At 52.4% G+C, this 243,615-nt stretch overlaps 11 protein-coding genes, 1 long non-coding RNA gene, 4 other non-coding genes and 1 pseudogene across 20 annotated transcripts; 4 read left to right on the top strand and 13 right to left on the bottom strand.

Annotated features, from left to right (window-relative positions):
• Positions 1-9,774: 9,774 nt before the first annotated feature.
• Positions 9,775-22,966, bottom strand: SYT3 (synaptotagmin 3). Its single transcript, XM_032612728.1, has 9 exons — positions 22,816-22,966; positions 18,947-19,472; positions 16,319-16,706; positions 15,571-15,789; positions 13,033-13,153; positions 12,600-12,771; positions 12,356-12,488; positions 10,431-10,499; positions 9,775-10,263 (listed from the first exon to the last, which is right to left on the bottom strand). Exons 1-8 carry the CDS (start codon positions 22,964-22,966, stop codon positions 10,434-10,436), a joined length of 1,776 nt encoding a protein of 591 aa, XP_032468619.1. The 3' UTR covers positions 9,775-10,263; positions 10,431-10,433.
• On the top strand, positions 19,407-41,932 carry C19H19orf81 (chromosome 19 C19orf81 homolog). Its single transcript, XM_032612952.1, has 5 exons — positions 19,407-19,493; positions 38,669-38,741; positions 38,845-38,965; positions 40,155-40,294; positions 41,164-41,932. The coding sequence occupies exons 1-5, from the start codon at positions 19,427-19,429 to the stop codon at positions 41,357-41,359; spliced, it is 597 nt and encodes a 198-aa protein (XP_032468843.1). The 5' UTR covers positions 19,407-19,426; the 3' UTR covers positions 41,360-41,932.
• Positions 41,933-43,868: 1,936 nt separating this feature from the next.
• SHANK1 (SH3 and multiple ankyrin repeat domains 1) lies at positions 43,869-87,290 on the bottom strand. Of its 3 annotated transcripts, XM_032612624.1 has the most exons (23): positions 86,862-87,290; positions 86,455-86,658; positions 85,894-85,965; positions 84,455-84,563; positions 84,208-84,359; positions 82,354-82,521; positions 81,785-81,901; positions 76,758-76,835; positions 76,449-76,515; positions 75,866-76,196; positions 74,792-74,985; positions 70,914-71,027; positions 70,660-70,735; positions 62,594-62,676; positions 62,259-62,383; positions 61,541-61,676; positions 61,177-61,257; positions 60,609-60,632; positions 60,336-60,404; positions 59,767-59,885; positions 51,557-51,653; positions 46,788-49,881; positions 43,869-44,809 (listed from the first exon to the last, which is right to left on the bottom strand). In XM_032612624.1, the coding sequence occupies exons 1-23, from the start codon at positions 87,117-87,119 to the stop codon at positions 44,092-44,094; spliced, it is 6,486 nt and encodes a 2,161-aa protein (XP_032468515.1). In that variant the 5' UTR covers positions 87,120-87,290; the 3' UTR covers positions 43,869-44,091. The 3 variants fall into 3 exon arrangements, with proteins under 3 accessions (XP_032468515.1, XP_032468516.1, XP_032468517.1); XM_032612625.1 differs by lacking the exon at positions 60,609-60,632; XM_032612626.1 differs by lacking the exons at positions 84,208-84,359; positions 86,455-86,658; positions 86,862-87,290 and having other exon boundaries at positions 85,894-85,957.
• A 6,441-nt stretch (positions 87,291-93,731) lies between these two features.
• On the top strand, positions 93,732-96,038 carry CLEC11A (C-type lectin domain containing 11A). Its single transcript, XM_032612880.1, has 4 exons — positions 93,732-94,092; positions 94,347-94,536; positions 94,855-95,046; positions 95,428-96,038. Exons 1-4 carry the CDS (start codon positions 93,946-93,948, stop codon positions 95,871-95,873), a joined length of 975 nt encoding a protein of 324 aa, XP_032468771.1. The 5' UTR covers positions 93,732-93,945; the 3' UTR covers positions 95,874-96,038.
• Positions 96,039-117,650: 21,612 nt separating this feature from the next.
• On the top strand, positions 117,651-118,591 carry GPR32 (G protein-coupled receptor 32). Its single transcript, XM_032613385.1, is given in 4 exon segments — positions 117,651-118,018; positions 118,020-118,153; positions 118,156-118,544; positions 118,547-118,591. Coding segments are annotated over 4 exon segments (936 nt in total).
• Positions 118,592-131,209: 12,618 nt separating this feature from the next.
• On the bottom strand, positions 131,210-137,299 carry LOC116743891. The gene is made up of 3 exons (XR_004346906.1): positions 137,263-137,299; positions 132,064-132,162; positions 131,210-131,576 (listed from the first exon to the last, which is right to left on the bottom strand). It is a non-coding gene; the product is annotated as an uncharacterized LOC116743891 (long non-coding RNA).
• Positions 137,300-137,518: 219 nt separating this feature from the next.
• On the top strand, positions 137,519-143,852 carry ACP4 (acid phosphatase 4). The gene is made up of 11 exons (XM_032612873.1): positions 137,519-137,620; positions 137,693-137,797; positions 137,871-137,957; positions 139,107-139,253; positions 139,558-139,656; positions 139,850-139,945; positions 140,650-140,782; positions 140,863-140,945; positions 141,374-141,498; positions 141,734-141,912; positions 141,992-143,852. Exons 1-11 carry the CDS (start codon positions 137,519-137,521, stop codon positions 142,105-142,107), a joined length of 1,272 nt encoding a protein of 423 aa, XP_032468764.1. The 3' UTR covers positions 142,108-143,852.
• Positions 143,853-144,039: 187 nt separating this feature from the next.
• LOC116743825 lies at positions 144,040-150,166 on the bottom strand (annotated as a pseudogene).
• Positions 145,374-145,464, bottom strand: LOC116744837. The gene has a single exon (XR_004347167.1). It is a non-coding gene; the product is annotated as a small nucleolar RNA SNORD88 (small nucleolar RNA).
• On the bottom strand, positions 145,857-145,945 carry LOC116744839. The gene has a single exon (XR_004347169.1). It is a non-coding gene; the product is annotated as a small nucleolar RNA SNORD88 (small nucleolar RNA).
• On the bottom strand, positions 146,846-146,941 carry LOC116744838. Its single transcript, XR_004347168.1, has one exon. It is a non-coding gene; the product is annotated as a small nucleolar RNA SNORD88 (small nucleolar RNA).
• LOC116744836 lies at positions 148,299-148,391 on the bottom strand. The gene has a single exon (XR_004347166.1). It is a non-coding gene; the product is annotated as a small nucleolar RNA SNORD88 (small nucleolar RNA).
• A 16,241-nt stretch (positions 150,167-166,407) lies between the features above and the next one.
• On the bottom strand, positions 166,408-171,032 carry LOC116743839 (kallikrein-1-like). 2 transcript variants are annotated; one of them, XM_032612897.1, is made up of 5 exons: positions 170,949-171,032; positions 169,021-169,180; positions 167,462-167,748; positions 167,179-167,315; positions 166,408-166,611 (listed from the first exon to the last, which is right to left on the bottom strand). In XM_032612897.1, the coding sequence occupies exons 1-5, from the start codon at positions 170,992-170,994 to the stop codon at positions 166,456-166,458; spliced, it is 786 nt and encodes a 261-aa protein (XP_032468788.1). In that variant the 5' UTR covers positions 170,995-171,032; the 3' UTR covers positions 166,408-166,455. The 2 variants fall into 2 exon arrangements, with proteins under 2 accessions (XP_032468788.1, XP_032468789.1); XM_032612898.1 differs by having other exon boundaries at positions 166,512-166,867; positions 170,949-171,024.
• Positions 171,033-183,433: 12,401 nt separating this feature from the next.
• On the bottom strand, positions 183,434-186,967 carry KLK4 (kallikrein related peptidase 4). The gene is made up of 6 exons (XM_032613368.1): positions 186,855-186,967; positions 185,624-185,702; positions 185,341-185,489; positions 184,677-184,924; positions 184,453-184,589; positions 183,434-183,842 (listed from the first exon to the last, which is right to left on the bottom strand). Exons 1-6 carry the CDS (start codon positions 186,965-186,967, stop codon positions 183,690-183,692), a joined length of 879 nt encoding a protein of 292 aa, XP_032469259.1. The 3' UTR covers positions 183,434-183,689.
• Positions 186,968-211,877: 24,910 nt separating this feature from the next.
• Positions 211,878-219,142, bottom strand: KLK5 (kallikrein related peptidase 5). The gene is given in 8 exon segments (XM_032613367.1): positions 211,878-212,434; positions 215,542-215,680; positions 215,768-215,839; positions 215,842-215,923; positions 215,926-216,022; positions 216,564-216,828; positions 218,667-218,711; positions 219,013-219,142. Coding segments are annotated over 8 exon segments (1,089 nt in total). The 3' UTR covers positions 211,878-212,175.
• A 5,323-nt stretch (positions 219,143-224,465) lies between these two features.
• Positions 224,466-230,444, bottom strand: LOC116743850 (kallikrein-6-like). Of its 2 annotated transcripts, XM_032612918.1 has the most exons (5): positions 230,405-230,444; positions 229,769-229,928; positions 226,675-226,922; positions 225,453-225,589; positions 224,466-224,656 (listed from the first exon to the last, which is right to left on the bottom strand). In XM_032612918.1, exons 1-5 carry the CDS (start codon positions 230,442-230,444, stop codon positions 224,498-224,500), a joined length of 744 nt encoding a protein of 247 aa, XP_032468809.1. In that variant the 3' UTR covers positions 224,466-224,497. The 2 variants fall into 2 exon arrangements, with proteins under 2 accessions (XP_032468809.1, XP_032468810.1); XM_032612919.1 differs by lacking the exon at positions 229,769-229,928 and having other exon boundaries at positions 230,405-230,443.
• Positions 230,445-238,016: 7,572 nt separating this feature from the next.
• On the bottom strand, positions 238,017-241,519 carry LOC116744066 (kallikrein-7-like). The gene is made up of 5 exons (XM_032613366.1): positions 241,447-241,519; positions 240,821-240,977; positions 240,360-240,601; positions 240,064-240,200; positions 238,017-238,172 (listed from the first exon to the last, which is right to left on the bottom strand). Exons 1-5 carry the CDS (start codon positions 241,517-241,519, stop codon positions 238,017-238,019), a joined length of 765 nt encoding a protein of 254 aa, XP_032469257.1.
• Between the last annotated feature and the right edge of the window lie 2,096 nt (positions 241,520-243,615).

Here is a 243,615-nt window from a genome sequence, read left to right as displayed (position 1 = left end):
ATTTCTTCTCATGTCACTTTGGGCAGGTTATAGTTTTCTAGGGATTTGTCCATTTCATCTATATTTTCAAATGTATCAGTATAAAGTTGTTTTAATATCTGATTTTTTTTTTTTTTTTTTGGCCTAGCGACCCAACTTGCAGAATCTTAATTCCCTGACCAGGGATTGAACCCGGGCCCCTTGCAGCAGAAGCGTGGAGTCCTAACCACTGGACCACCGGGGAATTCCCCGATCTCGTTCTTGAGATTTATTTTTCACTGAGTACAAAATTGGCGGTTATTTTCTACCAGCACATTGATCTCATTCTGCCTTCCATTGTTATTGTTGAGAAGTCAGTTGTTATCTAACTATTGATCTTTTGAAGGACATCTGTTTTCTCTAGCTGCTACTGAGATCTCTTTGCCTTTTGGTATTCTTCAAATATACAATAAGGTTTCTAGGTGTGGATTTCTTTATATTTATCTTGCTTGCGATTCATTGGGCTTCTTGAATCTCTGGGTTACAGTCTCTCGTTTTTAATTTTGGAAAGCTTGAAAAATCTACCATTATTTCTCTAAATATTCCTTTTACCACATTCTTATTCTCCTCTCTTTTGGGGACTCAGACTAAATACAGATAAGACCCTCTCACCCTATTCCCCATGTCTCTCGACTTCTTTTGTATGTTTTCTACCCTGTCTCTTCAAGGTTCATTGTGAATGATTTCTTTGACTTATGTTCCAATTCACTATTTCTCTATTCAACTGTCGATTTTAATTTTAAATCTGTTCCCTTAGTTTGAAGTTTCTACTAGTTTTGTTATTTTTAAAACATCTAGATAAAGTTTAGGGTTTCTTGGTTCATGAAGAAAATGGCAATCTTGTATTTTATCTAAACAAGGCATATTGTTTTTATGTTTGTCTGATAATTCCAATATCACAAGTATTTTGATGGGTCCGTTTCTAGTGTCTCTTATTTCTGCTGGTTCTTTCTCCTGGCACTTCGTCCACTTGGTTATATCTGACTGTGTGCTACTTCCTTTCCTTGAAAATATGTTTACAGGAATGATTTGGGCCTTTAATGAAGGTTCTTTTCACCGGAGAAAACTTTTTGTGTGTGCTATTGTCAAGAACCTAGAAACACTGCCAGTCTGAAATCAAACTAAATTCGCAACCTGAGACCTTTTGAACCATCCAGGTAATGGACTGCAAATTCACCACCGAGGGTCCATGTACTTCCAGCTTCCTTTACCCTGAAGGTATAGCCATTGCTTTCCCAGTTTCATGTGGATTCCCTACCTTGGGTGGGACCTGAGCTTTTTTATTCCCTTCATCTAAGTAAAAGTTCACATTCCCTCAGGGCAGAAGTACTCTGATTATTTCCCTGAGTTCTTGATTTCTCTTCAGTTATGACCTGATGAATCTTGTGAGACCTACAATGCTTTTAAGACTTAAAAAATTCTTTTTTCCTTCCAGCAATTTTAATGTTCCAGTGGGAGGATTGATCTGAATAACCTAGCCTGCTATTATTAACAACTTCAATTACGCTGCCCTCTTAGCTTTGCTTAATTTTTCTTCTTAGTACTTAACACTACTTGACGTTATGTATGTATTTGCCCACCGACTGCGCTGAAATCTCTATGGGTGCATGTCCTTCGTTTTGTCCACTGCTGTTTCCTCAGCACCCAGAATAGTGTCTGGTACATAGTGAGTACTCAATATTTGTTGAATGAATGAAAAAAAGCGATTTTGCAACCTCTTTTGTGCTGTGGCTAAAGTGGGCCAAAGCAAGATGACTGGGGGATTTAGAAACACGGTCACAGATCTAGAATGTGTGTGGAGACCTTTCAAAACACAATCCCAAATCAAGGGCACAACTTACCGAAGTGGCATAAAGAAGTAAGATTGAGCTTCCCTGGTTTGCAGGACTTCCCAGGATCAGGTATTAGCCTGGGTAGTGGGTCTCAGTTGGTATCCATGGGTGGGTCTGTCCCTTTTACTCTCTTGGGAACTTTGTTCACTTCCCCACCCATCTTTGTTTCGTCTGTCAACCTTACCTTTCACCGAGCCTCAGGTGACTCTGACCCTCTCATTTCTTTTCTTTGCTCGTCTTGCTGTTCATCTCTATGACTTGGTCTCTGTCTTTGCATCCCTATCTTTTTTTGTTGTGCCTTGGTCATGTTCTCCTTCTGTCTCTATCCTCCTCTGTAAGATACAATTTCAACATTTCTGACTGCCCGCAACCCTGCTCCCTGGCTTTATCTCCAGGATGTCTGCCAAGCCAACCTCTATGTTGGTCATCAATCTCTCTATCTCTGCCCCACTCCCCTTTCTGTTCTCTATGCCTGTTATGTTTCTACAATCTGTCTTTATCATCTTCATCACTCCCTTCTGTCACCATCCTCTCTGCCTCGACTTCTTCACTTGTCACTGTGTCATTGAATGTGCTCTGTTACTCCACTCCGGTGCTGTCACCACTTTGCTCTCTACTCTGAGTCTGTGCATTCTGTTTCCGTTCCCTCTCAATCTGTCTGTGTCTGGGTCTCCGTCCCACTCTGAATCCTCCATCTGGGTCCCCCACTCTGCTTCTGTGTCCTCTGTTCCTCTATTTCTGTCGTCCCCTCTCTGCCTTTGACCCTCCTATAGCTCTGTCTCTGCCCCCTCTACTTCTGTTCCATCTCTCTCTCTGCCACTTTCCCCTTTCCCACATTCTCTGACCCTTCTGTAGATTGGCCCACTCCTTATCTAATATATATTGTTTTCTCTAACGTTGTTACCTTCCTTTATCTCTGCTGCCTCTGCCTGAAGTTGTTCTTTGTCCCTGTCCTTCTTGCCTTCAACTCTGACACCTTTCCCTCTATTTTTGTCACTTTCCCGCACATTATTTCCATCTCTTATCTCTGTCTTCTCTCTCTTTCTCTGTCACTGTCCTCGATATCTTTTTTTTTTTTTTTTGCGGTACGTGGGCCTCTCACTGTTGTGACCTCTCCCGTTGCAGAGCACAGGCTCAGCGGCCATGGCTCACGGGCCCAGCCGCTCCGCGGCATGTGGGATCTTCCCGGACCGGGGCACGAACCCGTGTCCCCTGCATCGGCAGGCGGACTCGCAACCACTGCGCCACCAGGGAAGCCCTGTCCTCTATATCTTGATCGCCTCTGAGTCTGTCTTCTCTCTCTTTGTGATCGTCACCTTCTCTATATCTGCCACTGCCCCATTTATCTCTTTCCCCTTTTTTCACTGTCCCTTTGGTCTCTGTCCCTTCTGTCACCGTCCTCTTCCTCCCCATGACTCTGTTCTCTCTGTCTGTATTACGGTCCCCTTGGTCTCTCTCCCTTCTTTCTTAGACCCCTTGGTTTCTGTCCAGGACTCTTGGGGTCTTAGTGTCTCAGTCCCCTCAGTCTCTGTTGACCTCTTCTCCGTGTCCATCACTTCTGCAACTTTCACCTCACCCGACTCACTCTCTGCTCTCTCTCTGCTACTCCTCCTTTGCCTCCGATGATCCCCTTCCTCATGGCCGATCCCACTTCTCTCTCTCTGTCCCTGTCCTCACTCCCCTCACCTCGGTCCCCCATGTCTTCAGGCCGTCTGTGACCATGGACTTACTTCCGTCCCCTCCATCTCTACAACAACCGCCCGCTATCGTTCCCAATCACCGTCACTCTCTCTCTCTCTCTCGCCTCTGGGCCCTTCCCCTTGTCGCGTCATTTATCTTCCTCTGTCGCTTCCCGCTTCTCCATCACTGCGATTTTCTATCGTGTCTGAATCGTGTTCTGTTCCTGTAGGTGTGCATATGGGGGGAGGTCTCTGTCCCTTTGGAGTTCTTTCTTCTAGTCAGTCTCTGGCATCTCTGGGGCTCTGTCCCTCAACAAGATTTTATGGGTCCACACCCTCTCTCAGGCCTTTTCTGGGACCAAGGGGGCCCCCCTCGGTCCATCTGTCAGTCAGTCAGCCTAGCCGTCCGCCTTGTGCCTCTCGCCTCACACCTCGCCTCATGCCCTTTCCCGCCTTTTATTGCTCCCTTACGCTTAAAAAAAAAAAATAAAAAGGAAAAAGAAACACGAGCGCATGCGCACCAACCGCTGTACTGGAGAAAGTGTGCGCGACACGCCAGCGGGCTCGCAGGAGCTCACACGAACTCGCCTTCGAGCTCACGCTCTCCAGGCACCGGCTCCGCAACTAGTGACGTCACAGAGGCTTTGCCCCGCCTTATTGGCTGCCTTCAACTAGCAGGCGCTTGCTGGAGTAAGTGGCCAAGAGTTGCCGAGCGCCAGATGGCGCTCAAGCGTTTGAGCTTAGGGACTCTGCAAACTGTTTAGAGACTCGTGTTGTCATGGCAACTCTGCTCTGTCTAATTGGATACCTGCGCTATTTGGTTGGATCGCTAATCTGATTGGGTGTCTTGAGTTAATTCCTGTATCTGATTGGATGCCAGGGACTCTTGATCTTTCCTTCCTCTCAGCATTTCTCTCTTCTGGTAGGGTTTCTGGACATGGAAAGTGACTTGAGTTGCCAGGGAGCGTGAGGGGTGTTGCACCGGGCACTGGAACTTGGCCAAAGTCAGCTGACCAGATTGGCTGTCTCTCAGATACAGCCTCCCTTTTCCCCGCCAGAGGGCGCCACGGTGCGCTGAGCCCTTGGAAGCCTTGGTGACTGGTGACGTCACTGGCGAGCCACTCTTGATTGGCTACATCTTTTCTGCCCTAGCCGTCATAAGAGAGGTCTAGAGGACGCAGGAAGAAAGAAACTGTGTGCCCAGGAATAAGGAGTGATCTTGGTCTCAAATACTTCAATATGCAAAGGGCATTCGCCTTTATTATCTTTTCCAATCTCCATAATCATCCCCAGACGTGCATACTATCGTTAGAGTGGACACCTACTGCAACTATGGACCCATATAACGGACACCTGTGGTTTTTGCCTGATGGGCATGTTATCGTTTAAAAAGAAATTAATAGGCTTTTTTTTTTTTTTTCTCTTTGCGGTACGAGGGTCTCTCAGTGTTGTGGTCTCTCCCGTTGCGCAGCACAGGCTCTGGACGCACAGGCCCAGCCGCTCCACGACATGTGGGATCTTTCCGAACCGAGGCACGAACCCGTGTCTCCTGCATCAGCAGGTGGACTCTCAACCACTGCGCCACCAGAGAAGCCTTTAATAAGCTTTTAAAAAAAGCAGTTTTAGGTTTACAGAAAAGAATTGAGCGAAAAGTACAGAAAGTTCCCGTATACCCTAAGGGGAACACCGTACCCTAATTCTCTGCACCCTAATATGCCCTCTCCTAATTCCCTTTATTATTAACATCCTGCGTTAGTGTGGTACATTTGTTACAATTGTAGGAAAACACTGTATGATTCCAATTACGTGCGGTACCTAGAATGGCGGTTGCCAGGGGCTGAGGTGGGGGGGGGTGAGGAGTTGTTTACTGAGAATAAAGTTTCCGTTTTTTTCAAGATGAAGAGTTCTGGATATTGGTTGCACAACAATGTGAATGTACTTAACACTAAGGCTCTGAACCTTCAAAAGGGTTAAGATAGTAAATTTTATGCTATGTGTGTTTTTTTTTTTTTTTTTTGGCTGTGTTGGGTCTTCGTTGCTGCACACAGGCTTCCTCTAGTTCCTTCGAGCGGGGGCTGCTCTTTGTTCCGGGGTGCAGGCTTCTCACTGTGGTGGCTTCTCTTGTTGCGGAGCACGGGCTCTAGGCCCGCAGGCTTCAGTAGTTATGGCTCGGGGGCTCAGCAGTTGTGGCTCACGGGCTCTAGAGCGCAGGCTCAATAGTTGTGGCGCATGGGCTTAGTTGCTCCGCGGCATGTGGGATCTTCCCGGACCAGGGCTCGAACCCATGTCCCCTGCATTGGCAGGCGGATTCTTCGCCACTGTGCCACCAGGGAAGCCCCTGTTATGTGTATTTTGCCATAATTTAAAACAATGCACCGATTTTAAGTGTACTCTTCTATGAGTTTTGACAAGTATATACAGTGTATGGCCACCTCCACAATCAAGATATAGAACAGTTCCATCATTCCAAAAGGTTCCTCCTTACCTGTATATAATCAATCCCCCATCCCCACTGCTTGGCTCCAGGCAACCCTAATCTGACTTCTGTCCTTAGAGATCAGTATTCCCTTCTTACAATTTCATAGACATGGAATCATACAGCTTGTACTCTTTTCTGTCTGGCTTCTTTCACAAGACACGCTGTTTCTGATGTCACACATATCAGTCGGTAGTTCTTTTGACTGCTGACTAGTATTCCATTCTATGGACATACAATTTGTTTACCCATTCCTGGTGATGAAAATTTCCATCGTTTCCAGTTTTCCACATTGGGGTTATTGTGAATAAGGTGGCTGTGAATATTTGTGTGGACATATGCTTTTACTTCTCATGGGTAAATATTACTTCGGAGTGGGATTGCTGAGTCCCATGTTTAACTTTATGAAAAACCGATAAACTGTTTTCCGAGGCGATTGCAAGAGGTTTAAGAGATATGTCATTGTCCTAACTCCCCAGAACCTGCAAACGGGATCGTATTTGGAAAAGGGCTCTTTGCAGATGTAATTGAGTTAAGGGTTTCCAGATGAGATCATCCTGGACTCAGAGTGTTCCCTAAATCCAACGACAGGTATCTTTATAAGAGAAAGGCAGAAAAACAAACCCCCCCCACGAACCCCATGTAGGGTTGATTGTAACCAACTTATGCCTATTCAAAGCAAATTATTTAAAATTTAAAAAAATTTTTAAAAAATTGTCCCGCTTACACGTCCTTACCCAGAAACATCTTTCTCTTTTCTGGAATAGCTGATACTTATATTTTAGGTCAGTCAATATTAAAGTGATTATGAAGATTCCTAATGCACAAATATATTCTAATAATATGTAATAATTACTGGTAGTTATAGTCACCATTATCCATATCATTAGCTAACATTTGAGTCAGTTACTATATACCAAATACCACGCTAAGTGTCTCACGTGTATTATTTCACTTAATCTTCACAGCATTCTTGTGAAGTAGGCATTATCATTTCTCTACCCTACAGTTAAAGAACTTGAGGCACAGAGAGGTTATATACTTTGGCCAAAGTCACAGAGCTAATACATGGGGAGGAGAATTTGAGCCTAAGCTCTAATTCAGAGCTCACTTGTAGGGACTTCCCTGGCGGTCCAGTGGTTAGAACTCCACGTTTCCACTGCAGGGGGCACAGGTGCGATCCCTGGTGGGAGAACTAAGATCCTGCAAGCCGCGTGGTGTGGCCAGAAAAAACAAAACACAAAAACGACAACAAAGCTCACTTGTGTACCGGATCAACTTGCTGAATGTAGTGGCATCATCAAAGTTGGCAAAAAGAATAAACGAGCAGCATGCCCAATAGAGTATGACATTAATTTAGAGGGTAAGTTTGGCATGATAGACTGTCTTCCTGAGGGTATTTTCAAGATATTTATTAGGTTAAAATCAACTTGCAATCCTTGTGGATGCTAATAGGCTGCCTTGTTTGCCTTTAAGCTGAACTTGACAAGTCGTATTGTACCTTTCTAACCTCGACATTTATTAGAGTTTTGAAAAGTGCTCATTCCTCAAGAAAAGAGAGTACCTGTACTCTTAGAGTGCAAAAAAAAAAAAAAAAAAAAAATCGAAAAAAAAGAATCAGCGTTCTATGTGCTTTTAAATAGAGGGAAAGGGAGAGGGAGATTCGAGATGCAGAGGTACAGGGAACAAGGCGGTGTGAAGACAGAAGCAGAGATTGCAGCGATGCATCTACCAGCCAAGGAGCGCCAAGGATTTCAGGTAGCTACCAGGAGCTAGGTGAGAGGCATGGTACGAATTCTCTCCTAGAGCCTCAGCAGGAACCAACCCTGTTGACACCTTGACTTCAGACTTCTGGTCTCTAGAACTATTAGGGAATACATTCCTGCTGTTCTCAGCCAGCCACTTTGTGGTAATTTGTTATGGCAGCCCTAGCAAATGAATACAGCGGCTGTACTATTTTTTCATGGTAGAAGTTTTTGAAATGCTGTATATGGTCAAGTGGGTGTGAATTCATGTCAACTAGTCATGTAGTGGACATTCACTACTTTGAAGGACGGTCCCCTGACTACTGCCATGTGCTTTTTTAAAAATTATTTATTCATTTATTTGGCTGCGTTGGGTCTTAGTTGCGGCATGAGGGATCTTTCACTGTGGTGTGCCGGCTCTTCACTGCGGCGTGCGGGCCTCTCTGTAGTTGTGGCGCGCGGGCTCCAGCGTGTGTGAGCTCAGTAGTTGTGGCATGCACTGCCATGTGATTTTGTTGGGACTGTCAATCAGGGAACCCCACCTCCATGTTCTCTACTAACAAACTGTTATGACTTCAGGAGATGAATTCACAGCTAGGGAAGAAGGGATGAGCTCCTGACAGGGTCTGAGACGAGCTAGGTGAGATGGGCAGTGGAGGAAGAATCAGCCATGGCAGGGGCAAGGCTCAAGAGCAAGCTTGCCAACTGGACACGTGCTTAGCTTGAGGTGATGGTCCAAGGCCTGAGCAGGACCAATCAGAATCCTTTTCCTGAATGATATGGAAGCAGGGAGAGAAAGAGAAAGAGAGAGAGAGAGAGAGAGAGAGAGAGAGAGAGAGAGAGACTATCCTAATTTTGTTTCCAATTTTTTGCAGCCGCAGCAGGTCCTGTTAATTTCCTACCCAACAATCATTCCCCTTTCTGTGCTTCCTTGCTGGCAAGGGCCACATCCCACGATATAGACTAGAAATGACAGATGCTCACTTTCCAGATTGCTTTGCAACCCAGGCTGGCCACAGAACCCACTCTGGCAAATGAGAAGGAGAACTCTTCCGGGGAGAAAAAAAAGCAAACACATAAGGGGAGGCCCCTGTCCACATTTTCTGCTTTAGATGTCACCGTCTGAGAACACAACATGTGGTACCGTTGCAGACAGTTTGTACCCATGAGGGGAAAGCAAAACAATTCTCACAGACGCCAACCCAGTGCCTGACACTGAGCAGCTGAACTAACCCTGGGACTTTGTATCTTTAAAACGTTTGTTAGATGAACAAAAGAAATCTCTACCATTTCAGCTCTCTCTGTTTTCTGCAGCTGAAGGCATGATGGCAGACGCAGCTTTATAAGCCGCAGTTCCAAGTGGCCATTTATTACCACCACAAAGACCTGCCTGAGAATGAAGTCAATAAAGGACAAAGCAGAATCACTCGAACACCTGGATCCAACCATGCCTGAAGTCCTTCTGTGCGCTCAGACTTCCCCGGATGTCTTTCCATGCTGCTTGTGGCTTACAGTAGTGTGGGTTGCCTTTTAAAATATTAATTAATTATTAATTTTTGGCTGCATTGGGTCTTCGTTGCTGTGCGTGGGCTTTCTCTAGCTGCGGCAAGTGGGGGCTACTCTCTGTTGCGGTGTGCGGGCTTCTCATTGCAGTGGCTTCTCCTGTTGCAGAGCACAGGCTCTAGGCGCGCGGGCTCAGTAGTTGTGGCTCACCGGCTTAGCTGCTGTGCAGCATGTGGGATCTTCCCGGATCAGAGCTCTAACCCGCGTCCCCTGCGTTGGCAGGTGGATTCTTAACCACTGCGCCACCAGAGAAGCCCCTGGGTTGCATTTTGTGTCCTATAATCACAGTGGTCCTGGCCAATGTGAAATTTAGAAAGGCTCAGATAAATCAATTAAGTTGCCAAAGGTCACCCAGGCAGTGAATGAAACATTTGTCTGAATGCAGAGCCAGGAGGTTCCAACCCAGCTTCCCAGTCCCAGAAAGGACAGGAGCCCTAGATAGAGTGAGACCCACGGTATGTGTTTATTCTGGCATTGATAGCAGCAGCAGTGGGGGCATTGGCCAGACGGGGGATGTGGTGAACAGAAAGGTTAGACACAGCTGTGTGTGTGTCTAGGGGAACACGAAGGATTGGTCTGTTGACATTCACGGTGAGAACAAGGGTTAGGACGCCAAGTCTTGTACAAACAGCAAAGAGACACAGAGACAGACAGAGGTTTGGGGAGGGGGAGGGGTCCCCCAGACATGCACGGCCCCTCGCCTGGATGGGGAGCCCCGGGGAAGGGAGGACAGACACAGTGGAGACTGGATGCCCCCTACCCTGAAACAGGGAGCTGGGCCCGCCTGCCTTCCATCCCCACGCCTCCAGGGGTAGAAGGATGGGCAGGCCCAGCACTGCCCCGCACCACGTGGCTCGGACGTTATGGCTTCGAGGAGGTGAATTCACAGTCCGGGCAGGAAGGGATGGGGTCCTGAGGGGGCCTGGTCCGATCCTGAGCTTAGGCCAGACCTGCAGGAATGGGCAGGGAGGAAATATCAGTGATGGCAGAGAGCAGTAGGCCCATGACCTGCTGTAGTTCCGTCACCACCCCGGGGACCCAGGAATCCCGGTCCTATGTCTCTGCATCCTCAGACCCAGGAGTCCAGCCCCTCCCACCCCCGGTCTGGGCTCCTTACCCCTCACTCTGAGTTCTCTTTCTCTGACAGTCCTTTGCTGTCTTTTGTGAAGCTGGTCAAAGTCTTTTCCTGAAAGGGGAAATCCAGAAGGCTCAGGAGTAAGGGACAGAGACAAAACAGTTGCTAATAATCAATCTAACTAGATATCAAACCTGTTTTCTTTTTTTTTTTTTTTGGTTGTGACTTGCGGCTTGTGGGATCTTACTTCCCCAACCATGGATTGAACCCTCGCCCTCGGTAGTGAAAGCGCAAGTCCTAACCGCTGGACTGCCAGGGAATTCCCTGTTTTCATCACTTACAGATCTCTTTTTTGCCTGGCTCTGAAGTGATGGGACAAGTGGTACAACAGTCCCATTCTACAGATGCAGAAACTGAGACACAAAGAAGCAGTCAGTGGAAATGTGAGGAGAGATGAGGATACTGGGGTGATGGAGAAGACCCTGCAGGGCCTCTGAGGAGCTGAGACCCAGTCCTGGGGGTGCCGTGGAGCCATGGGAGGGCTAAGCAGAGAAGGGGCAGGGTCAGCTCTGGGAGTAGAAAGATGCTCTGGGGCATCAGCCAGTGTTCTACTGGCTGAAAGTCAAGGTCAGGGCCAGACTCTGCTGGGGTTCAGCTCCTCTCTGCTTCCAGAGAAGTTTGTGAATAAATGAGTGAGTGAATTAGAAGAGTGAGTGATGGAAGGATGGAGAAGCTGCCATCTGTTTATCCAAGTACAATCACAGTCTTTTCAAAACTCACATCTGAGTTCTGTGCTCAGCCCTTTAAGTCTCCCCGCACACCCAACCAGGAAAAAAGTCCAAAGCAGGGCCAGACTAGTCAATTCCAAGTGACGAACTGACTCCTAGAGTAAAATTTAAGCTGCATCCAAACTCAGCAATCAAGATAAATGCTATTAAAAAAAAAAAAAAAAAGATAAATGCTATTGTAATGCAATTAAAAAAAAATCAAAATGAATGCAAAAAAAATCCATGATGAGCAAAATACAAATTTTAAATAAAAGCCAGTCCTGTGCCATTTTAAATAAATTTAAATGAAACTTGTTTTATTTAAAATTAAAATGTATTTAAATTGTAAATAAGGGCCAGTTCCTGACCAAGTAATGACCTTAAATTTTTAATTTAAAAATTGTCAGGCTGGTTCTTGCGTGACCCACAAGGCCTCTTGGGATCTGCTCGTACCCCTTCTTTGTCTGCTCCAGGCTCACCGCTGACATCAGCCTCCTCGATGATTCCAAGGAACAGGAACGGGCAGCCTTGCCCTCTCCCTACAATCTTCTTCACCTGAGCCCATTCCTTTTCAACCTCCAGGCCTCTGCTCAAATGTCACCTCCTCCAAGAAGCCCTCCATGACCCCCTAATCTAAAGGGCATCCTCCATCCCCCATCCAGATTCCCTCTACCTCCCAGATTCCAAAACGTTTTGGACCACAACTGACAGGGAGAAAAATAAATTAACGCTATGATCCTCGGTTTGCTGCCCTGTGAAAATGTCTGTTCTGTTCTATTTCAACTTTATTTTCTTATTCATTTCAATTTTCACAGCCTGCTTTAAATAACAAATAAAGAAAACCCCGCTCTATTTTATCACCTAGTGTTTTCCTTTTGTTTGGGACTTAGCACCATGGGTAATAATAATAATAGTAGCTGACTATTTACTGAGCCCTTACTAAGAGGCAGACACTTAGTCCTGCATTAACTCACTGAATCTTCACATCTATCCTAACAATAGGTGTTATTAACGGTCCCATTTCCCAACAGAGGAAATTGAGACACAGAGAGTTCAAGTAACTTGCTCTAAATCACACAGCTAGAGATGGTAGAGCGGGGGTTCGAACCTACGCTGACTCCACAGCCCACAGAAACGTGACGCGTTGCGTGAGTGAAGGGGCAAACGCGGTGGGAGGGACGTCGGGTGGCGCCCACGCACCTCCACCAGCTGGTGCCAGTGCTCCACGGGCTTGCGCGGGTTGGCCAGCATCTCGGCCCAGTGCTCGCGGCCGTGGGGGTCGGCGGCGTCGGGACCCACGCGGCACACGCCGATCACCTCGTTGTGTCCGATGCTGGGGGTCAGGGGTGGGGGGTCGGTGAGCACCTGAGAGGGAGGGAGGCAGGCCCGGCCACGCCCCCGGCCCCGCCCCCCGCCCTCCCCCCCCCCCCCCCCGCGCCCTCACCAATCATAGTCCACCACCGCGATGCTAAGCCCCACGTTCTCCACGCTCTCGGGGGCCACGTCGAAGACCAGCGCCTCGTTGTACGTGGGGTTCAGCGTGTTCTTCTTGATCGAGGTTTTCCGCTTCTTCAAACGCCGCCCCTCGCTGATCAGAGAGGCCTTCACGTAGGGGTCTGGGGGCGGTTGTAGAGAGCACTGAACCTCGACTTCCTCAGACCCGACTGTGGACCCCAGACCCCTCTTCTCCCAGACCCAAGGTTCTGGATCCGCAGCCTTTTTCCTCCCAGCCCTTCCTCCCTCAGACCCAGGGGCCCAGGCCCCCAGCCCCTCCTCCTTCAGACCCAGGATCCAGACCCCCCAGCCCTTCCCCCCTCAGACCCAGGAGTCCCAGCCCCTCCCCCACCTTCAGATGCCAGCGCCTTCCCGGAACCCACCTGAGAAGCCGGTGAGGTCCATTGCTTTGAGGTTAGAGGCTTTGATGATTGTCACGGTGAGGCGCCCGGCGGTGGGGAGGTAGCAGAGTGAGAAATTGAGCTCCCCAAGATCTGCCTTTTCCTGCAGTTGGGGAAAGAGGGTCAGCGATGCCTTGCCTCAGCCTCCCACTGTCTCTCCCTGACTTTCTCTCCCATCCCCAGACTCCAGCTGTCCTCTCACGTCTCCAGGGCTCAGGTTTCTGATCCACTTAACAATCTGACTTCGGGCCAAACCTGGTAACTCCTCGGCCACAGCTGCCTGCCACCGTCAAATCCTATTTGTTCTGCAGGGAAGACTGGAAGAGGCATGGGTGGGGAGAGAGAGCGGGAGAGAGCAGGAGAGGGACAGAAAGAGGGAGAGAGAGAGAGAAGAACACGGTGAGAAATAGACTGAGACAGAGACGCAAACTCTGAGAGATACAGTCAGAAAGACAGACCCACAGAGTTCTAAAGTCAGAAAGACCCAGAGGAGAGAGGGGTGGTAGAGACCCAGACAGGGGAGCACAGAGGGGGTGGGTAGGAGGAAGAGGGGCATAGACTCAGAGGGAGCACCGAGGCCTGGGAGGCGACAGAGTCCCCAAGGGGCAGGACTAGAGATCCAGAGACGGGGACAGAGACTTGGTGGGGGGTATGGAGACCCAGAGAGAGTGACAGAGACCCAGAATGAGAGGGGAGGGGAAAAGACCCAGAGAGAGAGAGAGAAACAGAGGCAGAGACCTACATTGAGAAAGTGACAGAGATCCAGAGAGAGTGGGGCAGAGAAAAGACACAGAAAGGTCAGTCTTAAGGCAGGAGACAGCCAAGAACCAGACAGAGGTTACAAGGAAGGCAGACCCTTCGCTGTGACACACACAGATGGACCTGGAACAGTGGCCAGAGCTAGGGGACCTATGACCTGCCTGTCCCATCCTTCAGCCTCATCTCGGCCCCTCACCTCCCAACCACACTGTTAGGAGCCCAGGTCCCTAGACTCCCCACTCAGTCTCCTGAGGCTTTGCCCAGGCTGTTCCCTTGGCTTAAATACCCTTCCTCCCCATCTCCTCTCAGCCAACAAGCCTCGGCTTAGCTGTCACCTCTTCCCACAAGCTCCCAGATTCCCTGCAGCCCTGAGCAGATGCTCCCACTGTGTCCCCGTAATGCTGGCTCCCTGACAGCAAACTGTGTGACAACTTAGACCCACAGCTCCCGAGGTCTTGATCCTGAAAAAAACAGTTGTTGAAGGAATGCATGAATAAATGAAAGAATGAGCGATACCTGGAGCTATCAGGAGGCGGAGGGAAAAGGAGAGGTGACAAAAGGAGACAAAGATGGATGCAGGAGAGTGCCTTCGGGTGGGGCTGCCTCAGGGAATGACAGGGAGCGGGGCTAGGTGGGTCCTGGGGATCAGGACCCTACAACTAGGTACGTGGCTCTCACAGGCTGGGCTTGGGGGACTGAGCAAGCAGGCTCTGGAGAGTCCAGCGAAGGGTACTTTAGGAAGAGCCATGGGCACCTGGTTCAACCGTGTCATTGTACATATGGGGAAACTGAGGCTCAGAGAAGGGAAGGACCTTGAGTAGGGCCATCAGGTGGGCAAAACCAGCCCTCTCGTGATATGAGGACAGGGCTCACCCAGCCCTGACACACACAGCTACCCCAGATTGGCAGAGAGCTGGAATGTTGGGAAAACCACAGATTGGAACTGAGAGGGCTGAGGAGTTGGGAGGGTGTGAAGTTTGGGGCGTGGAAGGGGTCAGGACACCCAACGAAAATCTAGGGGCTGGGTCTGGGGAAGGATTGGATATACAGGAGAATGAGGTGGTAAGAAATGAGGAAGGGGCCCATGGGGGGTGTTGGGGGAATTGGGGAGATGTCAGGATACTGGGGATCCCAGTATGTCCGAGGCTTGGGGCATCAGGCTATCAGGATTCTAGCGGAGACCATGAAGAGACAGAGGATTAGATTATATTCGAGAATCTGAAAGTCAGGGGTTTGAAACAAAATGTTCAGAGTTCAGAGGGGTTGGGGGAGTTCAGGAAGTCTGGGAATTGGAAAATTGGGAGGTTGTGAGGGGAAGGAAGTTGGGAAAACAAAAGCCAAGAACTTTGGGCTTGGGAAGTTGGAGGGTCAGGAATCTAGGGCCAGCGGGCAGAAGTCAGGGGGTCATGGCATGGAAGTTTGACAAAGCTGGCCGGTGGGTATATGGGCGTCTATTATAGTTTTCTCAATGGTTACCATCAGATGTCAACGGGGTGGGGGGGGGGTGAGGTGCTGGTGTCAGAAGTTGGGAAACCTGGGGCCCAGTTATGATATTAATAGTTGACAAAGTGCGGATGGGGAATGGGGGTCCATTATATCGGTCTCTATTCTTGCTTGTACGTTTGCAATATCTTACAACAAAATAAAGCTAAACAGAAAACTCCAGGATCAAGGAGTTACAAGGTTATGAAGTGGGGGGCAAGGAGACGGCAAACTGAGGGGTCCCAAGTCCCCGGGATGGGGGATGCAGCAGCCACTGACCGAGCCGCCCTCCACGACGTCCCTCCACAGCGGGCGGCCAGGGGGCCGCTCAGCCAGCTCGAGGAGGTTGTCCAGAACCACCTGGCCGATGAGGTCGTGCCGGGAGAAGCGGTCAAAGTCATAGACGCTGAAGTGCAGTTTGCGCTGGGCCAGCTCAGCCAGGGGCACGGAGAACTGAAATGTCTCATTGAACACGGGGTTCAGGGTCTTCCTGTGTACCTAGAGGGGGTGGGCGACGAAGGGAGACAGACACTATGCCCACCAGCCCCTCCTGCCCGGGACCCAGATGTCTGGACCCCTACCCCCTCCTTCCTCAGACCCAGGAATCTGGAACCCCAGCCCCTCCCCCCTCAGACCCAGGATCCAGGCCCCCAGCCCCTCCTCCCTCAGACCCAGGAGTCCAGGCCCCCGGCCCCTCCTCCCTCAGACCCAGGGGTCCAGGCCCCCAGCCCCTCCTCCCTGGGACCCGGATGTCCAGCCCCCAACCCCTCCTCCCTCAAACCCAGAGTCCAGGCCCCCAGCCCCTTCTCCCTCAGACCCAGGAGTCCCCGCCCCTAATCCCTCTTCCCTCAGACCCAGGGGTCCCCGCCCCCAACCCCTCCTCCCTCAAACCCAGAGTCCAGGCCCCCAGCCTCTCCTCCCTCAGACCCAGGAGTCCCCGCCCCTAATCCCTCCTCCCTCAGACCCAGAGTCCAGGCCCCCAGCCCCTCCTCCCTGGGACCCGGATGTCCAGCCCACCACTCCGGACCTTGGTCTGAAACTTTTTCTTGCGGTCAGGCAGCAGGTAGATCTTGACGTAGGGGTCTGAGAAGCCATTGGAGTCCTTGGCCGGGAGGTCCAAGGCCTGCAGGATACGCACCACCAGCTGGTCGGAGCCGTAGAGGTACCTCAGGGCGAAGCTGATGCGGCCGCAGGGCGCCCCCGCGCCGGCCTCTCCGGAACCTGGGGCCCCGCCGCCCCGCCGGCCGCCGGGTCCAGTGCCCTGGTACAACTCCGGCTTGATCTGTCCGATGAGCTTGGCTTTTTCCTCACCGCCTGGTAAGGGTAAGGGTAGGGCGGGCGGCCGCTCCTCACTGCCCGCATCCGGCTGGGAGCTCAGGGTCTGTTGGGTGAGGGGCCGCGGCAGGGCCGGGTACCTGCGGGGTGGGGAAGACAAGGTGGAGTCAGTGGCTCCGATCTTTGCTGCATCTGAAGACCTGGGAGGCTCCTCCCTGCCTCTTCCCCAAACCCCATTGCCAGGCGTCCACAGATCCCCACCTTTGCCCACTGTGACCTTGAGTGAGGCACTTGAATTCTCTGAGCCACGGTTTCCCCATCTGTGTGAGGAGGGTGACCTATCCCCTTTTCTAAGCTAGCTCCACCCCAGACCTGGGCTTGCACCAGCCTCTAGAAGCCTCCTTCTGACCTCAGGGGGTGACCCAGAATAGCTTCTCTATGGACCCCTGGGGCCTCACACAGCCCAGACCCCCTGGTTCTGCACCTGCCCTTCTCCAAGTCTCCCTAACCCGTCCTAAGTCCCAGGCTCCTGCTCTCCCACCTGACCATCGCTCCCCCTTTCTTTCTGTCTCAACTTCCTTTTCTGGCTGTCTGTGTTTGTAGAACACCCTGGAAGCCCAAAGCTCTATCCTTAACCATCTTTGCCATCTTCTCCCCATCTCACTCACACGCTTTCCCTGGATAAGCTCAGCTGTGACCCAGGTTTCCACGGCCATCAGCAGCCTGATGTCTGCTAAATCTGTCTTCTGAGCTCCAGCCTGGTTCAGCCCACAGCCTCAGCTGCCCATCAGACACCACATACCCCTCGTGTTCCCTGCTGGGCTCAGTGCCTCCTCCCAAGCCCACTTGCTCTCCCCCTTCCCCAGAATCCACCTAGATTTGCAGGTCAGACAGCTGAGGCCATCGTCATCTCCTCTCTCCCCTGCAATCCTTTCCCTCCCATCTCCTGAATTTCCCCATCCCTGTGGTCCCTGCTCGTCCATCCTCTCCCACATGGACCATCACACCCGGGCCCCTAGTGATGGACAGTCATGACTGGACATGGTAGCCCCAGATGCGCTGAGAGGCAGGCATGAGGCTGGGGGAAGTGGGAGGGCACCAAGCCGTGGAAAGGGATGCCGGGTGAGATGCCTTCAGCTACTGAAGGGCCATTCCCTGCTCCCAGAGTGACTTTGAGGAGGTCATTAACACCCTCTGGGCCTCAGTTTCTTCATCTGTATAATGGGGGAAGGAGGAACTCAGACTGGTGTATCCATCAACCTCTGGAAGGCCTCCCCAGAGACCTCAAACTATATCTTCCATGAGCCCTTGGCCAGCCCACTGGACAGGAACCACCTATGAACCTCTGGAGCCCAAGACAATCCTTCCCCGAGGTAGTTTTCCCCGGATGCTCCCCCGGGCCCCTCCCATTCAACAAGACCCAGATAAACTCAGGGTCTCCCTCAAACCCACTGCTCTTCCTAGATCCTCTGACGGCCCCACCATTCATCCAATCAACCACCAGGCCAGACCCCTGGGTGCTGTCCTTACCTCCTCCCACCCACTTCTACCCACAGCTGTCAGCCCCCCAGTTCCATCCCTGACTCTCGGCGCCCTGACTCTCTCTACCTCATCTCCTCCTCCACCATCCCCAGTTCAGCCTTGTCGTCTCCTGCCTGGACTCTTGGTATCCAATCTGTCTCTCGAGTCTGTCCCCTATGTGGCCCCAGAGAGGTCTTTCTACCCAGAGCTGACCTCCTCTGCTCACAGCCCTTTGTGGCTCCCCAGTGCCCTAGGACAAGGTCCCACCCTCTCAGTCCAGCATTCAAGACCCTGTGTGATCTGGTCCTGCCCACGTCCCCTAGGCTGCTTTACTGCAGCCCTGGCCTGGCTGGATAGGGACAGCTGACTTGGGGACCCACTTCCCCTGGATTGTGAGTGACGTGAGGGTAGGGTGTGTCTGCCGTGCTCGCCTCTATTCTTTTCCAACACCCAGCTCAGCTCTAGCTCATATTAGGTGCTCAGTGTACATGTACGGAATGATGAACAATGGATGGATGAACTGCAGGTCCCACCACCAGTCCAGGCTTAGGGAGAAAGAGATGAATTGCTCTGTGCCTCAGGGACTCAGGGGTCTAACCTCCATTCTCTTCCACCTTCCTGATCCCAGAGTCCTGTCCTCGGCCTCCTCCTTCCTCTGGATCCAAGAACCTAGACCTCTAGCCCCCTCCTCCCTCCAACTCAGGAGTCTGGATCCCTAGCCTCCTCTTTGCCCAGGATTCAGGAATCCACACCCCAAGCTCCCTCCTTCCCCAGGACTCATGAGAGCCATAGATGGGAAAGAGACACATAAGAAGAACAGAAGTTCAGAGTGGACCCCCAGCCCAGTAGCCTGTCTCACCTGGTGGTGGGTGCTAGGCTTGTGACCTGCTGATGCGACTGGGCACTGGGCAGGCCCCCACCACTGGGGGGAAGCAGGAGAAGCCCAGAGCCTGCGCCGCCCTCAGAGGGCAGCTCAGGAGATGTCTGGCTTGGTTTGACCCCAGCGGCTACTACAGCAGCTGCAGCCTCTGGATACGAGTCCATGTCCAAGTAGGAGGGCTCTGGGGGGTCTGACCCCCCTAGGCTGCCCGGCTCCAGCAGCTCAGCGAAGGGCGGATGGTGGGCAGTGTGGGCATGGTGGTGTGGGCCCCCCAGCAGGGGATGGCCACCCAGGCCAGCCCCTAGGTGGTGCCCACCGCCGCCTACCAGGCCTGCCAGCCCGACCCCAGGGCCTAGGTCTTTGCGCAGGGGGCCACCGCCCACTGCTGAGCCTCCCTTGTCCCTCCAGGGCACCCAGCACAGCTTCCAGGACACGAAGAGGGAGACACCCAGAAGGACAATGCCACAGAACGTCACGATGACCGACAGCAGGCTCACGGAGATGTCTGGAGAGAGTGAGGACAAAGGTCAGGGGTCAGGGCGGGGTCAGAGTTTATCCTCCCATTGCTGTCCCCAAGAGCTAACCTTTAGTATTTGCCACACACCGTCCTAAGCACTCTACATATAATACTTAGTATAAACTCCACGACTACTGAAGGTCGGTGTTTCTATCTAACCATTTTTAAGATGAGGAACCCGAGAGGTTGAGTGACTTGTGTAAGGCTGCACAGGTAGTCAATGACAGATCTGGGATTTGAGCCGGCAGTCTGTCTTCGGATTTTAATCTTTTTATCCTCTTGATTGCTAGCCCACAGTGACTCTCTGTAAGGGAATACACCATCCGAGGCAGGACGAAGGTTCCCTAAAATGCTAAGAGTTGATCAAGGAGAAAGGAGACTGCGTGGCACAGTTAGGCAGGTCAGGGTTCAAATCCCAGCTTGCTGTGTGGCTTTGGGAACATATCTTAACCTCTCTGAGCCTGACAGTCCCCATCTGACAAATGGGAAAAATCAGTTCTGCCTCTCATAGTGCTTTTAAGGAATGCAGGGAGTAAATGGTGTGCGGAGCAAGCTGGGGGAGATAATGGCAAACATTTCGTGAGAGGTTACTGTGTTCCGGACACATAAGTGCTTTATACGCATTCGCTTCCTTATGCCTGACAGGCACGCTAGGAGGTTGGCAACATTGTTATGCCCGTTGTTATTTTCCACAAAAGGAAACTGAGGCCAAGAGACACGAAGTTACCAAAGACACAGAGTCCTAGAGCTGGAGCAGGGGAGTCAGGATTCGAGTCTGGGCGCCTGGCTTTACCGTCTTCACCATTATGCTACCACACCTCAATATTTCCCAATAAGTGGTAGTTCGAACATGAATTTTTGTTAGAATAATAAATCTTATTGCTGCTGCCACGTGTATCCAACATCACCGCCACTGCAGCTAACACATTCTGAATGCCTCCTATGTGCTGATATGCCTTTCAGAGAAACCCAAGGACAGCCCAGATCTTGAACTGAAGGTTTCGGGTTCACTTAGTAATTGGTACCAGGAGTGGGGTTTTTCAAGGAAATGTGAATTTATTTGGGGTTGACTTCCGGGTCTCAGTGAGGTGGAACACAGGGGAAATTCCTGCTCTGTACAGACCATGGATTATGGGGGGCAGGGGGAGTAGCAGGTAACTAAACCATTGGCAACAAGCTCAGCTGGGTGGAAGGGCTGTGTCACTTCAGGGAGCTCTTGGTGGCAAGGGGGATGCCCTCTAGTCCTGAGTTGCCCAGGGAATCTAAGTCAGTGGCCCATGGTGTTAATTCTCAGGATACTATGTAACCTAAGGATGACTGATCCTAGTTTACAAATAAGGAGACGAGTGTCTGAGAGAGAGGATGTGACCCTGCAGGCCCACACGGTGGGCAGTGGCAGAACTCTGAGTTTCCCACCCCACCTCCAATCCCTTAGGGTGCGTTCTGGGGGCCTGTTAGAAACCGGAGCGAGGACTTTCTGGCCTCCTGAACATGGAAAGAATTGAGGAAAGGGGGCCGTTTTGGAAGAGAATGGGGAGAAGAATTGAACAGATGCTTTCCCCCACTGTCAGCCTGGCCCAGACCCTCTCCAAGTCAAAACATCAATCCTCCAAACTCTGGCAGACTTCTCATTCCTGTCTGCCTGCACTGGGGAGCCATTTGGGTTGTGCAAGGCAGTGTAGTGCAGTAAAATACTAACCTTTTTGCCCAAAGAAACATTTGGCCCTGGATCAGCTCCTGGGGTGAACCTCTAAGCCCTTGGAATGTCCTGCCCGAGTGTTTTTATTTACCTGAGAAACTTGGGCCACATCAGATAGTCTGTGTAACAATGTGATTGATGCTGGGGTCTTTGGGCCAAGTGTTATGAGCTTGACCCTTGGAGGGGCTAAGACCAAGTTCAGCCACATGGACAGTCAGCCATGTCTGCATGACAGAGCCCCAGTAAAAACCCTGGACACAGAGGCTCTGGCGAGCTTCCCGAGCGGGCCCTACCCTGTGCATGTTGTCACACATTGTTGCTGGGAGAGTTAAGGGCTGTCTGCGTGACTCCATCAGGACAGGACAACTGGAGGCTCATGCCTGGTCTCTCCTGCACCTTACCTTATGCCTCTTCTCCCTTTGCTGAGTTTAATCTCCATCCTTTTGCTGTCATGAAATGTAGCCATGCGTATAACAGCTTTTCTGAGTTTTGTGAGTCCTAGAAATCATTGAACCTGAGGGTGGTCTTGGGATTCCCCCCATGACTCACAATTGCAGTAGTGTACCAGACTTCCTGGGGTCAAAATCTGGCTCTCCTGCATACAGGCTATGAGATTCTGAGCGAGCTGCTTCAGGTCTCTGGGCCTCGTTCCTCGTCACTGTCCCATAGACATCCTGCACTCGAGATGCTGAGCCCCGCCCTGGCACTCAGCAAGTGTGACTGTCATTGTAACCTCCCACCTCCTGCTTCCTGAAGGTTCTTCATCTGGATGAGGGCAATCACGATACTCCCTAGCTCTCAGAACCCTGCTGATTCCTAGCTGGGTTACCTGGAGCCCATCACTCCACCTTCTGAACCTCAGTTTCCCCCATTGAAAATAGGGATTATAACTATATTTAGTATTTCGTAATAACCTATAATGGGAAAGAATCTGAAAAAGAATATATATGAATCACTTTGCTGAATGACTGTAAACCAACTATACTTCAATTAAAAAATAAAATTAAAAAAAAAGAGAAAATAGGGATTATATGTACCACAAAGGGTAGTGGATCTTGTATACTGTCTGGTACACAGTTGGTGCTCAGTAAGTATATTCCATTCAACATATATTGAATGACCACTGTGCGCCCAGCTTGTTCTTAGCACTTCACATGTGTTATATCATTTGAGTCTCTCAGATGCCCCATGAAGTAGTCACTTTTATGATCCCCATTTTCCAGATGAGGAAATCGAGGCACAGAAGAAGCCATTCATTTCGTAAGTGGGGGAGGTGGGATTTGAACCCAGACAAGTCAGACAGACTGACTTAAGAGCCTGAGCTTCTAAGCACTATGTGAAATGCACAAAGATACCTGAAGGGGATGTGTGGCAGCAGTGGAGTGGTGGTGAGGGAGGGTGGACAGGAGGCCCACAGGGCAAAATCCAAAAGGTCACAGGTCACACGGACCACAGAGCTCCCTATTCTTAGATCAGGGGTTTGAGGGACCAGCAACAGGCAGGATGGAGGCAAGACTATAAGAGGGACCGGCCCCATAAGGAACAGGAAGCTGAGCAGGGCTGTTCTGAATCTCTAAAACTCCTGGCTATAGTGGAAGCAGGGGGCTGGCCAAGACGGCTGGGGATGCTGACCTGCATCGGGGCCCCGGGGATAGCCTCTGATTCGCAGGTCGTTGAACTCTTGGCACCTGTCACTGGTGTCGGCATCTCGGACCCGCGCACAGAGGTCCGAGACCAGGATGAGTGCCCGACGGCAGAGGTCATCCTCGTAGTCTCCTGACATGGTGGCCAGCGGGTCCTGTTCTTGGGAGGGGCTGGGCAAGAGTGCAGATAGGGAATGGAATGGGGGAGAGGGGTGGATAAAGGGCGGAAAGAGACAGAAAAAGGATAGGCAAGGGGACAGCGATTGGGAGTGGATGGACAAGGGGATGGAGATTAGGGGAGGACTGGACAAGGGAAAAGAAATTAGGGGCAAATGGACAAGGAGGAAGAGACTGGGAAGGCCAGCCAAGGGGCAGAGATTAAGGATGCATAAATAAAGGGGTGGACAGACAAGGAGACAAAGATTAGGGTTGCACAGATGCAGGGACAGAATTTCGGGAGGGAGAGACAACGGAACAACCATTTCTCATTCGTGCATTCAACAAATATTCACTGAGCACCAACTACGTGAGAGGCACTGTGCCAGCTGCTGCAGATCCAGCAGGGAACAAACCCCACGCGGTCTCCAGCTTCTTGGTGTCACAATGCAATGAGGGGAGACAAAGAGTAAACACATCAACAAACACACATAAACAAACACGCACACAGAAACATATACCCCTCAGACTGTGAGAAGTGCTCTAAAAGAAATAGTTGGAGGATGTGTCACAAGGGGACCTGGAGGTGGGCAGTCAGGGGAGCTCTCTGAAATCTGAAGGATGAGATGGAGCCAGCCATGGGCAGCGGGCAGTGGGGCTGGAGTGAGGAAAGGCATTCAAAGCAGCAGGAATAGCGTGAGCAATGGCCCAGGGTGGGACAGGGCTTGGTAGATCCAGGGAACAGGAAGGTGTAGACAGGGAGAGAGCGGGAGAGAGAGAGGTGGATGGGGGTAGAAAGATAAGAGATGATTATGTGTGGTGCTGGCTGGGGAGGGATGGAGATGAAAAATGCAGAGATAAGGGCCAAGTTGAGAGAGGGAGAGTTAAGGGGAGGGGAGACAGAGATAATGGGAAGGGCAAACTGGGGCCCAGAAGAGAGGGACAGATGAACAGACAGACGGAAAGTTAAGGATCGAGACGCGGGATGGACAAACCATAAAGAATAAGCTGGTGTGTGATTCATGGGAGTGTGAGAGATGGGTGGACGTAGGGGCAGTGATAAGCGCCAGGAAGGAGCATGGACAGAAATATCTTTGAGAGACAAACAATGGACAAGAGGATGGATGGGGTGCAGAAATAAAGGACAGAAACATAACGGCCAGAGATCACAGATGGACACAAGGATACAGAGGAGGACTGGGCAGACAGACATGGGTGCAGAAGGAAGGTTCGATTGGTGGGGGGGGCGCATAAAAGAGAGAGGACCAGGAGAAATAGGTGGCTGTGGGGAGAAGGGGAATTAGCGACACATGGTTTGCAACTAGACATCAGAGATGGACTGGAAGGAGGGTGCTGGAGAAATTAGGGACAGACAGATCAGGGCTCACAGATGGACAGGTGTCGTGGGGTGCTGCAGAAGGCCAGGACTCCGAGACAGGCATATCAGACTCACCTGCGCTTATCCCTGCCGTGTCCTGGATGGCAGCCGAGGCGGCGGCTGGCGGTAGCCCATGGGGGTTGTAGGGTGGACACGGGTCTGCGGGCCTGTCCCTACGAGCCAGATGGTGGGAGGGCGTGCTGGATCTGGGGGTCGTGGCCGTGAGAAAAAGCTCAGTCCGAGCCGCACATCTTGTCCTACTCGGGCCAGCTGCTCGACCCCAGGCGACCCCCGAGAAGTCCAGCCACCCCTTCCCACCTCCGGGTCCCCAGCTCCGGGGGGGCGGGGGCGGCTTAAAGACTACAATTCCCGGCAGGCCTTGCGCTCGCGTTGCTGCGGCTTCATAGACCAGGCTCTGCAGGGACTGATGGGAATTGAAGTCCCTAATACCTCTCCCGGCTGCGGAGATGGGAATTTTTTTGGAGGTGGAGGGGGTTAAGAGATGCCGGGGTCCCAAGGCGCTGCAGGGGAGAGGAATAATGTCTGGGACCTCGAGAAGCCGCGGAGTCCTAAGTCCTTAGGGACCATGGAGTGGGTAAACCATCCCCACGCTCGGGGGATCGGTGGGCGAGGTTGGGGTACACCCAGGTGTTTCGGGACCCCCCCTTCCAGGGCCACGTGCCCCTCCCCCGGGGCGACCAGCAAATGCTGCAGCACTCCCACTCCCGGGCGGGAGATCCGCTCACCTCTGCTCCTACCCCCGCCCCCACGCGCTGTGGCCGCCCCCCGGGATGGGTCTGGGGCGGGGGCTGTGGCAGGGGGAGGGGAGGAGCAGACTCACCCGGAGCTGCTGCCGCCGCCGCCGCCGCCGCCGCCGCCGCCGCAGCCCCGCGCGCCGGCCGAGGTGCCAGCTCGGCTCCTCCCCCCCGCCCCTGTCGCAGGTCCGCGGCTCCTCCCCCTGCACCCCCTCCTTCCCCTCGGAACCTGCGGCTTCAAAGCCCAAATAGCGCGGCCGCAGCGAGGAAGAAGGGAGATTTCTCGAGACCGAGGCGTCTGAGACGCAGCGTACTTCCACAGACGAGGATGCAGAGATCTGAGATCATGACCCTCTGCTCCCCCAGGATCCAGGGGTCCTGGACCTCACCCCCTTCTCTCTCAGAGAAGTCAAGGACCCCAGTCATCTCTTCCCCCAGGACCCAGGGTACTGAGCTTCCAACTCCCTCCATTCTCAGATCCAGGAATCCACCCCTTCTGTTCCCTTCTCCCTTGGGGACCCAGGAGTCCCAACTCCCCAGCCCCCTTCTCCGCAGGACCCAGGACTTCCAGTCCTCCCAGCCGAGGAACTCTGAGGGATGGTGGTGGGCGGGGGAGGCAGAGCCTCAGAATCAGTGGTCCTGAGTCTCAGCCCGAAGTGGAGGTAGAAGCAAGGACCTGGATTTCAGTCCTTCCTGGGCCGGCTCCTGAGTAGATTCTCAGATACTTGCTGAGCATCTACTGAGCGCCAGGCACTGCTTTTGTGACCTTGCACTCTTTGCTTTGAGTTCGTTTCCTCATCAACAAAATATAGACAATAAACCGGTTTCCTAAGGGACCCAGAGGTTTGAAAAAACAGTCAATATAGAGGGAGAGCATTGACACCAAGTAGGTGCTTAATGAATACTTTTTAAAAACAGCAAGTATACCTTTACCGGTATAGTAATAGCCGTGAATGACAATTGTCACTGTGATCTGGGCACTGGGCTAAGTGCTTTGAAAGCATTCTCTGAGTTGATCTTCACTTTGGCCCTCTGAGATGGGGGGAATTATGTTATTCCCATTTCACAGAAGAGACAACTGAGGCCCACAGAGGTTAAATCCCTTGAAGAGGATCCAGAGCTACCTGGTTTCAGTGGCAGCCCGTAGGGGTGACTTGGAGCCCCCTCACCACCCCCAGTCTTCCTCAGTGCTGCCCCCTGCCTCCTAGTGACACCCATATAAATCTCTAAGTAAAAAATAGCTGCTTCTTCTGCAAACACTTTAAGAGGAGTCCCCTAGGCCCCCCACCTTTAATTAGATAATCCGCCCAACTGCTGCCTATGTATACACGTTGCAGTCACCATCATACTTTTGAATGCCCCAGAAATGCCTCCAGGTTCACTCTGAATCCTATCCTCAGTGCTTCTTGTATTCTCCCGGATGGACCTACATTTGCACCCAGGGAAGCTTGCATGGGGGTGGTGGTGCACCCACAGATATGTGCACACAGGTGCAGGCACCCCAAATACCACTCTCACAGCCAGACCTCCGCCCAGGGTCCACAGGCAGCTGTGTTCCACAGGGAGAGACACACAGAAGGAGTATGCAGCAATGCATACTGTCAGAGATGTGCACACAGATGGGCTTGCCAGACTCCCATGACATGTTCCCAAAGAGGCACTTGGGTATCAAGGAATAGCTGTAGTGCATTGGTTGTGTGTGTGACTTTGAAAGTGGGGTACCTGAGTTCAAATCCCAGCTCTTTCATCAGTTGTGGCCTTGGGTGAATAACTTACATGCTTGGTGCCTCAGTTTCCCCATCTGTAAATGAGGGTAATCTTTTTTTTTCTAATTTCTTTTTATTGGGAGGGTAATCTTTTTTTGAAACCCACCTCATTAAGTTATTTTGAGGATTGAATTAAATTCACCAGAGGTGCTTAGAGAAAATGGTTAATGTTTACTGTTGTCATAATTAGTAATTACATGCATTTGCTCATGGACTCCTTCACTGCATTTTACAGGTGAGGAAATTGAGGCTCAGAGAGGGGAAGTTCCCTGCCCAAGGTCACACAGCAGGGAGGTGTCAGAGTTGAGATTCAAAGCCATGTGGTCTGACTCTAGACTCCTTGCGTTCAGCCACTACGTTGTTTGCATATAGGAAGTTTGAGGACCTTGCCTGTCATCACCACCAGGGGTGTAGAAGAGCCCAGAGCACTGCACAGGGAACCAGGAGACAGAGACATTCGTTCAATTCAATCCACGCACCCAATTTGATAGATACTTACTGAGCAGCTACTGACTGCCAGGCACTGTTCTAGGCACCAAGGATTTGGCTGGGAACAAAGCAGACAAAAATCCCAGCCTTGGGAGGACTCACGGTCTAGTGGTGGAGACGGGTGATCATTAAATAACTCCATATGGGTATCAATGTTAGGAAGGAAAGTCCAGGGTGCTGTGTGTGTGGGAAGGAGGTCAATGCAAGGCTTCTCTGAGCAAGTGACATTTGAGTTGGCATAAGCCAGGTGAAGATGGGGGAGGGGAGAGGACTGCTCCAGGGAGAGGGAACAGTCCACGCAAAGCCTGGGGTAGGAGCGAGTTTGGCACATGGAGGAGGACTGATGAACACATAAGCTCCATGGGGGTAGCACTTTTTTGTGTGTGTGTGTGTGCGGTACGCGGGCCTCTCACCGTCGTGGCCTCTCCCGCTGCGGAGCACAGGCTCCGGACGCGCAGGCTCAGCGGCCATGGCTCACGGGCCCAGCCGCTCCGCGGCATGTGGGATCCTCGCGGACCGGGGCACGAACCCGTGTCCGCTGCATCGGCAGGCGGGCTCTCAACCACTGCGCCACCAGGGAAGCCCCTGGGGGTAGTACTTTTGTTTACAGCTGTGTCCCCGCTGCCTGACATGGTGCCTGGCACACAGTAGGCACTCAATAAGTATTGGTTGGTTGAATGAATGAACAAGTGGATGGATAAATAGAGAAGTGTATGTATGTGTGTATGAGTTGGATGGGTGGATGGGTGGATGAGCGGATCGTTGGATGCATGGATGCATGCATCCATGCAGGAGTGAACAGATGAGTTTGCAAAGTCCCTACAGATTCACACACAAATGTGCCTGCAAACAAACGCAGACACACACCCAGAGACATGCACATTGTGTGTAAACACAGATTCGCCTCTTCTCCTGGTGCTCCCCTCGGAGAACAAACACCAAGAACAGAGGTGGACCAAGCTGGCCATGGCCCGTGTGGTTGGGGATGCAGGGAGGCAAACCCTCTAACCTGAGCTACAAGCAGCCCCCCCCTGCCCCCCCACTGCAGCGCTGACATAATTTCTGGAATAGAAGGAAAATGCTGATTCAGGGATTTGTGTCCCGGGCTGCATGCCAGGCCAGGGGGTGGGACAGGGATGACCCAAGAGAGTTGGGGTGAGTGGCAGAGGGAGGCAGGTGGGGCTAAGGCAGAAAGACCGGGAAGGAGGTAGAGAGATAGAGAGAAACAGAGAGATGGCAAAATAAAGTGATGGACACAGAGAGAGACACACACACACACAGACAGAGACAGAGATAGAGACATGCAGAAAGGTATAGAGACATAGAGAATGAGAGACAAAGAAAGTCAGAGGCACGTGATATAGAAATTCAAATTCAGACACACAGAGAGATGAGGAAGGGTTCCAGAGACAGGTAGAGAGAGGGAGAAAAATAATGGAGACACAGAGAGATGGGAACTTAAAGGACCAAGACACCAGAGGGAAAAAGAGAGAGACACGCATACACACACACACATACACACACACAGATGCAGAGAGAGAGAGAGGGAGAGACAAAGACACCCAAAGAAGGAAGAAGAGAGAGGTCCAGAAGAGGCAGCTAAAGCTGGTCACAGAGATAAAGAACTCTGGAAAGGGAGCAAACTTCAACTGAGTGCCTCCTGTGTGCCTGGCTCACATGCGGGGGCTTTGCTGTATCTTGCTTTATTTAAGCACCATTAGCCCTTCAAGGCAGCATTATTGGTAAGAGATGAGAAAACCAAGGCTCAGAGAGGGAAAGACATTTGCCCAAGTTTGCACAGCCCGGCCATGGCGTTTGATGCTAGCCTGTTTGACTCCAGAGTCCATAGTCTCTTCATCCTATGTTACCTCATGCAGACCAAGAGACACAGGGCAGTGGGCTTAGGGGGTACTGAGTGTGAGTCACAGTGATAGAGGGAAATCGTCACTTGTTTATTCATTCAACATACATGTTCCACACTTTCCTGATGCTGGAGAGCCAGAGATGAGTCAGGGGCCCTTGGTCTGGAGTGGGAGGCAGACACAGACCCGAATTCCTGAGCAAGACAGGCAGAGTGCACAGTGTTCAGAGGTCTGAAAAAAAAAAAAAGAGCAGATAAAGAACGTGCAGAGGATGGAGACAGAAAACACAAAACTGGTAGGAGGAGGAGTCAGAGAAGGCTTCCTGGAGGAGGGGGCACTTGTGCTTCTTATGAAAGGATGAGGGCGTTTGGGCACCAGGAAAAGGGCAGAAGGCAGCATGTGGAGAGTGGAGACAGGAGTGAGGGGTGGGAGGGATTAATTAAATAAAGTAATTAATAAAAGGTGACTGAAGAACGTTTGAAGGTATGAGGTGAGAGAGGAAGCTGGGACCAGATTATGCAGTTCGGAGCCATGGGAGGGCTGAGAGCAGGGGAGGGGCAGGGTCATCTCCAAGTGCAGAAAGACCCCTCTGAAACCTTGTGGGAGGGGAATGAGGGGGGAGAGACTGGAGGATGTGAGGGCAAGAAGGAGTCTGGGGCGAGGGTCCAGGAAGGAGAAGACCTTGAAACCTGAGTGGGTGTCGGGCTGTGGGAATGGCAGAAGGGGTAGAGTTTGAAGACTGATGGGCTATAGGGGCTAGGTGTGCCTGTGGTCATGAGGATGAAAGATGTCTCCTGTCCTATGGGGATGGACTTGGCAACTGGAAGTGAAGGACAGCTTGATGGGAGAGAAAAAGACATAAGGATATGCCAACAAGGGAGTCAGGGCCACAGAGGAACTGGGTCTGGAAATTAGTCCATTTAAGTCTGGACTGTTGCAATTGCCGATGACAGAAACGCAAATAACCTGAGCATAAGAGGGAATTAACTGGGTGGATGAGGGCTTGAGGGACAGCTAGATCTAGGTGTCCTCAATCATCTCCAGGAATCTGTCTGCATCTTTGGTTTCTGCTTTCCTCGTGTTGTCCTTGCGTTCAGGCAGGCTCTCTCCCCGTGTGGCGATGTGATGGTCCCCAGCAGCTCCAACCTAGGCTGCGACCGGCCTGGCAACCTCACTGGAAAAAGAAAGATCCTCTTTGGTAACAGGTCCGGCAAAAGTGCAAGGGTTGAATCTGTATCCTACGTTGATTTTTAAGCTCATCCCTGAACAAATGACTCAGAAAAATCTAGGTGCTACTGTGTAACAAGCGGGGAATCAATGTTTATCAAGCAGGAATAATTGACAGTTAAGGCAGAGACCAGATGAATTCGAGAGAAGACTAGAGATACAGGTAACAGAGACAGACTGGGAAGATAGACAAAGTAACTGAAAAAGTCTGCGCTCCTCTCCCGTGGTTCCTGCTGAGAGCTCTGCAGACACAAAGAAGGGATGCCCAGTGGGCACCTCTGTGGCTAAACTCCTTCACTCCTGCCCTTGGGGTCAGGAGCCCCCAGCCCCTCCCCCATCCACTGGAGGTACCATGGCAACCAGGCCCCCTGCTCACCTTTCCCTCCCCCATATAGAACCCAGTTTCTGTTTGAATCTCACCTGTACCTAACCAGTTCCTGTGTGAAACACGGATGAGTGGAGGGCAAGTGGGAACAGAAAAGGGATGACAGAGGGAGGGAAGCCAAGGAGCCCAGCAGAGGCAGCCATGAGAGAAGAGAGATGGGGAGAGAGGTAGGGAGACAGAGATTGGGTGATAGGGTTAGAGAGAGGCAGAAAACTATGAAGAGAGAGAGGGACGGGGGGCTGGGGAGATGTTGGGGAAACTGATGGAGGAGACTGGGGAGATGGAACAAGGGAAGGGGAGAGATGTGGGGAGAAAGAGGACAGAGAAATCAAGGGAAAGAGTGGAGGAGAGATGGGGAGAGAGGGAGGGAGGGAGTGGGGCAGAGAGAGGGGTGGGGGAAATAACTCGAGGAGACTGGGAGACATGGAGGAGGAGGCAGGAAAGTGGGAAAGAAATAATTGGGGCACACAGGGACTCCCAGAGGTTAAGGGAAACTGGATTTCCATGTGGTCTCAGCCTTCCATATTTTTTTTCCCCGGGGCTTCAAAGACAAGAAGGAGGAAGCAGCAGCGGGGAGAAGGAGCTGGGGTGGGTGACCTGGTCATAGCTCTTCTTCCCATCCTCCTGAGACAACCCCTACCCACCTTCTCAGGATGCAACACGAGGTGGAGCCCCTCTGCTCCTCCACCATGGGCAACCCCAGCATGCACAGGGAGGCAGGTACTGAATCGTGTCTGCTTGTGTGTTTGTATCCAAGTGTGGGGTTGGGCGGGTGGGGTCCTTCCAATGAGCACTGTGTCACAGCCCTGGCTTTCAGTGTGACCTTAAGTGAGTCACTAGCCTTCCATAGAAAGAGCTACCCCAAATTCTTACGTCTACCAGATTCCTGAGCAGTACCCTTTAGACCTCAAACTACATTTCCCATGAGGCCTTTCAATTCCCTGACCAATGTTCTGGACCCAGAACTACATTTCCCATGAACCTCCGGGGCCGTAACAACTCTTCTGAGGCCATTATCCCCCATAGACTCCCTGCCCCGGTCCCTCACACTCTCGTTGTCTCCCACACTGACCTCAGCGTCGTCTCCCAAAGCCACTCCTCCTCCCTGCTTCCCATGTTTGAATGGTGCTACTGCCAACCCAGTCTAGACGCCAGGCATTGTTCCCCCACTCGCATTACCTCCACAGCCATCAGTCCCAGCCCCATCTTCCTGCTTACTCTCTCTGCCCTGTCCCTACTTCCCTTTTCCCACAGCCCCAGCTCAAGTCTTGTCCTCTCCCATTGGACCCTTTGTCCACGTAACTCCCTGGTCTCCAGTTTCTCCCCTCCAGCCCATCCCCCACATAGCGCCAGAGGAGCCTTTCTGACACCCGGCACTAACCCCGTCTCTCCCTTGCTCACAGCTCTCCCACGTTGTCCATCACTCCCAGGATAGAGTCTTAGCCCCTAAAGCTTTTGTTTGAGGCCCTGTGTGGCCTGACGCTAGCTGACAGGCTCATCTTCCAGGGTTCCCTACTTCCACTCTACTTTAGCACAGCTCATTCATTCATTCACTCACTCGACACTTCTCAAGTAATATCTTGGTGAGGATTCATTTGGCTAGCAGGGGATAGAAAATTGGACTTAATGCACTATAAAAATAGGAAAGTCATTGTCTCACTCAAAGAGAAGCCCAGAGGTGGATCAGGGTTTGTGTTTGGTTGGGTCAGCAGCTCAGTGAATGTCACCGAGAAGCCAGTTTCTATGTCCCTGCTTTTTGGTCTGGGATGTATCCCCTTTGCACACCAGCTTGCATACCTCATGGTTACAAAATGGCTGCCACAGTTTCAGGCATCACTTCCAGAGGTCTTCACTTTAAGAACCCCAGATAACCTCTCCTCACATCTCATTGGCCAGCACTAAGTCATCCACTCACTCTTGTCTCAATCCCTGGCAAAAGGAACGAGATTATCATGATTATTTTAGTCAGTGGGGCTACACATCAGGTGGGAGAAACTTTTTAAAAAAACCTATACCTAATCCTACTTCAGGTCCCAATTAACCAGAATCTCTAGTTCTGGGGGACCTAGCAACTATAGTTTTGTTTTGTTTTTTAATTAATTAATTTATTTTTACATCTTTGTTGGAGTATAATTGCTTTACCATGGTGTGTTAGTTTCTGCTTTATAACAAAGTGAATCAGTTATACATATACATATGCTCCCATATCTCTTGCGTCTCCCTCCCTCCCACCCTCCCTATCCCACCCCTCCAGGCGGTCACAAAGCACTGAGCTGATCTCCCTGTGCTATGCGGCTGCTTCCCACTAGCTATCTACCTTACGTTTGGTAGTGTATATATGTCCATGCCTCTCTCTCGCTTTGTCACAGCTTATCCTTCCCGCTCCCCATATCCTCAAGTCCATTCTCTAGTAGGTGTGTGTCTTTTTTCCTGTCTTACCCCTAGGTTCTTCATGACATTCTTTTTCTTAAATTCCATATATATGTGTTAGCATACGGTATTTGTCTTTCTCTTTCTGACTTACTTCACTCTGTATGACAGACTCTAGGTCTATCCACCTCATTACAAATAGCTCAATTTCGTTTCTTTTTATGGCTGAGTAATATTCCATTGTATATATGTGCCACACCTTCTTTATCCATTCATCCGATGATGGACACCCAGGTTGTTTCCATCTCCTGGCTATTGTAAATAGAGCTGCAATGAACATCTTGGTACATGACTCTTTTCGAATTATGGTTTTCTCAGGGTATACGCCCAGTAGTGGGATTGCTGGGTCGTATAGTAGTTCTCTCTGTAGTTTTTTAAGGAACCTCCATACTGTTCTCCACAGTGGCTGTATCAATTCACATTCCCACCAGCAGTGCAGGAGTGTTCCCTTTTCTCCACACCCTCTCCAGCATTTATTGTTTCTAGATTTTTTGATGATGGCCATTCTGACTGGTGTGAGATGATATCTCATTGTAGTTTTGATTTGCATTTCTCTAATGATTAATGATGTTGAGCATTCTTTCATGTGTTTGTTGGCAATCTGTATATCTTCTTTGGAGAAATGTCTGTTTAGGTCTTCTGCCCATTTTTGGATTGGGTTGTTTATTTTTTTGTTATTGAGCTGCATGAGCTGCTTATAAATTTTGGAGATTAATCCTTTGTCAGCAACTATAGTTTTTGAATGCTTGCCAGGTAATTACGATGAGCAGTAAGGGTCAGAAGACATTGCTTTGCACTGGATGGGATATCCCTGAGGATACTGGGGCTTGGTGAGCCTCACCTGGTTGCATGGGTGGGGAATGAACACTCCTCAAATGGAGGAAGAAGGTTGGGAATGGCTGAGGGGATCTCCTTTCTAGGTGTCGGCTATAAGCACCTCTTCTGTGCCAGGTGCTAGGCTAGGCATAGCGAATGCTCTAGTGGCAAAACAGACAGTTTCTCTGTCCTCAGGTCTCTTTTAGTGTCTTTGAAGACCTCTTTCATTTGGAGACGCCCCACCCCACATCATCTCTAACCTAGACGGAGGCACCCATCTGATAAGTATACTTTATGTATAGCTCCAGAAAAGATGAGTGAAATTGAGTTGACCAGTTGGCTCGTTTTGCAGATCGATATTTGTTCATTTCAGTTTTTGCTGTTTTCTTTGTGGTGTTTTGGAACCAATAACATTTTTAGCTTGTCAGGTTGCAAACTTTGGCTTAGGCCATTAGAAAGCCTGTGGGTCCCAAGTGTTTTGCCTATAGTAATGAATGAAATGACCCAGCTGGTTCTCATGCAAGGAGGACAGACATGAAACACACTATCTCACAAATAATTAATAACCTACAATTGCAATAAGCACTCCTTAGCCTTGGACCTGAAGAGAATTCTGGGAATATTCTCTTTTGCTTAAAGACCTTAGCACCCACCCCCCGCCCCCACCCCGTGGTCCCTCTGCATAAAACATCTCCTTCTCTGCCATTTCTTTATTTAGCAAACTCCTCCTTTATCCCTTAAGTCTTTTTTTTTCACTATTTTTAAAAATAGATCTTTATTGGAGTATAATTGCTTCACAGTACTGTGTTAGTTTCTGTTATACATCAAAGTGGATCAGCCATATGCGTACATATGTCCCCATATCCCCGCCCTCTTGAGCCTCCCTCCCATCCTCCCTATCCCACTCCTATCCCTTAAGTCTTGCTGTAGACATCACCTCCTCTAAGGAGCCTTCCCTGATTGCCCCCAGACTGGGCTTCCTCTCCACCTCGTGACACGTCCATTGTAGCAAGTATTGCCCTTTACAGTGAACACTTCCCCCACCAGACTGGAAGCTCTTGGAGGGCAGGCTGGGGTCTCATTAATCTCTTGGTCTGCAGCATTCTCCAAGGCACATAGGAGGCCTTGGAGATGCCTGTTGAAGTTTGAAAGTGTCGTGTTTCCTCAATTATTCAATAAGTATTTATTTTTAAATTTATACCTTTATTAAGTTACACATATACATTGAAACAAATATATTAAAATCATGGTTGTAATTTAGAAATCTTTATTTCTAATGCCACATTTCATGAGAAACAGTTTTATTTACATTTTAAACATACGCCTTTGATGCTGCTAGAGTCAGTTTTTTTAGTCATTTCACACACATTTCCAGGGCATATAATTTTATTTCTGTTACTTGTGATAGACATTTAAAAGATTTTTTCTATTATGGAAAATTTCAAACATACACAAAAATAGAGACAATGTACATTTTGCTAATCTTGTTTCATCTAAGCAACCCACACATACACACTTTCTGGGGGGACATTCTATAGGACAAATTTGTTTTAAAGAAAATCCCAGACATAATTCCTTTTCACCCATAAATACTTAAGCATGTGTTTCTAACTGCTAAGGATTTTTAGAAAACAGACCGACCATGCCATTAATTCCACCTAACAAATTCACAATTTTTCTTGAATGTCATCTCATACCTAGTGCATATTTAAATTTCCCTAATTATTTAAAAATTTGATTTTTCACAGTTGGTTTGTTTTAATTAAGACCCAGAGTTGACATATTGCATTTGATGGTTATATTCCTTCAGTCTTTATTCAATAAATACTTACAGCTAGGTGCCTGGCGCTTTGCTAGATGCCAGTCAAGAGCGAAAGACAAGTCCCCGACCTCATGTTGCTCACATTATAATTAGAGACTCATAGAAGTAAATGTAAAATTGCAACTGTGATGAGAGCAAATACATGGTGTCATGAGTTCGTGACAGGAACTGTTGACACACTTTGGGAGACTTGATGAGCTGAGTGAGGGGGAAGAGAGTTCCACGCGGAGTCACAGCATGTGTCAAGGTCCTGTGTCAGGAGGGAGCATGGAGAGTTCAAGTCACAGAAGGGTGATGTTTCTGGAATGCAGCAAGTGAGGAGGACGGTAGTGTCTGATCAGGCTTGAGACATCAGCAGGGTCTGGTCATGTGTGATCTTGGTCTTAATTTATCCCAATGACAATGAGAAGTCCTGGGAGGGTTTTGAGGAAATGGAGATGGCTATGTGGTCAGATCTACATTTCAAAATGCTTCTGATGGGGTGAATGAAGAGGGAGAGAGATATATATATTGAGAAGTTAGGAAGCTGTTGTCTAGACAATAGTGGGGCGAGAAGCAGCAGACTGGGGGATTGAGAACACAGATTCTGGATCCAGTGCCTAGATTTTTATCCTGATTCTATCACTTGGCCTGTGTGACCTTGGGCAAGTCACTTAAGTTCTCTGTGCTTCCGTTTCATCATTTGTTAAACTACACTTACTCAGAAGGCTGTTTTGAAGATTCAGTGGAAAAAAACTTTAAAACGTGCTTGGCTTTTTAAAGGGGGCTGTAAACACGTAGTTATTGTTAAGTGGACAGATTTGAGAAGGAGATTACTATGTTGGAGGGATGAAAGGGAGGCCAGTATGGCTGGAGAAAAATGATCAGAGAGGTTATCAGAGTGACCACATGCAGGGCAGGTGCTTCTCAAAGGGGATCTTGCTAAAATGCAGACTCTCACCCAATAGGTCTGGGGTGGACCCTGAAATGCTCCCCAGACCACACATTGAGGAATGAGTCCCCATCACAGGGAGGACTTTATCCTGAAGGCAAGAGGAAGCCTCCGGTGGTTTTGAAGCCTCTGGTGGTGCTGAGACGAAAAGATCACCCTAGGTGCCCTGCCAAGACAGATGGGAGGTGGAAGAACAGGGACCAGAGAGGGGGGCTTACTGTGGTACAAGCTGAGCTGTGTTGATGTGCTGAAGCCAAAGACCGCTATAGGAGCATAGCTGGGACACAGCCCTGTGCTGGAGACAGCCTGTCCCAGCTCACAAGAGCCGAGTGGTGAATTTTGCAAGCTGGTTGTGAAAACCATGGGTAGCATAAAATTGGTCAGGGTGAGAGTACTGAGACCATGAAAACAGGCAGATGCTGAGAGAGAAAGAGAGAGAGAGAGAGAGAGAGAGAGAGAGAGAGAGAGAGAGAGGACATTTACCAGTGCGCCACTGAGTTTACTGAATGAGGGAGACAGTAACACATCAATGTCTGAGTAAGAGGTTTTTAGAGACCTGGGCTGAGTTAGGTGCCTTGGGGAGGAACCTGGAAAGCAGGCTTTGCTCTGGATCACATGCTGGCAGGAAGCAGAGGCAAGTCCATGACACGAGAGCCATCAGAATGGCACTAACACTGGTTGGGAAAAAAGCAGCCTCAGCTCTGAGCCAAGAGGGGGATATTTGGTCCGTTTCGTGGTTTGGGCAGCGTCGACGTTGTGCTGTGTTGAGACATGACTCCAGAGGGGTCTTATTTTTATCTTGGTCCATCATGGTCACAGAGTGACCTTGGCTGCTCTTGGAATTCTGTGAAATTCCTTATGTCCAAAGGGAGGTCACCAGGGTCTCTCTGGGAGTGCCAGGCCAGCTCCTGGCTGTCAGGGGTTGCTTATTGCTTTTTTCAGCTGCTGTAACAAAGAGACCCTCAAACTCAATGGCGTTAAGAAAACAGTTGGTTTCTCTCTCGTTTAAGAGGAGGAAGGTGGTCTGGATGGGTGGGATGTCTCAGCCCCATGAGAATACAGGGACCCATGGTGCTCCATCATCTCTAGCAAGAACAAAGCTGGCTTATTGCTACATCCATATTCCAGTCCAAGGGAAGGGGCACTGAGTGTAAGCCAAGAAAATTTCTCTTAAGCAAATGATTCCAAAGTTGCACCCCTCACTTCTGCTAACAGTGTTGGCGAGAACTTGGTCATGTGGCCACACCTAGCTGCAAGGGAGGCTGGGAACTGTTGTTTCCAGCTGGATAAAGCTCTAGGATTGTAGAGGAAGGGGAAATGGATTATGTGGGACAACTAGCAGTTGACCATAGAAGAGACCAATTCGTTGATGGAGGGGTTGTGTAGAAGAGCCCATATTTGAAAGCTGTTATGAATCAAGTTCCAATCAAGAGGCCAGTTCTGAGAGTGTTGGAAAAACCATAAACTAGATTCAAATGCTGCTGCAGTGAAGAAGCTAGGCTGGGCTGATTGGAAATAGGAAGCAAAAAGGAGCACGTCCCTTCCTTTTCCTCCTGGCTTGCAGTCTCCCACTAGCACCCCCTTTACGCAGAGCCTAACAGGACCCCAACTGTCCGAGTTGAAATGGGGTTGGTAGAGTCCCAGCCCTGGGGTATCGGACAGCTGGGTGGTGTAGGTTGGAGTTTGGGGCTGAGAGACAATAGCTTAGCAACTGGCATAAGAGCTATCCTGGGGGTGGCACGGACAGTCATTTGGTGATGCTATCTAAGTGGAATGATGTGCGAGGAGTGCTCAAGGCAGCTGATACTGGGTTTTCCATCCGCAGGAGCACTTCTTGTGGACCTAGAGACCCTAGAGGAGACGCAGGCTCGGAGCCTGGGCAGACCTGTCAAATCCTCGTGAGTGGTCCCTGGCCCCATGATTTCTGATCTCAGATCCTCTGAGTGCGGTGGCTTGGACCCCTAACTTTGGGAGGTCCCTGTCCACTGGCTGTCTTCCCAGGAAGCAGTATCTACGCCAGGTCATTGCAGAATACGAGGCGCTGGACCGAGAGCTCCCATGCATCCGCAAGTTCCCCATGCCACCTGCTGCCCAGCCCCTCTGTCTGTGCGTGGAGACCTCAGTGAGTGTCCCCCCCACCCCCATGATCCCAGGTCCCTGGTGGCATGGTGGGAAGGACACAAGCTCAGAAGTGAGGTGGACAGGGGTTGAATCCAGGCTCTGCAGCTTATCAGCTGTGGGCTTGGCACCAGGATAGGTGGCTGAAAATTGATTGTGAGTTTGTCAAAGGGTTCGTCATCAAATTTATCACTGCTGATCCCAGAGGGGAGACCGAGAGGCAGAGAGAGAGGATACTGAGGACAGAGGGAGTCCTGCTAATCCACCTATTATGAAATTCTGTAAAAATTTACAGATATCGCAAAAATTCGTTTCAAAAAGCCCGTTGTTTGACAGATTCAGTGACATGGTTATTCAGTGTATGAATCCTTTGGGCATTCCTGCCTCAGAGGAGGTATCTATTAAGGTCTCGCCCATTTGAGAATTAAACAAGGCTTGCCAGGCAAAAGCCTCGGAAGTGTTCCCTCAGCTCATCTGTGTGACTCGACCTCAACACAGGGATCGCTGTTCTTGTTTATGGGACCAATCCCCACACTATTGCTCCGCTTCTTTGTGTTTCTGGACACACACACACACACACACACACACACACACACACACACACCCAACATACACATCCAAGGCTTGCCTTCCTGGAGATGACCAATTTCATGATTTCACTGTGGTTTCTCAGCAATTTTATATGTCATGACATATGGTATCGCCTTCGACACGGTAATCTCAGACTGAAGACGTGGTTAATAATCAATATATGTTTCTGAATGCAAAATAGATTGACAAGATGTCAAATCCTCCTACGATCCTTAGTTTTTGAGAACTGGATAGTTCTTAAAATGCTAATATGACTAAAAAAGGAAAAATTTACGGCTTAGATCCTTGCGGAAATCTTCAAGGGCTGCCCAAATCTCGCCATCCAACGCAGGTTGCTGGAAAAGTTTTCAGTAGATTGGCAAAGTTGGCCAAATTGGTGAATCATTCGGTCAACTGTTCGTTGACTTTTGGCAAATCGGTTTGGTGAGAACTGGTTTTTTTTTGGAGAATGACCTTGAATGGCAGTAGATGCCTTTCTACCTGAAAGATTCCTATCCTCCCCGCTCTGGCAGGTTCGGCAGGTGGGGTCTCGGGTGGGGACTTCTGCACCCGGACTGAACTCCGAGTGTCACTGACCGAGGTTCTCTCTCCGACATCCCCAGCCCGAAGAGGACCTTACCCACCTGGAGGTGCTGGAGGCGCTGGAGGCCGAGTTACCCGGGGCCATGGAGAGCGGGCGTGTGAGGAGCATCCGCTTTGAGAACGTGAACGTCATCTGTGGGACTGCTGGGCGCCGGGACCGGTGAGTCCTTGGCGGGGGCAGGGCCTGGAGCGACCGAGAGGGGCAGGACCGCAACTGGCAGGACCGCGGTGAACGCGATGGGGGAGCCGGGAGGGGAGTGAAGGCGGTGAGAGGTGGGGCGGGGCGGGGCAGAGGCTTTGAGTGGCCGGGAGCTAATAGGAGATGTGGGCCAACAGTAAGCTCCGTGAGGGGCGGGGCGGGGCGGAGAAGTGAGGGCAGTGAGGGAGCGGGGCCAGGAGCGCCCGGAGAATGGCGTGGTTGGTATAAGGATCCAGACCCCGCTGAGAGTGAGAGCCGAGAAGGGGCTAAGGCGAGAGTGGGCGCAGTGAAGGGGCAGGGGCAGGTGAGATCGGAAAAGAAGGTGGGATTTGGAGTAAGGAACCGGACTTTCAGTGACCCAGGTGGTGACGGGGATGCGCAAGACCGAGGTGTGTGGTCGGAGCATGGGAAACAGCTCTGAGTGGGAGCGTAGCCGGGACTGAGCACTTTGCAGGCACGGGGCCAGAGTGATCGGTGGGCCTGGAGGTCTAGTTGGGCGCGGGGCCGGGCCTGAAAGCCACACTGAAGGGGCGGGACCTGGAGTTGCTGGATGAGGATAGGGCCCTGGAGCGGCGGTTTAAAAAGATGGAGCCTCGACAGAGCCAGGCTGAGAGAGAAGACGGGACCTAGACTGACCCAGGTGAGGGTAGAAGTACAGATTGACCTCGGCGAGAGTGCAGGGTTGGAGAGTTTAGGGATGTAGTGACGGGTTGAGGGACTGGAGTTGGTAAACGAACAGGGACCAGGCAGGGACTCTGGGACAATCAAAGCCAGCGATTCCCCTTCCGTCTCCGCCCCGCCCCTCTCCTCTTGGCCTTGCCCCCTTGCAGGTGGCTCATCACGGTCACGGACTTCCGGACTCGCTCGCGCCTACTGCGCTCGGGGCTCCGCCTCCGCGGGCTCCAGCACCTTCTCGTGCGCAACGACGAACTGCTGCTGGGCGATTACCGCCTGCACCTGCGCCGCTCCCTGGTCCGACGGCGCATGCTCGAGGCTCTGGGGGCGGAGCCGACCGAGGAAGTCTGACGTTTTGGGGGCGGGCCCCGGCTGCGCCTGCGCACCGCCCAGCGGGCTCGGGCGACCCACCCGGAATCCCGAAGGAAAGGGGCGTTGCCTTCCCAGGAAGGAGGCGGGGTCGGCTCGAGGGGGTGGATACTGTGAGTTTAATTATAAAGAATGACCTGGTACAAAAGCCATTTCTCTCTGCAAAATCTTGGTGGGGAGTCAGGGGGTGGGAGGTGATGGGGGGTAGGGACGAACCCCCACGATATAATCCCGCCTCCCAAATCTTCCTCCAGTGCCTGGAAATGGACGCCTGGGTCCCAATCCCTTGAGGGATGAACTCTGAGGCCCGAGAGAGGGAAGACCCGGGCGCCGGGGCTTTGAACGCGTGCGATCCTTGTCCCAGCGAGAACCAGACGTCCGCATCCGCCCCCCTCCTCTTCCTCCTCCCACCCCCCTTGGAAGACAATTCTCGGGCTTTTATTTCAGGTTTTTTTCTGGATTTTTTTGTGTGTGTTCTAGGTTTTTTTTTTTTTTTGTATTTTCCTTTGTTATCGTTCCTCTTTTTGCTTTGTCTCTTCGCCCCGCGCTGGCCCCCATCCAGTCCCTTCCCCCTCCCCACCCCAACCTCCCCTCCCCCCTCCCCACCCCCCCATACCCTCCCCAACCCCGCGGCACCCATCTAGAATGAACAAGCCCTTGATAGACGGGCGCCGCGCAGGCCCCCTGCGGACGGGGGGCATCCTGCGGACAAGGGGGAGGGGGCGGGTAGGGGCCCAGCGCGACCTCCGCTCCCTTCCTCGCCACCCCTCCCCCCTCCCACGACCCTCCCACAAGGTTCCCCGCAGATCCCTGACGTGGTGAGGGGAGAGGGCTGCAAGCACTCTCCCCCCATGGACGGAGCGCCCCCGCCTCGGGGGTAGAGGGCAGCAGAGGGAAAATGGAATTGGGGGAAGGAGGGGGAGCTCTCTTCTTTGGCAGCTGAACATGGCGGGGGGGGACCTGAGGGCGATGCCCTCCCCCCTTTGCCCACAGTAGGGGAGGAGGTGTTCCAGGAGAAGGGGTGGCTTAAAATTCCCAAGCCCCAGGAATAGAGGGAGGGGGAGGCGTGCAGGAAGGAACAGCCATGCTGGAGGGAGGAGTTTCTTGAAGAGACAGGAAGGTTAGGAGATGAGGGAGCGATGTCTTCGGGCAAAATGGATGGACCGGAAGGCTGGGGAGAGTGAGAGGAGGGGAGGTGAGAGGGCCAAGCCCGGGGAAGGGAGAGGAGGAAGTATGGAAGCAAAGTGGGCAAGAAGTGAGTGTGCGTAGGGTCTTCTCTTGCCAGAAGGAGAAATAGAGTGTAAAGAGCTAAGAGAATAGGCAGAGTGTGAACGACCGGAAGAGCTGGTCTTTCGGGACCAAAAAAAAAAAAAAATGCCAGGAAAAGAAACAATACAGCCGAAGAGCGCGTGTGCAATGAGATGAGTGTGCAAAAAGAAAGAGGTAGTAGAGTTCCCCAGGGGAGATGGAAAAAGTCACCCAGGAGCTGACATGAACAAGTAGAAGTTCAAGAATGAGTGTGCAAGCAGGGCCACAGAAGGCGAGAACATTGTTCAAGGAAGAGAAGAAAGCTTCAAGGGAGCAGTGGAAGTACTGGGGAGGATGCGTGCGCGAGAGCGAGCATGCCAGAAGGTTCACCCAAGCGTTGACGATGGAGACGGACAAGGATTTGGGAAAGAAAGGTGCAAGGGAGTCGGGAGCCTGGCAAAGCGGGGAGGCTTGAGCACTTGCGAGAGATTCGGTTCCTGGGAGGCACGGGTGCAAGCAACAGTGGGAGGGGGGAGGGGCGTCAGTGTCCCTGTGAGGGAGGGGTGAGTAGAGTGAGAGTGCGGGGGTGCAAGAATAAGAGGGGAAAGTGCCACAAGAGAATGGAGGTGAGAGTGTCGGGAGAGGCGCACAGTCTGTGAGAAGGTGAGGGGAAGGGTGTCCCAAGTGTGTCTGCAGCAAGGGCCCAGAGATTTTTCGGGAGTGAGGGGTGGAAGGGAGGGCGCCCCGGAGGAAGCGTGTGCAAACAAGAGTGAGAGACCAGGGGGTGTGGAGCGTGGGGAAAGAGACGCACGGTGTGCCAGGGAAACTGAGCGTGAGCTGGAGAGCGGACGGGGCCTCGCAAGCTGGAAGCGAAGGCGCAGTGTGCGAGACAGTGAGAGGGCAAAGTTGTGCAAAATTGTAGCCCAGGGAGGGGAGAGAGGTGAGCAGGCGTGCAAAGGAGCGTGCAAGAGGCTGGGGGGCTGCTGTGTGTGCTGGGGAGAGGGGAGGGTGGGGAGAGCCGAGGGGCCTGGAGAGGGGGGAAGGGTTGTTAGAGGGTGGCAGGTGGTGGAATCTGAGGGCATCGCCTTCCCCTGCGGCCTGGGGGACGACCCCCATCCGGTCAGGCTCGGGGCTGACCCTCTATGGCTCTGTCTGTCCCCTCCTCCCGAGAATCGACCCTTCCCTCCTTCTTCATCCCCCTCTGTGATTTCTTCCTCCCCCCCCACCCAACTCCACTCCCCGCTTCACACATACACACACAGTCTTGTGTCAGCTGCCCCCTCCTGTGAGGTGCCCATGTCTGGCCAGATCAGGTCACCAGGTGACCTCCAGCCTTGGGAGACGAGTCAGGGTGCAGTTTTAGCAGAGTCCCTGGCCCGGGGAGAGAATGAAGGTCAGGGTTCAGAGGTCAAGAGGCCAGCAGGCTCAAGGGTTCCGTGGACGGGCTGGTCCGTCCGGGCCAGGCATCACCTCTCCAGGAAAAATTTGAGAGCCCGGTCGATGTTCATGCGGTGGCCCACCCTGGTCACCCCCAGATCGACGTAGTCCTCCTTGGTCAAGGCGGGCAGGTGGGAGCCATCGATCTCGTGGTCCAGGAATCGGGCTCGGTGCTCAGCCAAGCCCAGCCACTCAAGCCAATCAGCCACGTCGAACTTGGTCCAGAACCCCAGAGGTTTAGCGCTGAAGGGCTTGTCCGGGGGCAGGGAGAGCAGGCGGGTCGGTGAGAGGGAGCGCGAGGCCCCTGACAAGGCCCCACCGAGACCCCCGGACATCCCGGGGTGCGGTGGCACAAAGACAGGGGCGAAGGGGTCAGCCGAGCCTCCTGCCCCTCCGGTGGGGGAGCCGCGGATGTCAAAGAGGCCCGGGTAGAGCGGTCCAGCAGGCAGGATGGGTAGGGAGGAGGGCCGGGGCGCGGGGCTGACCTTGTGCTCCGAGGCGGGCAGCAGGGACGGGCTCGGGGCCCGGCGGAGCAAAGGTGGCCGCATCTCGAACTCCACGCCCTGGAGGTGGCGGGCGGGCGTGGAGGAGGAGGTGGCTGACGGCGAGGTGGCCCCCGGGGCCGCAGCGGCCGAAGCGGAGCCCCCGCCTCCTGTGGGGAGGGGCGGCAGAGGCGCTTTGGACCAGTTCTGAAACAGGCTGCTGACAGGTTTGGAGAGAAGCGAGGGCTGGGCGTCTTCCGAGAGTCTGGAATGTGACAACGGGGCAGGGGTGGAGGAGAAGGGTTGCGGGGGGGCGGGGGGGGGGGGCAAAGGCGGGTGAGAAAGAGGAAGAGGTCAAGATACAGGGAGAGGAAGAGAGACATGGGGCAGGGGTAGAGAGTTGGAGGAGAGAGAAGGGGAGAGATCGAAGGGTCAAGCGAGGGGGTAAGATGGATGTCAGGACAGAAAATGAAGGGAGAGAGAAATGAGAGGACAGGGAGAGGGTGACAGTCAAGAGAGATGAAAGAAAAAGAGACATTAAGTGATAATAATAATAATCACCACCACTTACTGATGCTCACGTGTGCCAGGCATTGTTCTAAGTGCTTTTACATATCGCCATCTTAATGGAATCCCCGTGACAGCCCTGATGCAGGTTACTGTTATTATCAGCAGCACAGAGAGGTTAAGTAACTTGCCTAAGGACACACAGCCAGGAAGTGGCAGAGCCCGGTTATAGGGCACCAAAGTCTGAGCTCTTAACCACTACCCTATACTGCCTTTCCGGGTATGGCCAGTCACAGCAGAGCGGAAGACAGGGAGACAGTGAGAGAGGAACAAAAAGATGAGCATTCAAGGGAGAGAGATGGAAGGGGACGGGGGACAGAGAGAGAGAGAGAGAGAGAGAGAGAGAGAGAGGTGAGGAGAGGGAGATGAAAGAGAGAAGAAACAAGGGGAGGAAAAGGTTCCCCTCATCCCTTTAGCTCCCTCCAGAACAGTCCCTGCCTCAGGGCCTTTGAACAGTTCCCTCTGCCTAGTTCTCTCTTCCCCCAGGGAGCCAAACGATTTGCCTCCTTCCCTCCTCCAGTCTCTGCTCAGCTCGCCCGTTATTTGAGAGACTTTCTCTAACCATCGCGTTACTACATTTCTTTCCCCTAGGACGATGACAATGATTTTGTTTATTGCCCGGCCCCCGCCTCTGCCTCATTACGCTGTGGGGTCTATGAGGGAAATGCTTTGCTTGTTTCGTCCATTGTGGGGTCCCTCTCACCCTGAAGGGCACCCGGTACAGAACAGATGGCAAATCAATGATTGGTGGATCTGTTAACTAAATTAAGCGTCCTTTCCTCTCCCCAGAGGACTTAAGAATCATCAGTGAGATGCCTTAAGATCTCAAAGAGCTCAAAAACCACCTCAGAATATCACCATGTGGACATCAAACCCTCGAGGAGAATTAGGGTGAGCTCTGCAGAACAAGAGGATTAAAAAAAACCCTCTCCCCACTCGCTCTGTGTGTCTGAATCAGGAACGTGACTCTATGCTTTCCCTAAGATTAGAAGGTCTTGAATGGGCTTGAACTCTGTGGCCGTTCCAACTCGCTAGCTGCTTTAGAAAACTTCTGCGTCTTCCTGGACTTCTCCATCTATACTTGCTGGGCTTTTGTAAGCAACCCCTCCCCTCCCCCATCTCATGGTACAACAATGCCCTCAAAAACCCTTTTAGAAAGGTTCTATGCTGTCCCTCGTCTACAGAGAGGTGGATTCCTTTGCCTAAGATCACCCAGTTAGAAAGTGCGGGGCTGCAACCAGGATCCAAAACAGCCTGGCTCCAGAACCACACTTGTAACCACGGACCGTGCCCCAAAGCATCTTGTCTTGACAAACTCGGGGCTCAAGGGACCTGAAGATTTCAGGGATTGTCAGAACTGACAACCCACCAAGGAAACAGACATGGAGCAAGTTGTGCTCCAATCTCCTCCTTTGTTGATCACTCTTTTTGTTCATCACGGAATGTGGGTTGTCATGGTGACGGGAGGAGACCACAGAAGCTACTGAGATAAAGGGAAATTTAAAGTGGCTGGGAAAGCATGCTTCTTTGAGGGCAAACTTCTCCAAGCCAGCCCGGCTTCTGTTTTCTTTCTACCACCTGGGACCCTAAAGGGACAAAGCTATGTGGAAGACGGTCTCTGCTACCCACAGCCAGCCCCTCTGGCCTCCACTGCCAACCTCCAGCCCCCGGCTCACCTCTGCCGCTGCAGGGAGGAAGTCCTCTCTGGGACGTAGCTGGCTCCCCCGTGGTGGCCGTCCCCGCTTCCCCCGCCGCCTCCCCGGGCCCAGGGCAGAGCGCCACCAGCTGCCGAGGAGCCCCCAAACTGCTGAAGCTTGGAGCTGAGTTCACTGATGATGCTGGCTTTTACTGTGGCCAAGGCTGAGGCCTGAGGCTGGGCTAAGGGCCCAGGCAGGGGGGGTGGTGGTGGACCCGGGCCCTCTTCCCAGGGCAGCAGCTTCCGAGGCAGGGAGGAGGCGGATGGCAAGGGCACCGGTGGGCCTTCTGGCTCTACAGCCCCTGGACCGCCGGCCACACCTGCCGTTGAAGGTCCTGAGCAACCACTCAGGGCCAGCAGCCCATCGGTTCCAGCCCCCGTCACCGAGACGGTGGGGCTGGTGGGAGTGACAGGGTCTCGGAGTCCCCCACCGGGGCCAGGCCGCAGGCCTCCGCTGGCCCCAAGCGCCCGGCCCCGGAGCTTAGAGGGAGTCATGAGCTGCGGCGGGTATGGTGGGCCAGGAGGACCGCTGCCCCCGAAGGCCTGGCCGTCCAGGTAGGCCACATACGTGTCCAGAAGCTCCGGCCCACTGGCCACACTGGCCACCCCGCCGCCAGCCCCGCCTTCGGCAGACAGGCTGCTCAGCGTGGACGCGCTGCTGATGGTCTCCAGCGGGTGGTCACTGCTGCTCCGACTGTCCACCTCCTCGATACCGGAATCTGTGCCAGCTGGAGGGTCTGGGCCAGGCTGTGGGGCAGGCGGAGGCGGGGCGGCTGGGGCTGCTGGGCCCGGCGGAGGCGCGTCCCCAGCAGCTGCGGGGCCCGCCTGGGTCAGCGTGGCCACCTCGCTGTCATAGGAAGTCAGGCTGGATGCGGTGGAGTCCAGCGTGGGAGGGGCGGCGGCCACGGCAGGGGGCGGCGCAGGGGGCGCTGGGCTGGCCGCGGTGGGTGGGTCCGGCAGCGGGTGGGGCGGCCCCGGCGTGAGGGGCGACTCGGGCTTCTCAAAGCTGTTGGAGAACTCCAGGGGCGGGGGCAGCGGTTCCACAAAGAGAAATTCGCCGTCTTCCACGTCCACCGAGGGGGCGGGGGGCGGCAGGACCAGCAGGGGGAGCCCGTTCTCGTCACTGCCCCGCGGGGAGGTCGGCGAGGGGGGCACGGACCGGCGAGGGCTGGGCGGCGGGATCCCCGGCCCGTCCTCCGAGGGGGGCACCCTGCCCCCCGCCCCACCGGCCCGGGGCTGGCAGTTCTCGAGGAACCGCACGTGGAGGGGCAGCCGCTCGGGCTCCTCCGGGGCTGCGGACCTCCAGGCTTTGCTCACCCCGGGGTGCGGGGCCGGGGGCTCGGACCCCAGCTGCAGCAGGAGGGGCCCGACCCCGGGGGCGGTGGGCGGCAGGCGGTGCAGCAGGGAGCGTCGGGCAGCTGGCGGGCTGGCCGGAAGGGACTTCTCCTGGCTGCCCAGCCCGGCCCGGTAGCCCAGCTCCCGGCGCGCCGGGTCCGGCGGGGGGGCTCCCCAGAGGCGCAGCACCGGCTCGTGGTGGGCGTGGGGCGAGTGGTGGTGCGGCGTGGGCGGCGGAGCCTCGTAGCGGGGCGACGGGGGCCTCGGAGGGGGCTGGGGGGCCCCACCGCCCTCCGCGGACTCCTTCAGCGCCCGCTCTCGGGCGGCCAGGGCCAGCCCGAGCGGGGAGGCTGGGTCTAGGGCCTTGCCGGTCAGCGGGTGGACCAGGGGGCGCGGCGGCAGGAAGCTGGTGAAGGCGCTGCTGCCTCCGCTGCTCCCATAGGCTCGGCTGCCGGCTCCGTAGCCCCCGTAGCCGCCGCCGCTCCCGGCGCCTGCGGACTCCAGCCGGAGGTAGGGCTCGGCCGAAAACATGCCTTCGTCGATGGATTTGGAGTGGCGCAGCCGGGGGCCCGGGGGCGCCCCCGGGCCCAGCGAGCTCTCGCCGCCGTCCTCGTCCCCCGTGTCGGTGGAGAGGAAGAGCGTAGACCGCCGGCGGGCTTCGTTCTGCCAGCCCCCTTCTCTCCGAGCCGCCCCTACCAGGGCCGCTCCGAACTGGCTGGTGAAATCGAGGGTGGCCGGGCCGCTGGGCGAGGCGGGGGCGGGCACGGGCGAGGGGGGCGGCGGCACTGGCGACATGGCCGGGGCGGGGCTCGGCGCGGAGGAGCCGCCGCCGCCGCCCCCTCCGCCGCCGCCCGCGGTCTCGGGCTGGGTCGGGGGCTCCGCCTCGGTGCTGCTGCCCTGGCTGCTGCGGCCGCTGCTACTGGTGGATGGAGCCTTGATGATGATGGTGGGGATGGGGATGGAGTTCTTTTCCGACGGGGCGGCCGCGGCCGGCGGCGGCTGCGGGGACGCCGGAGACGTGGGCGAGGGCGTGGGCGGGAGGCCGCCGCCCTTCTGGGGCTCGCCTTCGACTTTGGTCTGCTTGACGAGCGGGCCCTTGCGCCCGCGGCCCGAACGGGCCGGCACGTACATGGCCGCGCTGGCCGCCCGGGGAGGCAGCTGGAAGTAGCGCAGGGCCGGGGCCTGGGAGGAACCGCTACCCCCGCCCCCGCTGCCGTGGTGCGACGGGGACAGGGCCCCCGGGGTCGCGCTGGGCCCGCCGCCCCGCCAGCCTCGCAGGCTGGGCTGGGGCCCGAGAGCCAGTCGCGGTGGGGGGTCATCGGGGGAGCCGCCTGTCTCCATCTCCGGGGGATGCGGCGGGTGGGCGTGGTGGTGGTGTGGCTGGGGGAGCGGAGCGTGCGGCTGGTGTGGGGGTGGCGGGTGGTGCGCAGGGGGGAGGGCCCCGCCGTGGTACAAGCTCTTCTCACGGCTCCCTACACGGCTGTCAGGAGGGCAGGGCCCATCGAAGGACGACGGTGACGAGGCGGGGTGGGGGACACCTGAGCCGGGGTTGAAGGGCACTCCCCGGGGAGAGGGAGTGAGGCGGCCGGAGGAAGAGGGGGCTGGAGGTGTGCTGTAGGGAGGCTCTGGTGGGGACGTGGTGGGCGGCGGCGGGATGTCCTCCGAACCAGGCACAGACAGGCTGCGGCTGAACTTCATGGCTGGGGGTGCTAGGTAGGGTCTCTCATCTTCTGCAGCCCCTGGGAAGACACGGAGGATCCAGAAGCAGGGTGGGGATGGGAAGGGGTGGCCTCTCTGTTCCCCTGTCCCACAGAACTTCAATATTACAATGATAATAATAATGACACCCAGTAGATGTTAAGAAGAACATGGGTTGGTCTAGAGCTTACCCAGATGTGATAAATCCAAATCCGTTCGATACAGTAATACAGGTTGTGCACTGCACAACAGCAAACGGCAGAGGGAGCAAGAGAGGTGTGGTGTGTGCGGCGGGGCGGGGGGGGGGGGGGGCGGTGCGGGCGGAATTCAGCTTAACTTCCTTCCAGGGCCAGGAGGGGGCGCCTTTTCTAATTCGCCCAAAGGCAAGGTATTTGCCGGCGGTCGCTTGGGATGAGCAAAAATGGCTTGAGCCAGGAAGAGATACCGTGTTTCTGGGCATACTTACAGATTTCTTTTCATGTACATGCAGAAGAGAAATGTAATTAGCACATCAAATCTGTGATTTCACAGATAGCAGTGCTTAGGATGAGGCTAATATTTAAAAGAGGGAGCCCATTCATAGGTAAGCAATGTCAGGCAGATGTACAGGTAACTGATACTAGGCAAATGACACACACTGGTGGACTGTGGACACTGAAGCTGGGGGAAAGCTAGATCCAAACAGCAAAACAACTCGGAGGGAACTGGAGGAGTGGAATCTTTTGCCTCCTTATCAACGGCCAGGGCTCAGTCCTTGATTCCCTTTTCCCCTCTGACTACTCGCTCTCCGTTGACCATCTCAACCAGTGTCATGGCTTCGTTCACTGCTTCCCTGCTGAAGACTCCCATGCTTGTCTCGGACCCAATCCTTGTCCCTGAGCTCCGGGCTTCTATATCCAAATGCTGCATCCACTTGGATGTCTCACTGGCATCTCAAACTAAGCAGGCCCCAAACTGAGCTCCCGATCTCCTCCCCACGATCTTCCCAAGCTGCTCTCTTAGCAAATGGCAGCTTGTTCCTACCTACCTCAGGACCTTTGCACTGGCTGTTCCTGCTGTGTGGAATGCCTTACTTCCAGATAGTCCCATGGCTCCCCACTTCATCTCCAAGTTTCAGCTCAAACCTGCCCCCCAGCACTCCTGACATCTCGACTCATTCCACCTTTTTTCTATTTTTTTCCATAGCACTTAACACAGCTAACATACTATATCATTTTCTTATTTCTTATCCTTATAAGCTGTTGTCTGTCTTCCCCAGCTAGAAGGTAAGCTCCATGGGGGCAGGACCCTTTAGTGTTTTGTTCCCCGACAAATCCCCAGCAGTTTAGCCTGGCATATGTGCTCAATAAACATTTGTAGAATGAATGAATGAATGGAGTCTGGCATAAGAGAGAATGAACCAGGTTCTGTGGTGGTTTCGACTTAACTGCATCCAGGCAGGGGCAATGATGTCCCCATTTTCTAGATGCAGAGCCCTAGGCCCAGAGAAGTGAAGCTGCCTGCCCTGGGTCACACAGCCAGGATGGACAAGAGCCAGGATTCAAACCCAGGTTTGCCCAGCAACAAAGCCTGAGCTCTTCGCCCAACTTGATGGTCACATATGGAAGGAGAAAAGAACATTCCCAGGCTCCCTTGTTTTCCCCGTAAACTGTCACCCCTCCCAGCCTCCCCTTTCCCCACTGGCATCCCTTACACCCACCCTTGCAGGTGACATACCAATAGACTTTTGCCGGAGCATAAGCCCAGGTCCTGGAGGCAGGTAGGAAGGACGTTCATAACTTGGCTGGGAGCGGTGGTGGGGATCAAAGCTCGACTTTGGGTTGGCAGTCAGAGGAGGAGAGAGAAAAGAGAGCAGAGAAAAATCAATCAGGGCATGAAAACCCATGGATTCCCCACACAGCCATCCTCCATTCCTTCCCCAGCCTCTGCAGGAAGGGAGAGGGGTGTGAAGGAGATGGAAGGGAATTCTGGGGTAGGGAAAGGTTTCTGAGTCCTGACAGCAGCAGCGGGGAGAAAGAGAGGGGGAAAACGTCAGATTATCAACTGAGCCTGTCTGCTCTGCTTCCCAAGCCGATCATTAATCTGGGCACTTTTCTCCACCCCTGCTGTCACTGCCCAGGTCCAAGTTACCACCACTCCCTGCCTAGATGATGGCAGTAGCCTTTTCCTTGTCTCCTGGCTGCCCCCCTTGTCCTGCCACCCATTCCTGGTCTGCTTTCCACGCAAGAGTCAGAGGGATCTTTCTAAAAGAAATTCTGATCATGTTATTGCCCTGCTTAAAATCCTACAGTAGCATCTCACATCAGTTAGGAAGTGATCCAAGTGCCCAAGTCTGGTCTTCAAAGCCCCTGTGGTAGACACTGCCTGTGCCCACCCAGATCTCCTCAGCCAGGATGCTGTGCCCATCCCCAGCCACTGTGTCACCTGCCTGCAACACTTGGCTGCCCCTTGCTCTGAAGAATCATTCCCCCTCCAAAGGAGTTGACGTGCCCAAGCTGTTACATGCCCCCACTTCTGGGAGCAGCCTGCAGCCAACTGACAGGAAGGTCTAAGGAGGGATTATCTCCATCCTGCAATTCACACTCCCGAGCTCCCCAAGGGACCAGGCTGAAGGCAAACTCCAGTGGGGACCAGGGTTGCTGACTTTCTCTGCAGCCCATCCTGTCTCTCCCATGCCCTTACAGGTTCCCCCTTAGGAAATCGTTGTCTCAGGCATCCTTATCTCAGGCTCTGATTTTAGATTAAGAATCACGGTGATTTAAGACACCGTGTATATAGCCCTTGCCTGTATCTCCCACTCTGGTCCCACCACGCCCACCTTTTCTTGCTCCTGCAGTGCCGCAAGGTTCATCCCTGCTTTAGGACACTTACAAGTCCTGGATCTTCTCTCTGCAATGGTTTCCTCCCAATCATCACCGATTCCTTTCCATCTTTATGTCCTCTGCTCAAATATCCCTCCCAGTCACTGCCTACTGCATTTCCCTGTCCTGTTTTTTTCATGACGCTTCTCTCACTTCTTGCTTACTGTCTGTTTGTCTTCCTGGCGAGAACGTCAGCTCCCTGAAGACACCAGACATTATCCTAGGCACCATGGGTACAGGGTCAAGGGCCCACGATACTTTTAGGGGAAATGTTTTAATTTCTTTTCAAATAGGAGGGAAAAATAATTATAATTCAGCCTGGATAATATTCAGCTTTGCATCAACACAGTCATAAAATTTTGACCTTTAACTTTTTTTTTTTAGGAAGGAGGGGCACAAACGCCCACAGAAGTCATAATGCAACCTTCCTGAGGGCAGTGATTTTTATCAGTCTGGTTCACTGCTAGGTCCCCAGTCCCCAGACAGGCCTGATGTTCTGTAAGCTTGTGTCAAATGAACAAGCCAATGTCAGGCACTCTCGGGCCCTGACTCCCCTGCTTCTGCCAGGTGGCCCCATGTGTCTTCCTTCTCCGTTTTTGAGACCACAAGTTCATAGAAAGGAAGGCCTCTTTGGATGGGGTCCCCACTTTTGGGGTGTGACCCTAACTGCCCTCACCTCCCCACCACGCCCCCTCCTGTCCTCCTGCTCTAACCACTCCCAGTTCTCTGAATTCCCTGTGCTGTTTCTCAGCTCAGAGCCTCAGCATCCGCTGTTCCCTCTGCCTGGAAAATCCCTTCCCCACTCTCTGCCAAGCGAAAACTGCTTGTCATCCTGGCCCCCACCCTGGCCTGGCCACCCCCTTCCTCTAGCCCTGCATTTCCCAATCCAGTGGCCACTAGCCATTCAGATGTACATTTCAATTAATTTGAATAAATTTAAATAAACTGAAGTTGAAAACTCCCTTCCTCCATTACACTGGCCACATTTCAAGTGTTCAATTGTCACTCATGGCTGGTGGCCGCCATACTGGACGGTGCAGATGGAGAACATCTCCATCCTCACAGAGAGCTCTAGTGGACAGTGATGCTCTAGACCTTCATAGAATGCACCTGTGCTACCCCTCTCACTGCCCTCACCTCGGACTGGGACTATTTCTGTGTTTGCATCATTCCTTCCTTCCTTCCTTCCACAGATATTTATGGAGCACCTGATTCATGCCAGGGGCTGTTCTAGATGCCACAGATGCAGCCGTAAACAGAACAGACAAAAGTCCCTGCCCACGGGAAGGGCAGGCAGACCATCAACAAAATAGATTCGTAAAATACAACGTGGGTCAGATGGAGGTAAGTGACAGAAGAAAGGGAGACTATAATTTAAAATCAGGCAGTCAAGACCACCCCGCTGAGAGGGTACAACCTGAGCAAACTCCTGAAGGAAGCAGCCAGGGATGTATCCAGGGGAAGAGTATTGCAGGCAGAAGGAGCAGCAAGTGCAAAGGTCCTGAGGTGGGAGTGAGCCTGCTGTGTTCAAGGAATAGTTAGGAAGCCAGTGTGTCTGGAGTGGGTGAGCCAAGGGCTGAGGGGTGGGAGATGACATCAGACAGCAGGGTGACACTGGGTGGGATCTGGTAGTTTCAGATGTCTCCTCCCTGGAAAGCCTTCCTTCTATTCCTCTGCATCATAATTTCCTCCACCTATCCTAGGTTAGAGTTATTATAATTATTTGCTTACTTGTTTATTGTCTGTCTCCCTGGGCATGTAGCCTACCCAATACCCATTCTACTCTTCTTCTTTGGTAAGAAAACCCCAATCTTATTTGGCACCTATTGAGAGACTACATTTCCCAGCCTCCCTTGTGGCTAGGTGTGGTCATAGGACTAAAGCCGGCCCAGATGCATAAGTAGAAGTGTTGTGTTTTACTTCTGGGAAGTCTCATCAGAGGTAACCCAAGAAGCAACAATGTGCCCTCCTTTGCACTTCTGCCTTTTCACTCTTCCTTGTTCCTGCTACCTGGAATGCTGGTGCAATAGTTGGAGCTCCAGCAGCCTCTTGGACTATGAGGTGACTTTGTGGCTAGGGTGAGAAGAATTCTAGGTCTTCAAGACCATGGAGGCTGCCACACCTGCCTCAGACTCCCTACTCCAGACTTGTTCAAGACGACAGAGATATAAGCATTTGTTTGTTCAAGCCACTGTTATCTGGGGGTTTCTCTTATATACAGCAGAACCCAATTCCGCAAAATACTCCCACTCCCCCGCCAGTGTCAATTCTCTAAGGGAGGTAACTTTGTTTGGCTGGTTCCCTCCTATACTCCCAGGGCCGAGCAGCAGGTCCAGCACATAGTAGTTGCTCAATAAATATTTGTAGAATGAAGGACACCTTGACAAAATGGGGGGAGCACCCTGATGACGTAACCCTAGTTCTGTTCCTTTGAGAGAGTGATGGGGAAGGATCACAGTGACAGGGGAAGGGTCAGAGTGATGGGGAGGGGACAGAATAACGGGGGAAGGGTTAGAGTGATAGAGGAAGGGTTCCCCTAGCAGGAGAGGGTCCAGACTCAAGGGAGAGGCGTCATATTGGCACACTGGCAGAAGACCTTCTAAGTGGAAAAGAGGGATCAAATAATGGGTTAGCTTGGCACAAGAGGGATCATAGTGGCAGAGGAGATGTCTGACTGACAGAGGAGCCATAATGGTGTCTGAGGAGGCTAGGAGTGACTGCCTGAGGGGTGGACGGACTCAAGGTGAGACAGGCTGACCTCCCTCAACAAACGGGGAGCGGTCTCTCCCGCGCAGAGGGGGCAGCCAATCAGAGTCTGCCAGGTGCGTGTGACGTCACCGACTGCCGGGCAGACTCCTCCCCAGCGAGTTGACCAGAGGTCCCGCCCTCTTCCTGTGCCACCTCGTGGGTCGCTGTGGGTCTGGTGCCTCCATGGCAGAGTGTGCCCTGGTGCTGTGTACAGGCTAGAGGCTGAAGATGGGCTGGGAAATTCGCGTTAGGGAGCCAGCCCCTGAAAGGGGTGAGGGGGAAGAGATCGGAGGGGGAGACACATGGAGAGACAGAGCAAGACAAAGACAGAGGTGGGGAGACAGAGGCAGAGATGGGGCTCCAGAGGTGTAGGGGAGAGACAGGAGGGGACATGAGACAGCCATGGGGAGAAAGAGGGACCCAGCAAGGCAGGGAGAAAAAGGCAGTCCTGAGAGATTCTGCCATGGAGAGGGCCAGAGCTACCCTAGCAGGGAAAGAGACATGTCCCGGGAGGGGAAGAGGGAGGCAGAGGATGCAACCAAGATGATATGGTAAAAATAACCACAGGGAGAAACTGAGTCCAGAGAATGGCTGAAACCAGAGCCCAGACCAACCAGACCAAGATGTGGGAGGTGGGGATCAGGGGACCGCCCCCCCCTCCAGGGCGGTCAGTCACCAGGTAACAGACAGTAGCCAAGAAAAGCAAAGCCACGCAGAGGGGAGGACAGACAGGTGAACTGCAGAGCCCTAAGAGGAGACAGAGCCCAAGAGGGGCCTTGACCTACAGCGGATCTGCCTGGGGTCTGCACCCTCACTGTTGGTGCAGTGGGTCCTCCCAACCCCCCTTAGGTTTTACGCAGAGGTGTGTTTTTCAGGGAGGGTTGAAATCTCTCCATCCTTAAGTTTTTAAACAGTGGCATCTTGCACAATCTTTTGCCCTGTCCACTGTGGTGCAGGTCCGTTAAAAGGAGGCTGGGGGGCCACACTGGGCTTCCACACTGCCCGCTTGCCCCCCTGGTTTAGGTGCAGCGGAGTCCAAGTGGGAGAGTGAAGAGGCGAGAGAAGCCGAAACAGATGGGAGATGGAGACCCAGATGAGAAGAAGACCACCCACTGAGAGAGGCACGGAGATGCAGGAAGGTCACAGAGGGGTCCCTGTGTTGACTCAGGGGTTGAGAGAGATCAGGGTGGCTGGTGGGAGGTGAGGGCAGAGATGGGGGCAGAGAGAGCCCTCAACATGAGAGGGAGGGCTTGGGGGAGGCCCAGGGACAGACCCCAGGAGGGACAAGAAAACGGGAGATGACCACTGGCCTCCAGGATCCAGAGGAAAGGGAGGCCCCATGAAGACCTCAGGTGTTTCGTTTCTAGGAGATGGGGGCAGGCTGGCAGCTGGTTATACTATTGGCCAGTGTCTGGGCCCACCTGGGGGTGTCTTTGGAGCCAGGATCTTGTCTGTCCTGTAATGGAGGTTCATGCAGGGAGGGGCTGGCACCCTGGCAGCCTGGCACTTGGTGGGTACTCCATGCATTTGCCGAATAAATGAAAACAGGACTGGCCTTAATCTGTTACTAGAGACTCCGTACCGAGCCTGGAATGTTGTTGTGGGGTCTCTGGGGCGCATGCGGGGGTCACAGTGGGGTCTCCAGTTTGTTATTTTATGGCATGGGGAGGCTCACCATTCCTTGAGAGCCTCTGTGCTAGAAGCTGATCTCATTCAGTCCTCCTAAGAACCAGCAAGATTGGCTTTACCCCTATGTTACAGAACAGGAAACTGAGGCACAGGAAAATTAAAAGCGTGGGCCGAGCGACATAGTAAGTTAGAGGCGGTCAGGCTTTGGAGGCAGGTTTGCCTAGCTCTACTGCCCATGTACTTTTTTTTTTTGGGACAGGACTTTATATATATATATATATATATATATCGGAGTATAGTTGATTTACAATGTTGCGTTAGTTTAAGGTGTACAGCAAAGTGATTCAGTTATTCAGTTTTTCTGGTTCTTTTATATCACAGGTCATTACAAGGTATTGAATATAGTTCCCTGTGCTATACAGTAGGTCCTTGTTGTTTATCTATTTTATATACAGTAGTGTGTACCTGTTAATCCCAAACTCCTAATTTATCCCTCCCCCTTACCTATGGACTTTTAATCCTTACACCGACCCTGGGGGGAGGTGGGCACGGAAGATGACCCTAATAGGCCCAGAGATTTCAAATTCCTCGCAAAGCCAAGGATGGGTGTGAAGTGATGGCTCCTGCATGCAGGGCCCTCTGCCGAGCCCTGAGAAGTGGCCAAGCACCCTCTGCCTCTAAATCTGGGAGAAATTCTAGGAGTCTCGATACAAAATTTGCCACCTGCATTTCTGGCTCTTGTAAAAGTACTAGGGGGCTTCCCTGGTGGCGCAGTGGTTAAGAATCCGCCTGCCAGTGCAGGGGACGCGGGTTCGAGCCCTGGTCCGAGAAGATCCCACATGCCGCGGAGCAACTAAGCCCGTGCACCACGACTACTGAGCCTGCGCTCTAGAGCCCTCGAGCCACAACTACTGAGCCCACGTGCCACAACTACTGAAGCCCGCGTGTCTAGAGCCCATGCTCAGCAACAAGAGAAGCCACCGCAACGAGAAGCCCGCGCACCGCAACGAAGAGTAGCCCCCGCTCGACGGAACCAAAGAAAGCCTGCGTGCAGCAACAAAGACCCAACGCAGCCAATAAATAAATAAATAAATAAATAAATAAAAATTAAAAAAAAGTACTAGGCCTTCTAGAATAGGTGGCTGAGCCCTTAAGAGGGCTCTGGATAGATTTCAGGGGGGCCCTGCACGCTTACTTGGATGGGGAGAAAAACCCTACATCTTTATTTTCATTATTCTCCAACTAAAACACAACATTTTCTCAATTAAGGATGTGGGCAACAGCCCACGTCAGTCTAAGCAAAACCTGTGACTGTGTCCCCGACAGAAACCACAGGTATTTCTGTGTCCCTCGTTGCAGAGGCTGCAGATCTCTCTAAAGAGTGTTTGTGCTTCTTAGGACTTCGAAATTAGAGTAGTCAACATCCAGCACCAGACCCTTCTGGCTACCACGGTGAAGAAGAGGCACCGACATTACTATATCGCAAATTTTGCTTTCAAAAAATATTTTGATAACTGTATTTCGGCGTAACTGGCTTCTTCTGTTATCTTATGTATTTTTTTAAAATTTTATTTTTGGTTCAAGGGACTTGTAAGCTAACTTCATCCACTCACGAGAGCTGAACTCTGGGCTCGGGCTTGCATGGCGCTCGTGAGGCTACACCCTTTCACTGTCACTCCCCGTGGTTATGTACTGTTCTTGACCCTTACGAATTATGTTTTATTTTATGCATTTATAAGCATTATTATGAGGACTATGCCAGCCTGCCAAAGGGGTCCATGGTCCCGCAAAAGTCAAAGCACCCAGTTTTAGAGTCAGTGGTCCCTTGGTCACCAGTGGTGGGTGTGGCCTGTAAAAAGAGGGAGTCAGAGGGTGGGGTCAGAGGGCAGGGCCTGGGCAGAGAAGAAGGAAGTGCTGAGACAGAGGTAGGGCCCCGTGTGGCCTCTGGAGGGGGGAGGGGGGAAAGCACTGGCAGTGCTGGTGGGGGATGTGTCCCCATGAAGGGGCCCAGTCCAGTGAGGAGCGCAGCCAGGAAGGGACCAGCAGGTCCCCACCCGAAGAGCCAGGGCCGTGGCTGGATCACGGATCCAGCTGCCTGACTGCCTGGGGTTGAAATCCCGGCTCCCTCTCTGAGCCTCAGTTTCCCTTCTGTATCACAACCGAGTGTACCTCCCAGGACGATTCCAAGGAATGAATGAGATAAGCCACGTAAAATCGTAGTGTCAGAAATGTGATCAACACCCACTATAGGTTAGCAGGCAGAGCTTAGACAGAGATGATAATTAATATTTTAATAACTACCACTTGTTGAGCACCTATTATTATGTGCTGTGCCTGGGCCAGGGAGCGCCATCCATGACACCGTTTTACCTTCCCTGAGACCCCTGAGGTGGGATGGAGATGAACAGAAAGAGCTGGGCAAGAGAGGATGGAGAGTGGAGGGAGGTGAGAGAGATGGGATCTGGGGGGACAACAAGGAGGAAGAGGATGGGTCGAGAGGAAAGGGGACGCCCAGAGTGGGGAGAAAGGAGGGAACCCCAGGAAGCGCGGTGCCCCGTAGGACGGGCATTTAACACGGGGGAGTCAGGAAGGATTTGCAAGGAGACAGGTAAAGGCTTCAAGTTGCCCTGTGCATCCCTCAAGCTTCCTTCCCCCCAAGGGCCCAGTTTCCCAGACCAGGCTGCCTACCTCAGTGGCAAAGAAGCCTTTGGGTCGGTGTTTGCCCAGGGACGCGAGGCCACCAGGCCCAGGACTCTCACTTGCACTGATGGTCTGCTGAGCTGCCGCCAAAATTTCATCCAGTTTGTCTAGGGGGAGGGGGAAGAGGGGCGGAGAGCCAGAGAAAAGAAGCTTGCTTTGGCCTGGCGCAGAGACAGAGCTGCCGGGAGCCCATTCAGTGTCTCGTGTGAACCAGAAAAGGGCACCCTTGTCTCCCTCCCGGTGGCCCGACGGCCCTGCTTGGAGACACAGTCTCCAGCCCGGCAGGCAGGACCCAGCGATGGGAAGGGGTGAGGGCGGTGAGTAGGACAGCCATCGTGAGAGGGAGGGTGGAAGGGAGGCAGAAGGTAGTGCGGAGAGGCTCAAAACAGGGGTGGGAACTCAGACTCATGATGGCTGGGGCCAAGTCGAGGCGTGAAGGTGATCAGTGCGGGGGTGGCTGAAGGGGGCGCGGGCCTGGAGAGGGATGGAGCGGATGCGGCACCCCAGGCGGTGTGGGGTCGGGGCCCTGGGCAGCCCAGGGAGCAGGGCCATCTTACTGAGAGCCATCTGATACACGGTCCGCTTTTTCTCCATGCTGGGCACCGGCGCAGCTTGCTGCTCGTACTCTGTGGGCAAAGGATGCGGATGAAGCCCAGGGGCGCCCCCGGAGGGCGGGGCGGAGCGGGCTCGGCCAGCGGGCGTGGCCAGCGGGCGTGGCCAGCAGGCGTGCGCAAGCGCGAGTGGGGCAGTGAGGGGCCGGGATGGGGGAGGGGCGAGTCCGCCGGCGGGATAGGGTCGGGGGCCCTCCCGCCAGTCCTGTGCCCACTCACCACTCTTCTTCTTCCAGGGCGAGACTAGCCCGGGGGAGAGGCAGTAGAGGAGCGAAGAGTTAGGACTTCAGGGGAGGCGAGGGGCCCCCTTTCTGGAACGCCCGCCTCCCTCAGGGCCCTGGGGTGAGGGCGGTCAGCTAGCTGCCTGATCCGCCCCCCGCAGGGGAAACAGCCCCGCCTGGAGGAGGGAGGGGCTCGCCTTCCTTTCTGTTAGTGGGAGTGAGGGGAGCTGGTGGAGGGAGAGATGGAGAATGGCTGCGGGGTTCAGGTGGAACAGAGCGAGAGGGGCTAGAAAGGAAACAGGGACCCGCAGAGAGGAACGTACGGACGCAGAGAGAGACCCCGACACAGAAACAGATGTAAGAGGACGAAGGACAGTCGGCTTTCAGACGCCCTTTCCCAGCGACGCACACGCAGGCCAGAGAGAGTCTGACCCATGGACGGGGGGACAGGACCAGGACGAGGACCCCTGGTCACTAACAACACTAACAAACTCAAGGGACGGTCCAGCCTCCCTCTGCCCCCTTCCGTCCGCAGCACCTGGGCCCCAGCAGCCCCGCAAGCTCACCCATCTCCTCCAGCTCTGAGGTCATAGACTTGGAACGCAGGGAGATGGTTGGAGGCGGGAGCCGCTTAGCCTGCGGCGGTGCTGGAAAAAACGAGCGGGGTCAGGCATCAGTACCCTGGAAGGAAAGCCCGTGACCTTCCCCCCACCCCCCACCCCGTTCACCACCGCGGCGCTCCCAGAGCTCGGAGAAGAGATGCCGTCCCCATCGGCATGTTGAGCCCTCACTCGGTTCCTCTCCAGAGGGTCCTGAACCAGCAGCCCTGGGGGAGGGTGGGGACCATTGGGCCATTAGGGCTCCCTGAGGATTGTAGTCTAGTAGCAGTGGGGGACCCGGGCCTGGCCACACAAGTGGGGGGAGAAGCACCTTTCTTATGAACAGCCTCATCCATGTCCGGGTGCCGGGTGACCATCACCACCTTGACCATCAGCGTGTTACCCCCTTGGCGGATCATGTTCACCACCTGTCGGTGGCCGACCTTCACCACGTTCTGCCCGTTCACCTATGGCACAGACACCCCCAGAGCACAGCCAATGGGTGAGGGGAGGGATGCTTTCCACTTCAGGGTCCCCATCGAAGTGGCCTCCTCCTGCCTTGCCCTGTATGTGGCACTGCCGGTCACCCTTCTCTCCCCTTGACCCTCCTCTACCTTGCAAGCCCCCAACACTCTGTTCCTGTAACTCTCCTGGCCTCAGGGTTGGGGAAGGGGCTGGGCCCACCCTATTTGCCTCTCTCTCCCTCCTTGCCCTCCAGCATTGTGTGTGTGTGTGTGTCTGTGTGCAAGCGCGTGCCCTGGGGGGGGGCGGGGAACAGCTCTGTCATCTGAGATACTTCAGAAAGGCTTTCAGATGGAGTCCCTGAAGAAGCAGAGGCTGGCTGCGGGGGGGGGGGGGGGGGGGGGACGGGGTTTGGGAAGCTTTGGTGCCAAAGGAGAATCTGGATTTGGGCAGCCGCATCCTGGCACACATCACGAGGGGTCTGAGGATCTGTTGCCAGGGGCCCAGAGGAGAGCGCGGTGTCTGTGGAAGGCGGGCCAGGGGTAGGGTCTTTGGAGAGGCCTTTGGGCTTGGGGGCCGGGACTCACCTCAATGAGGAAGTCTCCCATTCGCAGTCCCGCTCGCCACGCCACGCCGCCCTCGTCCACCGACTCCAGATACTGCAGCGCCGGGAAGGCCGGGGTGGGGGTGAACTCCTCGATGGGGGTCTGCGCTGCAGATGGGGAGGAGCCGGCGGGGTCGGAGGGGAGGGGGTGGAGAGGCCGAGCAGGGGATGGGGCTCAGACCCAAGTCACGGAGGCCTCACCGTAGCTGTGGGACCAGCACCCTGGGGTGGGGTGGTGGGCAGGCTGGGGTCCCTTTCCTTGTCTTCCCCCCCGGGTCAGAGAGCCCTTCCCCCGTCCCCTCCCCGGCCGCCACTCACCCTTGGCCCCCCGGAGCACGAACCCAAACCCCTCACTGTCCTTCTTCTGCAGCAGAACTGTCTTCTCCTTGATGATGTAATCACTGGCGGGGAGGGTGGGGGAGGGGCAGGGGTGGGGCGGGTGGAAAAGGGATCATGAGACCCAGAGCCCGTGCCCCACCAGCCACCTGGTGACCTGAGCCCAAGCTCCAGAACCAGTCATCCCCGCTCCGAGGAGCTTCCTCACCCACTCCACGTGTGTATGCTCGCAGCAGCCCTGACAAGCCTCCCCCTCAGAGCCCAGAGCGCTCGCTCTCCCACTCAGTCTTTCCTCATTCATCCATCGGTGCATCCATCCACCCATCCATTCAGCAAAGCACAGTGTGAGGAATGGGGAGCTAAACTGCCGGATGAACGGGCAGCCTGGCTGGAGTCCCTGCTGTCCACTTTCTGTCTGTGACCTTGAGCCCACGCCTTTAACCTCTGGGGCCTCAGTTTCCTCATCTATAATGCGGGGCAATAACAGGCTTCACCTGATGGGGTCGCTGTGGAAGTTCCCTATATATAGTATACGTAGTATTCGGCACAGGGCTGGGTACCGTAGCACATGCGCAATAGAATTCATTCGCTGTCTTCGGTCAAGCCTCTTGGTCTAGAGGACACGTGTACTTGGATAATACCTCTCCCAGCTCCTTGACCATATATATGCTGCAGTAACAACTCCCCAGGTCCCCACACCTATTGTAACATCGCTGATTCAGCATTGTCCAATATGGTGCCCACTAGCTGCCTGTGTCTATTTATATGCAAATTAATTAAAAATTAAATCGAAGAATCCAGTTCCTCAGTCTCACTAGCCACGTTTCCAAGTGCCCGGCAGCCACATGTGGCTAGTGGCTACCACGCTGGACAGCACAGATACAGAACATCTCCATCGCCGCAGAAAATTCTAGCGGACAGCGCTGACATCTATTTCCCGGTATATCTCAAATGTACCTCTTTCATGCAGTCGGTAGATTCTAGCAAAATGTAAACTGCGTGTGAATATGTGGATGGTCCCCAGGAAGGCCACCAAAGCCCACCAGCACATTTAGGCAAGGCTCACACACCCAGCAAAGTTCAGTTAAATTCAAACCTATTCCGTGTATCTCAACAGCCGCCCGGGGCTCACTCAGATAACAGCCCCAAACCCTAGACGTCACCACCGCGTACATCAGGATTACACATCCATTCCATTCCAGGCACCCCAGTATACAGCAGGAATACCCAGACGCCCTGGCTCCAGGCGCCTCAGAATACCCACAATCACCCCCACCCCAGAGCCACTGGAACACGTACCTCGCTGCATCTTGCAGTCAGGTCAGAAACCTGGCCCAGCACACACACAGACCCCCTCATCGTACCCCAGTAATATCCACGGGCCCTAACACACTCCAATAACAGCCAAGCACGCTCCCTGCGCACTCCAATTACCTACCCCCAGAGATCTGGCAAAACAGCCCTCCACGAATACTCCAGTGTATTTCAGTAACACCCCGACACATCCCAGTATGCTCCAATAATAACTCCCCTTCACTTTGATCTCGGTGTATTCCCATAACACGCCCCCTGAACATAAACCAGCACACGCCAATAAAACTTAAGGTGCTCCTACTGTATTTCGGTGCCACCCTCCCTCCACACACACAAGCACGCCGGATACTCCCACGACCCCCCATGACATCCACCGTCAAATCCATACGTCGGTACCGTAGGGACGGTGTTCTGCACATCCCTGCTCCCACCCTCCTTATTATAACCTGGTGGGTCCAACAGCAGGCGTGCACATGTAGACACAGCCCACAACTGCCCTTGCTCAAGGTTCACGATGGTCCAGTAAACGCGTCTATGCCATACCCGCTATGTCTTTCTGACCTTATATTCAACACAGGGACCGGCCACCTTTGTAGCTGGGTAGAGGGGATGTTGGAGGAGAAGGAGGGAAGGGGTTGAAAGGGACGGGGGAGGGGAGGGGAGGAAAGAGGCAAAGAAGCCCCCAAGAGCGAGTGGATAGGGCTGACAGGAATTGGTTGAGAAGTCAGAGCTACCTACTCCTGACCATGAACTCTGTGGCATCCTTGTCCCCACCTCGGTGCCCACGGCGTAACCTGACATGCTCCTTTGAGCCCTCATATCCTTGCTACCCCCATAGCCCTTCCAGATCTCCAGGGCCCCCCCAGTGGCCAGTAATGCTCTTCAGATCCCCTTTAGTCCTCATTTACAGCAGTTTCACTCGCCTTCATGCATGCCACAAACCCGTGCTTTTCCCCCAATTTTTCCCTGCCCCTGGAATCTCTCACCCACACATTCTCCTCACACTTCATACACAAGCCTTCCCCAAACATCTCATCCCCCGATACAATTCAACAAAACTCCCATATCCTTTAGATGCCAAGAAGAAGCACTTGCTATGTGCGAGGCAGTATTTGAAACCCCTCATGGGTAAATGACTTAATTGTCTCCCACAGTCAGCCTCTAGGTAGCTGTGTGTACCATTTCCACTTTACAAGTGAGGAAACGGAAGCACAGAAAGGTTAAGCAACTTGCCTGAGCTCACACAGCGAACAAAAGTCTTCAACAATTCCCCAGAAAATACCTGGGTCACTCAGTAGTAATACGCTCCACTCCACTGCACCCAAATACCCCAGCACAAAGACATCTGTCCCAAATTCACCATGCACGTGCCCCTCCAGTGCCTGAAATTTATCCCAGGCTATGCCAGTAACACAACAAGGAGTAACATCTATTGAACCACTGCTGAATGCCAGATGGCGTTCCAAGCACTTTACATTTATTTATTCACTCAGTCCTTACAACACCCCTGGGAGGGGTTGACTGTTATCATTCGCGTTTTATAGATGAGGAAACTGAGGCACTGAGAAATAACTTGCTCAAGTTCACACCGCCAGAAAAATGTCAAAGCCAAGATTTTAATTCCCCACAGGCAACCGATATACCCCGATAATATCCAAACACCCCCTGACCATCGAAGCACCCCCTCTGTCCCTCCCTCTCAAGTCTCCCCATCCTGGGCATATGCCTCTCTCCTTCCCACGAATTTCTCACACAAACCCCAGCTCTGTGTGGTGTCTCTCTCATCCACCACATTCTTCTTGGGCTGCCTAATGGCCCTCTTGTCCTCACAGCTTCGTGCAACTCTGTACTCCTTCTCCCCCACTCCTGTGTATGCCCCCACCTCGCTCTGCACCCCGACCCCCCCTCCTCCAAATCAGCTGAAAGCTCCACAGGACCCTAACCCACCCCCCATCAGCCCTCACTTCCGCAAGCCCTCATCGCACCCCACGGGGCCCTCCCTCCACCTCCCATATTGCCCTCACACACCCCACATCCTCTTTCCCAAAGTGTCTTCCATTGATTTCTGTGACCTCCTGGGCCAGGCCACCTCCTCTCAGGCCACCTCTCCCCCTCCTTTGCCCTCCTCCCTCCCACATCCTCTCGAGCCTCTGTGCAGAACCTCCACTGTGTCCCCTACAGCATCCTAGGTTTCCTCCATACTCCCCAGTCCCCCCCCTTCCATTCTCATCCGTGGAAGCCTCCTCCTACTTTTACATCCTCAATTCACTTCATCACACACCCTTCCTTCCGCCTCCTTTTACTTGCAGCTGCATTTCATTTACATTCCCTGCATCCTCTGTCTGTGCTCTCCCTAAACTGCCTAAATCCCCACCCCCAAATTCTCTTCACATTTCCTGCATTGCCTCCTTACCCCATTTCTCCGCACACTCTACACCCGCTCTATGCTCTGGTGTTCCCCATTTCCCCCCACTTCAGTGTCCCCCCGCCGCCGTTCCATTCTCATCCTGTCACCCTCCTACCCAGACCCTCTAACCCCACCCCTGCCCTAGTGTTCGCTACCCACGCAGCACCCCATTCATGCTCTGCACTGCTGACTACCTGCCCTGCAGGAGCGCGCACAATGCTCTCCCCCAAGCCATCCCTCGGCGACCCTGAGCGGCCTCTGGAGCTCAGCGGCCAGCTCTTGTTCACCAGATCCCACACACAGAGACTGCAGCAGCATCGACTCCCTCCACCCCCACCCTGAAGGTCCCTCTCACACACCCAGCATCCCACAGCCCAGAGCCTGCTGCTGTACATAGCGCCCCCCTCTGGTACTCAGCCCCTCCCCGCGTACCCATCTCCACCGGCCTCTCCAGGGCCTGCACACAGGCCCCCACGAGGGGAAGCCAGCCCCCTCCCATGCTGAGAAGCGGCACACACAGGCAGATGCAGCTCCCGGTGCAGAAGCTCAGCCGTGTCTCAGCACACGTGCCCCACACAGGCATAGACCCTCAGGGGGCAGGGAGAGGGGCGCATGGGGATGGAGACACACGGAGTCACTGGTGAAGGGGGGGAGCTGTCGGGGAGAGGACAGGCCTGGCAAAGGAGGGTGGGTGTTGGGAAACATAGCCGCAGTCCCTGGGACAGACCCCCCCCCCCAAACACAAACACACACGAGTCCCTAGACAGCCTCGCTATCGCTCCAAGTCACACACAGTGACAGACGCCGTCAAACAGGGACACCCAGATAGACACAGTTGGGGGGTGGGCTGGGAGCCCACCATCTCTCCATCCCTCTCTCTCTCTCTCACATACACACACACACACACACACACACACACACGGCTGCAGGCAGGCACACACGCACGCACACCAACACAGCCACAGGGACACACGCACAGTCTCACAGTGACACGCAGCGGAAAAAGAGGAGGGGAGGGGAGGGGAGGCCGGGGGCGGGATGCGTGTGTGATGGGGGGGGGAATGACTGTGAATGGGAGAGAGGGGTATGAATGGGGGGACTTGCCAACTCCTTGAAGGGGTGTGGGGATACAGGAATCAGAGAAACGCGGGCCTGGGGTGTAGGTGCCTGAGCGGAGGGCTCCAGAATGGGGGCGCTAAGGGTGGCAGAAAGGACAAATGGGGCCCGAAACCCGGAGTGGAGTCCGTTTGGAGGGCCTCCCTTGGAGGGAGGTCTTGGAGGAAGAGCTGAAGGGGGCCTGGAAGGGCCTGCGAGGGGCTTGGAGAGTGTGTGTGTGTGTGTGTGTGTGTGTGTGTGTGTGTGTGTGTGTTGCGGGGTGCTCGGGGAGAGAGGCCCAGGGAGGGGGATGAGAAAAAGAAGGGTAGAGACAAGGGGGCCGGAAAGGCTTTAGTGCTGAGAGAAGGTTAGAGGAGAAGGGCGGAGGGGGCGGCTTAGGGGCGGGGGAGGAGTCCCAGGGATGGGGGATTAGCGGCTGGGGGAGGGTCGTCACAGCGGGCTGGGGCCTCCTGGTCGGGCCGCGGAGAAAAGGGGCGGCGCGCTCCGTTACCTGTAGATATACCAGACGCTGCGCCGCCGGGGCCCCAGGGCCGGCCAGCTGGAGGAGAGCGCGGGGGGCGGCTGCGGCAGGGAGCCCCCACCGGGGCGGCCCCCGAGACCCCCGGCGCCGCCGCCCGCAGACAAAGCCATCGCCGCCGCGGCCCCGGCCCCGGGCCCGGTCCCGGTGCCGGCCGCCCCCGCCGCCGCCGCCGCCGCCGCGTCCCCGTCCCCGCTCGGCCGAACCCCCGTGTCCGGGCCCCCAGGCCCCGCCTCATGCTGACCCGCGCCGAGAGGGGGGAGGGGGAGGGGGCGCGCACCCTCCCGCGGGAGGGAGGGCAGGGCCGGGGGCTCACATGCCGGGGGGCGCGGGGGCGCGGGGCGCGGGGTCGGGCCGCGGCGGGAGCGAGAGGACCGCGGACGGCGCCGGCTTCAGCACCGCGGACAGCTCCGGAGGCGGGCGGCGGGCGCGAGGCTTAACCCCTTGCCGTCCTGCGCCGGGCGGTGGAGGGGGCCGGGCAGGGGGGAGGGGAACGTGGGGGCCCCCTTGGCGGGAGAAGGGGGAGGGGCGAGGCGCGGGGGGGAGGAGAAGGGGGAGGCACTTCCGGTCTGGCCCTCCCCCTTAACCCTCCCCCCTCCAGAGCCCTCCCGCGCAGGTGCAGAGCGAGGGAGAGGGGGGAGAGGGACGCACAACATCACACAAGATGCCTCGCAACCGCGTGCAGGGACGCGCGGACCAAGCCCCACTTCCCAAGCAGGGACAACACGGTGAGGGAGACTCCAGGAGGGGACACACAGCCCCCCACCGCAGACAGACACACAGTGCACCCCAACACAGTCTGGAAGGGCCGGAAAGGGAAGGCCAGGACGTTCAGACTGGGCGCCAGAGCAGTGAGAGACACCCCTCCCCCCAAAGAAGTCCAGGCGGAGGGACATCCACAGTCCACGGCTCACACGAGAGCCGCAGACCCCCAGGGAGAGGAGAGAGGGTAGCACAGGCTAGGAGGACTGTACAGCTCCAGCTGGGACGCGGGGTCACAACACAGGCCAGGGCACCCCAGACAGGGGGGCGGAGAGCAGGGGGGGAGGCAGGAGAAGGAGAAGCTCCGACACGCCGCAAACACAGCAGCACAAGCCAGCGAGCACAAGGAGTGGAGGAGAGGGAAGAAAATGCACTTGACGAGACAGAGCTAGAGAGAGGAGAAGGAAGTAGCTGAGGGCACGAGGGACCACCCCCATCCAGCTGTAGAGCAAGCGACCCCCAAACCGAAGCCAAGAGGAGACCCAGAGAGACACTGACAGAGACAAGAAGCAGAGGCTGATGGGAGACTCCGGGTGGGGTGGGGACCTCGATACTCACCCAGTGCCCAGAGCCGGAGACGTGCCAGGCGAACACGCACAATGGTCAAGCGCCTCGGACACTTGGGGCGCAGGGTGGGACCCCAGTCCCGCCCTCTCTTCTCATATTGTCATTTCTCCCTCCCCCGCAACATCCATCCCCACTGGCCAGAACACAGACACATAGGTTTGGACACATTTAATGGAAGGATGCTATGAACAAGGAGACCCTTCCCTGGATTAGGGGGAGCGGTGGGGGAGGGGAGGATTCATCTTTCAGATGCCCAGTTACGACCATCCCTCCCCCACAGCCTTGCCCTTCTGGAAGCTCGAGCCCTGGAGTCCTCCCCTCTTCTGCCCTCCCCTCCCCCAACACCCCAGGTCCTGAATTCCAGATCAGACAGGTGCAAATACATGCACACGACTTTATCTGTTAATGGGCACACAGTGACATGCATGAAGAGGGACAGGCATGTGCAGAGAGCCACCTGTCCACATGCGGTAAGCAGGACATCGCTGGAAACGCTGGCCCTCATTCTCAGACACACAGATTCAGGGAGATGTGCAGAGCCAGCGGCACGATTAGCCACAGTCGTGCCCCCATAAATGACAGCCACAAACGCGCCCATCTACACAGAGCAGGACAGACCCTCTCGCCGTCACGGGCATATGTGCAAGGCTAGACATCTAGGGGCCTCCAGCCACACATGCACACAGACACGTGTCATGCACACCTACAGAGACACACGGGCAAGAACACACTTGGGGAATCCGTACAAGGATGCTCGTCTGTGTAAGACGTTCACTCACGGGGAAACTTCAGCTCTGGTGGCGCACACACACATCCATACAACCCCCAGGCACCCCTTCCTTCCCATTCCTAACCCCATCCCCTCCCTTCCCCTCCCCTCTCACCTCCCTGGGCCAATCCCATCCATCAAGCTTCAGAAGCAAGTCAGCCAGCAGCCAGGGAGGGGAAAGGTGTCAGTGTGCCTTCTCCCCGCCCCCACGCCGCCTGGCCCAGCTCTGCCCGCCCCCCTCCCTACGCCAGCACAGGACGCATACACTTCTGCTGCAGAGACGTGGCACATGAAGGAGACCAGAGCCTCCAGCCAGCCACACACATGAGCTCCCTAGCCCCCCAGGCATCCCCACCTTGCCCCGATCCATTTCATTGGTCTCTGGCTACACCAGAGCTGGGCAGTCTCGGTGGCTGCCAAGGACGGTTTGGGATTGGGCTATGTAGTCTGAAGCTAAGTCTGCCTTCCCCCACCCCTGGATCGAACTTTAGAGGGAACAGATGAGAAAGGGGGCTTAGAGGCGGTGGAACTATTTAAAGGGTGGAGTGTAAGGGAGTTGGGGTTGGGGGGGTGCCCGAGGGTGTAAGGACATTTACCTTGGGGCATCAAAGCTGTCGTAGGAGCCCACGGTATAATGCCGGAATAGTCTCTTTGCCTTGTCACTTCGGCTTTCTGCAGGGGGACAAAGGATGACCTTGGACCTTCACTCTGGAAACCATGGGCCCACCTCCTGGGGTCCTGGCCCAAGCCTTCCCATCTACCTCCCAGCACCCCACCCCCATCAGGAGGGGGAAGGGAAGGGACATGAGAACCTAGAGTAAATCGGGGACAATTGGGGGTTCCTCGTTACCTTGCTTTGCCTCCTGGGAGCGGTTGGCCACCTCTTCCAGGCAGTCAGAGGGGAACCAGCCGATGCGACCTTTGACCTGGCCTTCCCAGAAGCCTCCTTCCCCGATGCTAAGCACTAGATGGGGAGCAGGGACATAGAAACATTTCTCATTTCTGTGCTGCCCACACCCCCACCCGCTCCCAACACTTGATGCACAGCCTTTCCCGAACTCTCAGGACCTAGCACAGAACCTGGCCCAAGGGCATCCTTAATAAATGTCCAAGGAAGGGGCAAGGGGGAAGGGGGAGATACAAATCATGTCGCTTCTGCATACTAGCTTCCTGGACCCAGTGGGGACATCAAAATGGCACTGGGGAAAAGGGCTGTGTCCCATGACGTGATCCTTGGAGGTTAGGGACACGCCCACAACTGGTTCTCATCTCCCCTGGTGACCAGTCACAACTCAGTCATTCCAAAATTTCCCTAAACCCTCCTCGGCTCCTAGGTCAAGTTCTACACCCCCATCACTGCCCCTGCCGCCTCCTGCAGTCTCCTTGCCACTTAATCTTTTGTCATCTGTTCCCAGACCCTTCTTTCCATCTCTCTTTGCTTCCCCTGGCTCTAGAAGGGACAGTAGAATCACCTCTTTCCTTCTCTCCACCGCTCGTTACTGGAGGCCACTTCCTGCCACCCTCACCCCTTAACCATCAAGCACACATTGACCGACAGCAAAGATGGGCAGCAGGGGCAAGCTAATGTTTATCCAGCTCTCACTCGGGGCCAGGACCCTAAGTGTGGGGGGGAACACTTTCATTCACCCCATTTTACTGGTGGAGAAACTGAGGCTCAGAGAGCTGAGGTCAGCTGCTCAAGGTTCTGCAGCTTGCAGTCGACAGAGCCTGGATTTGAACACGGCGCTGTTTCCAGAGCAGATATTTTTAGTCATTCATGTTTTGCTACCTCTCTGTTCCAGCACTTTGCTGCTGCTGTTTCTATGATGATGAGGGCGACAGTAACAAGCCCAAAGTCATCCATCTCTCCAGCATCTTTCACAGCTCTGTTCCCACTCGGCCCTTCACATCCTTTGCTCACTTCATCCTTACACCTACCTGGTAGGTAACAACTGATTTCCCATTTCAAAGATGAACTTGAAGCTAGAGCAGAACAATCTCTTGCCCAGGGATGGCTCAAGCCACGCTAGGATTGGGGTTGGGGCCATCTGACGCTTTTCCCTGCACAAAACACCTCCTCTGAGAGGGTCTGGGGAAACCAAATGGAGGAGATGCTCAAGGTCATGGAAGAGACCAGGAGATGTGTGTCAAGGTGTCTGGGTTCTTGGCTAGCTCTGCCACGTCTGGCTGGGTGGTCTTGGAATCAATCATTTGTTCACTGAACAAATACGTATTTAGTTAGTGCCAGTCAGCTAGGAACTGGGTGGGGCTGTTGGACACACTAAATGTGGTTCCTGCCCTCACGGAGCTTCCAGACTGGCAGTCATTAGAGGTATAACTCTCCAAGTGACCCCATGATTGGAAATTGAGGTCAACGCTTGAGGGGCAAAGGAAAGGGTATTTGGAGAAAGGCCAGATGGGAGTATATAAATCCGACGGCAAAGGGGGACCACGAAGGTGTCTCAGAGGATGTGACATATAGGCTGAGACCTGAAGGATGCTAGGAGTGGAGAAGGCAATGAGAGGAAGGAAAGGTTTTCCAGGCAGAAGTAACAGCATGTGCAAAGGGTTCGTTGTGGAAGAGGACTTGGGGGACTTCCCTGGTGGCGCAGTGGTTGAGAGTCCGCCTGCCAATGCAGAGGACACGGTTTCGAGCCCTGGTCCGGGAAGGTCCCACATGCCTCGGAGCAGCTAAGCCCGTGAGCCACAACTACTGAGCCTGCACGCCACAACTACTGAAGCCCGCGCACCTAGAGCTCGTGCTCCGCAACAAGAGAGGCCACCGCAGTGAGAAGCCCGCGCACCTCAGCGAAGAGTGTCCCCCGCTCGCTGCAACTAGAGAAAGCCTGTGTGCAGCAACAAAGACCCAACACAGCCAAAAATAAATAATAAATAAAATAAATAAACTGAAAAAAAAAAAAAAAAAGGACTTGGGGCATCTGAGGAATGGAGAGGAGGATGTGGTCCCTGGAACCCTGTGGGTGAAAGAAAGAGTAGGAAGACGTGAGGTTGGTGGGCGGGCAGAGGAGGGGTTCGCAGGCCAGGCTAAGGCGCTAGGCTTTGGTCCTGAGAGCAGAGGGAAGCTGCTACCTCGTCGGGCTGCGGCAAAGCTCCGTGACGTTGTGACGTTGTGGATGTGGCGGTGCTTTGAGGCAATTAAGCATCTTTTGATGAATGGAAAGGATATGAAAACAGGGAAGTGCACAGAATTGCTGGGCTTGACATTCAGAAAGACACATGGAAGATACAGCCCATGGCCCTCTGCCTGTGCGAAGGTCCCTCACACTTGGTCTCAGCTTCCCTTTCTTCTCTTGCATCCTTCAAAGCACAGACCTGACCCCACCCCCAGACCCACCCCCACGCACACAAACACACACCCATACACTCGCTCCCCAGGCTCGGTGCCTCCAGAGGCACTGCCCCTGCCCCCCCACAGTCAATCGGGCATTTGGTCGTTCATCCATTCATCCCTTCACTCAGCAGGTGTGCACTGAGGCTTCCTGTGTGCTGGGACACTAAACTGGGCCCTGGTGACCCAGCCCCTGGTGACATGTGACCTTATCTTCAGGAACTCAGGCGATAGGGAGACAGACTACAAAAGAGATGCAATTACACAACCTGCCTGATCCCTGCATATGCTTCAAGGCCCGCTTAAACTCTTGTCTCCTTTGGGAGGACACCCCCCTCCCCCAGCTTCCTCAGTGCCCAGGGTCTCTCTCTTCTAAGTGCCCGTAGTGGGGGTCGCTTATGGTAATGACAGCTGGCGCTCATTACGTGAGAATCATTGTTCTAAGGGCTTTACAAGAACTGACTCTAATCCTCCCACTGTACAGACAAGGAAACTGAGGCCCAGAGAAGTCACTCACCTGAGGTCGCCCCGCTAAGAAGTGGTGGAGCTGGGATTTGAACCCGATCAGCCTGGCTCTCAACCACTACGCTACTTGTCTCCTCTGCAAGCCTAGAATCGGGCAAAGAATTGCTTCCCCATCTCGAACTACTTCCCCATTAACTACTGCAGGGCACTTCCTGTCTCCAAAGCACCATTCTGTCCAAGAACATGCGTCCACGGCCCTGCGAGGGGTGAAGTCTGCACTTGGGGGATACTGGCATGGTTTTACAGATGAAGACAGGAAAACCGAAGAGAGGCAAACCCCCATGACAGCAGCCTCTATTTAGGGAGCCCTCAGCATGGACCGGGCTTCGCACACTGGCCGTCTCATCAGAGCACGGGGAGGTAGGCACCACCCCGTGTCTCAGGTGAGAACTCCTGGCAGAGACAGGAGGTAGAGTCAAGGCGGCGTGGCCTCACTCTCCAAACACGATAGCGGGAAAGACCCTGGGCTCAGCTTGGGGACCTCAGGCAAATCATTTCACCCATGCGAGGCTCTGCTCCTTCAACTGTACGATGGGCTCCTGACAGCTGCCTGGAAGGGCGATCGTGAGCGAGATGGGACCTCGCAGGGGAAGCGCTCCGGCCGTGCCCGCCGGTGTCAGCTTCCCACAAATGCTCATGGCCCCTCTCTTGCCTGGACACCACCTCCTGATGGCCTCATCCCAGCTACGCTCTATGCTCCTCCGAGGCGGAAGGGGCATCTAGGTGTCTCTGAGGTCTCCGGTGTTCACTGGACATTCTAGGTGCTGGAGACCTGTTTGTCAGTGACCATTCCTGAAGGCTTAGTTCGCCTGCCTGCCCCGTGTCCACAGCCCCGCCAGGCGCTGCCCCTTTACCTTTGATCTTCTCGCCCTTGCTTAGGGAGATCTCCCCCTCGGCTTGGGCCTGGTAGGACTTCACAGCCATGAAGGAACGTCCGGGGACCGCTGAGTAGAGCTTCCGGCGTCTCCCGCGGCTGCCCAGGGAGCCCCCGGGGCCCCCGGAGCCCCCGGTGCCCCCAGCTGGCCCTTCCCGGGGTGTCCCGCTGGAGCTGCAGACACAGAGGGTGTGAGAGGCAGGGGAGAGTAGAGGGAGGGGGCACCTCTGGGAGAACAGGGGTCCTTGGGTCGGGGGCAGATGGAGCATCAGAGCGGGAGGGGGTCTGAGTGCCTCTTCCAGCTCTGGCATCCCCAGGGAAAGAGGGCACCTGGGGGATCCAGCCTGGCTCCAGCCCTCCTTCCTGCCTTCTGGCTTCCGGCTCTGTCCCCCGCCACGGTCCTGCATGCCCTGCCTGATGCAGCTTCCTGAAGCTGAGCTCTGACTGTGTCATCCCTGGCTCACGAGCCTTCAGCGACTCCCGGCTTCCTCCTGGGTTGAGTCCAACTCCTCTGCCTGCCATCCCTGACCCACCATGATCTCCCTCCCGCCCACGTCCTCAGGACAGGCTGGCCAGCCACAGCACCCCCTTCCCGTCCTCCTCTAGCCAGCCTGGCCTCTTTACCCCAGGATGCCCCCTGCCCACCCTCCCCACCTCTGGTCTCATCTCCAAGCTTGGAAACCCCTCCCTGACCCCCTCGCCCACCCCCTCTCTGTTTGGCTTCCTCTCACCTTGCCCCGTCTTTCTGTCTGTCCAACATGTCTTTTGGGCACCTCCCGCCCAGGCCCATGGAGCAGGTGCTCAGCTAAACGCTGGTGCGCTTGGACTTGGGTGCAAGACTGTGGCTCACGGTGCCCTCACTGCCTCAAGGGTTAGGAGAGGGGTCTGGTAGTCTGGGGCTGGGACCAGTGAGGTGGGTGGATGGGGGACCAGCCATGTGTGGGACAGGAGGGAGGCAGCTGGGATGGCCCGGGGTGGGGTGCGGAGCTGTGGCTCTGACGAGGGTATCTGGCTGGGATGGGGTCTGTGGGAGCAGGGCTGAGCCCTCCCCTACCTGGGCCGTCCACGGGGCTGCCTCTTGGCCTCCTCGGGGTGCCTCCCTCGGGATGGTGAGCGGGCCCGGGCGCCCCGGGGGCTGCTGGCACTTCGGAGGGTCCCACTGCTGAGCTTGGTGCTGGGGGCCGAGGGCTGCGGCTGGCCCTGAGGCCCTGAGGTAGGGCCGGGGGCCCCGGCGGACGAGGTCCCCGGGGCGGCGAACACCATCCAGTCAGGCAGGGCCATGCTGGTATCGCTGTTGGCCCGCAGCAGCGCGGGGGGCACCGTCAGCCCCACGCCGGGGGGTCCCCGTCGCCGGGCTGCGTACTTGGGGGACTCCTGGAAGGGCACTGAGGGGGCATGGCGGCAGGAGGGCAGAGGGAGGCAGAGGCAGGTGGGGAGGGCATACGGGCGAGAGACGGTGGGGGGGAAGCGTGAAGGGAGAAAGACAGAGATAAGAAAGAGTGGGGTGCCTGGAACCCCACCCCTGCCGCTGCTCAGGTGTATTTGATCCCATCCTGGCCCCCACATCAGGTTCGCTGACTCCCCAATCCCACCACGCACCCCCCCAGGCCTACAGCTTCTCCCCTTAGCTCACTCACCCACGTCCTGTTCTCGATGGTTTCGGATCAGCTCCCCAAGTTCAAAATTCCCAGCAATCACTGCCACCTGGCGGGAGCGGGTACAGGGAGCCCAGGGAGGAGAGAGAAAGAGACAGAGAGAGACAGAGGAAACAGGAAACACTGTGAGGTCTGTGGCCAGCTGTCCCCCCAAACCTTCACCCCAGTAACTTCGTCCTTCCTCCTCTCGCAGACCAAGTGCCTCCCTCCCAGCACCCCAAAGTCTCCCACCTTCCTTACCCCCTCTGTGTTCTTCATGCCCCCTCCCAACCAGCCCCGACAGCCCCAGACCTGGAAGGGGGTCTGGCCGCTGTTATTCTTCACATCCTTGTCAGCTCCTCGGTAGAGGAGTATCCTAGCACACGTCTCCTGATGGTCAGTGGCACAGGGTGAAAGGGAAAAAAAAACACAACACACCGTTAAGGTCACCATGAGTGGACACAGACACTGTGCTGAGAACTTCCAGAACCATCTGATGGAAACCCGTCCCGCCCCGGGCAGCGGCCACTTGCCCTTTAAATGTGGCCGGTCCAAACTGAGAGGTGCCGGGCATACGAAATACACACCGGACTTCAAGGACTTGGCATGAAGAACGTCATTTAAACATCTCTAATATGTTTTTTCCATTTTTAAAAAAGTCCTTATTGAATTTGTTACAATATTGCTTCTGTTTTATGTTTTGGTTCCTTGGTCACAAGGCGTGTGGGATCTTAGCTCCCAGACCAGGGATCGAACCCGCACCCCCTGCATTGGAAGGTGAAGTCTCAACCACTGGACCGCCAGGGAAGTCCCTCTAAAAATTTTTATGCTGATTACACACTGAAAGGATAATAGTTTGGATACACTGGGTTAAATAAAACAGGCTGCTAAAATTAATGTCACCTGTTTGTTTTTTCCTTTTTTTAAAAGTGGCTCCTGAGACGTTTAAAATTACGCGTGGGACTCAGGTTATAGCCTATCGGACAGCGCTAACCTAAACCAGGGGTTTTCTTTATTATTATTATTTTATTGAAGTATAGTTGATTTACTATGTTGTGTTAATTACTGCTGTACAGAAAAGTGATTCAGTTCAGTTACACACACACACACACACACATATCCTTTTTTTAAAATTATTCTTTTCCATTATAGTTTATCACAGGAGATTGACTATAGTTCTCTGTGCTATACAGTAAGACCTTGTCGTGTATCCCTTTTATATATAGCAGTTTGCATCTGCTAACCCCAACCTCCCAATCGGGGGTTTTCATCTTCAGTGGTATTTAGGGCCCAGACAAGTCTTTGTAGTGGGGGTGGTGGTGGTGTGTGTCATCCTGCGCGTTGTAGGGCTTTGAGCAGCATCCCTGGGCTCTACCACTAGATGCCAGGAGCACTCCCCTCCCCAGTCGTGACAACCAAGGATGTCTGCAGACATTGCCAAACGTCCCCTGGGAGGCAGAAGCACCCAGTTTGAGAGCCACCAATTCAAACCTCTTGGAGGGCTTACTATGTTGCATGTCTGGTGCTCGGCACTTTCGAGGAGGTAGCCGCCGAAGGGCCCAACGATTCCAAGAGATGGAAATTACTGTCCCCATTTTACAGATGAGGAAACTAAGGCTTCAAAAGGAGCTCGAGGTCATGTGGCTGGTGACGATCAGCACTCGGATTTGAACCCAGCTTTTTCTGACTCCCGAGCCTTTGCTCTAATCACACACTCTGCTAGACGCAGGAGGAAGGGGGCAGTGGGGCCAGGGTCGGGCAGCGGGGGAAGGGATGTGAATCACAACATGTCACTCTCTCTCACGCTTTGGGTCAGACACAATGTCTTTGCCCTGGCCTAGGAGGCCCCTGCTGATCTGCCGGCCCTGCCCCTCTACCCCCCCCCCCAGCCTCACCAACTTCATCTTCTACCACTTTTCCCTGCTCCCCATGCTCCAGCCACACTGGCCTCCTTCCTCTGACAAGCACGCTTCTGCCCCAGGGCATTTGCACCGGCTGCTTCCTCTGCTTGGAATTCTCGGCCCCTCGATCTCTGTACAGCTCGCTTTCTCACTTTCCCACTTGATTCATGTTTTTGCTCAGATGCCACTTCTTCAGAAAAGGTCCCTCTGACTATCCTGTTGAAAATAACCCCTTGTCCGGTTCCCGGCTTTATTTTAATTTACATGAGACCTGCTATGTGCCGGGCAATCTTCTAAGCCAGAATTAACTCATCTTCCTCACAACACTGCCTCCCTGAAATTATATTTCTATTTCATTTGTCTCTAGCATCTCTCCTCCACTACAACGTCCGTTTCAGAGAGGCATGGTTTTGCCCGTGGCACCCACCACCTGGCATAGTGCTTGGCCCGTAAGAGCTGTTCGATAAACACTTGCTGGATGAGGGGACGTCCTCTCCCTTCATCTTGGCCTGGCCAAACGCAACCTGGCCCCCAGCTCAGCTCCACTCCAGATCCCCAAGATGCTAATTTAACCAGAATTCACAAAACACCTGCTTGGTCTCACCCTCTTCACGTGACAAACCCATCAAGGATGCTCCTACAGGACAGGCTCAGAGAGGGCAAATCCATGGCCAAGGTCACACAGCCAGTCAGTGGGGCAGCTAGGACTCAAACCAAGCCTTCTAACCTTAGTGCTCATCTATCTCCTGTGAAAGCACAACTCCGACTGCCCGAGTCCGGTGGCCCTCCGATGGGACAGCAAGGTTAGCCTGGTTCGTTTTCTGGATGTGTTTGTGAGTGTGAGTGTGTGTGTCCATGTGTGCACACGCTGTCTCCCCAGCTGGACTGTAAATTAGTGCCATGTGTGTTTCTGCATATCTGCCAGCCCCCACTGCCACCTTGCCTAGCACGGGCCCAGAGCATCTCTTTCAGCTTAACCAGCAGTTCACTACACTCCTAGAGAACCTCACATTTACTGGTGCGCTAGCACTCATCTCACTGTATTGCAACTATTTGTTTACACATCTGCCTCTTCACCAGACTGCGAACTCCCCCCACCCTCCTGAGGACAGGCGCCGTGCGGTGTCTGATGCACCTCACAAGCGGGCACACAGTAGGCGCTCAAGAAATGTGCACGGAAAGGATGAGGATGGAGGATGTGACGTCGAGTCACTCAAAATTCAGTTCGTAAAAGTCATTCGTTCACTCGTGGAGTCGTTCAATCTATCTCGAAGCAAATACCTGCTGAATGTTCTGAGTTGGGTGCTGTGCGTGGTCTTGGGGGAAATCAAGGCATCTGATCCACCATTCATTCAATCATTCGTTCACTCACTCATTCATTCAACAAAGAGACATCTAAGCCTACTCTACGCTGGGGCCTTGGGACAGAGCGATTCATCAGACTTAGGCCCTACCCCCTGAGGAGCTCACAGCCTGGATACGGGCCTGATCTTCACCACCAGAGGCTAGACGGGCATGCCAGGAGGCCAGAGGGGCAGAGAGTGAGGAAATCTTTCAGACCCAGCTCTGGGCCTTGGGAAGCTTAAAGTCTGGGAGGGAAGACAAGGGGAGAGAAAGTCGGAAAAGAACTTGCGTTTGTCAAGCATCTATTTGCTAAGCACCAGGCCGAGAGCAAGCAAAACATTCACACCCTTGACCCTTTGCAAGGTAGGTATTACTGACCCATTTCACAGATGACAAAGGAGAAGCACAGGGCGGGGAAACGGCTGGCTCATCCGACCCACTTAGAGTAACTGTTCCCTCTGGATAACGACATACATGCTACGTTTCCCCTATTCCGATTACTGGTATGGTTTCTGTCTCCTGACCTGATCCTCACTGATAACGGCAATGATAATGATAATAATAATTATTATTTTTATAGCTGCCTTCTAGGGGTGAGCACTTAATACACATGACCTTTCGTCCCCTTCAATCAGCTGACGTTATTCCCATTTCCGAGAGCGCGACGGAACCTCAGAGAGGGGACGACGGGACTTGTTTGGGGCATCCTGGCCTGCGCACAGGCTACTGAGTCAGAGAATCCGGACACGAGGCCCGTGTCAGGGAGTAGGAGAGACAGATGCACTGGCGGGGGGTGGGGGCGGGGAAGTGACGGCAATCTGACAAACTCTGAGTTCTCCCTCTGCGGGCGCAGGCTGCTTGCTGCCACAAGCCAGCGCGTGGCTACCTGCCACGTCCTGGCACTGCAAGTTCTGACGAGCCAGAAGGGACTGGGGCTGTTCTGGAAGACTTCCTGGAGGAGGGGGAAGAGGCTGATGGATCAGCCACAGCATGCCAGGCCCTGGCCTCCGAAGTCCTTGCAGCAACCGTCTAAGGGCAGGGAGCCTTGGGAAGCAGGTGGGGAGACTGAGACACCGGAGGGGAGGCTGACCTGCCCAGGATCGCCTGGTGCACAGGTGGCAAAGTGACCGGGGTCAGCAGGCTAAGAGCCTCGGCTCTTGCCAACCCAACTGGCCACTACATCACAGCTGGAGTGGGTACGCGAGACCCCCCCACCCCCCGCCAGTTCTTTACTGTTCACCTCCACTCACAACTCCTGAACTGCGGACTGTCCACCCAGCCCTGAATTGCTACAACTTGCGACACACTCTTGTCCCCTTCGGGGGTTGTGGTTTGGCCTTTCCCCTGTCCCCTGCAGTGGGTGATGCTCCCCTGGCAGCTGGAGACCCATTAGAAATAGGACCCTCAGGGATTAACATATACACGCTACTATATGTAAAACAGGTCATCGACAAGGACCTACGGTACGGTACAGGAGCTCTACTCGATATTCTGTAATAACCTATATGGGAGAAGAACTTGAAAAAGAAGGGATGCATGTCTACGGATAACTGAATCACTTTGCTGTACACCTGAAACTAACACAACATTGAATGTCTGCTCTACTCCGATATAAAATAGAAATGAAAAATTAAAGCAATAGGACCCTTGGAGTTTCTTGCATTTCCAGGAGCAATCCCGACTCTCTCCCCTGTTTTTCTGGCACAGGCTACGCCCTCTGCCTGGAACACCCTTTCTGCCCTCTTCTACTTGGCCAACTCATCATCTTAGCACTGATGGCACGTCCTCCAGAGAGCCACCTTCACCCCAGCCCCAAGGCCAAGCCCAGCTGTGGGCTCCCACAGGGACCTGGATTCCCGGTGACCGCCCTCTGAACACTCGGGATCATAACGGCAGGGTGTGTCCCTTGATGGAGGGGCTGCCTGTCTTAATCACTACTGTGTCCTCGGCACCCAGGTCTGAGCCTGACACAGGGAAGGTGTTCAGGAAATATCTGCTGAATTAATGAATGAAATAGTGAAAGAACGGAGGGCACAGGGAGGCTGGGAGGCTGGAGTCGGGAGGAGGGCCCGGGGCGGGCGCTGCAGGGCAGACCTTATTGTAGAGGGCGCAGATGTGCAGGGCCGTGTTCCCCGAGGCGTTCTGGGCTCCAGGCTCAGCCCCATAGAAGAGCAGGTGTTCCAGGTGCTGAGAATGGCCCCTCTGGCAGGCCTGGAGAGGATTGGGAGTGGAGGAGGCTGGAACAGACCCACCTGGCCATGGCATCTGCCTGTCTCCTTCACCTCGAGGTCAGGAAGCTGTACATCCACCTCCCCTTCTCCTTTCAACCCCCATTCCTGCTTAGGAACTCACGCCGCCAGCTTTGCAAGTCCTTCCAAGGCCCAGGGCTCTGGGCTGGTTGCTCGGGAGGGTCGAGAGGCCATCCCCACTCATCTCAGGGGTCGAGGTTTCCAGGTCCCACGCCATCCCCTTTAGGGTCCCGGTGTTGACGCCCTCATCTTTTCCTCTTTGGGGACCATGCTACTCCCACCCCTCCCCTCTGTGAGGACCCCAGCATCTGGGGCCCTAGCTCCTTGGACCGGGGTCCCTGATCCCTGGGCCCCCTCAGGGTCCAGCAAACCACCCATGCAGCCCCCAGCCCCTCCTGGCCGAGTCAGGAGCACCTGGTGGATCTCCTGCCAGCCGTTCTCATCAGCTATGCCCAGCTGGGCCCTGTTGTACAGGAGTAGCTCACAGCAGCGGGGGTCGCCCCCCACCATAGCCGTATGGAACAGAGGAGTCAGCCCCCGGCGGTCCTTGTAGTTGGGGGAACCCCCAAGATCCAGGAGCGCCTAGGAAGGGAAAAAAGAAGACAGTCAGACACGTACTGGCTCACGCAGAAGGGCCAGTGGGGAGGGGGGTCCTGGGTAACCCACACTGGCCAGTACCAGAGCTGGCTGTGGCGTGATGCCCTTGAGAGACCTTGATGCTGGCCCTTCCCCTCTCAGAGCCTCTCGTCCCTGTGAACTATGAAGGGATTGGGAAGATGCCTCCAGAGGACCCTCCCACTCTGAAATCCTGCCCAAACTTCCCCCACGGGCGACGACGTTCGGTGAGCCACTGAAGGAGCCTAATGCCTCAGTGCCCACCTACTCAATAGGCTGGTTTGGGGGACAAACGAGAGAACGGAGTCTGAGTGCAGAATGGCCCCTGGCTGGGTGGGAGGTGTTCTTAGGACCGGGATCCTGAGGACGAGGCACAGAAGGAAGTCTGGGAGGGGGCAAGCTTGGGTTAAAGCCACTTGGGCCAGCCTCGCAGGGGCTGGGGGCTCGGGGGCAGGGAGCGGGCCCACTCAAGTAACAGCTCTGGGCCTGGAAGGCCGGCAGCATCGAGCACGTTAGGAAAGCCCTGTGTGAGGAGAGTCTGCGGTGGCACTGTCCAACAGAACATTCGCAACGTTTGTGGTGACGGCAACAGTCTACAACCGCACGATCCAATATGGCAGCCGCGTGTGGGCTACTGAGTGCTTGCATGTGGTTAGTAAGCCTGAGAAACGCAAGTTTTAATTTTAGTGCATTTGAGTCCATTGACATCTCCACAGCCCCATGTGGTTGGTGGCCGCTGGACTGGACAGAGCAGGCCTGGCGGGTAGGGGTGGGGTGCGGGCAGGTGCGGGGTCTGGGGGAGGGGTGTACATAAAGACGGTCTGTCGATTCCAGGGCTGTAAGGCAGACCTCTGTGGCTGGTGTTTAGGGATCTTCAAGAAAGGGGTGGAGAAAGCAGAAGAGGCTCCGTTAAGCTGGAGCATCTATGAATCCTGGTGTTTATCGAGAGCTCTGGGGGCGGTCTAGCCTGACCTGTGCGTGAAGAGGGATCAAGTGCCCTTGGGTGGGGGGAAAAGAAGCCCGTTTTAAAATTAGACCGGGCGAGCTGACTCCGTGTATGTATTTTGAGGGTCTACGAGGTTCGTCAATTTGGGAAGGCACATTCGAGATGCTGCACTGGAGGAGGGGGCTGTGAGAGAAGGGGGTGTGTTTGGGGGGTGAGCTGCTAGGTTGGGAAGGGTAGATGGAGAGGCTGAAGGCCAGTGTCTGGAGGAGACAGATGAAGGGGCTGTGTCTGCAGGGTGTGTATGGAGGAGGGTCTGTATCTGGGGGCACAGCAGGGAGCTCACTCTGCATTTTAAAGGCCACCAGGAGAGTCTACAGGTCAGGGAGACAGAGGTAGGTGTTGGTGTAGAGCTGGGTCAGAGGGAATGGAGAAGTTCTGGGTGTCAGGAAATTAACAAGATCTACCTGCGTGTAGGGCAAGGGTCCATGTGACCATCAACTACAGCTGATCGTGAGCCCTGAGCTGGGGCGGGTGGGCGCTCCTGGAGGTCCCAGGAGGGCATCAGATTCAGTTAGAGGAGTAGCAATGGAGGAGAGGTGGAGGAAGGGTCTGGGTCAGTTGGCCCAATGCAGTCTGGGCGAGAAACATGGTAATTTGGGGGTGCCTCTGAGCTCTGGGGAGGGTCCCGGGAGGATCTGGCACCTCACCGTGAGAGCGAGGCAGTGACGGGCACACGCGGCCTTGTGTAGCGCTGTCATGCCATCCCGGGCCCGGAAGTCGATGTGGGCCCCGCCCAGGCACAGGGTTCGAATCACCTCTACAGAGCCTTCTGTCTGGGCAGCCAGCGTCAGGGGGGTCTCTGGTGGGGGCGGACGGGAAAGGCCGGTCACATGCAACCCCTAGGCCTTGTTCTTAACTCTCCAGCCCTCCCAAAGTGCCCGGCCCCCACCCTACCTCCTGAATCCGAGTCATGATAATTGGGGTCCAGCCCCTTGTCCAGCAGCCGTGCCACCTTATCGGATGTCCCGAGCTGTACGTACTCCAGGAACTTCTTCAACCCCGTCTGAGGCATAGACAAGAGAAGACAGGCCGGTCAGGAAGGAAGGGAGCAAAGCTGGGTTCTGGAGCAGTGCTGTCCAGTGGAAATACACAGGAAGCCACACATGTCATTGAAAAGTCCCTAGTAGTCGCCATTTTTTTTTTTTTTTAAAAGGAAGGGGAACTTTCAATTACATTCAAATTCACTTTAACAATTACATTCAAATTCACTTTAATGACCTATCTCTCTCTCTCTTTTTTTTTTTTTTTTTTTTGCGGTATGTGGGCCTCTCACCGCTGGAGCCTCTCCCGCTGTGGAGCACAGGCTCCAGACGCACAGGCCCAGCGGCCATGGCCCATGCGCGGAGCCGCTCCGCGGCATGTGGGATCCTCCCGGACCGGGGCACGAACCCGTGTCCCCTGCATCGGCAGGCGGACTCTCAACCACTGCGCCACCAGGGAAGCCCCTGACCTATCTCTTTTTAATCTACTATATCTACAATATTACCGTGTCAACAGGTAATCCACATGAAATTTATTAATGAGATATTTTACTTTTGGGAGTACTGAGTCTTCCAAATCCAGTGTGTATTTCACACTCACAGCAAGGCTCAGTTCAGACCTGCCACACTGCAGGTACCCAGGGGGCCGTATGTGTCTGGAAGCACCTGCAGTGGATGGTACAGGTCTGGACGGATGGAATATTCTGGGGAGGACAGAGACAAATGCATGGTGGAGTGGGGATGGGGATGAGAAGATGCCTGGGAGCTTTCTTCCCAAGTGTCAAGGATCCTTCACTTCACTTCTGACCAAAGCAGCCCCCTGGCTTCTTCCCAGCTTTGGGGGGACCAGAGGAGACGCAGGGGACATATAGTCTGAGGACTGGAGGGCAAGGAAGCAGGAGGATAAACGTGGATGGGGAGGAAAGCATCCTTGGATCTGGTAGAGATTTAGGCTCTGGGATTGTGGGAACTGCAGGGTGTCTATGAAACAGTCCCTAGGCAGAGGGATGCTAGATGTCAGAGTCACAGGCCAAGGAAGCGGGGCCCTGAGTGGATACAGGGGACCTAGGAGATGAGAGGGGAGAATCCAAAGATGAGGAAGGTGGGACCGAGGTGGAAATGGTGTGAGCCTGAGCAGACGCACAAGGAGGAAAGAGAGGAGATAAAAAAGGCTATGGTAGGGTTAGCAGGGGCACTTGGGGTTGTCCCAAATGTGACACAGCATCCCAAGTTAAGTGGGGGACCCTGGCAGAGGCAGAGAAGGCTTGGAGGGCTGTTGGGAAGAGATAGGAGAGAAAATGGTTGGGCAGGGAGCTCCAGGTGGGAGGGCAAGTGTCAGCAGGGTTCTCTCACCTTCGTGTGCAACTTGGCCAGCTGCTTCTCATCCAGGTTGGTCTGTTTGTAAACTCGGGTCTTGTATCGGAACTGAGGCCAGGGGTGGGGTAAAGGGAGAGACAGAGACTCAAAATCAGGGGTCTGGACCCCCTTCTGAGCCAGGAGTCAACTCTGGGTCAGGGTGGAAACAGCCCCAGAGCCTTGGCTGGGTGGGCAGAGCGGTGCTAGGCCACTAGGGGCATGTGGACTGCAACCCCTAGGGAGTCTGGACCCCATGGGGAAGGTTCTAGAATACCTACTGTAATTGGGCATCCTTTCCCACTTTGATTGATAACGGGAAGCTTGGGGCTGGAAAATGACTTGCCCAAGGTCACTCCACCGGTCAGAGGCAGAAGGCACGGTAATTTGAACTCAGGCCTCTCTGGCTCTGATTCTTAGGTGCCCCCCGAATCCAGAAGAGCCCACTGGGTTTTCCCTTGCCAAGGTCTTGGCTGGGAGAAAAAACGGGGAGGGGGCAGATGTGTCTCAGGACGTGTCTTCTGTCATCTGTGAAGGGGCCAGGAAGGCTGTGGGCCTCACCTCCAGGTAGGGCACCCCCTTCTCAAAGGACTGGGGGTACTCCCGCAGCAGCCGTTCCTCCTCCAGGAAGTTGGCATCGCGGCCCGACGTGGCCGGCTGGAACAGGCCATAGTTGAGGACATCCTGCAGGCTCTCGCTCAGGGCACAGAGCACCTGCTGCTTGGCCGTCCAGATGGTGGCATCTGGGTTGAAGCGCAGGCATTTCTGGTGGGGGAGGCAACAGGAAGGGGCCTGAGGTGGTGTGGGAAGGGGCTGTGGGTGATTCCAGGGACAGAGTGGGTGTTGGGGGCAATACGTGGGGGTCTGGAAATTGGGGGCCACGTGTAAGGACACCCAGCGCCAGAGGCCTCCCCGTGCAGGCTCGGGTCCCCCTCCCGCCCCACCCCTCCTCCGGCCAGCGGGCTCACTGTCTGGTGCAGGTCAGGGATGCCAATCCTAAAGACCATCATGCTGAAGTGGGCGTCGTCTGGGACAGACATGGAGCGGCCCTGGAGGCCTCGAACCGAGGCCAGGCTACCAGGTCCCCCGCTGCCCCGGCCCCGGGTCCCCCGGGGGCCTCTCCCGGGCCCGTCTGGGGAGCTGTCGGACTCTGAGCCCCCCTCGGGACACTCGCTGGCACTGTGGCGTTCCTCGTCCTCGCTTGACGCGGGGCTGTGGGTCATCATGGGGCCACGGGGCGACGGGGGACGGCAGCATCACAGGCGGCTGCAGGGGGCCAAGGGCGGCTGTCAGACTAGGAACCCAGACCCCCTGGAGGCCACAGGCGCACTCAGTGGACAAATGGTCAAGGGCAGCCGCCCCACCCTGCCCGAGGGAGGCAGGAAGGAGGCTGGACACACCCCCCAGACACTCCTACAGCTTCCAAGCTCTAGCTCTAGCTCTCTCTCTCTCTCTCTCCCCCGCCCCCCCTCTCTGTCTCTCTCTCTCGCTCTCTCTCTCTCGCTCTCTCTCTCTCTCTCTCGCTCTCTCACTCTCTCACACACACACACACACACACCAACCCTGCCATGCTTCCTGCACGTCTCCTTCCCTGCCCTTGGCCTTGCTCGCAGCCCCCCGCCCCTCCTGCGCCCCACTTTGCCGCTGACCCAGCGTGGTGGTGTCCCAGAAACCGCAGAATCACCGCGGGAGCTACTGGCCCACTTTGCCAGGCCACGGATAAGGCAGCTAAAATTAGCTGAGGACAGACAGGTGGGCGACCCACCGGCATCCTGCCCTCCTGGCCCCAGCCAGGGCCCTCACCTGAGATCCTCCCATCTTCCTCCTGGATAACTGGGGTGAGGCTGAGATGTAGTAATGGGGAGAGGATAACTGGGGTGAGGCTGAGATGTAGTAAGGGGGAGAGGATAACTGGGGTGAGGCTGAGATGTAGTAAGGGGGAGAGGATAACTGGGGTGAGGCTGAGATGTAGTAAGGGGGAGAGGGAGGTGCCTTGAGCCTAGGGTGGAGCTGGTGACTTCGCTGAAGTGTGGTTGACAATGTGTGCAGAGGGCTGCTGGGGAACCATCCCAGGGGGCAGGGGCACTGAGATGGGGGTGCCACGGGGCAGAGTACCGTGCAAGGGGTGTGCCGAGGGGACCACAAGAAGTTGCCTGTGCAAGTTTCTGGGGGCATCTTGAGAGGGTGTGGGGGTGGGGGTTGGGGAGGCTGGCCCTGGGAGGGCTGTCCAGGTGACAGCCACCCTGTCGGTGCACGGTGGCTGCAGATGACCTGTGAGTGTGTTTGAGGCCTGGCGCTGCTGGGTGGGTGGACCGGCATTGCCTGGTACTACTGGTGGCCCCACTCTGAGGGAGACTGGGGGGCTGGGAGGGAGGCTAAGAAGGGGGGTGAGGCTCTGGGGGACTGGGGTGAGAGATCCTCTCCAGATCCCCACTATTCTTTGCCCCTGAGGGAGTCTTATAAGGGTGAGTCCCAGATGGGGTCCTTTTCTCTCATTTTCTCCACCCGCCCCCCCACCCTAGCACCGGAAACCAGAATGTCTGGTCTTGTCCCTCCCCCCCCCACACCAGGCCCGGCTCCTGCACGTTGCCATGGAGACGGGAAGCAGTGGTGGGTACTGCTGACTTTGGGGGAGTGGGGATGGGCTGGGGGGTTGGGGGAGGGAAGACAAAATGTGTGGCGGGGAGGAGAGTTCCAAGAGCTGTGGGCGAGCTAGCATCTAACCGTGGGCAGGCCAACCCCTCCCCCAAGGGTGGCCACGGCTTCGAAGCCCCCTCCCCCTCTAGGTACCCCGCAGAGCTGCCCCTGCTTTACGCTTGCGGAAACCCCGGCCTCCTCCTACCCTTCCACTCCACATCCCACCTCCGGACCTGGGGCTGGCAGCCACTCCCCCTCCGCTGACCCTGGCTGACCCTCAGCCTCAACCGGGCACTAATGGGGTGGCCAGTGGCCTGAAAGCAAAACTAGCCGGGTCCCCCCGCGCGTGCGGCGGCCCCCGACTCCCCGGCCCCTCCCCCTCAGGCCCAGAGGGAGGGAGCGGGCACACTCCGCCGGGGCGGCATGAATCAAACGCTCCGCGGCTAAGAATAGCTGGCACGCAGCTGGTACTGAGACGGGGCTGAGGAATCGGCGGGGGGGGGGGGGGCGGAGAAGGAGAGGGGGGTGCCCTGGGAGGCGACGGGGGGACGGGGGGCGGCTGGCTTGGCCGAGAGCCGGCCCGGGAGAATGAATGGAGGCGGAGAGAGGCGGGGAGAGGCGGGGAGAAGGAGCCGGGGCTGGGGCGGGCCGAGAAGCTGGTGGGGGAGAGCCCCGGTCCGGGGCGAGGGGGCGGGGGCACCCGGGAGCGGGACTCGGGGGCAGGAGCCGAGGGGGCGCGCCGGCCGGTGGAGAAGGAAGAGGGGACAGGGTGGGATGGGGGGGAGCTTGTGAAGGGGTGGGAGGGGACTGGAGGAGTCTGGAAGGCGAAGCAAGAGCTACAGGGGGTCGCAGGGGGCGGAGGAGGCCAAGGCCCAGAGCTCCGCCGGCGGAGACGGGCCCCGGGATGACCCGGGGAAGGGGCCTCGAGGGGTGGGGCCGCAGGAGCGGTCGAGGGGCCGAGGTGGGCCGGGATGGGCGAGGTGGGGGAGTGGCCGGGCAGGGCCAAGAGGCGGGTACAGCGACCGAGCCCTTGGCCCAGGAGCGCGGGGAGGCGGGTTCGGGCAGGGGGCTCCGCCGGCGGCGGATGGGGGCTGCATCCTCCCACCAAGTCTGCGATCTGGGACGGGGCACGGGGGACCGGGGCGTAACCTAATTTGACGTCGCCCGGGGCCACGCTCCCCTCCTCACCCACCGCACACCCGGGCCGGGAGCCCGGCGCTCAGCCAAGGACGTCCGGGGCGCCCCCGCCCCCTCCCGCGGCCCCGGGCCCGCCGTTCCCCCAGACCCCCGGTTTTCGGCCCCCTTACCTGCCTGGCGGGGCTGCTGAGTCCCGGTCGGCGGCGCCCGCGGCCCCTCCCCCCTCCCCCCACCCCCCACCCCCCCGGAGACTGGGGACCCTCAGGCCATGCCCCACCGCCCCGGAGGGCGAGCGGGCCCGGGGAGGCGGCGGGCGGGGGCCGGGGGGGCGGGCGGGGGTCCGAGGACCTCACCCCCCCCGCGGGCCGGGCCTGGCCATCCGCAGAGCGCCCCCCCTTCCGCCGCGGCCGCCGCGCCCCTCTTAGCTAGCCCGCCCCCGGCTCGGTCCGGCCGGCTCCGGGCGCCGCGTCTCCGCCTGCTCTTCCTCCTCCTCTTCCTCCGGCCGCCGCCGCCGCCGCCGCCGCCGCCGCCAGCTCCGCGCCTCCTCTGCCTCGCTTCTCGCTCTCTCGCTCTCGCTGTCTCTCCCTCACCCTGTCTCTCCCTCTCTCCCTCCCTCTCTCCCTCCTTCCCCTCCCTCCGCCCTCTCCCCTCCCTCCGGGAGCCGGCGGAGGAGACATCGCCCCTCCCCGCGCCCCCAAACCTCGCCCATCCCCCCGCCACCGCCGGCTCCGCCCCCTCCCCCACCGCTCCTCTCAGCCGCCTGGATCCCCGAACCCTGACTCCACCCCTGCTTGCCCCTGTACCCCGACGATGGGGACCCGCCCCCCAAGGGTACCTCTCCTCGCACCCCCAGGACCGCCCCTTCCCAGATCGCCCCCACCACCTCTACACACAGTAGGGTGCAATTATATATTTGATGCTAGACTCTACCCCGCCCAAATTGGATGGTGAGAGCTACAGATTCCTGTCATATCCCCCCAAACACACACACACACACACACACACACACACACACTCACACACACACACACCTTCCTCCGAGGCACAGGTGCAGAGAGTCACTAGCTGGCCCTGCCCCTGCAGATATCTCCACACGTACATTCTCTCCAGGGCATGCAGGGCTCTGAGTGTACATTACCATGAACACACCCAGCTACATCATGTACATATCACACCCGAGTGCCGGAGCATGCACACGGCAGCGCACACGCATCTACCCACCCCCCACACGCGGGCACGCAGCCGGCTGTGCTCGCTCAGAACTCCAGCTCACACGGAACCCTGAAACACACACAGAAATGGAGGGAGATGTGTGCCTGCATCTCCATCATACTCACCCACCTGGCCCTCCGTCACGCAGGTGTGCACACGCCAATGTAGAGGCACGACCCTGCGCCTTCGCTCCCCTCCGTGAGGATTATTGCTGACATTTCCTGAACACTCCCTGTGCGCCAGGCTCTGTTCTGGATTTACTCTTCAGCTTCTCACACCAGTCCTCTGGGCTGCAGACTTGTGCCATCCCCATTTACCAGAGGGGGAAACCAAGGCCCAGAGAGGTTAAGTAACTTGCCCAAGGTCACCCAGTCAGAAAGAGGTGGTGGATCAGAGACAGGTAGCCTGACTCAGAGTCTTCAGACTGCTGTGGTCCAGTACTGGGCACTCCATAGCTGCCTGTCCTTCTTCCTCACACGGATACCCCCAGCCATCTCAGCAGCTCAGCTCCTTGGTGCATGGGATACACCCGCAGAGATGGGGCAGATCCCGTAGGGCAGCGGTGAGAGCACCGCCGCAGCCCGGGCTCCTACCCTTCTCCCAGCTCCAACAGGACCACCAGCCAGAGTACAGGCACCTGCAGAGGGCAGTTCTAAGCAGCCTGTGGGTGCACCTCCAGCTGCAGGCTCGCGGGTACCACAGTATGAGCTGGAGCAGGTGCTGGCCCAGCCCCAGGAGGCCCGGTTCCAGACGCACATCCACCGGCCCAGGTGGTGAGCAGCTGAGCCTGGGGAGAGAACAGCTGCCCGTGTTGGCACCACCTGTGAGAGGGGCTGTGTACCCTTCCACGGCCTACAAGACCTTTCCGGCCTGTGTATTCTCTCTCAATGAGGGGTCCCCAGGCCCTTCATGGGTGCCTGAGACAGGCTCAAGCTCTGAGGTGGTGGGCAGCCTGCCCAAGGTCACACTGCCCTCTGCTTTCTCGGAAAATGGAAGGCTGGATGCGTTGATTTCCAAGGCCCCTCCTAGGGCTCCCGGCAGCTGAGGGCAGATGCCCTGCTTTTGCTTAGAGCCAGAAGCTTTGGCTAGCTGCCGCCACGCTGGTCACCTCCAGCAGGCTGAGCCGGCCCCTCTCCGAGCCTCGGTTTTCTCCCTTGAAGAGTGGGCCCTGCGATCCTGGCCCGTGAGCTCCATGTTCTCTTGCACAACCAGCCGGGCTACATGACGCACGGGCCTGGCATAGAGTGGGCATGGCCTGCCCTCCTGCTTCCCTTGCCTCTGCAGCCTCTCTTCCACTGCCTTCCCCACCTCTACCCTGGCTGCCACCCCTACCCCCAGTGCCACGGGGAACTCGAGTTGCCACCTAAACACAACCATCCAGTGTTCAGTCTTCTGGCTGAGCTGTTACCCCGCAGGAAAGACTACTTCCTTCCTCTCTCAAATGATTGAGTACCTACTACGTGCGGAGTTGGCCCTTTTCTACCTCTGGGGATACAGCAATGAACACAGACGCCTGCCTTCACTGGCGGGAGACAGACACTGAACAAGTAAACAAACAAACAAGGCAATGCCAGTCTTGATTCAACCAAAAAGATAAAATGAGGTGTTGGAATAAACTAACTTGGGGAAGGCCTCTCTGAGCTGAGACCTCAATGATGAGAAGGAGCTGGGGGAAGAGTCTTCTAGAAGGAGGAAAAGGCTAGCGCAAAAGCTCTGAAGTGGGAAGGAGCTTACCGTTCAGGAAGTAGCGAAGAGGCCAGTGTGGCTGGAGCTTGTGGAGGGTGGGGGCGGGATGGGGGGAGTTAGGATGCGAGGGGAGTGGGGGTGATGAGCTTGCGGAGGTGCAAAGGACCCATCCTTCCCAGCCCCCACTGCTGGGCAGGCCAGGCCTGTGCAGAGGACAGGGCTTGGCTTCCCTCCCACATATGATGGGAAGCTGGGGGGAGCAGGGGAGTGGGGAGTGATGTGATCTGATTTATGGTGGTTTGGAAGCATTGCTCTGGCTGTGGCAAGCTGTGTGGATTGGAGGGGCTTGGGAGGAAGGAGGGGGAGAGGCAGGAAGAGGCGACTGCAGTGGTCCAGGCGGGAGATGAGGTACCTTGCTGAATGCTCAGAGCTCTCTGTGCACCCAGCGGGCATCTGTCTACTCCACCTCCCGGAAAAAGCTTTCCTGACCCCACCCACCCAGCCCCTCCCCTCCCCTCTGCCCCAGCCCGTCACCCTGTGGGTCTGTCTGCTGGGCTGTGAACAGCTGGAATCCCCAGCGTCGCCCCACCCAGGACCCGGCCTGCAGGAGGTTTCCAGGAAAGCAAGGCAGATGGATCCAAAAGCCCCACCTTCTAGGGCTGCACACACAGCCACACGTGTGCGCTTCGCATGTGTCCCCACAGACAGGCACAGACACTCATTTGCATCTGGGGCAAGGGCTTGGAGGGCAGGGTGGGAGATCTGGGGACAGGAGGGGGTCTAGAGCTTACGAATGGTGGGAAAGCCTCCTCCCACAGGGTGTGTGGGCCACGGTGGCCACAGGGTAATAACAACCTTAGAAGACCTTGAGGTCTCCCCTGTCCTGAGCGCTGGTCAGGGGGAAGAGAGGGGAGCAGGGCCCAGCCCCGACAACTCCCTGAGGTGGTTCCTGGGCAGAGGCTCTGCCCCAGGATCCCTTGGGGAGCCGGCTCCATCCTCTTCCTGACCTTCTGGAACTTTGGCTGTGGCAGAAGGAAAGAGCAGGACGGGACGGAAGCAAGCTCTGGAAAGTGGGAAGAGGAGGGTGTGTGCGGAGACCCAAGGCAGGCGGGATCCAAGCTTTGGAACGTTGGAGGTTTCCGGCCACAGAGGCAGGGCCTCGGGGGAGCCAGGAGAGGCGGGGAGAGACACACACAGAGGAGCGGAGACCAACGGACCACGGACGAGACAGGAGTTGGGAGTTGGGAGGAGAGGGACCAGAGAGAAGCTGGGAGAGGCACGGACCAGGGGGCTGGTGATCTGCACACACTCCAGTCCCCAGAAACATCCCTCTCCTCAGAGACATCCTTCTGCAGCCTTTGGTGCTCCGAGCCCAGCCTGATGCAGGCAGCCTGGCTCCTCGGGGCTCTGGTGGTACCCCAGCTCCTGGGCTTCAGTCATGGAGTTTGGGGAGCCCAGAGGGAGCGGGAGGGGGGATGCGCTAGCCCCCAGGAGGAGGAGCGGGAGAGGGAGGCCCTGATGCAGAAGGTGAGTTAGGGGAGTGCTGGGACTCTAGTGGGGGGACCCGGCTGTGTGACTGTGGGCTTGGGAGGGGCGTATTTGAGGGTCAGGGAAATGGGCGACGGGAGGGATGGGTTAGGCTCAGAGGATGAGGGTGACGGGTTCAGAGTAGGGGCTCGGGGCAGAGAGCCAGCTTACAGCTGGAAAGGGGTGGCTGGAGTGTCTGGGGGGGTCAGAATGCAGCTGCCAGGCTGGCCCTGACCATCCCTCCCCTGCCTCAGCATTTACAGGAAGCCCTGGGACTGCTTGCTAGGAGGGGGGACGAAAATCCTGAGGGAAACCCTGGAGGCAAAGGGGCCTGGGCGACTGAGAAGGACGGTCAGGGGGAGGAAGGCGAGGAGGAACCAACCACAACTCCCTACTTCAGCCCCAGCCCCTCTCCCACCTCGGAAGACACCTTCACTTATATCCGTGAGTAATCATTAGCTCCGCCCTGCCCCCAGGCCTCCGTGGTCATTTTCACAAAAACGAACCGTCCTATCACTGCCCCGGGGTCTTTCAGTTGCCCACTGCCCAGCTCGGAGCCCCTATACCCCCAGGAGCTCCAGATCCCTGGCCTTGCCTCCCAAGAGCCCGGAGCCACCGGCCCCTACCTCCCAGGAGTCCTGAGTACCCCACCCCCACCCCAACTCCGCCCCAGAAGCCCTAGGTCCCGGTCCCTCCAGGTCCTCTGGTCCCCTGGCTCCGCCCCCAGGGTCACGGTCCAGCGTGCGCCCTGTCCATACGCAGTGGGTCGCCTGGCCGGCCTGGACGCAGGCCTGCACCAGGTGCACGTCCGTCTGCACGCGTTGGACACCCGCGTGGCCGAGCTGAGCCGGGGGCTGCGGCAGCTGCGGGAGGTGGCGGGTGACACCCGCGACGCCTTGCAAGCCCTGAAGGAGGCGCAGAGCCGCTCCGAACGCGAGCATGGCCGCTTAGAGGGTGAGTCGCACCGTGCGGGGCGGGGAAAGAGGGACGATCCGGGTCAGATGGGGAACTGGTGGCAAAAGGGGGTCGGAAAAGTCTGAGGAGACGTGAGGACCCTGGGTGTCAGGGGCGAGGGTGTTCTTGCAGATTTGGGGTGTGTTGGCTGATGGGGAGGGTGAATGCGGGGAGCAGACGGGCTCGTGGGGTGGAACGCTCCCCACAGAGCTGTTGAGCCGAAACTACTCTGGCCGCACCACGCCCCCTACAGTCCCGCCCCAACAGTCTGGCCCCGCCCCTGGCGGCCGTGACGCCATCTCCCAGCCCCTGGCGGTTCTGAGCCCGCCTCCGCTCCGCCCTTGAGACACTAATCCCACCTCCGCTCCGCCCCGCCCGCAGGCTGCCTGAAGGGGGTGCGCCTTGGCCACAAGTGCTTCCTGCTCTCGCGCGACTTCGAAGCTCAGGCAGCGGCGCAGGCGCGGTGCGTGGCGCGGGGCGGAAGCCTGGCGCAGCCGGCGGATCGTCAGCAGATGGAAGTGCTCACTCGCCATCTGCGCACGGCGCTTGCCCCCTACAACTGGCCCGTGTGGCTGGGTGTGCACGACCGGCGCGCCGAGGGCCTCTACCTCTTCGAGAACGGCCAGCGCGTGTCCTTCTTCGCCTGGCACCGCGCCCCCAGCCCCGAGCCCGGCGCCCGGCCCAGCGCCGCGCCGCACCCGCTCAGCCCCAACCAGCCTAACGGCGGCGCGCTCGAGAACTGCGTGGCGCAGGCCTCGGACGACGGCTCCTGGTGGGACCACGACTGCGAGCGGCGCCTCTACTATGTTTGCGAGTTCCCCTTTTAAGCGGGCCCGGCCCCCCGCTTCTCCACTCCATCCCACCATCCGCCCTTTGTGGCGATCCCTGGGGGGCTCCTGCGGGGCCGGGAGCCCTTCCTTGCCTGTCTTTCCTGGAAGCGGTGGGCACCAGGCTAGGTCCGGCGCCAATAAAGCCTTGTGGAATCTGACTTGAGCAGGCAGTGGAGGCACTTTTGGCCTTTATCTCTCTGCGGGGCACGGCAGGAAGGGCAAGGTCCCATCCCCCTTTTACAGGTATTGTTTGAGCCCCAGATCAGAGTGATGGACAACACGTACATATGTACACACGGTCATCCGCTACTGCACACTCATGTTTGGACTACACGAGTGCACACGCTGCTAACGCCTCCACCCCCATCGTGCCCCACTCAAGGCCTTTGGGACCCAGGGCCTGTCAGTCATTGTCCCAGGCCTTGGCCTTGGTCCTGATCAAAGAGATCTGGGAGGCACAAAGGAGCTAAAGGCTCTGACAAGTCCTGCAGGAAAGACCCCCATTTAATTTTTTTTAGTGTGTCTCAAACTTGTTTCACCAGATGGTACCATCATGTCATGTAAAGTCATGACATTATGGTCATGACTACTCCCTTCCCCTTCTCCCAACTCCAGAGCATGTGTTTAGACACAAACATGAGGACCTACCTAGCCTGGACGCTTAGGCTCCCTCCCAATTGATCCATCCTCCACTCCCTGCCTGTGAGGCCATGAGCCAGTCCCTCCCTCCCTCTGAGGCTCAGTTTCCTCTTCTGAACATGGGCACATTATCCCTACCTTGTATGGCTCTTGGGATGTTCACATGAGCCCAGGAAAGTGAGCATTTGGGAAATGGTGGAGCATAAGCCACACACTACATTTTCTTCCTCACCATTAATCCCCTGGGGCAGTGAGGACACCCAGACCCATCTTGGGCTCAGCGCTGTGGACAGCACTCTTTGGAGGAAGAGCTCTTTTGGAAACACCGAGTGTCTCCCCACATACTGGCATCAGGGTCGGGACCCTGATATCCTCACAGAGCCCAGGAATCGGAGTGTGACCCTGTCTGTCCTTACATCTCTGTCCCTTCCCCTTCATCAGCCATGGCACCACCCACCTAAAGTGTCACCATTGGATCTTCCAGTGGGAGGAATGAGCCACTCTGTCATCTCCAGAAGGGGGGAGCACAAGCCACCCACTCCCTTTAGGAGTCATTTCTCAGCCCCACAGGCCCCATAGGAGGTACAGAAGAAGGGGGGTGGCCTCTGGTCAGGAAGGCTTCGATCAGGGGACTGAAGACTTTGCTCAAAATTCATCCCCCCTCTAAGCTTGTTTCCAGGGTTGCAGTGGGGCAGCAGGATGTCTTACAGAAAATCAAAGGGCAGATGTCTGCTATTGCTTGGGAGAGGTCCACCCTCACAGACCTGAAATTCTGGGAAGTCAGTGGTTGGGGGCAGTTCAATGGTTACCTGCCTAGATTCTGGAGCCAGATGGCCCAGGTTCTAATCCTACCTCAGCCACTTAACCTGTGCAACTTGAGGGAGACATAACTTTGCTGTTCCTCAGTGTCCCCATCTGTATAATGGGGGTGATAACATCTGCCTCCTAGAATAGTGCCAGACACAGAGGGGCCTTTGTAACATCAGCTCTGATCCTTACTCGGCTATTTTAACCTCACCTTCACCTCTGCTTGCTCTCTCCAGACACTGTCTTTGCATATGCAGAAGTCCAAGAATTGGCTAATGTGTCACCCTGAACAACCTGCCTACCCCCTAGCTCCCACAGCAGGGTTAGGTGCTGCCTTTGGTGCTCCAGAACCCCTGACTCCTCTCATGACCTAGCTAACCCTGATCAGTCAGACTGGGCACCCTTGTGGGGCAGGGCTGGGTATGACCAGCTCTGCGTCCCCAGCATCCCTGGCATGTGGGAGTTCTTTGAATGAAGGAAGATGCCTGTGTGGGGCCATGTTGGGAACCCTGAGATGAACTGGATTTCTAACTGCTTCTCTTCCTCCCTGGCGTCCCCCAGGCCTCAGTCGGGTGACTCACCTGGGCTCCCATTGGGTGGGGGGCTTTCCTCATCAAGCCTTCCATCACTCTAGGTGCCACTGTTTGGTCAGTATCTGTCATACTAGCTCAGGGAAAAAGAGTTGTGGGCACAGAGATGTCCGGGGTGGGGAGTAGAGGGCATTTGCAAGGAGTGTTAACGCATCAGATCAGCTCGCCTGTACGCTGCTTTCTGGGCTGATTCCGGTCTGCATATGGGAACCCTGCTGCCTTCTCCAAGAAGCCCTCCCAGGCCTCTCGAGGGCGTTTGCCAATGCCACCTCTTTTGGCTCTCTGTGGAGCATCTGCCGTTTGAGAGCTCCGAGCCGCGGACCGGAGAAGGCCTCGGCAGTTGGTCGGGTTCGGTGAGTTAAGGGATCCCAGGGAAGTGATGGAGGAAGGGCGCAAAGCCTGAAATGACCCAGCGGGAAGATAAAGAACCAGGGCTCCACCGGCCTGCCAGGACTACGAATCCCAGGAGGCTGAGCGGCAGGCCCTCCACCTCCTGCCCAGAACAACATTTCCCAGCAGTCATCGTGGGCTTCATGCAGATCCTCTCTCAAGCCCCGCCCCCTACTCCACTTGAGGATCGCCCACATTTCCCTGCAAGTTGGAGGACCACACCCAGTCTCCAATCAGAGCTCAGACCGCGGCTCCCCACCCGCCAGGTCTCACCCCGAGGTACTTTGGGAAATGTAGTCCGGTCCCGAGTCAACGGAGAGAAAACATGAATTGGCGGAGTCTAACATTCCATTAGGCTTAGAGTGTAATGGGTGCTCAGATCTTACTACGAGAGTGTTTCAAGATATGGGTGAATTTCCACGGGTGTATCATAACCATTTTTTAAAAAGTGAAATCATAGAAAATATCAGAATGAAGAGAAAGTGGAAAGAAATAGTTCTCATAATTTGAGTTCTTGAGTATGTACTGAATTACAATATAAAACACAACATAAAAATTCTTCCTTTGGGGGATTCCCTGGTGGCGCAGTGGTTAAGAGTCCGCCTGCCAACTCAGGGGACACAGGTTTGAGCCCTGGTCCAGGAAGATCCCACATGCCGCAGACAATTAAGCCCGTGTGCCACAACTACTGAGCCTGCGCTCTAGAGCCCACAAGCCACAACTACTGAAGCCCGCACGCCAGGACGCCTGTGCGCCTAGAGCCCGTGCTCTGCAGCAAAAGAAGCCATTGCAATGAGAAGCCCATGCACGGCAACGAAGAGCAAACCCCGCTCGCCGCAACTAGAGAAAGCCTGCGTGCAGCAACAAAGACCCAACGCAGCCAAAAATAAAATAAATAAATTACTTTAAAAAAATTCTTCCTTGGCCTGCAAAAGATTTGCTAAAAACTAGTCCAAACCAATTCAGCCCCTTTTAAAAGAACCAAAACTTTTTATTTGGAAATAATTTCAAACTTACAAATAACTTGCACAAATAAAAATGATATTTTGTATATGCCCTTTACCCAGATTTATTGTTAACAGTTCACCCCATTGCTTTAGCTTTATCATCCTCAATCTATTGTCAACCTGAAAAAATAGAGTAGCAAGTTATTTTACCAGCAAAGTGAGTTTATTCAGGAATAGCAGAAGAATTACAGTTTGAGCAGAGAAAGCTGTGGTGAACCACAGGCAAGTCCGAAGAGGTGGACAGCAGGTCAGCTTTTATTAGGTTTCAGGAGGAAATTGGGGAGGGTTGTTTTGAATAAAAGTTTATTGGAGAAGAACAAGACTTTGAGGTTGTGGTGGTTTCTTTCTTTTCTTTTCCTGGCTCTGCCACAGGGCATGTGGGATCTTGGTCCCCCAGCCAGGATCGAACCCACGCCCCCTGCATTGAAAGCACAGAGTCTTAACCACTGGACTGCCAGGGAAGTCCCCGTGGTGGTTTCTTGTTGACTGCAAGCAGTGGTTAGTGGTTCTTGCTGGGGCAAGGAGGAATCCTCCCTTTTCTTAAAACCAGGAGGTGAAATTCCCATGTGAAAAAATGTACTCTCCTGTCCCAGAAGGAAAAAAGTAACATTCTTATCATCATGCATAAGAAGTTGAGACCAAGAGAATTTTGTACAAAGAATTCTATATGAGCAGACCTTGTTAAAATAATTTTTATCTCCCTTCTTCCTTCTGGTTATGCAGGCTGCAGTGTGTGGTATTTGCATGAGAGCTCTCTCTTCTGGGCTTTCTGAATTCAATCTAAATGAAGTTTTCCTCTATTTTCACTCTATCTATCTATCTACCCATTCAACCATCCATCCATCCACTCATCACCCACCACTCCATCCTAACCCAATCACCAGGGACAAACCAAAGTCAGGTTTATTGACTCACTGCAATGAAAGAGACCATGTCCCCAAAAAGGAGCTGGATCGAGCTATAGAATTTGGGGGAGGAGAGGAATTTGAATGAAATTTAAGTGAAGCTGTGTTTTAATAGCTTGAGAGCAAAGAAGGGATTTGTATAAATGAGTCAACATCAGGTCTGGACTGCAAAGTGGTCTCAGGGTCCTGTTTCCTTGGAAACTACAAAGTTAAGACAAATGTGGCATGTTGTGTCTAGAAACTATCTAAAGCTCTGTATCAGGGCTGGAAATGGAGGCTTCTTGTCTGTGTCAAAGTGACTTACATCTTACAGGCAAGAGTAGGAAGTTTATTATATTTATTTATTTTTTTGCCGCGTGGCACTGGCTTGCAGGATCTTAGTTCCCCGACCAGGGATTGAACCCAGGCCACGGCAGTGAAAGCGCCAAGTCCTAACCACTGGACCGCCTGGGAATTCCCTGTTGAATTCTTATGGATATAATTTCAAATAACAAAGTTTCCAAAAGCCCATGATTTTTGACAACTAAGCTTCTCAGTGAGTAAAATAGCCCTAGTCACCCATAAAGGGAGTTATTTTTTTTTTTTTTTTTTTTTTTTTTTGGGGTACGCGGGCCTCTCACTGTTGTGGCCTCTCCCGTTGCGGAGCAACAGGCTCCGGACGCGCAGGCTCAGTGGCCATGGCTCACGGGCCCAGCCGCTCCGCGGCATGTGGGATCCTCCCACACCAGGGCACGAACCCGTGTCCCCTGCATCGGCAGGCGGACTCTCAACCACTGCGCCACCAGGGAAGCCCAAAGGGAGTTATTAGAACACTACAGCTGCAGCATATCCCCGGGGCCGGGGTGGGGGTGGAGATGTTTCCTGTTAACTTTATGGCTGGCTTTATCTGTGTCCATAGATGGATGGTGGGGCAGAGTTTTAATTCCAGCTGGTTTTCATTTCTCAATATACATATATTTTCTAAAGCATGTAAGGGTTAGTTACACACATCATGGCCCTTTACCTTGAAATACTTCAGCGTGTATTTCTTAAGAATAGAGATGTTCTCTTACCTAACCACCTGTAATCAATCTCAGTAAATATAACATTTACATAATACTTGTAATCAAATTACCATTTGATTTCATCAATATATTAAAAATATGATATTTGATGAGGTTATACCAGATGTGTAAGGTTGTTTAGCGTTAGAAAAATCTATTAATTAATTAATTCACCACTTTGACAGATTCATGGACAGGTGACAATCTTCATAGATGGAGGAAAAAGCATTTGATAAAAACTTTATTCAACAGATATATTTTTCTGCAATGGGTTAAGCATCTAACTCAAACAGTGGGAAAATTAGCAATAAAGCAAAACCACAGAAACAAATGCAAAAGAAATGATTTTAAAGATATGGGCAGAAATCAATGAAATGAATGGGGGAAGAAAAGAAGATTAACAAAACCAAAAACTAGTTTAATTTTTGAAAAAGTTACTAAGATAAACTGACTTTTAGCAAAATCAAATAGGAAAAGAAGAGATTGACTGCAGATAAAATACAAACTGTAAAAGAGTAAATAATATTGACCGAGGCAGAGATATAAAAAAGAACAAAATCGTGATTATGAGTAACAATGGGCTAACATTTAAAATCTAGATGAAACGGTTAAATTACTAGAAAAATATAAAATGCTAAAAATTACACAAAAATAGAGAACTTGAGTAAACCAATAATTACTGAAGTATGTGAAGTTATACTCAAATAGAAAAAGAAAGGTGTAAAGGCTAAAAGGGAATAGAGAAAGCTGTCATTATTTGAACATGATATAATTATATACCCAGTAAAACCAGTGGAATGAACAAACTATGAGAACAAATAATAAGAACTATCACAAGGTCCCCAGTTACGAGATTAATCTACAAAAATCAATTCCTTTGCTTTTCACCGACAATAAACAAACATACAGTGTAATTAAAGATACTATTCACCATCCCAACAAAATCTAGAAACCATCTAAGAACAGGCAAATAAGAAAACATAAGATTCTGTGGCAAAAACTTAAAATCTAATAAACGACCCCAAAATGAACTGAGTGAAAGCAAAGACATGCTACACTTTTGGTTGGGGTGAGTATATATTATACTGATGTCAATGCCTCACAAATAATTTATAGATTTAATACAATTGCAAACAAATTTCTACTTGGATTATTTAAACAGCTTTATTGAGATTCACATCCCATACAACTCACACAATTTAAGTGTACAATTCAATGGTTCTTAGTATATTGAGATGTGTACAACCATCACCACAGTGAATTGGATTTTCACCATCTCAATCCCTATACCATTCAGCAGTCACCTCCCTGTCTCCCCATCCGCTCCCAGACCTAAGAAACCACTAATCTATTTCCTACCTCTATAGATTTGCCTATTATGGACATTTCCATTTATATGAAAGGAATCGTATAAATATGTGGTCTTTTGTGACTGGCTTCTTTCACTTAGCATGTTTGCAAGATTTACCCAGGTTGTGGTATGTAAGGTACCTCATTCCTCTTCATGATGAATAACATTTGATTGTATGGACATAGCACATGTTGTTTATCCATTCATCATTTGATGGACATTTGGGTTGCTTCCCACTTCGGGCTATTACGAATAATACTGCTATGAACAGGTCTACAAGTTTTTCTGTGACCATTTGTATTCATGTCTCTTGGATCTATACCTAGGAGGGGAATTGCTGAATCACAAGGTCCCTCTATGTTGAACTGTCTGAGGAACCGTCAAACTGTTTTCCAAAGCGGTTGCACCAGTTTACATTCCCACCAGCAGTGTATGAGTGTTTCAGTGTCCCCATAACCTTGCCAGCACTTGTTACTGTTTGACCTTTTCTTCTAGCCATCCTAATGGTACGGTTTCCCCATTGCAGTTTTTTTATTTTTTTATTTTTTTTTTACCCATTGCAGTTTTGATTTGTATTTGTCTGATGACTAACGATGGTAATATTTTCGTGTACTTTTGGCCATGTTTTGTACTTTTGGGAAATGTCTATTCAGATCATTTGCCATATTAAAAAAAATTGGGCTATTATGGATAAACAACAAGGTCCTACTGTATAGCACAAGGAACTATATCTAATCTCCTGGGATAAACCATAATGGAAAATAAAGCATGGACTTATATATACTACCAAATGTAAAAATAGATAGCGAGTGGGAAGCAGCCGCATAGCACAGGGAGATCAGCTCGGTGCTTTGTGACCACCTAGAGGGGTGGGATAAGGAGGGTGGGAGGGAGATGCAAGAGGGAGGAGATATGGGGATATATGTATATGTATAGCTGATTCACTTTGTTATAAAGCAGAAATGAATATACCATTGTAAAGCAATTATACTCCAATAAAGATGTTAAAAAAAAGAATGTATATATGTGTATAATGGAGTCACTTTGCTGTACAGCAGAAATTAGCACAACATTATAAATCAACTATACTTCAATAAAATTTTTTTAAAAAAATTAGGCTAGGGACTTCCCTGGTGGTCCAGTAGGTAAGACTTCGCACTCCCAGTGTGGAGGGCCCAGGTTTGATCCCTGGTCAAGGAACTAGATCCCACATGCAGGCTGCAACTACTGCAACTAAGAGTCCACATGCTGTAACTAAGACCCGGTGCGGCCAAAACTAAATACATAAATAAATCTTTAAAATAAATTGGACTATTTGTCTATTTTTTTAACATCTTTATTGGAGTATAATTGCTTTACAATGGTATATTAATTTCTGCTTTATAACAAAGTGGATCAGCTATACATACACATATATCCCCATATCTCCTCCCTCTTGCGTTTTCTTCCTCTATTTGTTATTGAGTTGTAAGAATTCTTTATGTATTCTTCTTTTTTTTTTTTTTAGTTCTTGCTTTGGGGTTTACCATATACATTTTAATCGATCAGAATCAGGGTCAGATTTATACTAGCTTAATTTCAGTGAGACAAAAATTGTTATTCCTATATAGCTCTATTCCCTTTTTTCTCTTTCTGTGGAATTATTTTTATACATATTAATGTTACAAACCCAACTATACATTGTTATAATTAATATTTTACCATCTGTAGTCATTTCCTTAGCCCAATATAGCTTTCCTCCCACTTACCTCCTTTGGTTGTTATAGGCAAATATATTACATTTCTATATGTTATAGGCCCAACAATATTTTATATGCATATTATTTTATACAATTGTTTTTAAGTCAGTTGAGAGAATACAGGAGAAAAAACTATGCATTTATACTATCTTTATAATTACATAATTGCCTTTACTAGTTTTTTCTTGTGGATTCACATTACCACCTGGAATCACTTTGCTTTCAGCCTGAAGAACTTCCTTTAATATTTCTTATAATGCTGGTTTACTAGCAAGAAATTCTCTCAGTTTTATCTGGGAATGTCTTTATTTTGCCTTCACTTTTTTTTTTTTTTTTTCCGGTACGCGGGCCTCTCACTGCTGTGGCCTCTCCCGTTGCGGAGCACAGGCTCCAGACGCGCAGGCTCAGCGGCCATGGCTCACGGGCCCAGCCGCTCCGCGGCATGTGGGATCCTCCCGGACCGGGGCACGAACCCGTGTCCCCTACATCGGCAGGCGGACTCTCAACAACTGCGCCACCAGGGAAGCCCTTGCCTTCACTTTTGAAAGATAGCTTTGCTGGGTATAGGATTCCTGGTTGATAGTTTTATTCTTTGAGCACTTTGAATATGTGTAAAGTCATTTTTCTCTTTCTGCTTTTAAGATTTTCTCCTTTTCTTTGAGTTTCAGCATTTTTACTAGTATGTATCTGACTGTGGGTCTCTTTACATTGATCCTATTTGAGTTCACTGAGTCTGCTAGATGTGTAGGTTGGTGTAATAAATTTGGGAGGTTTTCAGCCATTACTTTTTCGAAAAACATTTTTCTGTTCCTTTCTGTCTCTTCTCCTCTGGTATTCCCATTATGCTTATGTTGGCCCATGTGATGGTGTCAATAAGAGCAACAGTTGTTACACCATCTGCTAGAGACCTTCAATATTTGGGTCCAATATTTAAAAACATAGAATGGTTAGGAGAAAAGAATTGCCTCTTCATCATGTCAATCCTTTCAGCTTTCTTGGATTCTAAAATACTTAAAGTATAAAAAGGGTGCAAGGGATTTTGGGGGCGATGGAACCATTCTGTGTCTTGGTTGGGGTGGTGGTTACACAATGTATGCATTTGTGAAAACCCTAGAACTGCATCTAAAAGTGTGGATTGTACTGAATGCAAACAATGCCTTCATTTTAAAAATACTTAAAGTAGATTTTTTTTTCCTTTTTGTCTCGTATGAAAGATACAGATTTGACAACCTTAAATTTAAAACCTCTGTGTATAAAAAACTCACACTAAAATTAAAAGAGAAGAAATAGACTTGAAAAAAATTGTACCTTATGTGACAGAAATAATGTTAATAATCTCATCATATAAAGTGACAGAAGAGGGAACACAACAGTTGGATTCCTGAAGGCAAGTGGGCAAAACACATGAAAAGACAGTTCCCCAAACAGGGACTTTAGTGAGTAACCAACCATTTCAAGAAGATAGCGCATCACACAAGAAATCAAAAAATTCCAGTAAGTCAATAACCAGGAGAAATGTTTAAACTAGAAGACCCAGAGGTGGTGGGTGAGGCCTGCCCTGTTGTACATCCTCACATCCTTCTGGGAAAAAAAAAAAGCCAAGATCTTTTCTTCTTTGGGGGTCACTTCTGGGAATCCAAAGAAATAATCCTAAACATGGAAAAAAGATTTATCCCCAAAGATGTTATTTGCAGCACTATTTATAACAGCAAAACACGTGGTGGGAAAAAAATGTTGGTTCAGGAATTCCCTGGCTGCCCAGTGGTTAGGACTCCGTGCTTTCACTGCTGAGGGCCTGGGTTCGCCCCCTGGTCGGGGAACTAAGATCCTATAAGCCCTGCAGCACGGCCAAGGAAAACAAAAACAAAAACAAAGAACACACGGTGGTGGTCGTGGTGTCAGGGTGGGGATGGGGAGAATAACTTAAATTTGCGCTGAGATGGAATTGGGTGAGAATGTCACAATCACTGCATGGGATACTATGATTTTTAAAAGGTTGAGGAATCTACAGCAGCGGGAGAAATACTTGCTTCTAGAAATCAGTTATGCAAAACAAAGCCACCTACTTGAATATATTATTTAGGATTTCACCGTTACAAGAAGCAGTCCCCAAATTCAGACAGCGAGTAGCCTGGTGAGAACAATTATCATCTTACCAGCTGCCCGCGGTGTTGGTGTTCTCTTTGGAAAAAGGCACTGGCTTTGATAAAGGAGAGCGTCAAAAAGGTATATCGCGTTTGATCTATTCTAAGAATCACACTGTCTCACATCTTGATCCGTCTGAAACAGGGAGGCATCTTCCAATGACTGGCACTGCTTGATAGCTTCTGGCAAGGCACGGACTCCTGCAGAAGGAGTGTCTGAAGCCTAGAAGAAAATCCTGCAGGGCACTCTGAGCCCCTGGGAACCAACTGGGTGTGCATGGGGTGGGGGGATCAGTGGTGAATAAGTCACGCTTGGAAATGCCCTGGAAATAGAAATCAGTAGCGGGCCACTGTGTGTAATTGCAAAGCTGCCTCAAGAACCCAGTAGCAGTGGCTTTTAGTTTTCGCCGGTCACCTTTAAAGAAACACTGCCTCACCAAATCTAGACCGGGGTTGAGGTTGGCAAACCGTGGCCCACAGCCTGTTTTTGTACAGCTCATGTGCTAAGCATGGTTTTTACATTTTCATATGATCGCACAAAATCAAAGGAATAATGTTCATGACACGTGAAAATCATATGAAACTGAAAATTCAGTGTCCACTAATAAAGTTTTACTGGCACACAGCCGCGCCCAGCCATTCACCTGTTATCTGTGGAAATGCTTCCCACAATGCAGGGTTGAGTACTTTTGACAAAATTCAAGTGGCCCACAAAGCCAAAAATATTTACTTTCTGCCACTTTACAGGAAAAAATTTGCCCACCACTGATCTAGGTGGCACAGAGGATGGTGTTTTATTTTTTTTTTTTTGCGGTACGCGGGCCTCTCACTGTTGTGGCCTCTCCAGTTGCGGAGCACAGGCTCCGAACGCGCAGGCTCAGCAGCCATAGGCTCACGGGCCCAGCCGCTCCGCGGCATGTGGGATCTTCCTGGACCGGGGCACGAACCCGTGTCCCCTGCATCGGCAGGCGGACTCTCAACCACTGTGCCACCAGGGAAGCCTGGATGGTGTTTTGTGTAATATATGGACATTAATGATTCTGAGTGATCCAGAAGAGTTGAGTCCTCTCAAAAAATGTCATAATATCTAGGAGACAATTGGAAATGTGAACACTGACAACTTATTTTGTATGTGTTAAGGAGTTATTCTTATTTTTTAGGTGTGACAATGTTATTATACATTTTTAAAGGAGCTCTTTTTTGAGAGACATAAGTTGAAATTTTTGCAATAAAATGATGTATCTGGAATTTGCTTCCAAATAATCTGGTTTAAGGAGAATGGACAGGGATGCAGATGGAACAAATGGCTGAGGTTGAGTGACGGGTACATGCGAGGGTCATTACACTATTTCGACAACTTTTATATGTGTCTGAAACTTTTTAAACAACAAAAAGCACTCAATCAGGAAGAAATTTTACAAACACATTTCTCTTACATTTTCCTTTACATGCACGAACAAAATTCATCTAGAAGAGATCTTTCAACAAATATAAAGTAACATTCCAGCACTTCCCTTGTGGTGCAGTGGTTAAGAATCCGCCTGCCAACTCAGGGAACAGAGGGTGGATCCCTGGTCTGGGAAGATCCCACATGCTGCAGTGCAACTAAGCCCGTGCACCACAACTACTGAGCCTGTGCTCTACAGCCCATGAGCCACAACTACTGAGCCTGTGCGCCACAACTACTGAAGCTCGGGCACCTAGAGCCCATGTTCCACAACAAAAAGAAGCCACCCCAGTGAGAAACCTGTGCACCGCAATGAAGAGTAGCCCCCGCTTGCGTGCAGCAACAAAGACCCAATGCAGCCAAAATAAATAAATAAATAGAATAAAAATAAAATAAAATAAAGTAATATTCTGAATGGTAAGAAGCATTGTGTTTGTATTTTGTAGGCTGAGTCTTTTCTTTCTTTGGGGCGCCTATAAACATGGTATGTCTTAGAGTCTGTGAAATGCAGTAGGTGAAACATTCTGCAGAATAAACACTCATGTTAATCATGACAGCTGACAAGTTTTGAGCACCTACTGTGTGCCAGACACTGTTCTAGCACTTTGCATGTATTAATTAATTTCATTGTCATGACAGCCCTGGGAAGCACAGAGAGAGGGGAGAGGGGACACAGGACTGAGGGCTCTGCCTGGCAGAAGTGAGTGACAGGCTGATTAGGAGTCATATGTGCACCTCCCACAAACTGTCTTTGCAATTCCTCAGGTCCTCCATGACATGTGTCTGTTGTGACCACAAGTCCAAGGGCACCAGCATCATCTTTGGGGAAAGAAAGATGTTAAATATTGAGCTTGGATATTCAGAGCTGAATTCAGAGCTTAGTCTGTTTGGTCTGCTATAACACAATACCATGGACTGGGGGCTTATAAACAATAGAAATTTATTTTTCACAATTCCTGAGTCTGGGGAGTCTAAGATCAAGGAGCCGGCAGATTCAGTGTCTGGTGAGAACCTCCTCTTGGTTCATGGACTGCCATCTTCTCCCTGTGTCCTCACATGGTGAAAGGGCCCAGGGGGCTCTCTGGATTCTCTATTATAATGGCACTAATCCCATTCATGAGGGTGCCATCTTCATGACCTTCTCACTTCCTAATACTATCATACTGGAGGTTAGGATTTCAACATAAGACTTTTTGGGGGACACAAACATTCAGCCCATTGAAAGCCCCAAACTGAAAACAACTCAAACATCCACTAACAGGAGAATGGGTAACTATACTGTGGTATGTCCATACAGTGAAGTACTACTCAGAATTGAAAAATAAAGCACCTCCTGATACACACAACATGGATGAATCTCAAAAACATTGTACTGAGTTATTGTACTGAGTGAAAGAAACCAGCCATAAAGATATAAGCATTGAGAGGGCAGACAGCAGAAGCAAGAACAACAATCCTGCAGCCTGTGGAACAAAACCACATTCACAGAAATATAGACAAGATGAAAAGGAAGAGGGCTTTGTACCAGATGAAGGAACAAGATAAAACCCCAGAAAAACAACTAAATGAAGTGGAGATAGGCAATCTTCCAGAAAAAGAATTCAGAATAATGATAGTAAAGATGATCCAGGACCTTGGAAAAAGAATGGAGGCAAAGATCGAGAAGATGCAAGAAATGTTTAACAAAGACCTAGAAGAATTAAAGAACAAACAGAGATGAACAATATAATAACTGAAATGAAAAATACACTAGAAGGAATCAATAGCAGAATAACTGAGGCAGAAGAACAGATAAGTGACCCGGAAGACAGAATGGTGGAATTCACTTCTGTGGAACAGAATAAAGAAAAAAGAATGAAAAGAAATGAAGACAAAAAAAAAAAAAGAAATGAAGACAGCCTAAGAGACCTCTGGGACAACATTAAACGCAACAACATTCGCATTATAGGGGTCCCAGAAGGAGAAGAGAGAGAGAAAGGACCAGAGAAAATATTTGAAGAGATTATAGCTGAAAACTTCCCTAACATGGGAAAGGAAATAGCCACCCAAGTCCAGGAAGCACAGCGAGTCCCATACAGGATAAACCCAAGGAGAAACACGCCGAGACACATAGTAATCAAACTGGCAAAAATTAAAGACAAAGAAAAATTATTGAAAGCAGCAAGGGAAAAATGACAAATAACATACAAGGGAACTCCCATAAGGTTAACAGCTGATTTCTCAGCAGAAACTCTACGAGCCAGAAGGGAGTGGCATGATATACTTAAAGTGATGAAAGGGAAGAACCTACAACCAAGATTACTCTACCCGGCAAGGATCTCATTCGGATTCGATGGAGAAATCAAAAGCTTTACAGACAAGCAAATGCTAAGAGAATTCAGCACCACCAAACCAGCTCTACAACAAATGCTAAAGGAACTTCTTTAAGTGGGAAACACAAGAGAAGAAAAGGACCTACAAAAACAAACCCAAAACAATTAAGAAAATGGTCATAGGAACATACATATCGATGATATGGATTAAACGTGAATGGATTAAATGCTCCAACCAAAAGACACATGCTTGCTGAATGGATACAAAAACAAGACCCATCTATATGCTGTCTACAAGAGACCCACTTCAGACCTAGGGACACATACAGACTGAAAGTGAGGGGTTGGAAAAAGATATTCCATGCAAATGGAAATCAAAAGAAAGCTGGAGTAGCAATACTCATATCAGATAAAATAGACTTTAAAATAAAGAATGTTACAAGAGACAAGGAAGGACACTACGTAATGATCAAGGAATCAATCCAAGAAGAAGATATAACAATTATAAATATATATGCACCCAACATAGGAGCACCTCAATACATAAGGCAACTGCTAACAGCTCTAAAAGAGGAAATGGACAGTAACACAATAATAGTGGGGGACTTTAACACCTCACTTACACCAACGGACGGATCATTCCAAAATGAAAATAAATAAGGAAACAGAAGCTTTAAATGACACAACAGACCAGATAGATTTAACTAATATTTATAGGACATTCCATCCAAAACCAGCATGTTACACTTTCTTCTCAAGTGCGCACGGAACATTCTCCAGGATAGATCACATCTTGGGTCACAAATCAAGCCTCAGTAAATTTAAATCATATCAAGCATCTTTTCTGACCATAACACTATGAGATTAGAAATGAATTACAGGGGAAAAAACACAAACACATGGAGGCTAAACAATATGTTACTAAATAACCAAGAGATCACCGAAGAAATCAAAAAATACCTGGAGACAAATGATAATGAAAACACGACAATCCAAAACCTATGGGATGCAGCAAAAGCAGTTCTAAGAGGGAAGTTTATAGCTATACAAGCCTACCTCAAGAAACAAGAAAAATCTCAAATACACAATCTAACCTTACACCTAAAGGAACTAGAGAAAGAAGAACAAACAAAACCCAAAGTTAGCAGAAGGAAAGAAACCATAAAGATCAGAGCAGAAATAAATGAAATAGAAACAAAGAAAGCAATAGAAAAGATCAATAAAACTAAAGATATAAGCATTGCCAGATAAAATACAAGATGTCCAGCTAAATTCGAATTTCAAATAAACAACATTTTTTAAGCATAAGTATGTCCCATGAAATCTTTTTTTTAAAAAAATATTTATTTATTTGGCTGCGCCAGGTCTTAGTTGCAGCATAAGGGATCTAGATCCCTGACCAGGGATTGAACCCGGGCCCCCTGCATTGGGAGCACGGAGCCTTAACCACTGGACCACCAGGGAAGTCCCCCATGAAATCGTTAAATAATTTATTTTTGTTTACCTGAAATTCAAATGTAACTAGACATCCTGTATTTTCATTTGCTAAATCTAGAAACCCTAAAAGGAGTACATATTGTCTGATTTCATTTACATGAAACCTAGAAAAAGGGAAACTAATCTATGATATCAGAAAACAGATTAGTGGCCACTTGGGGCCAGAGGGAACTTTGGGGAATAAAATTGCTCTGGACCTTAATTATAGTGCTGGTACATGGATGTATACATTTGGAAGAAACCAAATGGATGTATGCTGAGAACGGGAAATTTTATTATATGTAAATTTATCCTCAACGCAATTGATTTTTTAGACTATTGGACCTTCCCAAAGCTGGCTTCTTGACTTCTGCGTAGATGAAAACATCTCATGCTTCGTATTCTATTTGCTGGGAATCCCTTTCATATATTTCTTTCCCATATTGGTGTTTTGAGCCTTATAGGTCTGCTGTTTTCTCTTACTTTCAAATGAGGCGATTTTGGTGCTTGGTGGAGGAAATTTCAGCTGTCCCAAACTGCTGGTAAAAGAAATCTCAGCAAGGTAAGAAGGAGAAAAAGCTCTGTCATCTCTGACAGCGATAGAAAAGTGGGTATGATCACCAGGGCCTTTGCCGATGCCATTTCCACTCTCTGGAACATTGCTCCCTCCCTCTTTGCCTATTGAAAACACCTGTCAGACTTCAGATCTCATCCTGAGTGTCACTTCCTCAGCAAACCTCCAGCCATGACACCATTTCCTTTGTTGCAATACTCAGCAAGTGTTTCTTCAGAACACTTAGCCCCATTTGTAAATAAACACATTTGTTGTCACTGTATTTGTTTTATGTCTGTGTCTCTCAGTACTCAGTGTTTCCTGGAGGCAGGGACCGAGTTTATGTGTGTTTACCCTGTTCTCCCCAACATGCAGCCCAGTGTCTGGCACACAGCAGGTGTTTGACACATAGTCAGTGAAGGTTGAACCAAAGAGGCTGTTTCCCATGTGTATCAGTCAGCCATTGCCGCCAAACAAACCACCCCAAAACTTAGAGGCGTAAAACAACAACCATTTCTTCTCTCATGATTCTATGGGCAGTTCTGAAGGTTGGGCTGGGCTTTGCTACAATCCCTACTGACCCTGGGCATCTGGGGAACTACTCACACCTTAGAGCTTGGGATTCTATGGACCACCAACCCCACACACATGCATTGGGAGAATTAGTGGCGAGGACACATATTTTTTTTTTTGTTGAGGACACATATTTTTTATGTTGGCTTATAAAAAGGAAAAACCTTACATCCACCATCAGATCCTAAGAAAAGGACAGTTGGAGCTCCCTAACGTAGGGAGGAGTAGGCTGAGTTCTCTTCCTGAGGTGGGGCAGGGGGCTGGGATACTAGAAAGGACAGATGAGGGGAATTGGAAAAGTACAGCAAAATGATATCTCTGGAGCCCCTCTCTTCCTTAGCCGCCCCCCCAAGCTCCCAGCCCCCAGGGTCTATCAGAACTCACATCTAATAACCCTTCATGGACTCTGATATTGATCTCTGGGGCCACCACGGCTCTTGCTCAAGACTCCTTCCTGGACCTTATCTGCTCCAAACTCACTGGCCATATTCTGGCCATATGCCCCCTGACTCTAACATGGGCTCAAGGCTGGTGACTTCCCAGGACAGACAGAGGAGACAGACAGAGCTCTCTCAGCCTGACCTCTGCCCTCGAACACAGCAAACAGTGACACGGGACTGGGATTTGGAGGGAAAGGCCTCAGGGAGCTCAGAGGATGGGGGTTTGAGGGCAAGGACAGTTGACATGCGGCAGGGGTATATGAAGAGGAGGAGGTGGCAAAAGAGGTCAAGGTTCTGGAACACTTCCTCCGGGTGAAGAACTTTCTCATGTCTGCGCCACCAAGGAAGAGATAGTTGACTGTTTTCATCACTGCTGCACCCCCAGTGCTTAGAGTGTGTGACATACACTATGGGCTCAACGCATATTAGCCAATCATTTGTCAATTATTTATTGAGTGCTTGCTATGTGCTAGGGGCTTGTGAATGGTTTACCTCTATGGAGCTCAGAGTCTAGTGGAGGAGACAGATGAGAATCAGATAATCCAACAGACTCGGGTCTAATTGCTACTGAGCGCTATCTCTTAATAGATGAGAAGCTTCTGCAAGAGAGTCTGCTTCAGTCAAGCTGGTCAGGGGAGGCTTTGGGGGAGGGAGGGAAATTTTTGCTGAGAGCTAAAGAGAGAGTAAACTTTTAAAAAGTAGAGGGAAAGGAAGGATGTTCCAGACAGAAGGAAGAGTCTGTACAAAGGCTCAGAGGTGGAAGGGAACATGGTGAGTTTCAGTAAGGGAAACAAGAGCAGGGAAGCTGCAATGTAGTGAGTGAGAGAGAATTCTGGAGGGGTTGGCAGGGGCCCCACCATGCATGCCTCAGAAGCTGTGTCAAAGACATTGGTCTTTATCCCAAGAGCGATGAGGACCCGCAACAGTTTTTCAGTTGGACTTTTGAAGGATCATTCTGGCTTCAGTGTGACAAATGTCTTGTGGGAGTGAAAGTATAGGAGCAGGAAGATGAGTAGTAGGTGGGAGATGCTGGGCGCTTGGACGGAGGGGCTGGGGAGACAGGAAGGAGTGCACAAACACAAGAGGCTTTTTGGAGGCAAAATCAACTAGGCTTTGTGATTAATTGGAGGTGGGGGAAGAGAGAGAGGTGTTCAAGGATTCTATACCCCTATCTCAGGTGAGCAAACTGAGGCTCAGAGAAGGAAATTTCTTTGCCCAAGATCACACAGCCAGCATCTCAACTAGAATTTCAACCTATGACTGTCCCATGTCTAAGCTCACATGCTTTCTCCAACACTAGATGTCTCTTCTCTCTCTACACTAACCCTTGGTGCTCACACTCAGACTCAAGGCTGTAAATAACATTTAAATTCTAATGATGCCCACATGTCTCTAGCTGGAAAATCTCTCCAGTAATCTCACTGCCAATATCTAACTGCCTATTTAGATGTCTAACGGCAAACTCAAACTCAACGTGTCCAACACTCAACTCCTGGTCTTACCCCAAACCTGTCCTCCCCACCACTGTCTTCCCCATCAGTTGATGGAGCTCCAACTTCCAGCTGTTCAACCATCTGTGGTCACCCCTTACTCTGCTATTCCTCTCACTCTTCACATCCAGCCCGTTAGCAAATCTGGTCAGCTCTGCCTTCAAGATGCATCCAGGATCTGTTTCTTACTACCTCCTCTGATATCTATTACCATGATCCCAGTCACCATCATTGTTCACCTGGATTTTTGCAGAAGCCTCCTCAACTGGCCTCCTGCTTCCATCCCAGCCCCCTTCAGCCTAGTTTCAACCCAGAAGCTGCTGTGATTGTTAAAATCTAAGTGAGAACCTGTCCCTCCTCTTGTCAAGTGTCTCTTGTGGCTCTTACTTCATTCAGAGTAAAATCTGGGGGAGTCCTCACTGTGGCCCACAAGACGCTGCATGAACGGACCCCACCCCCTGTCTCATCTCACCTCCAACCCCTCTCCCCATTGCTCACTGACCTTCTCACTGTTCCTTGGACATAGTAGGCATGGGCCTACCTTAGGGTCTTTGCACAGCTATTACTGCTATCTGCAATACTCTTCCTCCAGATATTCATATGGCTTTCTCCCTCACCTCCTTCAAATCTTTGCTCAAATGTCACAGCATTGTTCTTCTGCATGTAATGTGTCATATTTCTCTGGCTGCTTTCAAGGTTGTCTGTTTTTGGATTTCAACAGTTTGATTATGGTGTGCCTAGGAGTGATTTTCTTTTATTTATTTTGCTTGGAGTTTATTGAAATTCTTGGATCTGTAAGTTAATGTCTTTCAGCAAATTTAGTAAATTGTCAGCCATCATTTCTGCAAATATGTTTCTGTCCCATTCTCTTTTGTTCTCCTTCTGAAACTCCACTTATTTGTAGGGCAGACTGACCGATATTGTTTTACAGGTGTCTGAGGTTCTATTTACTTTTCTTTAATATTTTTTCTCTCTATTCTTCAGGTTGGATAATTTCTATCAATCTATCTTCTAGTTCACTGATGCCATTTCCAATTTTTTTTCTTTTTTTGGCCACACCAGGTGGCATGCTGGATCTTAGTTCCCAGACCAGGATTGAACCCCTTGCATTGAGAGCACAGAGTCTTAACCACTGGACCACCAGGCAAGTCCTGTCATTTCCAATCTTTTGTGAAGTCCAGCCAGTAAAATTTTCATTTCAATTGTTATAGTTTTCAGCTCTAGAACTTCCATTTGACTCTTTTTTCCCCAGTTTCTCTTTCCTACTGTTTCCCCAACTGGTTATTAATTATGCATATCTTTTCCTTTAAGTCTTTGAATATTTGTATTAGGTGCTTTAATGTCTTTGCATATTGCAATATCCATGTTATCTCAGATTTGTTTTCTTTCTTTCCTTCTTTTTCTTTCTTTTCTTTCTTTCTTTCTTCCTCCCTCCCTCCCTCCTTCCCTCCCTCCCTTCCTTCCTTCCTTCCTTCCTTCCTTTCTTTTTTGCCATGCTGCATGGCTTGTGGGATCTCAGTTCCCTGACCAGAGATTGAACCCAGGCTACGGCAGTGAAAGCCTGGAGCTCTAACCACTAGGCCACCAAGGAACTCTGTCAGATTTGTTTTCTATTGACCCCTTTCTTTGTTGAATATGGCTCGTGCTTTCCTGTTACTTCACACGTGTAGTGGTTTTTAATATTTATTTATTTGGCTGCTTTGGGTCTTCATTGTGGCTTCTCTCTAGTTGTGGTGCACAGGCTCCAGAGTACGTGGGCTCAGTAGTTGCAGGACGCAGGCTTAGTTGTCCTGCAGGATGTGTGATCTTAGTTCCCCGACCAGGGATCGAATCTGCATCCCCTGCATTGGAAGGTGGATTTTTAACCACTGGACCACCAGGTGGTCCCTGTAGTGGTGTTTAATTGGATACTGGCATTATGCATGATATATCGTAGAGACTTTGCATTGTGTTTTGTTCCTCTGAAGAGTGATTCTTGTCCCAGCAGGCAATTAAGTTGGCTGGACTCAAACTCCAAACTCTAATCTCTGTGGTGGGCAACAGCTGAAATCTTTGCTTAGTTCTTTCAAATTCCAGCTGTTGCTTTTTCACCAGGCATCCTGGGATCTCCCCTGAATATAAATAATTTAGTCAGTCAAGGATTTGGACAGATTTCATATGCAGATTTTGGAGCCCCTTCCCTGGGGGGCTCCCTTCCTTCCACAATTCCCTCCCTTCTCAGTATTTTTCTGGCTGATGTGCCAGCTCATAACTCTCTCCTCTCACACCTGAAGCCAATGAGGATGCAGCAATTGCAAAATGCTCACACCCAAAAGATGCAAACTCACAACTGTGACCTCATGCAGTTACCCTATCAAGGGTAGACTCTCCTCCAGTTTATGCTTGATTTTGATCACTCTCCAATGTCTTCAAACAGTGGATTGATTTTTAAAGTTTCATATAGATTTTATAATTTTTTAATCTGCCAGACTGTCTCACAAAGCTACTCTGACATAATCAAAAGTCAAAGGTCACTCTTTTTTATTTTGTATTACTTTTCTCCCACAGCACTTGTAATCTTCTAAAGTTGTACATCATGGATTTATTTATTATATGCATGGTGTTTCCCATATGACATCCCCCATTAGGGTGTAAGTCCCATGAGGGCCTGTTTTGTTACATGACTCAGTTCCAGTACCTAGAGCAGTATCAGAGTGACATAACAAGCATTCAATAAAAGTATATTGAATGGAAAAATGAATGAAGGGGTCTCAGAGGGGGCCATGGGCTCTGAATATCAGTGAAAGGTAACTTGTAGCTCTGATATGTGGTCCTTCCTCTTCTAGAAAGATGAATTCTACCTCTGCTCCCAAATGCCATCCTCAGGAGATGGAGTGCCTCCACCAGCTGACCACAGTTATCATGTCTGTGTCCTTTGTGGTTGGTGTAGTGGCGAATGGGCTGGCTCTCTGGATGACTGTTCTCCGAATGCCGCGAACTTTTACTACCATCTGGTTCTTCAACCTGGCCCTTGCTGACTTCACTGTCTTACTGTCCCTGCTTATCACCATATAGAGTGTAGCAATTGGCCAGTGGCTCCTCAACGATGTGGCCTGCAAGCTTTACATGGTCTTCTTGGCCCTCAGCTTCTTTACCAGCATCTGTCTCTTGGTCCTCATCTCTCTGGACCGTTGCATCTCTTTCCGCTACCCCGTCTGGTCCTGAAACCACTGCACTGTGCGGCAAGCAAGCTGGCTGGCTGACTGCTGTCACTTGCTCTCCATACTTGATTTTCCAGACCGCTGAAGAACAGAAAGGATGTGTCTACTGCTGCTTCAATATTGACATAGAGAATAAGGGGAAGGAGAATCCAGCTCCCAGGATAGGAAGTGAGTGGTTTTGAAGAGAAAAATGACTGTGACCCTCATTCACTTCCTGCTGGGTTTCTTGGTGCCCTTGGTGATCATCAGTACCTGTGCCCACCTCATCTGCACCAAGCTCCAGCAGGAGGGCTGGGTCCATGCCAGCCAGCCAAAGAAGTTGCTGTTGGTGTTGGTGAGCGTCTTTTTCATTTCCTGGTTCCTGTTTAACATGGAGCTCTTGGTCCAATTGTAGCAACCGCAAAACGAACCTGACCCTAAGCTGCTGCTCATCCTCTGGGCTACCTTCTCCCTGGGCTGTTTCAACAACTGCCTCAACCCTTTCCTCTTCATTGGCAGAGATTGCCAAGAAAAGTTTTTCCAGTCTTTGCCTTTTGCCTTGGCCAGAGCATTTGGTGAGGAGGGGCTTTTCAGTCAGGCTGTCCCCAAGGTGAAGCCCCCAGGGTATGATGGAAACCTTCATGTACAAGCTGGAAATCCTCCTGCTTAGTTTGCAGCCCCTTCCCTAGGCTGACTTCCAAGACTCTGTCAAATCCTGCCTCTTTTTTCAGGAAGTCTTCCCGGCAATCCCTTATCTAAATCTTTTCATTATAAACGTCTAGTTTTCCCCCAGTATCCATCTTATCCTTCCTTTATAGTAAGACTCCTACTTGTTTTAAACTATTTACGTGGTTAGCCAAGGAAAAAAGACTACATTTCCCAGTGTCTCTTGCAACTAGATATGGCCATGTGACTACTTTCTGGCCAGTAGTATGTGAGTGAAAGTAATCAGTGTAATTTCCTTGAAGTGCCCTTAATGGAAGATGCCTGCTCTCCATTCCTTCATTTCCCCCTTTCCATTGTCTAGAATGCAGATGTATCAGTTAGCTTTGCAGTGTAACAAACGTCTCCAAACTTAGAGGCTTAAAATAATAACCTTTTATGATTTCTTTGGGTCATCAACTTGGGCTGGGCTCAGCTGAGCAGTTTTCTGTTTTGGCTGGGCTTCCTCAGGCATTTGTGGTCAGTTATGGGTCAGCTAAGTGACTCTGTTTCTGGGAGGGGTTGTTGACCTCAGCTAGGTTGTTGACCTCAGCTAACCTTCAGCTAGGGTGATGGGATTGATCAAGCCATGTAGTTTTCGTCGTCCTGCAGGCTGACTGGGGCTTTTTCACATGGTGGCTGGGGAGGGTTCCAAGAGCAGCAGGGGAAGCATAAGACCTACACTTGACACTTTGCACAACGTGACTATTTTCAAGGGGTGGGGAAATAGATTCCACCTCTCAAAGGGAAAATCCGCAAAGTGACATTGCAAAGGAGCATAGATACAGGAAAGTGTGCAGAACTGGGGCCATTTTTGCAACCTGCCACAGCATTTGTGGTGGTGAACTATGTGGAAAGTGACTGTGTCCCCATACTAGGACTGGAATACTTACATCCACGCTGTGAAGAGAGAGATTTCAATTTCTAGCTCATTGAAGCAACTGTTATTTTTTTGTGTCTCTGTTATGGCAGCTGAATTAATACCTTAACTATTATGCTGCCAACCTCCGGAACTTGTGTGAGCAACATAATAAATATCCTTATTGTTGAAGCCATTTGGAGTCAGGTTTTCTGTTACTTGAAATCAACAGCAGCCCTACTGATACATATAATAAATACTCCTTTCTGGGAACAGAAATCCTGGTGGTCCTTGGTCACAGTGGAACATTCCCTTGGTTCTGGGTAGAGGCAAACATTTGTTTCATCCTAATCAAAAGCTATCATCCAACTTGTACATAATCAGAAGAAGGCGCTCTGGTCCTACTCTGATTAGCCCTGAGGACTTCCCACCTGGAGCCTCAGTTCTCTCGACTCTGTAAAATAAGACCAAATGCCTTCATCTTTCATGGATAAGGAGAGGACAAAATGATACAATGACTGAGTATCAGGAAGGATAGAAGCATCTTAAAAAATAAGTTAGGAAATTAGTTTATCAAAAAATAAAACTTTAAGATAATGTGGGCACAGAGTAAAAAAGAAAATGATTCTCCCCTTCCTTCCAGCTCCTCCGTTCCAACTTCTTTTCACTAGAGACTGTTGTCAATTTCTTGTGTGTCCTTCCAGATATCCTAGGTATGCATGCATAAGCATTTTCAAACAGAACATGTGTATACATTATCTAACATTGTGTGTGTGCGAGTGTTTTATTAAAATTATGTCTTGGAGATGGTTGCATATAAATACATGAGGTATGACATTATTTTTCAGTGCTGGTGGTCAAGTGTTTCCTGGTCTCGATGTACTGTACCCAAAGTTATTTCATCAACCCTCTACTGATGAGCATTTAGATTTCTTTGAATATGCTTCAGTGCTATTTTTGAAACTTAAAGTTATCCCATATAACCCACATTTTGAACAATACAAAAACAGAAGTGGAGGAATTGATTTATCATGAAGCGAATATCCATGCAAGTTTGCAGGTCATGGAATAGAGCACTGTCAGCCACCCCAGCACTCCTCTCCCTCCCCCTCCCAATGACTCCTCCATCTCCTTCAGAGATAACCTCTATCCTAACTTTTCTTGTAAATCTCTCTTTTTTTGCCTTGCCTTGCCTTTTTCCTCTAAAATTTTGCATTGGAAACATATCAAACCTACAGTTACCAGAATAATAAAATACACCTTTCAACAAAATTTATCAAATGTTAATATTTGCCCATTCCCATATATTTTCTCTCTCTCTCTCTCTCTCTTTTTCTCTACTTATCTGTGTATCTCTCTCTTTTTCTGTTTAAATATACACCTATCTATCTATCTATTCTCTCCATACACAAACATACATACCATGGTACATCCACCATGATGAACAGACCCATAGCGAGATGTGAGTTCTGGGAGGCTGAAGGAAGGAGCCCTCAGCACAGTCGCTGTCCCTTGATGGACCCAGTGGTCAGAAGCACCTCTAGAAATTTTTGAACCTTTTGAAAATAGGTGCAGACCTCATGCTACTTCATCTGTAAATTCTTTAATCTGTGTCTCCTGAGAACAAGGCCATTTCTGTGCCACAACCATAATATCATTACCACCCTCAAGAACTTCAACATTGATATTATCTAATAAACAATCCAAATTCAAAATTTCCTAGTTGTCCCAATAATGAACTTTATAGCATTAAAAAAAATCAGAGTCCTGCAATGATATTCTCCCCACTTTCCAAGAATAGACTATGGGTCAGAAACACAGTACAGGTTGATTGCCAAAAGCAGAAATAATACAGGCCACATTCAAAATTAGAAATTAATAACAAAGAATAACCCCAGACACTCAGATTGCTTTGCACATTTCAAAACACTCTCTAAGTAACTCTTGGGTTAAATGGAAGAATAAAACTGGAGTGCCATTCATTTAGAAATGAGCACACTACACAACAAAACTTGTGAGTTGGGGCCAAAGCTATACTCTGAGGAAGAGCTGTAGCTTCAGATGCTAATTCGGAAAAATGCTCACATGAAAGGAGATGAGCAAAACAATTCAAGAGGCTAGAAAAAGAACAATAAAGTTAGTGCACTAAAATTTGAAAGAAAGCATGGATAGATTTTTTTTAAAGGAAAGTACTTTTACTTTTTTAAAATTTATTTATTTTTGGCTGCATTGGGTGTTCGTTGCTGCACACAGATTTTCTTTAGCTGCGGTGAGCGGGAGGTACTCTTTGCCTTGCAATGCACGGGCTTCTCATGCAATGGCTTCTCTTGTTGTGGAGCACAGGCTCTAGGCACGTGGGCTTCCATAGTTGTGGCATGCAGGCTCAGTAGTTGTGGCGCACAGGCTTAGTTACTCCACGGCATGTGGGATCTTCCCGGACCAGGGATCGAACCCCCATCCCCTGCATTGGCAGGCAGATTCTAAACCACTGCACCACCAGGGAAGTCCTCATGGACAGATTTTAATGAGGAAATTAACAAAAAAGAAAAAAGTGGATAGTATAAAGAAGCTGTTCTTCTGTCTCTCCAACAATAGTAACCTTTTACATTTGTACCTGTGTACTTTGGTGAACTCTCCAAGAAGGCAGAATGGCATGACAGCTGCTGATAGCTAGGTGACACCTGTCAAGTTGCTTTCACTCTCTATGCCTCAGTTTCCACCTAAGTGAAATGAGATATAACAGCACCTCCCTCAAAGAGTCACTGGGATGATTACGTGTATTGATGTGGATAAAGCGTTTAGTTCGTACCTGGCACCTCGGAGGTGTGACGTATTTGCTATTATCAGTCTTGTCATCTGTTAGAATAGATCTTTCCTCGGGGACTGGCAGGGTCAGAGGGCGTGTTAGATGTTGCTAGACTCCTCCACAGGGAGCTCCGAAAGGCGGTTTCCCAGAGCTTCGCCAACGCAACGCAACCGCGATGTCAGACTCTTTGATCTCTGCCTTCTCAGAGGTGAATAGTGGGATCCCGGTGAGGTTTTTAATTTGCATTGATTTTCTAATGAATTTGGTTAAGCAGTCTTTCAAGGAGACTCTGTGGTTTTCACAGCCGCTTCAGGATTCTCCTGGGGAGATCGTAGTCTTTGGGGAGAGCCTCGCATGGTTGGTGAGGGGGGTTTTGAGACCCAGAGAGACAGCAGTCTCTCCGCTTGGCCCAGCGCGGGAATCAGCATTTCCTTGATCAGCCTCTGTGAAGGGGGTGGGGGGGGAGGTGGACGATGCCCTAAACCTCGGATTCTTACTCTACCAACTAGGGACTGAAAATCCTTCTCTAATATGACTTCTATGAGAATCTAAGAAGGCGATTCACCCCTTCATTCATCCCATAAGGACAGCTCACAAGTATTGATCGTGTCCTGGCCACCAGGTCCTGTCCAGAGCTTTATAAACGTGTGAACTCCACATCTCGACCCTATGAGGGCGGTAGTACGATTATGCCCACTGATGAGGAAACTTGAAGCTCAGAGAGGTAAAGTCACTTACCGAAGGTCACACAGCGAGTGAGTGGTAGTCAAGACTTGAGCGGTCTGACTGCACTAATCCATCCAATTACGTTTATTGAGTGCCTGTCAGGTGAAGGGCGTGGTTCTAGTCACTAAAGATAAAAGGTGAAGGAGACAAAGACCCCCACCTTGGAGGCACAGATATTCCTTGGGCGGGGCCGACATTCGAGAGGACGGGGCCAACATTACGGGGGGAGGGGCTGACGTTCTCTAGCCTTCAGGGTCCACAGCCTCCACCTCCACGTCGTACTCTGTTCCTACATAGTACTGACCGAGCATATAGTAGGGATTCAAGCGTTCCTGACAAAAACACAGCCTCCGCCCTCATGCAGCTCACAGCCTAGGAAAGACAGTCCTGAACGGTAGGACCCTACAGAAAGGTATTTACCTCCCAGGCAGGAGGGAGGCAATTACGCGCTCTTAATCACTACCTCTGTTTGTCTCAGCAAGGAGAGAGGAAAGGCGGTGCCCCGAACCTGGCCTGGTTTGAGATGCTCCCAGCCGCGGGAGACAGACAGACTGTCATCAAATGTCGGAAAATAGCTGTCATGAGACGCCTCACCCCCTGACACCTGAAACCCTCCCCCTGCGACTGCAAAGTCATAGGTTCTACTCCTGTTGACTGAGCACACGCACGCTTTCAAATTCTCACGCAGCCTTACTGGGGTAGAGACTGACTTACCCGGAGTCCCAGCCGGGGTCAAGGTGTCAGGATCCGGATTCAAACTCAGCACCTTGGATGTCACGGTGAGCTGTGCTTGGATCTCCCGCTCCCCATCCTTGTTTGTGTGGAATAAAATGAAGGGAAGGCAACGTGACAGCCTTACACCCTTGTCTGTGTCATTGTTTCTGGGTCCTCCCTGCCTGGGACATGGACTGTAATAAATGATGTGCTGCTCTACACCCCTCAGACTCACGCTGACCAAGACCTGGGTTTCTAGAGTGTTAAATGATTCACTCGAAAGTGGGGACCCCCCACCACGTGCCTCCCCTGTGGTGGGTGATGCTGGGGACCCTGGAGGAGTAAGACCAGAACCCTGATCTCAAAGACGCTGCAGACTGGTGGCAGAGACGGACACAGACAGTGAGAACCAAGGTGGTCATGGCTGTGACAGAGCAGGTACCAGGTGTGTGGCACCCAGAGCTTTAGGGTGAAGCCGTGGGAGGTGAAATAGAGGGCTCTGATGGGTGACAGTGGAACGCCAGGCTGAGGGGCTGGGTCTTTGTCTGGGGGCACTGGGGAGCCATGGGAGGTGTGTGAGCAGGGGAGGGATAGGGTTAACCCTGGGTGTAGAAAGAATCCTCTGGGGCCCCCCTGGGTGTGGACAGAGACCAGAAGAAGGCTGGGAGTGGGGAGGGGTCCAGGGAAAGAGGAGGAGGCCTGAGTAGGGACCAGGCAGTGGGTATGGAGAAGAGAGAGTGGGACAGACAGGGCTGGAGGGAGTGAAGGGAGGGAGAGGCTGGTAGTGGGCTCTAATGTGGGATCCCCTGCTACTCCTTCCGCCTCCCAGTCGTGGGTACTTTGAAGCCCACAGGAGCCACAAGATAAAGCTTGGCAGAGCAGAACTCTCGCATCCCCTCTTTCCCCACAGTCAGCCCCATCCCTCCCACCACAGCCTGACCCCTCCCTCCATGCCTCTCCTTTGGCCATTCTGGGTCCAGATGCTCCTCTCTCTGAGGCCTGTCCCCAACTTCCTACAGCCTCTTACTGAGGGGGCAAACTCAGCAATTGGGTGCCTGGCCCTCAGAGAGCCTCCAAATGGCTGGTCTATAAAATGGGTGTATTACTTTCCTATGGTTGGTGTAACAAATTCCCACAAACTTAGTGGCTTCAAACAACACACATCTATCTCATGATTCTGGAGGTCAGAGGTCCTAGATGGGTGTCACCAGGCTCTAGAGGAGAATCCTTTTCCTTTCCTTTCCCAGCTCCTAGAGGCTGTCCCCGCTTCACTGCTCATGGCTTTTGCCTCCATCTTCAAATCCCAAAGGTAGCATCTTCATATATGTATTTATTATTATGTTCTGGCCATGCCACGTGGCTTGCGGGATCTTAATTCCCTGACCAGAGATTGAACCCGGGCCATGGCAGTGAAAGCAAGGAGTCCTAACCACTGGACTGCCAGGGAATTGCCCTGCAGGTAGCATCTTCAAATCTCTTTCTGCCTCACTTTTCCACATATCAGGATCCCTATATTGTGACTATATTGGGCCCACCTGGATAATCCAGGCTCCTCTCCCTATTTGAGAGTCATCTGACTAGAAGCCTTAACTCCATCTGAGACCTTCATTCCCCTTTGCCATGTAAGGTAACATACCCACGGGTTCCGGAATGAGGACGTGGACATCTTTGGGGCCATCCATCTGCCTACCACAGTGAGCATGGGGTTCCCTACTCACATTTATTCAACATTTATTGAGCACCTACTATGTGCCAGGCACTGTCTTAGGATGAAAATCTCTACTCTCATGGAATTCCTTTGTTACAGCATTGGGGTGGGGTGCGGGGAGGGGTGCAGACAGACAATTAAACAATTACAATTTTAAAAATCAATGCATGACCATCGGTGCTATGGAGAGGAAAGCAGGAGGATTAAGGGGAGAGGGAGTGTTGAGGGGTTTAGACACTTGAAAGAGGCAACCGTTAGCAGAGACCTGAGTGATGTGAGGAAGAGGTGTGGGGGAGGGCGCTCCAGGCAGGGGGCACAGCGGGTGCAAAGGCCTAGAGGTGGGAGGAAAGGGGGGGGGAGGGTGATGGGGAGCCCTTGGGAGGATCCAACGTGGCAGGCTGTGATGTGCTCATCATTCACTACCCAATTTGTCCATGGACCCTTGTTCTCCGGCTGAGAAAACCGGAGCTCAGAGATGAGGGATCTGGTCATACGAGGAGGTGGGTTGTCTTTGGACTCCTGGTATAGTGCTCACTCAGTCTGCTCTAGGTCCTGAAGCTCCAGCCATGTCTTTTCTGGAGGACCACCCTGAGGTTTTGCATGTCTTCCTCATCATTGGGTTTTAGCCTCTTCTTCCTCCTGATCTGTCACCAGACCATGAGCTGTGCATGCAAATATGTCCTGAGGTCTCATGTGACCTGGTCCTGAGCTGCGAGATGTTGGGGACACAGATGTGAATCAGCCCTCCAGGGGCTCCCAGGCTGGTATAGGAGATAAATAGGGCACAGACAGTTCCAGTTTGGAGGGATTAAGGGGATCCAAGGGAGGAAGAGGGACTGTAGAAGGACTAGGCCTGGAAAAGTCAGGGAGGGCTTCCTGGAGGAGGGGACATTTGCATTGGGAATTAATGTATGAGTAAAGTTTGCCAGGTAAAGATGGGAATACATTCATTCATTCACTCATTCATTTTACAAACGTGTCCTGAGGCATTGTGTGGGTTGGTTGTTCAAGGATGATCCGTGCATTTATTCATTCAATATGTCTTTGTTGGGACTTCCTTGGCAGTCCAGTGGTTAAGATTTCACCTTCCAATGCAGGGGGTGCAGGTTCAATCCCTGGTCGGGGAGCTAAGATCCCACATGCCTCAGGGCCCAAAAACCAAAACATAAAACAGAAGCGATATTGTAACAAATTCAATAAAAATGGTCCACATCAAAAAAAAATTTTTGTTTAGGCAAAATAATACAATGGTTAAGACTTCAGATCCTGGAGTCGGTCAACCTGGATTCTTTTCTGAGATGTTTCATTTACTGAATGGCTCACTTATTTAAGTTTGCCTCAGCTTTCCCCCTTGATAAAATGAGGACAGCAATAGTATCGCCCTCACAGGGTTCTTGGAAGAATAAATTAAAATGATGCCTGTGAAGGTCATAGCACGTTGCCCCGTACATAGTTGACATTTCATTCCTGCCCTTGGCTTAGCAGGAACCTCTCAGAGACCCTCCATGCAATGAAGGTGATACCTGATTTAGTCTGGTGGGGTGTGTCGTAGTCAGAGAAGGGTTTCTGGGGAGGGTGGCACTCAGTCGGGTTCTGAAGCTTGAGTAGGAGTTTGTTGGTTGGAACAGTAGGGTCAAGTCCAGAATGAGGAAATGGCAAGGACAAAGGCTGGGTGTGTGCATGTGTGCATGAAACCATGTGGCTTGTTCTAGGAACTCCAGAGCAGAAGGAAGGGAAGTGGTGAGCTAGGCAACTGGTGATGTGGGTGGAGCCCCAAAAGCTAGGGCTGCAAATGCCAGGCTGAGGAGCTCAGACCTCATCCTGGGGGCAATGGGAAGACAGCGCCCAAGCAAACAAGCTGATCCTTCGGTTCACAGATGGGGAAACTGAGGCCCATGCTCAGACCCTGTGTGGTGGTCCCTCCGATTTCCAGCTCTCTGATTTCTATCCACTTGTGAGCCTCCCCATCCTGGGTCCTCCAGGGGAGACCAGGCCTCCAGCTCCTGCTCAGACACCCTGGAAGACGCCTGCCTCCCACCTGCTGGTGGGCTCAGGATAACGAGGAAACAGAGTGGGGAAACTGAGGCCCGCAAACAGATCAGGACCCCTGAGTTAACATCCTGGCATCTGAGGTCACAGATACAGGTGCAAATCCAGGCTTGGTCTCTCTTTTGTCTGCTTTGATTTTGAGGAAGTGAATCTCCTCCTCCGAGCCTCAGTTTCCCCATCTGAAAAGTGGAGCTGTTAAGAGTAGCCACCTCGGGACTTCCCTGGCGGTCCAGTGGTTAAGACTCCACGCTCCCAATGCAGGGGGCATGGGTTCGATCCCTGGTCAGGGAACTAAGATCCTGCATGCCCCGCAGCACAGCCAAAAATAAAAAATAATAATAAAAATAAAAAAAAATGAGTAGTCACTTCGTGGGGCTTGGCACAGCCAGGATCCTGCAGTCCTTGAAAGATACGGGCTTCCTGAGAGGCTGGAGAATACCAGGGGTGAAGTGCACAAGGCTGGAGCAAGCCTCTAGTTCTGGGAGTGGTTTGATGTGATGATGCATTAAGGACAGGAAAAGGGGTGCAGAGGAGGGTGGGTCAGACCACCCAGGGTCTCCACCCTAGGCTGAGGCGCGGGGACTTTGGCCAGGGGTACTGGGGAGCCATGGGAGGCCTGTGAGCAGGGGAGGGGTAGGTCTGCTCTGTACTGGATGGGATAACTGGAGGCAGGGAGGGCTGGGAGGGAGGCTAGGCTGAGAGTCCAGCCAGGTGAGGTGAAGGCCTGCACGGGGCCAGGGCGACGGGGACGGGGCAGAGAGGATCAGAGTGAGACTGTGAGAGGTGAGGGGAAGCAAGGGAGAGAGGACAGCGCCCCAGTTCTGGGTGGACGGGGTGGGGGCCGTCCCTGAGATGGAGGACATGGGGAAGTTGGTGGGGGGCGGGGTGTGGGACTTGCTAACGTGGAGGCCTGTGGGTCCCAACAGCATCATCCAGCCCTTGGAGGACCCTCTGGAGACTTGGCAGCCGTCACCCGCTGGGGCCCTGTGCCCACCGGGGACGACCCTCTTCCTCCTCTACTCCCTGGCCGCCCTCATCTCCTACCTCCTGGTGATCCAAGGGGCAGGGCCCCTCCTGCCTCCCCCTTTGTCCGCAGACTGGTTTGGCCACCACGCCATGGCTGATGCCGCCTTCACTGTTCTCCTGCCCCTGCCCCTCACCTGGATGCTCCCCGGCTGGCCCCTGGGTGGCATCTTCTACCACCTGGACCCCGGCCTCGTCTTCCTGGCATTCTACGCCAGGGGCAGCCTGCTGGCCCGTGCGGCCACCGACTGCTACACCTCTGCGCTCCAGCCCACCTGGGCACAGAACCATCGCACAGCCTGGAGGGCAGTTTTCTGGGCCGGGGGTTTTGGGCTCCTTCTTCTGGTCCTGGGCACATCAGCCCTGTGAACCCTGAGGGGCCAGGTGAACCGGGCCGACGCTTTTTACAAGACGCCTGCCGGGGAGCCTGCCCAGCCATCTTCATCCTCCAGCCCTGCACTGAGTCAGCGGGCGTTCAGCTTTGGGGTGCCACTGGCGGTGCTGAGTGCCTTTCACAGCTTCCTGAAGGCCAGGCTGCAGCTGGCGAGGCTCACAGGGAGGCCCCGGCTGTTAGGGGTGCCATAGCCACGGGGGCCATGCTGTTTCTCTGCTGGTTTCCCTTCCCCCTGCTGCTTCTGTTGATGCTGGTGGGGATGTGAGAGGACCAGGCCTTCAGGCAGCACCTGTGCTGGGCGGGCCCTCTGGTGCCGCCAAGTGGGGTAGTCTAAGGGGGAGACGGGTGGGGTCTGGCACTGGGGAGGGAGGCCCAGGTGTCCTGCGGCGACCGGGAGGGAAATTCCTGGGGGAGCGCTGGGAACATTTAGGGGGAGTGTAGAGGGGGGTCTCCCACCTTATCAAACTCCAGAAAATGTGAGATGCTGAGAGAGACTGAAATTTAGAGAGGGGGACAGGGACCCGGGGTGGGGGGCAGGGCCCCAGAGAATGGGGAACAAAGATGCAAAGAGAAAGCAGGCCAAGTGAAGGAAGAGATGCAGAGAGGGAGAAATGGGCACCGACGCAGACGTAACAGCATCACATAGACGTGGTGGCAGACGGAGGCCGAGGCAGGGAAGGGACGCAAGAGACAGGTCAGGCTGCCGGGAGGGACCAAGTGGGAGACAAGACAGGAAAAGATACGGAGACAAAGACCCAGGAGGAGATGGAAAGGAACTAGACTCTGACTGAAGGAGAGGAGAATGAGTGGGGAGAGAGACAGATGGACAGGGAGAGACAGACAGACATACAGACAGACATGGGCCTGGATCTAAAGACACGATTATAGACATGGGCTAGGAATTTGCATCCAACCACCCTGGTTATGCCAGGACTTAGCAATACAATATCTGGGCTATGGGGCTTTCGGAGCTAAAACTGGGAAAGTCTCATGCTCGCCGGGATGCCGTGGTCCCTGCAGGTGGAACCGAGTAACACAGGACAGTACTTGGCCACCGGATGTTCTGGGTCTCCAGGACACTAGCTATCATCCGTCTTCTCTTGCTGCCTTTTGAAATACGCACGCGCCTCCTAACCATGCCCTCGCCCCTGGGAAAGGATGTTGTCGGTCACCTTTGGTTTTCAAACTCCCAAATGTTTCCAAACTAAAGGTTAATTTTTGCTCCAAGGGGGAAATTTTTTCCAAGGGGGAGAATCTATCTCTTCCGTCTTTGGAAAATGCATTATAGTAGATGCCTCTTGACCCTGTCTGCACATCAGGATCTCCGGAGGAGCTTTCAAACTCCAAGTCAATGCCCAGGGCCCATCCCCAGGTGTTGTGGTTTAAGTGGTCTAGGGTAGAGCTGGGCTCTGGGAGTTTCCAAAGCTTGCCAGGAAGTCCCACGGGCAGCGGGCTGAGCCCCATCCATCTCCAAGTGCCTGTGGCTGTGCAAATGCAACCTTGGTAGCTCCCAGGGGGTTGAGAAACCCAGCACTCAATGGCTGAAAACCCTGGAGGTGCGAGTGGGGAGGAGGGATGCAAAGATCGATTTCTTTGTCAATATTTGTTTGTTTTCCAAACGTTGATAGCCAAGACCCAAGCTGGGGGTCCAGCAGAAGTCACATTTATTCTGTGCACCCCGTGCCTCAGACTCCCAGTCACAGCCAAGAAGGGTGGGGAGGAAGTGGGGGGGACGCGAAGAGAGGCAGGGAGGCTGACTCTGATTGGGAGAGGTTTTTAGGAAGCCTTCCAGGTGGAGCTGACACACAATAGGGGAGGGGAAGGGCACTCCGGGCAGGGAGTACAGCATGTGCAAAGACCCTGGGGTGCGGCTTTTTTTTCTTTAAGCCATCTGTGAGTTATATACATTAAGATATACTACAGAGGGCGCGTAAGAGGTGGGTGCGATTTAAAAAAAGAAAAAGACGGGAGGGCGTCAGGTCAAACACAGCTTCCGGGACTTCTCTGGTGGCACGGTTGTTAAGAATCCGCCTGCCAGTGCAGGGGACATGGGTTCGAGCCCTGGTCCGGGAAGATCCCACATGCTGCGGAGCAACTAAGCCTGTGTGCCACAACTACTGAGCCTGCACTCTAGAGCCCGGGAGCCACAACTACTGAGCCCGCGTGCCACAACTACTGAAGCCCGCGCACCTAGAGCCCGTGTTCTGCAACAAGAGAAGCCACCGCAGTGAGAAGCCCGTGCACCACAATGAAGAGGAACCCCCCGCTTCCAGCAACTAGAGAAAGCCCACAGCCCACGTGCAGCAAAGAAGACACATCGCAGCCAAAAACAAACCCCAAAACACAGCTTCCTATGCCAGGCTGAGGGGCTGGGACTCTTGTCCCAGGGGTGCCGGGAGCCATGGGAAGGATAGGTCACCTCTGCTTGTAGAATGACCCCTGTGAAGACTGAAGGAGAGAGATAGGGGGCGCGGCTATGGTCCAGGGAGAGAGGAAGGCCCCTGGGAGAGGGGACGAAGCCTCAAGGACCGCTTACCCGGCTCAGGTCTCAGAATTCTTCTTTTGCGGAAATCGACTTCCCTGCTAGAGCTGGGCCGAACCACTTCTGGCTGGGAACATAGTACAACACCGCCCCTGTGTGGTTATTGTTAGCATTGTAACCAAGGTCTCCTATAAGTAAGACTGTCTTCTAAATCAGGACGCTTAGAAGAGTTAAAGAGGACACTATTACAAATTAAAATTATAGTGAAACTATGAATTCGTTTCTAATTGGAATTTTCTAGACCTTTCCCAGGAAACCCAGGATGTTCAGTCACCCTACTCAGAAGTTGCCTTTTTAGATCTTGAGGTGAAATGAAATTGTTTGTCTGATGAGAAAAATGGATGAAACTTGACCAAAGGCTGGGGTGTCACCCATGGCATTCTACCTACTGGGGATGGAGACAGGGAGTGGGAAGGAGGCGGTTAGTGAGGGAGCTGGTAACTGACTGTATATCTGGAGGTCTGGACACTTTTATAAGTAAGGGGCATTTACAGTAGGTATTGAAGGCTGAATAGGAGTTTGCTAAGAAAAGAGAAAGATGTGTTGATACAATATAGCAATGAAGACATCACTACAGACCCTTTGCAACTTGCAAATTCCATTCGCATCTTTGATCTCAGGCTGTCCTTGCCACGGCCTTCTGGGGCCCACTGGTCCAAGATTTTCATCTTTGTCTGACTGGGAAGAAAACCAAGACTCAGAGACAAGGAATAAATCTGAAGTACACAGCAGTTTGTGTTGGTACCAGGTGGTGAGTCATCCCTGCTTCTCCTATCTGTGTTTTTGCACTCAAAGTTGGAATGTCCTTCCCCCTCTCTAAACGCTCCTGACAGACTACTCCCCCTTCAAAACACAGCTCAGTCTCTGGGCACCTAGCCTCAAACCTGACAGTCTATCCCCCTAGTCTCCACCTTCCCCAGACCCAGGAGTGCGGGCCTCCTCTCTCTGACCCAGAAGGCTGGCCCTCAGACAGAGTTGGCCCAAGGCTGTGTGCCTGCCGGGGTGGTGGGATAGAGCAGGGTGTGCTGATTCAGTCACATTTATTTGGTCTCAGAGGCCAAAGTCACGGTCAGGGCAGAGGCAGGGCTCTTGGATTAGGGGTCCTGTGTCTTCTCATTGCTGAGCCTAAGAGAGGAAAAGAGACAGAGAGATACACGGAAACGTGGGACAGAAAGAGAGGCCCGAGATCTAGCCTGCTACCCCCGCCCTCTTCCCACTCACCTTGTTGAAGAAGTAGATGGAGGTGAGGATGGTGAATACGGCTATGGCCAGGGTCACATTCTGGGTGCAGGGGTCAGAGGTCAGGACCCATCCCTTCCCTTCCCTCTCCCCACCCCTACCCCGGGCCTCCCTCCCCCTGCCAGACCCCTCCTCACTTCCTGAAAATTCATGGCCAGAGGTCTCAGCCGCAGGGTTGCTTGGCCTCTCTCTCCCTTTCCTGGGCCTGTGAGCCAGAGAGGGAAGATGGGCCAGCAGATCCTGACAGAGGGTCGTCTGGGAGACCAGAATGGTGGCCATGGTGACAAGAGAAGGGCATTCTGGGTAAGGGGACCTTGTGGCAGAGGCTTGGGGGAGAGGGGCATTTGGGTACAGAATGTCACATGGAGTATGTGAACTTGGAATGGGGACATTTGAGATGGGAGAGTCCAGACCTGCAACCCTGGAGGGTGCTGGGGAGCCGTGAGAGGGCCGCGAGCAGGGGTGGGATGGGGTGAGCTCTGGGTGCCAGAAGTATCTTGGAGAAAAAAAAAGAAAAATGAAAACAGAAAAAAATGAAAAAAAAAAAAAAAAAAAAAGAAGTATCTTGGAACAGGAAGAGACTGGAAGCCAGAGAGCAGATGAGGTGGCCCAGGCAAAATTTCCTCCAATGGTATCTGTCAGTTGCAAGATTTAGAGACACAGCAGGGGGAGGACCGAGCCTTCCAGAGCCCGGTCACCAGTTTGGGGGCGGAAGCAGCAGTTATAATGGTAGAACTCGTGGCAGAGGCAGCAGCTTTCCCATCTCTGGGCCACGGGGACAGTGATGTGCCCGGGACTCCCGTGGCCCTCTGGCGGTCCTTGGCTTTTACTCCGCCAGCCCTCCTGAGAGTTTGTAGACCTAAATCTCTTTGGGTCCATCACGCCTTTAGAACTAACTTTGGGGTCACCAGAAACACAGAGGACAGAGGAAACCAGTGCAGTCAGCCCTCATTATCTGCGATTCCATCTCTGCCCAGAGTGGCTACAAGTTTGAGTCTGACGACACGCACAATCCTTTGTTGATCAAGGTGACAATTCTCTGCTCTCTTGTTTCAGCTCAAACAGAGAGCTGCCCGGAGGCCGGAGACAGGAGGGGGCAGTGCTGGGGAGGAGCTCATGCTCTGGGGCCAGAGGGATAGGTTTGGATCCCAGCTCTGGCACCTGTGAGTGGGGTGGCCTGAGGCAAATTTTCTAGTTTGTAAAAAACAAAAAGAAAAAAAAAAAAAAGGATCTACCAGGATGAGTAGTTTTTTGGATTTAAGATTATAATCTACGTGACACACACACACATTTTCCCTAGAAGCAATGATTCAGTATTTGCTAATCCCGCGTTCCCAGTGACTTTATGCAACATAAATGCTGGAAATGACATGAATCAGCCGTGAAATGATACCTGAGTGCACCAGCCAGAAAACTCCAGAAGGCAAGACACTGAACAGGGCAACTGGCATGGTCTGTCCAACAAGTCCGTGTCCCCCAAAAAACCAAGGCAAATGGACTTGCTCTATTTAAACAAATCCATAAGAGACATAAGACCAGATTCGATGGGTGATCCTGAACTGGATTCTGGTTTAGATAACTCAGCTGTAAAGGATATTGGGGGAGATATTGGGGACCTCTGAAAGGAGAGTGGGTATTAGATGAAAGTGTTATTGACATGGAAAGGAGGAGATTGTTCCAAAGTTGCATGTGCGATATGATCTCATTTTGGTAAAAAGTACATATATTTTTTAAATGTGGGGATTTCCCTGGCGGTCCAGCGGTTAAGACTCTGCGCTTCCACTGCAGGGTGCACGGGTTCGATCCCTCGTTGAGGAACTAAGATCCCAGGTGCCACGTGGTGCGGCAGGAAAAAAAAAAATAACGTGTGTGTCGAAAAATCTGGAAGGATGTGCTGTCTCAGCGTTGCAGCAGAAAGCGGCAGGCGCAGCTCAAAAAGGTTTACTTGGAGGGAGTTTAATGCAGGGCCCATGTTCAGAGTTGGCAGGACAGCGCAGCACTGGGCTTAGGAAACTTGGGGAGCTGCTGCCACCCAGTTGGGTCTGAATTGAGTCCCACCAAAGATCAAGTCCTCACCCCCGGTACCTGTGAATGTGACTTCATTTGGAAATAGGGTCTTTGCAGATGTAAATCAAGTTAAGATCAGGTCATAACTGGTGTCCTTATAAGAAGAGGAGAGACCCAGAGACAGACACACACAAAGGCCACTTGATGAGGGTCTGGAGTGATGCTTCTATAAGCCAAGGATTGTCAGCAACACTGGAAGCTGGGGAGAGGCAGGGAGCAGATCCTTCTTCACAGCTCTCAGAAGGGACCGACCCTGCTGAAACCTTGATTTCGGACTTCTGGCCTCCAGAACTGGGAGACAATAAATTTCCGACGTCTAAACCAGCCAATTTGTGGCTGTTTGTTACAGCAGCTCTAGCAAACCAATACACACCGCTAGGCATCAAGGGGTGAGATCCATGTCATCAGAACCTCAAGGGACAGGGGGTTCCCCGAAGGAAGCTATACTGCAGCCAGTACCTCTCATCCTAGGAGTTCCTGCTCCCCTCCCTGGCTGACCCCAACGGGGATCCAGAGGGCACGGGGGCCAGGATGGAGATGAAGACAGAGGCTTCCTCAAGGGCACAGAGCTGGACAGAGAATGGAGTGGGCCACCCCCGTATTTACGTGTGTGGCGGGCTGAGTAATAGACCCAAACTGGCCACACCCCAACCCCCAAAACCTGTGAGTATTTCTCTCACCTGGCTTAAGGGACTTTGCAGAGGTGATTACATTAAGGATCTTGAGACGGGACTTGTCTTAGTCTGTTTGAGCTACTATAATAGAATACCATAGATGGGGTGGCTTATAAATAACACAACTATATTTCTCACAGCTCTGGAGGCTGGAAGTCCAAGATCAAGGTGCTGGCAGATTTGGTGTCTGGTAAGAGCCTGCTTTCTTGTTCATAGATGGCCAATTACTCGATGTGTCCTCATGTGGTGGAAGAGACCAGGGAGCTCTCTGGGGTCTCTTTTAAAAGGGCACTAATCCCATTCACGACGGCTCCACCCTCATGACCTAATCACCCCAAAGGCCCCACCTCCTCATACCGTCACCTTGGAGGTTCGGGTTAAAACATGAATTTCGGGGGGGGGGGGACTCAGGAAGTGGGCTGACAAGACATCTTTATTTAAAGTACATTACCATGGGGACTTCCTTGGCAGTCCAGTGGTTAAGACTCTATGCTTCTAATGCAAGGGGTGTGGGTTTGATCCCTGGTCAGGGAACTAAGATCCCACGTGCCACGCAGCCAAAAATAAAATAAAATAAAGAACATTGCCATGGAGCCAGCCTCCAGCATAGCCCCCAGTGAGTCCCACCTCCTGGAGTTCATATCCCATGTAGTCTCCTCCCTCATGGAATAGGGTCAACCTGTGTAAATAGTGGAATATGGTGGAAATGGCAGAGGGTGACTTCTGAGGCTGGGCTATAAAAGACATTGCTATGCCTTGGGTTAGTCACTCTGGGGGAAGCTGGTGGCCATGCTGTGAAGATGCTCAAGCAGCCCTATGGGAGGCCCGTGTGGTGAGGGGGCTGAGGCCTCCTGCCAACAGCCACATCAGTAAGCTTGGAAGTGGCTCTTCCAGTGCCAGTCGAGTTTTCACGTGACTTCAGCCCTGGTGGATATTTGACTACAATCTCATGAGAGACCCTGAGCCAGAATCACCCAGCTAAGCCACTCCCAAATTCCTGGCCCACAAAAGCTGTGAGAGATAATAAATGGCTACTGTCCTAACCCATTAAGTTTTTTTTTTTTTTTTTTTTGCCGTACGCGGGACTCTCACTGTTGTGGCCTCTCCCATTGCGGCGCACAGGCTCCAGACGTGCAGGCTCAGCGGCCATGGCCCACACGCCCAGCTGCTCCGTGGCATGTGGGATCTTCCCAGACCGGGACATGAACCCGTGTCCCCTGCATCGGCAGGCGGACTCTCAACCACTGCGCCACCAGGGAAGCCCCCATTAAGTTTTAGGGTGATTTGTTACGCAGCAGTACATAACCAACACTGTTTAGTACTTACCCTGAGAAATGCTGTTCTAAGTGCTGAATATATTTGAACTCATTAATCCTGAAAGCAACTCTCCAAGGAACAGACTATGCTTGTCCCCATTATATGAATGAGGAAACAGAGAGATGCAGTAACTTGCCCAAAGTCACACAGCTTATATATGGCAAAGCTGGGGTTTGAACCCAGCCTGTCCAAACTCCAGGGTGTGGGTGTTCAACCTCTGGGCCATGCTGGCTTTGGCCAGCTGTGGGTGGCACTGGAAGAAGTCACCAAGAAGTCCAAGAGAGCCTCAAAGAGCCCCAACATTTAAGGGGTGAGAAAAAGAACAGACGTGGCTGGTGGAGTGGGGAAGGAGGGGAGGGCAGAGTCTAGAATGTGGGGCGGGGCGGGGTTCTCCCTCCATCTATGCCCACTTTAAGGGCTCCTAGGTTCAAATCCCAACTTTGCCACTTACTAGCTGTGTTCCCTCAGGCAGATTACTTACCCTTGCTGTGCCTCGGTTTCCCCGTCTGCACCATGGAGATGGTGATAATCAGATCAACACTTCCTGGGGTTGTGGTGAAGATTAAATGGGTCAGTCCACGGTGAATCCAAGGCTGACAAAGGCCCTGGGGGATCGGGCTCTGCGGGGAGGCGTGCGGGGACCTGCTCTTCGGTGGGGCGTTGCTGAGGCGGGGGTAATGAGCAGGTGGGGCTGCGGCACAGACAGTGGGCTGAGCTCAGCGTCTGGCTGTGTGGAAATGGCCGGGCCAGGGTTTCGGGGCCACCCTGCTGGACGTCTCCTGCTGCTGCTGCCGCTACCCCAGGCCCTGACAGAGGGACCCCTGGTCTTTGTGGCTGTGGTGAGGTGCCCCACCCCCGCTGCCCGGCCCTTCATGTCCCCCAGGGCAGCCCTGACCTGGTCCCCTCCCCAGGTGTTCCGCCATGGCGACCGGGCCCCGCTGGCCTCCTATCCCACTGACCCACACAAGGAGGCTGTATCTACCCTGTGGCCACGTGGCCTGGGCCAGCTGACCAGGGTGAGAAGCTGGGGATGGGAGCAAGGGGTGGGGCAGTGTGGAGAGGGGTCTGCTGAGCCTGCTCTGTCCCCAGGAAGGGGTCTGCCAGCAGCTGGAGCTGGGCCGCTTCCTGAGGAGTCGCTACGAGGATTTTCTGAGCCCTGAGTACCGGCGGGAGGAGGTACTGCCTTACTGACCTCCATCTTACCTCCTGACCTTCCACCTCTGATTTCCACTGACTCTAGTGTTCCCCTTGGCCTCCACCTCTGGCCTTTGACCCCCATCAACCTGACCTGCACCTTATGTCTGATCTCTGACCCCTGAACCATTGACTAAACCACGTTGACCTCTGACTCTGTCTCAACCTGAGTCACATCTTGACCTCTGGCCTCCATCATCTCTGACTTTATTTTCTGTCCTCCACCTCTGTGTTCTGACTCCCCCTGACTCCAACCAGACCCTCTGACTCCGAAACTTGATTGATTCTGTCTTTGACCCTCATTGATTCTACTTGCCCTTCTGACTCCAAACTTTGACCTCTACCCTTCCTCAAACCTGACTTTCCTATACCTTCCTCTGTCTCCTGACAGATCCCCAGTTAGGATCATTCCTCCTGACCCCTGACCTCTGATCCCTGATTCACATGTACTGAACTCTGACCCCATGACCTCCAATCTGCCCTCCTCATCTTGACTTCTAACTTCCAGCCTCCAGAGATTCTTATATTCCTTTACTTTTTAAAAATCTATTTATTTAATTTATTTACTTTTGGCTATGTTGGGTCTTTGTTGCTGCGCGCGGGCTTTCTCTAGTTGCGGCGAGCACGGGCTTCTCACTGCGGTGGCTTCTCTTGTTGTGGAGCACGGGCTCTAGGCGCGGACTTCAGTAGTTGTGGCTCGTAGGCTCAGTAGTTGTGGCTCGTAGGCTCAGTAGTTGTGGCGCACGGGGCTAGTCGCTCTGCAGCATGTGGGATCTTCCCGGACCAGGGCTTGAACCCGTGTCCCCTGCATCGGCAGGCGGATTCTTAACCACTGCGCCACCAGGGAAGCCCCTGATATTCCTTTCTGACTTTCATTGACTCAAATGACCCCCTTAATCCTCAATGTCCACCCAACTCCTGACCCCCAACCCAACTGCTCCTGACATTGACCTCTGACCCTTGATCCCAGCTTCCAAAATTGAAGGCCAGCCCCTGAACCCGCCCTGAGTTTTGACCCCCAACACCTGAACTTCGACTCTGAACTTAATCTGAAGCTTTTGGTTTGCTGCTATAGCTGACCTCTGACCCTTACCGTGGTACCATGGCCTGGCCTCTCCCCACCGCACCCAGGTGTACATTCTCAGCACAGACTTTGACCGGACCCTGGAGAGCGCTCAGGCCAACCTAGCGGGGCTTTTCCCTGAGGCCGCCCCAGGGCGCTCCGAGGCCACCTGGAGGCCGATCCCGGTGCACACGGTGCCCGTCACTGAGGACAAGGTCAGGGGGCTGGACAGGGCCTGGAGGTGGGAGGGATGGAGGGAGACAGGGACCCCAGAGATGGAGAGGGCCAGCGGCTGAGAGAGGAGGCTCGGGGCCTGGATGGGTGGTTCCCGGGAGCCAGAACACCCAGACCTTCCCTGGGGCTGAGCTGTCCTGATGGGGTGAGCCGCCTACCCGACACTGTGCAGCCGGATCTGGGAGAGACGCTGGACCGGAGACAGGGCCCCACAGCCCGACTCCCCCCGCCTGCAGTCGGGCCCCAGTCACGCTGCTGTCCCCGCTGAGCCTCCGTTTTCTCCAGCTGCTGAGGTTCCCTACACGAAGCTGTCCTCGATACCAGGAGCTGCTGAGGGAGGCCACGGAGGCCGCCGAGTACCAGACGGCCCTAGAGGGTTGGACGGTGAGCAGGGCCTGTGTGGTGGGACAGGATGGGGCGGGGCCGGCGGGGCGGGGCGGGGCGGGGCTGGCGGGATAGGGCGGGACCTGCGGTGCAGGGCGGGGCCAGTGGAGCGGGGCGGGGCCGGCAGGACCTCGTGGGACCCGCCGGGCTCGGAGGTCTGTCAGGCTCACCCAGCCCAGTCCGGTGCATCCAGAACTTCTTGACTCACCTGGAGAACTTCACGGGGCTGTCGCTGGTCGGGGAGCCGCTCCGCAGGGCGTGGAAAGTTCTGGACACTCTTATTTGCCAGGTGGGTCCCTGCCTCACCCACCCAGCCAAGTCGTTTATGGCGCCTGGGTTCAAATCCCAGCTTTGCCGCTCACTACCTGTGTTCCCTCAGGCAAGTCACTTAACCTTTAGTGCCTCAGTTTCCCCATCTACACAATGGGGATGGCGACACACGTATCAACACCCCCTGGGTTGCTGTTTAGATCAAAACGGGTTAATTCACGTGATGCCTTAGAACAGCGCCTGGCACACAGTGAGGCCTTTCAATCTGTGTGCTTGCAACTCCAATCCCCCAGTTCCATAAGCGGAAAAGCGCCGGTAACTACGGCTTCGGCGGCAGGAGCTGACCCGAAGCTGCATGACGCTGGTAGTCTTTTCTTACCCCACTTTACGGGAATGTATGTCTAAGGGGGCTGCCCCAGACCCCACTAGATGTGTTATGAGGTATAAGGTATCCTCACCACTGTACCTTTCTAAAATTCCAAACGTCTGATTCTAGAACAGCTCTGGACCCAAGGATTTTGGATAAGGCCATCTGGAATGATGGTCATTCCTATGCTTAATTAATAATCGCTATCACCCACCCCGTAACTTCCTGACCAGACCTAGCCCATGAGGGTCGGGAGAGAGGACTGCAGCTGATGGGGGCAACACAGGAGGGCCTAAGGGGGGCATGAAGAGCTCAGGACGTTGCGGTCACTTTGTCCCCTCCCTCTCTCTCCCCAGCAAGCCCACGGTCTCCCCCTCCCATCCTGGGCCTCCCCGGATGTCCTGCAGACACTAGCTCAGATCTCGGCTTTGGATATTGGGGCACACGCGGGCCCACCCGGGGCAGCAGAGAAGGCCCAGATGTCTGGGGGTGAGGTGTGGAGATGGGAGGCTGGGAGGCTGAGGCGCCTTCCTCTGGGAAGTTCTTTGCACTCTGTCTCGTCCTGTCAGGAATCCTGCTGGATGCCATCCTTGCCAATTTCTCTCGGGTGCAGCACTTGGGGCTGCCCCTCAAGATGGTTATGTATTCGGCTGTGAGTCTCTGGGAAGGGAGGCAGTGCCACGTGGGCACAGGGATGGGGGCGCAATTTGGGTGTGAAAGGACTGGTGGTTCCAATGGAACTTCAGCCTGATGCCTTGAGTAACTCAGATCTCCAAACCATATTCTTGGACCATATCACTAGAGGCATAGAATCTGCAAGGAAGGAGGTGATGGTGTTATGGGAAAGAATTCAGTTTTTCTTCAAGGACTGGCTTTTTAACTGAGCTGTCACATTTCGTGTCTATTTAACCAATCTTTATTACGTGACCACCTGTAACTGGTGGGGCTGCCTCCAGGGTGAGCAGGTTCGGGGGGACTGGTTCTAAGGGGTCTGAGGGACATTGGGAGGCAGCTGGATGCACAAGCTCAGGAGAGGAGACATCTGGAGGAGCCCTGAGTCAGCCCTGGATCCGCCTGCAGCACAACAGCGCCCGCCTGGCTCTCCAGGCGGCCCTGGGTCTCTATGATGGGCACACACCGCCTTATGCCGCCTGCCTCGGCTTTGAGTTCCGGAGGCGCCTTGGGGACCCGGATGACGACGCAGGGTGAGGAGGGGGTGGTACCCGGGAATGGGCAGGACCAGAACTCTCAAGAGGAGTGATGCGGTGCCAGGTAGAGGGCATGGCCCAGGCACAGGCTCCGAGGGGAATTTACTGGGGACGGCATCGGGAAGGAGTCAGGAGCCCAGTTCTCCACCCAGCTGCTCTCCTCCAGATTTCAGGTCAGCAGTAGGGAAGGCAAGGAGGGGCCTGGGTACCACCACCTCCTCTCTCCCTCCAGGAATGTCACCATCTCCCTCTTCTACCGCAACGACTCTGCTGGCTTACCCTTGACCCTCGGCCTCCCCGGGTGCCCGGCGGCCTGCCCCTTAGGCTGCTTCCGCCAGCTGACTGCCCCCGCCCGGCCTCCGGCTCACTGGGTCCCCTGCCATGGCTTCTACGAGCCCACCACCCCCACAGGTGACGGCCCTCGGTGGTGGGGTGGGAGGGGGGCGGCTCAGGTCTGGAGACTCACCCCCCCGCCACGTTCTCCCCGCAGCCACCGTGGTGCCTCTGCTGGCTGGTGCTGTGGCTGTGCTGGCAGCCCTCAGCATGGGGCTGGGCCTGCTGGCCTGCAGAGCCGGCTGCCTGCGGGACCGGAGGTGCCCCGTGTGAGCCATGGAACCGGCACCGTTTCCCCCGCAGCTGACCCCGGATCCCAACACAGCAGCTCACCCGCTGCTCTGGCTTCCGTGACTTACTGTGCGCGCCGGGGTTCACAGGGAGAGCTCCCAGGCCAAGTCACAAGCTGTCCTATGTATGTGTGGGCTTAAGCGTGCATGTGTGTGAACGCACGTGCGCAGGTCTGTGTACACGTGCACATACGTGTGGCTGTCTATTCATGCATATGCTCCCGCACGGATCTGTGTATACACATATTCGACGTACACGCACATGCTTACGTGCTCCTTTGCACGTGGGTGATACGTGCACCAGCGTTTATGTGCGGGTTTCTATACACGCCTGGGAACACGTGGTGTACGTGCGGGAACCTCTATTTGTAGGTGCAGCACACATGATGTGTGCGAGCCTGCAGGGTGACCTCCTCCCCACCACGGGTCATGCACTGTCGGGGTCCAGCTCACTCGGTCTGGCTTTGGTGCCCGCCTGGTAGTGGGAGAGCTAAGGTCAGGGTTCAGAGCCTAGCTGCACAGCCAGCCTGCTGGGGCCAACCTGGAGGTTGACTCTGGGCTAAGCATCTCTGCACCACCATCTCCTCTAGCACACACGACTCCTCCATCAGGTTAACTAGCCTCCGGGGAGCCAGTAGAGGGAGGGGGCGCTAGCATCCCCTCTGGGCTACCTAACATAGCATTTGCTATAATTACAATTTGGAGGGGGTGGGATCCCAGGATCCCACCCAAGTACTGTCCAGTATGGTTGCCACTGGCTGCCACGTGGCTGTTTGAATTCGCATTGTGTAAGTAAGTAAAACGTGAAATTCAGGTCCCAGTCCTACTAGCCAGTTCCAGCACTCATTAGCCACACATGCCCTAACGGGTGGCGCAGACAGGGAGCTTCCACGGGACAGCCCTGAACGTAAGGAAAGGTAACGCTACCACACAGCAGCTTCACGTGGTGCTGGTCACAGACCAGGCCGTCCCAGGCCTGTACTTGCGCTGCTGCATTCAGCCCTGCAACCCAGGAGGCGGCTCTGCCCTCTCCACACGCCAGGCAGCAGTCTGGGGCACCAATGATCCCGTCTGCATAATCAGGCAAACGTGTCAACACCCCACTAGGCTGTCGGTGGGCAGCCTGGTGTGCAGTGGGTGCTCTGTAACCGCCACTGGGTGCCTGTCAGATGGGGGAGGCTTGGAGGATCGGAGGTGGGGCTGGGCAGCCAGACGCGAGAACCACCCCCAGCTGCCAGAACACCGTGGGCATGGGAGGGAAAGGGCAGGGGTCAGCAGCCCCATCCTCACACGTGTGGACAAGCCCGGCACCACCTGCCCTGGGCCCCAAGGGAGCCTCTTGTCATGAGCAAGCGGCCTACCACTGCCCCTGCTGGTACTGGGCTGTCACAGGGCCTCAGGGAAGGCCTAGGAATGCCCTCCGCACTTCACTTCTTGGTCCTGCCTGGGGGGCGGGGCTGGAATTGCAGTGGTGCGGCCTCTTGCCTCCAGACGCACGTTAGACCCAAAGGAAGCTCCAGCCGCCCCCGCAGCTGTGAGCCTAGACCCCTCCTCAGCAGACTGCTGGGAGGGTGGCGGGGCCTCGCTAGGGCTGCCATGCAACTCCCTCCACCCTCACCCGGGGAGGGTTCTGGCTCCAGCTCCACGCCTGGACCCAGTCAGACGCCGCAGCTCACACGCAGTGACGTGCAGGCTACTTAACGGGTGCCTGGTACCGCCTGCCAGGTGTCCATCCTCACAGCTGGGATTCTTGGGCCCAGCATCCCTCGCCCAAAGGTACCAGCCACACACACAGCTACAGAAACTGGAAGGGACTGGCCGCCCCCTTCGCAGGCAAGCAAAGCGCAAAATCCAAGTTTAAAAGAGAAAGGCATTGCAAAAAAAAACTTAACAGAAAAACCTTGGCAAAAGGGGAAACGAGCAACCATAAAACCCAAGTGCTATATGAAGTTAACAGGTAAAAATACTGCATTAAAAAAAGGCTCAAGAGAAAGGGTACAAGCTTCAAGGTGCTTTCATGGCGTGGGCTGCGGGGTCTCCCGCTTGGCCTGTAGTGCTTCAGAAGCCCATGTGACACAGCGGCGGGGGCCCACCCACCACGCCCATCAGGCCAAAGTGTAACAGACTGAAACGTAACACACTGTCTGGCATCCAGCAACAGCAGCTATCAGCCAGCTGCCTGTTCTCCACCAGCTCTGGCTGGTGACACCCACGGGGTGGGCTGGGGGCAAGGACACCCCTCTTTGGGGCTCCTTGAACACCGGCTGGAGCCGACCAAGGCTTTGCGTCTCCCCTACGATGTCCTGCTCCTTGCCTCCTTGCCCCGGGAGGCCTAGTTAGTCGTGGCTCCGCCCCACAGGCTTGGTCGGAGTACGGCGGGCACGGGGGCTGCTCCTCTCCCGGCCCAAACGCATCGCGGGTGTGGCTGCGCCTGGCCTCTTGGATGTACAGCTCCAGGAGGATCTTGGCGGGCTGCCTGTCCACCCGCTCCTTGGGCATGCCGTGGCTCAGCAGCCAGCCCATGAGGTCCTTGCGCGTTGGGTTGGGCCCCAGCATGAGCCTGGCGCAGCCCGGCTGGCTCTGGTGCCAGAGCAGGCCCACGTGTCGGCGACGGTCTGGATCACCATCACCGCCTCCAGCACCGTCACGCCCTTGACCAGCAGGCCGACCAGCGAGAGCAGCAGCTCGGAGGCGCCGCTGCAGGCCCTGCGTGAAGGGCACGTCCTCAGGCACCAGACGCTCGGGCTCGGGGAGCGGCGGCGGCGGCTCGCGGCAGATCCAGTCGAGCATGCCCAGCTCTCGCACCAGCTGGATGCCCTCCTCCATGGTGGTCCAGGGTCGGAAGGGCAGCTCGGTGCCCTCCAAGTGCAGGAAGGACTCCCAGCGCTGGTGCCAGCAGCCTTTTGCCGTCACCCCGCAGGGCCTTGCAGCGGTAGTTGAAGACGGGCATCGCCGGTCAGGTCGCCCAGCATCACCAACTCCCTGGAGGCCAGGGCCAGGGCCAGGCCGCCCTGGTCATACACCCGCAGGATCCAGGTGATCATGAGCTCGTTGGGGTTCTGCCGGAAGCGCCGGGCGATGGCCAGGAGCCCGGTGTACGTGTAGCAGCGGTCGCCCTGCCCCGCCATGGCCACGGACCGAGAAGAGCCGGAAGGCTGGAGGGGCACGGCCACGGGAGCTGCGGGAAGGGCACGGAGGAGCATTGGGTGGGGAAATAGTCACAAGCCCCTAGCCTCTCCCCACAGTGGGGAGCCCCTCAGACCCCCAGGTGTCAAGGTCCTGGGGGGGCACTGTGTCCTCACGGGAGATCAGAGCCCAGTGCTGGACATCATGGGGGCCCCAAGCGTGGCCCCTTCAGGAGCCCTCCCTCATACTGGATGTCTCCCCGCAAACCCCACCCCAAGCCGCTCCTGTACCAAGTTCCCCTTACACCACCCACTGCGCTCCCATCACGGGGTTACTGTGAAGATTCAATGAATTTAGTGCTTAGGACTGCCTGGCTTAGAGTTAAGTGTTCAGCCTTTGCCTGGACATATACCATTACCATAATCTCTCCACTCTGTAACTGCAAATTTAATAGAATTATGGTATTAATAAGAACTTGTTCTCACCGAGACGCCTGGTGGAACTGCTGGCCTCCTGGAGGAACTGCCTGCAGACAGGGAGGGGGGAAGAGCAGGCTGGTGGGGTGCAGGGCAACCACGATCCCCATCCATCTGTCCCCAGAGCCAGGGACCCTTCCCACCCCCGGGGGTCAAAGGTCCCGGGGGAGCACCGTGTCGTCACAGAGCAGAGCCCTGTGCTGGACATCACAGGGGTCACAAGCACAGCCCCTTCAGGCACCAACTGAGCACATCTCACTGCAAACCATGCCCCTTCCACCGCAGGTTGGCCTGTTTCTCATCCCCGCCCCTCCCGCATCCACCTCCTCTAACACGCCCCACCCCCATCTCTGCAGCGGATGCCACAGAACTCAGGGCAGCACTCGGGGGGCGGGGGCGCAAGGCTGGCGCTCAGTGATCCCGGTGATCCCCAGCAGTACCAGCTGAGGCATCTCTACAAGCCCAGGAGGGGCTGGGCCCTTGCTGGGGCGGGGTGGGGGGGGGTGCCCACAGCACACACACCAGGGAACCTACCCCTCAGCCCGATCCGCGCAGACAAATCACGCCCTAAGGTCAAAAGTGGCAGAACCGGGGATCAAAACCAACCTCGCTAGTCCTGTATCAACTATAGGGAAGAAGGGGGGGGTACAGAGAAAGCCCCCATCACCCTGTTGCACCTGAACATGGATGGAGGCTGCAGAAATAAGCCCCCTCCCCACCACAAGGAGACGAGTGTGGGCAAACCACCACCTCTATGTGCCTCCATCTCACCTGTGAAATACGGACAAAACCGCACCGATTTCAAATAATGGGGTTATTGCGACGATTAAGTGAATCTAGTGCTCAGGAATGCGGCCTGGCTCAGACCAAGTACTCAGCACCTGTCCTTATTATGTTACTATTGCCATACTCCATAAATTGCATTAACAATACATTTATAATATAACAAGTTTAATATGATTATTACAGCATTAATAGTAAGGGAGTCTCTTCTGTTCTTACCGAGGGCTGCTCAACTCCTGCGGGAACCACCTGCAGACAGGAAGGGATGGGGGGATGGAGAGGTTATAGGTAGGGTGCAGGGCAACCATGGCCCCCATCCGTCCCTCCCCAGAGACGGGACCCCCCCACTCAGACCCCCGGGTGTCAAAGGTCCCGGGGGGCACTGTGTCCTCAACAGAGATCAGAGCCCAGTGCTGGACATCATGGGGGTCCCAGTGTCCTCAAACCCCACACCCCAACTCCGCTGCCCCCGGACTGGGCAATGCAGAGTAGAACATTTCCACCTTGCCAGTTCTGCTGGCCAGCAGTGCCTCAGACATCGACAGATGTTACACATCCCTTAGGGCTTCCCTGTCCTGCTGTCAGTGCTCCCTCTTCTCACCCCCCTCACGTATCGCTGCCCAAGTGACACTCTCTACTCCACATTATCCCAGAAATTCCCTCTCAGCCCACAGCAAACCTTCAGAGCTCTGCAGAGGACACCTCAGATGAAGAGAACAGCCCCCCAGAAAGATGCTCAGATGGTCTGCATTCTGAGCTAACCCTTCACAGGACGCAGCTCCACGCCCCCTAAGGTACCTGTTGGCGAGAACCTAAACCTCTAAGAACCCCACAGGCTACACTTTCAGTTCTCCACATTATGTATGTAGAAAGTTATCTAAATACAGGTGAAGACATACCTGTATCGGTATCAAGTCATGCTTATTAATGGGAATATAGATTTAGGCCCAGACCTCACTGAACAGAGAAAAAAACCCTCCTAGAGCTGGGAACACTTGTTTCTTTTTGGGTAACACACATACCCATGCCCACTTGATGATTTACTTAGCTCTTTGAAACATCTGTGAAACATTCTCCAATGTGAAACATTTATGAAACATTCTCCAGATATACCATGTTCTCTGACAAGTATTGTATAAACTGAGGGTAACCTTAACAGCTCTAGCAGTTTACATATACATGATGCATGGGAAGCTGCCTAACCGTTGCTGGAAGGTACACTGTGTTTAGTCTACAAACCACCCCCACCGCCCTGCAGTGAGTGATAATGCTTCCAGCCCTTCTGTTTCTTTTCTTCTGCCGAGTTTGAAAATCAGATTTCTGACTAGTCCTCTTCCCTGAAACCCCAAAACATACACTGGGCCCTCCATATCCGCGGGGCCCTGGAACCACTCCCCCACGGACACCAAAAAGTGACTAAATATTTTCCTCTTCTACAGCCCATATATTCTGTCATATTCAACCCTTACCTTTGATGCGTTGTGCCCACTCTACAGACACAGAAACTGAGGCTCAGGAGACCAATCACTTGACTAACATCCCTGAGCCCAAGAACAGAGCTGGGATTTGCATGATTGCTGGCATATAAAATTAGGTCCCAGAGATATCTGATGTGAAGTCACTCCAAGTGAGGGTGAGATATTTTAGACCTGGGTGGGTCAGGGACTGGGAGCAAGGGTTCTTACCAAGGCGGGTGGGCCCTCAGCTTGAAGACACACCTGTAACACAGGAAGGATCTGGTGAGGGTAGGGGAAGAAACAGCCTGGGGGTCCAAAGAACATCAAAACCAGGGCCCCTCAGACCCCCAGGTGTCAAAGGTCCTGGGGGGCACACTGTGTCCTCAGGGGTGATCGGAGCCCAGTGCTAGACATCATGGGAGCTCCAGTCCCTCTGCAACCAGGTCCCAAGGCCACTCACCTTCAGGGACAGAGGCCAAGCAAGCTAACAGTGCTTAGAGACTGGAAAACACAAAATGCATCGGACGTACAAATACCCACAGCCTTCCAGGCCTGTGGTGACACCAAAATGCCCTCACCTCCCCAGTGTCACTCCCCAGTCCCCACAAGGGACTGTCCTCAAACCCATTACATGGAGAGAACCTGCTAACCTCCTTGCCTAGTTTTGCAGATTTCCAGCATTGGCTATACCTGCTACTGACCCTAAACAATTAAAGCTAAGATGCAAATCCCTTGAAAGAAACTGTTGGGGTAAATGAAGAGGAAAAGAGAAACCTAAAATACAAGCAGCGTAAGCAATGACCAGAGACCCTTAAACACAACCATTTTTGAACAAATCAACCGTGGAAGACATTTTGGAGATGACTTGGGAACTATGGACACAGAGCAGATAGGAGATGGCCTCATTAAGGAATTATCTCACTGAGGACGACAACAGCAGTGTCATTAAGTAGAAAAATGTTACTTTAGAGACACCGTGTTAACTGTTTTGGATGAACCAAGAAATTTACTTTCAAAACGTGAAAGACACAAAAGTAAACGTGGGGAAATGTTCTGTCAAACATGTCTATTTCCCTGCATGTTTGAGGATTTTAACAAGTAAAAAAAAAAAAAAAAAATGGCGCGAAAAAGGAATACATGGGACAATGGCAAAAGGGGGCGCGCTCCAATGATGAATGGATGAATATCCTTCCACTTGTGACATGGCAACAGTTAGGATAAAGTCAACGGTTTTCTAGATGATTGACTGAAGGGAGAAACTCAGCTAGAGAGGATTCTTGCTGGGTTGTGGTGGGGAGAGAAAATCAGCTAGCTGCTCCTGGGCTGGATCTCCTTGGCAGAGCCGTAGTATTCCTCGGGAGTCAGGGAGACGATGTCCAAAAAAGTCCGGTTAGCCCAGAACTAACGTTTAACACAAAACTCTGATATTCTGAGTGATCACGAAACTGATATTTAAGTGACAGTGTCAGAATGATTCCTGAAAGTGAACAAAGGCCCCATCTGCTTTCTCCTAAAACTACTCCTATCTGGTTCTCAGACACAACCCAGTAATTCACTTAGAGACCCCACTCGCACTTCTTCCTCAGGAACCCTTGAAATTCTGTCTCTACCTGCCCCACAGTCTCTGTTCTACGTTGCACAAAAACGCCAGCCACGTGAAATGGGAATACACAAGAACGATTTCCGAAGAAAAGTACGTGTAGCTAGCACAGGTGTGGAAAACCTCAGAAAGAAAAGCTCAATGTCACAAGCCACCCCCACCCCGAAACGGACAAAATGGCGGAGCCCTGCGACGTGGGCAACAGAAATGGCGCAGCCAGGCTGCGGTGCAGACAAAGGAGGACTAGTTCTGGTGTCCCCAGTTCGCTTCGGCGGCAGTGCTCCTCTCCCACCCCCCGAGAACCCCCAAAGAGCCACCACCCTCTCCGGTCGCCACTGCCCGCCCCGCAGAGAGCACTCAGGCTCGCCTCGGAGCGCGGGTGCCAGGCCCTTACAAAGGCCCTGACCCCGTCCACGCCATAGCGTGGCCGTCCCCGCAGCAGCCCCGGGCACACACGACACGCGCGACCCAGGTCCCAACGCACGCCCTCCCGCGAAAAAAAAAGAGCCAAAATGCAAAGAACTCTCACCCAACCCTCACTTTCTCCACCGCGTGTGCGAGTTGCTGCACCTTCCGCTTTATTGCGCGCGCCGCTCGCACGGCCCGCCCCCCGGCCCCAGGTCGGGCTCCGCCCTGAGGCATCCAGCATATTCACCGGTGTCGGAAACCCCACTTTGGTGCTTGGAGAAGGAAATACTGCCTGTTTCCTCTAGAATACTTCTGAACAGGCGATGATACATTGTCCCTGGAGGCGGAGGAAAAGAGAGCAAGGAAATATTGGGGCCCTTTTTCCTATCATGAGAGTCAGGCAATTCTGTGAACAGCACAAGAGGCGGGCGGTGAAGGGGAAGGACCCCAAGTGTGGGAGGGGCCAGAAGGAATTGCCAGCGCGGCAGTGGCGTGAGCCCTGGCTGCAGGGGCGGGGCCGACTCAGACGCAGTCCCAGGCGCAGGGTGGGAGGCGGGGCCAGTGAGGAGATTGACAAGGGGGCGTTCCGGGAAAGGGTCTGCGTGGCGCAGAGTTAGAGGCCGAGCCTGCGCAGTGAGAGGCGGGGCCAGAGGCTGGACTCTGGGGCTGGAAGGCCCGACTCCTGGGTCGAGGGAGGAGGGTATTGGAGGCCCGGACTCGCCTGGAGATCTGAGGAGTGTCTTTCAACTGACATGATTGTAAAAGTTATTTTCAAAGATATTAAATGAAACTTTTCTACTTCAAACCCACTGTCCAGAGTCGCCATTGTCAACAAGTTGGTGTGGACTTTTTGCTTTATGATATACACACAGACGTTATGGGTAAAGATGCTTGTTTTTTTTTTAACTCCAGTAGTCTCATAAGTAGTCTCTCCCCCTCGTACACAGAGTGACCTCATTCCTTAAGCAATTCCCTTGTGTGACTAGAACACGCTTTGTTTAGCTGGTTCCCCGGGTCATTGGGGTTGTTTTCTTCCTTCTAGTGAGGAGACTCCTCCATGAAGCCTGTGGTCTGAAGTAAGAGACCTAAACTCTGCACATAAGTGACGCATTTCCTTCCCTGATTCCTGCTTCCCTCAGAGGAATGCAAAGTCCTCACTGTGGCCCACAAGGCCCAGAGTGACCTGGTCCCTGTTCCCTTTCTCCCCTCATTTCCTTCCTCTCTCTCCCTTGCTCAGGGCTACACTAGCACATTGGCCTCCCAGGTCTTCCTGGAAGCTGCCAAGGACATATCTACCCCAGGACCTTTGCATTTGCTGATTCCTCTGCCTGGAACTCTTTCCCCCGATCAATCCCCATAACTCTCTTCCTCTCTTCAGTCCTGTTTCTGCTCAGATGTCACCTTAGCATAGAGCCCTCACCCGTCTGCTCTATACGACAGACCTCTCCTTTCCAGACTGGTCTCCCTTACCCTCTGTTATTTTTCTTCATAGCTCTTATCTCCTAACATATCTATTTGTGGGCATGTATTTTTTTCTTTTTGGCTCCCTGCTGAATTGTCAATTCCTTAAAGACTAGGATTTGTGTCCAGTTGGGTCAGTCCTGTAGACCCCACGTACGGCACATAGTTGCAGCTCACTTTTTGTTAAAAATGAACACATTGGAGAGCCTTTTGTGGGAGACCAGAGGAAGAGTTATTGTAACAACGATTAATGAGCACATACTATGGACTAAACTCTAACTAGATTAAGGTACAATTGGCTTTCGGTATCCAGTTTCTACATACACGATTTCAACCAACCACGGATCGAAAAAATTGGGGGAAAAAATAGCTCCAGAAAGTTCCCCAAACCGAAACTTGAATTTGCTGTGTGTCCCAGCAACTATTTGCATAGCATTTACGTTATATTTATAACTATTTACATAGCAATTACATTGTATTACATATTATAAGTAATCTAGAGATGATTTAAAATGTACAGGAGGATGAGCATAGGTTACATGAAAATACCCTACAATTTTATATAGGGGACTTGAGCATCCCCGGATTGCGTTATCCAAGGGGGGGGGGGTCCTGGAACCAATTCCCTCCGGATACCGAGGAACAACTGTGCTGTCATTATCCTCCAAACCATATGCAAAAATTGGCTACACGTAACAGCCTTTAAAATAAACAAATAGAGGGCTTCCCTGGTGGCGCAGTGGTTGAGAGTCCGCCTGCCAATGCAGGGGACGCGGGTTCGTTCCCCGGTCCGGGAAGATCCCACATGCCGCGGAGCGGCTGGGACCGGGAGTCATGGCCACTGAGCCTGCGTGTCCGGAGCCTGTGCTCTGCAACGGGAGAGGCCACAGCGGTGAGAGGCCCGCGTACCGCAAAAAAAAAAATAAATAAATAGAGAAGGAATGGGGTGCTATAGAAAAATAAGTTAAAAGAAGGAATAGACCTGAATTGGGCTAGGGGAGGAGAAAGGGAGTGGTGGCAGGAGGTGCTGGCAAAGGCAAGAGGTGAAGTGTGGGTGCAAGGAGAATTAACCTCAGGAGGGGCAAATTATCGGGGGTCACAAAAGTGAAGGATGAAGCCCAAAGAGCGTGGAGAGAATCAGCTATTCAACACACATTGATTGAGCATCGTCTGTATGCCAGGAACCAGGAGCCAGCCTGTTTGCTGACACCTCCTGTCTCTTTCCCTCCCGAGTCTCTCCCTCACCTATCCCTGTACCCCAGAGGGCTCAAGGGATGGCCCCAGCAAGGCGTGGCATTTCCAGGGAACACTTATAAGATACTGAACTTAAAAGAATGTTCTGGGTGAAAAACGCGGATTATTTGAAAATACAGATTATTAATCTGAGTTGGGGGGGTGTTTCAGAGGGGACTGAGGGGGCTAGAGAGCAGGGTTGTCAGGTGCTTGGCAGGGAGCCGTGGGAGCAGGCCTGAGGTGGGGACATTCTCATGTCTTAAGTCCAGATGGCCTGGATCGCCAGGAGAGACCAGAAATTCATGTAGTTCAGATAGGAAAAGAAACCTGCAGGAAGGAAGAGAGCAAAGGGGGTGAGGCGCAGAGTTCACCAGCCCCAGCCTGACCCCAGTCCGTTCTCCAAGCCCAGCTATACCTCCTGTCATGTCCCCAAATGCATGTCTAAACCCAAACTCAGCCCCAGCCCCTAAACTGTCCCCAAACCCAGCACCACTCTCTACACTGTCCCCAACCCATTCCCAAATTCAAACCCGACCCCGCCCCTACATCCAGCCCTGGGCCTATCCCCAGTCCCATCTCCCTACTCAACCCAGTCCTCCCAGTCCACAGTCCCCTTCCCATCCCAAACCCTATCCCACCCTGTCCCCATCTGCATCCTTGAACGCATGCCCAAACCCCAAACCCAACCCCACCCCAGCCCAGACCAGTTATCAGGAAGAGGAAGACGCCGATCCATGCCAGGTAGAAGCTGCACCCCAGCTTGTAGGTCATGCCTTCTTGCAGGAACTCATGGGCCTGCATCAGGTAGAAGAGGATACCCAATATCATGCTGGCTCCTGTATGAGTACAGGTGTTAGGAGGCCGGGCATCAGGGGTGTGAGGACCCCTGCCCATAGTTGTGTGGCTGCCAGGGTCTTGTTCCTTACTTTCCCACTTGCTTTTACCTCCATGAACCTCTGCTCACAGGCAGGAAAACAGGCTCCTGACAATGTCTTGGTGGAGGAGATTGGGAGGGCAAGACTTGGTATTTAACCAGGCAATGTTGATGTCTAAAACCACAGGCTTTTGGGCTTCCCTGGTGGCGCAGTGGTTGAGAGTCCGCCTGCCGATGCAGGGGACACGGGTTCGTGCCCCGGTCTGGGAAGATCCCACATGCCGCGGAGCGGCTGGGCCCGTGAGCCATGGCCGCTGAGCCTGCGCGTCCGGAGCCTGTGCTCCGCAACGGGAGAGGCCACAACAGTGAGAGGCCCGCGTACCGCAAAAAGAAAAAAAAAATAAATAAAATGAATAAAAAATAAAACCACAGGCTTTGGAGCTAACAGACTGGAACTCTTGTCCCGTTTCTGTATCCCACCTTAGGGCAGCCTCTTTATCCCACCTTAGGGCAGTCACTCCATCTCTCTGAGCCTCATTTCCCTCATCTGTAAAGTGGGCATAATCGTAGAACCCATCTCCTTGGGCTGTCTTGAGGAGTTGAGATTGGCACGTTCCCTGGCACACAGTGCGTCCTCAAGAATTGAGATTATTGGGACCTCCCTGGCGGTCCAGTGGTTAGGGCTCCGCGCTTCCACTGCAGGGGGCACAGTTTCCATCCCTGGTCGGGGAAATAAGATCGTGCATGCCGTGCAGTGCGGCCAAAAAAATTGAGATCATCATCACTATATTGGGTCTTTAATTTTGGGTTTCTGAAGCAGTGGCAAGAAGCTTAGTCATTCTGGATATTTTAATTTTATTTTGAAATAACATGAATTAAAGATAATTTGTGAAAAGGAAAAGACTCGTTTTTTCCCCTCTCAGGTAATGGAGTACTGGGTAATTTTTTCTTTGTAATTGAAAAATAATATAGGAGGTGTTTTCCATTTCATTAAAAGGGGGGGGGGTGGGCAGAAATGTTTCTTTTTCTTTTGGCCATGTCACGCGGCATGCGGGATCTTAGTTCCTCGACCAGGGATCGAACCCGTGCCCCTTGCCCTGGAAGCATGGAGTCTTAACCACTGGACTGCCGGGGAAGTCCCAGAAATGATTTTCTTATAGAAAAAATGTCCTATTTTAGATGACATATAACAGGGGTGTTTTCTACACTTTGTACCTTATGTTTAAACAATTGGGAAGATTTACTAGACAAACTGGATAAATACAATTTACTAACAAGAAAACAGGAAGTTGAGTGTTCTCTCTTCTTAGACTTACTATCACTCTCCAAGAATGTTCTTTTTTTTTTTTTTTTTTTTTTTGCGGTATGCGGGCCTCTGTTGTGGCCTCTCCCGTTGCGGAGCACAGGCTCCGGACGCGCAGGCTCAGCGGCCATGGCTCACGGGCCCAGCCGCTCCGCGGCATGTGGGATCTTCCCGGACCGGGGCACGAACCCGCGTCCCCTGCATCGGCAGGCGGACTCTCAACCACTGCGCCACCAGGGAAGCCCAAGAATGTTCTTCTGATGCAACTGAAAGTTGTGAACAATTATTACAAGAGACAGGAACACAATATCCTGCATTTCCAAATTAAATTGCCTCCCTTTTTCTAAAAAGTGTAATTTGGCATGCACATGAGAAACTAGACTATCGTTTTTTAAGTTATTTGGAAGGGAGTGGGAGTACTATCAAGGTAAGGATGTGTGCAGAGTTAAATAGCTACCATCACGTACTGACATTTTCTAACTCAATCCTCACTACCTCTCACTTGGTAGGAAAGTTTATTATCCCCATCCTACAGATGAGAAAACTGTGGCTCAGAAACATTAAGTAGCTTGAACAAAATCACAGAGCTGGTGCTGGTGGTGAGATAGGATGTGGGATGGGGTTAGAACCGAACATGGGGTTGAGTGTCGGGTAGTCGGAGTCTGAGTGATGGACATTAAGGTCGAGGCACAAGTTTAGGGGATGGGCATGGGTCGTGGTTGGGGATGAGGATGGATTGGAGATGGGTAAGAAGATGCGGTTGGGAATGCGCTGGGTTGAGTTTGAGAGTGAGATCCACAGGGGTTAAGGATGTGGTTGCAGTTGAGGTTGGGGATTAAGAAGAAGATGGGATCAGAGATGGATTGGGGTTGAGTCTGAGGTTGAGATTCATAGTCGGTAGGGGTGGGTTGCATTTGGAATGAGTCTCGAGGAGGGTCAGGTGTGGAGTTGGGTGTTGAGGTTTGTAAAGGGGTTGGAGATGGTAATGGGGATGGTTTGGAGATCGGAAAGAAGATAAAATTGGAATGGGGGTGGGGATGGAGATGGACATCACAGGAGGGAATGTGAATGAGTTTGAGATTTGTTGATGATGGAGATGGGAGGTGAAGTGGAGGCTGGTATTGGGGCTGGAGATGGGGCTGGATTGGAAGTTGATCTTTTTTACTGGGATGGTTTGGAGACTTGGAGGGAGATAGGCTTGGGCTTGGGGATGAAGGTCAGGATGGGGATGGGATCGAGGTACTCCTTGACTTGGTTCCTCAGGGAAGGATCTCAGTGCCGTGCCTGTGAGGAGACTCGTGACGACATTGGAGAGGTCCAGCATGGGCATGTTGGAACTGGTGGAGAAGATGATGTTTATGAGGATGACGCAGAGGACGAAGCTGGCAATGCTGGCAATGAGGAGGAAGGCCCAGGCCAAGTCCAACAAATCTGGGGAAGGAAGAGAATCAGGAACGCCAAGATGGGCCCTCAGGCCCCGAGCACGGGGGAGAGGGTCTCCGGGGAGTCTGGGAGTATCCTTAAGCCCTCTCCCTCGAACACTCTTCATCCCCCTTTTAAGAAAATTGAAACTGGGCTCTAGAGAAGGGATCTTGAGGCAGATGCCTTTGGCATTGAGGGTACATCCCCCAGGTCAGTAAGGACAGGTTGTTGGGGTGGGCAGTAACAAGTGGGGTGGGCGTTGAGAAACCAACTTGATGTGATGAGGACAGATTCCTTGGGGTGAAAAAGCCTCAGGGTAGTGAATAAGATGCTAAGGTTGTGAGGACGGCTCGCATGTGGGTGAGAACGAGCATAGGGCAGTGGGGCTGGTCCTGAGGCAGCGAGGACCCTTCCGGGGAGAAGGGAGGACCAACCCAGGGGAGGCAGAAAGGGGTCTGGAACAAAGAGGAAAGAGGAGTCCCAGGAATGGTGAGTATAAGGCAGGCCTTACAAGCATTCTGGTCATACTCAGGCAGGCAGGAGACGTCAGAGCACCGCACGAAGAAGACGGTATCGATGGGGATGGTCTGGGAGCCAGCAGGGTCCCCAGGGGGCGCCAGTGGCACCTGGAAGTGGATCCAGGGCTGGCCCAGACAGATGAGGCCGACGATGACCAAGCCGGCCAGGCTCAGCCCCAGGCTCATCTGGCGACTGATCTTCTTGGCCTCATGCAGCAACCGCCAGCCCATGGGCAGCTGGAAATGGCTGAGTCTACGCGTCTCCAGAGACCTGCAGCAGATTGCCCACCACCAGGGTCAGCACCGAGTCCAGCCAGCCAGCCCAGGTCAACTGTCAGAGTCCCACCCAGTCTAACTTTCAGACTCTATCTTCCCTATGTCCATGCTCCATTCCCTGTATCCGCCAGGTCCTACCTCTAGGACACACTCACCCAGATACAGCCTCTAGGCTCCCCGGCTTCCAGATCTAGCTTCCAGGCCCTGCCACCCCCAGATGCAGTCTCTAGGTTGAATCATAGGTCCAGCATCTATGCCGAGCCCCACCCAGGGCCAGCCTTCAGGTCCAGCTTTCAAGCCCTGCCACGCCTAAGTCCAACCTCTAGCCTCATATACTGACCGTGCTTCTGGTCCCTAACTTTTGCCTGTTGCCCCTCCCCCAGGATTCTGGCCCCAAATCTGGCCTACCCCGTGGACTCCTCCTGCCTCTTACCTGCCAGGACTGCTCTCAATGGAGCTGCCTGATGGTAAGCTGTGAATGCTGCTTTCTGGAGGATGTTGGTTGATTTGGGAGCCGTCCAAAGTGTCTTTGATACTCTCCTGGGAGGTCCAGATAATTGATTCGATGCTTTTGACACTGGCCTCGGGGCTGTGAGTAATTGATGGGGGGACATCGACTCTGGCCCGGTTTGGTGACTTGGATCTTTGAAGACTTGAGTGGAAACTCTGGGTCGTTGGCTGGATACTAACTTGACTATTGTAGGTAACTGATTTTACTTTGGTCAGGGGGGTGCGAGCAGTTAATGAAGGGTTTTGGTTACTGAAGCAGCGAGTTTGGAAAACTGGTGGGACACCTCGGGTATGGAAACAGCGACTGTAGGTAATGGATGGTGTGTCTTGGATACTGACCCGGCGACCCTGAACATTGGGCTGAGAGTCTTGGGGACTGATCCGGGGCCTGAAGGTAGTTGACGGAGGGTCTTGGGTCTCGCCTTGGGTGTTGCTGGGAGCTACTGGAAGGGACTCTGGCTGAGAGCTCTGCTGGCCAGATTGGGACCTCTGGGCCATGTGGAGATGAGGGACAAGGCCAGTCCCCAGATGCACTCAACAACCTGCCAACTGCCTCATCCCCTCTTTCCAGGCATTTCCATGGCCACCTGGAAGTCCATTGGTCTCTCCGGGGCTCAGGCTCTGTCCCTTGGGGTTTGAATCTCTCTGTCCCCTCTTCCGTGTTTCTTGGTCTCTCCTGCTGTCCTAAGGCAGTCCTCAGGGCTTCAGTCTGGCCTGGCCTGGGGGCAGGGGGCAGGTTCCATGACAGTTGGAGGGGTTCCAGGAGGTTGGCCATGGACTCATATTCCACCCTAGCCCTGTGTGAGAGATATGGGGGCTTGGGCTGGGTCAGGGTGGGCTCAGTGTAGGGTCTTGGTGGGGTCAGGACTGGGTCAAGAAGGGGTTATGGCTGGGTCAGAGAGGTAGAGGGAGAAACATGAATCAGAGCATGAACTCAGGGTGTAGAGGCCCCAAGGTAGTCTCCTGGTGTGTGGGAGGGGCCCTGTGAAGTCCAGCGTAGCTGGAGGTAAGTGAGCAGTGCGGGGTCAGGGTCCCTGCCAGCTGGAAGGTTGGCAGATCACAGCCCTTGGTGAATGTCGGGTGCACCACCCGTGTTCACTCTTTTGGCACCATGGGTCTTGGCCTCGTGAACGCACTTTGGAACCTGTGTCACAGTTGTCTGTGTCCTGGGTTGGGATATGTGACAGGGATGGAGATAAGGGGATGATGTTGAGAGTGGAGATGGAGCTGGGCTTGGCGGAATAGGGAGCAGAGGATGAGGTTGGAGACAAAACAGGTTGGTTTGGGTTTAGGATGGGTAGTGAGTGGGAGAGGAGATGTGCACTAGGGTTAGAGATGGGAATGGAGTTGTGTTCAGGGTTTAGGACAGGGAGAATATTGGGGATGGCACGGGGCTGTGGATGGTGCTGGGATGGGACAGGAAACAGAGATGGGGATGAAATTGGGATTGCGGTTTGGGTGGGGATGGGAAGATGGCTGTGGGGGGAAGGGGATTGAGAACGGGGTAAAAGGCAAGGTTAGGGTGGGGGTGGAGACGTGGCTGTGTTCGAAGATGGAGACTAGGATGCAACAGAGTGATGCAGGCAGAGCCAGGCCTCCAGAACTCTATTCTTTCCCAGCGGATCAAGCCTCTTCCTGGGAGGAGGACCGCAAGTTTGTCCTGCGGGGCTGGTGTCTTGTCTTCAACATCCTGGCGACCCTGATGCTGCTCAGCGTGTTGGATGGGCGTATGGTCTACCTGCAGGGCTCCTACACTGGCTACCTGGGCCTCTGGACCAGCTGCGGGAAGCACAAGTGCGCCAGCCTGGGCCAAGTCACCGGTCAGTAGGAGTCTGGGCAGGCTTTGGGATGCTCTGGGGGCGGAGTGGTCTCTGGAGATGATCAGGGGAGAGAATCTCTGGGGGAGTCTCTTTGGGTGTTCTTGGTTGGGGGGGGATCTTTAGAATTCTTGAGAGGGTCTCTGGAGATTCTCTGAAGGCCTTAGGAGGGAGCTTCCTGGAGTTATATGTGGGCTTATGAGGAAACAGGACTGTCATTGCTCATGGGAAGATGGGCGTTACACTTGGCCAAAACCCAATCTGCCTCATGACTAGATAGCTAGACACCATCATTCTCTCTCTCACTCTTTTGAAAATGGTGGTTTTTTTTTTTTTAAGATAACAAGAGCCTTCCAGCTCCTCCAGAAACATTTTGCCTCCTTGTAGGTCTCCGCGTTTCCAGCGCTTTTGAGCATTGCCACAGAGGCAGCCCAGGCCCTGGAGCCAGAGGTCCGGGATTGAATCCTGGCTCAGACACGTGGTAGCTGGGTGACCCTGGGCATATTCCTTCACCACTGTGTGCCCCAGTCTCCTCATTTCTATAATGTCAGTGATAGTAGTACCAATTCATGGGCTGTTTGAGGAATACGTGAGTTAAAACACGTAAAGGAATTAGAAGAGTGCCTGGCACATAGTAAGTGCTACACCCAGATTTCTTCTTCTTCTTATTATAAGGATCCGCCACCCCACCAGCCAGTGTACCTACCTTCATTTCAGATCTCAAATAAGTGCTCATAAAACTTCCAGAACATTGTGTGGTATTAATCTTGTTTATTTATTTTGAGTATCTCTTTCTCTCATACCTCTCAAACTCAAGCTGGTTTCAAGTTATGGAAAAGTCTGCAGGCATAAATTGTCCCTGCTTCGGGATCCAGGTGCTCAAAAGGTATCTGTCTCTTGCCATCTCTCCTTGAAGGATTCTTTTGTGTTGGGCCCTCAGGCAAGCTGTGCTCATACAGTGGCAGTGGGGCTCTCAGCAGCTCCCGGGTCCCATTTTTTTCTTGTAAGCAACGATGAAGAAAAGAGAATAAGTTTTCTTCTGTGGCCCTCACACAGAGGTCTCAGGATTAGCTCCGATGGGATCAGATTAACTACCCTGGGATTTGTCACTCCTCCCCGAATCATTAGCTGTGGTCAGGAGGATGTCATGCTGTGTTTGCCTGGGTCTGAATCACATGCTTTTCTTAAAGAGTCAACGGAGGGGGTCATTTCTGTCAGAATCCCAAGGACAGAGGGTGGGCAGGGAGTGCCTCCGAACAATATCAAGTTGCTCTTGCCAGAAGAATGGGACTGGATGCTGGGTGGGCAAAAGCAACTGGGCACAATTTCCCCCTCTATTCACAGTACTTTCTCTGGGCACGATTCCTCTTGGGGGATATATTCCCAAGAGCAGAATAGCAGTGCTTCAAAAGGGCTGATGAAATTCTGTAAGGCTTTGATATACGCTCCCCATATGGAAGTCAGGATCCTCATGACAAGCAGCAGAAGCCAATTCAAGCCGGTTTAAGCAGAAAATAGATTTACACAGGGTACTGCGGAGCTTATAGACTCTCTGCGAGGCCGGGGAACTGGGCTCCAGGGACTGAGTGATCAGGACTGGCTGACTGGTCACACACACCGGAGCTTGACGTGTGGAACCCAGTCTCTCCAGGCCTGGACTCCACTGGGGAACCTCTTTCTCTGCTGCCCCAGGACCCTGGAGGTAGTTGCAGCCGCCCCGACTAGAACAGATTTCACGACTATTTCTCCCGGCTGCTGATTCCAAGTTTAGCGTGGCTCTATTTTATTGGTGGAACCTGGTCGCATGCTGAGGTCCTAGCAGTAAGAGGCTGGTTTCCTTGCTGGGAAGTGTGGATACAAACCTTGGGAAATTCCCCAAACATAGGACTGGCGTTCAAAGGTGCTGGGAAGACAAAAAAAGAATGGTGAATATTCATTACGTTCCTCATTTGTTCTAAAATGTTAACTCTGTGTGATTTTATTTGATTTTACTTTACTTTATTTTATTTTATTTTACTTTTTGGCTGCACCACGCGGCTTTTGGGATCTTAGTTCCCCCACCAGGGATTGAACCCTGGGCCCTTGGCGGTGAAAGCGCAGAGTCCTAAGCACTGGACCGCCAGGGAATCCCTCTGTGTGATTTAAAATTTTTTCCTTATTTTAAAATTTAAATGACTTTTATTTTATTTGAACAGGTAATATATTTACGTGGTTCAACATTTTAAAAAACGCAAACGTCTCCCTCTCATTTTTGTCCCCCGTCCCTCCCAGTTGCCCTTCCTGGGGGCAACCGATGTCACTAAGCCATTTTAAGCCCTTGTGTGTTCTGCTGGTCATATTCTCTGCATATATGAGAAAATGGCTATGGTTATATACACATCAGAATATATATACATACACACACACATGTAGGTATGTATTTATTTATATATCATTTAAAAAGCACACATGGCAGTATTACAGTTCTCTTTTAAAGGTAAATCACCATGTACTGAATGCTAAGAATATACAAAGCTTTGTGGTTGGCATAAGAAATAACAAATAGGTTGTGAAGGTTTTAATTATTTTTTAGGTGCAGAAATTTAGGATTTTTATGTAGTCTAAATTCTCCACCTTTGCCGAACATTCAATGATGGTTGTGTGTGTGTGTGTGTGTGTGTCTGTGTGTGTGTGTTTTAGGGTTTGACTGTGATGTTGGCGGGTGGTATTCAGGCAGTGCTGAATCCTGTGCTCCTTGCCAGGAGCCTACAGAAGGGACCTGAATTAGTCATAAGTCTTTGGATCACAGGTGGTAGAAACTCTAACTTGAACTAGCCTGAGTAAACGAATTTACAGGCTCACCTAAGTGAAAAAGTATGGGGGTAGAAACGCTTTCAGATATGGCTGCGTTCTGCGGTCCAAGTGACCGCATCAGACGTTCCTGTCTGTCTGTTTCTTGGTTACTTACTTGAGCGGGCTTCATTCTCAAGGCTCCATGTAGTGGCAAGGCAGGATCCAGTCAGGAAAAAACAATCATTCTAGGTGCTTCAGAGGGAAGTAAATATAGGGAATTGGTTTCATGGGTAATAGAAGAGCTGAGAAGCCGAGTAGGAATGGTGAGGCAAATCAGGGATTAGCAACTCAGGAAGCTGCCAGGCCCCTACGCCAGAAGAACAAAGGGAAGAAGTGGTATTACTGGAGCCTGGAAGTTGGAGCCATCTGGAAGGCATAGACTCATGCTGAGATTTGCTTAGAGGTGGCTACAATCACAGAAGAAATGCATCGATGGCTGAAGACACCAACTGAGGCAGAGAGAGAGGAGGATAAATACCCAGGCTTGTCCCATCCCCCTAGAGCCAGTCTTTTGCCAGTGCCTCCCATGAGCCAAACAGAGATAAGTCAGTGAGCAAAGGAGGCTGGGAAATGTAGTCCTTGTAATGTAGAACAGAGAAGGGTGGGGAATGAACCTGAAAGCAGACAGAAGAATGACTGGCAGAACTGCTAACAACTCAGACCTCAGGTCCGGCAGGAAAAAAGAGTGCAGAAGTTTCCTGCAAAAGTCCTGTGTGACTGGCTCACAAGGTACCTACCCCCAAACCAAGCGTGGTGACTAGAGCGATGCAACGTACTGACTGGATTTTAACTGGGACTCCAAGTGAGGAACGGCAGGAAGGCGAAATGCATGGTGCGGAGGTAAGCTGCAAATGGCCGTCCCTTCTGACCAAACTACAGAGTGGGCTTGTCTCTGCGATGACAAGAGCCAGGGACTTGAGTGTCATCTCAACTCTCTCTCTCTCCTCCTCTTGTCTGCTTTTTCTTCTTAGTTTTACTCTCTCAGTTCTCCTGTCATCTAGGAGCTTGGGTCCGAGGCTCAGGCAGCTCCAAGCTCATAATCCTCTTGATCAGGGAAGAAAGAGCTGGTCCCTGACAGCTTCAGTTAGAAAAAGTCCCCGGGAAGAGCTTGATTGGTTGGCTTTGGTCATGTGCCCATGTTTGAGCCTATCACCACTGTCTGGGTCATGGGGCACTGTGATTGGCTCAGCCAGAATCACATGACTACCTCTGTGGCCCCAGAGGGCAGGGTATGTCATGAAAAACTCTCAACCAGGATTATGTGATTGATCCTGAGAGCACTATTGCTATTTTGTAATATGTGCAGTTTGCCAGAAACAAAGCAAATGGAGTCTTAGCTCATCTGGCTGAAATAGTCTTGCACTGCTCAAAAGTAGGCAAAGTAGGAAAGGGCTAAAAGGGAGAAGCGTAATTCTCAGAAGGAGCCGAAACTCTTGTCATACTGAAATGCAAATTGGATAAATATCAATTTTAAACCGAGTGTGATTACGTCTTTTAGGTACTTTGGTTTTAGAGTATTTGGAAATTTTCTTGTGTGTACATCTGTGTGTGTGCTCTGGGGGATGTCAGGAGGGTGATTTGGAGAATGTCTGTGAGGGGCTCTAGGGTGTGAATGGGGGTGACATTGAGATACCTGGGGAGGTCTGGGGGTGTGAGTGGGGTCATTAGGGAGACTTGGGGTAAGAGTGGGAGAGAAGTAGCGTGACTTTAGAGGTGATTAAGTGACTAAGAGTGCTATTGGGAGTGCCTGGGATTGGTACGGAAGGTTATTAATGTAATTTGCTGTGGGACATCGTCTGGGAGTATGAATAACTTTAGGGGTGACTGTGGGGATGACTCTAGAAATAATAGAGATGATTCTGTGGGGTGAACTTGAGGATGTGAGTGGGGGTGACTCAAGGGCCATCTGTGGGGTGACCTTGGAGGTATGTGTGGAGTTGATCATGAGAGTGTCTAGGATTGACTTTGGGGTAAGAGAGGGTGATTTGGCACAACTTTGAGGGTGCAAGTGGGGATGACTTTTTTAAGAATTGACATATAGTTGACTAAGTTTCAGGTGTACAACATAGTGATTCACAATTTTTAAAGAAAGTGGGTTTTTAAAGACTTTGGGTTAACTTTATGGGTACGCGGGGTGGACTTTGTGAGAGTGGGAGTCATTTTGGGGTTTCAAGGAGGTGACTTTGGCGAGGGCAGTGGGGGTGATTTCGAGGATGTCTATAGCTAAAGTTTGGGGATGTCTGTTGGGGATGTTGCTCAGGGCTGTGAGTGGGGATGAGTTGGGAGGATGACCCTGGGCACTTCCCCCTCTCCTTCCAGTTCTCATCCACATGAGCATGGGCTTCATGATCCTGGCCCTGACCCTGTGTCTGGTCCTCCTCCTGGCCATGGGCTTCTCCTTCTGGCCAGTGTTCCGCCGCCTTAACAAGGCGGACCTCATCTTCAGTTCCCTCAGCTTTTGCATCGGTAAGTGTTTCCCTGGGGGAAGGGGTGCCCTCCCTACCTCAGCATCTCTCCCCGGGGCTCTCTTTCTGGCTTTGTGTGTCTCAGAGTTTCTGTCCTGCTGGGTCTCTGTCTTTGAATGCCTCTTGGGCTCTCCGTCCCACCCTCCCTGTGTGTTTCTCAGTTCTATATCCTTCTCAGTCGGGGTGAGGGTGCTGGGCCTCTCACTCTCTTCCTGGTTCCCACTCTTTCTTTCCGCCCCCTCCTGGTATCTTTCTGTCTTGTGTGTGTGTTTGCGCGCGCGCGCCCTTGTCACGGAGGGTGGGAGAGGATGTGTCTCTTTTCTCTTTCTGGGGGCCTCGGGGTCCCTGTCCAGCCTCGTGTCCATCTCTGGCCCCACCCCCAGTGCAGGGCTCCTGGTTGTCCTCAGCCTGACGCTCTTTGTAGCCAACTGCGAGACGCTCCAACCGAGGCCACAGGTATCCTACCTGGTGACCACCTACCTGTGCTGGGGCGCCGGCGCCGTGACGCTGGGGGCCGGTGAGGGCAGGGCCTCGGGAGGAAGGGGTTGGGGTCTCGGCAGGGCAGGGGGCGGAACCCGGGGAGAATACCAGGCAGGGCTTCTGGCCAGATTGGGGCGGACCCCCGGGGAGGTCAGCCTCGAGGGACAGGGCGGGGCCTAGGGCGGGGTTCGGAGTCCACCAGCCCATCTGGCCCCCACCCCCAGGAGCCCTGAGCTACTTAAACTACGTGAGCATGTGGGGCAAAAGGGGGCCCTCCACGGAGCAGCGGCTGAGCCACCGCCGGTGCGTCTCGCAGCAGAGCGCCCAGAAGTCCATGTCCGAACAGCAGCGGTCAGACCCAGACTCCAAGAGCACCGAGGAGGAGCCCAGTTCACTTCCTCCCCAAGAACCCCCGTCTAAGCCTCTCTAAGCAATTGCTCCCGAGCTTCTCAGGACACTGACGCCTCACCGCCGCCAGGTGCCGGGCCCACCCATCTCATCTTGGCCACGTGCCCGAGACTAGACTTCCCTGAAGGTCCCACTCCCTAAGAACCCTCCGAGAACAGGTGACAAAGCCCCACCCCTCGAGCCAGGGCCCTCCTTTTGCGGCTCGGTTCCCGCTCAGTCCTCACCCTGCCCCCACCCCGGAAGTCCAACACCTCCCCCTCCAGTTCCGCACTCCGCCTGTGCTGTGTGGCCTGTTGGTGTGGCCCCGCCCCCGAGCCTAGCTAGGCCCCGCCCCCAGGTGTCCAGCCCTCGCTGGCCGCGGCCCGAAGCCGCACTTCATCATAGGAATTCCCACCTCTCCGAGGGCCAGCACCGCCCCAGGATGTCCAGTCTTGACCCGGGCCGACACGACACTGCCTAGCCTTTGATGTAGCCACGCTCCTCGGCGGAACAGACCCCTCCCCAGGGAGGTGTGGCTTGCAATTATACCCCCCGCCCCTTCCTGGCTTCCCTGCCACAATAAAACGTGGGCCCTATCTCTCAGAGTCCGAGCCTCCGTTTCGTGCTCTACCCCAGGGCAGAGTGAGGCTCAGAGTTCTTCCCTTGTCCTTTGGGGTCTGATCCTTTCTCTGCCTCTTTGTCCACACCTGCCTCTGATCCTTCCTTTCCCCTCTGATCATAACTGCACGTCTCCCGCCGAGAGAGACGGGGAGGGCTGGGGAGGCTCTAGTCTGGGTCGGATGGGTCCCGAGTTCCCAGGTGTCTAGCGTCTGGAAGGCCAAATGACACCAGGAGTTGATGCATATTCGATTTTACTGGGGGTCGGGGACAGGGCGGGGGCATTCAGGGGTTGTCAGCCATGGTCTTCTTGATCCAATCCACATACAAAAACACTTTGGTGTAGACGGAGGGCTTATTGGGGGCACCACACGGGATGTGGCCCCATGACGTGATTCCCTGAAACATACCCTCGCAGATCAGCGGGCCCCCTGAGTCACCCTACAGCACAAGGGGGAGGGGGAGAGTGTGAGAGAGGTTAGCTGGGCCTGGGGGGCTCCAGCACTTGGACCTGGGTGCACAGATCCAGACAGCGACTCCTCATCTCTGGGGAAAGAGACAATTGTCTCCAGAGTCCACTCCCAGAACATCAGCGGGGATTCCAACAGAGGGGACAGTGGCTCGAGTCCTGCCAATGGGGATGGGACCTCAGGGTCCAGTTTCTTCCCCGGGGTTGGATCCAGCAGGAGGATGGTTCCTGCAGACAGATCAGTGGGGAGGACCCATCTATAGGACACTCCCACCCTCAGGGCTCATGTCAGATGTCACCTCTCCGGAGAAGCTTTCTCTGACTGGACAGTAAGCTTGTGTTAGAGGAGCAGGTGAACTATTATTATGTGCAGGAGGGAGATACGCAGGATACCGGGATGGGGATACAGGAAGGAAAGGGGGCAGGGAGCTACAGCTGGGAAGCTATGGAGACAGATGCCTGCTTAGCTCTGAACCCCAGTCCAGGATCTGAGTCCCCTCCCCCAGCACTTCAAGACTCCGGGGGACAGGCTGGCTCACCACGCAGGTGTCCTTGCCGCCCTCCAGGTGTCCAGCACACAGCATGAACTCTGTCACCTTCTCGGGGTAGGCACTGGCACACACCTCATTGGACAGGACAGTAAGGTCCACACACTGGAGATCATCTGGGTAAATGACTACAGGCCAGGGAGAAACAAGGCTGTGGCCAGACCCCACCCCCTAAGCCCTCCTTCCCCAGACTCCGGAGTCCAGGTCCCCAGCCCCCTCCTCCCTTACACCCAGGTGCCCGGGCTCCAGGCGGCACGGTGTGGCCCTGGCATACACTTATCTGGTTTGATGCTGCCCCAGCCAGAGGCATAGCAGGTGCTCTCCAGTTGGGGTTCCTTGGTGGGCAGCTCCAGGACCTGCACATCCTCTGTGAGCTGGACGGGCCCCTCCAGGCGAAGCAGCATGAGGTCATGGCTGTAGTCCTCCCCTGGGGGGAGGGTGTCGTTCTTCAGGAGGCTCAGGTTGAAATCGGGGTGTGGAAAGTCCTTACTGACATGGGCAAACTGGGCTGTGTCTTCGTCCTCAAACAGGTTGTGGCGACCCAGCCAGAGCTGGTAATTGCTGGTGAAGGAGAGGGTGGAGACGATGAGAATGAGAGAGGAGGCAGAAAGGGAGGGCATGAGGAAGGGTCCAAAATGAGAAAGAGAAACAGGAAGGGGGGGAGAGAGGGAGAGAGAGAGAGAGACCGAGGGAAGATACAGAGTCACAGAAAACAAAGAGACTGCGAGTAAATAGATGAAAGAATGTGACAATGTCACAGACAGACTGAAATGGAGTAAAAGAAGAGCTTAGAACAGTAGAGAGGGTGGGAAAGATGGAGGGGAGACAGTGAGATAGAGGGAGCACATAGGAGACAGGAGGAGGAAGAGACAGAGGCCGTGAAGAAGACTAAACAAAGAGGAAGGGAGGGAAAAGACAGAACGAGGCAGGAGAGTGAGAAACGGACCAAATGAGGAAGAGAGGAGAAAGGAAGGAGAGAGAATGAGAAATAGAGGCAGAGGAGGCAAAGGGGTGAGAGAGAGAGAGAGAGAAAACGGAACAGGAGGGGAATGGGGAGGGGGCGGGGGGGCGGATGGGGAGGGGCGGGGCGGGGCGACCAGCTCAGCCGCAGCTGGGGCTGCGAGGCTGGTTCCCCAGCAGGCGGGTGGCCTGGCCCCCAGCCCAAGGTCGGCGTCCCCTTTCTGCCCCAGCTCCCTCTCTCCTCTTCTCCTTCCTCCTCCTTCCTCCTTCCCTCCACTGCCCCCACCCAGTTCCAGCTGACACTAGACCTTCTCTGTGTCCCCCTGGAGTGGATGATTGGCCTGGAGGGAGGGGCTGCCCAGGGATGGATAATCTCTTCCATTTCTCTGGGGTGGAGGTGTGCTCAGTAGTGATGGGAGAGGGAGTGAGGCAGAGACCCAGAGAGACAGAGAGACAGGGCAGAGAGATGGAGGATGAGACATAGGTGACCGAGATGGCAGCAGGGACTTGAGATGGACAGAGGGGGAGAGACACAGAGAAATGGAGACAGAAGAGAGAGGGAGAGAGACACCAATCATAGTCACACAGAGAGACCCACAGCAGAGCCAGTTACTGAGACACACACAGAGATAGGACAGAGGCAGACATAGAAAGAGAGACTACAGGACAGACCCAAGAGACCCAGGCAACCATGGAGAGGGCTTCCCTGGGGTCATCCAGTCCCAGCCCTGTCCCTCTCCTTGTGACCCTGGACCACAAACCTCCCCTCTCTGCCTCAGGTCCCCCAGCCTCCCCTGAGGTTATCTGAGGGGACAGTGCTGGCCGCTTAATCCTGTGTGTGCCCCCCTCTCCAGATCCCCCGCCCCTACTCACTCGCTCATACAGTGAGCAGCTGTGAGCACCCACTGGGGGTCCACCAGGACACCTCCACACTGGAAGCTGCTGAAATGGTACAGAGCCACCTGCCAGGGCTGGGAATGCTTCTTACACTCATGGCCTCCTATGATCCGGGACTGGATAAGGGGCACAGCACCTGTGGATGGGGGTGCTGGGTCAGGTCGGGTGGAGTTAGCAATGGGGCTAAGAGACTGGGCTAGTTGAGGGAGCTGAGCTGTGTGATTGGAGGTTCGTGGGGGTAGAGGACCAGAGCTGGGGGTCTGAACATGGGCCAGGGGTGTTGGGAAGGGCCTGGAATTCTGGAGCCATCCCTGGGCTTGTGGGTTGGTGGCTGGTCCTGGGTGTGGAGGCTATGCTGAGTGCAGAGCTGACCCCCGGGATTAGGGTAGGGAACAGCAAGACAGCATCTGGAACAGGTATCTGGCGAGGGGGTTGGGAGATTTGGGTTCTTGGACCGCGGGACAGGAGGCTATGGGTTCTGAGAGGGGAAACCAAGGATAGAGGCGCCAAGAGACGAGGTCAGAGGCTGCAGGAGGAAGGATTTGGAGGATTAAGGGGCTCTCAGGCTGATGAAGTGGTTAGGGCTTGGGTTGAGCTTTTGGGGCTTCTGGAAAGAATGCAGATCTGGGCAATTAGGTTAGAGGGGCCAAGAAGAGCATCTGGGGAATTTGGGGGCTCCTGGATTGGGGCTGGGAGATTTGGGAGAATTTGGGGTTCCAGATCAAAGAATGAATGAAAGGATTAGGCTGGGAGAGGGGTCCTGTGGTCTAGGAATGGCATTCTAACAAGAGTGAGGGCCCCGGGACCAGGTTGGGGTCAGACTGCGAGGGAGCTCAGGAGAAGGGAGAGTGGAATAACAGTTATTCTGGGATCGGGTGATTCTCATGGGGTTTGGGTTCATGGTCTGAGGCTACTGGAGGGATCTGGGGTTTTCTTGGGAGCAGTGCCAGGACAGGAATGGACGAGGTGGCATATCAGGGGCCAAACAGCTGTGGGAACACAGAACTCACTTGACGTGGGGTTTTAGAATCAGATGTTGGGGTGCCTAGGGCAGGACAGCTGGGCTGGGAAGGTACGTGTTGGGATCCTGGTGGGCGGCTTCCCAGAAAACCAGAGCTGCACAGGAGGGATCCTGGTTGGTAAAGAGCTGGAGCTTGGGGAAGGATGGAAATTCTCCAAGGAAAGGAGCATGTGATTGTGGGTTCGGGATAATTTTCCTTGGGGGGAAAAGGCTGGGGCTGTGGGATGCGGGTTCTGGAGCAAAGAGGTGAGGAAGTGACCTTTGCAGAACCCACCCCTGGTACCAGATGGGAGGCCTACCTAGTCACAGACCAGAAAGTCTGTTTTTGAAGAAGCATAGGTGTCTAGTGAAATTTGGGGTCTTGGGGGGATGGCGGGGGACCACATGTCGGGACTGAAGGAGCTAGTTGAGAGCTGACAGCTGGATGGGGAAAATCACCAGGGTGTGGTAGGATTTGGGGCCTCAAGAGCTGGACCACTGGGCCATAGAGAACTAGGGATAGGAGGGGGTGATTAGGGTCCCAGAATCTGATGGGTTTGGGGGACTCCTTGGAAGAGAGAGACAGAGATGGCCCAGGATCTGCCCCTTTAGTAAAGTGTCTGGGGGCAGGGATCTGAGCGGGCAAGAGGAGAAGAGTCTGCTTATTCCCGAGGGAGCAGGGACCTAGTGCGAGCAAGATGACACTGAGGAGGGGTCAGGGTGGATTTTAGGGTGGGGCTGGGAGAGATAAGAGAGAGGCTGGTGTCCAGGTCTGGGCTAGACTGGGTCGCAGGTGTGCAGGCTGCAGTGCCATGTGGGAGGGCAAGGAGTAATGGAGCGGAGCCGGGGGGCAGCATGAGAATCGGGGCCCAACCGCCCTCCCACATCTTCCCCACTGTCTCACCAGTCCCTGCCAGGGACAGGGCAAGGCACAGAACCGGGAAGCACATGAAGACAGAGGTGTCCAGGGGCAGGCAGGCGGTGAGCTTGGAGCCGGGGAGCCTCCCCGAGGAGCCTTTTAAAGCCCTCATTCCCCCGGGGCCCCACCCCTGCCCTGCTGGCACCCAGATGCTAGCCAAGGCCCTGCCCCTGCTTCCTGGGGGCCGGACAACCCTCTCCCACACCCAGAGCTTGTGGAAGGGGCGGGAGAGCGAACAGCTGTTGCTCTGCAGGCCCTCGGTCGGTCGCACTGGAAGCGTTCCTGGGGCCTGAAGCCAGACAGGGCAGGGCCTGGAGCTCCTGAGACCTTGCTCTTGGGGACAAAGCCAGTGAGGGGAGGTGGAGGTGGGGCAGGCGGGAGCAGAAACGGCAAAGGTGGAAGAACCATTGACCTTCAACACAAAACCCCATCTACCTTAACCCCAAGTAAGGCTATGTACCCCCAAGACCCATTATACCCTCAAATACCAGCAGTGGGGCTCTGATTCCTTTCTCCCTGCACCACTTGTGGCCAAAGATACCAGCTTCTCAGCTTCTAGAACCCCCTGAAATGTAAGCCTTTGCTTTCAGAATGCCCTGACTCTTGCACTCCTAGATTTGGGGTCCAGGCCCCTAAATCTACTCTTCCTTTCATAATAAAATCTTAGGCACCCGTCACCCAATCCTAGCATCCCCAGATGCAGGAATATGAAGTTTCAACGGTTCCCAGTGTAAATTTCCTAGCATTTCAAAATCTAATGCCCTCCCTAAACAATGTTGGGCCACAATACCCACCTCCTCCTTGTCCCCCAAATCTGGATTCTCAAGGTCATGTCCTCCAAAGTCCCAAAGAGGGTCACGAGATCGTCTCTGCAAATTCCAATCCACCCTCCCCTCCATAAACTATTTAGGTCTCAAGAGCCAGGTTCCTGCACCTTGACGTTCAGTGACCTTGAAAAATCACATTTTGGGGGCCAGGAACTAGATTCCTGCAGCCTCAATGATAAACCCAATCCATTTCTAAGCTTTCCAACCCATTCTCCTGGCTCTTCAGTAAAATCAAAGCAGCTCATGGGGGGCCCAGCCTCTGCTGTAGGTCAGGAACCTGCCTAAGGAAAGGAGAGCTTTTGCCTTTTTGCCATGGCGACCAGGAAGCCTAGATCTTGAAGAAAATGAAGTCATTCTTGAGCATCTAGTGTGTGCTGCGTTCTTTCACTGGGGTCCAGAAACACAGAGTATTTTCTCAGTGCCAGACATTATTCAAATCAGTTCCTAGGAATCACCTCATTTAATCCTCACAGCAGCCCTCTGAGGAAAGCAACATGAGATGGGGGAAACCCAGGCTGACTGAGGTTGGGTCTTGCGCTCAAGATGAAATAGCCGGTCCTAGATGCTGAATGAACGTCAGGGCAGTGGGTGAAATGGAACAGTATATAGTGGCCGTGAGTTCCCCACCCAGTCTGTGGCCCCCGATTCCCTTCATCCCCAGAAGTAAGTTGCAGAAACTTCCACAGAGAAACTTGCATCAGTGTTTTCTGTTATTCTGGTATCAAACAGGTGACCTGAAGCACCAGCTCTGGCCTCAGAGGGGCAAGTCCTTGGCTAACCTCTGGGTCTTGGACGGGGCCTTGGGGGATGGCCCAGTTCTGTTCCAGGTCAAGATGGGGCTGCTGGCCAGCCATGGGGGCTTCTGTGTAGTCAGGGACACAGGTGGTAGCCCGGAATAGTCAGTTCCTCTTCATGGTTTCCTTGATCTACTCCAAGTAGCTGCAGACTTTGGTACAGACACTGGGCTTGGTGGTTGTGTCGCAGGGGACATCACCCCGGGACACAGTGCCCTGCAGGACATCCCCACAGACCAGGGGTCCCCTGAAGTCACCGCGCCATCGTGCTGGTGCAGGTTGTGCTCGCCTAAGCGCACTCTCGTGGAGCTGTGCGGGCGAGTGGTTAGCCGCAAATGGAGTGAGGAGTGGACGGAAAGATCAAAGAGTGGGCAACTTTGGGTCCCCTGACCCTCTGGGAATCTGGAGATCCCATCAGCCTTTCCGCAAGACCCCGAAGCCAATAGTTTCAGCCTCTGCCTCTTAGAGACCGAGGTGCCAAAGTCATACACACACCTGGAACTCAGTCCCCAGGCTCCAGCTCTTTTCCTCAGAATCCATGATTGTGAGATCCCTTAGACCCTCCCGCCACGGCCCCTCAGGACCCTAAGCCTTCATAGCGCGTTTGGCAGTGGGCTGTAGACAGCACCCAGTGCGGGGAGATGAGGGAACCACCGCAGTTAAAGCGTCTATGCTCGAAGAGGGCCACCTGCCATGTCTGGGAGTGGGGCGCCCACTCATCACCACTCAGCACCTTGTCACTGTCATCCTGGGCCACTGAGAGAGGAGACAGAGGAAGATCCCCGAGGACAGAGTCCTCTCCCTTGCACCCTACACCTTCCTTGTACCCTGACCTCACTACACATTTTCCACATGTTGCCTTTCCCCAACTTCTTAAGATGTCCCTCCTGTTGAAATTTAAGCACCGCCTTCTCTCTAGCTTTTACAACTGCTGCTTGTTTTCCCCAGAACTGTCCCTCTGCCCTCGGCCCCCACTCGTTTGCTATAGGACTCCGGGAGAGAGAGGACAGGGAGAGGACCAGAGGGCAGGCAGTCCTCTGGGATTGGGAGTAGAGACAAGGACAATGGATACAGGTCCAGACAGATGGTCACTTGGAACCAGCCATTCAAGTTCACCGAGCTGTCACAGACACCAAAAGGGTGCGGCCACTCAATCTGTGGGACACACATTCTTGGCCCCAGAGTCTGGACATCTCAGCCAAATGCAGTATCTTACAAGGACACAGATGTAGCCACACAAGGTCATGGGCAAACATACAGGCACAGCCAGTCTTCCAAACTTAGGAACTGATATGGACAGCACTTTCAGCTGAAATTCATTTGCTTGTACATGGGTTGCAGCTTCAAGAATCGCAGCACAGAACGTCATATGTGTATGTGAATAGGATAATTAAGGCACAAGCATGTGTGTGTATATGTGTGTACACACACACATTCACAGAAACAGGTTTGGACATAGAAGCTCAGACCTAAAGTTACAGTCTCCAGCGTGGATCTGCATATACTAGGCCACAGATCTGCACACTTGCACACGGGGTCTGAACAACAGGGTGAGGTCCTTAGTAAGGGTACACAGGGAGAGACGCCGATACACACTCAGGTCCCAAAAGACTTGTCACCAACATGGGTCTATAGTATGGTGGTTAAATCTGAAGCGATAGAGTAAAAAATCCTGGATCCAAACATATTATCTGTGAGACTTTGAGCAAACAGACTTTTCTGTGCCTCTATTTCCTCATCTGTATAACGGGATTGTTGTAAGAATTAAATGGGAAAGAGAGCACGAGAGAGAGAGAGTGTGTGTGTATGATGCCTGGCATATTGTAACTGCTTTAAAAATAACAGTTATTTTAAACAAAGGACATATAGATTTATTTACGTAGACGTATGTGTGGATGTTCAGGTTGTGGACAAATATTTAGCCAAAGTAAGCCAGACGTATGTGCAGACCCAGGTAAAGATCGTCAAGGTCAAAACTGTTATTCATTCCCAAGTCACTTTGTGGAGATTCAAAGTTATAAAACCGACCCAGAGGGCCAGAGCTCAGATGTGGACCCACTAGATCAGACCCAGGGAAACATGGGACACAAAGGTGGCATTCAAGGTCAAAGACACATCGCTCAAGACACAGGCAGCCAGGCCAGGACTTATTTATCCATCTCTAGATCAGCCCCCAAGTCACTCACTTGGTGTTCAGGGTCACTAATTGAGTTTCACAGTTGAGGACCTGGTTCAGACATGTGGGCGGGATGTAGACACGAAGGACTCTGCACACACACACTCCCCTTGCCCACACTGCACCATGCACAAGGACATGCACAGGGATGCGTCAAGATCATAGGACAATGACCCCCTACACTGGGCAACGTGGATATGTCCCCTCAGGGTCACAGCCAGGCACACAGACACCCACAGTGGGGCAAGATGTACACAGCCACACCAAATGCCCACACTCTACCTGCCAAGGTCAGGAACTGGGCCAAGGGCCCTGGCAAGGCCAGGGGAACGCGGATGTGGTGGATAAGGGGCTTAACAAGGGAAGGGTGGGGTCGTCCTACAGAGAAGGACAGAGGGTGCGGGTTGAACAGCTGGGCACTGAGGCCGCCCCTGGCCAGTCCAAGCTGGAGAAGGGCGGAGGCCCTAGCTGGGTACAGCGGGCAGCGGGTGGGGGCAGGGAGGAAAGAGCACAGAGAGAGCCTGAGGGGAGGCTGGCAGCAGCGGGGAGGTCTGAGGGGCCCCCAGAAGCGAGGGTCATGTGGGGGGGGGTTAATAAAAGTCCACCTTCAACTTCTCCAGGGTAGAGGCATCAGGTTACAGTTAATTTCTCCACGGGTGGTGGCTGAACATGGTCTGGAGCTCTCCTGCCACCTGGGGTCACCTTGACCCAGTGGCTGCCCCTCTCTGAGCCACAGAGGTTTAGATGAGTGCTGAGCACTGTGTCTGGAATATACCAAGTGCCCAGCAATGCTAACACACCTTTACAGGGCGGTACCGTGGGCCGGGACCGCATTTAGTCCTCACAACAACCCTATGAGAGAACATCTGTTGTTATCTCCACGGTACAGTTAGGGAACCTGTGTCACAGAGACGTTAAGTAACTAGAAAGCGGCAGAGGCAGGATTTGAACCCAGAGTCTGTGTTCTTGAGCTTCCCAACATGTATTTAATGCTCAGTATAAGTTTTACCTACATCGTGCTATTGAGCCCTTACCATTATTGTTGCAGGTGTGTGCTGTCTTCTAAAGAAGGCACTGAAGGACCAGAAAGGTGAAGCAATTTCCTCAAGGTCACACAGCAAGGAAGGGGCAGTCCCAGAACTCGAACTCAGGTCTGTGTCACCCAAGGGCCATGTTCATTGTCATGGGGACTCCAGAGCAGCCCCAGGCCCCTGACAGCTCTTGGGGTAGGGTGAGGACCCAGGGATGTCGCCATGTGGCTGAGGTGGGTGTGGGGGAAGGATCAGTAGATGGTCCCCGAGTGAGGGAGGCGCTGCTGGCAGATTGCAGGACCCAGTTAGGCTGGGGGATTAGGTGGCACTTCACTCCCACTGACCCGGACCTGACCTGGGCCCACCTCACCTGCAGAGGTCAGCAGGAAGGAGAAGGTGAGGAGAAGCCACATTGCGAAGGAGGGACCAGGGCTCTGCTGATGTCTGGGGAGGGGAGAGAGTGAGCGGGTGTGAGGGTGGACCCTCCTGCCCCCACCTGGATCCCTCCAGACACAAACTCATCCCACCTGCTCTTAAGAACCCCCTTTTCACCATCCTTGTTCCCCACCCCAAACTGCTCTTCCTCCCGGGCTCTCCATCTCCCAAGGGTCTGCTGTTTCTCCAGACTCCCAGGTACACCCACAGCCTGGCAGAGCCCAACACCATCCACTTACCCCAAAGCTTTAGCTCAGGATATCTTCTTTCCCCAAACCCCACACCAGCCTCTTATCTGGCCTCTTGGGTCCTTACCAAGCCTGTCCCTCCACTCAAGTCCCACACTCCTCACAGCCTGTACCCCTACCTGGCTCCACAGGACACCCCTACACCCGGAGCTGACCAGATCCCTTTTCCACTCACAGCCCTCGCAGACCCCCGGCACCCCCAGGATAAAGTCCCAGTCCCTCAGCCTCACTTGCGAGGCCATGGGTGGCTTCTCCCCTTCTAGCCCCTCTGGCCGGGTCTCTCGTGACCTTGCGCGTCTAGGCTATTTCTTCCCATTTTCCTTCTTGCAATTTCATGCCTCCACACTTTTGTTCAGGCCGTTCCTCCTTCCAGGTATGCCAGTCCCTTCAAGGTCCACTTCCTCCTGGAGGCCTTTTCTGACCTCCCTGAGTCAGCGGTGTCTGCCTCCCCTTCCAGACCAAGAGCTCCCTGAGGGCGAGCCCAGCCTGACTGCACTCTGGATCCCCAGCACTGCCCAGAGCTAGGCAAGCTTTGGGCTTGAATTAAAGCCCTCTCCCCCCCGGCATCTTCCAAATTCCTATTTGTCCTCTGAGGCTCAGCCCTCACCTCTTCTGGGAGACCCCGCTACCTAACAGGTATCTCTTCTGGGTCCTATAGTGCCTGTTCTGGTTCCACCCCCAGGAGTGTTCAGGTCAGGTCCTCTCTGTGTCCCCAGCACTGCCCAGCCAGGGGCCGGGCACACAGGAGGCCTCAGGGAGATTGTGCTGAGCTGACCTGCACGCGTGATAACTCCTGACCTTGTTCCAGGCTCCGGTACAAGTGCTTTAGAAGACGTCCTCCTGATTTACTCCGTGCCCTCCCCCACCTCACCGCTGCAGCTCCCTCTTGCATCTCCAGGACGTTTTCTTGGTTCAGGCTCAACTCCGTGCCTCAGCAAACAACACATGGACCTACCCAGGTGCCCTTGACATGCAAATCCCTCAGGGCAGTCCATGTCTGCTCCCTGGAACCAGGGCATCCCATGTCTCCCCTAGACCAGGGAAGACCTGTGTCTCTCCTCACTCCAAACCCCCTGCCCCATCTCAAAGATCTCACCCCCCTCCAGATCCTCCAGCAGCATCTGGGGTAGCTTGGAAGCCAGAAGAAAACGAGCAGGCACATGAATGCCAGAATTTATAAGCTCCCAGCCCCACCCGGGTCTTGGGGGAGGGGGATAGGGTGAGGTGGGAAGTGGCTGAGAGTCAGGTTTACAGGCAGGGATGCCTAAGTGGCTGCTGGGGTGGGGGACAAGACCTACTGAGCATTTATTAGGCTGAAGCTTTTGTCTGAGTCTCTGAGGAGGAATTTCCCTACCAAGGGTAGTTTGTCAAGGGGGAGGAGACAGTAGGGCAAGAGCAGAAAATTGGAGGAGATCAAAACATAGAACCAGGAGTCTGGAGCATGGGACCTGGAATCTGGGGTCTGGAGTGTAGAAACCGGATTCTAGAGTCACACTTCTTGTGCCTGGATTAGGGGTCTCGATCTTGGATTCTGGAGCTGGACCAGGATCCCCCCATTCTGGATCCTGATTCTGGATTCGGAACCCGCTCTTCTGGATTCTGGATCTTGGATCTCTGATTCTGGACAGTGGATCCTGGGTCTGGATATCCAATTCTGGATTCTGAGTTTGGGGCCTAGAATCGGCCACTCATGACTTGAAGTCGGGAGTGGATTTTGGAATGCGACTTCTGGAGTTTGGGTCTGGAATCTGGATCCTGGACTCTGGCCTTTGAGTGACAGGTCTCAGTCTTGGATTCTAGATCCAGGGCCTCTGAATCTAGAGTCCAGACTAAGAATCTGGAGTCTGATGTTTGGACTCTAGGACTTGAGGTTTGGGGGCCTGGAATATGAATGGTAGATTTTGGATTTTGAGTTATGGGGCCTGGATTCTAGAGTCTGGGTCTGGACTCTGAGGGTTCATGGATTGACTTTGGAATGTGAAGTACGGAGTTTCAAATCTGCATTGAGGGGACTTCCCTCGTGGTCCAGTGGGTAGGACTCTGCGCTCCCAATGCAGGGGGCCTGGTCGGGGAACTAGATCTTGCATGCATGCCTCAACTAAGAGTTCGCCTGCTGCAACTGAGAGCTGGCGCAGCCAAAACAACAAAAACAAAACCCCCCCCCAAAACCCCCAAAAAACTACATTGCATATTTAAGCGACTGGACTAGGAGACAGGGACCTGGCTTCCATGATTCTGAGATTCCTAGACTCTTGACTCTAGAGCATGACTTTAGAGACCGGGAGACTAGAGTCTTTATTCTGGATCTTGCAGTCTTCATTCTGGATCTTGAGGCTTGAAATCTGGATTCTGTTTTCTGGAGACTGGAGATCATCATTAAGATGACCCAACGCTTTGGGAATTTAAGTTTGTTTACCAGTGTCTCGGGACCATAGAGGGCCCTGGGAAATGGTCTAGAGTCTATCGTGGCTTGTCTAAATAGTGAAGAGGCACAGTAGAAGGAAATACTGACCTCAGATCACCCAGTGAAAGATGGGACCTATTATAAGCATAGTTTCTCCCTGTTTCTGGAAATCCATCACATATATAGGAAGGGGCTGCATGATTGGGGCTGACTGTTAAGGACATCAGTGGCCAATGCCTAGGGGTCCCTGGCACTTGACTTCCTCACAGATAATATGGGAAAATGATGGTGTCTAAGCCCCCAGATGTCTTTCAGACATTCCAGAACCATAGACCCTTAGTTATTCCAGAATCCTGGGGTCTCAGTCGTTCTAGAACCGCAGACCTTCAAAAGCTCTAGAATACCAGACCTTCAGATTCTAGAATAGAAGGGCCTGAGATATTCTGGAAATCTAGGTCCTCAGATGCTCTAGAACCCAAGACGGTAAAATAGTCTAAAACCACAGATCTCTAGACATTCTAGAAGCCTATCATCTTCAGATGTTCTGGGACCCCCAGATAATTTGGCTTCCCAGGCTAGAAGCTATTCTAGAACTACTTTGTCCCTTCAATTTGCCACAAATTCGTGCTCAAAGTCTTTGGACTCACAGTGGGTCACAGCTTCAATTGAGCAGTCTCTGTTTATGGAGTGTTGGCCTTGCATTATCTCATTTATCCTTCTGACAGCCCCGTGAGGTGTTTATTATGGATGGCTTCCTCCTTTTTTTTTTTTTTTTCTCTTTTGACTGTGCCGGCATGTAGGGTCTTAGTGCTGGCACGTGGGATCTTAGTTCCCCGACCATGGATCGAACCTGTGGCCCCTGCGTTGGAAGCATGGAGTCTTAACCACAGGACTGCCAGGGAAGTCCTTCCTCCTTAATATAGAGGAGACTGAGACCCAGAGAGGGGCATCACAGCAAAGGTCACGACAGAGGGTGGGAAGAATCCAGTGTCTGTCTTTGGGAACACCTAGTTGGTCTGTTCATCTCCACCCCTGGAGGTACCTCCCTCTGTTGGAGCCGGGTGGTGGTGAGGGGTGATCGTAACGAGGGCTTCCCGGGTGCCAGGCTAAGCGCTTTCCATCAAGATCACACATGCTCCTCCCACCAGCCCACACAGGCAGGTATTGTAACCGTCTCCGTGACACGGATGGGACTCTGAAATCATGCCAGAGCGCAGCCCAGGCTCTTACCTGACCTGTGCGCAGGCTCCTCGGGAGGGCGCCGCGCCTCGCGCCTCGACACGGTGTCAACGCCCCTCCCCCGCACCGCCCGCCCACTCTGGCCGAGTTAGACTTGGGTGACCAACGTCCTCCTGGGCATCTCCCCAGACGTCCTTCCCCTCCACTAAGGCCTGAGTCCTGCCCTATTCCTCCTCCTGGGAACACTCCCTAGAGTCCTTCTCTTATCACCTCCATGGTTCAACCACCAACCAAGCAGTTCTCCTCCATCTGACCCTGAATTCCAGCCTTGGGCAGCTACCTGCTCCCGGGAGACACCCACCCCTGCCCGGGGTCTCCAGCTCCCTCTCACTCACTGTGACCTAACACATTTCTCTCTTTCCCCAAACTCTCCTCCCGCTTCCTCTCATGTTTCCCATCCCAGGGACGGCCCCCACTGTCCACTCAGTCATGTGGCCAAATCCCCGAGGGCGCTGTCTCCACCCCTTCCCTCCCCTCATCCCCTACAGCCCAGCGGTACCCAGCCCTGTCCCTCTTCTCTGTCCCCTCGGTCTGGCTCAGGTGTTCCCCTCTATTCTTGGACCCTCACCCCAGCCTCCACCGCGGCCTCCCACCCTCCAGTCTGTCCCCTCCTGTCCACCACTAGTTGGCTTCAGAGGGTCTCTCTTTACACTCAGAGATGACCCTGCCCCTTCCCTGCTCACAACCCTTCCATGGAGACTCCCCGTCACCCCTGGACAAATGCCTTCGGCCTGGTGTTTGAGCCCCTTTGGATCCCCCTGAGGGAACAAACCTCATCTGGAACCCTTGCCCCAGGGAGACAGTCACTGCATCCTGCCCACCCTGGGAGGGGGACTGGACTCTCGATGCCCCAGGGAACTCCTCTAATTTCATCTCACCACAACCCCCCCTCCCCCTTCATTATGGAACCAGTCAAAAGTGGAGTTTCAGGGTCCTGGGCTCAGACCCCTGCTCTACTACTTGATGTTTTGGAAATTCTGGTAAGCGCTTTCAGTTTCTCATCCTTAAAATCAGATAATTTTATTTAATAATAATCAGATAAAACCACAGAGTTCTGCAAAGAGTAAGAGTTAGTGCGTGGAAGGAGCTAAGAGCACACAGTAAACAATTCCACACACATGAGCAGACGGTGGCGAGGACAGAGCCCCCCCGCCCCCCATGCTCAAGGTCATCCAGGCTGCAGAAGTCTGGGGGGAGGGGCAAGAGAATGGTCCAGGAAGTCCTGTGCTTCCTTGAGTGTGAAACATCACCTCTCTGGTTATCAGTGCACACCCGTGATGGGGTCTTAGAGTGGGGGAGGAGTGGAAATGGGTGGGGTTGGATGAGGTAATATGCACAGAGCAGGTGTGTAAATCGAAATTAGGCTGGTGCGTGAAAGACGGGTTAACCCAGGACATGAGTCAGACGTGGACTCTGGCTCCAGGCAGCCAGGATCGAATCCTGCCTCCAACACATAATGTTGTGTGGCTTTAGGCAAGCCACTCGGCCTTCCTGTGCCTCCATTTCCTCCTCTGTAAGATGAGAATAATCATTGTTTCTGCCTCGTAGGAGTGTTTTGAGGCGTCAGTGCCTGAAATTCGTGCCTGACACTTAATCAGTGCTGAGTAATCCCAGGCCGTTATCAGGCCTGTTTTCCCAGAATGCTGGGGAGCGGTGGTTGTGGGGTCTTTCTCAGAGGACACAGTCAGGCAGCAGTAGATAAGGACTTGCCAAAGCCTCTCCATCTCTCAGTTTTGGCATCTCTCTTTGAAACCCCTTTATCAAGACCCCCGTTTTACAAATGGGGAAACTGAGGCCCAGGGAGAGAAAACAGGTGTGTGAGGCCCCAGCTTAAGAGTGTGACATCGAGCAGGGGGAACGCCCCAAGTACAGCTTACTTTACTCTGAGACTTTTTTTTTTTTTTTTTGCGGTACGCGGGCCTCTCACCGCTGTGGCCTCTCCCGTTGCGGAGCACAGGCTCCGGACGCGCAGGCTCAGCGGCCATGGCTCACGGGACCAGCCACTCTGCGGCATGTGGGATCTTCCCGGACCGGGGCACGAACCCGTGTCCCCTGCATCGGCAGGCGGACTCTCAACCACTGCGCCACCAGGGAAGCCCACTGTCCATCTTTTTAATCTTAGCCATTCTGGTAGGTATTGTGTTTTGACAAGATTGTATGTTCTTCAGATACTGGGTGCAATGTTCTATATATGACCATTAAGTAAAGTTTGTTAATCACATTGTTCAAATCATCTATGTCCTTATCCATTTTTATCTTGTCTGTTCTATTATTTTTTTGAGTCACCTTAAAATCCTCTTTTTAACATTTTTTAATAAAAAAAAATTTTTGGCCACGCCTCGCCACTTGCGGGATCTTAGCTCTCCAACGAGACATCAAACTTGCTCCCTTGGCAGTGAAAGCACCAAGTCCTAACCACTAGACCGTCAGGGAATCCCCAAAATCCTCTTTTATGAGTGGGGATTTGTCTATCTTACTTTTAGTTATTTCACTTTTTTTTTTTTTTTTTGCGGTACTCGGGCCTCTCACTGTTGTGGCCTCTCCCGTTGCGGAACACAGGCTCCGGACACGCAGGCTCAGCGGCCACGGCTCACGGGCCCAGCTGCTCCGCGGCATGTGGGATCTTCCTCGATCGGGTCACGAACCCGTGTCCCCTGCATCTGCAGGCGGACTCTTAACCACTGCGCCACCAGGGAAGCCCAGTTATTTCACTTTTTATATATTTGAGGATACATTAAGAGATACATAAAAATTTAAATATTTCCTTAAGAATAGATTCACAGTATATTTATGAATATATTTATGAATATAAATTCTCATCAGTATATTCTATTTAGTATAATAACAATTATTATGGTATAATAACAATTCCTTATATTCTTGGGTCCCCAGTCTCCCCTCTCTCTGTCCTCAGACCCCCCCTTCCCCGCCGCCCCCCAGATTCTTCCCACCAGTCTTCAGCTACAGCAGGAGGGTCCTGAGGCAGCTACAAATCGAGAATTCTTAAAATGCATTTAAGAAGACCAAACCAAAATAAGTCAGTGAAAGCTACATAAACTAAATAAGTAAATTCCATTAATTTGCCGTTTGCTGATTTGACTTTTCAGAAATTGGACAACATCCACAGAATCAGTTCTCTTAACCTTCCAGCTATGTCTCGTTCCTTGGGGATCCTGTGTCACTCCTGGTCAAGGCTCCCATTTCCCAGATGGGGAAACTGAGGCACAAGGAAGGAAAGCTATTTGCTGGAATCCCTTGGGTGGGAAGGGAAGTATGGAGGAGAGTCTGAGCCGAGTCCGTGCTTCTCTTAGACTTTATTTCTGGGCTTAGATGAAGGAACAAATGACGGTGAAAACCCAACTTTCTCTACCAATGGTAAGGCGGGGTCAACATTGTGCCACTAGGGGGCACTGTGTACAGGAAGATATTCTTAGCAGGACTGGACTACTGGGGATGGGGGAGGGGGTCTAGACTCCTGGGTCTGAAGGAGAAGGCACTGGGAACCCAGATTCATGAATTCCTTCAGCAGCTTATATTTGGGGGTTCAATTTCATGGGTCCCAGTCCCTGGAGTTAACTGGCCTGGATGGTTTTCTGTATCCAGTCTGTGAACTTGCAGAGGTTGGTGTAGACGCCTGGCACGTTGGGCTGGCCACAGGGGGATTGTCCAAAGGACACAAGGCCCTGCAGGGACCCGTTGCAGGCCAGGGGGCCCCCAGAGTCACCCTGTTGTGGAGAGACAGAGAAAGAATCCAAAACACAGAGAGATGGAGATAGATGTGAGGTCAGAAAGGAACCAAATGAGAAGCAATGGCAGGAGAGGGGGAAAAAAAAGATAGCAACATATTCCTTAAACGTTCCATTCTAGAGCCCTGACCGCACCAATTCTGCTCCCCTAAATCCTAACAGCTGGTAGATTCTCTTGGGTTTGTTACTGTTCTGTCTCTGTTTTTGTCCCTCCTTCTTCTTTTCCCCCTGTAGCTTATTTCTCTGTCTCAACGACCCCTGGAGTCTCTGTGCCCCTCTGCATCTCTTTGTATATTCTATTTTTGTTTTTTTTCCTATTTCACTTGGCATTTCATCTCTATGCGTCTGTGTATACGTTTCTCTGTGGGTGTGCGTGTGTGTTTCTGCCTTACTGAATCTGTCTTTCTCTATTTCTGTTTCTGTCTTTCTTTGCTTCTCCTTATTCCTGTGTCGACTTCTCTCTTTCAGTCTCTCTCCCCATTTGTCACACTATCTTCCCGTATCTCTGTTTCTCACCACGGTTCCCTGTCCCCTCCCTTCTCCATCGCTCCCTGGATCTTCTCCCCTCTTCCCTTCTCCCATCTCTCACATGGCAGGAGTCCTTTTGGTCCTGGCCTCCGCCAGCGCAGAACATGCTGGGGTGGTACACAGGGGCATAGAGTTCACTGCAGATCTCCTCCGACACCACTGACATATTCACGCATTGAAGCACTTTGGGCAGTCTGCCTGGGACGCAGAGCATCGGATTAGCCTCTCTGGCTGGGCAGAGAACCCCCTCAGAAAGGCCGGACACACCCACACTCCCGAGCTCACCATTTGCTAGCCGACCCCAGCCGGAAACGAGGCAAGAATCCCCAGCGGTCGGGCACTGTGAGAGGCCGATGTTTCGGATGGTGTCAGACTGGGGCACCAATTCTTCCAACTTGATGAGCGTGAGGTCGTTGGCGAAAGATGGTCTGTGGTACTCTGGGTGCTGGATGGAGAGGTGAGCCTCCATCAGGTGACCGCCTGGCTCATGGTCGTCCTCAAGACTGTGCAGGCCCAGCCTGATGGTATAGGAACTGAGGGCCACAGGGTGGGGGTGGGGTGGGGACAGAATAGCTTTGTGGCTACTACACCATTATGTCCATTCTTGCCTTCAATCACAACCCCATCTCCAGCCCCTTACCCTAGCCCCATCTTCCTTGCTAAGCACTGCGCTAAGCGCTACCCAGCCTAAGGCACGATCATAATCCAGGGACGAGAACTTGCCTTAAGTCACTAGTAACTCAGCAGCTGAGCTGGGATTTCAACCCAGGACTCTTGAGTCTTTCCAAAGCAACACATAGCTCCCGCCTCCCTCGCAGAGCCTTCCTTCACACTGGTTTTCACTTTTAGTACGCAGAGATGGAACCTATTAAGCGCTTCCCTTCAGCTCACCGTACATCCGGGTCCTCCCTAGGACCCAGGCCCCTTCCCCGCCCCGCCCTGCACTCACTTCTGGAAACAGTGTGCGGCTGACAGCACCCATTGAGGATGCACCAGGACGCCCCCGCAGAAAAATTCCTTTTCCAAGAACAGTGCCGCCTGCCAAGGCTGCGAGTGCGGGTGGCAGTCCTCGCCGTTTATGATGTCGCTGCCTCCACCCTAGGCGAGGGATCCTGAGGGCGGATTCAGGGCTGGGGGACGGGCTCAGAGGGGAACGGGGGCTTCTGGGGGCGGGGCTCGGTGCAGGGGCGTGGTCAGGCCTGGGGAAAAGGCCCAGAAGGCTGGACACTTACTCCTGGGGGCGTGGTCACGGCTTTCGGGGGCGTGGCCACAGAGCAGGGGCGTGGCCACGGTGCAGGGGCTAGATCAGGGCTTCCGAGGTCAGGGGGATGGGCTCAGGGTGGAACCAGGGCTTGTGAGAGCTTGGTGGGGGGTGGGGGGAAAACCTCGGTCCAGGGGGGCGTGGTCAGGGCTGGGGGACAGACTCAGGAGGCAGGACTAGGCCACTTGGGGGCGGGGTCACAGTGCAGGCGGTGTGGTCAGGACCGCAGGGATGGAGTCTGGGATCCTGAGGGCAGTCAGGCTCTTAGGGGCGGAATCAAGAATGAGTGAGAAGGGGGTGGGATCACAGTGCAGGCCTTTTACTCCACGGATCAGATTCTTTGGGGGTGGGTTAGGATTCACGAGGCGGAGATCAGGGTATAGGAAGTGGGGTCACTTGTCAAGAGGAGACTTTCAGCTGTAAGTGTGTCACATATATCTCTGGGACCCACATGTCACCTCTCTCGCTCTCTCTCTCTCTCACACACACACACACACACACACACGCACGCGCGCGCGCGCCTCGACAGTGCACTACTGGGGCTATGAGCCTCCCAGCACAAGTAGACCCCCTCACACAAGGTGGCAGAGGCAAGGGCGACACAGCCAGACACTCGAGGCAGTGCCACACTTTATGGCCCTCCAAGTCTCTCCTTCCCTGGCTCAGCCTCCCCCATAGCAGCAAAAAGCCGGCTCACACAGAAACCCTATCACACCGTCCCGTGATGTGGCTGTCTGGGGGCCCAAGGATCGGAGACCCAGGAAGCAGGCACAGATTGCCAGCGACGGGTGACTCCCCCAGAAGCACCATCTCCCTTTTAGCGGCACCCCAGGCTCCACGGGTCCTCACAGCATTGCCACTCTGCAGGATATTCAGAGGCACAGACTGTCAGAGTTGTTCACCCAATCATGCACTGACTCTCACGGGCATGACCACACACCCTGTCATACTATGTCACACACAGAGGCATGCAAAGCCACACACACCCAGTACACAGGCAGCACACATGCAAACTCCCTGTGATACCAGGAATCACAAGTGTGCATGTGGAGAGCAACGGTCACACAGTACTGTCACCCACGCAGCTTCAGGCACATCCAGGAGGATACTGAGTCACGCCTGTAACAAACACTGTGCCTCAGACACAGACACACACACGCACACACACACAGACACACACACACACACACACACACACATACCTGTGACACTGAGGAGGAGGTGGCCCAGGAACCAGCCCCAGGGGTTTCCTGCCATGGACATCCTTCAGCACCTGCGTGAGGGTCAGTCTCAGGTGAGTCCGGGGGCCCTGCATCTGTCTCTTTCTTTCCCCATTCCTGCCCTCCCAGGATATTATTGGCAAACAAGGACCTATACCACCCCTCCCCCGACACACACATGCCATAGGGTCTGAGATCATGGCCCAGAGACCCACAGCCTAGAGAGATTTAGAGGCTGAGAGAGAAAAAGAGAGAGGGAGAGTGAAGTGGAAAGAGAGAGAGAGAGAGAGAGAGAGAACTAGGTGGAGAGGAAGGGATGGAGAAAGCGTCTCTCCGTCTATAAACTGGGCGAGGTAGGAGGATGGAGGAGACTGGACTCTCAGGGATGGAGGGAAGATGGAGTACTTAAGAGAGATCATCGGAGACAGACTGAGAGGCAGAGGCTGGGAGAGAGAGATTCAGGGAAATAGAGAGACCAGGGGAGACAGAGAGAGAACTGGAGAGACACTCCTAACTAGAGACCTGTTTGGAGAAGAGACCTGGAGACACAAGGTCCGGATGCTGAGAGTCACAGGGACACGGAGCTGTAGGGACAGTGGGTCACAAAGACTGCGTGCTCTTAGGGCGCAGTGAGTGGGGACCTGGGGGCCACTCACCTGGCTGTCTCTGGGCTCCCAGATCGTGCTTTGGGTTGAGCTCCTGCCTGCTACGTCCAACAGGGGCCCCGGTGGGGCTTATAAGCATCCCCAGCTGGGCCGGCCTGCCCGCCAGGGACACATTCCTGGGGTCAGGCGCTCCCAGCTTCCAGCGCTCTCAGGCTGCCTTGTGCCCACCTGCGGCCAGGGAGCCAGAGGGGCTGGGAGATCCTGGCCTCACTCTCCCCTTCTTTCTTGGATCTCTGTCAGGTTTCTTCTCTCTCTCTCTCTCTCTCTCTCTCTCTCTCTCTCACACACACACACACACACACACACACACACACATTCTCTCATTTTCTTTTTTTCTTATTCTCTCTCTCATTAAATCTCTCTCATCCTCCCTCCCTTCCTCTCTCTCCCGGCTGTGCTTCCCCAGCAAAACTTCCCGGATTCAAATCCCCAGCGTCATGTTCTACCTTTGGAGCCTTGGCCCGGTGACTGCACCCCTGTGAGCCTCCGTTTTCTCATCTGTAAAATCGGGGTAACCATTTTTCCTCTCTCCCAAAATGCATCCAAAGAGATAATGCAGGGAAAACGCCCGGACAAAGTGCCAGGAGTGTCCTAGGCGCCCAGTTAGTGGGAGCAGGCATTGCTCAACAAAGGGCACCTGTCACGCTCTGAGCTCTGCTGTCCGCACTTGAGATGCGGGAAGGGACAAGCAGATTCCGGCGCTCCTGGGGCTCACGTCCCAGCAGGGGAGAATGACAAACAGAAAAACTACAGGGACAAGCAAATATCTGGTAGTAATGTGTGTGCAGAGACCACGGGTGATACTAGAGAGTGACCCGGATTGGGTGGGGTGACTGCAGATGAGGGGGTGGCCGGGGAGTCTCAGAGGAGTCGACTTTGAGGCTGAGAGGCAGTGAGCTTTGCAGGAAAAAGAGAGAAGTTGGAGGAATTCCCTGGAGGTCCAGTGGTTAGGACATGGCGCTTTCACTGAGATGGACCGGGTTCAATCCCTGGGGGAAATAAGATCCCGGAAGCCTGGGGAAAAAGAGAGGAGAGAGAGAGAGAGAAAGTTGGTGTGTACGAGACAGAGTAAGGCGAGGAACGGGGCAGACTGTGCAGGGATTTGCATGCCAGGGGAAACAGTTTGGGTTTATTTTCAGTGCAATGGATTTTAAGCACGAGGTAGGAGGGGCACGATCTTATTTATGTTTCAAAAACATCCCGCGTGGAGAATGACTGTAGAGGGTGAGATGGAAGCAGAGAGACCAGCGTGGAGGTGGGAGGTGGCAACAGCCTGGGTGGGAGATGCTGTGGTCCAAGGAGAAGAGAAACACATATGCCCAGGGCTCGTGTGGGGGAGGGGCGGGAAAGTCAAGTACCAGCCGGTGGGTGGAAGGTGGGGAGGGAGGAAAAAGGAGGTAAGGATGGTGTCTCGGAGGCTGGGTCTGTTGGCGGCTCCACTTGTGGCGCCATTTGTGCGGAGGAGCGAAGAGGTGTGGGGAGAAGGGCTGAGCTGGAGGCGCCTATAGGAGCCAAGTGGTTGAATGTGTGAGCACCATGGAGCAGACAGAGGTCAGGGCTGGTGAGAAACGGTGGGGAGTCATCCTAGGAGACGTTGTGTCTAGAGCCATGGGGTTGGATGAGGTCACCTAAGGAGGAGGTGTGGACGGCGTTGATGAGGGGTTGTGGGGACAGATGACAGTGCTGCTGAGGGATGAGTGTCTGTGTCTGTCTCTCTCTCTCTCTGGCCCTGTTTCTCTCTGATTTCTCTGTCTCTAGCCTTTTCTTAGTCTGGTTCTCTGACTCGGCCTCCATCTATCTGCCTGCATTCAGCCACCTGGGGGCACAGAGATGCTTGACCTTGCCCTACTCCTGGGACCTGCAGCCCTGACCATGAGGATGGAGGAGGCCAGGAGGAGGGGTAGGGGTGGGGTGTAGAGGGGGCTCAGGCCTCACAGCCGCCCAGACGTGACTTAGGTCTGGACACTGGGAGGAGGCAGGTTGGGGCCAGAGTGAGGGACAGGGCTGGGGCAGCTGGAATGAGGGAGAAGGGCGTGGATGTGGCATTCCTCCACCCTGTTCTGTGGCCTCACCTAGGTCTCATCCTGCTCGAGGTTAGGCAGACGTGTCCCAGTTATTTGGGGATGAATCCAAGACAGAGTGTGTGTGTGTGTGTGTGTGTGTGTGTGTGTCACGCCATGGAGATGCTTCCAGCCTGGCAGGAATGACCCCAGGAGTGGGGATTCTAGGGTAAGAACCCAGGCTGGGGTGGGGGATAGAGAGAGGCAGAGACCAAGAGATACAGAGATGGGCAAAGAGATTGGGACCAGAGACAGAAATAAAACCACAGAAGGATATAGATAGAGACACAGAGAGAACAGGGCAAAGAGACGAAGACAGAGAGATAAGAGACAAAGAGAGACACAGAGAGACAAGAGACCGAGACAGAGAGAGATAGACAGAGAGACAAGAGACAAAGAGAGACAGAGACACAGCGGGATGGAGACAGAGACACACAGAGACAAAGAACAGAGACACGGAGGTTGACAGGAGGAAAAGACAGAGAGAGACAGAGACCAAGGGACAACAGGCATAGAGACCCAAACTGAGGCAGAGACAGACAGATTGGGGCACAGAGGGAGACAGGGAGATAGAGACACAGAATAGAGGACAGAGAGATGGGCACAGACAGAGGAAAAGACAAAACGACACACAGAGAGATTACTTAAACATTCTGGAAGTCATTTTAAATTTTTTATTTATTTTTTAATTTTTAAAATTTTTTGGCTGCATTGGGTCCTTGTTGCTTCACACAGGCTTTCTCTAGTTGTGGCGAGTGGGGGCTACTCTTCGTTGCAGTGCACAGGCTTCTCATTGCAGTGGCTTCTCTTGTTGCAGAGCACGGCCTCTAGGCGCGTGGGCTTCAGTAGTCGTGGCACACGGACTCAGTAGTTGTGGCTCGTGGGCTCTAGAGCACAGGCTCAGTAGTTGTGGCGCATGGGCTTAGTTGCTCTGTGGCATGTGGGATCTTCCCGGACCAGGGCTCGAACCCGTGTCCCCTGCATTGGCAGGCGGATTCTTAACCACTATGCAACCAGGGAAGCCCTGGAAGTCATTTTTTAAATAGAGACAAAAGATAGTTTTAATTTCCCCCAACTTGACCAAACCCTAACCCCCCAATAAGTGTCCCCCCATTCACAGGTCCCTTTTGATTCTTTTCTTGATTGCTCTAGCCTGTCTGCGGGTCAGGCACCTGCACCTGTCGTCCTTTGGATGACACCTCCAAAAAGTAAGTCAGACCTAGCCAGGTCTCCCCGCCTTGACTCCCCCTCTCCTGGCCCAGCCCCCTTTCTGGGCTCTCTGCTTCCACTCTTATCCACCCCAGTCTATTTCCCAGAGGGATGTGGCTCCTGTGAACAGCTCCGGGCAAATCCTCAGCTTCCCTCATCCTCTAGGCCACCCTGTGGTCTGTTCCATGTGCCTCCAACACTCTTCCCTTCACTCCCTCCCTTGACCACTCCCACTCCTCATTTTATCTTTTTTGCTTTTTTTTTTAACATCTTTATTGGAGTGTAATTGCTTTACAATGGGGTGTCAGTTTCTGCTCTTCTCCATGGAATCTGAATGAGATCCTTGCTGGGTAGAGTAATCTTGGTTGTAGGTTTTTCCCTTTCATCACTTTAAATATGTCCTGCCACTCCCTTCTGGCTTGCAGAGTTTCTGCTGAAAGATCAGCTGTTAACCTTATGGGGATTCTTTTGTGTGTTATTTGTTGTTTTTCCCTTGCTTCTTTTAATATTTTTCCTTTGTATTTAATTTTTGACAGTTTGATTAATATGTGTCTCGGCGTATTTCTCCTTGGATTTATCCTGTATGGGACTCTCTGCACTTCCTGGACTTGATTGACTATTTCCTTTCCCATACTGGGGAAGTTTTCAACTATAATCTCTTCAAATATTTTCTCAGTCCCTTTTTTTTCCTCTTCTTCTTCTGGGACCCCTAAAATTTGAATGTTGGTGTGTTTAATGTTGTCCCAGAGGTTTCTGAGACTGTCCTCAATTCTTTTCATTCTTTTTCTTTATTCTGCTCTGCAGTAGTTATTTGCACTATTTTATCTTCCAGGTCACTTATCCATTCTTCTGCCTCCATTATTCTGCTACTGCTTCCTTCTAGAGAATTTTTAATTTCATTTATTGTGTTGTTCATCATTGTTTGTTTGTTCTTTAGTTCTTCTAGGTCCTTGTTAAATGTTTCTTGTATTTTCTCTATTCTATTTCCAAGATTTTGGGTCATCTTTACTATCATTACTCTGAATTCTTTTTCAGGTAGACTGCCTATTTCCTCTTCATTTGTTTGGTCTGGTGGGTTTTTACCTTGCTCTTTCATCTGCTGTGTATTTCTCTGTGTTCTCATTTTGCTTAACTTACTGTGTTTGCGGTCTCCTTTTTGCAGGCTGCAGGTTCGTAGTTCCCGTTGTTTTTGGTGTCTGCCCCCAGTGGCTATGGTTGGCTCAGTGGGTTGTGTAGGCCTCCTGGTGGAGGGGACTGGTACCTGTGTTCTGGTGGATGAGGCTGGATCTTGTCTTTCCGGTGGGCAGGACCACATCAGGTGATGTCTTTTGGGGTGTCTGTGAACTTATTATGATGTTAGGCAGCCTCTCTGCTAATGGGTGGGGTTGTGTTCCTGTCTTGCTAGTTGTTTGGCATGGGGTGTCCAGCACTGTAGCTTGCTGGTCGTTGAGTGGAGCTGGGTCTTAGCATTGAGATGGAGATCTCTGGGAGAGCGCTCGCCGTTTGATATTACTTGGAGCCTGGAGGTCTCTGGTGGACCAGTGTCCTGAACTCGGCTCTCCCACCTCAGAGAGGTGGCCTGACAGAGGCTCAGGCCTGACACCTGGCCGGAGCACCAAGACCCTTTTGGGAGGTCTGAGGTCTTCTGCCAGCGTTCAGTAGGTGTTCTGTAGGAGTTGTTCCACATGTAGGTGTAGTTTTGATGTATTTGTGGGGAGGAAGGTGATCTCCACGTCTTACTCCTCCGCCATCTCGAAGGCGCCCCTTCTCCTCATTTTATCTTATCTCAAACATCACTTCTTCCCAGAGGCCTTGCCTGACCCCATTCCCAATCTAATCCAAGGCCCCTACTCTCCTGGGTTTTGTCTGTTATCTTCTCAAAGCATCCTACACGCTTCTTGGTACAATTTACACACGTGTTACTGTTTGTGTGTTTATTTTTCTAACATCTGCCTCTCTCATTAGCCTGGGAGCTCCCTGGGGACAGGGGCTTTGTTCTGTTCACCACAGAAAACTCAATGCTTCTCATGGAGTAGGCGGGCATTCAGTATGTACAATATATGCTGAATAGATGGGTAAAGAGAGAGAAAGACAGTTACTGAGAAAGATATGCAGGGATGGACAGACAGAAAGAGGAAAGAGCAGGACACAAAGACTGATGGAAAGAGAAAATAACAATAACAAACAATAATAATAGCTTACAGTTAATAATAGCTCTTTGCACTGGGACAGGAATAGGGAACTTAATTAATTCATTAATGTTGAATTAATTGAAATTATGGTGAGAGCTTGCTATGGCCCTATTTTAAGTGGTTAATATGTAATAACTTTGTTCATCACAACACCATATGCAGTTCATACTGTTATTAGCTTTATACAGATGAGGAAACTGAGGCACAGAAAGGTTAGGTAGTTTCCCCAAAGTCATAGGAAGACTGAGGCTGGAAGACAGAGGTGGACAAATAGGCAGACATGGACAGATATAGAGCAGGAGAGAGTTGGAAACATAGTGAAAGGTAGACGCTGAAAGACACACATCTCAGGAACTAGGGATAATAATAATTAAAAAATAAAAAGACAAAAGATCTAACAGTGATATATCACCCACTTTTTTTCTAGGTGCCTTCTTAACAGCTTTATACAGGTTGACTAGTTTTAATCTTCATAATAACCCCATGAGGTACCTATTATGCCTAATTTTATGAAAGTGTAAAGGGAGGCACAGAGAGGTCAATCAACTTATCCAAAGTCACACAGCAAAGTGGCAGTGAATCCAGGCATCTGGTTCCAGAGCCCACATCTTGAGGTCTTTGCTATGCAGGCTCCTTCATGCATATTAGGAAACAGAAGCAGAAACTGAAGGACAGGTGAACCGTCTCCGCAGGGTTACAAGTCATGAGGGTCCAAGATGCATCTGGGTCCACTTCCTCTCACCTGAGCCATCTGCCCTCATTCCTATCTGTAGGTGAGGTGAGGTGCAGCTTTGGCCAGAGAAGACACAGAACATTGCTGGGGAGGGGATGAGGTGAAGCCACCTTCAGCCCCCAGCACCTACTCTTACCACATAACTGGGAGAGCAAGCCCCTCCTCCCTCCCACGGACTGACTGAGCCAAAAAGAGAGTCTTAAATCTCCTGGACACGGTGGAGGGTGGCTGCCCGCTTAGGAATGTCATCCGCCCTAAGGCCCAAGGTGGCCCTGACCATGTTTCCAGGGGTGTCTGACCCAGCCCTTAGGGAACTGACCCCTGAGTTCTACCTGGTAAACTCAGGAAATGCCTTCAGGCTGAGTTTGAACAAACTTGAGGCTGGGGGGAGTGGCTGCCCCTATATCGCTCAATAACTAAAGCTACTTTGGGATAGATTATATTACCCGAAGAGAAGCGTTTTCTTTCCTCATTAAGGACAATGGGGATTCAGTAGAATAACTGCCTACTGAAGGCATGTCCCCTTCCTGCTCCTATCCCAGGAGATAGAGAGGCCAGCACCAGGGGGTCCACCCAGAAGCAGGGACAATGGAGAGAAGGACTTGGGGAGGGGTTTTTACTGGAGAGAGAGAGTTGGAGCTTACTCCAGCCTGGAGAACTACAGGGAACACAACCTGACCACTTGCGAGCTGGGAAAATGGCTGTGGACTGTGGGGACCACTACGGGGGCATCTTCTAGCCACTTAACAGGGTCTGGGGCCTCAGCAAATATCAAATGAGCAGAAGTTAAGGTAGTAGGCCCCATGGACCAAAGCCCTGGACATTCCCTCTTTTTTTTTTTTTTTTTTTTTTTTAAGCACCAAGCTGAGTTATGTCATCACCCTGCAGAAGAACATGAGACCCTCTAAGTGGCAGGCATTTCCTGCCAGATTGGGGATGGGGTGGGATGGGGTGAGGGGAGGACCAGTGGACTTGGCGCTGATTAAAATCCACTTAGATTTGGGCTTCCCTGGTGGCGCAGTGGTTGAGAGTCCGCCTGCCGATGCAGGGGACGCGGGTTCGTGCCCCGGTCCGGGAGGATCCCACATGCCGCGGAGCGGCTGGGCCCGTGAGCCATGGCCGCTGAGCCTGCACGTCCGGAGCCTGTGCTCCGCAACGGGAGAGGCCACAACAGTGAGAGGACCGCGTAACGCAAAAAAAAAAAAAGAAAAAGTAAAAGAAAAAGCCTGAGTAAGGACTGCGACAGGTAGCTATCTGGTCATAGAGCATTCTGGGTAGAAGCAGCAGCAAGTGCAAAGGTCCTGAGGTGGGAATGTGCATCACATATCTAAGAAACATCAAGGAGGCAGGTGTGACTGCAGTAATCACCAGGGAGAGGGTGGGAGATGAGGTCAAAGCAGGAACAAAGGGAGACAGATTGTGCAGTGAGCCTTTGGGTCATGGTGAGGATTCTAATTTCTACTCTGAAGGTGATCAGAAGTCTTTCGGATCAGGTTTACAGGTTTATAGATCTCTCCTACAGCTGAAGGCTATTTGCAGATCAGCCCAGACAAAAGATCTGCTATTTCTAGAGCTCTTTTTCAAGATCAGCGACACTTCTGTGTGCCAAGAGAAGCAGGGGGAAAAAAATGTACCCTCCCTGGTCCCCGGCCACACCAGTGTACAAAGACCTTGGGTGAGGGGCTGAGTGTTTCTAGCCTCAGACCTCAGCCACTGTTATCTCCAATTATTGCTACTAATATAATGATTTACTAAGTCCGAGAGGTCACAACCACTGCGCCACCAGGGAAGCCCTCAGGCTTTTTCTTAAACATTCCCTCCTCAGATGAGCCTTCCCTGACTCCTCGTAGCCCCTACCCTCAGTTCCCAGCTCCCCATCCTCCCATCTACAGTGGCAGGGCACAACCTTTAAAAGAATGACACAGCCCTTGGTTAGAACCAACTAGGTCCAAGATGGCAGAAGATTCAACTTCCAGTGGACCTTGAGCCTCGTTATATCATGCTCCTTGTAATACATTAGCAGATGCTAAATGATACACCCACAGGTGCCATGACAGGTCTGAGGCCGACCATAACAGGCCAAAAAGTGGGCGATGGCCCAATTCCTGGAAATCTCTGCCTCTTCTCCAAAAAAGTTGGAATAATCCTCCCACTCTATAGCCCATGAAATTACCCATCCCATAAAAACTAACCACCCCATACTTTGGGGCCTCTTGCCTTCTGAGATGGCCCACACTCTCTGTGGGGTGTGTTTCTCCCCCCGGGGCCGCTCTTGCCTTTTGAGAAGGATCGCATGCTGTCTATGGAATGTGTATCTCTCTAAATAAATTTACTTCTTACCTGTCACTTTGTCTCTCACTAAATTCTTTCTGTACTGAGACATAAAGATCCTGAACTTCTCTAGGTCCTGAGACCAGGTGTGTGATTTTAATGAAAAGGTAGTGGGTTCAAGTCCCAATATGGGTTGTGTGGTTTCAGCTCCACTGCTTCATCCTTATTATCAGTATACATCCTCTGATTATATACACCCTTATATATTTATTACATATATATGATATATAACCTGATATGTATCCTGATTATCAGTATATATGCTCTGATTATCAGTGAAAAGCTTATTATCAGTATATAAGTCTGCATTCATTTCCATTGCCGCTGTAAGAAATTACCACGAAGTTATTGGCTTAAAACAACACAGATTTATTCTACTACAGTTCTGGAGGTCAAAGTCCAGAGTCAGACTCACTGGGCTGATTCCTTCTGGAGGCTCTTGGGAAGAGTCCGTTCCCTTGCCTTTTCAGCTTCTAGAGGCGGCCCATATTCTTTGGCTCCTTTAAAAAAAATGGTCACCAGCATGGAAAGATCAGGAGATCTTCAGCATCTCTTGAAAAGGCCATGACATCACTCAGCAATACATCTGCATTCTTGCATGGCCATAATCCATCCTCAGCAGGCTCTGAGTGGCCACAGCCCTGGGGGCGTCCTGTGGTTTTCCTTGGTCCACAGCTAGTTGACTTCCCTCATTACCTGCCTGACCCCAGGAAGCAGAAGACTTTGTGACCCGGAAGCAGAAGAAAAGTGGAGACATGGATGCGGAAAGATGTGGACACAAACAGATCAGAGAAAAAGCAAGTCACAAATAACAATACTACTCATACACCATCATCACTGTCATGAAGACTACTTCCATATAGACTTACTCGTAGACTACATAGAGAGCACTTATTTTGTTCCAGATACTATTCTAGGTTCTCCACGAATGTTAACTCAGTCGCCTCAACATCCTATGAATTAGGAAGTCTTGTCACCCGGACTTTACAGATGAAAATATGAGGCACACAGAAGCTAAGGGTCATTTACGATTGACCAAGCCGGTAATCCTTAGAGATGGGATTTGGACACCACCACTCCCAACTCCAACGCTGCCTCTGTGCGCCTAACTACTGTGCAACACTGCCCCCTTGTGGATCCAGAGAAACACACAGGGAGAGAGTTAGGGGTGAAGGGTGAGGGACAAAGGAGGGGCCCCAGGTTCTCTTGGGTCAGTCACCCTGGAGGCCTCAGCACCCAGCCCTGGACCCAGATGTGGGAACAGAGGAGGCAGGTGCAACCCGGGCTGGTGACGGGAGCCGGGGTCGCCACCTGAGCTTTGCACTTGGTGAGCTCTGAGCCTTGCACCTGGTGAGCTCAGGTCTTGATCCTGACCTTGGATCTCTCAGACACTAAAAGGAAGGGCTGAGCATGGGACCTCTGGGGTCAGACCCATTCCAGTGAGACCTTGGGTGAGGGGCTGTTTCTAGCCTCAGAACTCAGCCACAGTTATCCCCAATTATTGCTACTAATATAATGATTTACTAAGTCCGAGAGGTCACAATAATCTCTGTTTATTCGTTTTGTTTTGTTTTTTGGCCACGCCATGCATTTTTTGGGATCTTAGTTCCCTGACCAGGGATTGAACCTGGGCCCATGGCAGTGAAAGTGCCGAGTCCTAACCACTGGACCGCCAGGGAAGTCCCATCTCTGTTTATTCTTGGATCATGGTGACCTTGGGGGTGTCTTCCAGAACCATCTCTTCTGTGCAACCAGTTACCCCCCAAATGCTCACGCTTATAAAAATGATGAAAATCACTCACTCACATGCATTGATCGGTTATGGTCATCGTTTCACTTGTGCCATCGTTCTTAATCTCAGGGAATAAAATTATGAGCCTGTCTTTTAAAAAAGCAGCGATAGATTCAGAAATGTGACTTTCCCCATTATAAAAGGAAATCAGTTTTCCTCAGTAAAATCCTCACTGGCTATATTTGTTAGGGTGGCGGGGGAGGTGAAAAGAAAGCCCTTTTTTGTTTTGACTTACTCATGGGGAGAATGTTACCACTAATGGCTAACATATGCCGAGTGCATGCTCTGTAAAATTGTTTTAACGGCTCTACACAGATTAACTTGCTAATATTCCCATTAACCTTAAGAAGTTACTACTATTACTATCTCCACCATAAGCAGGGGGAAATGAAGGCAAAGAGAGATGAAAGTCATTTTCCAAGGCTACACATAAAGAAAGAGCTGGGTTTGAACCCAGCGGGAATTGCATGAGAATCTCTGTATGTGTATGTGTGTGTAACATCATTTCTACTTTATTTTTCGAGTACATATTATTTCCACGTGGTACAAAAACAAAGTATGTTTATTAAAAATGTCCAAAGTGATAAATCTCCATCATGACCTTGTCCCCCTTCTGTCCTGTCCTCGCCCCATCTTCCGAGCTAATGCAAAGATGTGTTCTTAGTTTTCTCTTGCCTTTAGCCACCAGGCTGGGCTTCTTGAGAAGTAAGGTGTCTCCTGGTGTTCAAAACATTTGGTGGATTCTTTTTCCTGTTATAAGCATCAAAGAAGCTGTAATGCCTAGTTAGTTTCAAGGTGTGTGAAACACTGTTTAGATAATGACAAAAGTTATGAAACAATGGCTGGTATGAAAATTACAGATGATCCATACTTATATCTATGAATATAAAGCCCTCTGCTGGGAAGGTTTCCAGTCTGGGAGAACTCACTGGGAGGCATCTCCCCCCAACCCACAGACAAAGGGACCTTGTTATCATTTTGTGGTGATTAGACTTGGCCAGAAAAAGAACATTGAAAATAGAGCAAATAAGGTTGAGTGGAAAAGGCACAAAGGGATATCTAGGACAGTGATAACCGTACACTTCGAACGTAGAAATATCAAATCACTACGTTGTACACCAGGAACTAACATAGCGTTGTAGGTCAATTATACTTCAAAAACAAGCAAACAAAAGAAGAACTCATAGAAAAAGAGATCAGCTGCAACTAAGACCTGGCGCAGTGAGAATAAATATAAATAAATAAATAAAAATAAATCTTAAGGACTTCCCTGGTGGCGCAGTGGTTAAGCATCCGCCTGCCAATGCAGGGGACACGGGTTCGAGCCCTGGTCCAGGAAGATCCCACATGCGGTGGAGCAACTAAGCCCGTGTGCCACAACTACAGAGCCTGCGCTCTAGAGCCCATGTGCCACAACTACTGAAGCCCGTGCGCCTAGAGCCCGTGCTCCACGACAAGAGAAGCCACAGAAATGAGAAGCCCGCGCGCCTAGAGCCCGTGCTCCACGACAAGAGAAGCCACAGCAATGAGAAGCCCGCGCACCGCAACGAAGAGTAGTAGCCCCTGCTCTCCGCAACTAGAGAAAGCCCGCGCACAGCAACGAAGACCCAACACTGCCAAAAAATAATAACAATAATAAATAAAATTTTAAAATAAAATAAATAAATCTTAGAAAGAAAAAGAGATCAGTTTTGTGGCTACCAGAGGCGAGGGTGGGGGCGGTGGGGGAGGGGGGATTGGATGAAGACAGTCGAAAGGTACAAACTTCCCGTTACAAGATAAATAAGCGCTAGGGGTGTAATATATAACATGATTAGTCCAATTAGCATTGCTGTCGTATATGACAGTTAAGAGAGTAAATCCCAAGGGTTCTCATCACAAGGAAAAGTGTTTTTTCTTTTTCTGTTCTTTTGTGTCTCTATGAGATGATGAATGTTCACTACTTATTGTCATCATTTCATGTTGTATGTAAGTCAAATCCTTATGCAGTACACCTTACACTTATACAGTGCTGTGCAGTAAGTCCCCTACATACGAACGCGTTCCATTCCGAGAGTGTGTTCGTAAGTCCAATTTGTTCGTTTAAGTCCAACAAAGTTAGCCTAGGTACCCAACTAACACAGTCAGCTGTATAGTACCATACTGTAATAGGTTTATAATACTTTTCACATAAATAAAACATAAAAAACAAACACAAAAAATAAAGAAAACATTTTTAATCTTACAGTACAGGACCTTGAAAAGTACACTAGTACCCGCTACTTCACCACTGCTTTTACACTTGTTCCCAGACATCCTGGGTTTGAAATAAAGCTACTGCACTGAACTCTATACAGTCCTGTACAGTAAAACGCACAAAAGCATAACCACTTGCAGAGGATGTACGCACGGGACAATGCACGCCAGACCCGTGAACTAACTTATGTGATTGGACATGTGGACACACACGTTCACATCTTTGAAAGCTCGCAAGTTGAATGTTCTTATGTAGGGGACTTGTGTATGTCAATTATATCTCGATAAAGTCAGAAGGGAAAAAAAGAACCAAAATGGATGGACGAATGGATAAATAAAATGTGGTATATCCATAAAATGGAATATTATTCAGCTTTAAAAAGGGAGGATAGTCTGACACATACTACAACATGGATGAAGCTTGAGGACATTATGTGAAGTGAAATAAACCAGTCACAAAGAGATGAATACTGTTTGATACTATTTAAATGCAGTAATTAAAATAGTCAAATTCATAGAGACAAAATAGAAGGGTGGTTGCCAGGGACTTGGGGGAAGGAATGGAGAGTTAATGTATAATGCGTACAGAGTTTCGGTTTTGCGAGAAGTCAAAGTTCTGGAGATCTGTTGGACGACAGTGTGAATGTACTTAGCACTACTGAACGGTACACTTAAAAGTGGATAAGACGGTAAATTTTACGTTATGCGTTTTTACCACAAAAATAAAATGTTAAGAAAGACCTCCTGCTGCTTGAGTTGGTTACAAAGTTTGTGACACGTCATTTAGTTAGTTGCATAAGTTATTCTCTTTTACATTTATGGACTATTTTTTTTTTTTTTTTTTGCTGTGTTGGGTCTTCGTTGCTGCGCGCGGGCTTTCTCTAGTTGCGGCGAGCGGGGATTACTCTTCGTTGTGGTCCAGGGGCTTCTCATTGCGGTGGTTTCCCTTGTTGAAGAGCATGGGATCTAGGCACGCGGGCTCAGCAGTTGTGGCTCACGGGCTCTAGAGTGCAGGCTCAGTAGTTGTGGCGCACGGGCTTAGTTGCTCCGTGGCATGTGGCATCTTCCCGGATCAGGGCTCTAACCTGTGTCCCCTGCATTGGCAGGCGGATTCTTAACCACTGCACCACCAGGGAAGCCCTCCACTAGTAAATTTAGAGGGTGGGGAGAGGTCAGCTACATGATAAACAGGAGGCCGCTGTCCAGGCCGGAATTTAGTCTCTGACCGTGGTGTTAAAGGTGGATCTTCCGGAACACACGCTCACACATTCACACACAGATGCACAGTCATGCACGGGTACACACCACTCACACAGCATGCACTCTCACAGCAGCTCACCCAGACACACGCAGACTCACACGCAGTCTCACGCTCGCTCCTGCAAATCTCACATTCATACACAGACCCACACACAAAGTCACAGACCTGCATAGAACACACACACACACTCACACACACTCACACACACTCATACTCTCACACACTCTCTCATGCTCACTCACACATTAACGGTAACACACTCTCACGCACACAAAACCACTCCCACACATCCATACACACCCATGCCCTCTTTCACACTCACACACACACACACACGAAGACCCACAGCTTTCAGAACCAAGATCAGCTTTGAACTCAAGAGTAGAATCAACCCACCTCTTCCTTCTGTCCTATTTCCAGAGGTCTCCAGGATTTCGCCTGGGCTGAATATGTTCTATTTCCTTTTGCCCCCAAGGAAATAGAACACGATAAGCTTCAAATGCTCTTGAAGCTTCAGCCTAAATTGCGATGAAAGAAAACCTCAGGCCACACGGTATCCTGGGACCTAACGAGAACATTTAGGAAGAAAAAGATGACACAGGTGCCTCTGAGGATACAGAGCTCTGATGTGGGTGTCCTCCTTTGTGGGAAAGATAAGGTAGACAGTTAAAAAAATATATTCCCATCAGTTATAAAGCTTTGAAGGAAAACCACAACGGCCACACAACACTAATTTTGCCCAGTGGGACAAAGTCCCCGGTTAAGCCAAGTGTATTCATCTCCAGTGACTTAACTCCTGGATAGCTATCAGCTTGGACCTCTGCAGGTTCTCTGTTATCACCTATAGAATGTGAACCTTTAGTGAAGGTGACAATTATGCAGACTCTGTTCACATGTTTGTTCTGGATGACTACAGCTCTTACAGTGATCACTTCAGAATATTTCATGGCTTGCGAAAGTTAAAAGCTACATTTTTAGCTAGCAAGCAGGTGGAGAAAGGCTCAAAACCATGAACGATTTCAGAAGCACGAGTTTAACGTGGCAGGGTATTATTTGACACCTATTCGATCGCCAGGGAAGGCTGAGTAAAGCTGAGCAGCGGCAATGTGAACTGCAGGAATCCTCAAGTTTTGCTGGTGGGCTGAGGGGGGGTGCAGCCGTTCCAGAGAGCGACCTGCCTCTACTTGGTCAAATTAACCATAACCCGCATTATCATCCAGCAGGTCCAGCCCCATCACCAAACTCCACGGCAGGCTCAACTCAGCCTAACAATCCATGCTGCTGATCTGCAGGGGGAAAAAAAAGCACCTCCTTCCCTGCAAAGCCCCTCTGTTTGCTGTGAGGAAGGGCAGAACAGGGCACAGGCAAACACAGAGAACAGTGCAGGGAAGCAGAGAGGTGTTTACGACAGTCCAGTGTGTCTGTGTCTGCGTCAGCCACGCATTCTGGAGCCTTCTCTATCCTCTCTGTGACTCCCTCCCTCGCTGTTCATAGCAAACACCCATTTACCTGCTACCTAGATTCCACCATTCACAATTCACCATACTTGCTTTATCACGTGTTGACCTTCCACCCATCCATCCATCCACCTGTCTTGTTATTGATGCGTTTCATGGTAAGTCACAGACATCTGTACACTTCTTCCTAAACTCTCAAATATATATGTATGTCATTTACTATAAGTTAGACTCTGTTTATGTTTCTTTTCTAAGGGAAAATTCATATACAATGAAATGTACAAAACTTAAGCTGTACTTTTCAGGGAGCTTTGACAAATGTACACACCTGTGTGACTCAAACCCCTATCAGTATGTAGAACATTTATCATCACCTCATGCCAGTTCCCAGACAATCCCCACCTCCACCCAAGAGGCAAGCAGCCTTCTGATTTCTTTCTACCATAGGTTAGTTTTGCTTGTTCATCATATAAATGGAGATACAGGTATGTACTGTGTGTGTAAGGGTTTTTCACCTTGAGATTCACTTAGGTAGCAGTAATTTGTTCTTTTTAATTACTGAGGCATATCCACAGTTTGTTTATCCTTTCTCCTGTTGCTGGACACCTGGGCTGCTTCCAGTCTGGGACTGCTACAAATAAAGCTGCTATGAACGTCTGTCTGATGGTGGTTTTAAGTTGCACTTCTCTCATGATTAAAGATGTTGAGATCTTTTCATGTTCTTATTGGCCATTTGTGTATCTTCTGTTGTAAAGTAGACCTACCTTTGATTTCTTCCTCTCAAGAAAAGGGATCTTGATATATTTTCTAATGCCCTTATCTAACTTCCATAGACGATCAACCTTCCCATGTGTATTCATTTTCTAGGGCTGCTGTAATAAAGTACCACAAACTGCGTGGCTTAAAATAAGAGAAATCAGTTCTGAAGGCCAGAAGTCCGAAGTCGAGGTGTCTGCAAGGCTGTTCTCCCTCTGAGACTCTGGGTAGAATCTTTCCTTGCTTCTTCCAGCTTCTGCTGGTGGCTGGCAATCTTTGGCGCTCCCCGGCTTGCAGCTGCATCCTTGCGACATCTGCCTCCGTCTTCACGTGGCATTCTCCTCTGTGTGCCTGTCTTCACATTGTCTTCACAGTTATATTGGGTTAGGGTCCACCTTACATCACTTTGAACTCATCTTAACTAATTACATCTGCAATGACCCTATTTCCAAATACGGTCACATTCTGAGGTACTGGGGATTAGGACCTCGACCTATCTTTGCGGGGGGGACACAATTTAACCCTAATACTATGGATTCAGTGGCCTGTCTCCTAACTTATGTCTAGGCTCTGTCTTGGAAACAGGGATGCATCCTCAAAGTGGTAGAACGCTTTTTTCTGCACCAGCTCTGGGGCAAGGCACTGTGCAAGAGGTGGAACTGTCACCTCGGTGTTACACGTAAGAAGTTTGATCCATCCACGGCTCAGACAGGTCGGGTAACTTGCTCAAAGTTGGCCCAGGAACTGGCACCCAGGGTGGTGGGACGCCAGATGTCCTGCCACGTTCACGGCTTTCCCAAGTCAGTTCTTCAATGGGCCTGAAGGTGGCGCCGTGGAGCAAATGGTGGAGTCTAATACCTCGGGTTTAAAATTCCTTCTTCCTGGAAGCTTGGTGGCGCCCCTCAGACTTGATCACGCACATGGATCACCAGGCGGTGTTGCTAACTTGCAACTCCTGATTCAGTTGGTCTGAGGAGGCGCCCGGATGGACTTGAGGACACGGGGAGGGGGAAGGGGAAGCTGGGACGAAGTGAGAGAGTGGCACGGACATACATACACGACCAAATGTGAAACCGATAGCTAGTGGGAAGCAGCCGCATAGCACAGGGAGATCAGCTCGGTGCTCTGTGACCGCCTGGAGGGGTGGGATAGGGAGGGTGGGAGGGAGACGCAAGAAAGAGGAAATATAGGAATTTATGTATATGTATAGCTGATTCGCTCCGTCATAAAGCAGAAACTAACACACCATTGTAAAGCAATTATACTCCAATAAAGATGTTATAAAAAAAATTTACTCTTAGAACAGCACCCAGGGGATGCTGATAGGCGTGGGCTTAAGTATCAATGACTGTCTTCGCAATTGTGCGGGCAGCTTAGGGAGCTCCAGGACAACAGTAATAATGTTTATAATCATTACAGAAACAACTGTTTTTACGTGCTCCTTCTGTGCCAGGCTCTTTGCACTTGTCTTTACGTGCATTCTCTCCTTTGATGCTCATGGTAGCCCACGGGTACAGAACAGGAAGCAGATGCAGATCTGCAGCATCCGTCACCTCTTTCCGACGGGACGGACACTACCCATGGGGTACTCAGCCCAGGGCCTGGGGGAAAAGAGGTGGGGGCTCTGGAGGTCTGGCGGCAAGGCCACAGGGTTCGGGGGGCACTTAGGCATCTGGAAGTGCAGGGAGAGCTAGATCAGGGTCGGCAAAGGAAATCCGGGGTCCAGGATTGCCCCCACCCTTAAAACTCTCACTGTAGGAATACTTCCTACCTTTCTCTCTGTCCCTGTCTCTTTGTGTCTGTCTCTGTCTCTTTCCTCTAACTAACCATCATCTGTCTGTCAATCTACTGTCTATCTATCCTCTATCTATCTATCTATCTGTCTCTATCTTACTGAGACCGTCTCTCCATCTCCCTAAGTCCTTCTTCAGGACTCTTCTCTGTAGTTCTGTTTTAGTCTCTATTTAAGGTTCCCCAAAGGGCTGGCTTCTCTCCTCTTTAATCTGTGTATATCTGTCTTTAAATCTCTTCTAGCCTCTCTTTCTTTAAAGGTCTCAGTCTCTCTCCCCTCCTCTCTTTCTCCCCTCCCCCCTGCCATCATCACACTTCTCCCTTGCCTTGGCCCTATGTCCCTCTGCTTTTGTTGGCTCAAACGCACTGAGGTTTCAGGCATCACCTTAGGACTCTTACTCCCTCGATTCACATCCTGGCTCTGCCAGGTACCAGCTGCAGAAATTGAGCCAAATTCATCCAACCTCACTGCCCCTCAGCCTCCCGACTTGCTGAGAGCCTCGCTCCTGAGAGGCTGCTGTCAGAACCGGATGGACAAGGCATGCAGTGAATGCAGTGAGGTATCTAGTGCTCAGTAAATGGTAGCTGTCACCCTCATCACTATCATTATTATTCCTAATAAAAGGTAACCCACTGCCAGCCTCTCTGTCGCCAATAGTTAGATGCTTATCTGGTGTGTGGCGTCCTTCCACCACCAAAATTGGGGCCACTCCCTGACCTCGGTTTCTAGCCAAGATCAGGCACCTCAAGAGTCAGGACACCGGGTGGAGGACACACCGGCTTTCTGAGACACACCCGATGACACTTTTTGCCCTTAGTCTCCGCCTCTCCGATATCCTGAGCCACTTCTGTGCATTTGGTGTGTGTGTTGGGGGCGGGGGCGATCGAGCAAGAATCAGCCCTGTCGGGTTAGATAAGGCATCGGATTTAACAAGTTAGGGATATACAATAATATCAGAAGGTGGCCACGGTGAGTAGAAACACACAACACACACACAGCTTCCCTAGCCTTGCAGAAGGGGCTCTGCCCCTGGACCGTGTTCATGCAAGATGTGGCTTGACAATTTGACAAGGTTATTTTTTACTCCCTTTAGACCTTAGGTCAGAGGTTGAATATCATCTATCAACATTATCATCACCGGTTTGTACAGAGTCCCTCTTTTATCCTTCCTTCTTCCCTTCCTTCCTTCCTTCTCATCCTCCCTTCCTTCTTCCCACCCCCCCCCCCAGTCTTACAAAATATATAGTGTGGTTTTTATGTGTGTGTAATTTTAATGTATGTAATCGGCCCTGGATTACACATCTCATTCTCTTCCGAGTTGCTTTTCAAACAGGCACCGTGTTTTTAAGACCCATCCATGCTGTTTGTGTTTATACATCTGCCCCGCTGCAGGGACTCCATGGAGGGTGTCCACACTTTCACCCAAAAACCTCCCTCGGGATGGACACTCTTTGGCTACCAACTCCCAGACACCGCAAAGGACACTACAAGTCATATCCTTGTATGTGTCCACTTGTGGGTATAAGAATCTCTTTGGGATGTATAACCAGTAGAGAGATGGCTGAGTCACCAGGTGTGAGTATACTTAATTTAATGAAGTAGTGCCAGACCCTTCCTCAGAATTGAAAGCACCATCCTTACCCAAGTGGTACCTGAACATTCTTATATGTGTACATCCCTAACAACACTTGACTCTATCCATTCTTCTAATCTTCTCCACCCTAATGGGTGTAGAGTAGTTCTCCTTGTTTCAATATACATTTCTCGGATAACTAATGAGTTTTGAACATCCCCCCTCATGTGCATAGCTTTTCTACAAATTGCCTATTCATATCCTTTACCCATGTTCCCCAAAGGGTGTCCATCTTTCTTCTTATCATTTCACAGGTGCTTCTTGCCTATTACAGGTATCGGTCCCTTGTCCATTTTTGATATTACAAATAATTTCTCCCATTCTGACAAATGCCTATTAATGGTCTGTCTTACCTTCCTTTAAACCTAAATTCTTAGTTTTGACATAATGAACCTAATCAATGTTTTGTCCTATGACCTGTGCTTTTGAAGTCTTAAGAAGTCATTCCCTGTCACAGAGATTCAAAGATATGCTCCTTGATTCTTTTTTCTATTGACCTTATAAGTGTTATCTTTCCCATATTGGTCTTTAATACTTCTAGAGTCCACTTTCATGTGTGGTGTCAGAGAGGAATCTGCATTTAGCTTTCCCCTCACAGTGAGCCAGTTTTCTTTCCTGCTTTCTTCCTTTTGCAGCTCACCAGCTCCTTAGTTGCGGCACGTGGGCTCCTTCATTGTGGCTCAAGGGCTCCTTAGTTGTGGCTCACTGGCTCCTTAGTTGTGGCATGTGAACTCTTACTTGCGGCATGCATGTGGGAGCTAGTTCCCTGGCCAGGGATCGAACCCTGACCCCTGCCTTGGGAGCTCAGAGTCTTAACACTGCACCACCAGGGAAGTCCCGTGAGCCAGTTTTCTCAACACCATTTATTAAGTGTACCTTCTTCCTCCATTACTTTGAGTTGCTACTTTAACATATTTTATAGAGAGAGTATATAAAATGACACTGAGTTCCCATGGGCCTCTTTCTGAGCTCTTGCTGTGCGTCACTGATCTATTTGTCTGCTCTTGCACTAATACCCCACTTTAAAAAATACATTAATTTTGTTTTGTAGTATGTCTTAATGTCTAGTAGGGCAAGAAGCTTATTTCTTGCACCACCACAGCCCTATTCTCACCGCTTACATCACCACGCAGGAAACACACTGATTCTCTCCACCCTTAATGGAAACTATTTACTGACACCTGTCTCATCCTGGTTCTGGAGCCAGTCTCCTCATTGGAAAAGACACACCCTCACCCAGGAGGGGAAAGTCAAACCTGCCAAGGAAAGTGTGCGCAGTGTCTTAGCTCAGCATTTAGTTCCTAGAAACTTTATTTCCCCCACCATTTCCTCTGTACCAGCATACTGAAAACCAACTCCAGTAGCCCAGACACCTGAGGTTTATTCTCTCTGTTTTGAGCCCGGATGTTGGAAGTCCATGCCTGGAGCAGGTACTTAAGTAAGTTGTCAACAATGCAGGCTTCCTCTTGCTTCTTGCGATCGAATCTTTTTTTTTTTAAATAAGTTTATTTATTTATTTTTGGCTGCATTGAGTCTTTTGTGCTGTGAGTGGGTTTCTCTAGTTGCAGCGAGCAGGGGCTACTCTTCCTTGCAGTGTGCTGGCTTCTCATTGCAGTGGCTTCTCTTGTTGTGGAGCACGGGCTCTAGGTGCACGGGCTTCAGTAGTCGTGGCATGTGGGCTCAGTTGTTTTGGCTCACTGGCCCTAGAGCGCAGGCTCAGTAGTTGTGGCGCACGGGCTTAGCTGCTACGTGGGCATGTGGCATCTTCCCAGACCAGGGCTCGAACCTGTGTCCCCTGCATTGGCAGGCGGATTCTTAACCACTGCACCACCAGGGAAATCCCACAATCGAATCTTTATTTGTGGCTTTTATCCTCAAAGTGGCTGGTCTACCTCGGGCACCTACATGCCAGGTGAGAAGAGAGGGAAGGACCAAACATAATGCTCTCCCTTTTATCGGCAAAACAAAAGCCTCCCAGGAAAACCCAGCTGTTTTCAGTGTTTTTTAAACACTGAACCATGCATGACCCTCTTTTATTTTACTTAGTTATTCATTCATTGATTTCAACAAATAATAAATATCTGTGAACCCAACATCCAGGCCCAGAACTAGAACACTGACTATTGTTTGCATGTATCTTTACATTCCTCCCCAGTCTGTCCTCCTGTCTATAGCTCCAACCCAAGTTATCTATCACACTTCAGCTTATGTCTTACTGCTTAGAACTGGATCACGTGGCCACCTGGTGAACATTTTTATTTAGGTCACGTGCCACCCCGAGCAACAGATGGTCTCAGGTGGCAATGCAGTGCAGAGAATGATGACGACGTCTCAGTTTTGCCCAGCTGGCTCCGTGCTGAGTCAGACAAGTTCACAACCCACAATTTCCGCCTCCTGGCCCACACACTTCCCTTCTGATGCCCTGCTCACCCTTGAGCCTAAACCCGATCCAGGATGCTTCTGGGTTCTGTCATCAGGAGGGATAAGCACGGGAAGGGGGTACACTGCTTCTCCTAAACTGTTTTCACCATAGTTTTAGCAAACGTTACATTAGGAAAAAGTCAAATGGTTTAAAACTGTTGAAGAAACTAGAAACTATTCAGATGCCTGTTCACCGTTAAAATGGGTAAATAAATGGAAGTACATTTACAAAATAATATACCTGGCAACAGTGAGAAGGAAATGTTTACAACTCTAGATGAAAATCTGGGTGAACCTGACGCATAAAATACTGACATCTGGATCCTGAAGACTGAAACTCGTGCCTCCGGTTGTGTCCTTTTCCTTGACTGAGCGCTGCTGCTGCTGCTGGAAGGGTGACTGGAGGCTCCACCTGCACGAGGCGGCCCCACCTCCTTGGCCATAGCTGACTGGACCCAGAGTCAGCACCTCCCGTGAGCATCCAATCAGGTTTTTTCTCTCTCTCGACTGTGAAATAAGACAAGCCAATCACTGGAGCCAGTTATCAGGGGGACGATGGAAAATAGAGGATGCCCCTTGCAGGAAATGAGAAGAGAGAGACCGTGAAAGCAAGGTCACGTGGAGGAAGAGTGAAGGATCCCAGAGGCAGCTGCTTCTGTCCTGACATTTTCCAAATGCAAGTCATGGATAGTCTGTTGTTAACGCACCTCCCTTTTCAACTCTGGCCAATAAGCAGCTCCATTTTGTTCTCCACCAAGAGCCAGAATGATCTTCTTAGCTCACGTCACCATCTGGCTTTAAAACCTCTGGTGGCTTCCCAACCTTTTAGGAAAACAAACCAACCAGCTTCCAGGTATGTTGGTCTTCTTTGCGTCCTGAGAAATGCCCAGCCTTTTCACTTGTCCTCCTATCTGGGACACCATTCACGGGGCTAGTCCCTTTTCATCCCAGACGTCTCAGCTCAAATGACACCTCCTCTGAGAGGCCCTTCATGTTAGTCTCCTGTTGCTGCTGTAACAAATTATCACAAATGTAGTGGCTTACAACACAAATTTACTGTCGTATTGTTCTGGAGGTCAGACGTCCAAAATGTTGTCTCACTGGGCTAAAATCAAGGCATTGACGGGAAGGGCTGAATTCCTTCTGGGGGCTCTAGGGGAGAATCCATTTCTGTGCCCTTTTCATTACCTAGAGGCCACCTACATGCCTGGGCTCGTGGCCCCTTCCTTCATCTTCAAAGTCATCAGTATAGCATCATCCAATCTCTCTCTCATTTTGACCCCCTATCCTGCCTCCTTCTTATAAGGACACTTTGGATTCTACTGGTCTCTCCCTCTCAAGATCCTTAATTTAATCACAGCTGCAAAGTCCCTTTGCCATATAAAGTCACACATTCACAGGTTCCAGGGATTAGGATGTGGTCATCTTGGGGTGAGGGTGGGGGTCGGAGTAGCTACTGCTCGCCGGCACCCTTCGGACCTCCCAGGGTAAATATACAACCCCCCAACGTTCCTCCTCTTTCCTCATGCCCTGTTCTCCTTTTACTCATATCACATACTTATTATAGCATATAATGTATTTGTCTTTTTTTTTTTTGTGGTATGCGGGCCTCTCACTGCTGTGGCCTCTCCCGCCGCGGAGCACAGGCTCCGGACACGCAGGCTCAGCGGCCATGGCTCACAGGCCCAGCCGCTCCGCGGCATGTAGGATCTTCCCGCACCGGGGCACGAAACCGTGTCCCCTGCATCGGCAGGCAGACTCTCAACCACTGTGCCACCAGGGATGGGGTGAGGGTGGGGATCGGAGTAGCTACTGCTCTCCTGCACCCTTCGGACCTTCCAGTGTAAATATACATCCCCTCAACGTTCCTCCTCTTTCCTCATGCCCTGTTCTCCTTTTATTCATATCACATACTTATTATAGTATATAATGTATTTGTCTTTTTTTTTTTTTTTTTTTTTTTTGCGGTACGCGGGCCTCTCACCGCTGTGGCCTCTCCCGTTGCGGAGCACAGGCTCCGGACGCGCAGGCTCAGCGGCCATGGCTCACGGGCCCAGCCGCTCCGCAGCATGTGGGATCTTCCCGGACCGGGGCACGAACCTGCGTCCCCTGCATCAGCTGGCGGACTCTCAACCACGGCGCCACCAGGGAGGCCCTATTTTTTTATTGTCTGTCTTCCCCTACTACAGGGGGAGCTTCACGCAGCAGGAATTTTCCTCTGTTTTGCCCGTTGCAATATCCCCGGCATCTGGACACATTCCTGGCAGTCGATCAATATTTATGAATAAAATGAAAAGCAGATCGAGTGAATCTCTGTTTGCTGCAAGTGAAATAACCTAATAGAGTGAACACAGCGGTGCCGAGGGGTGAGGGACTTGTCCCTGGCTGCCCGGCCGTTCAAGGAAGAGACCACACACGGAGCCCACTTCTCAGACGTTTTATTTCTGGTACCAGATTTGGGTCACAGCTGCAGAGAAGGTGGACTCTGGACCTGAGGAAGGAAGCACTGGGGAGACAGAGGTGCAGTGCAACTCTCGCCCCGGTCATTACGGGAACTGTCTTCAGGATCTGACCAGAAGGACCTGTCCATCCACTGTCCGGGAAGGGGGACCTTGATTCCAGGAGACCGGGGGCGGGGCACTGGAGAGATGAACAACCTCAACATTTTGGGGAAGGAAGTGGTGTCTGGAAGGAGTGTTGGGGTCCCTGCAGGGGTGGGGACTTGCATGGGGCGAGGGAGGCCAGAAAGCCGGGTCCTAGGACGACTCATGCATTAGACTGGATAGTGTCCTGGATCCACTTGGAGAACCAGCAGAGGTTGGTGTAGACGCCGGGTCTGTTGGGCTGGGCGCAGGGAAAGTCTCCCCAGGACACAAGGCCCTGGAGGGAACCACTGCAGACCACGGGGAGGAGAGAGAGGGGCACAGAGAGGCGGTGATGTGGGGAGGTGAGGGAGGGAGTCATATAGATGAAGAAGGACCAGGGCAGCAAGAATAGAGACACAGACAATGACAGCGAGGGAGACACATGTAAAAAGAGACACACAGAGAATATTAATATTTCACCCCACGTTCACCCTTTGGAAACCCCCTCTGTCCCTGTCTACCCAACCCCCAACCTCTTTTCCGTCTGTCTTCCTCATTGTGTGTCTCTGCCTCCTTCTCTCTCTCACTCTCCCCTCCAACCTTTGAATATTGTGTTTCTCCTACTGGACACCCCTTCCTTTCCCTTCCTCACTCTTCACCCGTCCTTGACACCAATCCGCCTTGTACATATACCTCACTTTTGCAGAGAGGCAGTTCTCAGCCCCTGGGTGAGGGGTTCTCAACCTGGGCACCGCCGACGTTGGGACTAGATGATTCTTTGCTATGGGAGGGTGTCCTGTGCTTTGTAAGGCATTTGGCAGCATCCCTCTACCCACTACATGCTAGGAAACCCCTCCCTCCCCACCAGACAGCGGGTAACGATGATGAAAAACATCTCCGGGCATTGCCATGCATGCCCTGGGGGGTCAGAATTACCCTGGGGTTGAGAATCACTCCCTTGGACTAATTTAGGTTACCTGTGCTTAATTCCCCATAGCTCCCTGTAACCACCCTTCTGTAATAATACTCAGCACTCTTTACTGTCATTTCTTATTTACGTTTACGCAAAATACCTACAACCTGGCTTCTCTCCCCATTATAATGCAAGACACTCTTCCCCAGGCAAAAAAAGCTTAGCTGCCCCGATCGCTAAATCTCAACATTTCTCTCATCATCTTTTGTTCGCCCTTGTTCAGCATCCCTGCAGAGTTTCTTTTGCTCGGCAGGTAGTTAACTGCTCTGAGCCTTGGCTACTCGTCTGTGAAATAGAGTTAATAATGAAGGTTAATTGAGTGATGCATCGGAAACACTTAAAAGAGTGTCTGGGGGCTTCCCTGGTGGCGCAGTGGTTGAGAGTCCGCCTGCCGATGCAGGGAGCACGGGTTCGAGCCCCGGTCTGGGAAGATCCCACGTGGCGCGGAGCGGCTGGGCCCGTGAGCCATGGCCGCTGAGCCTGCGCGTCTGGAGCCTGTGCTCCGCAACAAGAGAGGCCGCGATAGTGAGAGGCCCGCGCCCCGCGGTGAAGAGTGGCCCCTGCTCACCGCAACTAGAGAAAGCCCTCGCACAGAAACGAAGACCCAACACGGCCAAAAATAAAAAAAATTATTTTTTAAATAAATAAAATTAAAAAGAAAGAGTGTCTGGCAATTAGCTAACTGCTCTTAGTGTTATAGTATTAGTATTATTACTATTTCTTGCTTTTAGCGGCCACACCCAGACCACACTCTGGTATGAAAAAGCCACTGGAGGTCTAGGGAAAGAAAAGCAAGGTACTACCCTTGGCTACGGAAAGGCTAGTGGTTTAAAATGCTGACATCCAAATCAGATTCGCTTTCTTCCGATAAAAACCCCTCCACCCATCCCTCTCTCCAGATGTGGGTGCTTCCAATGTTAAGTGGGGACACGGATTAAATTGGGCGATCTGGGGAGCTGCTGCAACTGTCACATTTGTAAGATTTGCGGGGGTGAGTGGGGTGGGTGGGGAGATTTTCCCAGCCATCAGAATGGGACTGGAGTGCTGTCTGAGCCCACAGCTTACTAAACACCAAGATTACTGAAACATACATCCTGCCAGCAGAGAGCTTGTTAATTTACATTCCTCTAGACCCTTTGGGGACCTGAATACAGGGAAGGGTCCTGAGCTGTAACAGTTTAATTTCTGTCATCCTCAACAAATAAAGCTCCCGTGAGAATACAAAGAAGGTCGTACTGGGGATGAAGAAATATTTGCTGGACATTGGGTCCCACTCATCTCTCCAGCCTCAACCCCTGTCCCCCAAACATGCTGGCTCTTTTTTTATTCTTTGAATCAGCCGAACTCCTCCCTGCCTCAGGGCCTTTGCACATGCTTTTCTTGCCCTTAACCTTTGCAAGGCTGGCTCCTTTGCGTCATTCAATCTCTGCTCCGATGCCACCTCTCTGAGACCTTCCCAATCACCCTTCCAAATACTGCCCCCCCATCACTTGCTTTCATAAAACTGTGTTTTATTTCCTGCACAGCCCTTACCACTCTCTGAAATTACCCTGTTTATGCAGTTTCCTGACCGTAGGATTTTTTTTAACCTTTTTGCTATTCCAACAACTTTGTGATCAATCCTCTCTATTAAATATTTTCGTTTAAAAATACCGACCATGGGTTTCTGTTTTCCTTCTTTAAGATATTTTACTAGCATTTGTCAGAAAACTTTCACACTACAGATTTTATGGGAATGAGACACTTAAGACTGCATCTGCCTGAAATGTTCCAAAATAACTAAGACAAAACTGCGATGTATATTGTATGAAGGGTGGCCCTTAGATGTGATATCTTTATTCACGGCACATCCTGCCCTTCTGTACAACACAGCCTTGATCTCTCCCTTGAGACCTGTGCTAATACAGTGGCCATTAGCTATATGGGGCCCTTAGCACTGAAACATGGCTAGTCCAGATTGAGATATGCTGTCAGTGTAAAAATACTCACTGGTACAAACAAACCAAAAACAAAGAAAAAATAGAAAAAAAAGAAAAAAAAAAAACAAACAAAAAAATACACACTGGCTTTCAAAGACTTGCTATGAGAATAAAAGAATGTAAAGCATTCCATTCATAATTCTTTTATATTAATTACCTTTTGAAATGATGGTACTTGGGATACATGGGATTAAATAGGGTATATTATGACAATAGTCAATTTCAGCTGTTTTTTACTTTTTTTACATGTAGCTACTGGAATGTTTAAAATTACATGTAAGGACTTCCCTGGCGGTCCAGTGGTTAAGACTCCGTGCTTCCACAGCAGGGGGCACAGGGTCCATCCCTGGTCATGGAACTAAGATCCCACATGCCCCACAGTGGGGGGAAAAAAAAAAACCCCACAAAAAACAAATAAGATTACTCGTAAGGCTCACATTGTATTTTTACTGGACAGCGCTGCTCCAGAATGAGCTCTGTGAGCGCCGATCTGATCATCGCAGGGTCCCCAGCACACAGCAAGGCTCCAGGTGACACGGCTGGTTTCAGTGCGTGTCTGAATGAATGGAAAAGTCTCTAGCCTTACCTTGCAGGAGCTCTGCCGGCCTGGTCACCAGCACAGGACATGGTGTCATCTATCTGATTTGGATAGGCCGTCTTGCACCTGTCCTCACTTAGCACAGTGATGTCCAAGCACTGGAGGACTTTGGGGAAGGGCCACAGTGAGTGGTGGAGGACGATGGGAAGGGGCAGAGTGCTCAGAGACAGAGAGGGGGAGAAGGCAGACACAGGTGGGCAGCGGAAGAGACCTGGACACTCACCCTGGGGACTGCTGGTCTTTTCCCAGCCAGACGCCAAGCAGCTGGTCCCAGCGGATGGACAATGGGAGGCGTTGATGGCCCGACGTGTTGAGCCTCACAGATTCTTTCGTTCAGTTTGATGAGCGTGAGGTCGTTGGAGTGGCCGGGGTGGGGGAAGAGCCAGGGTGGGGGATGGATTTGATCCCCTGAAACAGCTGCTGCCTGGATTCATAGATGGGTGACAGGGAATGGTGGCCAAGACGGATTCTGAAAACTCTGAGGAAGATGGTGCCGATCACGACCGACTCTGGTCCTTACCCCCATATCCAGTGTCAACCCCAATGCCAAACCTGCTCGCAACCCCAATCTCACCCCTATCCACAAATCCATCCCCAGCACCATCTTTATCTTCAACCCTCCCAGTCACAACTCCAAACCCATCTCCATCCCGTCCCCAGCGCTAACCCTAACCCTTTCCCCACACAGAAACCACCCACCACCCTCAACCCCAGCTCTATCTAACCATGCCCAACCTCAAAGCCAACCATCTCCAACTCCACCCATAACTCTAATCCAAACCCCATCTTCAATCCTACGTCTATTCCGAAGCCCCACCCTATCCCAATTCCATTTTTATCTCCACTCCATCCCAATCTCCACCCACCTCTAATTCTAGAGCCAAACCTAATTCTATCTTAATCCCAAACCATCAGCATACGACCAAACCCATCCTCGTCACATCCCCCCCCCCACCGCCATGCCCCATTCCCCCATCCAACCTTCCCCCCTCAGCCCTCCTCTCGGAGCCCCCACTCACTGCTTTCGGCAGTGGGCAGCCGTGAGCAGCCACTGCGAGTCCACCAACACGGCCCCGCAGTACAGCTTGCTGGGTCCCAGCAACAGCGCACCCTGCCACGGCTGGCTGGGCCTCTCGCAGTCGGTCCCATTCACGAGGCGGCTGCTGGTGCCGTCAGACGCCCGGGTGTTCTCCCCGGCCCCAGGTCCGAGGTCCTGGGTGCTCCCGGAGGGCCCGACGGCAGAGGAGTTGTCGCAGGAAGCAACATCATTTGCGAGAACAGGCTCTGGGGGCAGAAAATAGGGGTGGGGGGGTTGCCGGAAATAGAGCTCGGGAGCGGGGCTTGGACTCGGGGGCGGGGCTTATAATCAAGAGGCGAGACCAGCCAGAGGAATTCTGACCCCCGAGGGGCGCTTTTGTTGCGGGGGGGGGGGGGGGGGGGGGGCGGGGGCGGGGGCGGGCGGGCAGGGCTCTAGGGGCGGGACCTCGTTTTAAGAAGTGAGGGTGGAGGGGGGGGTCAAGCCTTAGCGAATGGGGTCTGGGCTAGAGTCGGCAGAGCCTGAGATGTGGGAGGGGCTTGAAATCAACTTGGGCAGGGCCAAGGCCAGCGTCCTGCGGAGGAGTCGATCCTATAAAGAGCCCTGACTTTGGGAGAAGAGGCAGGGGCTGGGTTCGAGGAGCTGTGGTCAGGGCAGGAGGTGGATCCTGGCCCAAAGGAGGAGAGCCAAAGAGGCTGGGCCTTTCTTGGGGGAGGGGCACAGCTCAAGGATCCCTGACTGTAGATAAGAGTCTGGACTTGGGGTATGGATGGGGAAAAGGGGCGGAGTCAGAGCTTGTGGGCTGGGCCAGAGTTGGAGGAGCAGAACCAGGAAAAGTGCCGAGACTGGCGTGGGACTCCCGTGGGGTGGGGGGTGGAGAGCAGAGCTGTTTTACGAATTCTTGAACACAAATGTTCCTCCTGAATTATCCTGCCCTTCTCCCTCACACAAACCTGCAGATAGGGGCATAGATTTCCTACCCCATCACCGGTTCCCCCATCGTCTGTTCACGCGCTCACTTGTTTATATTCTTGCCGAGGACCCAGACAAGTGAAACCCTTGCTGCTGCCTTCATTTATGCACACAGTCCAAGAAACAGGCACACAACGGCTGTCACAGACGTGCACACGTACAGTTACACAGGGAGGCGTGCGTCGTCTCCATAGGGACGGTTACACACACAGCTCTGCCTCGTGGTACACACGCTTCCCAGGTACACACGTTCGGGGGCAGCCTTACATGATCTCACTCACTCACACACAGTGTTTTAGTGACCTGCGTATATATGCCTCGTGTGCAGACGGGTAGAGACTGCCACTCACTTCTGCACACAGCATGGTGGCATGTGACAAGGTTAGACTCAGTGGACCAAGCATGACACAGGGCAAGTGACCTAGCATCATCCACCTTCACACAGCCACTGTCTCGTGGTGACAGCCTCTTCTCCACACTCAGTCTGCACACTCAGCAGGGATGGGCGCTCCACACACACACACAGCGCTGCACCATCACACATACAGCCACTACAGCCACACAGTCACATACAGTCACCCATACACAGACCCTCAAGCAGCCACGTGTTTGCAAAGATAGCCACACAAAATCCTGCACCCAGCCACAATCACACAATCACAAACGGCTACCCGAAAGCACCTAGCCACACATTTTCATGGTGCCAAGCACTTTTGTCACACACAATCCTGTCACACAGGGACAGAAACCAGCAGTCATACATACACAAAGCCAAGCAGCCGCACACGGTAACACTCACAGTCAATGATACACACACACCATCCTAAATGCACAAACACCCGGTCACACAATCACATCTACAGCCTCAAAGAGTAGTCACACCTGTCACAGACGGTCACTCAGTATGGGAAAAGGCACCACACACACACACACACACACACACACTCGGTAGCAGTCATACAGCCACACACAATCACAAGTAAAGACAGACTCACATTCACCCAGCCTTGGAGCCATAACTAGTCACATGTGTTCCCCCAGTGCCACATAGAGAGTCACCGACAGCCCCACGATGCACAGTTACCCTGCGTGCACACACTGGGATTCTGGGAACCTGTCACCCCCAGAATCAGTGCTGTGAACGCCAAGGTCATTGCACCTGGCGGGGGTGGGGCGGGGAGGAAAAGAGAGTGGGGAGGCCCAGGTGATTCTGGGAACCCTTACCCACCCCCACCTTCTTCCCTTCCCTGTTTCTCAGAGCAGAGACGGACCGCGAGGACATGGCCCACCCAGAGCGCTGAGATGAGTTGAGACTCAGGGCTTATAGACTTCAAAAGAATCAACATCCAGCATCCTCCAGTCTCCGAGAGAGGATGGAAAGAGGATGGGGGATGCATCTCAGACCAGAGCCAACGCAAAGACATCTCTCCCTTCCTATGCCCCGCCTCCCCAGCCCTCACCTGCCACGTCCCCCAGGTAGGGGGTGGGGAACCCGCTCCCAGCGCCGCCGCCGATGTCCTGCAGCCGCCTACGCCTCCGCTCCCGGCACCCGGCCTGGGTTATAACGACCCACTGATCCCTGGGGCGCATTCCCGGGTAGTGAGGCGCCCTGCCGGACCTTAGCAACCACTCCTCCGGCCTCCCCCCATCTCCACCCCCAAAGCACCCCCCACCCAGTCCCGAAGGCCACTCCCTACCTCCCTGGCCCCGGGATGGGGAGGGGTCTCCGGAGGTCTGGCGTCTCACCAGCTCTGGAGCGCCCTTGGCGCAAGTGTTTTTCAGTCTTCCCCGTGGCTTCACTCATTCTACCTCCCTCCGCCCCCCTTCTCATCTTTCCTTCTCTCTGTGTTCCGCTTCCCTCGGAATCTTTCTGAGTCTCTCTCCGTATAAGGCGCCCACCCAGTGTCTCTTTCTGCTGTTTTTTTTTTTTTTACAGCTTTATTATGGTAAAACTGAGGCACGGTACATATACCATATTTAATGCGTACAATGTGATCAGTTTTGACCCACACACTTCCAACCATCACCCCAGTCAATATAATGAGCTATCACCCCAGAAGTTTCCTCAGGCCCCTTTATGTGTTGCTGTGATTCTCAGTTCATCTCTCTTTCTCTACACCCCTGGGTCTCTCTCTGTATCTTTTCTTTTCTTTTTTCTTTCTTTCTTTTTTTTTTTTTTTTTTTTTTTGCGGTACGCAGGCCTCTCACTGCTGTGGCCTCTCCCGTTGCGGAGCACGGGCTCCGGACGCGCAGGCTCAGCGGCCATGGCTCACGGGTCCAGCCGCTCCGCGGCATGTGGGATCTTCCCGGACCGGGACACGAACCCGCGTCCCCTGCATCGGCAGGTGGACTCCCAACCCCTGCGCCACCAGGGAAGCCCCTGTATCTTTTCTTTTCTGTTACCTCTCTTTTCTCTGTGACACTACCCTTCTCTGTCTCCCTATTCTCTGTTTCTATCCCTGCATCATCTTCTTGTCATTACTCTTCCCCTTCTTCTTTCTTCTCCTCCTCCTCCCCCCCCCCCCCGCCCTTTGTCACTGGCTCTGAGTATGTGTATCTTTGTGTCTTTCTGTTCCTCTATCTCCCTCACCCTCCATTTGGGCCAGGAAGACTCTGGCCACTTTGCTGATGGACCCCCCTCAACCCCTTCTCTGCCCCTCACCCTGTGACCAGGGCCACCGGGCAGAAAGGGGCGGGGATCCAGTCTAGGCCCCCCGGCAGGTGCCTTACACAGCCTGTCTGACACAGCCAGGCGTGGGTGAGATTTGGGCAGGGCCACCTGTCAATGGGGAAAGAGGCCAAGAGGCCAGGCTAGGGGGTGGGTGGCTCCCAGCCTCTTGGGAAGTGGGGCACTGGGTAGGGAACCCAAAAGATGTCTCCTCCCTCCCCGGTTCCTGGGCCACCCAGGGCTGCCTCTTCTGACCTCTTATGCATTCCAGCTCTTCTTTCTGTCTGCCCCCAGCTCTACGCATCCACCTCTGTGTCTCCAAGTCTCTGTCTCCGCTAGGATATAAGAGCCAAAGACTCATTTGACACTTATTTACTGAGCATCTACAGTGTGCCAGACTCAGATCTGTCTGTGAAGAGAAATAGACAAACGAGCCTGGAGATGCTGCCTTTGCAGAGCTCACATTCCTTGAGGGCAAAAGCAAAGCTGTCTTGTTCACTTCTGTAATCCAGCGCCTATTGAATGGGAGGTTTTAGAGCCCTGAGACTCATTTCAGTGTATAGGGAAAAAAACTTAAAAACATAAAATTCTGAGGTTTGTTTTGGCGATTGCAATGAATATTTCATGCATTAAGGTGACAAATCCAGCAGCCTACTTCTTTGAAGCCTACAGTCTTTTAAGTTTAGCTTACAAACCTTTTTATTCCAAATATGTGTTTTGATTACAGGAAGGGTTTTGTTGTTGGGTTTTGTTTTCGTTTTGCGTTTTAATTTTTTTAATTGAAGTATAGTTGATTTACAAAGTTGTGTTAATTTCTGCTGTACAGCAAATCGTACCAATGTTTTCTTTTTTTCTTTTTCTAAGGATATGGCTGAGTCTTTTTTTGTAATTTATTTATTTTCTTTATTATTTATTTTTGGCTGCACTGAGTCTTCGTTGCTGCGTGCAGGCATTCTCTGGTTTCGGCGAGCGGAGGCTACTCTTCGTTGCGGTGCGCGGGCTTCTCATTGCGGTGGCTTCTCTTGCTGCGGAGCATGGGCTCTAGGCGCGCGGGTTTCAGTAGCTGTGGCACGCGGGCTCAGTGGTTGTGGCTTGCGGGCTCCAGAGCACAGGCTCAGTAGTTGTGGCACATGGGCTTAGTTGCTCCGCGGCGTGTGGGATCTTCCCAGACCAGGCCTCAAACCCGTGTCCCCTGCACTGGCAGGCGGATTTTTAGCCACTGAGCCACCGGAAAAGCCCCCAATGTTTTCTTAGGTCAGTCTCCCAAGGCAATAGAAATAAAAACAAAAATAAACAAATGGGACCTAATCAAACTTAAAAACTTTTGCACAGCAAATGAGGTAAGTCTTTATAATAATGTTGGGTCCCATTTACAAACTAAGTTAGTTAAATATCTTCAAACGTTTAAAAACTACATTTCTAAAACCACCACGCTCCAACTCTTCTGGAAGTCCTTCAGTTTTTAGGCAAACCTTCCAGAGCATGTAAATAAATTTATACATCTATGTACATTTTACTTATAAATGTGATCAACTGGGACTTCGCTGCTGGTCCAGTGGTTAAGACTCTGCACTCCCAATGCAGGGGGCCCAGGTTTGATCCCTGGTCAGGGAACTAGATCCCACATGCTGCAGTCAAGAGCCTGCATGCCGCAACTAAGATCCTGCCTGCCACAACTAAGACCTGGCACAGCCAAATAAATAAGTATATAAATAAATAAATATTTTAAAAAATATGATCAACATTGCATTCTTTCAAGTATCTCAACACTGAATATAAAGTTGGGATGACTCTAACTTAAAAATCACAGAGCGATGACCCATTCCAAGTTGACGTCAGAAGACTCTCCCCACAGTAGATAAAATTCTAGTAGACATACAAACACCTTCAACACCAAACGTGCAGAGATTCTGCTTCCAACAATATTCATGTTAAGGGTTGGGCCTTCAAACATTTCCATGCTCATTTTGAAAACATATCAGAATTGGAAGAAGATGTTAGCAGAGCAGTTAGGACCCCAAACTCTGGCACCAGCCCCCCTGGCATTCAATTCTGACTTGACCACCTACTGTCTTCGAGACTTTGGGCAAACCATGTTACCTCTCTGTTATTATTGTTAGTGTCCATTAAGGAAGAGGCTTTCCTCTCAGTTAACGGAAGTTGATTTTGGTCTGGACGTTCATTGATTGGCTTCTTCCTGGTGATCCCAGTGAATTTCAGGCCCCTATTTCTTCTTCATAACTTCTAAAAGGGGTTGGTCAAGGTGGGCCCGGGCCATCACGTGACTTAATATTTTCATGTACTCATAAAAAGTCAATTACTCCCTCCCATCGCATAAATTTCACCTTTGGTAAACTTCACCTTGATAAAATTTCACCTTTCTTTGGTTCTTGAGACATCTAAGTGTGCCTTTTCTCAAATCTAAAGATCTTTAGACTCGAGAGACACTGTTCTTTTCATATACTGCCTCTGTCTTTGGACCACGTAGCTCTTCTATCATAAAATGACACATGACTGACTTTGAATATCTCCTATGGTGTGGCCGCTCTGTGTAACAATTTCCAACTTCATTCTACTCTATGCTGGGCAAAAATAAGGTTGCGATAAATGTTTGTGAAGCAAACGGACCGTTGTGTCTGATTCTCCCTCTGTTCCTCAATATTTCTCTGCTCGAAACTTCAGCTCCCATGTTGGACCCTCTTCTCCCTTTCTCTGGGGAGCCACTTACTGTCCCATTCATCCCCCTGGGAGAATGCCTGGCTTAGATGTCGTTTTGTCTTTCTTGGAGATGGTGCAGTGGGGGTCAAGAGAGGAAGCCCTCTCTGAGGACAGGGACAGACCTGGGGCTTGGGGATAGGTGTGCGTGCATCCGTGTGGGATCACGCGCGGTGCATGTGGGTGGAAGAACCCCAGAAAGCATGTAGAAGCCTGGGTCCTCACCCAGTTCTGCCTGTCTGCCCCCCTCATTTTGGGGAGGGCCTCCAGTCTCTACACCTCCCTGCCCATCCCCCTCTCCTCAAATGGACTGCAATGAGATCTTTCAAATACCCACATCTGACCCTGTCCTTCCTTTTCTCAAGGCCCTCAGGATCAAGGTCAAGTACTTCTGCCTCGTACTCAGGGCCCAACGCCATGTTCCAGTGACCTACTTTCCCAGCCATGTCACCTATTTCTCTGGCCTCAAAGCCCAGCCCCCACCAACCTGGATGATTTGCCATCTCTGGAACACAGCAGATGTTCTCACACTCCCAGACTTTTCTACAGGTCATTACCGTCTTGAGTGTGCCACCCACCCAAACTTCTCCACACGGTGAATTCATATTCAGCCTCCCTCTCCAGCTGTCCCAGCCCCAGCCCCTGCTCAGCCCTCATCTTCTCTCCCTGCACCATCGCTTCTACTCCCCCCTGGCCTCTGGTCTCTTCTTTCTGGTCCATCCCGCACATGGCCCCAGAGCTGCTTCTGCTCTCATCCCTTCCATGGCTCCCCACTGCTCTCAGGAGAAGCCCTAGCCTCTCAACCTGGGGTCTGTGGTCTTTTGGGATTCGGTCCCTGCTCTCTTTATCTCCCATCACTCTTACCCACACACAGTGGCCTCCCAGCCCTCTCACCTCCCTGCTTTTGCTGCTACAAGGGGAGTTTAGTGGAGAAAGCCACCCCTCAGGGCTAGTTAGGTGGAGGAGACAAGGATGTCTTGCCAGGGAGGAGAAAAATCAAGTTGAGCTGTAAAAGGGAACTAAGGATATCTGGGCTTCAGAGAGGCAGAGGTGGGATAAAGGCAAAAAGTACCACTAATAATAAAATTCACTCTTTATTGTTCACACGGGTGTGCCAGGCGCTGCCGTATGTGTTTCACACGTTTACAGCCTTGAATCTCCCCAACAACACAGCCACCGCCTTATGAGGGATATACGATTATTATCCTTATTTTAGAGATGAGAAAATCTACACACTGAAGGAAGGCACTTCCCGTGGTTGCACGGCTAAGCAAGTGGGGGAGCTGGGAGCCCAACTCAGGTTCGGCCAGACTTAGAACCACTTCTCTGTAGGAAGAAGTCCTGGAATAATTGGGGAGGGAGAGATGCTTGGAAGAGATTTTCCTGTATTCTCTTAGTGGCAGGGTTGAGACCTTAGCTGGTGTTCCCGTCACTCCTAGTGATGCAAGGATGGGGCTGGAGTAAAATCAGGGAGGATTTGTGCTGTGGTGTCACCACTTTTATTAAGCATTAAGGGTCGGGTCTGGGCAGGTGGGGGAAGGTCAAGAAGTGGAGGTCATATATCAGGATCGGTTGGCCTGAATGGTTTTTCGGATCCAGTGGCCATATCTGCAGACGTCGGTGTAGACGCCTGGCTTCTCTTTGGATCCGCAGGGGACGTTACCCCATGACACGAGGCCTCGGAGACGGTCGCCACACACCAACGGACCCCCAGAATCACCCTGTGGTTAAAGAGGGAGAGAGTCAGATACAGGCTCGCAGAGAAGGAAGGACAGACAGAAGGAGTCACAGAGACGTGTAGAGAGGGGGAAAGACACTCAGAGATGGAGAGAAAGACACACATACGGAGAGAGAGAGACAGACAGATACAAAGTCACAGATAGGGAAATAGAAGAGACTGAGGGAGACTCAGAAACACAGAGATCTCTAAAGAGAGGACAGATGGTCTCAGAAAAGGGGCTCATCTGCCTGCCCTTTCTTTGCACCCAACTCACTGTGTATCACTTTTCTCTATCTTTGTCTCTTTCTCCCACTTGGCTGGTCTCTGCAGATCCTTCAACGCACAGGGCTCAGTTTTGGCATCAAAAGGAGAAATCCAATGGACGATGGTGGCAGAAAGCCAAGTTCCAAGTATTTGGGAGTCGGGATGGAGCCCCTTCTCTCCCCGGCCACGGTCCCCCTTCTGCACAGTGTGGTTATTTCCAAGCAGAACTTGTGGGGATTCTGTTGGAGCAGGGACAGCCTCCTGGCACCATCTGTGTCCCTACTGTGTCTCTGTGGTTCTTGATCTCTTCATCTCCATCCTTGTCTCTGCATTTCCTGTCTCTGCTGACTGACTTTTTACCTCTGCCTGTCCCCGATTGTGTTTCTGTGTATCAAATTGAGTCTCTCTCCCTTATCATGCCTCTGATTTTCACCCAGCCTGTCTCTGTAAAGCTCTAGTTTGGCCTGTGTATCTGTCTCTTCCTGCCCATCCCTGTCCTTGGCTATGCAACTGGTGGGTCCTGGCGTCCTCACCTGGCAGGAGTCCTTCCCGTGCTTCTCATCCCCGGCACACACCATGTTTTGGGTGATCTGGCCAGGGTAGGCGCGGTCACACTCCTCACGGGGCACCAGGTTGAGGTATGCACACTGGATGATGTTAGGGAAATCACCTGCAAAGAGAGATGGGCCAGGATCACTTCACAACCCACCCTTCCCATCGATCCTCCAACACCTATAAATCCTCCCTCCCCTATTGGACCCTATTTCCCAACGGTTCCCTTTTTCCTATTTGTCGCTCATTCTCAAAACCCACTTCCATTGCCTGACTCCTGATTGGTCCCTCTTTCCATCAGTCTTCCCTCACATTGGCCTGTCTTCCTCACTAATTACCCCTTCTCTACCAGTTCTCGTTTCCTATTGGTCTTTCCTTCTCTTAGTTCCTGCCTTCACTTGTCTCTTTTCCATTGGTCCCACCTTCTTCAGTAGTTCTGCTGACCTCTAGACCCTCTTCCTCTATTAGTCCCGCCTCTGTTATAGCCTGTCCTCCTTCATTGGACCCTTCTTGCCCATTGGCTCATCCTGATTGGTCACCACTTGACTTTTGGTCTTTCCTAACTGGTCCCTTCTTTCCCCATTGGTTCTCCCTTCTATTGGCCCTTCATCCAAAGGTCTACTCCCTCGCTGCCGCTTCTTTCCTAAATGGCCTCATCCTCCCCCACTGGTTCTCCTTTCCTTTATGGCCCTTCACTCACTGGCCTACCCTCAATGGTTCCTGGTGATCTATTGTTTCTCCTCTAGTCCTTCTTCTAGTGACCCCTCTTGACCACTGACTCTTCTCAGTTGACCCTTCCCCCATGAGCTTTCTCGACACTGTTTGCTTTCTCAGTTCACATCCTTCAGCTGGCTCCCCTGCTTCTTCCATTAGTCCCTCCTCCATTTATCCTTTCTTGATCATTGGTGCATCCTGGTTGGTCCCTTTCGACAGCTGGCCCCCTTCCTGATTAGTATCTCCACAGTGACCCTCCCTCCTCGTTGACCCTTCATCTTATGGCCCACATCTCCATACCATTCACCTGTTGGTCTACTTTCTCCATTGGCTGTTCACTCATTGGCCCAACTCCCACATTTGCCCTCCCTCCCCATTGAACTTTCACCCACTCGTACACTACCCCATTGATTCTCACCGTTAACCCACCTCCCCATGACCCGTCACCCATTGATGATGGGTCACCTACATCATTCTCCCCCTACTGACCATCTTCCGTCTTGCCCCAGCCGAGGATGTGGCAGCTGGTGTGGTTGGCTGAGCAGTCTCTTTCCAGGGACAGGGGCTGTATGCGTGCAGAGAACTTGGCTGGACGTGACAGACGCAAAAGCATGATGTCCTGGTCATGGATGGCGGCGTTGTAGCCAGGGTGGACCACAGTCCGGACAACAGAGCTCTCCTCCTGGAAGCTCTCCCTTTGCTGAAGGTCGTGCTTTCCCAGGTAGACCTGAAGATTCCTGGGAAAGAGAAGGGCTGGGTCTCACCTGGAGCCCTTGGGCTGCAGCTGAGGCTCCAGAGGGGGCGACGGTGGGAGGTGGGGTAGCCTGGTACACCATGAACCATCCGGTCTTCTCCCCTCACAGTCTTTCCAGCTCAGTAAACGACAGATCCATCCTTCCAGAATAACCCGCAGACTATCCTTGACTCTTTATTTCTTGACTCACCTCCCAGCTGTCCAGAAATCCTTTTGTCTCTCCAAAGCATATCCAGAATCTGACCACTTCTCACCTCTCCCGCTGCTGCCGTCTTGGTCTGAGCCACCATAATCTCTTACCTGGACTACAGTCTCACTGGACTCCTGGCTTCTACCTTTGCCCCTCTATAGCCTGTCCTCCACAGAGCAGCCAGAGCTATTTTAACAATATAAGCCAGCTTTGTCCCTCCTGTGCTCAGAACCCTCCTGTGACTCCCACCTTGCTCAGAATAAAGGCCAAAGTTCTCACTGTGACCTACAAGGTTCTGCACAATCCATCCCCGTCACTTGTCAGTTATCTCCCCGTCTCCCCCTTCTCCTTCTGTTCCAGCCACACCGGCTTCCCTGCCTTTCCTTGAACACAATAGTCATCCTCTCACCCCAGGGCCTTTGCACTGGCTGTTCTCTCTGCCAGCAACTCTTTCCCCCAGATATCTGCATGCCTCACTCCCTCACCTCCTTCAAATGTCACCTTCTCAGTGAGGCCTTCCCTGAAGACCCAATTAAAATGCAAGTATCCACCCCAACAGGCAAGTCCCAGCTCCCTCTCCTGATTTCCTTTCCACCAGAGAACCTAACATCACCATCTGACACGCTATATACGTATTGTTAAATATTTACTTGTTTTACTGTCTCCCTCTGCCACAGCCGTGCTATTCGATCGAAGTTTCTGTAAGGATGGAAATATTCTCCATCTGCGCTGTTTGAAACAGTGACCACTGACCACAGGCAGCTACTGAGCCCTTGAAGTGTGGCTAGTGGATTTGGAAATTCGTTTCATTTTTATGAATGTAAATTTAATTGGCCATATGTCGCTAATGGCTACTGCATTAGATGGCACAGCTCTAGAATATCAAGATGGGATTTTTGTTTTAGGCAGATACATCCTCCTCATTGCCTAGACCAGTGTCTGGCATACGACAGGTGTTCAGTAAATATTTGTGAAATGGATCAAAGCATTACTCCCTTGCTCAGAAGCTTTCCATAGCCTCCAGCTTTTCCATTACCCTCAGAATAAAGCCCAAGTGCCTTATCCCACTATCCTCTGACCCTCAGTTAACCAGTGAACTTTCTTTTCTTAGAACTCTTCACATTGTTCCCACTTCTTTGGTCCTTACGTCTCCTCTGCCCTGGCTGCTCTGCCCCCTTTCTCATGTCCCATGCCTCAGTTTGAATTTCATCTCATCAGAACGTCCTTCCGGACGCCTTCTTCCATCGAAAGCAGGTACCTCTGTTCTTTTCTCTCATGGAGCCATCCCTGTTTTTTCGCCTTCATCGGACTTAGAGTAATTTGTAATTGTATGGTTTGTCGAGGATTCTAGAACTGTCTTCCTGCACCTTTCTGCTCCTGTGTTCCCGAGGGCAGAGACTCTGGGTACCTCCCCGTCTCAGTCTTTGCTGAATTCCCACCGCCCAGCTCAAATCTGGCCCTTAGTGGGTGCTATTGGTCAATGTGCGCTGGATGAATGATTGAGGATGGTGGGAGTGATGCCAGGTTTACCAGCGCTTGGGGGAGACCACCCTGTGGGGGGGGGGGTCCTTGTGTCCATGACCCTGCAAGGTGAGACCCCTGTTGGGGTCTCTCCCGGCTCCCACTGGGATATGACACTTGCTACTTCTCTGAGCTTTAGTTTCCTCAGAAGCCAAGAGTCCCTTATTGTGGGGGATTCCAGGAAAGGTATAGAAACTGCCTACCTTGCTACGTGGCCCATAGTTAGCGTGGAAAAAAGTGGTGGCTCTTGTTCATCAAACTACTGGTTATTAGTGCCCTGAGGATTAGTCCTGGGTCCTCTATGGTCCTCTATCTATGCCCACTTTTTGGATGATCTCATCCCATCCCGTAGCTTTAGATACCACCTGTTTGTGGTATTTCAAGTCCTAATGTTTACCTCCATCTCTGACCTCTCCCCTGAGCGCCAGCAGTCAACCTGGCATCCTTCTTGAACACCAGCCAGGTACCTGAGACTCACCTTGGCTAAAACAAAATGTCTGATGCTCCCCACCCATATCCAAACTGCTCCTCTTTCCTTCCCCCCCCGACTCAGAGAAAGACACATCCAAACAGCCAGTGGTTCAAGCCCCATCCCCGGAAGTCAGCCCTGCTTGTTCTCTTTCTCTCCCATTCCACACCACCAAGTCCTGCTGACTCAGCCTCAGGACCCCTCCCCGGGTTTTCAACTCCCCTCCATCCCCAGGGCCACCGTCCGTCCTGGTCCATCTCAGGACGATGGCAACAGCCTCCACATGCATGCCTTCATCCCCCGCCCAGTTCGCTTTCCAGAGTGCTTTTAAAACTGTAAATCCAATCATGCTGCTTCCCTGATTAAAACTCTATGTGGCTCCCCCCAGCGCTTAGAATTAAATCCATCGCTCCCTACAGGGCCCTGTAGAAGGTCAGTTCATCAAAGCAGCAGTTTTCTTGTTTTCTTCACTGCGATATCCCCAGGGCCCCAAACACTGCCTGACACGTATTTAGTAATCAGTTAAATACTGGTCAGTTGAACCCGGTTATCAGATGGCCTCACGATGGGACAGGGGGATGTGTGAAGTCTGCAAGACGCCCGCAGGGTCTAACTGCAACCACTCCTCATTCACAGCGTGGAGACTCACGGTTTTTGGCAGTGGGCAGCGGTGAGGACCCACAGTGGGTGAATGAGGACCCCCCCACAGAGCAAGTGGCCTGAGGTGTAGAGGGCAGCTTGGTAGGGGTGAGACGTCTGCTCACAGGGTCCACCATGCAGCAACTTATTCTTCTGTTCCTCTGTCTGGGCTGAGGGAGGGAGGGTCTGAGTCAGAGAGAAGGTCTGGAGACGTCAGGTACCTCCCCCCAAGGTGAACCCCATTGCTGTCTTAATCATCAAGATCTTCTCCATCCCCATGCCCCAAACCAACCCCATCCTCCAACTCTTCTTCAAACCCACCCCTTCTTCATCTCAATCCCCATCCCCAAAGCCAAAGCCATCCCTAAGCGTTCTTATCTTTAACCCCACCTCCAGCCAATTTCCCCATCTCTAACCCCATCTCCCAAGCCAAGCTCATCCTCAAACCCGTCCCCATCTTCACGGCCGCCTCCCACCCCTTCCCCATCTGCATCCCTCGTCCCTAATTTAACCCCTGCATCTTCCTCATTTGAAACCCAGCCCCCTCCATCCTCATGTGTATCCCCATCCCAGCTCCAATCTCTTCCCCATCAACAACCCCCACCCCATGCCCAGACAGCCCCCTGCCCCTCCCTTTTTGGCCTACCTGCAGCGACCAGAATCAGTGTTACAATCAGCGTCTTCATGGCCGTACCTGAGAAGGGAAGCCAAGCGCTCCATGAGTCCCGGCCTCAGACTTCGCCCAGTCTCCTCCCTCTCCGCCCGCCTCATCTTCCCTTTCCTCCCCGGCCTGCCCTGCTCTCCTGAACTTTGACTTCTGTGTTCCCCATTTAGCCTCTTGATTTCTTGTCTCCCTGACCCATGTCTTCCATCTGAGGGTCCCCCGGAGGCGGGTGCCAGAGAGGACCCAGAACCTGCTGCTCACGGCGCACCTCACATTATTTTTCTATCCTCGGCTTTAGCCTGCCTGATTAGTAACAGGAGGAGGGAGGGCCCCTGACGTTCTTCCCTCTATGGGATTTCTCCTCCTCCCTTTGGCTCTGTGCTTACCTGTTGCTCAACCCCACACCTGTAGGTTCTGGTGGGAGGTGTGATCTTACCTGCTGGGGGCCGGCTGCCTGGGGGTCGACTCTTGGGTTGGGGGCAGGGACAGTACGTGTCACAGGCAGACAGAAAGGGAGACAGACAGAGAGTCAGAAATGCAGGGAACCGCGGAGAGAGAAGTGATGCTGAAAACAGAGAGGACGCCTCAAGAGTCGGAGACGGAGGGCAGAAAGCAGAGAATATAGGGGCTGTGGCGCCCAGGGCCTGGCAGACAGACACCCTGAGCTCCCTGGCGCCCCCTGGAAGAGACTGGTCCTGTCCTCAGATGCTCCTGGTGTGTCCTTTTAATCTCTGCCTCCCCAGGTCCCCGAGGCAGGAGAGGGACCCGCCCTTTTCCTCCTCACCCAGGACTCCCACGCATATTCCTCCCACCCTCCCACAGCTCCCCGCCTGATGGCCCCCCTGACCCCGGCTTCCAGGGAGGGCAGTGCAGGTCCCTGAGTGCACTGGGGGCCCGGGTTCCCAGGTCTGAGGGAGGAGGGGGCTGGGGGCTGAGTATTCCGGACCTTCAAGGAGAAAGGAGCTGGGAGTCTGCACACCTGGATCTAAAGGAAGGAAGGGCAGAAGCTTGTTCTCCTCGGTTCCTAGACTTCTAGGTCCTTGAGCAAGAAAGGATCTGAGGGGCTTCCCTGGTGGCGCAGTGGTTAAGAATCCACCTGCCAATGCAGGGGACACGGGTTCGATCCCTGGCCCAGGAAGATTCCACATGCCGTGGAGCAACTAAGCCCGTGCGCCACAACTACTGAGTCTGCGCGCTACAACTACTGAAACCCGCGTGCCTAGAGCCCGTGCTCCACAACAGGAGAAGCCACCGCAGTAAGAAGCCCGCGCACCGCAACGAAGAGTAAACCCCGTTCGCCGCAACTAGAGAAACCCCGCAGGCAGTAACAAAGACCCAGTGCAGCCCAAAAAAATAAAAATTAATTAATTAATTTAAAAAAAAGAAAGAAAGAAAGGATCTGAGGACCCAAATGCCTGCGTCCCAGGCAAACACACAGAACCCCCTGTCCTCCTGGACTCCCACCTCTCACGTGCTCTGGGGCCTGCAGGCTGTCACTCCTGGGTTCAGCACCCTTGGGCACTGGGAACGAGGCCCCACGGGTTCAGTGGGGTTGGGGTGACTCACGCACCTGCCTGTAAGTCCCTCTGTGCGTGCTGGAGAACCTCAGTGTCCTCGCGAGACACAGCAAAACCAGCCAGCAAGAAAGCGTGTGTCACCAAGCTGGTACCCGCCCCTGCCCCGGGCTGTGGTGCAGACCCAGGCACTGTGGGGAAAGGGCCTTCGAACAATAGGGCTTTGTCTGTCCCCAGCACCCAGTGCCATGCTCCTGTCGGCTCCATTTCTCAAGCTCTCTTCCGGGCAGGTGGACGGCCGGCTGCATCAATTGCTTCCCTTTATCTCTATCTGACAGTCCTGTTGCTGTCCTTTGAGTGTCCACCCACCTCTGCCCGGATATCAGGACTCTTGACCCGCCTGGCCCCCCTTCTCCAAGTCTCTCGGTGTCCAGCTCTCTCCCTGGCCATGGCGGGGGGTGCCTCCGTGTCTGTCTGTTTGTGTCTCTCCACCCCTCTGCCTCTTTCTCTATATTTTTCTCTGTATTTCTGTCTTTCCCCTTGATTTTCCAAGTCTCCGTTAACACTCTCTAAATCTCTCCTTACCTCTCCTAGGTTCCACCTGCGTTTCCAAGAGAAGCTTGTGTATGCACAGAGGGGAGTTAGCTCCTGCAGAAGGGGTGGCGTGGGAGAGGGCAGCGGGGAAGCTAGTGGGACCCAGGAGGATTTCAGGACTTGTTGATGAGATTTAACATGTACAGAGAGACACAGAAATAAACGGGAATGCAGGAAGAGTGTGATGAGAAACGGGGGTCCAGGAAGCTATGGGGGGATCCAGGAAGATTTGAAGAGGTGTCTTTAAACTTGGGCGTTTTAGTCAGTAGGAGAGAGGTAGTTAAAGGGTCTGGTGCATGCAAGGAAATGGCAGACTGGCATGAGCTGGAGGAATGGGTGTACGTGCGGCTGCCTGGAGGGAAATGGGTGTGATAATCACAGGGACGGGCAAGATGGAAAAGGGAATCTTTGGGGAAAGTCATTGAGCAATAAGTGCAACTGATATGAATAACGTCAACCTCAGCACCAGCTTGGGCCTGGCACTGTGGGTAGCATTTAATTCTTGCATTAAATCTAATTGCTAACACCTTTGCTTGTCCCCGTCACTCCTGGGATGAAAACCAATCTGGCATTTGATATATTCTCTGGGGCTGCTCCCCTCGCCCCCCAGTTTCCCCCAGGCCCTTCTCACTCATCTCCCCACTGAACCCAGCATCTTGTTCTCAGGACCCACCATCCTCCCAGGTACCAGGTTGGACCGCTCATGGCCCATTGATCCCCAAGTCCTATCCCACTGCCTCCTCTCTCCGTGTGGTCCCTTCTCTCCATCCCTATGTCCCTGGTCCCAGTTCAGACCTGCTTCTCTCCCACCTGGACCATTACCCCAAACTCTTCCCCTTCTCTGTATCCTTCACTTGACCTCAGAGGCATCTTCCTGTGTCAGAGCTGACATTGCCTCTGTCTGGCTCACAGCCCTGGCCTGGGTCCCCCAGCATCCACAGCAGTACTGGCCAAAAGAAATATAATGAAAAAAAAAAAGAAAAGAAAAGAAATATAATGCCAGGTACACGTGCATTTTTTTAAAAATAAATTTATTTATCTTTGGCTGCGTTGTGTCTTCATTGCTGCGTGCGGGCTTTCTCTAGTTGCAGTGAGGGGGGCTAATCTTCGTTGCGGTGCATGGGCGTCTCATTGCGGTGGCTTCTCTTGTGGAGCACGGGCTCTAGGCTCTCGGGCTTCAGTAGTTGTGGCACGCGGGCTCAGTAGTTGTGGCGCACGGGTTTCGTTGCTCCGCAGCATGTGGGATCTTCCCAGACCAGGGCTGGAACCCGTGTCCCCTGCATTGGCAGGCGGATTCTTAACCACCGCGCCACCAGGGAAGTCCCCACGTGTGCTTTAAAATTTTCTAGTAGCCACAATTTTTTTTAAAAGTAAAGAAAAAAACCCCCAAAAAACAAGAGTTCATTTTAACATCTCGTTCAGCCCAATACATCCAAAACAATATTATTCCAATGTGAAATCAAAATACAATTTTATTTTTAAAGATTTATTATTTATTTATTTAATGTATTTTGGCTGCGTCGGGTCTTAGTTGCAGCACACGGGATCTTCATTGAGGCATGCAGGATCTTTCGTTGCAGCGCACGGGCTCTTCGTTGTGGTGCGCGGGCTTCTCTCTACTTGTGGCATTCGGGTTTTCTGTCTCTAGTTGTGGCGCCCGGGCTCCAGGTCGCGTAGGCTCTGTAGTTGTGGGGCGCGGGTTCCAGAGCGCGTGGGGTCTGTAGTTTGCAGCACAGGGCCTCTTGTTGAGGCGCGCGAGCTCAGTAGTTGTGGCCCACGGGCTCAGTTGCCCCGAGGCATGTAGGATACTAGCTCCCTGACCAGGGATCGAACCCACATTCCCTGTATTGCAAGGTGGACTCTTTACCACTGGACCACCAGGGAAGTCCCCAAAATACAGTTTTAAAGAGGTGGTTTGCTTTCTTATTTTTTTGCATGATAGATGCTTGGGATCCGACGTGTCTTTTACAATTACAGCACGACTCAGTTGGAGCTGCCACAGTTCACGAGTCAGGAGCCACCAAGGCGAATGGCTGTCACATTCTCAGTGCAGCTCTACCCACTTGTGTTCTTGTGCTCCAGCCATGGAGATTACTTGAAGCTTTCCTGAACCATTCCATGTCTTCTAACCTCTAGGCCTTTGCCTATGTTATTCCCGCCTCCCAGAATGTTCTTCCCAGCTTCTCCTGGTAACAACTTGTCCTTCAAGTCTTTGCTTACACATTACCTCCTTCAGGAAGACTTCCCTGAACACCACCCAACTTCCAACCCTCTGCAGATGGGTTAGTCACTCTCATCTAAGATCCCACAGCAGGTGCCTCCTTCATGTCACGCTGGATGGTGACCGTCTGGATCCACACCCATCTCCCCCACTGGACCATGAGCTCCTTGAGCGTAGGCGCTGGTTCTCACTCACCTCTACGTCCCAGGCACCAGCACAGCACTCGGCCCAGAGGAAGCCTTAGCAAATGTTGACCAAATGACTAAATGACTTCATTCCTCCCACTCCTGTTTTACACAAAAGAAAGCTGAGGCTCAGAGAAAGGAATTTAATCGCTCAGCCTCAAACACCCAGGAAACGGTGAGCCGGAATTGGAACTCAGCTTCCAACATGGCGGTGGACATGGCGCATCTCTTGGGGCCCCGTCTGGTTCCACCTTACTATAATACGGGATGGGTGGATTTGGGAGGAGTTATTGGGAGCCCTGTGGGAAAGGAGGGAGGCGGTAGGCAGTGGGGAGTGGAAGGACCTCTAAGAGAGAGAATGAAGTCCCCAGCTCTAGGCATTTGCCAGTGGCCTTCATGGTTTTGCCATCCCCACACGCCGCGCGTGCTTATTTATGAGATGTCTTTCTCCCAAGTGACATGCTCCGCAAAAGTCTTCAATAAAGAAAATGTTTTACAAGAAAACTTTACGAAAGTGTAAGCAGGGAAAAGAGCCAGAAGCCACAAACAATAAAAACCAACACTCAGGGGCTTCCCTGGCGGTCCAGTGGTTGACTCCACGCTTCCAATGCAGGGGACGCGGGTTCGATCCCTGGTTGGGCAACTAAGATCCCACATGCCATGTGGTACAGCCAAAAACAAACAAACAAACAAAAAAAGCCCAACACTCATTGCAGGCTTATTCTGTGTCAGACAATGTTCTAGCACTTTCTGAACAGTAAACTTATACAATCTTCATAACAGCCCTGGGAAATAGGTGCTACTTCTCTCATTTCAAGGTTGAAGGAACAAGGGTGGGGAGGTGATGTGCTCAAAGGTGAATAGCTTACAGCTGCCAGAACTGGGATTGGCACCCAAAGAGCGCAGTTTCTAGAGTCAGTGTCTTTAACTATTGTACTTTATCAGCTACCCAAAGAAAAATGAATTTTTTTTTTTTTTTCAGTATGCGGGCCTCTCACTGCTGTGGCCTCTCCCGCTGCGGAGCACAGGCTCAGCGGCCATGGCTCACGGGCCCAGCCGCTCCGCGGCACGTGGGATCCTCCCGGACCGGGGCACGAACCCGTGTCCCCTGCATCGGCAGGCGGACTCTCAACCACTGCGCCACCAGCGAAGCCCAAGGAAGTTGTTTTTAAAAAATTCAACAAGAGTATGCTCTCAAGTCATCGTAAACCAATCCGCCTCCTGACGGGTATACAAGAGCTGCCAACAGGCAGAGCCAGTTGTCTATAGGCTGACCTAGTGCAACTGTGATGTTTTGTTACTTTTTAAACTTTTAGGTTGAATATGGATTTGGGGTGGCTTGCTGGAGAGAGGGGAAGTTGATGGAGCTTCATGAGGGTGGTGGCCAGATACTCTTGACCTTCCTTAAACTTGACACAGATCCAGAGGCGGGAGGGGCTGGGGGCCTGGACTCCTGGGTCTGAGGGAGGAGGGGCTGGGGGCCTGGACTCCTGGGTCTGAGGGAGGAGGGGCTGGGGGCCTGGACTCCTGGGTCTGAGGGAGGAGGGGGCTTAGCTTCCTGTGCACAGGGACACCAGAGGAAGTTAAGAAATTCCACGGCGGCTACAGAATTCCTGCAATACGAAGAAGCGTGGGAGAATAGGAGGCTAGGAGAGAGGGGAAGGTGGTGGAGCTTCAACAAGAGGAGAATGTTGACCAGTCGAGAATTCTGGGGGAGAAACTGGAAAGACAGGTAGGAGAGGTGAGTCCTGGGCATCGGAGAGGCTCCCTCTGTCAGCACCTTCTGAGGTATGGCTGCCCAGGAGACTTGGATGGCAGGAGTAGGGGCATGGCCAGGCTGAGTCACTGGGACTCCTACCTCCACCCTTTCTGAGGCCCCTTCCCTGCCTTCTTGAGGACAGGAGACCACCTACCTGGGTTCCCAGCCCCCAGCCTCCCCTGGCATCCAGGAGGCTGGTGGCTCACTTTTGGGGGGCCCCTGTGGGACCCAGGTGTCCTGTCTTCCTGCCAGCCCTACGCTTCCCCCACACCTTCTCCCTCTCTCCTAGTTTGTCACCCGTGAAATGCCCAGAAACACTTTCACACCCCTTTCCACCCTGAAGAAGCAGACATATTCTCTCCTCCCTCCCTTTTACTCTCTTTACCTTCCCTTTTCCTCTTTCGCTTCTCCATTTTACCGATGAGGAATACGGAGACCCAGGAAACGGAGAAAAAATATGCCACTGGGCAGGGAGGCAAGGCAAGGGACCAAAAATCACGTGCATTTTTCTTTCCTCTCTAAGGGTCTCCCCTCCTCCACCTTAGATCTCCAGAGCTTTTCCGCTGCTGTTTATCAGGTTATAAAAGTGCATACCCACAGAAAAGTAAATGCAAGGAAGCAGGCTACCCTCCCATGACTACCACCGTAATGCAGTTTGGTACACATGATTTCAGGTTTTATTTTGTGAATGTTTTCATTTTACATAGCAAGGATCCCATGCACATATATTTCCGTATCTTCCTTTTCTCATTTAACATCACGTAGCATAAACATCCTTGCCTAACACTGACAATTCTGCGTAATTAGTTGCCTTGGCAGTTGCATATCCTTGTCTCGAGCTAGCCTATTGTTTACTTAAACACTCGACTGATTCCGGACATATTCAGTGTTTCCACCGTTTTGCTATGATAAATAATGTTGTGATAAATTCAAACCTTGCTCCACATTTTGGATATTTTTTTTTTTTTTTTTTTGTAGTAGTATCTTCCTAGAACTGGAATTGCCGGGTCAAAGGTGGAGAACAAGGGTCCTGATTCACATTGCCCAATCAACTTCCATAAAAATCGTATGAATTTACAGTTTCAGTGGCCGAGGCTGCTGGTCTCACTACTTCTTTACCGGCACTGAGGTTTTTGTGTCTCGTGTTTTGGTTTTAATTCCTTGCTGATTTGATTGACTTACGCACATGGCATATTGTGGAGGTTTATGATATGTCTTTGAGGAAAAGTAAAGTCAAGTATGACTGTAGATCATCGACGTCCTTATTTCTGTGAATTTCCTGTTCAGGGCGTAGGGATGGAGAGATGGGAGTGCGGAGAGATTAGCAATACGTGCTCATGGTGGTGTTTATCCAATCGACGTACTTGCAGACTTGGGTATAGACAGCTGGGTTGTTGGGTTGGCCGCAAGGGAAACCTCCCCAGGACACCAGGCCTTGCAAAGTACCTTTGCACATCAGCGGTCCCCCTGAGTCACCCTGGAGGGGACAAAGCAAATTAGCTTCAGCTTCAGAGTGAAGTCCCGCCCCCACTTCCGTCTCATACACCCCCACGGTTGTCAGTCTTTGTCTTGCCAGACCCTGGACTTCCACCCCGGCCAATGGGGAGAGACTCATAGTCTCTGGGGACCAATAGTAGAGCAGGAATTAGGGCCATCATGGAGAAGACAAACCACGTTCTCTGAAGACATTGGCTTGAGCCCCGGCCAATGGGACCAATCACAGGGAAGGGGCAGGGCTTCCAGGGGGTCAGAGCCCCATTTCTTCCCCATCTTTGAGGACTCAGCGCCAAGCCCATGGGAGAAGGGTCAGTATCTCCAGGGAACGGACACATGGGCGTGAAAGAGGGACAGGGTGGTCTTGGAAATCGGGGGCCTAACCGATGACACAATTCATAAGTCCCCGTGTAAAATGAAAGTGTGGGCTCCCTCGCTTCGAAAGTATTAAGAATTTCAAGACAGCAACAGGAGTGCTTTAAACCGAGGGTGGGACTCTCCTGAGTGTGGGACCGCGTGTCACTGTACAACTTGCACATTCGTGAAGCCGGCCCTCACTGGGGGAAGAGAAGGATGCCCCATTCTCTAGGACACACATTCCCGTCCCGTCACCCCATCCCTAACACTTACCCTCCCACCACCCCTGGCAGCTGAGGGTACAGGTGAGAGCGAAAGGAGTGGAGGTACGGGGAGAGAGACAAGGAAAGGGAGCCACAGAGAAGAGGAAAAGAGTTAAGCAAAGGATGGAGAAAAGAACGGTGGAGCAGTAGAGGGAGGACAGAGAAACACTAGTGTAGGGGCTGGAGAGAGCGGCAGAGAGGTAGGTAGATAAAAAGAGAGACAGGCTTCCCTGGTGGCGCAGCGGTTGGGAGTCCGCCTGCCGATGCAGGGGACGCGGGTTCGTGCCCCGGTCCGGGAAGATCCCACATGCCGCGGAGCGGCTGGGCCCGTGAGCCATGGCCGCTGAGCCTGCGCGTCCGGAGCCTGTGCTCCGCAACGGGAGAGGCCACAGCAGTGAGGGGCCCGCTTACCGCAAAAAAAAAAAAAAAAAAAAAAAAGAGTGACAGAAGCAGACAGCCAATGGGGGCGGGGGTGGGTGGCAACACTGATGGAAAGAATGAAATGAAATTAGGTGTAAAGGGAGATGTGGGAAGATACTGTTCAGAGACAGGGAGGGAGTTACAAAGAGGAGGGGAGAGACAGTTCTTTGCCCAGGACCAGGACCCAAGTGAGGTGAGTGAGACATCAACTTCGGGCACACAGTCTCAGTAATTGCAATAAACAGTATTTTACTGCAATACCTTAAAATTGAATTTAATATGAAAAAGTCCGTGATAAACACAGTATCCCAATTTTAGATAAAGGGTCAGTACAGGGCTGTGCTGAGACTTATTGAAGCCTGAGGTAAGCGGGAGATTCAGTAAGACTGATGGCTCTTTATTGAAAATTCTGATATTTTGTTCATCGTGGACTTTTGCATAGATTTTTAAAAAAATATTGCATAAGAATATCATTTATCTTGATTACTGAGTTTTCTGGGCACCCCCACCCCTTTAAAGTTTGGCTTTGAAGCCAAGGCTTCACTCGCCTTCCCCTAATCCTGGCCGCACGTTGCCCATCCCCAGCCCCTCCCATTCATCTTTCTGCCTCATCCTCAGGGCCATACCAGCCCCCACTGGGCTGCCACTACTGACCTGAGCAGAGAATAGGATAGAGAAAGCTAGGAAAGCTGGGTCTAGGGTGGGGCGGGGGGTGATGAGGGAATGCTCAGCGCCAAGGTCAGGTGCAAAGATTCTGGATAGAGGGGGAAGATGGGGCTCCGTGCTAAGATGAAGCAGCCAGGGACCCAGGGCAGGGGAGGAAGGAGGGCTCACGTTGCAGGCATTGGTGCCGGAGTTGGGGATGCCAGCACACAGCATGGAATCTCCCAGCAAGTCCATGTAAACCCTCCTGCAGTCTCCAGAGGAGATGATGTCGACCTCTGTGCACATGAGTTTCTCTGGATAGGTCGCTGCAAGATGGGGGGGGGGGGCTTGTCAGTCATCAGTCAGAGGCCTGGGACTGTGGACCCGTGGGTCCTGATGGGGAGAGGATGGGGGTCCAGGATCCTAGACCCTGAAGGAGGAGGGGTTCAGGGTCTGGGGCTCCTGGGTCACTGAGGGAGCCTCACCAATAGGGCTGGTGGTGGTGCCCCAGCCAGAAACGGTACAAGTGGTCCCAGGGGGTTCACAGCGGGAAGGCAGGTTGACCTTCTTCACGGTGGATGACAGCCTGGCCCGCGTCCTTAGCTTCACCAGCATGAGGTCATTAACCTTGCTCTGCATGGAGTAGCCGGGGTGGCGGAATGACGTTGTGGCCCTGATCTTCTGGCCTCTGCTCAGGGATTCACTGCCCAAATGCACGGTGTACACACTGGGAGAACGGAGCAACATTCATAGTGTCACTGTGAGTGAGAGAGTGGGAGAGAGACCCAGAGAGAGAAAAACAGAGATCCTGGGCGGGGGTGGGGGGGAACGACAGAGACCAAGAGAGGGGGCAGGGCAGAGATGGGGGTCGGTGGAACAGAGACTGGGGGGGGGCAGGGACCCAGAGGGAGAGCTGGAAGTGCTCAGAGCACCCGTGCCCACGTACTTCAGCATGCAGTGGGCAGCAGTAAGCACCCACCACTCGTTGACCAGTACGCCTCCACAGTAGAGCTGATTGCCGTTGAGCAGGGCCACCTGCCAGGGCTGGGAGCCTCTTAGACACGGGAGTCCATCAATAATCTTGTCGTCGTTCTTGTCCCGGGCTGGATAGAGACATGGAGGAAAACATGGGTAGTAAGCCTCAGAGGAAGGCTGAGTCAACAGCGGAGGGATTTGGAGACAGAGATGGAGACAGACAGAGAGACAGGGAGAAATGCAGAGGCAGAAATGGAGAAGAGTGCAGAGAAAGCAGGAGATGGAGCTGGAGAGAGACAGAGGCAGCCCACTCAGAAACCCAGGAGGAGAATCTTGTCTGTCTGGAGCTGACGACAGAAGCTGATAGGAGAGACCCTGAGTGCAGAAGACAGGGCCTGGGGCACACAGAGACCCCAGGAGTCAGAAGGAAGCAGGAAGAAAAGTGGCAGAAGGGTCTTGTCTTCTGAGGGAGAAAGCTGCTGGAGCAGAGGGAGGTCCTGACTCAGGGACCCCTTGGAGAGAGGGGCCCTTGAAGACGGTCACTGGGGATGATGGGAGGTCCAAGGGTTAGGGCAGCCCTCCCAGACTGGCCCTCACCTTCCTGGGCAGCAGATCCCAAGGCTAAGGACAGCAGTAGGGTCAGCAGGGGTGGAAGAAGGAACCCTGCCATGGTGGCTTCTCTGAGTCTCTCAGCGGCTGCCAGGTAGAGGACGGGTCTCTTTTGCTGCGGAGAAGGACAGAGTTCAGGAAGCAGGAGTCCCGGCCCCCAGCCCCCTCCTCCTTCAGACCCAGGAGTCCTTCCCCTTGGGACCCAGGAACCTGGGCTCCCATCTCTCGCCATCCATAAGTCTGTATCCCTAGTTCCTTTTCCCCTAAGAGACCAAAAATTCCAGACCTCCAGCCCCTCATCTGTCAGAGCCGGGCGTCCAGGCTTCCCACTGCCCCCTCCCCTCAGGAACAGGAGTCAGCTGTCCAGCCAGCCTCATCGCCCCTCCCCCCAAATGAGGCCCCTTCTCACCTCCGGAGGGCCTGATCCGACGTGGGGCGCAGACTCGGTTGGGAGTCAAGTGTCTCCAGACCTGCCCAGGGCGGCAGTCTTATACCACATCCAGCCCCCGCCCCCGCCCCCGCCCTCAGCGCCCCAGGATGCAGGTGGGAAAGGCTCAGAGACACCCTCTTCCTGTGCATCTGGTTATCTCGAACCCCCGAGGCAGCTAATTCACTTGGCAGGACTCTACTTTTTCCAGCCTCCCGCAGGCCCCTGCGCATTCCGGGCCCAGCATCCCCGGTGGCCGCTACGGAGGCGGGAGCCGCAGGTGCTCTGGCTTCGAGGGGCAGATTCAAGGAGTGGCTGAGCTCAGGAAATGCGCTGTGACTTGGGTCCTCCTTTGGGGCCACTTCCTTGCCCCAATCCCCTCTCAGGGATAACCTAGAGCCCATACCGTAATTCTGACGAGCTTGTGATAATTTGTTCAGGCTGGAACCCAGTCATGTCTTTTGAACGTAATATAGGGTATGAATGAAAAAGAAAACGCTTTCCCTAACTCCACCCTGATAAATGCTTACGTTTATCAATATAGTCTCTGTTCTCCTGTGATACAGAGATTTCTATACATATTATGTATTTATAACAAAAACGTCTGTACTAAACATTATCTAATATAAACTTTTTCTTTATAAATTACCTTGAACAATTTTTCCTCCTAGTATATTTATCTATTTAAAAAAAAATTGGAAACATTTATTTATTTGGTTGTGCTGGGTCTTAGTTGCGGCAGGCAGGCTCCTTAGTTGCGGCATGTGAACTTTTAGTTGCGGCATGCGTGTGGGATCTAGTTCCCTGACCAGGGATCAAACCCGGGCCCCCTACATTGGAAGCTCAGAGTAGCCACCAGGGAAGTCCCTCCTCTTAGTGTGTTTAAATGGGTCTCCTTCCTTCTTAATGGTTGCATAACATTCCATACTATAGTTGTACCCTGACTTATGTAGTCTGTTTCAAATTGGAGTATTTTGGGATAGTTTTAATTATAATAATGCTGGGTTGAGCTTCCTTGTACATTCACCTTCACTGACTGTGTTCACTCAAGCAGTATTTACTGAGCGTATACCCTGTGCCAGCAGTTATTCTGGTTCCTGGGGACACCGTGCTCAGCAAAGCAAACAAAAATTTCTTCATACAGCCTCTTGTTCTAGTGGGTGGAGACTGTGAATACAAAAATAAATATATAAAATATATAGTTTGTTAGATGTTGGTAAGTACTACAGAGAAAAATAAAAGCAGGGAAGAGGGTATTTATATCAATGCCACCATTCAGCCATTTAACAATCATTTAATAAATATATTTTATAATTCCTATGTGCCCGCAACTTACTATTATGCCTCAGAAGGTCAAAAAACGTCTTTGTTAAACCACCAGGCTGTACGAGAAAGTAACAGACCTGTATTTATTTAAGAGTCACCTTGCAACTAATAATGAACAGAAAGTAGAACTCTATCCTCAGTATATTTTCAAGGTAAACCAAGCAGTCACCCATGATTATTTTTCACATCTAATATTTTAGGCGGTATCGACTCGCTTTGTCGCACTTTGCGCTTTTTCAAAGCAAAAACTCTGCGTTAAAAATACAAGACCGAGAGAAATGTACATTGAAAAGGACAAAAGCAGAAACGTCATGTGGAGAACCTGGGAACAAGAAAGAATATCGTGGGGATTGTCTGAGTCATAGTGTACCTTCAGATAAAATAAATATTTAAAATAAATAAAA

Source organism: Phocoena sinus, chromosome 19, assembly GCF_008692025.1.
Source record: "Phocoena sinus isolate mPhoSin1 chromosome 19, mPhoSin1.pri, whole genome shotgun sequence".
Taxonomy (NCBI): Eukaryota; Metazoa; Chordata; class Mammalia; order Artiodactyla; family Phocoenidae; genus Phocoena; species Phocoena sinus.
The sequence above is the reverse complement of the archived record's forward strand: the minus strand, read 5'-3'. Positions and strand labels throughout refer to the sequence as shown.

Bases quoted from the DNA above. Each gene is read 5' to 3' on its own strand.
- LOC116743839 (XM_032612897.1), bottom strand. From the start codon at position 170,994: ATGTGCTTCCCGGTTCTGTGCCTTGCCCTGTCCCTGGCAGGGACTG. The intron at 169,181-170,948 runs GTGAGACAGTGG...CCCCATCCACAG, and splicing joins CCTGTCCCTGGCAGGGACTG to GTGCTGTGCCCCTTATCCAG. The intron at 167,316-167,461 runs GTATGCCAGGGC...CCTGGCCTGTAG, and splicing joins CAGCATCAAACCAGATAAGT to TCATTTACCCAGATGATCTC.
- LOC116744066 (XM_032613366.1), bottom strand. From the start codon at position 241,519: ATGGCAGGGTTCCTTCTTCCACCCCTGCTGACCCTACTGCTGTCCTTA. The intron at 240,602-240,820 runs GTACGTGGGCAC...CCGTTCTCCCAG, and splicing joins GCTGCCCACTGCATGCTGAA to TGTGTACACCGTGCATTTGG. The intron at 238,173-240,063 runs GTGAGCCCTCCT...TGTCCCCTCCAG, and splicing joins CCGGCACCAATGCCTGCAAC to GGTGACTCAGGGGGACCGCT.
- ACP4 (XM_032612873.1), top strand. From the start codon at position 137,519: ATGGCCGGGCCAGGGTTTCGGGGCCACCCTGCTGGACGTCTCCTGCTG. The intron at 137,798-137,870 runs GTGAGAAGCTGG...CTCTGTCCCCAG, and splicing joins GCCTGGGCCAGCTGACCAGG to GAAGGGGTCTGCCAGCAGCT. The intron at 137,958-139,106 runs GTACTGCCTTAC...CACCGCACCCAG, and splicing joins CTGAGTACCGGCGGGAGGAG to GTGTACATTCTCAGCACAGA.
- CLEC11A (XM_032612880.1), top strand. From the start codon at position 93,946: ATGCAGGCAGCCTGGCTCCTCGGGGCTCTGGTGGTACCCCAGCTCCTG. The intron at 94,093-94,346 runs GTGAGTTAGGGG...CCCCTGCCTCAG, and splicing joins GGGAGGCCCTGATGCAGAAG to CATTTACAGGAAGCCCTGGG. The intron at 94,537-94,854 runs GTGAGTAATCAT...GTCCATACGCAG, and splicing joins AGACACCTTCACTTATATCC to TGGGTCGCCTGGCCGGCCTG.
- C19H19orf81 (XM_032612952.1), top strand. From the start codon at position 19,427: ATGCCACAGAACGTCACGATGACCGACAGCAGGCTCACGGAGATGTCT. The intron at 38,966-40,154 runs GTGAGTGTCCCC...CGACATCCCCAG, and splicing joins GTCTGTGCGTGGAGACCTCA to CCCGAAGAGGACCTTACCCA. The intron at 40,295-41,163 runs GTGAGTCCTTGG...GCCCCCTTGCAG, and splicing joins ACTGCTGGGCGCCGGGACCG to GTGGCTCATCACGGTCACGG.
- SHANK1 (XM_032612624.1), bottom strand. From the start codon at position 87,119: ATGATGACCCACAGCCCCGCGTCAAGCGAGGACGAGGAACGCCACAGT. The intron at 86,659-86,861 runs GTGAGCCCGCTG...CTCCCCCACCAG, and splicing joins TCCCTGACCTGCACCAGACA to AAATGCCTGCGCTTCAACCC. The intron at 71,028-74,791 runs GTAAAGGGGCAG...CTCCCCATCTAG, and splicing joins CAAGGGCGAGAAGATCAAAG to TGCTTAGCATCGGGGAAGGA.
- LOC116743850 (XM_032612918.1), bottom strand. From the start codon at position 230,444: ATGAAGACGCTGATTGTAACACTGATTCTGGTCGCTGCAG. The intron at 229,929-230,404 runs GTAGGCCAAAAA...TCCCTCCCTCAG, and splicing joins ACTGATTCTGGTCGCTGCAG to CCCAGACAGAGGAACAGAAG. The intron at 224,657-225,452 runs GTGAGGACGCCA...CTTTAACCACAG, and splicing joins ACGGGAAGGACTCCTGCCAG to GGTGATTCTGGGGGTCCGTT.
- SYT3 (XM_032612728.1), bottom strand. From the start codon at position 22,966: ATGTCAGGAGACTACGAGGATGACCTCTGCCGTCGGGCACTCATCCTG. The intron at 13,154-15,570 runs GTCAGTGGCTGC...CCCCAACTGCAG, and splicing joins ACGTCGTGGAGGGCGGCTCG to GAAAAGGCAGATCTTGGGGA. The intron at 10,500-12,355 runs GTGCGTGGGCGC...TTCCCCTTTCAG, and splicing joins ACTGGCACCAGCTGGTGGAG to GAAAAGACTTTGACCAGCTT.
- KLK4 (XM_032613368.1), bottom strand. From the start codon at position 186,967: ATGCAGGGCCCCCGGACTCACCTGAGACTGACCCTCACGCAGGTGCTG. The intron at 184,590-184,676 runs GTGAGCTCGGGA...TCTGCGTCCCAG, and splicing joins CTGGGGTCGGCTAGCAAATG to GCAGACTGCCCAAAGTGCTT. The intron at 183,843-184,452 runs GTGAGAGATGGG...TCTCCACAACAG, and splicing joins ACCAAAAGGACTCCTGCCAT to GGTGACTCTGGGGGCCCCCT.